The following is a 288,358-nucleotide window of genomic DNA, read 5'->3' as shown; positions in this document are numbered from 1 at the left end:
CAGAGAGATAAGACAGGAAAAGAAAAGCATAAAACCATGACTAAGCATATAAAAGTTCCTGATGAGGTCCAACAAAGCATTTTCCAAGACTATAGTAGTTGTACTGGGCTGTAATCCCAGGATGTCTTAGTCTGGTTTAGGCAGGAATTCTGCACAAAGGCCATTGACTTTTGTCTTTATTCAAAGGAGGAATTTGAATTTTAGACCTCATTTTCTGTTCAATATGTGTGTGAGGTTCTGAAGAACCTATATACAAGTTTATGAAATCTAGATGGAAGGGCAGCAGTACTCCCTGTATGTGAGTAGAACTGCTAGGCAGCTTGAGAGTGGACCAGCTCTGCTCCAGACTTCTGCCAGTGTCACCACTACCTGTTATAGCTGGGAACTGCAGCTGTAATAGTTGCTTGTGACAGTTAGGAATTAAATTGAGTTTGATGGTGCTTATCCCCCTAGATTTTAGAATCTTTGAATTGGATCAATCTCTATGTCTTAGTTTTTAGCTCCAGATTTTAGGGCAGTAACTAAGCAGCACCTGCCTTGATGGATGGCTTCCATCATCTCAAAGGCCTGGTAAGAGGACATCTGGCAGGGGAACATTATAGAAGAGATGATGTGTTACTGGCCACAATGGAGAAAGAGGAAAATAGAGACAGTCCACATTAGGCAAAAGAGGACATTAGGAAGAGGAGAAGAGAGACCCCAAGCAAAGGCTTTTCTCAAACAAAACTATGATTCAATCTGTCAAAAAAAAGAGCCATGTGTGGGAGAAATTACACTGGGCTCATTAGAGGAACACACCTTAAATTCAGGATGGGCTGAAAACTGCTTAAAAAAAAATGAGACTGGCAGAAAGATAATGGCTCTCTGTTCATTTACACAAATAATGTCAGTATCTCATGTGTGAGTTATACTTGTGTTTTCACACTTTCAGAAAGACTGAGTTGTATTTCCTTTGATAACCACATGCCCAAATAATTCACAGAAGTCTGAAACACTGTGAATTTACACGTTCAAAAAGTTTTACTCCATTTTTGTGACAGAGTTGACATTTGTTTTACTTAACCTTTGGTGGGGGTTATCTTTTAACTTTATGGATTAAACTATGGATTATCAGTGTAAGAGAACATGTACAGTTTTATTAAATTATACATAATTCCTATTCTTTGCTTCTTCAAGAAATTAAAAAAATGTTAGCTTTCAATTTTGAAAGGGGGTATATTTGTTCTGTTTTTAACATCAAAAAGTTCCTGCAAAATGGAAGTCCTATGCTTTGATTAGCTATGAAGGGCAAGTATGGCCAACATGAAGCCACAAAAATAGAATAAAGTATAAATTATTCTACAGCATTATCAAAGAGTCTGAATTACCCAACTACCTCACGATTTTGGGTACAATTAAATACACTAATAGGAAAGCAGTTGAATAACATCATGCTCAGATTACTAGTTGAATAACACTGTCATACTCAGGCTAATATATTGTGATAGCTCCTGCCTAGAATATATTACTTAAGATTTGAAAGTTTTGATCATAAAAACATGTTTTCCAGACCTTCCAAACAAATAAAATAATAATATAAAAAGAGCATGAGTAAAAGTCTAAAAGTTAATATTTCAGAACAAGTGAAAATATTTCTCAGTTAATTTAAACATTTGTCTCCGTATCTTTGACATTTGGAGCCAGAGGAGTGGTGTTAAGAAGTAATTGCATTTGCTGCCTTCTAGATATCTTTTATTGGTTCTCAAGTGGATCTGAATTCAAGAAACGGCTCTGAATATTTGTGTGCATGGGGAAAATATTTCTTTTGACATTTTGTTCTCTGGTAGCATTTTTATGCTTATGCATGTATAAATAAATTCCTTGAAAAGCAAACTCTTTCAGTACGCATACTAATGAAAAGGGCACGACAAGGTAGTTCTTCTAATTTTCTGTCTGAAAGAGGAAATATGCCAGCTAAGGATCTTTGACATATCTGACCTTGTTTTAATATATGCTTTTATTTTAACCAATGGGAATTTGGCACCTTGATCACTGCTGCGCAAAGATTAAGCTAATTGCAAAATGCACTGAAAAATGCACAAGTACTTGGAGACACAACCAAACAAGTATTACAATCAATAGGCAATGGATTAAGTCTCTGATAACCATTACACAGATGGAGTTGGAATGGAAACCAGACTTTTTCCCAACATGGACACCCTAATGCAATTTTTAAAGATATAGTGTATAATACAGCGTAAGTTGCCTGATTTCAAAAACTCAGTTGTATACATTGGCCAAAATATTCTACTCAGTTACAACAGAAATGCTAACAAGCACACCCTGCATGGGGACAGTTTGGGTGCATGAATGTAGGTGCTGGTGCCATTTCAGATCGCTGTTGGTGCAAAAGGTTGAGCATCTTCTATCAGGTCTGTGTTTTAACTGCCAGCTCCTACCAGATGTCTGGGGTGCCACAAGCCATTCGAAATAGCCTAAAAAGTTTAGGTACCTAAATCAGTCCAAAGGATTCTGAAATTTAAATACTTCTGAGGGTTGCCGATCCTTTAAAAGCAAGTCTATACATTTTGGTCTCCAATCTAATATACCTTTAAAGCTATTTTATAGCTGTTTATCATGATCTATTAGTCAAGAGAGAAAACAAAATTGTCTAGGCTAAAATAAAGAAGGACTGGCTGATTCTCCTCTGACTTAACAGCTACTTACAGTGGCTCCACACATGTCAACATAGTCAACATATCCTTTATGGACAGAATTAATTCTGAATATCTTTGTTATCTGACAGTAGAAGTGACAAGTAATGTTGTTTTCTTGGAAGAAAATCGTTTAAGAGCCTGAATGATCAAAATGGGACAGTCCTTTCTAGGGACATGAGCCTCACCGTGCGCTGCACCCTGATTGGGAGCATATGTGGTGCTGTGCACCTCAGGGTTCCCAGTATCCAAAAGGATGTGGGATTATATAAACTATTTTCCCTTTCTTTATAGCTTTAGCTTTGATAAATAGCATTTTAAATGATACTTTACAGAATCTGAGTGCCTTTCTTACTGGGACTGTAATGGACCAGCACCTGCTGGTGCAAACTATCATCTGTCTAAACTTATTTTCAGTGTGTTAATTCAAATAGGTTCCTATATTCACTAAACAATTAGAATGCAGTTCTAACTTGTTTTTCATTTTACAAGGTTAACTAGAACAGCCATTTCTAAATTTTGAAGATATCTATAACTGTAGATATTAGTTAGTTACCCCATTTTTTCATTGATTTTATCTACTGAAGTATCAATTCAGATATGTAATAGAAATCCTCCACTTCTCTCTAAAGTAAACACAGAAAAATGTTAGAGAAGATGAAAATGCAGAATAAAAAGTAATTTGTATTTTGTTAAGTTTCAAAAAAAAAGGAACAGCCAGCATAAGTATGGAGATGGCAGCAGGAAAAAATATTACCAAGTCTAATAATCAGTAATTTAATTCTGTTAACAGAGATGAGTCATAAAACAGATTTGACCAATATCCCAACATTTTCTGTTCACAAATTTGGTTTGTGCTATATTTAGTATTCTAGACAAAAATGGTTCCCTCTGTTAAGCCACTCTACTTTTTCAGCTTGTTTAACCTGTAGAGCTTTAGCTTGGCTTAGTATTTGCCTGTCTTGCTGCCCTTCTCTGCCTGTCTTGCTGCCCATCTGAGAAACCAGAGGAATGTCTGCAATGCCCAGGCAAGGCAGGGTGACAACCCTGGTTTGAACGTACATAATGGAGAGGGATTCTGACAGGAAAAGGGCTTCTGTAATTTTGGCACCATATACCTCTCACAAGGAAGCAGAGGAAATTTCATGAGAAGGCTGGCTCAAGCTTTTCTTCCATCCAAGCAAGCAAGCAAGAATAACTTTTTTTTTTTTTTCTTTTTTCTTTTTTTCTGCCATAAAAGACACCATAGAGTTACACCCTGATCCCTGAAACTGGAAAACTTAAATCTTGCAGCAGCAGCAGCAAGGACAGGCTGAGCTGCCTCCTGCAGATGCAGCGGTGGGTCAAGTGGGCCAAGCCCTGAGGAGATGAATACGTAGTAGACAGTGAAGATCCCTCCAGACTAAATCACTCCACTTTTCCTGGAAAAGGCATCTGCAGAGCAGTTCCTGTGCTTCTTTTCACCTAGAGAGCTTCTTCATCTGTGGTGTCTCTTCTATTCTAGGAGCATCATTGTCGATGCCGGCAGCCAGGACTTTCACTGTAGGGAAGCAGAAGGTGGTTGCTCTCTCTATAGGTAGTGGTCAAGGGTCCTGAGCTTTCCAAGCAGCCTCTGTGAAGCCACTCACCCTCTGCACTGCCACCACTGTACCCATCTGTCCCCTCACAGAGCACTTGCCCTCATTGTGCCTTCTGTGCAAAGCCCAAAGTCCTCCACAATCAGCAAATGCAATGTGATTAAATAGAAGGAAAAAAAAAAATAAATCTATTAAACAGAAAGATGCAACTGGTAATCCTTGAGGCACAGGTCAGTGGAGGATGAAGACAGTGCACTGGACAAATATGTCTCCAGTTCCTATCCTTCATGGACATCCTGCCCATGTCCCCCGCCATGTTCTGGATTGGTGGGACTCACTATGGCTGTTCATGTGCATTCACCAAAGTCCTGGATGCAGGTTCCTGAATGCTCTCTCTAGTTGGGAGCCTGGGATAATGAAAAGCCTGAATCCTGCCAAGAGCGGTGGCAGAGATTCAAAACTAAATGCCAGCAATAAAGTAGCACAGGATGGATGGGTTCACACTGAGCTTGTGCTAGGTTAGACAGGAGACAAGCCAAACAGTGCCCCAGCATGCACTACTGGTGTTGTCATTCGTATTTGCTATAAAAATCATTGATGACTTCCAACTCGTCTCCATGCAGATTAGGGTAGATGCCATATTCCATACAACAACTTGCAGAATTGTTATTCTAGTCATGAACAAAAAGCCTTCTGTTGATCGTCTTCCATTCTAGTGTAAATACATAACACCTAGCATTACATGTCTGAATATTGTTACATTACACTGTAAAACAGCACACATGGATGGAATACCCTGGGACCTTCTAAGCTCAAGTCAGTTTCATTATGTTTGCAAAAGGCAAATACAAATACATCAGTGTACTTTATTATAATGTCATATTCCTGACACTATAGTAAAAGTTGATTTGACGTTTCCATTAGAAATCTCATTTTCAGAGGCTTATGACTCATTCATCAAGTTTTTTCAGGATGAGATTTACCATATAGACCTCAGTCTGCTTATAGTTCCTCCCCTAAAAAATTGGTCTGTGTTGGTTATTAGAACATTTTAAATCCCAAGAGTTGAAATGAATTGTTTTCTCCGTGCTATTTCATTTTTTAACATGATCAAGTATTTGTGGCCTTGTTTGAGAATATAAAAAAAATTAAGTTATTCAAGTTAAAATGTCCTTGCTTCCACATGTATCACATCACATTCTCCTTTTTATTTATTTTTTTTTATTATTTTTTTTTTAATGCATTTTAACAAGAAGGCTCAAAGCCTATTTGGGGAAAAACTGTAAAAATTATTTAAGATACAGGCACCACCACAATTTTGTCAGTGATTTTTTAAAGCACTAAATGAAAATCTAAGTTTAATATACCGAACATTATATCTAATGATTAATAAATGCCATCAAATTCCACTTCTGCATTCCATGTGCTGGGTCATTGTCACATACACTGACACACAAAATTGACATTCAGCTGTTCTCTTTTGCCTCATCAGGAGATTCTGATCTTTTATGCTACCACAAGCTTCACAACTCAGAAGATCTAAATGAGTGTTTTTGCAGTTTTTAAGCCTATACAAGCTAATTCACTGAACATTTATACAGTCTTCCTGTTCACTATAAAACATAATTTATCTAACTGAAGTCTTGCATTGAATTGCATTTTCCAAGTTATGTGTATTTTTAAACACAAAGTTTAACAAATCATTGGACTAATAGTTTCACAGGATTGTCATGAAAAACATAGAACTGATTGTTCTTTTTTAAAATGTCTCCAGGTTTTTATCTGAGCTATACAGGAAGCCTGTTAGGAATGTTAAAAACACTTTTTCAGCTATCATATATATTAGGAATATAAGCCTATTTCTAAAATATGACTTAGACATGAAACAGTGGCTATTATAACACAGATATTTCATGTATCCAGCACACAGAGTGGAAATCAGAGTCACAGTCACTGGAGATGGTGTCGTACCTGGATCGTAAATTGTCAAGCACACAGATAGCCACCTGGATAAAGTGAGAATACTCTGTAAGGAAAACTTTAAAGGCAACCAGTAGGAGAATTTAAATTCCATCTTTTTTAGAATGAAAAAACTATTGGAAATATCTGCTCTTGCTCTTTCCAAAGGTTATACAACTAACAGAGGAAGGACCCCCAAATACTACCATTCACTTCACACAGCACTCATCAGAATAAAGACAGTGATGGTTCGTTTTTTCCAAGTAGCATTTTTCATCTTTTCCATTGGAATGTCCTAATAAGAGTCTACAATGAGTAAGGGAAGAGACAAAGCTTTTCCAATTTTCTAGAAATTATTTAATAATTAATAATTTTATTTGTCTGGGAGATTTTAACACTAAGAATTGAAGTGCTTCACCATGATTCTGTTCTTTAACCTTGGTACTACCATCACTCCTTTAGAAAAAAACAGTGATCCTTCACCAGCTTGCTTTCTACAATAAAATGACTAGGTCTGTGGATGAGGGGACAGTATTAGAAGCCATGTACATTCATTTCAGCAAAGCTTTCAAGAAAACATCCCAAAGCACCTTTGCAGGGACACTAAGGTCTAGACGGGTGGACAACCAGATGGTTAAAAATATTTTGTCAGACACAGGGCAGCAAGTAAGGTTTTTCTGTAGCAATCATATTCTTTTGCAATTGTGTCAAATCTATTATTTCTGACTCCATCTAGAACTCAGTTATGGAACACTTAAAAGATCAATAATCCATGTTCATTTTAGCATACTCAGAAAGCATAAATGCATAATATACTTATTCACGTGGTGTATGATTCTTTTTAGCCAGGTAGAAAGCAAAATTATGTAGCAGGGAAGAAACAACGGTGAAAAAGAGGATCACTCCAACATTTAATCTATTTTCTGTGTAGCTGAAGAACAAGCTGCTCTCCATAAAATACCATTTCTCTCATTGAAAAACAAGGTGTTTAAGTATGCTGCACGTGCCTTCTTATCACAAGGGCATTACCAGTTTCACTTACTTGATTTAGCAGTAGACAGCAGGTAAATGAGGTAAGATAAAAATAGAAAAAGCTCTTCAATTTTAGTGCAGCCACTCTGTCACAAATTGTCTTATAATCCAATAGTGAATGTTATAACATCTTTAAGTAATTAACACAAAATATAAACAACACAATGCAGAACCATTTGCTCTCTTGATAAGAAGTTGCAGGTAGGAATCTGTCTAATAATTAATTGCCAAAGTGCTTGAAATACAAAGGAAGAAAGAAAAAAGAAACCACAACTTCAAGAGGGTTCTGATTCAGATTAGCAATACCTACATCACCACGACTTAACCAGCAGTGAGCAAGCTAAGGTTTATAGTCTTCACTTTGCATTGCCTTAACTATTTATCCTATACTAACAGAACCATATAGAAATATAACCCAGCGGAATGATTGTTCCCATTGCCACAGTTTCCCACTTTTTCTGCTGTATACTGTCTATTAAAGACAGAACATAAAACTTTGACGGGTTCAAGGTGGGCTGCCTGTGACTGTCTGCTACTTGTACAACACTGATGAGTTACCACAGAGGATTTCCCCATTTCTGAAATGAGTGGGAAGTGTAATGTATTCTCCTGCACTGTGTTCTCATAGTCAAAAACCAAAACTAACAACAACAACAACAAAAACCACAGTAAAATATTTGGTTAACTCCTGCAAACATTCAGCTAGCTCCAACACTTAAGCTGTTTAAATTCTCAAATCAGGGAAACGAAAATGAAATTATGAAACTGTTATCCCAAGCACTTTTTAGTATTTGATCTCATTCCTTTCCAGATTATGCAATTGGTCACAGTAACAAAATCACATTTCCAAATAATATACTATGTTACAGATCTTTATTGAATAACCCCTTGTTGGATTTGTTGCGAGAACAGTGGCAAAATAGTGCATGTTTAGCAGTAACAGTGTAACTTAGAACAGAGAGTGCAATGAAACATTTTATACTACTTCTTTCACTTAGTAATCTTGGGGATTTATCGAAGGCTTAAAAATCTTAACCTAGAAAAATGATAGAGAAGCAGTAGCTGGTACTTCTCCTAGTCAGAAATTAATGAATGTCTGCACTTGGTCTTTTTGTTTTAACTCTGTTCTTACTTGAGAAACTGAGCAAAGTTTAGTCTCACTTAGCCACACACCAAATAAAACCCCCAAATTACTTGTGATCCTATACATCCTCAACATTCAAAAATAAAGACATGGAAGTGGTTCAATAATACAAAGCCATGATAAACCTAATCCTAAAAACTCAGATATGGAATTAGAATATGAAACAAATCTTTCTGATTGTTATAAAACTACTTCTATTGACCCCGATTCAGGTCTTAGTTATCAAGAGAGAAACCAGGGCCCAGCTGGTTTTCTTATCAAAATGCACTCGTGACAAATACTTTTGTTTCCTTTGTATTTGAAATTAAAATAGTATAGTTACTAAGAATCATGTAACTAGGGGAGATTTCATCTATTCATGTATTTGGTTATAAAGACAATTCAGATTTACTGTCTTGCTCCTTCTCAGGTTTCACATGTGAGAAAAACCTTTTTTTACATTCTCTGGCCTGTAAAGAAAAGCAAACTTCAGTGAGCTCTATGTTTTAATAAATACAGTACTCTTCTTGCCTTTTCTACGTTAAGTATTTTTCTGAAGCAAAAGAGGTTTGTTTTCATTTTCTAACAAAATAGAAGGATACAACTTTCTTATCACACTTAACGTGCTAGCAGTTGACAGGGAAATGTTAATTACTGAAATAAGAATGGGAAAACTAACATTTCATGAGGACTTACCCATCTTAGCACTATGTCCTTAAACACTGGGAGCAAGTGAAGGTTTCCACCCTTTATTCCCTTGTAGTGAATTCATGCAGAGGTACATTATGCACCCTATGACATTCAGGAAATAAAGACAGACAGACAAAGACATTTTTCCTCCAGGCTACAGCAGAAAATTCACCCTTACTTCCTCTTCAAAGATATGGATGGACTACAGTGGCAACAAGCAAAAGTACAAAAGACAAATTACCACCTTTTCACCTGTTTTCTTTTTCTTTCCAATGACTGCATCAACAGATGATGAGTGATTTTGCGATATTTTTGTTCTCTCTCATTACAAAGCAATAAGCAATTCTTCTTTAATTGGAATCACTGTCACATTACTCTGCTAATGTGAGATTTCAGAAAAATCTAACAGCAAAATACATAATAAAACCCAAAACAAAAACTAAGGCTTTTGTCTACATCCATTTGTAATGTATGCTTGAACATCTGTATGCCACTTCACATAGTGAAGCCTGAGAAAAGAGAGGATTTAGATTTAAAACCTTTCCACTGGTTCTTGAAATACAATTTTTAACCTCAGTTACTCAACAACATTCCAACTGGGGGAAAAACGACAACAACAACAACAAGCACACACACACACAAAAAACAAACAATCAAAAACCAAAAAAACCCCAAACAAACAAACAAAAAAAGCAATCTAGTCAGTCCACCACAGGGACAGAGATAAAAATCCACAGGTAATTTTTCAATAATTATTATAAGATCATTTATCAAGAACAGAATAACAAGTAACTGAGGTACAGCTTCATGATCTTACAGTATGAACACTCTCTCACTTAAAAAAAAAAAAAAAATAAACTCTTCTCAAAATTACTACTAAAATGAAAATCACAATAAAGACTTGACTGTAAAGAAACCAAAAACAACACCGAGAAATTATCTTCTTATTCTGGTTTCCCATTCAAACAGTAAAGATGAAGTACCTAATGGATCACAAAAATAATTAAAAGCTCACATAATATAGTAGAATACAAAAAAATACAAATAAAAAATACAAAAAAATATTCAATCTAAAAGTCTAAAGAACTTAGTGATCGAAACTTTTAAGTCCATACTTAAAATAGTAAATTTAAAGCCACATTACTTCTCTGAACTTAAAAAACAAGTCAACCTGTACAAAGTACCAACGTGCTTAGATTCAATGAGAGGTAAATGATATGATTTCTCTTTGCAGTAATGAATAAATTAAACACATACAAATACATTAAACCGAGCAATTTCACATCTTCTTCCTTGTGGAAGAAAGCCATAATGCACTGCTGTCTCTGATTTTCTGAAGAGTACATTGAACTGTAAAAATCCTACTTCCCTCACACACACACAAAAGAAAAAAAAAAAAGGAAAAAAAGAAAAAAAAGTCACAGAAGTCTAACTTTCAAAATTCATTCTGCAATAACAGAATTGAGAAATGCAAGGGATCCAAAATTGTCTTGAGATCATCCCTTCTCATATCTTCTCATTAAGACTGCTGTTATTACATTCAGGCTTTGTGCAGTGGTATTACTTGGCTATTACATGATTAGCTCACTTCAACTGTCAAAGACAGTAAGGTGAGTATTTTTTCCAGTTCACCATATTGAGAAGCCCGATTGTTTTTCAGGTTATTTCCAAGTCTGTGCTCATTCACCTCTAAACCTCTCATGTTGACTCATGTCACATTCTCCTTTATTTTCAATTATTTTAAGTCAATTAAAGACTCTCCTCCAGTCTTCTCAGATCCTTGCTTGAGATCAGACTCAACCTCACCTTGTCTGAGCCCTAGACAAATTGTCTTGCCCTTAATTCCAGAGGTTTTTAGATTAAAATAAAATGCCATAAAGCAATCCATCCATGTGGGATAGGAATTATTACACTCAACCACAAAATCCTTTCTCTGGCCTCAGCATTTCATAGGTTTAGTAGAATATTGCAGTGTTTGAAGTTGTAATGATGATACTTATATTTATTTTCCTTCAGACAAACTTATAGGAGTTATTCTACATCTGGATTACTTCATTGTCCAACCACACAGAACAAAAGACAGTAATGAATTTTTTTTTTTTTTAATATACTGAAGACATACACAATCTCCTAGTCCTTTCTTAACATTACCATCTACGATTACGTTGTGAGCCATTTTTTTTTACTCTACATTATAGTACATTCCATCTCTCAGATGCCAAAAAGTAGCCCCTGATAAATTTGTCTCAAAGAGACAAATGTGTTTCCAAAAACAGGTGATAGATTTAGATCCCTAGACCTTAAACATTTTCCAGACTGCATAGCAGAAATGAAGGTGAAAAAACATGAGAGCTCCCAGTGAAGAATTTTCCTGATGAATTGACAAGTAAGAGCAGAACAACCTAAATAGTTGGGTTTTTTTCTTAACTAGCCACTTGTACATTGTGCAGTCCCATCCTCCTATATTTGGACATTACAAGCTAACAATCTCCTATCAACTTGATGAAAAAATATGTTTTCTGAGAAGGAAAACTGCACCACAGAACTGAACCAATTTAGTTCTTCTCTTAATGAATATCAAAATATTGAAGTAGCATTAAAAACATAATTTTTACTGACTGACAAAGAAAATCCCATTAATATTGGGTTTTCCACATGAGATACCTTCTAAACCTATTCCTGTTTAGGAGATCTAGTAAGATTGTAGCCTGTGTCTTCAGATTTGTGCACTCCCTGGAGCTACATAAAATAAACAATATTAGAGAGAACATAATTCCTCTCTAAGAAGGCATGTGCAGCCATTGCTAAACACTGACATTTTTGGTCATTCACACAGACCAAATTAAGCTGATAATGTCACTACTTGACATTACAATTTTTGTTTTATAAATATGGTTCTGCACTTACTGTGTTCTCATAGAAACTCTCAAACCAACTTCTGTGCTGTATAATACTTGATTAATTCTATTAAAGAACATTGATATAAATTAATCTATTTTAGATCTTTTATCATTCACAATTCCTTCCACAGTGATTAAAGATTAGATGGTAGAACAAATAACAATCAGTCATTCATTTCAGAGCAAAAACCAAAACCATACTGTTTTCTAGGCACTCTAAGCTTAAGCTTAATAACTAGGTTTCACTGTTGATTAAAATATGAACTACTTTGCAGTAACTGGCATTCTGTGAAACAGAAGTGTAGCTGAAGGAAAGATTTATTTTTTCTACTTTTAGTACTTTCACAAGCTATCCCCTTTGCTTAAAGCTTGAAAACAATTAATTTCAAGTCTTTAATAATGATTAATATAACGAAGTAAGTGATAACATAAGATGAATACCACTTATGTGATAATGTATTACACATTAATGGATTTGCCATCCTCATTCATCTAGCTGAGGACCATGTTTTTGACAGTTACCATCCCAAGATGCTTTGGAAAAGACGCATCAAACTTCTCAGTATGGAAACAGTAAATAACTTGCCCTTCTTCCTGTCTTATCCAAACTGTTTGAGATTATACTTTAAGACACATATGTAGGTGACAACAACTGCAAATTCTTCTGGCTTGTGGATCAGGGTGTCCTCACACAGGACAGTTCTGAGAGCTGGACTCTTCTCATTGGCCTGACTCTGTTTCCAGGCAATTTCGACTTATCTCCCCAGATCATCCGAAAGCATTAATAGTTTATCCACATTAACTGTTTTTCATTTAAAACCCTTAAACAGGAGATACTTTCTGTTCGTTGGTTGCTTTTATCTTGTTATGTTTTCCCCAGACTAAGAAACCAAGAATTCCCCGGTTCTCCCAGTTTTACATGAAAACCAAATAATGCATTGAATAAGAGGCTAGGGTCTACTCTTTCTCTCTCTTAAGCCTCAGGAAGATCATTACCGCTTTAGTTCCTGCGATGTAGCAAAAAATGACAAGAAAGAGATCACAACAAGGGCTTATTCAATGTCAGTGCAACTTTCTCTTAGGAGATCTACACCTTAACTTGTTCAAAGCAGAACAATTATAAATTCACTACACTACCTTTGATGTTTGTAAAATTCAGAAAGGGAAAGCACTGAAACAGACCAAACCCTGAAATTGAGGTCCTGACATACCGAAGCATTCCATATAGTGCAGGACTACTGTAAACAAAACCAATATGGAAATTAAATTAAACAGTGAAGCTGAAACTACAACTATTTATGTGAAAAAAAGGGTAGATAATTTTACATTCTTAATTTCAAGACAAACCTAGGAAACTAGTAAGAAGAATTAAGCTTTATTATTTTTCCTTTATTACATTGTGGTTGAACATCTGACATCCTGTTCTTCAGGGACATCCTCATCTTACTGGTCCAGAGAGAAAGACTACCATATTTCCACAAGGTTTGTGGGCCTACATTGACAGAATTGAATTTCTGCTCTTTTCTATTACCCAAACTCACTCATTTATATCGCTTCCTCCTCCTTTGCCTTCTCTTTAAAGACAATCAGGTTTAGCCAGCAAAGAATGATTCCTTTCATTGCTGCTGTGAATCTGTCAGTAAAGCAAGCTAAAAATCAACACCTGAATCATCTTGATGCTCCTGCAACTTTGCCAGATCATTGGCAATCTTGCAAAAGTACCTTCTATATCTCTGTTTCAGTACCAGGCTATCAGCAAGAGTCCACAAACAAAAGCTGTGTATCCTCCTTGTTGCTCTTTAGTCTTCCTATTTGGTGCTAGCTCCTTTCTTTCAAGAAAGTGAGACTGGACTCAGACAGCAACAGCAACACCATCTCTAGAGCACACCAACTGCCTTACCTCTACCACTCTTCCCCCAGGATGAAAATGAACAACATCCGCAATAAGGACTTTACTAAAATACTCCACTTCTATTATAATGGAAATATCACTTAAAGCTTTACATTCTAGAGACTTTGGTCTTGTCTTTCTCTTTCCTTCTCCTGTAATGTTAACAGAAGTTGTGGCAGGGTGAATCCAGTCAACAGTCAAACACCCACCTAGCCTCTCACTCAATTGCATCTCCTGCAGGAGTGACAGAAAACAGAAGGCAGTTGAGAAGATTCATGGAGTGAGATGACGGTTCAATATAGAAAGCAAAAGTTGTGTATATGAGCAAACAGATAAATTAACTTGCTACTTCCCACTGGCAGGCAGCTGTTTAGCAACTTCCCAGAAAGCACAGCCAATGGTTGCCTGGGAAGACAAACACTATAACTACAAATATCGTCTCTTCCTTCTTTTTTCCCTGATATTTTATTGCTGAGCACACTGTCATGTGGTGTGGAACATTGCTTCAGTCGATTTGGACCAGGTGTCACAGCTATGTGCCCTCCCAAACTTTTGCTCACTCCTAGCCTACTCTCTAGGGGTGGGGAGGGAAGAGAGAATGTCTTGTCACTGTGCAATCAGTGTTCAACAGACAAAACACTGGTGTGTTACTCCACTAATTTAGCCACAAATACAAAGCACCACATAGGCTGCTATAAAGAAAGTTAACCTCATCCCAGCAAGACCTAGTAGGAAAGCTTATATGATTTAAGTCTGTCAGCTTGCTATGGAAATTAGAAAGCAAAGACTAAAAACTCTGGAACTTCCATAAAACCTTAATGTTCTCCAGTGACAGAATAATGCAAACTTCTTTGACTCTCTGATCCTCCATATTCTTTCAAAATAAAACCCACTAACTCCGCGCTTCAGACCTCTGGTGCATAGTGCTTTCTCCAATATAAGAAACAAGAAGAATGCAGCCAGTAGGATTTGCTATCACCTGTTCATAAAGTCACAGGCACCCATGTAGACACCAGCAACAGCTTCCCCCACAAAACCCCCAAATAGCAGAAAAACTTTTCACATTCTCAGCTACTTGAAAACAGTAAACAGGAGAGCAAAGTGTAATAGCATGTTTTCTTTCTTACCTTCAATGTCCCACCATAGGTGTTTGTCAAGCTAATGCTAATAATTCCTTCCAAAAAAAACCCTTCAAACTTTGGGAAATAGACCAGTTTAACTGAGGAAGACCACTTTTCTAGTCATAAAAGCTGCTTACCATCCAGTTATATTCATTGGCACAAATTTTATGCTTCTTCTGTGCTCTTCTAGTATATTCTGCTTCTACTTTGAAAAGCTGACACATGATGAAAAATCAAGATGCTGGAAAATCATTCTGCAGTCTGAATTCTATAGCAGCTATATAAGTATCTGTCACCCATCATAATCTTGATATCCATTAGCTTTTGTCTATTTTTTCCCCTTTCTTTTTCTACTGGGACTCAGCACAGAGTGAAAGTTCCTTCAAGAAGAACTTGTTGTAGTTTTTTACAACACTTTTAAGAGTTAGAAGTAGGGCTAATTAAAAAAAAAAAAAAAAAAAAAAAAAAAGTAAAAAACCATATAGCTAACCCCACTTTGATATAATCCAGCTTCACCGATTTACAATGAAATTTTCATATGTGTCCTCAGACTCTGCTAAGAATATGAGTCACTTCTGTTTTTAATCAGGACCGCATTCAATTTCACCTACATTAACTGAGGTCTAAAAATCTTTGAGACAGCAAAGTAACGCACCCATTATAACTTCTGTATTTCATTAGTTTGAATATACAGTATTTGTACATTTCTCTATTTATCCCAAGCTTTTCTGCAAGCATGCACTTTTTTGCTAATCAATCATCAACATCTGTCTGGTTTTTTTCACAACTTTGTCTCTATTTCTGCAATAAAATGAATAGTTCATAATTCAGGATAGAACTGGTGATGAAGAAAGCTTCCAGGAAAACCTCAAATAAAAGCACAGGACTATGGTTGGATTAATATGGATCCCTTAAAACATAGCCTCCAAGCTTATTCTTGGCCATTCTGAGCACAGGTCACATGCTGTCATCAAGTTCAAGATTGTTCATGATTTGATCTCAGTATTACACTATCCTCACATCACTTTCTGTAATACTGCTCTCGTAATGTGACAGAAGCTCCACATTGCATTGGTTTGTGTCAGTTTGAATGGGTTGACTTGGTATCTGCTGTCTGCTGCTGTTCTTTGGTAGCATGTATAGTCTGTATCCCATAGCCAGTTGCCTTTGGAACAAAAAGAGCATCCTAATGGGAAGAGTTTCACTAAGGCTACCAATGCCATATTTCATCTACAGCAAGATACATTTTGGAGACACATGGAAAGCTGAGGAAAGGGGCTTTTCTTCTGTCTTTCTGTTTCTGGCAGCCCCAGACCTCAGTCATATTTCTGCCAGTCTCCTGCTTATGCTTACCCTCAGGGCAGTTCTTACTCTCCCTGGCAGCTGCGTTTTTCTGCCATGAGTGAAACTTCATATCCCAAACATTAGTGGTCAATCAATTAGCCGCTGCTGGGACCTGGCTCTTGGGTGCCTCAGTTGCTGTCATGGATTGAAGCACACTTCACAATCTACACATTAGATTGAATTTAACTCCATCATAAGCATAGAAATCTGTAATTCATCAGAAAATTTCTGTAGTCTTAATGAAAAGCTTGATGTATGATTACACTTCTTAATGAAAGTTCCATATTTTTACTGTCAGTTCACTTTATATGTGAAGAATAAAATAACCCTTAGATATTTTCCATTTGCATCAGTTGCCTGCTAATAAATGATCAACTACTGTAATATTTTTCTCTGATATTTTTAATCTCTAAAAGTACTAGATTGTTAGTAACTTAAAACTGCAGGACTGGGCTATGTATCTCCTTACCATTTGCCGAGTGAAGATTCATTATCTGCAGTCTTGTCAGTATTTTTATCTTCCTTTCTTCCTGCACTCACTTGGGCTTACATGATAATACTTTCGTTATTTTTTATATATTAAATGCTGATCTTATGCTTTCAACACTATGAAAATACTCAAGTCATGTAAAACATCTGACCTTTAGAGCTGAGACAGTAAGAACGTTCTACAGTATATCACTAAAACATTATTGTTACAAAGTATTCAGTAAACTGGAAATGCCAACATAAGGAAGCAATTTCTTTTACTTGAAATGTGACTGTTATTTGAAATGTGATTAGTGTGGTCAGTAGAACTAGGGAAATTATCATCCCCCTGTACTCAGAAATGGTGAAGCTGCACCTCAAATACTGTTTTCAGTTTTAGTCCCCTCACTATGAGAAAGAGTATGAGGTGCTGAAGCAAGTTCAGAGAAGGGCAACGAAGCTGATGAGGGGTCTGGAGGACAAGTCTGATGAGGAGCAGTTGAGGGAACTGTGGCTGTATAGCCTGGAGAAAAGGAGGCTGAGGGGAGACCTTATTGCTCTCTACAACTACCTGAAAGAAGGCTGTAGCACGGATGGTGTTCATCCCTTCTCCCAAGTAGCAAGTGACAGGACAAGCGGAAATGGCCTCAAGTTGTACCATGGGAGGTTTAGATTGGATATTAGGAAAAGTTTCTTCACTGAAAGGGTTATAAAGCATTTGTACAGGCTGCCCAGGGAAGCAGTTAATTCACCATCCCTACAGGTAATTAAAAGATGTGTACACATGGTACTTAGGGACATGGTTTAGTGGTGGACTTGGCAGTGTTAGATTTATGGTTGGACTTGATCTTAAAGGTTTTCTACAACCTAAATGGTTCTATGATTCAGATTTATTTATGCAGTTTCTCTTACTTTAATCAATTAATTGTGTAACTACATGGTTTTGGCTATAAATGCTTTTAGCTACAGCAGTTTCATTCAGAACAACAGTTTTAGTAAATGTGCCTGTACACACATATTTCACTCTGCATGAATTTCTCTTCCTCTTTAGAAATTATCTCCATTTCAGCCTTGCTGCTACCCATCTACTCATCAGCTAACTCACAGTAAGCACACTGTGTGAATGTCCCTCTCAGATATATAGAAACACAGCTGGAAATAGAGGATTTTTCTTTTTGTTCCTATCTCCATATGACAGCAGAGTACAATCACTCAAACTTTTTAGGATTATTTGGGGAGCAGAACACATCAAGGCAGCTACCTCTGGGGGGCTGGTAAGTGTTTTCCCTTCCTTGTCTCTACTTACACTAACACATACCCACACAAACATTAGTCAGTGGTACTGGTGGGATGACAAGTCAAAGGGTAATTGTAGGTAACTTACTCTAGTACCCTTCCTAGTTTCTTCCTTCAGGCGAAATTCAGGAGCTCCCAGGAGAGAACCACCTGCTGAGCAAAGCCCCTGACCTAAGCAGTACCTACCAGAAAGCTCTTCGCAAATTGACCTCAGACTTAGCAGAGTGATTTAGTAAATCATTGACTTCAAATGAAAACTAAGTTGACTACTGTCTTTTATTCCCCTACAGTAGTATACTAGCATGCAGAATACAACAGAAGTTATCTGGCCCTGTTTAGATGGGTTGGGTATTGGTTTAAATTTAGAGTCTGGCTTGCAACTGAAAAACAGAGATCAGATACTGTTTTTCAGCCTGTACAATGAGAAGGTTTGGGTGTAAAAGCTGCTCAAATAGAACAAAGAGATTTACTTACTATAATCAAGAATGTACATTATTTTTCTGTTCTCCTCTTGCAACATCTTGCCCTAGATTTCACAGAAAAATTACATTTTTGAATAATATTAGACAGAATACTAGTATTTCCATACTTACAGGCAAAGAATTTTTGGTGATGGTGGTTATAAGAGAGGTTTGGGAAACCTTAGCTATAGCAAATCAAGGCTACTTCCCAGAACAGCACAGCAACATGACCAGCATCACTTCTAGGAATTAAAGATTTGCATTACAGGATTTCTAAGATATTCATCCTATTCTATGATGGTGTGTATGGAGGGATGAAGACTTACTGCAAAATTCTAAGCAATAAACCCTATTAAATCGCATAATATAGAGGTCTAGTTAATTTGTAATTTTAGAGCATTTTAAAACATTTTAGTGCTAGAATTTGCACTGTCGAATAGGCAGCATAGATGTTATTCCTATTACTTCAATATTTTTAGTTTTAATATACTCTGAATTATCTTTGGAGTCAGATAACAACAAAATTTAACTCCTAGACAACAAAGCTTTACTGAAAAAAGACTTGGATATCCATTCATTTGAGCATGATAAACTCCCTGGGGATACAAACAAAACCCACATCAAAACGAAACAAACAAAGAACACACAAGAAACCCTCACAACAAAAACACCCCCCAACAACAACAAAACCACAAAACAAAATAATTTTAAAAAAAACCATCACAATTTGACTTTCATGACTTCTTGAGTCAGAAAATATTCATGTGACTCAGTTGCCACATATGAATTCAATATGGAAATTAAAAATCTTCAGAGAAAGGGATAATGAATTCTTTTTCCTAGAAATAAAAAAAAAATCTTATGCCTAAAGAATAAACTTTACAGTTCAGTTTCTTCCCACTGTTCACAACTTCATTTCAGGAAGCCTGTGATGATTTAAAGGCTGCCAGGTTGGAGCTAATCAGTCTTGCATATTTCCTTCTGCAGAAAAACATCATCAAAAACAAAAAACCCAAAACAACAACAAAAAACAAAATCAAGCAAACAAAAATAACAACAACAACAACAACAACAACAACAACAACAACAACAACAAGCCCAAACCCATCCACAGAACAAAAACCAAACCCTAAATGAAGGAACATTTGAAAACCGAAACAATCTTCTAAGTCTCATTATCAGTCCTCTTTAATCCGTCAATGACTTCTTCACAATTAAAAATCCCCTACAACACAGAAACGTTCTCAACCAGCTTGTTGAGGAGGACTGCAAAGTTTGGCTAATATAAAAATCTTTAGCACAGATATTACTAGGCTTGAAAACTGAAATTAATATGGATGAGTAAAAACTTAAACACCTTATTTTCATTATTACGTTGTGTCTTGAATAAGTTTCCAAAATTTTGTAACAACAGAAAGACATTTGATAATCAACTTTGCAAACAACACAAATATGAATGCACTTCTAATTTTGACCAGCAATGTCTCTTAAAATTAGATTACCTAAACTTGTTTGAACTTCTTTGATGTTAAAATATTCCAGATACATACAATTATAACTGATGCATAAATTTAACACAATAAAGCATATTATTGTCTGAGTTGTTTCATATCACTCATGACACACTTCAATTTTCATTTGTGCTAACACTGATTGAAATCCTGACTGTACTTGCCTTTAGAGAGACAGAGAAATCCTGACTCTTTCAATGCAGAAAAACAAACTTTTTTTCTTTTTTTTTTTCTTTTCTTCTTCTCTAATAAGTACAGGTTTCATATTAGCAGTGAATTTCTAATCAACGTAATATGATATAATCTCACTTCTTACTCTGAAGCAGAAAAATATGCAATCTCTAGCAACTTCTTCTGAGGGCAAGTACAATTCATAATGAAAATTAATTTCACACTTCTATTTCCTATCTTCTACAAATAACAAATACTTGTAACACAAGGACAGATGTTTTTAATATATTCTGTTATCAGATTAGAAATACAAGTAAAATGGATGAAACAAAATCCACCAGGATGAAGGACACAATGCATAATACTATACTGCTATCAGCATAATAAAAATGTGTAAATTATGTTGGTCCTGAGAAAATTGAGAGTAGTCCTTAAAATAATCTAGACAGAAGATATTTGTGAATGTTATGAACTCTAATCTTCACATTCCACGACTACAAGAAGATATCACTTAGTAGTAAACAGTTGCTTTGAATTTAAACTCATTGGAGAATACTGTAAATAGCAAAGCAAGGTGTATCTTTAGAAATTGCCTGCTTTAAAAACGCATGCTATAATTTAATTCTATTTTCTAAGTACAGAATTAGAGCTTTGAGGTTCCTTCAGCAGTAATATTTGCCATTAGAAAGAAGTAAATTAAAAAAAAAATCACTATGTTTTAAAATAACTTCATGGATAGGATGAAACATATTTTATTACACAAATAATATTGAACTTTTTAATAATATAATTAATGAAAATGTTAAAGATTTGGCAACTTTTTTGGAAGGCAAATAACTCAAACCTTTATAATACAGCCATGAAGTTACACTCATTATATTTATGTAAGACTATAACTTTGTAGATTACTTTAAAATTCAATTTCTTAATAAAGTATCACCTTACTACTACAATTGGATGAGTTTGTTTCTGTTGCTGTTGTTGTTTTGTGCTTTTTTTTGGTGGGTTGGTCAGTTGTGGTTTTGTTTTGGTTTGTTTTCTTTCCATCAAATTCCATTAGTATGTGCAAGATGTGTTTTCAAGGTACAACTGAATTAATCCAGGTAAAACTGGAGATGATCCAAGGTAAAACTGAAATTAATATGGATGAGTAAAAACTTAAACACCTTATTTTCATTATTATGCTCCCATTTTAGTCAGAGAAGACAGACATGAGCACCTTACAGGAACAATTTCTCTCACCCTAAAATAAACATGTAAGAAGTTAGATCACTCTCTAGGGAAGAACCTACATAAAGTATATCATCAGTTACTTAGACTGGATTCATAATTTCAAGGCAGCTGAAGTCAGAAAAGACTGAATTCACACCGAATCATACTGAGTATATTATCTAGTCAATAAGTTTAAAATATAAAAACTTTTTATGTTTTAGTTAAGTTACTCCTTTTATTCTGAATGGGAAGAGATCAGAAAGAGAGAGAAAATGTTTACACCGGGGCTGTATTTATGAAAGCAATGCATCTGCCATCAGCCTTCATTTCTCTAAGTACATCAAGCTTCTATTGGTCCACCTACAGTCCCAGCTCATGCATTTGTTCAAGTCTGAATTACATACTGATGACAAGAATTGTCAGTTGTATCCTGGACTTCTGATGTGATTATTTGCTGATCTTTCTGGAAAAACCCTTCTCTTCACACAAGACAGAATGGTGATTTTTTTACATCATTACATTAGACTCTTGTGTTGTCAACATCTTGATCTTTCACCTTAATTACCAGGAAACAAAAGATCTGAACATTCAGTAAAACTTCTGTGGACTGGTGGTGCATGCAATGATGAATTTTAAGCTTTTTTTCCTAAGTAAATGTGAAATACCTGATCACAATATGAGTTTTTTCTGCATTTGTTTATTTGTCTCTTCATCCCTCTCTTACTCAAAAAAAATTTCAAAAACAATGTCCAAGCTCAATCAAATGAAACATCAGTGAGACTGAGGTTTCAGAGATAATCAGTTCCCACATATTTTATAAAAACAGGTGCACAAATAAAGGTTCTATGTTAATTCCTTCCAAGGGCTGTGGCATGAATTCAGATTTTGTGGATGTCAGAAAATCTGAGCTAAACTGAAAGTTCTTTAGAGACCATATACTAACTTAATTCCTCATCAGAAATTTACATCTCTCTGGTCTCACATGTGTAACATCATCTTCATATAGTAAGACTGGGCTTTCACAGCTCTCCCTAAAGACAGAAGATGACTCATTAGCAATGATGACATCACTGAATGTTTCAATGGAAATACTGAGCCCAGATGCTTATTCTCCAATTTTTCTTTCATTTTATATTCAAAGCTGAAATGTACTTTAGTGAAGTTTCCAGTTTATACTTGTAATGTTCAGGTTGTAGTGGTAAAGCCTAAAAGTTCAGGTTGCTGGGAGGCCTCCCATACCCCTGGGATGAAATCGGTGTGCTCGACTTGTGCTTTGAAATGCCTGTACACCAACACATACAGCATAGGGAATAAGCAGGAGGAGTTAGAAACCTGTGTCAGGGCAGGAAATTATGACCTAGTGGCAATTACGGAGACATGGTGGGACAGCACACATGACTGGAATGTGGTCATGGATGTCTGTGTCCTTTTCAAGAAAGACAGGCCAGCCAGGCATGGTGGTGGAGTTGTTCTTTACGTGAGAGAGCAACTACAATGTATTGAGTATTGTCCAGGCATGGATGAGGAGCGAGTTGAGAGTCTGTGGGTGAAAATTAAGGGGCAGGCTGGCAAGGGTGATACTATTGTGGGCATTTATTATAGGCCACCAGATCAGGGTGAGGAAGTTGATGAGGCCTTCTACAGACAGCTGAGAGCAGCCTCAGAATCACAGGCCCTGGTTGTGGTGGGGGATTTTAACTTCCCTGATGTTTGTTGGAAGGACTACTCAGCTGGCCAGCCACAGTCTAGGAGGTTCCTCCAGTGCCTTGACAATAACTTTCTGCTGCAAAGGCTGAAGGAGCCGACTAGAAGACATGTACTGCTGGACCTCATCCTCACTAACAAGGAGGGTCTGGTTGAAGCAGTAAAGGTTGAGGGCTGCCTTGGTTGCAGCGACCATGAGATGGTGGAGTTCAGGATCTCATGTGGCGGGAGCAGGATAGCAAGCAGAATTGCAACCCTGGATTTCAGCAAGGCAAACTTTGGCCTTTTCAGGCAATTGCTAGGGGAAATCCCATGGGCAAGGCTACTTGAAGGTAAAGGGGCCCAAGATTGTTGATTAGTGTTCAGGGACTGCTTCTACTAGGCGCAAGATCAGAGCATCCCTACACATAGGAAGTCAAGGAAGGGAGCCAGGAGGCCTGTGTGGTTAAACAGGGAACTGCTGGGTATGCTCAAGTGGAAGAGAAGAGTTTATAGGTCATGGAAGGAGGGACTGGCCACTTGGGGAGAATAGAAGGCTGTTGTCAAAGGGTGTAGGGAGGCAACTAGGAAAGCTAAAGCCTTCTTATAATTAAACCTGGTGATAGGGGTCAAGGACAACAGATAGAGCTTTTTCCAATACGTGGCAGATAAAACTAACACCAGAGGCAATGTAGGCCCACTGATGAATGAGGTGGGTGCCCTGGTGACAGAAGATACAGAGAAGGCAGAGTTAATGAATGGCTTCTTTGTCTCTGTCTACTCTGCCAGAAGCTGTCCTGAGGAGCCCCATACCACTGAGGTCCCAGAGGAAGTTGGGACAATGAAGGAGTTTGCCTCAGTTGATGAGGACTGGGTTAGGGAGCAGTTAGGCAATCTGGACATCCATAAATCCCTGGGTCCAGATGGAATGCACCTGCGGGTGCTGAGGGAGCTGGCTGAGGTCATTGCTGGACCACTCTCCATCATCTTTGCTAAGTCTTGGGAAATGGGAGAGGTGCCTGGGCACTGGAGGAAAGCAAATGTCACTCGAGTCTTTAAAAGGGCAAGAAGGACGACCCAGGTAACTATAGACCGGTCAGCCTCACCTCCATACCTGGGAAACTGATGGAACAACTGATCCTTGGTGCCATCTCAAGGCATATCAGGGATAAGAGGGTCATTAGGGGCAGTCAACATGGCTTCACCAAGGGGAAGTCGTGCTTGACCAACCTCATTGACTTTTATGAGGACATAAGATGGATGGATGATGGCAGAGCAGTGGGCATGATTTACCTTGACTTGAGTAAGACATTTGACACAGTCTCCCACAGCATCCTTACAGCTAAACTGAGGGAGTGAGGTTTGGATGATCGGGTAGTGAGGTGGACTGCGAACTGGCTGAAGGGAAGAAGCCAAAGAGTCATGGTCAATGGGGTGGAGTCTATTTGGAGGCCTGTATCTAGTGGAGTGCCTCAAGAGTCAGTACTGGGGCCTGTATTATTCAATATATTCATAAATGATTTGGACGAGGGAATAGAGTGTACTATCAGCAAGTTTGCTGATGACACGAAGCTGGGAGGAGTGACTGACAAGCCAGCCAGGCGTGCTACCAGCCAGCGAGACCTGGAGAGGCTGGAGAGTTGGGTAGGGAAAAACCTAATGAAATATAACAAGGGAAAGCATAGAGTCTTGCATTTGGGAAAGAAAAACCCCAGGTTCCAATATAAATTGGTGAATGACCTATTAGAGAGCAGCATAGGAGAAAGGGACTTGGACGTCCTGGTGGACAGCAGGATGACCATGAGCCAGCACCATGCCCTTGTGGCCAGGAAGGACAATGGCATCCTGGGGTGTATTAGAAGCGGCATGGTTAGTAAGTCTAGAGAGATTCTCCTTCCCCTCTACTCTGCCCTGGTGAGACCACATCTGGAATATTGTGTCCAGTTCTGGGCCCCTCAGTTCAAGAAGGACAGGGAACTGCTGAAGAGAGTCCAGTACAGGGCAACAAAGATGATTAAGGGAGTGGAGCATCTGTCTTATGAGGAAAGGCTGAGGGAGTTGGGTCTCTTTAGCTTGGAGAAGAGGAGACTGGGGGTGACCTCATTAATGTTTACAGATATATAAAGGGTGAGTGTCAGGAGGATGGAGCCAGGCTCTTCTTGGTGACAACCAATGATAGGACAAGGGGTAATGGGTTCAAACTGGAACATAAAAGGTTCCACTTAAATTTGAGAAGAAACTTCTTCTCAGTGAGGGTAACAGAACACTGGAAGAGGCTGCCCAGGGAGGTTGCCGGGTCTCCTACTCTGGAGACATTCAAAACCCACCTGGACAACTTCCTGTGTAACCTCATCTAAGTTTTCCTGCTCCAGCAGGGGGATTGGACTAGATGATCTTTTGAGGTCCCTTCCAACTCCTAACATTCTGTGATTCTGTGAAGTAATGCTGATGTCTTAAAAAATGCAGAGGAACTAATGAGACTAGCTCCAGAGGACCACTTGCCTTTACAAATAGAGTACCTTTCACTATACTCCATTTATATGTTAAAAATCCTGTTTCCAAATACAATGAGACAATTCAAATACTCTCATCATAAATAAAAGTCTGGATAAAATATATTTTTTCTATATTTGAAATAAATGTACTGAATAAGACAAATCTACCATGTTGCTTAAGACAGATGAGATACAAAGAACCAAAGGAACCAAGAGGAAAGCATTGTGAGAGAGGAACAAAGACATAATTTCAGATCTGTGCCTCAATTTTTTCTAAATAAATTATTCTATAGGAAATAAAATTAATTGTACAGAAAACTATTTTTAACCCCTGAAAAATCTGCATTTCACTCATATCTGAATTACAATTGCATAGAAGTAGATTCAAGAAAATGGTTAATAACTTAATTTTAAACCTCTTCACTATGAAATTAACAAATATAATTTAATTGCAATTTCTTGCATGATTAATAGGCTAGATTTTCATTCTTAATTCCATCATGCAGTCTGTTAAATATGGCCTTTTTGTTAAATTATTTTAATTTCCTGAGAGATCAAGCTGCTATTGCATGCAGATTGTGTTATCTAACACCTCATATTATTATTTCTAATTTTCATATCTATTTGATTAATGGTTTACTTTGATGAGTCTTATGCATTAGGAAGACACAAGCTGATAAGTCTTTACACCCTCAAGTAGAACTGTTTGGACTGAGGGAGCATGATGATGTGATTCAGAATACAGAAGTGTGCTGATGTAAATTAAGTGTACTATAAAATCTTAACTATTACTGAAAGCTATTCTGCTTGTAACGTTAATAGTGAAATAAAAACCATAGGCACATATATTTGCCAGGTGTATTGCGAAGTGAGAAAGTATTTTTGGGATTTAATGATTAGATTTTTTTTCAATTGACATTTATGTTTAAAGGTGTTAATGGTAACAGAGTCAACACATTGCCTTGCAGTCTTTTTTTCAAGATTTGTTCTTGCACAAGCAAAAATTACTAGATGGTGAAACCATCACTTTGCATAAGTCTTGCTCCAGGGAAAGAAATTCTTTGCAGCACAACAAGATATGGAAATGAGCCATGAAAGTAAAAAAATCCCTAAGATCCTGAAGGTTTCTCAGAATTCACTAAGGGCAGACACACTGACTGAACGGCTGTTACTGGTGTCACATCCATAAACACAAACCCCTGCCAAGGCAGGGAGCACATCATGCTGGACACCCCAGTTCTGCAGTCCAGCCTACACTCATGAGGTGGAGCAAAAATGACCCTGGTGCTGTGCTGAAGGGTCAATGAAGTTGGGAATGCACACAGCCCCTGTCTGCAACCACTCCCGATGATTTAAAAAAAAAAAAAAAAACCAACAACAAAACAAAACAAAAACTTAGAACAAGCTGCATTCAAATGGATTCTCTTTGGAGAGTCCTTAGCAAGAGAAAGAACTTGTAAACATGTGTAATGTGTAATAGCACTGAGACATGCCAGTCACCATACAACCATCTACATACGCACCTTGGATACTTCAGACAATTCTAAGCTTATTTACAATACAGCAATATACACAGCTGTACTTAAACACCTTGATTTGCTAGCACAGAGTTTATAAACTGTTTCCCCCAAAACCACACACACTATGCTCAATCTTCTTAAAGAATTCTTAGTGTTTGGGAATGAGTGATGCAGAGTGACAGCTGATTGAGAAGTTTTATTTCAGTTTTCCAGGCAGATAGATATGAGAGCTATACCTTTCACTCCAGGAGAAGTTTCTACCATAGAAGCAACTGGTGCCTTGTAGACACATGGAAATTGCTATACAGGAACAATATGTACGTACCTAGACAAGAAACAGGAAAGTTGCGCTTTCAATGGAGCCATACTGTTCAGCTTTTCCTCCTGTTTTCACTGATTGTTCAGCTAATACCCAATAAATATCCATGAAAAGAAGACCACTTAAAAATGTCCACATATGTCCATTTTTATTCATCTAAATATGTGAGTGCCTTTGCCTTTTCTAGGTTAATTTTAAAGTATATACATTATTTTTCATATTTTAAATGCAGTTATATGCATGTGGCCTTTCCTATTTTATTGTAGTATATTTTAATTAAATAGTTTATTGTTTAACAGAAACTTTTTCAGTTCTATGAAAAATTTAAAATCCATTTGGCTTACTGAAAAGATTTTAAATATTTATCTTCTTTCCTCAACATCCTTCAATATCTCATCATTAAATGATTACTTAAGTGATTTAAGACTCTGAAGAAGAATTTTTTAGCAAAATGTCAACTATTATGAATACAGATTGGTAACAAACACTGCTAATCCAGACTTATAGACTTCAATTCAGTGGATACAGTCTGAACAATTCTCTTTTAATTTCACTTCTCATTTACTCAAGTCTTTTTCCTATAAACTTATACAATTCCTAACTTTTATTATTGCCAGACACATAAAAACAGCTGCTCCAGATCATCTAGGTTTAGACAATTTCTAAATTCCTTATAAACATTGTAATAATAAGCTCAATGTTAAACAGTATGAGCTTGAACCTCACATTCCATTAGCAATTTTCTAAATGCATACTGTACACATATTCCTGAAAAATAGCTGAAAACTACATTTCACAGACAGAGCTAAACAGTTGGTGTGTCCAACTGTAAACTTCTAGAAAGGTTAACTATGACAAGTGCTACTAGTAGCCGAGTTTCTACTCTCTGAAAAATCTGATTTCAAATTATAAGATACTTGATACTGGATGTTTGTATTTAGCATTTACTGAATTATAAAATCCTCACAAAAAAGAAGATGCCCCTAAGGCAGAAACTGGCAGTGTGGCATCATGACAGACCCTCAGTTTTACTTCAGTATTTGATGCCATTATGCTCCAAATTCACAAGCAATACCAGACTAATACACATTCTGTCAGCTAAATGAGGTTTCCATTTTTACACAAAAAGCAAAAGAAAGATAAAGACAGTCAGTATTCTGCCAGATATTTGATAACCATACTCTGTGCTTTGGGTTCTCAACCTAGATACAAACAAATGTGTCAGAGAGATACAGAACTGATGTTTGATGTCTATGGTCTCTTCAGCTACGTTGAAACTAGAGAGTTGGGTTTCACAAAGTGTTCGCAGAAAGTAACTCATTTCAATAATTCAATTTAATTGGCTGAATGAAGCAACAGTAAAAATCTGGTAATGTTTTCAAGATTAAAACAATATGACAGTTAGTCAAATCAGCTTCATTTCAAATTTCTCTGCAGAATAGCTTTCCACAACTATGAATTAGTAGAACTGGAGTAACTTACAGACATCTCCTCATTTCAGCTGCACCATTTATTTTGGGTCACCATTTTCTGAGACTTTAGTCTAGAACAAGTATATGTCAGGGTAGCGTACGATGTAAAGAGAAAGACATGCAACAGAAGAAGAATTCTACTCATTTACAGTGAAACTGAAGATGCATGCTTAATTGTACAGATAACTTATATATTTACACACACATTTATGTATTTATTTTTATGTTTTGCTTGATGCAATTGTGAATTATGGTCTTTCCAAAGAGAATTAGAAGGTTATGAATGCATAGAATGTGTTATTTAGAATGGGATATGTAGAATTATTGCTCACAATATAAAATAGGAAGTTCTTTTTTTCTGTTGAAAGACAGGAAAAAAAATAAATAAAAGTACCCAGGGGTTTAGAAACATTTACTGTGTCAGACAATCCAATAGAAAAGGGCTCTACTGTATTATTACCTTTTTTTTTTTTTTTCCCCCCACTGGGGAGACTACATATGCATCATATTTTTTCCTTACTAGTATTTTTCATACAAAAGGCAGTAATATAGCTTTTGAAATTTGGTAGGTATTAAGATAAGGAATCTAATTCTAAATGTAACTCTAAGATTTCTTGAAGCTCAAATATGCACTGTATTAGGGGAATTATACTTTTATTAGTTTCAGTTCACTCTCTTTTCATAGAATCACAGGGTGGTTTGGGTTGGAAGGGACCTCTGGAGATCATGTAGTCCAAACCACCTGAGAAGGAGACTCCACAACCTCGCTGGGCAGCCTGTCCCAGTGCTCTGACACACACAAAGTAAAGTTTCTTCTCATATTCAGATAGATCCTCCTATGCTTCAATCTGTGCCTGTTGCCCCTGATCCTATTGTTGGGCATCACTGAAAAGAGTCTGGTCCCATCCTCTTGATACCCACTCTTGAAATATTTATAAACACTGGTAAGGTCCCCTCTCAATATTTTCTTCTCCAGGCTGAACAGACCCAGCTTTCTCAGTCTCTCCTGATAAGAAAGATGCTCCAGTGCTCTAGGCCCCTAACCATCTTTGTAGCCCTCTATTGGACTCCCCCTAGTAATTCCTTGTCCTTCTTAAACTGAAGAGCCCAGAACTGGACACAGTACTCCAGATGTGGCCTCACCAGGACACAGTAGAGGGGGTAGATAATTGTCACTTGACAAGACCCCTTACCGAATGCCTAAAGCTGACCAGTCTGGTTTTAATGTTCCCTCAATTAGCAACCTAGTTCCATGGAACATTCCCTCAATTAGCAACCTAGTTCCATGGAACATTCCCTCAATTAGCAACCTAGTTCCATGGAATATAGGTATTTTACAAAAGTCTCTTAAAGGAACTGAATAATACAAACAACATATATGACAGAGACAGAGAAGCCAAACAAGCTTGACTCTTTAGTCATCGCTCACTTATGCTCAAGTGATAGAGCCTGGATTAATAAGATAAATGGGATCATCGCAAACAATGTTTCCTCAGGACTTGTGCTTTCAAGGATCCCTTACATTCATATGAAGTAATGTATCTGCACTCAAGATGAACTTTTTGCTCTTCAAAATGTCTGTCCACAAAGACTGGGTCCATTTTCAGTGGACTGGTCAATCACAGTGCTGTACAGGAAAGGACCAACTTAAAAGCAGGTTATAGAGAGAAAAAGCTGTGTTAGACCTTTGAGGTGAAAATGACCTTCCTGCCTCTATGCGCCTCTTCTCAGTGTTTTACTTTCCTGAGATCACTGGAAACTTGCAGCATCTGATTTACACTGTTGCTTAACAGATGGGCTCTGCTGGCAACTTTCATGGTCTGAGTGCCATTCTTGGCTGTTGCACCAAAACAAAAGAAATTTCCTTCTCACCTTGTATAGTGCTTTTAATTTGTCTTCCAGGTTTCTCTACTGATGCTACTATGTAAATAAAATTTACCAAAAAGGTTGTATAAAAATATTTTGATAAATTAGAATGACAAATACCTGTTAAACAAATATATCTATTAAAAATAATGTTATTTTAATCCTGTGTATTTGATCATTTGAAAGTTGGAAGAAAACAAAATAAAAAACAAAAACAAAAACCAAAACAAAACAACAACAACAACAACAAAACAAACAAACAAACAAAAAGTCTTGGTCCTTATTCCCAAAAGAGAGAAATTAATTTGAATCTCCCATGTCTTGAGGTGATGACTGAAACATTTTGTGATTATACTTTAAACAAACCAGATTTTTCCTGTGGCTGTATTTTAGGAAGGATGAGCTCAGTTTAGTTATTTACCACCACAGACCATGCAGTTTCTCCTCTTGGACAGGTGGAGTTAGTTAGCAATCGGTCATGTGGCACACATCTCAGGTTTACATAAAGGCCAGAAATTAGACATGTGCCTGAATCTGCTTTTCCTAACTGATTTGCTACATATCTCATGTCAGATCTTTGGGTTATTGTTCCGAGATACTAACTTTCTTCCCCATCTGTACTGGCACCATTTGTGCCTAATGCAGACAGTGCAGCTTTAAGGCATTGCAACAATCGAGTTTGGGGGAATTAATTAAGATGCTTCAGATTTTATCCTGGGTCTGCAAACAGGCTGTCAAGTTCAACTGACTGTTTAATATGGCTATTCTCTGTTAAGGTAATCAAATGCATTTTGCAGTCAAATAACGCATCCAGTACAATACAACATGGGAAAAAGGACTTTAGTTCTTCACTCAGACTAGTTTGACCAGACTCTAGTCTTAGATTTGTAAACAAATGAAAGAAAACCTCATCCATCATTAGAAGTATTCTTATTATATACTGATAGGGTTATCACATCCTTTCAGAGACAAGCTATCACCATGTACATGTTTAAGCGGAATTTATACAACTGGCAAAAATACATACTTAGTCTGAGATTTACAAATTACAATATTCTCTAGCAGTTTGCTTTTGTTTATCTAGTTCCCTTGTTTAGCTAATTTCTTACTGAGCTTCTCTCATCTCCACAGTTGAAGTTGCAGGGAAAACAAGAGAAAATCAAACCCGCTCACTTTACATGTCTTGAGGCCAAACATCTGCCTGAATGGGATGCAAAATACATTGAAAGATTGTGGTTTATTACTCATGACTCCTTTTTTTCACCCTTCAGATGCCTGTGATGCATTTCATTTAAAATTACTAAAATGAATTTTAAAGGATGCATCTTACAGATGTTAAGCACGCAGCTTCATTTTGACTAAATTCTCTCAGGACACAGCAAGTGCAAAAAGCCTTTGAAAGCACAAACCTGCTTCTCTAAATGAAAGGTCACATAAATGTACAAATCCTCTTATTTTCAAAAAATAATTATAAATATAATCTCCTGTGTTTGTGGAAGGTTATTATAAAGAAAGCATGTATTTTTTTAACTTGGCCTTCAGTTACAAATCACCTGCTATGGCACAAGAATATTAACAGATGGATGGGTTACAGCTAGATCTTAATAATAACAGACATCATCTGTGTCACAGCCTTCAGGAAAAAAAATGTTTGTTTTCATTGTTTTTGGATCTTCTGTTACAATTAAATGTTCCTTTAGCATGTGTGAAAAACAAAAACAAAAACAAAGCATGAGTATTTTTTTTTGCTTGTTTTTCATCTGAAAATGAAATGGTAAGGCTTCTTATTTAACTCAACCTTAATATATAGTTTGCTTTGTTTTGGACAATACATGCATAAAAATCTCTAAAAAGAAACAAAGTGAATTGAGGAAAGAGAGAGAGAAAAAAAAAGCCACTCAGAGCAGCCACATGAAGAGTGGTGAGCAGTGCAGCTTTGCGCTCGCTTACTTCTTCACCCACACCTGCCTGCCTCTCTGTGAGAAAACCAGCATGCCATCACTCAAAATAATGAAACACTCAATCACTTCTTCAACCAAAATCAGATCAGCTTAATTTCACAGGGAAGGGAAGAATTATTAAACACTTCAGATAACTATGCAAATGCCCGTTGTTTTACAGTCAAGAAAGGCAAGATATTTTCAGCTAGACTGTACACAAAAATTAAAAAGGAGATCAGAGTTTTAAAAAGGAATTAATATGAAGGGCTTCACTTCCACTTTCCTGAAATATGTCTATTTTTTTAAAATACATCAGGTTTTTTGAAAGGGTATGAACAGAGTTTTTGCTAAAATACTGAAAAACGTAGTAAGCATAGTAAGAATTCTGATTTTTATTCAACCATTAGAAGTGATTTGCATTGAAATAAATTTTATCTAAAGTAAAGTAACTTCACAAAAATGGATCAAATGGGGTAAGGAAAAGAGAAAGATTAAACAGAAACTTTACAGAACGTGTGAACAGTTGAAGAAATGAAAAATTTAGAAAGCACACAGCCACCACTATACATGAAAGTATGAAGACATTCTCAAATCTTTGTCTAAAAAGGGTTGAAAAAACTATTTTTAAGTAATGAAAGTAACTTAGGCTATTATGCAACACTGAATTCTGACCCAATGTTTCTTTATATCTTTTCCTTTTTGACAAGACAGTTCAAGGGTGTTTTTATGCTGCTAGATGAACCAGCTAGGAAAAATATCATAATGTTTTGTACACATTTTACAACCTACATTTCTCCTTTCATTTTGGCATGGCTGCTTCACACAACATGCTTGTGAATAGCAGAATGAGATGAGATGAGACAAGATGAGATGAGAAGACAAAATAGCTTACAAGACTATTACAGGCTGGGAGAGGGGAATGAATGGGTATCTTACATCTATTTGTGATTTATGCTGCTGCCAATCACTGTAGCATCTTGGCATGACTGCTGGCTTCTTTTAATACAAATACTCTGTCTTGAAAGTGCTGTATATATTGGAATTAAAAGGGAGTTTTCCTTCATAGATAACATAAATATAAATAAACATGAACAAAATAAGCAGATGAAACACATTATCAAGTCTTTTTTGAATTCAGTCAGAAATAGTTCTTAGTCTTCAATGCCACTTTTTCTTTTCATAATTCAGTTTCTGTTTTCTTCAGTGCTTTTCTAAATAGAATTTCAAATGCAGACTATTGATTCAATTGATTCTATTGGCTATTTCATGTCAGCCTGTGTTTAAATGATAAGAGGTGGGCATGTCAGAGTTAATTTGTTTTTCAGCACGTTTACTTTGTGGCTAAGCAGTAGCAGGGGAGAAGAACAGACATCGTTATAAAAAATAGTTCTAATTTTGGGCTTCATTTTCTTTCCTCAAAGCATGATATTTATTCTTTTACAATATATATTCTCCATCTTCATGAGTTTTCCTCTCCTTCTTTTTGTCCATTGGTACTTAAAGATGTGTAATATTTTTAGCATATTTCTGATGTGGTTTCACTGATACCATTGTTATTTCTGGGAGAAAAACAAATGAACAAACAAACAAATCAATTATTTAAACAATGAAATTATACATTTACATTTTTATATTTAGGTTATACTTTTACCTAATACTCATTTTAGTGCTGTACAACTCAACATAGATATCACATAAAATTCCATAAAACAAGATGAGCCATTTTTCTTTTCAATATATCAAGGCTTTTCTATATAAGCAATGATTTTCCTCCTCATTCTCCCTTTTCCTTATCTTCCTTAAACATATATTAAGCCATGAAACTAACACTCAAGATATACAGAAAGAAAGAATGCTAGGCAGCACTGAAATTCCAGATTAGTCATGGGATTGCATATAATTTTAATTTAAGTAAAATTTCTTTTTTTTTTTTTCTTTTTTTTTTTTAGTTTATTTGATAAGGACTAAAAGCCTCTAAAAAAATGGAGAAAATACTGATGTTGAATTTACTGGGTTGTTAAAAAGATTTATCAAAAGTTTGCAGAAGGAGCACATAATATCTGCCATTAAATAAACAGAAACTTAAATGAATGAGGCAGCTGTACAAAGAGTTGATGGTGTTCTGGTAAATGGTATGACAAATACTACCTAATCATATGTATTTCAAAAATGGCTATGCTTTTATTCAAAGACAGAAAAACTTCAAAATTCAAAGAAAAAGAAAAAAAAAAATCACTGAACCAAAGTACTGTGCTGCACTGTCAGTAGCAAAATGAAGAAAAGCAGCAGATGCTATCAGAAACTGCAAAGAAATGCCACTGGTCCCAAGCTAACTCACACATAAATAGTTCAGGAACTACTAAAATTATTTTTACTCTATTTCCATGTCCTTTGTGATACCAAGCCACTTTTATGAGTAAGATCACATAGTGTGGCCAGCTTAAAGACAGTTAGTATTTCTCATAAACACCAAAATGCAGAGAGTCCACTGTTATTTCATATCATATGGCATGTTACTGTTACTCTTTTTGCTAACAGGTATTGCCGCTTTCAGAGAAGAGCTCCTATTGTCTCATGTTCTTTAAATTGTTGAGGAAGAGCAGTTTAAGTTATTTTGCCTTCAACTAGAATAATGTAGACATAATACTTGTAAGTGTTTTTTTAAAATAATTTCACATAGTGACCCCAGTGTGTATAATACACTCACATCTAACCTGATTTTAATTAAAAACTTTGTTAATTTCAGGTAGAAAATGTTGACATTCTCAAGATATTTCTTCAATTTACTTTAATATTGTATTTGGTAAGCATCTTACTTGCTCATTTAGAACAGTTGTGTGAAACAAAACCATCAGACTTTGTCCCGGTGTGTTTTGAACTTGTACATCTAAGCAAAATGAAAGGGATAATGTAAAATATTTTGAAAGAACCAATAGGTCTGGTATGGAAAATAATACATTCACATGGAAAAATCACCCATGACTTTTCATCATATAAACCCCATAGTTTGTATAGTAAAGTTTCAAAAAACAAAGTTTAAAATTACAAACAGTTATTATAGATAAACAGTGGTTGAAGTAATTTGCTAATCTCTGTGGTTTGTAAACCAACTATTTGGCTTCATAATGATACAGTCATAAATAATAATGTGATTGATTCTGTACACACATAACCAGTAGTCTATGCCCAAGTAGCAAGGTAATATGGGAGAACTCAGACATAAGCTTTATTCCCACACCTAAACTATTACTAGCATGCCCCTATTACATGCAGAAACAATTACACATCAAAACTGAGGCTGCATATATAAACTGTACTCTAAAGTGTGTAACTAAGTATAACCAGGAAAAACAGACCCTAAGAGAATAAACAGCCCCATTCCCATTATACAAAGGAAACCGAGCACATGGTATGAATGGTTGACCTAGATCTTGGGAACTTGTAAAGTATAATCAAGTAGCTAATTATAGATATAACCTATATGACACTAATGATGTATAATACAGTCTGACCACAGGGATCATGAAAAGAAGGTACAGACCTATGGGGATATTCTTCTTCCTTATAGACAACTCATTAGGGAGTGTAATCCTATCTGGTGTTTTCCAAGGGTTGCACTGGGAAGCAAGAATACCCATAGTGTCATCAAAGGGGGAAACACAGGGGAAAATAGTGGACTACATAAATGGGGAGTCACTGTGGGGGTGCTGGTTCTGGTCACAAGGTCATTTGCTGGTAGCCACAAGCATCACAGGAGTCTTAATGCAGCTGTTGCTGCCATGTACTCATTGTTAAAAAGATCACCACACATAGCCCCTGTATTTTTAAAATGTAGACTAACTGTGTTAGGAAATAGAAGGTTATAAGCAGTTCAAAATATCACTCTCAAAAGTTAATTTTTATAAAACAAAAAATAAGTATAAATAACATTACGAAGCAAAGCTTGAACACAGGCTATGGAGAATGAAAAAACCCATCACTTTCTATTTGCTCTGAGTGTCTTCACCTTGTAATAAAGAATATTGGACACAATTCTAATATAACTTCATTTGAAGATAACCACAGGCACTTTTTAGCTAACTTGTTTGTGACTTCAGCCTGGTTATGGGAAATTCATCCATGTTTTACCTCAAAGCACCTGCTAATTTGGACCCAGAAAGAATATAAATTGTATAATTATTCCCTTTATAACATTTACACACTGAGTAGCATCCACAGCTTAATGGAGAACAATGGCAAGAGTTTCCTTGCTTTGAAAGTTATTTTTTTCACTTCAAAATAGCAATTTAAATGTGAACAGTAGACAGGTGAATAAGGCCAGTGACCAGGAACAGAAATTGTGTCCAAATAGATTTTTTTAATTAAGAAAATTTAAGTCAAGCAAGGCAACTCCTCAGCATTGGTGCTGATAATGTAACAGTGATGAATTGCGTAACTCTCATCAAGGGCCCTCAGTGCACTGGAGAGGCATATTTTGATGTGGAGTTCTTAAACCTAAATAAATGAATAAATAAACAAAACCAGTAACTGGGCCTCTAGGAAAGCTGTAGCTACTTTAAGTTGTCATATGAGTTTTCCTTTGGATGCACAAATCCTAAACACCCTGCCTTAATACATTCACATGTATTCACACAGGCTGGTGTGACTGATTTAAATCTCTTAGCATCCATTTTAAGGCACAAACTCCTATATAAAATATAATTTAAGAGATTGCCATCAGTATAGTACTGCATGTGATTTCAACAACTTGACACAAATAAGGTTAGTACTTAAACAGAAGAAATGGAATTACAACCTATTATTTGCACCTTCGTAATGTGAACACCTATGTAGCATATTCTGACAATTTAATGTTCAGTAGTAAGATTCCCACTCCTGCTGATTGGACCAGGCATCCAATATGCAGCAGTCTGACTTATGATATGACTACAGGAAACTTATAGTAACTAAACAGGATTAACAGTAACTGAACTGTGCCCACCCGGTGTTAACATACACAAATATTAAATTATTAAGAAATACCTATGTAAACAAATGATATAGTACCTTTCACTTCTGTTCAGCCAAAACCCAGAAAATCATTATGACTTTTGGCTTCCTATACTTAATAGCAGTTGGGGACCTATTAGGAACCCAGATGTGCTTCCATCACATCGGAGGGTCCTTGGTGTCAGATGCAAGCTTGCATGAGGGAGCAACAGAGTGCTGGTTTACCTCCTCCCATGACTGTTTCTCCGCATGCCTCCCACCTCCATCCAGAGAGCAGGGCAGCTGCACACCACAGCCCACGTTGAAGCCAATCTGCCAGTCATTCTTGCCAGCACATCTTTCCGTTTCAATAAATTACTAAGTGAGTGGGAGAAGTGGTGGTTTTCACCCAACGTGAGGCCAGGACACAAACAGTGCAAGGGCAAGAGATCCAGGAGGCAGATAGACTTTGAGACTGTTCACTGCTTACCTACCACCGAGGGGCATAGGGAAGGGTTGGAGAAGCAGTGTGTCACAGTCTGATCCAGCTCTTTTCTGAAAGCATTTTTAAAGCATAGTATGGACATGTTGGTTCACATTACTGGATAAATCTCAAGTCTCATCAAAAGTACCTGTGTGGGAAAGGTACTTAACCAAACTTTAGGTTTCGATCAGGTAACTTACTGTTTACAGGCATTTTACTGGATCAAAGGATCTAAATTTGTCAGATAAAGATGAAGTTCTTCATAAAATCACATCTTTGTATGAAGTTAGTTTTCAGCATGATGTTCTTTCTTCATTCAGTCATTGCTTGGAAACAAAAAGAAAAAAAAACCTCACTTTCATGCTATACATTCAATATGTACAAATGTATTTTTGTATTTAGTATTTTAGATTGCACACAATGGTATAAACAGTGTTTTAACCCAGAAATTACTAGGTTAAAAATCTGTTCATGAGAGTGCAAAATAAAATCCAAACCCCTATATTTGGTAACATAAAAATTCAGAATCTTTCTGGAACTTATAGATTTAAATTGCAAACAAACATTAAACAAGAGTAGATTTTTTTATTAGCTGCATCACAATTACTTATTTTAGTAGAAATCTACGTGGACAGAATCACCATTTTCATGATCTGAAACAACTTCCCAAAGATTTGATGAATCTGATATTTGTAAATAATTTTCTTGTTAACAAAGAATCATGACTATTTAATCACCTTTTTTATTTTCATTTTACCTAGCAGTGTACTGTTCTATTTTCTTGATTTTTAATATAAGTTGATCTTTTAAAATAATTTCTGTGCTTCTCTTTTGTCTCCTCCTATAAAAAGAGTATTAATAATTCCTTTTCTTGTATCTGCCTGGTCTACTATCCTCAGAAATATTTATAGTGCAGAAGGCATGCAAAAGAGGGTGACATGTAGTAGCAAATCTTCAATCAGCATTTATTTTTACAGCTTTATGACAGATATGCTTGTATGTGGGACATCAGAACAAGACTGGTATATCTGTGTTCCTAAAAAAGCTGTTTTGAAATTCTGGGGTAGTTTTCAGACCACTGTGTAAAATGTCAGACTATAGACTGTGTAAACTACCACAGCTCCACTGAAGTCAAATTGAGGTTACAGCATCATGATTTTAATCTTGGCATTTTGCAGCCCAGCATGCTGCTGTAGTCTCATACAAAATCTTCATATATAATTTAATATTTCGAAGTGCTCTTTTTCCCCTGTTTTTTGACTCTGACAAACAATAACTTGTGTGCTGCATGTGCTGCTGCGTATGCTGGATGTTTTCCTCTTTCTGCTGTGTGGATGAAAGTACACTTATTTTTTTATTCTACGCATACTGTACTGTTACCTCAGTTATCTTTATGCAACGCCTTTTTTTTAGAATGTGAGCAAACATGTCCACCCTCTTAGCAGTTCTCTGGATCAGTATTTTATTTTCTAATGAACTGAGTGTGATGAGTTATACTACTCTCTGAGCTGCCTCTGCTATCAGATTGTACTCTGGACCTTAATTGCAGTTCCTTATCAACAGTTCCAACTACCAATGACACTTCACAACACTTAGCCAGTTGTCACAACATCCTAAGAAAAGCCTTTGTTATAACTTCCTTTTTTGGTACATAATCTTCTCATATCTCCTATTTACAATAGCTTATTTCTACATCTTTTTCATCTCCGTACATAAGAACTTAAGTGTGCTCACCCACTGCTCCCCTACTGTGATAGTCTGTTACTGCCCCTGTTACCTTTGGAAACTAGAATAATGATCACCTCATGCAAGCTACAACAAACCATACACTGAAGTAAAGATTTTCAGTAAAACTTCTTATACATAAGCCACAACTGAGATTTTGCTGCTAATTAAATATTTAATGTCATGTATACAGTATGATGCACATAAACTGACATGGGAATTGGAAACTTCTCCATTCACTATTAAAAAAATAAGAACATTACACTTCCTCTGCTATTCTAATCTTACATGTGGGGTTATATCTATTCCTGTAGTGTCCTCACTTGGGCTTGGTTTTTCAGATCTTTTGGGAGTTCAGCATCCCAAAGTTTACAGGTAGAATACTTACAAGAAAACAGATTTGTACACTAAATAGGGTCATTTTATTTACATTTATTTTAGGAACCTCTGGTATATTTCCCTTACATTTTTTTCCCCCAAAACTTTCTAGAGCACTTTTTTTTTTTTTTTCAGCAGTAAAAATCCTCCTCCATATTCTGCAGAACAAGTACAAAGGGGAAAAAAAAAAAAAAAAAAAAGATTGAAATTGATAACACATTTCCATACAGTTCCATTTATTTCAGTTATATATATATATATATATATATTTTTTTTTGTGGTTTGCACCGAATAATGTTCCAAGGGTTCTAAAAACTCTGAAACAATAATTATACAATTAATGCTGTGTCTTTCCTCAAAGGACTATGCCAGTATAAAACATGGGGTTTTTTTGTTTAAAATACGATAGCTACAGAAAAGCCTCCAGTATGTTTTTCTTCCCTAAAAAGCAGATGGTGTCTTAATGCATAAAACATACAAAACTGTGTCTCAGAGTCTAGTTTCAGACTATGTTCGGTATGCAGGCTCCTTAATTTAAAATGTTATTATACAAGCTTTTAGATTTTCATCTCTTATCTCTCCTCCATCAGCAAAAAGTACACGTTAGTAGAAGCCAAAACAGAAATTTAAAATCTATGCTGTCTAGCATCTCATTTTGTTTTTAGCAGCATCATCCAGACTAGAGTGATGAAAATCTAGATCAAATCATTAAGAGTCATTCTCGTGGTTGGTTTTTTTGTTGTTGTTTTTTGTTTTGTGGGTTTTTTGTTTGTTTGTGGGTTTTTTTTTTAATTAAATATAAAGCAAAATTTTACAGCAACAGTAACAAAAATAAAAACAAGAACTCAGTAAAGAGAGATCATACAGAAGCATTGTTTCATACTTACCATTTCAAAAACATCACATTCATCAACTCTTCACCGTGAATTAAATATACAAGTTGTAATATGTATACCCAATGCTTTGCTAAGCAGAACTGGTACTTGCAAAAGCCTTGGTCTAGATGAGGCAATGCTTAGGACAGCAATGAGAGTAAAGGCACTAGGCATGTATCCCAGATGGAGCACAGGAGTATCAACAGAGCTTGGCTGGCCAAAGATACCATGAACCAGGCTTTGGCAAGTCATGACTCAGGTTAACATACCACATCCTTGGAGAACATGGGGCGATAGAGGAGAATACATGGGAGATATTGCTGTATGTGTCTGGTACAGATTACCTCATCAGGAAGAAAAGGCAAATGAGGCAGGAGCGTTGCATGCTTCCACCCTCAGCTCTTCTGCAGCTCTGTGACAGATGGGGACTTGTTCTGGCAAGATGATTTGGCTCAAGGTCACAGGCAAACTGAGGGACAAGAAAGGAAAGGACGCCATCAAAAATGTATTTGCAGACCACTTCCATGCTAAGTAACACTCTTCCTTAGGAGTAAGAAGGGTATAACTCATCCAGTGCTTCTTTCTTCCTTAACATGCATAAAGGATTTCCCTAACTAGAATAGAAAGAAGACAGAACACTGAATGACTAAATGTATTCTGTGAGCTAAGGACTGGGAAAAAAATTAGGACTGCTAGGTATGGTGACTATGCAAACATTAAGAAATCAATATCATGCTCTCTGTTAACATATGTTCCTAGAAGAGAAGGAGTAAGAGATAGATGATAAATTGTGCATAATTCATGGAATACAGGTGCGGGGAGGTTTTTTTGTTGTTGTTATTTTTGGTTTTTTTAGGTAATGCAAGCAGTTTTCTTTCTCTTTCGTGGATCAAGGTGATCATCATTGCAAAAAGTTTAATAGCTTTCTGACAATTTTTTTTTGCCAGCCTCTTTATTGTCATATGCCATCACACAAATCTGATCTTTAAATTGAGCCTACAAACCCACTCAAGCCGTAGTTCCAAATGGATGTGTTATCCTGAGGGACTGAGTCAATACAGAAACAGAAAACCAAAGTATTCCTGAGAGGAGACATCTATTCTTGTAACAAATGCTTTAAATATGAATATTACCTCCTAGGAAAAGCTAGCAGAATAATCAATTCTTCTTAAAATAAATCCTAAGAGTACACAGTTCCAGAAAGTAATTCTAGCAATTGACACAATTGCACTGTAGAAGAATTTTTTTTTAAATGGCAAAATGTTATCTGTCTGTTAGACCTACAGAATGACAAATGCCCATGCCACAAGCAAGATGCCCTTCAGCTGAAACCTAGCTGTTTGAACAAGACATTCATAATGCTTTACAAGCAGGACACCACTGAAGCAGAATGGCAACCACATCTACCACTGCAAACAGGAACTTTTCTTTCACTTATCCACCAAAACAAGAGCCCTATGTATTCAATCTGAGATGCAGAAACATGATCTGGGTAGTTATGACTGCTGTTTCCCCTAACCTAGCACATTTCTTTGAATATCCCCCTGTGCAGCACCTCTACAAACAGTTAAATCATGTTTTTACTGCATATCACTCAATGTAAACAGGTTACAACCTCCCAGACATAAGCTGATGTTTATTATTCCTCTGTTCCAGTAAGAGCAGTGTAAACTTCAGTGCTGAGAAGTACATTTTTTTTTATTTTTCTGACTCTAGCCCCACAGATTCCTGGTCCACTAGTAATAACAATACCAAATACACCCTGTACTGGATGAATTACTCAGCTACATCAGATAACATGGCAGATAGCACAAGAATTCGATGGTCAGAGTGTGGGAAAATTTTCTTTCTCTATTTTCTTCCACTGTCTAGAATACACCACTTAAATGTTATTCAGGCTACTAGTGCTAAATGCCTGCAGAAAAATTTAGGCGCTTAAGTACCAAATAGCACTTCTGAAGCAGGATGCCTGTTTGCCTTCCAATACTGTAAGTGCTTTGGGTTTTCACACTAAAATTACTTGTCTATCTATGGTTGTATTCATAACATAAAGTTCTTGAGTGACCTGAGCAGTAGCCACTTAACAAAAGCCAATGCAGGTGTTTCCCTGCCTGCTTGTGTAAATCTCTTCCAGCATGCACACTATGAAAAAGGCACAGGTTTCAGAGGTACAGAAAATGCTACGTGCTTCAGTGGATACAACTTAAACCTCTCCCTTGAAGGCCACGGCTCTCTCAGGAAGATTAAGTCTTTCCCATTGCTGTTTTGGACAGTACAAAAAACCCCAAACAAACAAAAAAACCCACAAACAAACAAAAAAACCAACCAAACAACAACAAAAAAATCCCAAAACAAACAAAAAACCCCAAACAAATCAACAAAAAAACCAAAATGAAACAAACAAGATTTCTTTTCTGCTTTTCAGAATTGGTTTTCTGCTTCCATATGCAATGTGTTTCTGGTTGTTAGGGTCATCTGAAACGAATAAATGTATTCAAAAATGTAGAGCAACAGGGCATTTTAACAGCAACTTTGCTTACACTTTGTACTAAAGCACACGTTCCAACTGTATTAACATAAAATAGTTCCATAATTAACAGTATGAACAAAGGTATAATTTTAACTAGATTTGTCTATTTGAAGAAATATTACAATGCTGATTTTGTATTTATTAAACTAAGAGCTTTTTTTTTCTTTATGTTTTATTCATGAGATCCCCTTCTGCTTTTTCAGTTTAAATAAAGAACTGTGATTATCTGTAAAACTGATTGCTTAAAGTAATTAATCATTTTCCTTATGAAATTTCCTGGGTAAATTAAGGATCTTATAATTGAAGGGTTTTCTCTTGTGTAAATGGAACATGCTGAGATCCTCAACTGAGAAATAAATGTACTGCCCAGACCCCTAGAGCTGTTTCTGTTTTATTCTTTTAGTAGAATTAGAAGCTGTCTGACAATAGTACAAAAGTATTGTTTTTAATTAATAGAAATACATCAATATCTTCTTAATAATAACTTACTAAACAAGATTATGTTTAATCTTTTTTTTTTTTTAATTAATAACAACATTACTCCTATGTTCAGAGTTTATATTCCGCTCATAAGACAATCATGCAGATGGAGGATAAACTGATGTTTGCTTACAGATATCTCAGCAAACCTAATATGCAATTTCAATGGATTCCTCAGAATTACACCGATTTGTATACTATAGGCTAGAACCACATCCAAAATTCCAAATTACAGGTAGTCATTTAATCAAAAAACTCCTCATTTTATCCTAGATTAAAGCCAATAGGTGTGGTATTAGATAACCATGTGGAGGAAAAAATTAAGATCATCAGAAAAAAATAAGACATTATAGAGGCAGGATGTGTGCATGTATATGTATGCTTAAGAATGCTAAATAAAAATGTCAATGTTGAAACTGTCAAAATGAATAGGAGATAAATACTTGTCTGCTCTTGAGCTCATTAAGAAATAACATCCCCTCTGAGAATCTTATTCATAAACAGTAGTGAGAAACATTAGAAACTGAAAAATATGGTAATGGATAAGAAAATTTTGAAAACAATAGGAAGGAGTCAGAAGAAGATGAGCAAGCAAGAAGATCACAGAATCACAGAATGTTAGGGATTGGAAGGGCCCTCAAAAGATCATCTAGTCCAATCCCTCTATCAGAGCAGGAACACCTAGACGAGGAATGTGTCCAGGTGGGTTTTGAATGTCTCCAGAGAAGGAGACTGCACAACCCCCCTGGGCAGTCTGTTTCAGTGCTCTGTTACCCTCGCTGTGAAGAAGTTTCTTCTCAAATTTGCAAGGAACCTCTTATGTTCCAGTTTCCAACCATTGCCCCTTGTCTTATAATTTGTCTTATAATAATGTCTTAAAGTTGTCACCAAGAAGAACCTGGCTCTGTCCTCGTGACACTCACCCTTTACATATTTATAAACATTAATGAGGTCATCCCTCAGTTTCCTCTTCTCCAAATTAAAGAGACCAAGGTTCCTCAGCCTTTCCTCATAAGGGAGATGTTTCACTCCCTTAATCATCTTTGAGGCTCTGTACTGGACTCTTTTGAGCAGTTCCCTGTCCTTCTTGAACTGAGGGGCCCAGAACTGGACAGAATATTCCAGATGTGGTCTCACCAGGGCAGAGCAGAATGGGAGGAGAATCTCTCTTGACTTACTAACCACCCCCCTTCTAATACACCCCAGGATGACATTGACGTTCTTGGCCACAAGGGCACAGTTCATGGTCATCTTGCTGTCCACTGGGACCCCCAGGTCCCTCTCCCTTACACTGCTCTCCAACAGGTCATTCCCCAACTTATAGATGTGACAGTCAGTTTATTCAGCTCCCACTGGAGTAAATGCTTGTAATGGTGATGGAATGGTTGGATTCAACCCCTATGGGACAGAAAGAGTATAAAATTGATGAGATTTTAACAGAAGTACAATTGTAATAAGGGCTGTTTGTACTGATGCTTCATACTAATTGAAAACTACTGTAAATGAACAAAAAAAAAAATCTCTTTTTCTTATATTTGCTTCTTGGGGGGCTGACTGTGGCCCAAAGATGTTTATATATGAATATGCTGTTTAGTTCTTATTTACAACATCATCAAAAAAGCAAGAGCATGGTCATGAAACATTGTATCTAACAGATTAATCAGAAAAAAACTACTATTAATTTAGCATTATTGATTTAGATTTTGAAGCTAAATAATTCCTGACAATGTACTCTACAGATGATGTGAGTAAAAAGAGCTTAGAAATTCACAATGAATTCTGAGATGATCTTATAAACAGCTCATTGCCAAGAAGGCAAAAATATCTGCACCCTTCATCTAAGAGAGCTCCTAATACCTTGATTTAAGTAACAGTCCAAGTGTTATCCAGTGCCCAAGAGGGAGAAGAAAATGCAATTATTAATTTCTGCACAGGTTACCATAGTCTATATCTTTCTCTGGAAGGAGGTGCTTTGCCCAAGTAGTTTGTGTAACAACTCTATTTATAATGTAATATTTTGGCTATTTGAAGGAACTGTTGAGACTGAAAATCTGCATCATGAGAATCGAGGTCATTTCCAAGGCTAAGTAATATCAGTCAGAAAAAGCAGACAAATTAGAACAAGAACTAATTAAAAATCCTATTGCAACATCATTTGGATTTTATTAGATTATTAAACAATTTAGAAAATCCATTTTTATTACTCACACTCAATGGCACTCCCTTGGCCAGGGCTAGATGCAGAAATACCACCATATTGAGCTACTACAAAGCCCCCTTTCCTACTGTGCCAAACATGAGTAAGGATTATACAGGTGTTGCACAGTCGGCCTCAAATGACTCAGCTCCCTTATCTCACAAAGACTTCAATCAGGCCAGGATATTTTTAATTTCTCCAAGTAGTCCATGTACAGTTTACACTATACTATGGTCAAAGTTTTTAGGGTATGGGCCATACAAATCTTGTACAGCCACCTAAACTAGAATCAAACAAATTAACACAATAACTGACTGCAGCATATCATGGTGATCTTCTTGGTATAATAAATTCCTGCTCTCAAACAAGCTAATTAAGTTAGGCAAAACATAATGTTAATGAACCTGTACAGCTCCTACAACTTGAGAAAGCTTGAGAAACATTTCTTACTCAAAGAAAGTTGGCAAAAATAGCTGTCACTACTCCTTCTTGCTCTTAAGAGAGTGAGGAAAAAGAAAGCAGACAAAACCACTCAACAACTATCTCAAATTCTAGCATGCTTCCAGAGAAACCATAAGTCAGGTTTCTTTCCAATCACAACCTTATGTTCAAATTTTCCTACTGGTATAATAAGAGAGTTTCTTTAATTATGAAGAGCCTCCAAGATTCCTGTCACCTGGAACTGTGTGGATGGACAGGTTATTTAGGGACCTTCAGTAGAAGGATGACACAAGGACCCTACTGTTACAACCCAAATTTTACATTAACCTCTCCCCTCTGCAGATGAGTTATTTTTGCACATTAATCATAATCAAAGCTCATCCAGTCCTTAGAGGCAGCAGCAGCAGCCATTGTCCTTCCTGCAAAGAATCATCAGCAGGTTTATTTGTTTAGGTGAAATATTGAAAGTATATTAGAGATCTAATTTCTATTCATTACAATGAGAATTGCATTCCTATAGGTATTCTTCCAGGTTTGGATATGTTTGCCTCAGTTTTCCAAATTGCAAAGCAGGGATAACATACTTCGGTTCTACAGAAATTTTCAGAGTTTTAAATGCTGGAGCATTACTCAGCTAGAGACACATAAGTATATGAGTATTATAGCTAGACTACTTGAAAATATATACATGTAAAAAAAGAAAAGGAATAAAATGTTATTGAAATAGCATGAGGAAAAAAATATACTATTATATGATTTTTTTTTCTTAATTATTCTAATGATAAAAGACCAGAAAACATTTGCTGTTAAAACAAAAGCTACTGAAAGTTTATATTCAAGAGAAATTGTCAGTCAAGATATTTTAACTTGGGCTCAGGATTTGAAGATCCACTCTTTTGTTCTGTTTGCCTAATAGATTTCCAAAATTTAAATGGATAAATAAGTACAGGAGTTTGCCTTTTAAGTTTGCATTATGCTCAAATACTTTTTGATTCTTAGAGAGTTAAGTCCTTATTCATACTATGAGCATCAAAACCACCTTATTACGTGTGCTCCATTACACAAGGCTGCATGCCAAAACTTGTAAAATGTCAATGCAGTGTTTTTCCTGGAATCTTATAATTAATTCATCATCAGAATAGCTTTGGGGCCTTATTCTGATCCATTTTCTAAACAGTGTTACCGGGAAATTATGTTCTGTGCTTCTGTTTATTTAAAGAATATCATTGTGAATTTACAACAAGCAAACTAGTTAAATGAAAGCCTTCGGGGGAATGTAGTAAATTAAAAATGAAAACACAATGAGAGGTATATGGAATTTACAACTATAAAAATCTCATAACAAAGCGTACATTTGGAGATTCATATAAATCAGATACAGCTTCTGTAAATACTTACAGCACAATAAATAAGTGATTGCTGAAATCAAAGACTAGTAAGTGACATTACCATATACTGCCTGACTGTTCCATCTTGTTATAGTGGGAGGGTCCTATGCAGTGAGGTAGGGGACTTTGTTCATTATGGCAAGAAAGTAACATGAGAAGTCAGAAAGAGATTTATCTTCAGGTACTGACAAAGAGTCTAGCTCAAACACACTGAAGGTGATAATAGTGTTTCCAAACATCTCAAGGGCTTTGATTCAGAGATACATTATGTTTTAGTGCAAATTACTCATAACTCCTTGATAGCTAATTTCAGTAAAGTTACCTTCACTTGCATTTCAGAAAAAGATGTTTCCAAAGTGAATTCATGATTATGAGGAAAATGTATATGAATAAAAGAAGTCAATAGGGTTACAACAGGTAGGAAATAAGTCCTTGTCTTACAATAACATTATAAAGATTACTTCTTTAAATGGTAAAAGTATGAATTCTGGATATTATCTTTCATTTCCAGTAGTAAAATTTCTATTTAGAAAGAAGAAAAATTATAAGAAAAAGAACATAAGTAACAAGAGGGGGAAATGCAGTGTACTCTTGCAGAAGATTTGATTCTACTCATTATTTTGTAAGTTGCCCTGCTCCTGGTATCTAAATAAGGACTAGACACTTGCTTTCAGTTCCACAGCACTCTTACAAAACTTGAGTTGTAGTTACAGTCAGGACTTCAATGAAGATAGCATAGTAGACTGGTCAGCTGGAGGACAGTCAGTGCTTCAAAGGCGGCATGGATAAAAAGAATATAACTGCTATGAGGAGAAAGACACAACAGGGCAGAAGTAGCTCACCAGTTACATATGATTTAAACGTTTGGATTTCTATCTCTCTCGCGTTGTACTGATATCTCTGAAGTGCACTTCCTACAATTTTCCTCTCCTCCCTTCCACATGTCTTGTGACTTAAAGTGCACAGTGTGCTTCCCACTCTTTCCTTGCTCTGCTGAACTTAAGAAGCAAGCAGAGAAAACCCTGTTGAGACTAAGGCAAATTGAAAGGATGTCAGTAGTCGCTTGAGTCTTCCCTCAGATCTTCGGCTGCAAAGAAAAGGAATGATCTGTGAACCTCATTCAGGTGACAGCCAGCAAGCAGCAGCCTCTAACTTGACACTCTCTTATATGCATTAAAAACGCTAAAGGAAAAGATTAGCAGGAGAATGGAAATGGAAGCAGCATGTTGCAAAAGCAGTAATGGGCAGTAAATCGCCAGAGTGCTACTTACAGAAGCAAGATGAAGCTTGCAGCAGTAACGTAATGTCTCCAAGCTTTTCACGGGAAAGTTACTGTTCCATAAATGGTTTTGTGATTTCCAGCTGGCCAAAAAAGATCATTGTGATTTTGCTAAATTGTTTGTACTTTATTTCAGATTCAGTGGTTCATTCTTCTCAATGGCATTTTGTTCAGTTAATTTTTAGCTATAAGCAGCACAAAAAGACCACCCCCACACAAGAAAGACTTATTAAAATAAAGTTAGCTATGGCTATCCATCACTATATCCCAACACAAACCTAGAGCCACAAAGGTTGGGTTGTTCTATATTTCCCTGTGACAAATTATGCCACAGATTTGTTACTGTTTTCTAGAAGACAGAAATATAATGTACCCCACATATACTTACTTTCTCCACTCCTTTTTATCAGTAACAGGAAGGTTAACTCTTTGATAATGCTTCACTGTTCCTAAATTCACAAAAATTCCAATCAGTGGGATCATTCAGGACATCCTTAACAAATCAGCATATCACAATAACAAAACAATGTTCATTAGGAAAGTTGCAGGCAGTCCTAAGTGAATGGCTTTAAAATTCTATCCTCAGTAAGATCTATGGGCAAAATTGTGTTTTGTTTCTCACAGCTTCTGCTTGGAGTCTCTCAGGCTTCTGGTTGCTCTTTTCCCTGAGATCTACTTGGCCCATGCATGGAGGGCACTGACAAATGCAGAGCATGTTTCTGGCAAAGGAAAATTTTTTTGACAGTTGCTGACTTAAGGGCAACAGTGATGTCTGATTTATGACCTTTATCATCTTCCTTTATTTGGACAGTTCTCATTGTTGAGAGATTTTTTTCCTTTTCCTTCCTCTTTTATTCTACCTCCACATTTGACCTTACAGTCACTTTGTGCAATCTTGGGTGGTCTTCTGGCAGGCCATCAAAAATAAGCCATTTCTCACCAAGCTGACAAAACGCCCTATCAAAACCCAAACAGTAAGTATCTTTTGGACATTTTTATTTTCAGGGCACAAACTACTGGAACTTAAAATTATTTTCATCAACAAATGTTTCAGGGCCAAGTCCTGCGATGTTAAGCTAAAGTAATACAGGACTTTTAAGTGTTTGTGGAATGCTCCAAACTATTTGGACATGTCACTCAGTATTTGTAAAAAAGACAGAATTTACTACTGTATGTTTTTCTTCATTCAAAAGATTTCAGTGGATTCTCTTTCACATCATACACGTTAGATAAGTACTGGAAATAATGTCATAGCTCAGCCACCCGCTACTTATGTGACAAAGAAGTTGTTAGACTATGCTAAGGAGTCACATTAGATTATCACAATGGTCCCTCTAGAACTGTGAATATATAGGTTTCTTCAACCTGAACTAATTCCTGCGTGTAAGAAAATGTTGGTGCAGATATTCCTCTTCCAGGTACCTTACCATTAGAGGTGAAAGATTGTTTAGAGACTGATGCCCAAAGAATTCTGTGTCAATTTTCTTTTGAATTCCATGCCAACAGAACATAGTCTATAAGCAATTTAACAAAAGGAAATAGCACCCATGATGGATATTCCTTATTTAAGTGGAAAGTGCTAGTCAGCTTTCCCCCAAGTAAATAAAGCATCTTAAATCTTTTAACAGATTTTCTTTTTTATTGCTGTATTTTTACTACAGGGATTCTGCAATTTTGTAATTTCAATTACTAAGCAGATAAACTAGAAGACAATAACGATGCTGATCAGATACTTAATTCTTTAAACAAGAAAAGATACAGTTTGACTGCATAAATACTTCTATACTGCAGTTTATGCATTTTAAAATATGTGCATTTTAGGTTGCAGAATTACAGATTTTCAAGAAGAAGGAACAGTACCCAAGAAAAGGAAAGAAGATCAAGAGCAAATTTTTGCCAGGCAGGCTTTTTGGAAGAATAACATAGGTAGGTATCTGTCCATCAGTATATACATTTAAGTGAAACAACCATAGAATCAGTTTCTTTGCAAATTTCTCAGATTCCAACTTGGTTGAAAAATATCAAAATGCGAAGGACATTGTAATATCCAGCTATGCTGTCCATACTATTTGGCAATATATGAAACTTCTAATGCTGTAAACCATGGTTAATTTAGGAGAAAAATTATCTCACAAAAGTATCACAGATTTACTTTTTTAATTTCAAAATGATATAATTATATGTTGCTTTTATATTTGTATTTTCCGTTTTGTTTATACAAACAATTTTTTATGTCACTAGGTTGCACTAGATATTATTTGAAATATACTTTTTAATATTAATTGTCCTTATTGTAATAAAAAAAAAGCAGTTAGTGGCTCCAGCACAGCTCCCAAGCCATTCTGGTTTGTACCATGTCATGGGGCTGATGACTTGGGTCACATCACTGACAGCTGGAACCAGTTGTGATTCCACCTGACAGTTCACTGGGGGATACATATAATTTTTCAAAGTCAAACTATGTATGCTTTTATATACTAAAAAAAAAAACTTGCGTAAGTTCTTTCTGTAGATTGTGACACCTGCTACTGTAACTCCAAGTGGATTGTACCTGAAAAACTATTTGCCTCCTGCAATTGGTTGAAGCTAATATATTTTGTTTTGTGATTTAAGTGAAAAACTAATAGACTTACCATTTTTTCTTGGCCTGAAGAAAATATTTTCTTGATTCATTTTATTTCCATAGTGATGTGGAGGACACATTGTCATTCTATCCATTGTCAGCTATTGGATCTAATTAGATCTAAGAAAAAGAACAGAGATAGAGATAGAAAAAGAAAACAACAAGAAAACACATATTTGAGGCGCTAGCTTAACAATTTTTTCTTCCATAACCTTTTACTAGCCTATTTCTCTTTGATGGCCCTGAAAATGCAGTTCTTTCACTCACCATGTAAAGCCCTACCTAAGATGGTAAAGTAGGATAACAAGGCTTTTTATTGTGTTGCTGAATCTATTCCACATTTTAGGGAAATGTGTGACTACACATTTAATTTAAAGCAAGACAGGAAATTCACATAAGTCTTGTCATGTTAAAAGAGGGTATTTTAGAAAATAATACCTTTGTAAATAATTGCTGTGAATTTCCAATATGACCCTGTGACCCTAATGTTTTCCAGGTATACAAGAAAAACACAGTTCTGTAAGAAGGCATCTCTGTGCAGCACTGATGAGAAAACTGCTGTGTACATTTCCACTGTCTGCACTTCAGAAAGAGCAAAAGGAAACTGAAGAGGTTTCAGGAACATGCTTGAAGAGTGAGCTGGACTCTGGAGATCATATGAGCCCTCAAATTAAAAGGGCTATTCTGTAAATCCCTACCTAGGAAGATCTTTCAATCTAGCGAACTAGAACATGAGCTAACAATACAATATAGAAGCTCAGAAAATGCAATACAAAACTAAAACTAGCATTTTAGTTTTAGATAATTTTAATTTAAAATTGATAAATTCCAAGATAATAATTGCAACACTGAAGGAAAATATCCACTAAACCATATAACTGATCACTGTATGGAATAAATTATCTGAAAACTTAAAAGTTTCACAGGGCTGTTTTGGTCTTTTCCTGTCTTTGTTTGTTTTATTTGGTTGGTTTGGGTTTATTTATTTGTTTTTAAAATAAAGCTATATTGAAATAGATATAATTACTTTTAGGCATCTAGCAGTGCACCATGTGTAAAAAACATAAATTCAGATGAAATATTTGCTTGGAGTGTTTTCACCCAATACCCAGCTCTGATATGGGAATCAATAAGACTATGTTGAAGACAATTCCCCATTCAGTTAAGTACACATTTATAAGCACAGAATCGGGACTTGCAAGTTATAAAACTGACCCAGGAAAAGCTTAAGCCCACTAATAAACCAGGACAAAAAAACGGTCTATATTTGAAAGTGTCTTTTCTGACCATAAACAATAATAGTGTGAAATCCACAATCCTTAATTTTAAGGCATTTCTAGGACTTTCTTTTTTCCACGTTCAAAACAGTGCCTAGCATGAGGGATTTGTTAAAATCCAAACACATAAGGAGCAGAACTATACATGATCAATTTATTAGAACTAAGTTCTAAATATGAGTGCTAATTACATTTTTCGTCTTTTCCTAGCAGAAATCTGAACTTATATTACTCTTTTTAAACCTATTTCATAACTGAATCTCTTAAATAGATACTATTTTACCCATGTTTTTTTGAGATTTGTTTTGGTACAATGATCTACACTACCAGATTTCATATATGGGTTTTTGCCAACAAGATTCTACTTTCATGGTTAAACGAACAAACAAAAAAACAAAAAAACACCACCAACAACAACAAAAAACATTTTAAGGTTTTGCTTCCTGAGTTGGTATTAGCCCACTGACAGTGTATACATGATTACCTGTACTGAGACTCCATTAAGTCCACAAAACAGAGTTATTGTTCCATAAGGTCTCAGGAGCTGAGTCAAGACAAAGCAGAGGAACATCCACGGAGCTCCATGCCCTGGTTGTGGCTGCAGCTTGAAGTACCCAGCTGAGCCTCCCCATGTTGCTGAGCAACCTGGCCAATACTCCCAGATGGGTATGGTCACCAGTGAGGCACAGATGGCCTCTGCATCCACCACAGGTGTATACAAAATTCTAAGGATGTAAAAACATTTTATAGAAACTACTAAAAAACTAGACTTAAAAACTGTTGTAATCCCAGAAAAACATCTGAGCAGAGTAAGAGAAAATAAATGGTATTTTCTGCACTCCTTGAAATTACTGTTTAAATTTAGTAGTGGCTTTAGGTGGCCAACAGGTCTTACCTAACGCTTTCCAAATGTAGCCAATTAGCTGCTAATCTTTCTGAAATACTACATCATTTTAAAATCCACTGTAGACTATTTGCTTGATGAAGTAAATATTATAAATAATCTTAAAAGACTTCTGGATTCCCTGAGATTTAAAGCAATAACAATAATAAACAAATAAACAACAACAAAAAAAATGCTACTGATGTGAATGGTGTAACGTCTGCAAATATATAAAAATATTGTAAAAAACAATAGATGCTTTCTCCATAAGTGGTTCTTATATGTAAGTTCTCATTATAAATGGATATTTTCTCTTACTTATATATAGCTTTTTCAGTTGATTGTAACTAAAAATCAATGAAATTCTAACAAATGAATGATTTGTTTACTTGCTGTAAGTACATGCTTTTTCTTCCTGAGTAATACATCACTTTTCCCCTAAGTACACTCTTGGTTTGTGATAGATCACTAGCTAGAAGATTGAAGCACCACATACAATGCTAACAAACCTGTAGTTTCAGAAAACTTCACCACTAGATATCTTGCCTTTTAGTCTATGCATAAAAATTAATTATATCCTGAAAAGACTTCGTATTGTGGATAGTCATTTTGAATTTTATCAATTTATATGATATACCTGTTGCGATGAAAAGGAGAAACAATTTAGTGTATGTTTTTTAGGTATCGGTTAAAGCTCATATAGGCACATCAGAAAAGCCACCCAGTATTTCATACATCAGGATGACCACATTTGATTGATCAGAAACCTTCATTGAGAAAATTGCACTTTTCGGTTTTAATTCTAGCTGTAATTACTGACATTTGGCTAGTGCCAACACTAATATGATCTTTACCTTGAAGATTTTTATTTGGCACTATTCAGAACTCAGAAAAGCATGGCAAATGATAAATCATTAACACTGGAAAGCAGAAGTAATGCTTATCTGACATTATTGAAACTTTCTAAAGCTGCTTCTTAGCCATAAAGTCTTTAAAATCAATAATCTATTTTGAGCTGTCAAAAAAAAGTATTTGTTTTCTCCATGGTTCGGAGTTATGTGAATCCCAGATACTTGAACAGTTTTTTTGCTGAGACTGCAAATGTTAGATGATTGAGTCTGAAGGATACTTATCGTGTTTTTCACTCCAGCATACATACATAACTTTGTTAGCCAAAAGCCTTAGAACTTCACACTCTTGAAAACAACAACAACAACAACAAAGTGACATACAGAACTAAACATTATCAGTTATAGGATACATGAATATGCACAATATTCAGAGGCTGTTGCTAACATTCAAAGAAATTAGTCCTCAAGATGGAATGGTACTTTGTTAATTTATAATTTTGTCCTATAGGGTTGAAAGACAAAGCAGAGAAGCACAGTGAGGTTCTCAAATATAGGTGCTTAAACCCAGCACATTAAGCTCTTCAGGTATGTAATCTTAATTATCTAATTACCTGTAATTTCCAGCGGTATAAGATGTATAGCATCCCTTACTAGCTGTGCGTATTGCTTCTTTTCCAAGTAATACAATGTCCCTGTAGGTTGCTGCTTTCCTATATTGATACAAGAGAGACTGAAGAAAAGCATAATTCAGTAGTTAGGACAGTAAACTAAGCCTTGAGACACCTAATATTGAGGCCTGATTTAAGTGCATGCCTTCTATGTATGATCTTCAATGAATCACTACTTTGCTTAAATCTACTAAACTCAAATAGCTGACCATTCTGTACAGCAGTTGGGTTTTCTGGAAAAGCTTGCTGGTTCCTGAAGCAAGCACACACAGATTCCCATTATAGAATAATTTTTGGGTAGAGCGGCTGACACTCACAGAGCTGAGCTCAATCTTTTCTTTGTGCAGAACTAACCTATATGAGACTGTTGGGAATATTTATATATTTATTTGATTTTGACAGTCTTAACGCTTACCATTTTGTTGCCAATCTGCTTGGCACTGAACTACACATCCAGGATTAGTATCAGGAATACAACAGATAAACCACAACACTAGATGCATTTAAAAAAAAAAAAAAAAAAAAAAGAAAAGAATAAATCAATCAATCAATCAATAAACTTTTCTATAATCCCGAAACGTTCTAGTTACATGCACACACATTCAACATAGTAATGTGTACAATTTCCTCCCTTGCAAGCCATGTGAGTTACAAGAGCACCTACAAACTTCTCCAAGAGTCCTTTTCCCCCCCATCTGCATGTCTTTTCTGCTGCAGATGCAGGTGCTCTAGCTTGTACTGCTTCCTGGAATCTGCTAGCTGTGCACTGCTGAGAGAGCACCCCATGACTTCCCAAACACACACCTGATCCGTTGGTTTCCATTTACTTCACCTTGTGCTGTCAGTTTGCAGGCTACTTGTGCTGCCTCATGGACCCATGGCTCTTGAGCCTGGGCAGAGGTGGCAGTGGACATTAGTTGAGTCTTGGCAAGATCAAACGTGGCTTGACTGCCAGTCTGGCACTTTTGTCATTCTAATGTCTTTCACCCGTAATCACAAGTTTTCATGCTTCTTTTCAGGTTGTCACCAGTTTTCAAGAGTCTTTTGGTAACCCCTGGTTGCTGATTGATCTGGCTGGTGGTCATAATGAGAAAATTTTGTTATTGTTATTCTCCCCATAGTGCTATCAGTTTGGGGGCAAACACTCTCAGAACAATCTTGGGTCTTCTACTCACAGACAATGGTTACACTCATGTTCCCCTCAGATCAACTGTTGTGATCCAGGACATGTTACTGAGAGGAGGCTGCACAGACTTCCCCACAGAGGTATGATCCAAGTATCCAACTGGAAGAGTATGGATTTACAAAGAAGACATCCAGAAATCAAAACCTCTGCACACAGGAAATGGAGTGAGACATGAGAAAAAGCCCATGGGTTGCTGTAAGAAATCCAACTAAAGAACAGAAGCAGAGAAACTTTTAACAGCTCAAAGTCTTATTTCAGATATTTTGGAAAAAATAAGTTACACTAGGTAGCATGAATTTATACTCTACTAGTGTTTTGCATTTTGATGTTGTACTATTTGTTACATTAAAATTAGCGCTCTAAAATTGAATTGCCTTAGAAAACTTCTCTAGCTACTCTTGAAACAGCAGCTAAGCTGAGTTGTTGTCTACTAAAGCTCAGGTTAACGTATTAAAATGCTTGAACATTCTTTCTATTTGTCTGACTACGTATCAGTTTTTCTTCATGGCAGAAGAACAAATCTGATTTTACAATATCAAATGAGACACAGTATTTTTTTCTAAATCTGCCCTCCAAATACCTGATTTTAGATCATGACATGAAGGATCAATATTCTTTGTTTTCCTGATGATTCAATTGCTACATAATGTATGAGTCACTGAAGATGTTCTGTTAAGTTTTTATTAAGTAAGTGCCCCAAGGCCAAGAATATAGATCAGATCTTTGGAGGTTTTGGTAACTATGTTCATGATACAAATATAGTTTAATAAAGCTCATTTTAATTGATATATTTTCTCTGTAATTATTCCCTCCAGTCATAGGACAGGCAGTTTCATCTCAGATAGTGTCATACACTGGTATTAAAATAAAGTATTCCACCAACTACATAAATTAATTAGTAGCAACAAAGGCTACAGCCTAGCCGAAGTAAATGGCATTAGGTATAATTAAGAGTAAACAAAGCTTGCCCCTGAATTCTATAAGGCTATGTACAGTTGGATTACAGGAACTCTATTGGGCAGTAACCTATTTGCCTAGTAATTGTGACTCATACAAGCAATATACCAACACTGATTAATTTTACTTACAGACCCTGTGGTAGCTTAATTAAATGATCCATTCTAAATAATGACAGCCTTTTAAGAGTAGCCCTGCAGGAGCTCAACTGTTGCCTCGAAAGGCAGGAGCCAAACAGAATATAATGAAGGTAAACCACAGATAAGCCTTTTGAAAAAAAATATTTGTACAGAGAATACAAAAAAACCCACCTTTTTTAGATGCCATGTTGTTAAGTATTTGACTGTATTGTTTACTGTTATGCTGTCCTTTTGCAGTAAAACAGATACCGAAAAAATAAATTCAAATAAAACTTGCTTGGGATTCCATGGTAAAACACCAAAAAGATGTAACATTGCAATATCCTACTAAATAACTTGGTTTATAACTGGTAAATTCTTTAAACAAGATATCCACAGTCATCTCTCCACCAGGCTATGTAACCCCTTTGCAAGGCCACTGCAAATTATGCAGTCCTATTGGCCTACAAAAATGTAAACATTAATGTATATATACTGCACTACAGTTTATTTCTCTTACATTTGGCCCTCCAGAACTTGGAGATATTTATTTTGCAAAGAAGATTTGAAAACTACTTTAATTCATCAAAATCACACATACTTTCCAATTCAGCTAAAAATGGATTAGAACCATATATAGTAGATTAATCAATAATGTCAAACATTCCACTGCAAGTGACAAAACATATTCTGGTAGGGCATTTAGATAATAGGAAACAGTGTAAGGCAAAAAAATCCTGATCCTAATCTGAGACTATCTTTGTAAAAAAAATCAAGAGAGAGAAAGTTCTTGTAAATTCTTCTTCTTTAGTACCAAATAAATATAACATATACTTAATAAAAGAAAAAAAAAAAAAAAGGCAGCTCTTCAGACAGTGATGAATTCAGGTGAACAATTCAGTGGTCAATAATAGAAGCATGCCATGTCCAGAACCTACATGAGAGATAACAACTGAGGGTTTTTTTGTTATTTCTGTAGTCTAGGAGGGTGGTAAGAAGGATAACAGAAAGCCCGAAGGAGCCCTTCACACTACATAAAATACTGAAATAGCTTGTTGGGAATTAGGTTCTGTTACTGTCACATCCCTTGACCATTATGAAAAGTATTTTCCAGATGACTTGTCTAGTATGAGAAGATGAGACCAGGCCTGCCGAGGGTTGCTGAAGTGTCATTCAGCCCCCACCTGAACATGCGAGTACCTGCTTTAGGCTATTTCTCTGGCAATGTGGAGTGACTGTGACATAATACAGGGTAGACCAGATGTAGAAGCAAGGGCATGTACTTTGTGCCATCCATACTTCATCCATACATAGCTTGATTATTATGATTTATGTGGGTGAAGTTATTTTCACCTTTATCCAATAAAATTCTTATTCAACTTGAAAATCTCATCTCTTTCAGTTTCTCAGTGACAGCTGTCAGAATCCATCAACATTCAGCACAAGAATATAAAGCTAATAGGCTTCCTGTAATACCAAAACTAAACGGACTGGTGGAACTCACAATGAAATACCATTTCTGAAAAGATTCTTTTATCTGGTGCTTTGTGCAGTGGGGGAAAATGATTTTTATCTCATCTCCTTTAAATGTTGGATTATAAATGAATGCTGACAGGATCAAGTAAATGTACTTTTAATTTGAGCCTCTGCCAGTATTTTTTTAAAAGCCAGCTGAATGTACACTACTTGATATTCTGCAAGTGTGGGTTCATAACACTGAGGTCTTGGTAGAACACAGGAAAATAACAATAGCTAGATATTTTTTTTTAAGTGCTTCAAAGTGACGTGTTTCTTCATTTAGCCCCTGTAACACTAATGAATTTCAGCTTGTGTTCTGCACCAGCTCAGTCCACATGAAGGATACTCCTCACAGTATATAATCTAGTGATAAGGATGATGAGAGGAGTGATATGACTTCCATATTAAGTTAAACTAAGCAGGCCAAGAATCATCGCCCTGGAAATGAAATGATTGAGGGGTGATACGATGGGTCTGCAAAATCGCAAATGATAGGAAAAAGTGATTATGGTTTGGTCTTTACTCTCCTGTGGAAACAAGCCCTCACTAACTCCAAGAAATTTTTGCATTTAATACAGTTTTCACAATACACAACTTATTTCCACACAAAAGTTGTGGAATCATCACAGTTACTGGACATAAGAGTTGTTCTATCCCATTTCCATCTCGGGAAACAAAAAGGGAGGCTGCTGCTTTTTTTCGATACAACCACAGAAACTCATCATATGGTTAAGATTAAACACCACTGACCATCTTCTATTTCAGACACAAGAAATATGAACCATTCAGGAAGGAAAAGCCTATTTGTGAAACTATATACAAGAACCCATGTCTCCCTTGCAATCTTACAGACTCACAAATGTAGGTTCTGTAGAGTAAAGGCCTTAGTCTAAAATGAACTTACAGAGATAACACTGAGCATCACCTGCCAAATTTATAAGCATCTGGCTGGACATGGAAAGCATCTCTTAAAGTTTGGTGCCTTCTTCAGCCACATGCAGAATTCTACCACCCAATGAGTGCTTAATATTACTAAATTGTTACCTAAAAGGTAGACCATCACAGGTCACAGTTCTGTATAAAGACTCGTGTCAGATACAGTGCTTTTAGTATACTAGGAAGTATACCAACTGAACCATCCTCTTAAAAATCTCAGATACAGAAAAGACTAATTAAGGTATCCCACTTCTATTTATTATTTGAACTTTGCTGAATATGGGAGCTGATACTGGAAACAGTAGTATGGCAAATGAAAATGAAACATTTAAAATCTGAAAACTTATTACTCCAATAGCTGGATACTATCGGTGCCTCTTTAAGCACACCTAATATAATTCCATGTGAGCTAAACCAGATTGATTCAAATATTTTTAGCTAGATCTTCTATATGACAAGATATTTAGCTTCAACAAATGGGGAAAATACTGAGTGTAGGAAATAGTAGACTTTAGTTACCTAATTAACTGCATACGTGGGAATCAATTTGTACTCTAAGTGCTTAAATTTTTTAGTTTTTTTTTTCCCCACCAGGATATAACAGTCGAGGCTATTTTAATTTTCTGTCTGAAGTTTCTATTTGACACTTACCTGATTTCTTATTTTACTTCTCTTTCGGATTCCTAGCTATTGAGTGAAGTGTCATAAAGATACTTGTTTAAACTTAGCTCTTCCCCATCCCCCCACCCCTTTTTAATTTTATTATTACATAACTAATTTAGACTTCCAAATTTCCTACTGGTATTTCAGAAATCATATGAGTGATTGACTCCTGAATGCATATCAGTGGTAAAAACCATGTTATAGTCTGATTTCCACCCAAGACACACCATGATGTCATCTCATTTCCACCTGAGACAGTCTTCAGAGGAAAGGAGAGGTGGTGTGTATCCAGAGAGTGAAAAGCAAATTCCTTAAAGAAAAAGATACTTAAAGTGGGATTTGCTGTTATGACAACTGACATTTTAGTGTGAGGTGAAAAATACAGAACGTAAAACAAAGCCCACTTACTACATTAAGCACAGACTTTTGAAAATACATAGATATTGAATTTTATCTATCCAATCACATTGATACACCAAAATAAGAAAGTGTAAAGATTGACGAACACATACTAGAAAGCTTTCTGTAACACTGCTTTTGACATGAACTTCCACAAAGGCCATGTTCTATCCTCTGGGGAAAAAGGGTGAATAACAGAATGAACATTCCTGTAAGGACATGAAAAATTATAGACACCATCCAACTACTACTGCAACTACTTTCATGTTTTCTCTAGGTTGAAAAGCAATGCACACCATTTAAACTTCAGTGGCAACACTATTGACTTTGTCTGGTCTCAAACTAAACAAAATTTGTATTATTCTCAGCCTGAATTCAGTGTTAACTGAGTACATCAGTCTGAGGGAATTTCATCTGAGACATCAGCATCTTCACACATTTAAAACTAAATGAAGTTATTCTTGTTAGTCAAAGAGAATTTCTTTTATAGAGCACGCTTGCTGAGAAACACGTCCTGTGTTACATATTAATGCCACTCATACAGACAGACAATCATCAACAGGATTCTCACTTGTACCAGTTTTGTACCATTTTTCTTATTTGGAATAACTACTACTAATTCAATAAATTAAAGAACAAAAATCGGGCATAACAGGAATAGAGTAATTCCTTATTTATGTTTGAGGTCTGGCATGATTCCCTGACTGTGCTACAAAGCTGAGCACAAAGTTATAAAGATCTGCTCTGTAATTGAGGCTGTTTCAGTGAAATAAGTCTGCTGTGAGTAAAGGGACAGAGACCAACAAAGGTACTGACTAGCAAAGGAACCAGAGTTATAAACACTAAAGTGAAGTCAAAAGAAAACATTTCTCACAGGTCCAAAAAAAAAAAAAAAAGGTGCCATCTTAAATTTTATCTGAAAATCATTCCTTTCCTTTTCATATGTACCAAAGATGAACCATGTCCAATTAGAAATTAGAATTTAGAAAGTATTATCTAATCAGGGCAACAACTACTAAGACAGCAGTGTTGATGTAGTGCTGTTTTTGAGAGTCACTCACTGTCATTAATGACTAGAGTATGAGTGTGCAGACCATATCCTTTCTAACCCTCATCAGCCAAGGTCTGTGCTGAAAAATCAGTATCCAGTTCACATCGAAGATGATTGAAGCTTTAGTCTGAAAAGCAAGTGTATGTTTTACCACTTCGGTTGTAGCAGAGCTGTCCAAATCATAGCGACAGGCCTCTTCGCTGTACAATGGCCAAGCCATTCAGTGATTCAGAAGTCCAGCAAACAAAACCTGCCAACAATGTACTAAAAACCTGATGTCACACTTCCTGGATGCCAGGGAGAAGAGGAAAAGGGAAACAGCTGTTTACCAGCTTTGTTTAAGGAGTAACATCTCATTTATTTCCCCAAGTTAGTCATCTGAATTGCCAACATTAATTAAGGCAAAGGTGGGAATGAAATACAGAACCTATGTCAACTGAGAGGTCTAGACAATGAATTATCAGCCCTTCAAAATCCTCAAGCAGGCCCAGGCAGCCATCCTCAGTTCCACATTTCTGATCCGAGGCAGGACAGCGCTAGTGAAACAGGCTTCACCAGACATCCCTCGTTCCTCACCTTGCAAAGTGGGGAGGAAGGAGAAGAAGCAGTAAGAAACACAATTACTGAAAGCAGTATGCGGGCAGAGGTGAACACAGCAAAATGGAGTAATGCCTCATCTTGTTGAGGCTGTTGAGGTGGAGTATTTAAATGATCAAGGGTCTTTATTGCTCACTGTTCGCAACCTGGCAATCATTTGCTTTTGCTTGTGTTACAAAAAAATAAATATTATAATAGGTTAAGGATACAGAAAAAAAATAAATCAGAAGTTTCATGTAGGTTTGCAACCTTTCCCTTGATACAGATTAAAAATCTGATGGTGGTCTTGTTTACCTATCCTCAAATACAAGCGTGTAAAATTAATAATTACTATGAAGTCTCTAGAGAATCGTCTGAAGAGCAGAGCTTTACCATGGCATTCTGTTTTAATTTTTGGCATTTCTGTCAAAACAAACAGTTTTCTTTTTCATTCTATTAGTTTCTTTGCTATTGGAAAGATTTACATTTACCTTTCTCATGGTGAAGGTCACAAAATGATGGATTAAGCATTAAAAATAACTAGAAAACATAGCTGAAAGACAGAAAACATACTGAAATAATGGATCTTTTTGTGATGATGTTTGACAATTAACATTTTGTATTCATGATGAGTATTTCTTAAAAAGTGATTTCAAAGCCACATCATTACACAGGAAAGATAACAGTTAAAAGAAATTTGTGGTGCTTTGGTTAATGCACTAGGTATTTATAATTCCAGGAAAAATAATTTTTTAAATCTAAGTTTAATGTGCTTGCTAGTCTTAGTCTCGTATCTCATTAATGCAGTGTTTTTAAACTGGAACAGACTTAGACTACTTAGACTATGAATAATGGGGTAAAAAAATGACACTGGATACAGTGACATGGACGAGTGTGAAACACCAGATAACAGTCAGGCAATTTCACATGTGGGGTATGTAGTTGTAATGGCTCTAACTCATGACCTGAAGTACCTAATCAAGCAGAGGTGGAGAAGTATATACTTGGCTTTGGCCAGCTACAGGAGAAACTCTTACTAGTCTACCAAATGGTGCAATTCTGTCTGGCAATACTGCTTTTAGTCTAGTGCTGGAACTGCTTCTGCAGCCAAAGTACTCCACAAGAGGTTTACTTTCCATATGTCATTTCCAAGACTTATGCCTCTCCCTTTGAATGTAATAGTGGTTATCTAAAAAAAAATAAATAAAAAAATCAAATCAAAGATACATATTTCATAGTATTTCCAAGTTAACTTGTAAATAAGGAACACTCAATTAGGCCATTATTCTCTCAATCATATTCAGCTTGTGCAAGATCAGCTTATTCAATCAGCAAGGTAGAAGAAATGAGTCGTTTAGAGAGAAGGCAATAGAAAAGTAGCTTACATTTTGGGTCATTACCAAAAGGCTAGGAAGGGTCTGATTTTTCAGAAGATTGGCAATCAGTACCTCCCTTAAAAGCAACAGATTTTCAGTATCTGAAGTTAGGCACATCTATATGTAACACAAATTTGAAAACTCACTATATTAACAGAATCACCATACACAGTCTCTATTTTAACTGTACTTTTCATGCTCTGTTGGGTTGATACATCTATTTCTAATAATCCTAGGTAAGATGATGTCTGGGACTCAAGCATGATGGACATGCTTGAATGTCACAAACATCTCTTCCATGGCAGATGTCATCAGCAGACCACAGCAGTCCCTCAGAAGGGCATTGTTACTGGAGAGGGTTGTGGTGGTCATCTGCTGTTGGAACAGTTGTTGGTACCGTCACCTCCAACAGCTACCTCACCAAAACACTGCTGGAGAACGTGTCACAGAGCAGGTCGTAGGGAAGAGAGCAGCCAAGGGGGACATAGTAACAACAGCGACTGAATCATTTTTTCCCCATTCCTAGAATATCTCAGAAACGAAGATGTGAGGCAACACAAGGAGCAACAGGAGACAGAAGATGGTGTTTGCCCTTTAGGTAGCCAGCAGAGCTCATATGGTGCAGTCAATGATGCAGCTCTGTGCACGCAGTGAGGCAAATAAGAGGCAGTGTCAGCAATGCTGGTGGAGGAGATTTCTTGTAGCTCCATGCATAGGGGCTGAAGGGCTTTCTGTTTGGAGCCAACTTTTAAAGCAAGTTGGCTAATACGTAGGGAAACATGATTTGGAATTCTCTATCAGATAATGTGTGAAAGGATGTTCAACTGTTAACAGTCACTCTACTGTAGACCTTTAATTGCATCACTATGGTGTCTCAGTTTAACAAAAATATACTGCATGGATATGTAACTAAGTATGCTTTCAATGCTTCTTAAAAAAAAAAAAAAACAACATACATATATATCACTTCAGTGATACATCCTCCCAATAAACAAATAACCCATAAAAAGTATCGTGTTTTCCTGTTTATTCTTCCAGGGGTTTTGTTTTTTCTTCCTGACAATACCCTTGCACAGCTGGAGCCCATTAAATTTAACAGCAGCACAGCCGCTTGCAGAGGCCTTAGAACTCCTTCTGCAATAAAAGAACTTTTTCTAAAAAAAAAAAAAAAACTAAATTAAAAAGACATAAAAGCAATTGGCTTCCACATAATGAGATTATAATGTGAAATGATGAAAAGATGAATAAACCACTTATTTTCACTCCTCTGGAATTAGACAAACATAGTTCATTCATTCATGAATATTTGAAAGGGATATGATCCATCCACACTCTTGTACATAAAAGGGTTTGTTTCACTTCCCTCTAGCATCTAATGTCTGAGAGCTCCAAGGCATTCTAAGAATGCTTTTGTCCCATTAATTTGAATTAAAATGGAGTGGGCAGCTTTTTAGTACCTAGCAGGACTAACTAAATATTTAATGTATTGTGCTATCATACAGGTAATTTGAGCATTCAGAGTTGAAGACTGAATAAGAAGTCCCATCAGAAGAGAGAGGTTTTTACCTGATATTCAAATAATCTGTTAGTTACTTTACATAATTACTTTTAAAATCTCTTTTCAATAATCTGCTGACCATAGGATTACAGAAAAATTTATTTTTACAAGGAAGACTTCAGGCAATTGAAATCTGATAAACAATAGATCTTCCAGGGAGATGCTATTAGTTTGTAAATTCTTCTTAAGCTTGCTCTAGTGGGAACCTGAGTTGGCAGAAGCTTTGAGGTAGAGCATCTTTTTGAAGGAGATGTGCCAAAAGGCTTCAAAATTCTAAAACTGGTTGTTGTTGTTTCCTCAAATTACAGAAAGAAATAAGAAATGAGATCAACAGAGGCTCTTTAAATATGGAAAACTCAAAATCTGATAGACAGGAGACTGCTAAAGAGAAATGAAAACAAATTTCTCCTTTTACCAGCCATTTCCTTGTAAAGTAGAACTGGTTTTCTATTTTACGAAATCCTTCTCACAGAGGCATTCTGAATGGTAGAATCTCTACACAATTGTCTCTACATGCCTAGAAGTCTCATCCCATCTTCAATCAGATTTGGCACTGGGACTGCTCAACTCAGTCATTTAACAACATACAATCATGCTGCAAGACCTTGACTAGCCATGTCTCTCCCCCTGTCTTTCTCGCTGACTTCAGTGAACTCTACTATATTTTCCACCCAGAACACCTTCAGCTGCTCTCAGGAAAGCATCATCTTGACTCTCTTGCAGTCGTTCCCCTTATACCCGGTTACAGAATACCTGGGTAGTAAATTGTGAGCAGACAAATCAAGAGTTCTGCTGTTCGTACCATGCAATTTCTTTACTCTTTCACTGTACACTGACCAGAGTTATCTAGCAAATGATCTGAGTTAGGGAGGTTCAAATTTGAGAAGGTTTGAAACAGCTGATCCAGCTCTTTGAACATCAAGTATTACAATGAATGTTTAAAGGAGAATGGTTGCAATTTTGAAAATAGGAAAATGCAACTGAATCCAATACGTGATCATTCTGCAAAACACATATTATTTTACTAAAAGCTGAAGATACTAAATTCCGATGAGGCATACACAAAAACTGTGGGTAAACAGTATATTTATGTTCCACTGTTTACTACCTGTTGGAGTCAACTCATTTATATATTCTGGTGTTACTTACTAAAGACATATGGTATGTCAGAATGCCCTCAACACAGACTTTCCCAAATAGCCTTTTTTCTCTGGATCAGCTTATGTCAAGAGGGGAAAAGGCCAATGAAGATAAGGAGACAGCCATAGAGCTGGACCAGGAATTTTTCTGTTATAATAACGACTGGGGCGAGGGTTAAATGCATCTGGTTATAGCACTGTATTTCCATTAAAGATACATAAATTTCACTTACCTTACCATGTTGAAAATATTTAAAGTATAGTGTGCTTCTAACAAATTGCCAGAAAGCATAAAGTCTCATTTTAATGATCTTATGCTATTAGCTACTGTAACCACAAAGTAAAAGTGGAAAATGGGTTACAGTCTTTTGTTCATTAATCATATTAAATTTACTTTTGTTATTTTCCCTTTTGCATTTAATATGGACCTGGAATCTCAACTGGGATTCTCGATACGCATTTTCATTAAAGTATCAGTAACAATTCTGCAAAAGTGATCCTGATGTACATAGAGCAAAAAAATTATATGTGTGTCAAGTGTGGTTTCTGAATGCATGACCAATTTTATAGGTTGTTGAAAAATCATCAACAAAATAATAGTTCAAATTCTCTGATTTCCAATAGGCCTATGACTTTCTTGTTTCTGGCATTTTGATTATTAAATCTGCCATAATTATAATAATAATTTTGCCTTTGTATTATCTTCCACTTTGCTGAACAAGACCCTGCTGTGATCTTTGTGGCCATTGATTTTGATTTAATATACTAGTAAAAAACATTGATTTCCACAGTTCATCTCAATTGAAAATGAAAAAAACTGTTTTTAACAATACAAAATAAAAATTAGATTTTATTAATAAAAGTGAAAGAATGAAAGAAAAAAAAATAACATTTTCAAATGATGGGCTGCATTAAAGAGAGAAATGGAAACAGTATTACATATAGTAGCAAAGGAAAAACACATTTTCAAAAGTTAATATCACAGATGACTCTCCTTCCATTATTTATCATTAATGTATTATTCCTTCTGTTTTCACTACCCAACGAAGCAGGAGCCCTGTGTTCTGGAAAACAGTAATTTTCAGGGAAAATATCACAAAATCCTCCTTACTTAGTTAAATAAATAACTAACTAACTAAATAAATATAAAGTACTAATAATGATGTAAATTACTGACAGAACCCCAGGTATTCATCACTACTTCTCCAGTTGATTAAACAGCTCATTGATTGGGCCTTCCTGCTGCATGTTGCTTCATTTAAAATCCTGAAAGCTAATCCATTATTGTGTCTAGTGTGAAGCTGAAATCTCTTATCCTTCCAGATACTGTGTGTGGAAGTGCCCCTTGGATATTTTAAGGCCCTTCTGAACAATTTTCAAGTTGTCTGCTAGATATTCAACTTTGTGAGAAATCATACAGTATCTAAAGATATGAAAATCAGTAAAGATCTCTAGATCTACAAGACAGTCTCTAAAAGACTAAATCACAAAATAAAATTCAATCTGTAATATTATAGCCAGAACCATGAAATTAAAGGATCAGTTTAAAATCATGGAAGGTCCTGAGTTGGAAGGGACTCACAAAGATCATTGAGTTCAGCTTCTGTCTCTGAAAATGACAACTCCACAGTTCACACTATGTGTCTGGGGGCGTTGTCAAGTCTCTTCTCGGATACTGTCAGGCTTAAAAATGTACCTGTATGGCCCAAAACACTGACCTACCCTTGTTACAAGTTATACCAAAGACCGGTATTTCAAAAATTTTAAAAATAATAAAAATAATTTTTAAAAAATCTTATCTTCAAAAAATGGTTGCTAAGTGACAAAAACCATACTATTATACTCTTATGCCTAATTGACTCTGAAGATCTGATTACCATATTAAGATAAAATAAACCACTTAAGAATATGTTTTATCTTAAGGAAGAAACAACATATGTCTGCTGTATCTGGCTAAGGAATCTAGCCCATCTGTAAGACCAAAGAATTTCCTTCTGACAGCACATTTAGCCAACAAGCTAACTGCAGGTTATATACCTTGATTACTACAATATTTACTATCTGAAAGATCACACTAAGTAGTGGAATTTACTTTTCATAAAGTCAGTGCTTAGTGCATACATTTCTTCTGTGTCAGTTGATACAGTGTTTTTGTTTATAAAAACTATGCCCAGAAGTAGCCCTTTAACTATATGCAGCTCTTGAGGAACTCAAGTGGAGCTGATGTTCTGCAGCTAGATAGTAGGAGTGTCGATGGATAGAGGCTGCTAGAAAAATCTGAATTCCTTCACTGGTGGCTTTGGTACTGGTGTCCCAGCATCCAGCTGAACTCCCATCTTCACTTCATAAGGAAGCAGAGTGGTTTCCCTGAATGGTGACATTTCCTGGCTGCAAACTCATGAAACCAAAGCTTGACCCTCTACCCTTTGAGATATCTGCAAAATCTGGAAATTTCAGACTTTTGAAGATTTTCATGTGTATCTCTGAGTACTGGCCATCTCAATTTCTAAACTGTTGTGATTAAAGGTGAATTACTTCAGAAATGTGGTGAATTGCTATGAAAATATCCATTTCAACCATCCAATAAAAATAAAACACGTACTCTGATACAGCAAACTGTCAGTCTAAAGCCAAACCCAGATGGAAAAATCATAGTTTAAATTTACTCCTGAAGATTTTAAGGGTACTTAAATCATAAGGACAATACAATAAATGACAAGAGCTTTAAATACTATACTAGTAGATGTGAAATATATGTCTTTAGAAAAAGTGAATTTTGGTCAAGGAAACATCAGCACATTTTTAATATAGTAATTAAAATAAAATGGGCAAGAAGTACAGTCAGCACTCTTTCTTATTATAGGAATACTTCAGATATGAGAAGTTTCACAAACTGGCTTCCTCTGTTCTTAACTCTCTTTTTAATAGTCTACTGATGCATATTAGAATTTAATTATACCAATTAGTACTGCCGCATCAGACTTATGATGTAGCTTCAATTAGGAGTTACCTAATGGATATTAGTAAAATTCAGCTTTATAATTAAAGTTCTAAGAGCACTGCAAATTCAACATTATGATTACAAAACATTAAGACAACATTGATGGCATTAAAATTGAATATTTTTAAATGACCCTATAAACTAGTCGTAAAAATATATATATATATCTGAAATTATATTGAGCTCTCTGCATCTCAGTGCATAAGATGATGTTGCTATCTCCATTGGCAAAGCCATTTTTAACATTTAAAATATTTTTTGTTAAATCATTTTTTTCATGATTAAATCATGTCCATTGTAAGATATTCTGTCAATTCTCACTTTTATTAAAAGGCTTATTAGAGACCTCTTGGAATTTCTGTCATCTTCTTAGGAACAAAGTGTACTGACTCTACTAAATCAAGAAAAGCTTACTCTGACAGAGCTCTGTTTTGTCAGTGACAGCAGTGAGGTCCTACTCTTCTGTGTGTCCAGCTTCTTCGCACCGATACTTTATGTAATCCACCTCTGTGATGGAGGAGTATTATGATTTTTCTTCTCTTGGCCTTGTCAAGAACATGGACAGCAAGAGACCAGTTTTAAAGGACTGCTGTTGAGTGACTTCCACTGACAAACTTAACACTGAATTTTAAACAGTCTGTGAATTGATTGTTTTTGCTTATAACCATGAAACAACTTAATTTCAATAGACATTATAGACCATTTATGTGAAGTACAAACAGACAGACCATTCCAAAATAACATTTTGCCAAGTGCAAGATGCTAACTCAGAGATGACTGGACAAGCACATTTAGAGAAACCACAAATGTTATAGTAGTAATTAAAAAAAAAAAAATAAATCATTAAGAAGATGAGTTACTCTCTTCATTACTGTGTTTGGTGTTGGCTTAAAAACTAAAATCAAGTGGTAAACTGCTAATGAGTATCTCCACCAGAAGTTTAGCCAACAGGTGATACTGGACTGGGACTGATGGTTCTGTACTCTCAGCTTCCGCTGTCACCCAGAGGATGATGACAGACAGCAGGATGAGGGAAGTCATCACAGTAGGAAGAAACTAAGCATGGAAAAGTGTCATACTGAATGTGACATTCAGAGAGACTAAGTTCAGGCTACTTGACGGGGTGATGCTTGATATCTGAGTCTCTCAGAGCCCATGTTAGGAAGTGCTGCAGCTCCTCTCTAGCCCACAGGTCCACAGTTTTCCTGGTTACAAAAACTAAGAAGAAAAGAGGAGTGATGATTGTCACCAGCTCTCAGTATGATATAGAGGTGGGACATGCTGTGGGCTGAGATATGTGCCACGCTATTTTATTTAGCTCTAGCCAAACAGTAGCCTCACAGTAATGCATCCCATACAATTTAGAGACCATATGAGGAACCTTTTAAGGAACCTTTTAAGGAGCCTTTTAATCTTGCTACCTGACAGGCTAAGTTCACAACCTATACTCCCATGAGAAGAGAACAGCTAGTTTCTGTGGTACAAACGGCTTTAAGTGAAAGCACAGAACTGCAAGTTTTATAATGGTAAACTATTCTTGTGCTTCCCAGCTAGGATGTGCTTCCTAATTATAATTTAATTTAAGGTTTTTGACTTAGATTTTGCATGATAAGCATATTAAATTGCCATGATGGGCTACAATTTATCATGATCATTAAAAATGAGATATTCAGACTGTGGTTGGTCATTAATCATGGTCAGTAGTATAACAAATAAATGGAGTGTAGTGCGTCTTGGGAATCTATGAAAAATAATTAATTTTAATTGCCAGAAAAATAGAACAGATGAATACTTATATACAAAAGCAAAACATAAACAGATAAACACCATAAACCCTATCAAATATGATTCTGAAATATTTTCATTGCTCTCCATGTTCCCTTGCCTCTGCCCAGAACATTTACAGATATATTATTAAAAACTCTCCCAATAGACAAATATTAACTAAGGTAGCTAGCATTTTGCACATAGGCATTTTTAGTTGAACTCATTGTGCAAATTTTACTGATAGCTCATTTTCTCTTCTCTTGGCATAAAAGTATATGGCGTGTTCTGCAGTTTAATTAATACTTATCAAAGTAGTTCAAGATCACGTGCTGAAAGACTGCAAGAGGTTGGGCATGAAGCCATTTGGATTCTAGGCTGGCAGAATAGCTAAACGTGGATGTTACAACTTCCTCAACTTTTACCCACACTATAAAATGAGTGAAAAATGTTCCCATGACACTGGGGAAACCCACTGGCTTGCAAATACTGGAATGATTTCCTTGAAAATTTCCAACCTCCTGCTTGTCTGCTAATGAGATGAGAATTTTGATATCCAAAGACTTACCTGGGGAAAGTGACAATGGAGACAGAATTAAGTCAATTTTGGCTAAAAAGTCTCATAAGTGAGACCAAGACCCAGTAAAAACACCTTTACATCTTCCAAGGCACCCAGGCTGTGTCAGCAATAAAAAGCGAATCCGCTGCAGCCGACAGTAAAAAAGGTTATTCCACGGTCTGAGGCAAAAATCATAAGGATCCCATTTTCCATGTCCGTTTAACAGACATTATTCCACAGGGGCCTGGAGGGCATCCAAGGTCTGACTGACAACCTATTGATTATTTTGGTGGGCTGATTATCACATGAAGAAACCTGCAGAATACAGAGTTTGGTTTAAAAGTCTTACTTGATTGTTCACCTGTTTTAAAGCTCAGTTCAGGTATTCCTTCTCAAATTTAGATTTGCAGAAAAGTATGTTATTCCCATTTTAAACCTTGTATTAATCACTGCTGCCTTTTGCCTGTATTTTCAAATGTAGAACCCATTCTTAGATTATTTTTATAATTAAATTACAGTATTTATAAAATTAAATCACTGGAGAACCTGAAAAAATCTGAGTAGAAGTGGTTATTAAAGGAATGGGGTCCTCTTAGAAGTTCTCCCTCCATATACTTATAACTTATGCTCATGCTGAACAAATTTCTGGTTTTGGTTGGTTTGTTTTGGTTTGTTTGGGTTGTTTGTTTTCATTTGGTTGTGGGTTTTTTTGTTGTTATTGTTTGTTTGTTTGTTTTAATTTATTAAAGATAACCTGTGGGAAACAGGGGAAAGTTGTAGGGATACATGTTGCTGTATGCTGAGAATAAACAGGTTAACAGAATTTGCTACCTAAGCTGCAATTTTATGCATCTGAGAAAAATGAATTGAATGTGAATTCACTGCACAGTTTAGGATTTTTATGTGTTTGCGCTAGGCCAAATCAGACGTACCAAAACCATGTAGCTCTTAACTCTCTACATCACAGAGCCACAGCGTACTAGGGCTCAACTTTTTGTAAATGATCATTTCAAAATGTGTGAAAGCCAGCAAGCTGCAGATATACAAGACTTGGAAATGTGAACTATATATAGAATTCTCCACTACTCCAGTTAAAAAAAAAAAAAAGAAAAAAAAATTACTCTCAAAAACATGAAAGCCGCTCACACTTTGAAAACTATACTTAGCTTTCAAACAGTTACTGAAACCTTGTTCAAAAGGCAACATTAAATGGTACCAGCTATTGTTTTGGATTTAAAAAAAAAAAAAAAAAAAGTTGCATTTTAGATCAAGGGTATGTAGCACATTTTTTCATACACAACACAGATTCTCACTGCTAACTGTAAGTAAGCATAGTTGGTACCCTGAAAATATATAAGATATTTGGGTACTTTAAATAAAAAAAAAAAAAAAAACCACAAAACAAACCAGCACAACATTTTATGAATGTGCACTGGTGTGCACTCTTTTTGACCAATTTAAGTGAATGAAGTTGCCCTGGGAAGTTGAAGGCTTGTTTTAAAAAATAACATAATGGCTGAAAGTACAAGTTAATACAAAGGGAGTCTGTTCCATTGTCCTTCCCTTTCAGAAAAGAAATTGCTCCAGACTTCTGTTAAGGAGACATAACACTGAAGCGTATTTCTGTAGCTATTATATAAGCACAAATAAAAGGTTGTTTTCTAAATTGTGATGTGATGCCTTTTTAAAGCACATCAAGACGTTTGTCTTTTTTGAATTGTACCCAATGCAAAGCAGAGTCTTGTAGAAGTAAACAGAAGTGAGCATCAGCCACATTTCAGATGAGAATATGTGGTGCTCTGCAGCAACAGCTGTGCCCTGATGAAAAAGTTGATGAAAAAATGGCCAGTATTTGCAAAGAAGAAAAAAAAATTGTCACCCCTGCATGAATTGTTGTGCCCCAGATGTTAAAATCCAGTATGGTCTGTTTATTTCAGAGTAGAGTGTTGTGAAAAATGCTAATCAAGTGTTTTTATGACGATCAGGTTGTTCTACTTGACTGTTTTATAGGCTGATGTTATTGGTATTCAGTCATTACACTGTAACTGAAGGTAGCATGTTAAAGATCAATACAAAAGTAATAGATATCAATACAGGACAAAAATATTAAAGAAAGTAGGAGGACACTATGGCTTTCACTTATGTATTTCATGTCATTAACACAGAAGGAAATACAAAGTAAAGATAAAAACTGAGTCAGGAATCAGTATCTGATTATTCTCCCACACATGGGCAGGAATGAATCTTCAAAAAGCATACCAGAAGTTAATGGAGAAAAACATCCTGGAAGAACCAAGAAGCACTCTGACCTGCACACTTAACACTATGATCAAGGGAAAACATACAAAGTTCAACTTTGTACCACGCAGCTGTACTAACATAAATCTAAAGTAATCCTGATTAAATAGTGACTTAGACCTGCAAAACCACAAGCACAACTTGGGGCGAGATTTAGGCCTCCCAGGTTCCTGACAGAGTGGAGAGTGAGGCAAACCACTGGGCACACAGGGAAGGCTCTTCTGTTATTATTTCTATGAAGAAGAAAAATGCTTTGGGACACAACCAACTGTCCTAGTGGTTGGTAGTGGGATTCTTTTGGAAAACAAGGAAATGTCAAATCGCAGCCCAGGTAAGAGTTTATAAATATACAACATCCATGTTCAGAAAGAGTGGGGCTGAAAGCCTTTGCTGCAGAGGCAGGAGGGGATGGAGTGCCCTAGCCCAGGCAGCCCGCCCTGCTAGGACACCCTGTTTCCAAAGTTACAGCACCTGGGTAGGAAGCTCCTGGGGGTCCTCTCCTCTGAGAAAGCGATGCTGCTGTTGCTGTGATTAATAACAGAATATCTGCTTTTCAAAGCTTCAGCACCCTTTCAATCCATCTCTTTGCTTAGACTACACACAGAAGTGCTGATAGAGAAAAAGTAGGAACACTTGCATTTGAAATGCCAGAACCTTTGGCTGCTAGCAGTAAACAGAAATCTGAACCAAGTCTGTGTTAAAACAGAAAGCAAAACACAGCAAGCCTGACTGCACCACCTACTCAAAACATCACAGACAACAAGTAGTGGATGAACATATTTTTAGATGTTTTTCATTCCATAAGGTCAAAGAATTTCACTAATAAAGGGATCCGACAACATTTTTGCTTTAGGATTGATAAGAGAATTGTACAAACTGAGGCATGTGGAGAGATAGGGTCAAAAGCTACTGTCTGTTACAGCAGGGTAAACCCTAGCGTTGCTCTGGATATATGAAAAATGTCATAAAGGAGAAAGCAGAGTCATGCCCAGCTCCATGTGGCTTACCCTCTGACATGCAGCAAGCATGTTTCGTGGATTAAAGTCAGTTCTGGGGAGTTGATATAAGCTCTGAATCAAACAATATGCAAGTAGAAAAGAGTGTCCTGACAGAAATCCCTTGGTAGAAATTTAAGGAAGAATGCAACACTGTATTTTATCTTCTGCTTGGACTTCAGAAAAACAGAGGATTTAGTGACTCCTATACCAGTGTTTTACTTCTTCTGCTCCTAGGTGTTTTTCCTTTTAACCTTGTGCTGAACTTTCAAAATATATTCAAAGCAGATGACTTTACAGATGCTCCTGACTGAGCATAGCCTAACAAATTTACCTTAACACAATATAAAATAGTTTACTGAAACCACAAGCAGTTACAGACATCTGCCACACATAGGTCACTTTTCCTGTAAAACGCTGCCAATGCTATACCCAAAATATTCATTTTCAGTAATATTCACTTATCCTCCTTCATTTTTTGAAAGTATCAAGATTCTAGCAGCTGTTAAATGCTATTTAAAATGATTTTCCATTAGGTTTTCAGTAGCCTTCATTCCAAAGAGAAAATTAGATTGTAATAAATAAGATGGCAAATGAAGAAGTATTGGGCATTGAAAATAGTTGTGGTTTATTGTTGGTTTTGCTTTGTTTTTTCACTTAGGTTATACCACTAGTCACTCTGCATTCAGAGCAGTGCATATATGGCTGAGTACTTGACATGCTTGTCAATATGTTCAGCATATTGACCAGAAGTCTCCCCACCATTGTGTAATAATAAAAATGTCCAAAGACAAAGCTATTTGAAATGGTTCAAATTCCCTTAATGTGTTGAGTAGTTCTTTAGTGGGCAAGATCCTGTTACTGGTTTTATCACTGATGAGCTCTAGAGCAGATATAGTGCATGTGGCCTCTGTGTGAAATGGTTAATATGCTACACATGGAATGATGGTGCAGTTGATGACCAATGCAACTGGTAAAAAATAACGTGACATATCCAGTGATTCCAGGCATCAGATATCACAATACATTACAATCCTGGTTGCTGTGCTCAGGAACAGGTGTATGGTAATATCAGCTCTACTAGCTGTGTCCTTGAACTTGCAGATTCATTCTATAAGAGACTTTTGCTTTCACTAGCTGATTTTTGCTATTAACACTGAGAATAAAATGTTGGTGAATGAACAGCCACAACAGAAAAAATCCCAGCTGAATAAAATTATTATTTGTAAGACATTCTGAGATATTGATCTGCCTGACTTATAAGTAATTCATGCAGTTTGGTGCTGAACAAAAGGTACAATTTTAAGAAAATGTGCTGTAGGGCAGAACTTGTATAATAATTAAAAAGTTAAAATTACTTCTTTTGACTTAACACCTTCACTTTCACTTCAACATAATGTTACATGACTCAATAGTATAATGACAAGATGCTTATAGGGAAAATTGGGAACAGCTTTTTGCATTAGGCCTGCAAGAATTTTTTTTATATAATCTGATCGATACTTTGCTTCTTCCTTTGACTTCCATATACTGCGGACCATGTAAAATAAGTAGACATAAAAGGAATAAAGAAAAACCCAGTACGTTTAAATATTCAAACACAGCTACGCTTAGAAAATGTAGATTCAGTTATGATTCTCATAAAATATAAGCTTTTTCTTCAAAAATGTGAGTGTGACATTGTCTGTTAAAGGTCTTCCTTTTTATAACACCAGCCATCCAAATTCTCGTGTTGGATTTAAATATATTTGTAATGCCATAAATATGGGCAAGAGGGGAGGAGTGGTAAAAGAGGAAGATTGATAGGAAATGACCTTAATAAGATTTACAGATTGTTTAATCTCAGAGGAAAAAAAAAAAAAAAAAAAAAAAGTTAGAAGCTAAAAATCCATTAGAATTATGCGTAATTTGTGGTTTAACCCTGCGTTTGACATTTAACTTGGTTTTACTGGTTCTTTAATCCTCCTGGCCTTTGAGCCAAAATATCTTTTAATTAAAAAGCTATAAATGTGCCCCTTTGGCCATCTCTTAAATCTGCAATCCTCTTAAATTTCCCCTTAAAAGCCTAATCCCCTTAGTTCCTTAGAGAAAAACCCTGGCTCAGTGAGGCTATGGCGCAGCGCCCAGCAGACTTGAGCCCAGCAGAGCTGAGCTGAGAATCCTTGCTGGCCTCTGCACAGGCAAGCAGGAGCCTTCTGCTCCTCACCTCACCCAGACTGGATGGGGACTTGCTCGAGATGGGTGCGTGAGTCTGGAAAGCATAAAGTGACGCACAGAGGTCCTTCTGTGTCTGATCAGATATTGGATATAATGCCTCTGGCTCAGCATGCAGAAATCAATGGCAGATCCCTGCTGGTACGGTGGGATGCAGGATCTCACCCAAGATGTTGCCAGACACCTGAACAGAGTGAGCCTGCTGCTTTCTGTGCAGCTCAAACAGTGCCATACCTCTCCATCACCCAGCCTGGACTCTGCTGTGACTACAAAACATCAGTATGCAACTCAGGCCGGGGAACAGGCTACGTTGCTAAATCACTGGTATATCAAACAATGAATCCTTTCTCTCCAGCATCATCTTTTTAGTAACAATAAGTCCAGTCAGTTCCTTCATATAGACCAAGAGATAAATCTTGAATAGCTGAGTCTTTGGACTTTTAATTTCCATCACACACTTTTAGTATCAATAAGAAATAAAAACAGCCACATTAATTCCAAACTGTAGTTCAAAAGAACTGAGACAAAAAGTAATATCTATGATATATGCAAGGGAAAACTGGATTTTCCTGAAAAGATTTTTTTTTCTGTCTTTGAAGAAAACACATTCATACTCAACAGGAAGATAAAGAAAAAAGAAAAAGGCCTGTATGCTGTGCCAAATTATTGTTCTGTCGTAAAATTAAAAATCAAGATTAGAAGCCAACCATATTTCTCAAACATGACATGTTCTCTACACCATATGCTCTGAAGAGAGATTCATTTAATTGTTTGGATCAAGTCCATATAGTTGTCAAATTCTAGGACTCCACCCAAAGTCATGTAATAGGTTTCTTCAAGGTGCATGGCATCACATTATGGCATTTTCCAGATCTGAATTACATTCCTCAACATAAAAGACATTGACAGCATCTCAGTCTGATAATAAATTCCTAACCTCAGAAGGCAATGAAAGCCAGATCAGTGCTTCAGTACTAAAAATGACAATGCAGAAGAAGGTCCTTAAATCATCCGTATTAGAGAATTAGAAACCTAAGAAGGATATTCACAATAGCCAGCCTGCTGGGACACCAAAATCAACCAGACTAAGGGAAATTGTGATTCAAAAAGCAATAACTAAATTGCCTGACACAGAAGCCAAATCATCCAAGTAGGTTCCTTGATCTCCAAAACTGGAAAACCGAAGTCTGAGTGAAGCACCAGTCAAGTGTAGCAAAAAATTTCTTTGCATTCTTAGAAGCATCCTAGTCTGATCTACTTGCTCCCAAAATCATTCTTATTTGGGACAGACCAGCATGCACCTATTCACTGGCCAAAGCAGCCTGAAGGGGCTTGAGCTTTTAAATCTGGACAGATGAGGATTAACATGTTAGCAGAACTAAATATGAGATGATGGTATATGTAGAAATGCTACTCACCTATTACATGATAATCTATGGCTTGTTGTCATGGTGCAATTTAATGAGAACTTTTGAGCTGTAATAACAAAGATATTGGTTGAGCATCAGGGGAAAACCAAAATGCCCTTGGCTCAGACCTTCAGAGGGAAACAGACTGCGAGACAGAGAGGGAATGAGCAGGAAGAATGCAAACTGAACAGGCCCAATGGAAAAAAAATAGTCATTTTCATGGAAAAGGAAGGAAAAGGGAGAACAATCTGTGTTATAATAGTGTATGTTTGTTTCTGGGCCAGTTACACTTTAGAGTTTGCTTCCAGTACTGAGATACAAAAGGTTTTTTTTAGGAATACCATTTCATGAGCCTACTGTATGCTGTGAAGTGAAAAGCCTGTTTAAGAATCACCTATGAAGTATGAGAAAAATTGCAGAACCCACCTTATAAGAGTGAACCATTACTGAATGCAAGAGCTGAAATAACAGAAATCATCAGTATGTATTTCACTAGAGATGTCAGCAGACTGAATAACATAGCTGGCAAGGGAGCAACAGAAAAATCACCTCAGGTCGTGAAATGAAAATCACCTGAATTTGGGCCCTGTTACCCATCAGGATAGGTTACAAAACCCTTCAGTCTTGTTATGACTGAGACTTCATAAGAGGAAAAGCACCAGCTGTCCTAGGATTTGCCTCAATTAAGACAAAGACTGTACAGTAGTTACACTTCAGGAATTAAGTATTTATGTCACATTTTTGAATATAGCTTACTGTGGTTTTCTATTCCCCTGTAATAAACTGTTATTTATTAACCAAATGCATGTTTACTTGCTGCATCTACACTGTTAAGCAGAATGCCAGAACTGGAGAGTGAGTAGTTGATGCTGAGGACCCCATGTCAATGTAATATCCGTCTGCTTCGGGGATTTCACTTCAGACAAGCTATAGCCTGGCTCTGTGGGCTTGGCACTCATTAAGTGTTGGGGCATACAGTGCCCCAATAGTACGTGCCAGGAGCACAGCTCTGAGTTTACTTCCACTCAAAGAGAAACTGGCTCAAATGCTCCAAACTCGTTCTTCAAAGTAAACCGCAATGCAGCAAGTAAAGGGGAGATTCACCTCCAAACTTCATGCCTGTTTTGAGGTAAAACTCTAATGCAGGCTCATCTTGAGCACTACAAAGTTTATAAATGTTGTTCTTTCCAGTGTTGCTGGGTGAGGAGGTCCCAGTGGAGTTTTACTATTGTGCTTTTTAAATTTGAAACCATTGTTCTTGCTACCCATCAAGACCTATCAAAACAATAACACTTATAAAAACAATTTATTTTATAAAATGTTAGCAGAAAGTATTTGTGACGGATGGAAAAAGGACCTATGTCTATTTTGGGGAGGCTGCTTGCTTATTAACAAACAGCATCTGACTGAAACAAGAACCTTTGCAGTCTCTTTCAAGGGCTGATCTCCATTTATTTCTCTTTCCAAAATAAAGTAGAAATAGTTATAAATCACAACACAAATAAAAACTGTTCTTATTCAATAGCAAATGCTTTTACAGAAAGTGGGATAAAAATGGGTTCAAGCTCTTTTCTGTCTAAATGCGCTTGAAGCCCATTTCTAGCCTTTCCTTCCCCTTGGGGATGCTTGAGTGTCCCAGCTCCTAAGCCTGTCCTTATCTCACCCACATTTGACCCTGTCTTTCCCAGACACCCAATGGCCCCACTTCAGCAGAAAAGGCACAAAATACCCAAATGGTGCAGGGGATCACTCCTGGTTGCAGTCAAGTCCTCTCGGACAGGGGAGGGCCAGGCTGCAGCTCCTTGGGAAGCCCCCTGTGCCAGCTGGCTGCTCAAACCAGGAGCTGCAATGGCTGACCTCAGTGCTGATAGCTACACACCATAGGTGTAGATGATTCTAGCTCTCTCTTTAATTGCTAATCAGAAAACTTGACCAGAGTTGGTCTAGTTTCTGTAATCCTTTAGGGATTCTCTGGATAGTATGGATGTATAACCACTAATACCTGCAACAAATGTTCAGTCCTCATCCTTTTGTCTCATTACCTTAACATTATTTGGATGCAAGTACGGAGTTTAAAGAAACTAATAGTATTTTTAAAGCCTAATATAAATCCCTAGCACTCATGTTTCCTTTATCAAAGAATATTACATATCAAATTTTGTTCTATGCTAGACTAAAGAAAGATATATTTATTTCAGTTTTAGATTTCATTTTACATATTCATAGACATTGATGCTCTTTTGAAATTTAACAATGTATGTACTATGTCAATTTACTTTATGTTAGGCTTAATTTGATAGCACTAGGTGCTAATGAAAAAATTCTCAAAAGAAACCCATGTATCTTTCTGAACTGTGTTTCTGCACATCAACATGCTGATGTTTTTGCTGAAAGACAAACACCCAATTTAACCTTCTATAATTTTACATGTGTGTACTCCTTTGATCAAACCTCTATTTGTGTTGTACATAGCTTACAGATAAACAACTGGGAAGATACTTTTTCTATGCCTAAATGGAAATGACCTTCTCTGAATTGCAGACCAATATGTTTCCTCTTTTCTTTACTCATTGTATGGAAGCTTTTGAAAGCATTATAAATCGTTAAAAGCTAATGGTTCCCATCTAGCTTTTTACCTTCAACACAGCTCTAAAAAGAAAGTTAAATTATATTTTCTACTTATGATTGTCAGTTGAACTGCATTAATCTCTCTTCATATCTTCTTATGTAGTTCTTTCAATAATTGCAACACCCAGATTTCCCTGCATTCAATATTTCTAGACATAATATGTACATATTTATATTTATCTTAAAAGGCTATGATTTGGAATGCTCCTGACATTACCATAAGTAAGTCTTTCACTGTAAAATATCATACTCCTATCTTGAATACATAAAACTAAAATCTACATGGTTCCTCAAAAGGAAAGTTATATTTGAAGCATTATGTTACAGTTGAGGAAAAGATAGGCTCTTTGTAACTGTAGAAGAATGGTATGATGAGGACCAAAGATAAGGTAGAGGGACAGATCCATGATGAAACTTTGCATTAAATGACACTGAAAGAATTCATGTTTCTTTACTGTCAGAAAAGACTTTTCCACTGTTCTTAACTTCTTGCTAATACTTTGCACTAAATAAAATCACAAGTTAATGTTGAAATAAATTACATGTTTTTTTAAGAAGGGACTATATTCTGTTGTATGTCTGCATAAAACCTTTTTCAAAAGGCTTCCAAAGAGTAGGTTGTTCTACAGCTACTGTTACTGTTGAGTATCTAAGAATGTAAATTACTAGAGTGCATGCACTTTTGTGTATACATGTAAAACCTAAAACTGATAGTGTAGATATACACAAACAATCACACTGCTCGTTTATATTTATATCTAAATTTATACATATTTAATAGCATAATCAGCTTTAAGACATTATTTTTCACTATATTAAAACACTCTCTTTTATGCTACAGCAATAAATGATTCTGTTCCCTGTCCAAGTTAGCATGTTTTTTTATAGACATTTCCTATAGAAAATGAACATCTAAATACACTGAATTCCTGTGACATCATGGATAATGAATATAACCAAAGATGACATTCAGCTCATTGTGCTAATTCACTTACATTGACAATACTGAGACAGAAGAGGAAGCTGAAAGATGTGCATCTTCAGCTGCCTTTCTACACAAACATATTTCTCTTCAGTATCACTAGTGCTTTGCCCACATGTATGGATTCGTTCAAACTCAAACCTGAAGAAAGACAAAAATATTTCTGGCAGATTTAGTATCTCACCTCAGAGAGAAGACAGTTACTGTAAATCACTGGCTAGGGGACTGATGTTATAACCTTGCTCTGACTTAGATAAAATTATCTATATCTATATCTGAATGTTCTGAATGAACTTGTCAGTCTATTATCTAGGGATAAGAGACATAAATTGCCATGACAGACAAAAACTGCAGTGGTTTTGATGTTACACAATCTGAACTATTTCCCTCCTCTCTCACTGTCCTAGAAATCCTCTTACTGAAATGTTATTATTAGGAGAAATTACATTAAAAATCTAAACACACATTTATCACATAGCATTATATGTCAGAAATACTGATTCTAAAGGAACTGAAATTGCACAGATGTTTTAATACGTTGCTCTCTTTGTAGGGGTCTCTGCTAGTGGGCTTTTGCACACGATCAAAATCTTCCATTTCAACCTCACTGAGTTGGGAAATACAACATCTAATGCCTAAAAAGTGTCTAGATTCTGTGAATACTACCAAAACCTGATAATAATACATAATAAATATGACTTCCTGTGCTGTGCAAGAAGAATTGCAATTCTCTTTGGCTAAGGCTGTCCACAAGAGGTATGCTCACCGAAGCATGTCGTGGCAGAATGTGGCCTCTTCGATGTTAATTTCTTTTTATGTTCTGAGTCCCAGGAAACCTATATGCTGGTTTCATGGTAGTTTGGACAACTGAAATGATACAAGGATTAAGAGGATATGACAGAGGAAGAACAAGCAAGGGAACTTAATTTACACAGCTTAGAGAAAAGGAGATTAAGGGGATATAAAACAGTATAAATATCTTCAAGGATTCAAGGAAATAATATCAAGGCAGGAAAAGGATTTTGTATGTTACCTAAGAAAGGTTTATAAATTTACTATCCTAAAACTATAAAGTTTTGGTTAGAGAGAAGGGAAAAAATGGCTAAAGAGATTAATAAATGGAATATTCAATCACAGAAAACAAGTGAAATTGTTGTACCACAAACATAATAAAACAGAACAATGTAAGGACTGTTTGTACAATAAAGAGAGCCTATAAGGAACATAGAATTTATACTAATCTCCAGGCTTTATTCTCTTAAGATGTCCATGAGTAGGGCCTTTTGAAACTATGAAACTTTTTTTGGCTTGCTGTGGAGTTGTTTTTCCTTACGTGAGATATGGAGAAGCCCAGAAATTCCAGCTGTTACAGTTTTAATCATGTTTTGCAATATCTAGACTTTCTTCTTAAAGTTTATTTACGTGAAGAGATGACAGCCTCTTCTGCCATTTCATCTTCCTGAGCAAAAGGAGGAAAATACCGTCTAAGAACTTTGGGAGGACTTGCAGAACTGAACTAAAATTAAAACCACAAAACTGAAAGTATTTCCTATTCAAAAACTGTCTACAGTATGATTCTTGAACACATTAGAGTTAGTAGCATTGGAAACACAAAGTGAATTATCCAAAATACAATTTATATCCATGTAAATCCATGGAAACAGTAAGGGTCAATGCAAATAACAGTGTTCTTAACAAAAGGACTGAAGTCAGCCACAAAGGAAATAAGATTGATAGGCCTAGGCTTTTTTTTATCCCCTACTCCATCATCTCCCTATTAACTCTTGAAACTATGTGATAATTCCAACTACATTTCAAGAAGAAGTAGTTCTTCAATAGGAACTAAATTTCAATAAGCTTTGTGGTAATCAGCAGCCAAGTAGAGAAGAGAGACTACAGTAAGTGCCCCTACTGTGCAAAAAGCAAAAAAAATAAATGCACCATTATCTGCTCTGCTCAGCACGCCAGGTAGCCGATCAACAGGGACGAGGTGGCCAGTTATCCTCAGGCAGCTCAGAGCTGGGTACAGTGTGAGCTGCAGGTGGGAGCCAGGGGATTTCAAAGGCAGCCTAAGGAAGTGGCTAATCTGGAGACGGCAAAGACCATATTTTGTAGAAGATATTCTGGAAAAACACGGTAGTGGATTTATTGCAGCTAAGGAAAGAAAGAACTGGAAAAGTTTCACTGGCCATAGAACAAACATTTTTGGGTACAAAATGGGTAATTTATGAAATAACAGTTTTCGTCCCTTGTTTCTGTTGTGTACTGAGCCCTTATGTAAACCTCCTGGAGCCTATCTTCTTTAATCTAAAACCTTCTAATCCACCTTAAAAAATTAAGGGCCTGTATTATATTGATCTTTCTGTTTAATTCCATGTTTTGAATAATACATCACAGAAGTGGCAATGCTTTTATGATATGTTGGTGTCATACATCATAACTAGCACCACTGCTCTGGTGATGTATTATCCACACAGTGGCACTAACCAGAAAGATAAATGCTGGTATATGGACAAGCTACCTACATCTCTTGAGAAATAAGGATAAACACAGATTAATTTATACACACTCTAAAATCCAGAAATAAACAAAAAGTGTATCTGGTACAGATCGCATACTACTTTCAGCAGGACATACATACATCTTTACAAAAGAAGAAAATAGAAAGCCATATTTGTTTTCAAGTCAAATATTCTGTGAATAAATCTTGTCTGCCTGAGTGAAAGAAGCTCAAACAGGAGGGTACATTGAGCACCTTTCCCTCACTGACAGGAGAAGCTGAATCAAGAGTGGATTGCTCCACATGCTTTTCAGTGCTTCAGACTTTTTCCACGACTCAATTCTTTATCTTTCATTGTTTTCAGGATCATGATAACCATGGTATCCACAGAGACCCCTTTCTCCCAGCTTTCTTGCACACTGTATTGGTGGTATAGATCATTTCTGTAAAAAAAGTTGTGCTGTTCTGCCTTTGATTTTCTGTTTCACAGGAAGGGTAGAGCTCCATTATTCTTTCATTCATATCACAAAACCCAAAGGCAATTATTTGGCTGTAAACATACTATTTTGTTTCAGCCACCTGCCGCCTTTGCTGAGGTCCTTGACAGTCTTCCACAGAAGGGTGTTTTGCAGAAGGGTTTCTCACTAGAGAACACTCACAGGCCATTCTTCTTTTCTGGCAAATAATTTGTGTCGCCAGCCTCAGTAATCACAAATTCAGGAGGTGTCTTTACACAGAACAGCCGTGACTCACTGGGATAATGCAGAAGATGTCTTTGTACTATTGCCCACCCCAGCAGTGGCTCCTGGGCAGCCCCTCATGCAACAGTGTCAGATAAAATAACTGCAATATTTTTCCCCTTCACACTTACATTGAGTGGAAGAACTAAGCAAGTAGTGTACTAGATAGTATTTAATTAACTCATAAACCACAATGGTTATTCCAGATTCTGTGGTCTATAAGTGAATCATATTAATTAGGGCAGGATGAATCAGCTCATAACTAATGGACTTGACACCATGCCTGTCCTCTCAACAGAACCAAACCCAATGCTTTTCTGAGGCTTAAACCACTTCGTTTGCTTTTATTAATTAACCAATCAGGACTAGACATGAAAACACCTCAAGAAAGAATAAATTTTTTTCTAAATTATTCAAAACTGAGTCACTACTCTAAGTAGCAGTTATAGGAGAAGAGATTTCTAGCCTGATTTTCTGCATTTGTGCCTGAGGATAATATTATTTTCTTGGCTTCTATCTTGTCACCCTACCGTGAAATCACCAAAAATACTTAGGAAATGCAAAAGAGAATCAGCTATGTGAGGAAAAAAAAATAAAGTACATACACAAACATATCCTTCAGCCAACTTCTGACATATCACCCTGTTGGAGTAAAATTAATGGTAACAATTGATTTATCCATCGCTACTGTGCAGTATGCAATGCTAACAAGTTGGTCTGTCAAGTTTCTTATCAATATTAAAGCAGTCAGTCAGATGGTATGAGCGATAAGACAAGGCATATGATAATGGAATTTCCAGATTTGTTAGACTTGCTGGGTTTTATTTCGCTTTGTAGTGCAACCCCTTCCTTCCCACACTGTTAAAACAACACATCCCCTCACCACCTCGCAGTACAGAGAAGGTTTTGCTTGGCAAGTGGGAAGTGAAGATGTGGTGTAATATTGTGGATCAATTAAGTGACTGAAAATGGCAGTCTTTGCTGGCTGGATGCCTCTGTTATAGATTTAATAGTGTATGTGCTGGCACATTTGCCAGGTGCTTTGTATAAAACAATCAGCATGCACAAGTTGTAAGACCATATTCTCATGCTTAATTACTGCAACTGTAACATCAGCACAGGTTAAACACAGTGGCTTTCAATTTCCAGTATTAATCAGAAGAAAACAATGAATTTCAGTCCAGTAGGCTTTCAATTCCCTGTCTTCTTATTGTGGTTTCATAATTCTCTTCTCTGAAAAGGTTTTATTCAGCTTCTGCCTTTTATATCAAGCCCTGTGAATCATCTGAAGTAAAATACAAGACTGATAATTTGTTATAAAGCTGAGACTGCATGTACATCACCAATCCTGTGGCAAAATTGTTTTGTAAAAATGGCTGCGGATGTTGGTTAGTTTTGTATTTGTTATTTTTTCTTCTCTTTATGCTTTTGTATATCTGTCCCCAGAAGATCATAAAATTATTTTAAATAGGGATGTCAACTTCTGCCTGAGAAGCTGAGGAGGTAATTACATCATTTATATGCAAAATGGGTAATTTTCTCCCTGTTCTTCACCATTCTCTTCTTTCCATTTATTCTCCCATATCTCCACTCTTCAGAGTTGAGCTATTTTATTTTGGTCCATCTGGAATATCTCTGTCACTCTTCCATTCAGTCTAAGCCACAAAAGTATGAGTTACCTTCACTATAAATCTTCACAGCTCTTTTTCTCTGTGTACTCCTGCCTATTTAATATCCTTAGGGATTTTAAGGTCCACCACAGATACACAAAAGTGGCTTATGATCTCTTGCACTGGAAAAGCAAAGAGTAGAGAGACTTAAGCTATAATCAAGCGCTCATCGCAAAGATATAGTCTAATGCTAACCATTTCTTCTGACATTTTTCTGGTACTAGGTCATTCTGAAGCTCTTAATTTCCTTTTATTTTCCTGAGTTGACTCATGCAGAGGAGATAAACCTTGAGACTTCTCACTCAAACTAAGAGAGAGAGAGAATCACGTAGATTTAAAAGGCACATATGATAATGTACCCTTAAAATGAAAAACATGCAGCAAAGGGAAATCATTGACATTCTCAGATATGAGAACAATTCTTTAAATTTGGGGGGCAATTATTTCCTAGTAAGAAATCAAAGGCTCACTGGTGTCTTGGACAAAATACCTAGGCTACTGAAAGATTCACTACCAATATCTGAATGAAAACTGACTTTACCACAGTATCACCCAATCCAAAATGACAGTGCTTTCATACTCCTAATCTTACAGAGAATCTTCATATGACAAGAAAAAAGGCCTCATTCATTGAGAAATGCACACAACTTCTGGGGAAGGGAAAGGGGAAGGAAAAGGGAAAAGGAAAGGGAAAAGGAAAAAAAGAGCTTCAGTGAACTATTTATTTGCAAGAGTTTCCAGAGGTCAGCATAATACAATATGGACAAAAACAGTGATAATTTATTCAAATGATTATTTTTTTTCATAGAAGCAAGGGATGCAGCTATAACAGAAAACTATTTAGCTATTAGTCTTGAAGCAAATGTCTATTTAAACCTTCATGTTGTCTGGATTCTGGGGCATAAAGCAAAGTAGTGGCAGAAACAAAGAAAAAATGACAAAAGTAGACTGTATACAGTGAAATTCAGAACTTAATATGTATATATGTCAACTATGTTGATTCCTCACCTTCAGAAGAATGTCTTGTTGTCTTCTGCCATGGAAACGAAATGTCAGGAAACCAGCATCTCAGAATATGTAAAGAAAAATATTACACCACTATTTCAGTGAATCAAAAGTGCTAATTTCCTTTAAAGGAAGATAAAAATAAGATTTTAGCTAAACAAATAATACAGGATACTGAGAAGAAAAGTACTCTTGGGTGGAAAACATAGCCTATATGCTTGGTTTCATAATTCTACCTTTAATGAACAAGCAGAGGGTCAGAACAGAGATTGGAAGATTGGAGAACATCTTTTCATGCCTAAGAAATGTCTTAGCAGAGTTTCTCACCTATCCTGCTGTGTGTGCCTCCTGGAGAATAGCCCAGATGCCAAGGCAGAAGCTGGACAAGCTCCCACCTCTAGAAGTCACAAGAAGAGAAGAACAACCAGCACTGGTCTTTTCAGAAAGGGGAAAAAAAGAAACCTATACATGTATCTTCTCACTTATATGCTCATCTCAGGCATCTGAGACAGAAGATAACAAATGCTTTAGTTGAATAATTCTTTTGTACCAGAGAGGCCCTAATTACATTACCGTACATTCGGAAACATTTGAAGTAATTTTAACTCAGACTACAGCCTGGGTTATTTCCAATATTCAAGTTGTTTCACTACATGCATTTTAGCAGCATATCACAGAGCTTTTTCAAGTGCTGGATTTAGACTCAGATATAAGCTCTATTTGTGAGTGAATTTTAATTTGACATTTCTTATGGAAAAATTTACATTATGCAATTTTTCAGTTCTCTTGAAGAAATAATTATCATAAGCAAGAGGTGAAAGAGATGTAATCAGTTCACTATTGAGCAGACAATACAATTACTCAACAGATCTTGGCAAAAAAGCGGAAAGTAAGATCTACATATAGTAGAAAAGCTTGAATGGAAGTTTTAACAAGTCCAGGAAAGAGCCAGACCGCAGGTCTAAACCTCTTTTAAAATAGAAAATTTTCTTAAATAGCAAAACCGCACAGAGAAGAAGTTAATACAGTAGAATATAGTAGTAATCTGAAATCACCATAAATATGCCTACCTCAGGCAAGGAAAGCATCTTTCTTTCAAAGGTGAAATGAAGAAATAAGAATCTAATCCAGAAACTCAACCCAAACACCAAGTGTTCTTGTGCTGAGATATCCCAGCAATTAAAGATTTTCACTATTCATTATCCATGAAATCATTACTGATTGCTCACATAGGCCCTGCATTCCCATTTACTGAATTTGCCACTGCAGTAATGGGGTAGATGTCCCCAAAAGACTCAGTCTTCTTGCAAGCTAATAAAAAGCTATTATCTTTGTTACCTGCTGACCTCAAAGAGGAAATACAAATCACCCTTGAGATACCCCACTGGGAAGCTCCCAGGGCTGGTGGCTTGTCACCCCTGATGGGGCCACAACCGTGACCACTGCTTCAGACATGGAAAGCAGATGCAACAATCCTGTGTCAAGTTGTTCCATTCCTGGATGATTTCTGAACACTTCTACTACCTATGATGTGACCATCTCGAGGGCAAATGAGGAAGATTCCTTCCTGGAGACCTCTCTCAGTTTGATGTTCTGAATATTTATAACGCGATGACTATTAATAACAATTTCATTAAACTGCTCTCCACCGAAACTGTAGTGAGATGTTGTTGTTGTTGTTTTGTGGGATTCAAATTTATGTAAACCCTGCTCATACAGAGACATAACTGAGATTTATACACTTTGTAGTGCCTGGACTAAGGTGCCAGAGTGTTTTGTTGACTTACTGTGGTTTTACAGAAAATATGGTATCACCATCTGCCAGTCTCTTGGGGGTTTTCTAATACTGGTGTCTCTGAGCTGATCTGGATAGCTGGTGTCAGGCCCTCTTAAAGTGGGGGTACCTCAAATGGCAGCATAGGACCCAGCAGCTTTCCTCTGTTTCTATTGTTACTAGGGAGCCTTCCCACAGAAACATGCTGGAGCACACCACACCATGGACTGTCCTGGCAGGAAAACATCAACCTACTTGTTTTTCCTTACCAGCAAGAGCAACTAGCAGGCAGGCATTTCTAAAACTTAACAGGTTCAGTTGCACAGTATGTGCAATGGAGAAACATTCCCCTGTTGTCCTGTGTCTTTGCTTTGAGGCCTGGATTGGTGCTGGTTATCACCGGGGGCTCGTCTGTTGCTCTGTCTTCAGAAACCAAGCTGTTTCGTTACACCCATTACCATGGTTATCTAGGGCTGTGGGAACCAGCTGGAGTATTAATTGCACAATTATTTGTGCAAGTCCAACACTGCAAAGACAGTCAGTCATTATGCAAATGAAGGTTGTAATTCAGCAGAGCACTTAACTACGTACGTAGGTGCAGAAAATTCTGGCATATTTTTGCAGGCAGTATTCTGAAAATCTGGTCCATGATATGAGCTTGGAAGCTTACAGTTTGTGCCTGTTGAAACATTTCAGTGCAACCTCATTGCTACATGTGCTATACATGCCACAGAAAAATAAAAAATATGTGACAAATAATCAAATACATGGGTGAATCAGAATATTCTCCTACCTTATTTCTATTTCCACATTCAAAATATTTTGTTCAGTTTAAAAGCCATAAAAATGTGTCATTAGGAAAAAATGTACAAAAAGAATGGAAAAAGTGAAGCGATACCAGCATCCTTTCAACCTGCAAGTATAATTTCTTTTTCTTAGCTTAATATCCTGAACTGATCAGCCAAACACAACTGTCTTTTTCAAAAATAAAAGTTTTTAGGTTTAACAAAGAACGTTAACCCAAATTAACTCACATTTTCCTTTTTCCTACTCAGAAAAAACTAACATAGAACAAATCCAAGAATATGACTCCTTTGCCTGGTTCATGTCATTTATCTCTAACTTGTTTCTTAGACTTTAGAATCTTAGACTATATGTCTAATTTTTCCATCCACCCCTGCCCTGAGTAATAAAAAACTCTTCTTCTACTCAGCTCAGATTTTAATTATCCAGTCTCCAAGGTTAATTTCAATGTGGAGCCATAAATAGATTAATACACTGTGTTCAAATAAAGAAAACATTACAGAAAAATCACCATATGGACCCTATTTAGACAGATGATCTAATTATCATAAAGCCCTGATGCAGGAAAGGTTTTGGAGTAGGATGCTTCCTTCTGGACTTTGCCCTCTCATCCTGTACTGCAGTAGAGGTGAAATTGTTCTCTGAAATCCTGTGACCGATATGTTCTCACTGTACATGATAAAATTTGTCATTTGTAATATGCAAGAGATATCCTTGAACTACAAAGGGACTCTAAGTCCCAAGGAAAGTAGCATTAAATAGTAAGACAACGAGGACTGCTAATGAAGACTGAAGAGGCAACTCTGTGAAAGAAGCTGTTTTAAGAGACCAAGAAGGAAACTCAATACAATATTACAAGTGACAGCCAGATGTACATCAATATGCCATTTTTTTAACTAAGCACTTTAAAATCTGGGCCTAAATTGTGTTTGCACTTCTTTCTTGCCCCCTCTTTATATTCTCACAGAACTTACTTACATCTTGGCATTCTTGCATGGGCAACACAAAATATATGATAGGTATCCACTTATTTTTAGTATACAGCTAAATTACACATATGTCTGAGAAACATGAGCATTCAGAATGTTTACAATTCAAAAGCTCTTTTTATCACAACAGTGTACTGAATGTTAAGAAAACCTCCTAGTCAAGCCAATCACACAACCTTAATGCACAGAAAATTAATATGTAAACATCCGTAGTGCTTTTATCCTCACAATACCTGTTCACTAAACCCCACAACATCTCTGCACAAACAGCGTTACCATCACTAAAGTGTAGTAACACATAGGCTAAGTAGTGTAGTAACACATAATGGCTAAGAGACCTCCGAGATTTAATTTGAATAATAATAAGGCGTTGACTCCCCATGATACCGGACATAGAAAATACTTACTCAAGCACAGATCAGTGGCATAAAACCTGGAGCTTTCTGAAGGGTTGTTCTCAAACAGTAATGAGTGATCAAGCTTCTAGATACCCTACCCAAGTTACTGAGTTTGGAGTTGAATTTCTATCATCTAATGTCTGTTAGTGATTCCTGGACTACCAGAGCAGTTCAAGTGGAATATATGAACCATGGGTGCAATAACATTAGGTGAAGATGAGAAATACAAATTCAATTCAGCATCTATTTTAAGTTACTTCCACTTGCCAACGACCAAAATATGTGGTTGATTCCACGTTCAAATACTCTACTAATATCTTCCTTGTCTTTTGTCTCCAAATTCTTTCTTCTTGCAACCTTAAGCCTATTTACAGCCCTGTCCCCAAATATGCCATTGTATAGAATATATCGAAATAAAATGTGGAAGATTCTAAAAGCTATAAAACAGCTTTCAATAACAACCAACACATATTCTCTTAATCACTGTAAACTCTCCTTTTTAATAGTCAGTATTACTACAACTATACAAGGTATCCACCTTAACAATAATACACAGAGTTTCAGCCAGAAGCTGAACCTCGAGTTCATGAACACTCCTGAGTACAAGTGGAGATCTGTGGGTGGAATGATCTGTCCCCACAAGAACACGCTTTTAAGTCAAATACAGATTCTGCAGAGGCAATTTAGATGAATCATCATGAACAACATGCTCATCTCTCACTTGGAATTGTCAAGAAAAAGGTGTAAAATTAATATCTATTTGTGTTTATTTTAATTCTCTTCAATGTCATCAACAATCTTAGAGGGTAACCTAGGACAGTATAGGCTGAAAACTATACATTTTAGTAATTACTTAAATTGTTTACAAAACAGAAGGCACTGCAGTTGACTATTTTATAGTAAGCTATAATATGTTACAGTATTTTACAGTACTATGTGCATTTAGAAAACACTGAATGTGGAAGTAGAGTTGTTAATCTTTGGGGTTGGTTCAAGGCTTTCAGTGACGTGAATGCTGTCCACGTCACTGATTTCCATGAGAGTTCTATTAAAATCTACAGCTCTGATTCATTACAGTACCTTAGCTCTTAAGTAGGACAGCACAGTTCAATGACTCCAGTCATTTGCTTGACATTAGGCACATGCACAAGTGTTTTGCTGGATTAATGCCTGTGATCAGAGTGGCTCTAACACGAGCTATATGCACCAGAAGAAAGTGAAAGAAAGCATGTAAAATTAATGGCAGGAAGAGCACAGTTGTCTGCTTTATATGTGGAAACTATCTGCATGTCCATGAAAGATATTAAGATTAGCATACTTGACAAAAAATACTTACATTTCCATCACAGAGCAAAACTAAGTAATATAACACAATAAAGCTTTCATTACAGAATAAGAGATTTCCCAACACTGAGGAATTTTAGGCTATACAACCTTTAACATGGGTGGTCTTAAGAAATAGCATGGATGGGTGCATAGAAGAAATTTCTGTGTTCTCTGAGTTAACATATGTTTCCATTTCTTAAGAATTTACTTTGCTACGTTATACTATATAAAATACTATATATTATATAAAATAAAGTATAACATAGCAAAATAATATCTAACATACTATGTGAGAAAAATATAACATCTTCACAATTTTGTAACAATTCTGTTTCAAATACAGTTTGATGTTGTTTTGTTTTGTTTTAAATGTAAATAATACTGGTGCAGTAAAAGCAGCTATTATTGGTAGATGAAAATATTTGCAAGATACATTCTTAAACATGTTCTGTATGTTATACACTTTAGCTTTAATTTACATCCATAATAGCTTCCTAGTTGGGCTACTCATCTGTTTTTAAAGTACCACAGAGAGGTGCTTTGAGATGTTCAGATTTTATATAACAAATAAATAGGGAATAAAACATTGGTAAGAGATGCACAAAATTGCTTTCATCTTTTGTTTCCATATTTGCCAGCGTGCTGTGCCCTTTGCAGAGATCATTGTACCAAAATGCTATTTCACATGTTAGGATGATTCACAGTATGGAAGCACTTTCTTATACTATTTTCATCAAAAGGAGCTTATATTTCTTTTGCCCATCTGAATATTACCATTGGGCTGCTAATTTACACTTCTGTAAAAAGGGTCAGAAGTATTCAATTTTTTTATGACTTGATTTTAGCTTGAAAGAAAATTTTTAATAACAGTTGTAATTTGCCACTGTAATTTCATCATTCAGTGCCTTTGAATTATATATGTTTTATAAAACAAAACCCTGGAATAATTAATATTTCAAGGTGTTAAGTCTTTCAGAATTAAAAATAGTCTTTATTACTGCCATCAAAATTGAGGGTCTCGTATCTTGGTAATAGCAGCTTGGTATACTTGGGATTCAATACTTATTTCAAATAGAAATTGAAGCAATAATGCTTTCTGCATTGACATTCAAAAGTATACAGACCTGCTTACAATAAGGTATCCTTCATGACTGTTTATCCACCCCAAATAAACTGAAATTCTTAAAGAGGTGGTTAGTAGAAGCAAGAAATAAGACAAAGAAAGAGACTGTAAAATATTACTGCCAAGTACTTCAAGTGAGTTGAATCAGTTTGTTGAATTTGGATACTGTCTCAGGAAGCAACCTATTTGATCAGGGGCTCTTATAAAGTAATGATCAAATAATCTCAGTTGATGAATTGATTGATGATGACAGTTGGTCACCTGCAGTCCAGCTCAAGCAAACAGAGGGCCTTAGTAAATATTTGCTGTGTGCTAAGGGAATTGTATCACATCAAGTGCCATATGTGTTGACAGGGAGGACAATGAGAATACGACATCATTTTTTCTGCTGTATTGACATCAGGTCAGGTCTTACACCCTTGTAAATTGTCCTAGTTATACCAGCCATAATGAAGATATGGGCAATTTGCAACTACTGTAAATTAGTTAGATCTCAGGAATGTTTATAATATGAGGATAATATAATAACCAGGAATTGACAGCACTTCTCGTTGTTCTACTCAGGTAATTAATTACAGATATGTTTCATGACAAGCCTTCTGCCCTTTTCAATGCTCTTTCACGTGTGAAGCACTTAATGATATAGTTAAATATAGCTTATATTCCATCTAATGTTCATTTATATTGCTAAGTGACATGGAATATTCACTGTTTAGGGATCACTGAGGTTTTAAAAAGTTTGGGAGGGTTCTGCCATGAGTTTTCCTTTCTCTCTTCTGAAAACAGGACTGAAGGAGAAAGAGAATTAAAAAAAAAATAAAAATCTTTGCTCAAAAACACATGATTAATTCCCAAACAGATGTCTTACTATTTGAGACATAATTATAGGAAAACAGCCAAACAATTGAAAGAGCCTTCTGAGCTACACAAAAGGTATTTCTGTCACCAAAAACAAAGACAGCTTAAAGTAAAGGCAGCAGGAGTTTGGCGCAATTTGGTAGTGTAAAGATCGTGGCAGCTCATGCCCTGCCAGTTCCTTATCTGCATGGACTATGTTCAAACCAATGGGCCATGGGCTATTTCTATGTATAAGTGTCTTTTCTTCTCCCACGTCTGGGTACTTCAAGGTTGAAACCCACACACAGAAGAGAGAATGGAAGAGAACTGCAAAACGCTTTTGGAGCACCCTGAGGTGGATGACCAGGCACAGGAAGTACACAGTGGCAAGAGTTGCTCCCTGCACTGGTTGTTTCCCATTGTGTGGTGACACAAATCATGGTCACTTTGAGAAGGAAGCTGCAGATCTCTGAGCTAACATGGTCTCTCTGGCAATAGCTTCATTTCTTGATATCCTGCTGTACAGGTGGTTATTTGGCAGTATCTCTGGCCAGGGGTCAAAGTGAGGAAGATTTATTTCCCCCCATTTCTAAATGCTTTTATATCTGGATCAGCTGAAGTGTTGTTTTTTTTTTTTCCTCCTGTAAATGATTCAATATAGAAAGTAAGGGCTGCCAAAGCTTCCAGGCTTGAATCCCTGTTAGTTTTAAAACTGGTTTAGCTCACCATTTATTTATTTATTTATTTATAGAAAAGACAGTCAGGGTGAGAGATGCAGGTGGGACACAAGAGATTTGCCTAATATGATCGTTACCCTTCTGTTTCTGGTCCTCCCTTGGTTCATTTAAATGATGCCTTCAGCTTCATCCCAATCACTCATTTCTCAGTGTCTCTGCTTTCCTTCCCTGATTTACTTGTCAATATCTCTATCTCTTTCTTGCTTTAGCCTTGACCAACTCCCTTTGTTATTCTTCCCTCACCATCTACTTGCTGCGACACACAGATTAACCTTCTGACCCTAATTCTATTGTTTGGCCCACGGAGAAACAATGGCACATATTGACTGTTGGATATGAGTCATTTCTTTAATCTTGCATTCAGGTCTGTACTTCTGTTGTGTTGATGACTTTGCAGTCCTCTGTTAAGACATTATATGCAATTAAAAAGGGGATAGCATTATTTGGATTCTCTGGATAGTGAGTGCAGGTGCCTTGGTTTCTTTTATTAGACTAAACCGTTCAGTGCTGAAGTGGGACAAACTAACCAAGAAAAAATGTTACCTGACTGACTTGCCACTGATGATAACAGCCCAAGAGGAAATTGTACTGGTGAGAATGATGGTAATCAGAAAAATAAATACTTTCTGGAAGGAGTGCTAGACTGTAGATGCAGCTTATACTGATGTATTAAGGGAGAGGCAAAAGCAAATTTCATCTCATTTCTAAACTTGCACAAAGATAATAAAGCCACTTTGCACACCATGCTCTCAGTGTACCAAACCTGTCCCTCTGTGTACCTCCTGAGGCTCAGGGAAGAGAAACCGGGAAAGAGACAATCAGAGTTTCTTCTAGGACAGTGCAAATGCTGAAGAAAATGGAGACACGTGCCTCATACCCAAATCTATTTATACCTTGTCCTTGATTCCTGGCCAATGGCAGTTCACCAAGATTAGCACATGTAGCACCAGAAATCCTTATGAATGTGTCACCACTCCATAATGTATAAAAACCAGCATCACAAAAGCTTTTGTTTGGAAATGACAAGCCCAATGCAGAAAGTACTGTAAAAAGAGACTCCTCAGAAGTATGGAGCTGCTTATTCTATTCAGTACAATATCTATGTAAGTAAGAGGTTTAGCGACTATTTTGGAAGAAGTCAGGATTTCCTATGCTAGATGGCATGCATTAAGCAAATTTATTTGCATTTGGGCATTGAGATAAATGGCAGAATATCAGGTAAAAGATTTACAGGAATTTATACCCAATAGTATAAATGACCCTGAGATTGTCTTATAGAACCAAAGACAACTGGAGCCAGAAAGACATTATTCTATCTAATGGAGGTAAAGCATTATATTCAAAATGCTGTATCTGACATGTACATTTGAAATGACTGTGTAAAACCCTCATCTCAGATTGCTGAAAGCATTCAAAATAAATAATGCTGGATGAAAGTTAATATTAAACTTCATCTTATCTGATGTATACTAAACCCTTTTTTACCATTAATCTTGTTTGACACCTCACAACTCTTCCAATCCTGTACTCACTAACTTTTCCGAATTCCACCTTTCTCAAAAGGCAGCACTGCTGTAATCAAAGACCTGCTTCAAATCTCTAGCAGTCCCATTCATTTCCTCTATTGCATATTACACCTGTTTCTTTATAGTGCTAATTTTGCAGAGGATAATCTTGTTATCTTGTAGACAATCTTATTTTCTGGATATGCTCTCTTCAGTACAATCTGAACAATGACCCTGTTAAGGATCACCTCACACACACCTTTGGTCCATTTTGTTAAGTGAATCATATAAAGTCTACAGCTCCCTTCTGGAGAGCTATAATGTCTTCACCAGCCAGCAGCTGAAATGTTTCATTAAACCACTCTCAAACCTTTGAACCCCATCTTACAATAAGCCATTGTTATAAATACTAATTCAGTAATATATTTTGAGGGAAGGAGTTGGAAATAGGTACGAGTAAAACAGGAATTACCACAAAAGCAAAAGATGAATGGTCAATTTACCTGCAGCAGGAGGCAATGCTCGATGTTCCATTAAGAGACATTAAACTTCTTAGCTAATTATAAGAAGCAGACAAAGGAGGAAATTTCTTAGTGAGCTCAATGGGACATTGATTAAGCCAAAATCTTAAGAACTCCATCTTCAGTGCATGGTGAAGTATTTAATTTTAAGGAAAAAGAGTGACTCTGTTTTATTCAGCTAGGCACCACAAAAACTTCAATAGATTAGAGTGAAGGTATTCACTTAGTTAGAACTTCAAATTGGTATATCACTTATTTCAACCTTGCATATCTCTTTATTATACATATTTTAAAAAAATCAAAAGCACTTTTCTGTCACAAACTGTGACTTTGAACTCCTCTACACATGCAGAGAGACATCATGTTGCTTTGTTTATTCTTAAAAATTCTCATTTTTTTAAATTTTTGGTTTTATATACAATCTCTACACTATTTTTTACTCTGAAAGTACTATTTAGATAGCAGAAACAGAATGCCTCTTTCCTTTACACTCAGTAACTGCACAAACACTTAAAAATATGTCTAGCAGATAGCACTATAGTGGGCTATGGATGTCCTGATTTTATAAGATTTTGTTTAACTGTGCTACATGAAATCAAGTATTATGCCCTTCAGAAACCAAGTAACTGAATGAAAGCTAAAGCAGGCACTATATCTTTCAGTTATAAAATATTTATGAAGTCATTTAATTTATATACCATTAATTATGTGCAAATTTCAGAAAATCTAAGAAATACTCACTTCAAATTCAAGACCTTAAATTCTCCTACTGTGAATGGTAGGAGAGGTGAAGGATAAGAGTTTCATCTGCTTTGGAGTGACTTTCTTTTTCACATCTTAAATTGCAGAAGGATAACAAAAACAAAAACCAACCGCAAACACTACAGATATATACCTTTCCTAAAGTACAAGTGGAAAGCTTTTACAACAGAAAAACAAATGAGTACAAGTTCATATTGCTAGATAAAATGTCAAAGAAGTGAATCCTGGAAGGAAAAAGGAGTTTATACTTTCAACGTTTTTTCACCAAATGGATTCCCACATGCTATATGAATATCAATAAAAGCACGCTGCCAGCAGGAGCGATGTCTATTTAAGGATAAGTTGTACATTAAATTATTATTATTTCTTGTCTTCTAGACTTCTCTTAAATTAAGGGTATGAATGAGTTTGTGACTCAAATGTTTGAGTACAAAAAAGGCACAGAGACATCAACTTCCTCTCTTAAATAAGTGCAGGTAGAGCATTAGGCTCTACAAAAAGTTAGACTGTCAGTAAAATAGTACAAGAAACTAACCATTGCACAAAAGCAGACTAAAGTGAGTGGGTACTTGATCTCTTCTTATGCCTCAATCAAACCTGTTGGAAAATGGGAAATGCTAGTCTTAATAGTAAAATGCAAATTCTATTACAGCCACCTAAAATCAGAAATTAAAGGCTTAGTCTCTGTATTAGGCACAAGAAATAGGCTACATGTTTTAATCATAATAATACAAAGCAAACAATGCAAAAATAAAAGGACAGGGGAGCACTGCATAATCTATACCTGTATTTTGACTGCCAATTTCTGTGAAGACTGAAATTAAATGACTTCTTTCAAATTAACAACTCTAGTGGGAATGTTTTGCTCAGTAAACTGTTCTGATATGTCACATGCTTTCATATTTTTTCTATTTTACCAGCTCCAGCAGCTCCAGTTCCTTGCTGCCATAAACTTTGCAAGAAGCTTTTTAATATGATTTTTTTTTTTTTTTTCAGCTTAAACACATTTGGATAAGGCTGTCAGGAGCCTCATGAAGACCCAAACTGGACAGACTGAAGACATATAACTTCCTTTTCTCCAACTAAGTGAACACGTTAAGTGTGAACAAATAATTTTCATGCAAACTATTAATTAGAGAGAAATACTGATTTTTTTGAGGGGGACTTCCAAAATAGACAGAGGCAGAATCATCAAAGTTATTCTATATTAGATGAAAACAACATATATTTCTCCAAGAGATGTATATCAATTTTATATTTCTCCCTTGGTAGTCCTGCAGAAATGCTTTTAAATGTCCAATACCTGGGACTTCCTATATTAGAAAATGTACAGTGGAGAGAGCTGCTAACAGACTTGTAGACCAAAACAAGTTGTGAGTGTGACTGGCAGATGGATGACTAAATAACTTATTGTGGATGTTGGATTGGTACACAAAACAAGAATACTTAAAGAACTCGGTGCTAATTGTGATGGTGAGCATGATTACTGGTGTCCATTGAGAGATGAAACTAAAGGACACCATAAATGAAGAAATGCATTAGTTTTGAACACTAAACCAGTTAATTTAATAAATTGACTTGAATGTTTGAGAAAAACAACAAACTCCCCCAAAACAAACAAACAACAAAAAAAACCCCAAACCCACAACATAAACCCCTTTAAGTAGAGGAAAGCTCTGTTACCGCAATGTTTGCTCTTTTTAGAAACACGATTTGTTGCAGCAGCTTAGTCAAAAATCTGTTCTTACTAAGGACTGACTGACCCATAAAGGTACTTGAACCATGTTAGTTCCTCTCTTTTCCTACTAAATTATTCATTGTGGACCTCATATTTATTAGGAGATATAATTTTTATAGAAACCTTCCTTGTTGAGCATGTTACACTAATTACAGAAAGCAGTTTTCATAGCCATGTGGTTTAGTATTTTTATGTTTTACAAATTCTAAGTATTTTCTACAACAAATATTGCAATTACTCTATTTATTTTCTAATATTTTCAGCTTGAACACATTTGGATAAATGTCTCAAGAATCTGATTTAAGCAGCCTACCAAATCTCATTAAAATCCTTGTTGTGCCCAGTTTATATGACAGTAATGCCTATGAATCATATTTGCAATGGTTCATCAAGTGTCTGATTACTTATGTCATATAAGTTGGGGAATGACCTATTAGACAGCAGTGTGTGGGGGGGTCCTGGTGGACAGCAGGATGACCATGAGCCAGCACTGTGCCCTTGTGGCCAGGAAGGCCAATGGCATCCTGGGGTGTATTAGAAGGGGGGTGTTTATTGGGTCCAGAGAGGTTCTCCTTCCCCTCTACTCTGCCCTGGTGAGACCACACCTGGAATATTGTGTCCGGTTCTGGGCCCTTCAGTTCAAGAAGGACAGAGAACTGCTGGAGAGAGTCCAGCACAGGGCAACAAAGATGATTAAGGGAGTAGAGCATCTCCCTTATGAGGAAAGGCTGAGGGAGCTGGGTCTCTTTAGCTTGGAGAAGAGGAGACTGAGGGGTGACCTCACTAATGTTTACAAATATATAAAGGGTGAGTGTCAGGAGGATGGAGCCAGGCTCTTCTTGGTGACAACCAATGATAGGACAAGGGGTAGTGGGTTCAAACTGGAACACGAGAGGTTCCACTTAAATTTGAGAAGAAACTTCTTCTCAGTGAGGGTAACAACAGAACACTGGAAGAGGCTGCCCAGGGATGTTGTGGAGTCTCCTACTCTGGAGACATTCAAAACCCTCCTGGACACCTTCCTGTGTAACCTCATCTAGGTGTCCCTGCTCCGACAGGGGGATTGGACTAGATGGTCTTTCGAGGTCCCTTCCAATCCCTAACATTCTGTGATTCTGTGATGTGTGCTGCTGTTAATTTATGCCCATTTCTTTTTCATCTACTACTATTTTGATTGGTGGATAGAAGACAAATTTTGAAACATGCCAGCTTGAACACAAATACATTCCAAATGATATCCATGTTTTCATGAACTATCCACAGAAACACCAAATAAGGTGACAGGTATACTAAGGGGAGCTGGAAGCAATCGGGCTACACATAACACTGGGGTACTGTGGTTGATGATGGGAAATACCAGCCAAATTGAGCGTCAGAGTCCTGATAGTCACCACAGGGTTGTAACTGAACTCCGCTGAAGACTGAAATACTCCAAGTATCAGATGTAGCACAGACACTAGAATGTCACTTTTTGCCAGATTACCTTTCCAATAGCTTGCCAGAGATGTGCTGCCTGAGGAAGGTAGTTAAGACTTCAGGGCAACTGCAAAAGGGTTGCAATAACAGTGACAGTTAGTCGTATATATACATGATACTTCGAGAAAATATGTATAAGCTATAAGGGTAAAGATAAACAAATAATAACTGTAAGCACTGGGATACCTTTCTGGTCAATCTGTGACCCCAAACAAGAGAAAAAATAACTTTACCTTTGAGCACACCCAACAAACCAGGAGATCAAGAGCTACTCATGGTCGACAAAAGAGTTATGACATTAATAAATAAAGGAGAAAAAAAATCAAGATTGTAATGCTGTCTGTTTCTCCAGTTACCTTACAAATGTCAAGTATGTAATTTTTTTTAAATGCTTTTGGCTGTTTTTTAAACATTCTGGCAAAACCAAAATATCACCAAGTAAATGGTAACTCAGTATCAGAAGTAAAATAGCATTAACCTTATAGAATTGTAACAAATTTTAAATGAATTGCATAGAAGATGTTAGAAGACAGTATTTCTATTTTGTACTTAAGAAATAAAAGGTCTGTTAATGTGAAAATTCAGCACTGCAGCTTCCTTCTGAATGAAGAAGAGTAGTAGAGCAGCTTTTTTTTTAAATCTGTGACTCCAGAAACAGTAAGTTATCATTACACAAGCAATTCAATTAAAGCTATCTTTTGAGATTTAATAACTATTTTCTGTAATGATCATAACTGTGAGAGAGGAAGATACAAAGTGTTCAGTTTTATTGCAATATTTTACACTCTGTTTCACTCTGCTGCCCTACTAATTTATAAGCTATATGTTCAAGATTGAAAAAAGAAGCAAACTCAATTATAAACTGCGCAGCACAAGAGATATTCTGTTTTATATTTATTCTGGTCTAATTTCAAACATAGAAAATGAGTTTTATACTCTTAAACACACCATACTAATCATTTAGGGCCAGAAAATGCTGTTCCGTGTAAAGACATAGAATAGATTTAGTCCTATATTTTAAGTATAGCTCTGTGCAGAAGCAGTTGCAAGATCAGCAAATCAAGAATGTAGGCTGAAAAGAGCCCACACATGGAAACCATCCTCTCCAGGTTCCTAATACAGAAGTACAGAGTCTTTATTATATCAAAAGATAGACTCTGGACTGGCAGAGTCCTATCTTAGTCTCCAGAAGGAAAGAGGTATAAATTCACCTTAGCTGTGACTGTCTAAAGCTAGTGGCCAGTGCAAATATAATCTAGTCCAGAGCCAGCCATCTTCTGTCTTACTTTACCTGCATCTCCTTGTCCTCAGTACTCCTTTTCTCTACTGTTTCACACTCCAGCCTCCACTTTCCTTTATTTCCTTGTCCAGTATCTTCCTCCATCAGCATTTCTAATCTCCCTGTCCAGATACCTGATGGTGCTGATTAGCTGATTGATCACTTGTGGTAAATGAACATCCCAAGCAGACCAATCCATGTATCCATCCATATGCAAGATTTGTCCTAGGCACTCCTGGAAGCAAACGAAGCTGTAATCATGAGACCAAAACATCCCACAGGCTGTCACCTTTGAGGTACTTTCATCTTACTTTTGACAAATACCAATATAGTAGCTACACAGAGACACTGCTGCTCAGACACCTCAGAAACATCTCCCATCCCCCACTGCGGGGAAGGTAGGGAGGAAGGCTGAAGAATTCAGAATTCGTTCAGACAGGGAAAAAGCTCAAAAAGACTGAATTCAGTCAAATATTTCAAAGCCAATTCCTACATACTGCTCTGTGCATCTGTGAGCAGGAGCAGAAGGTACAAAGTGTGATGCACTCATCAACTCCCTTCTGAGAGATGCAATATTAGGCAGTTCTTGGGGGGGGATTATCAACAAAAACCTTTGAAGCAATTCCTGCAGCAAGAAACTCACTTAGGTTGCTCACTTTCACTCCCAAAAAAAAAAAACCAAAAAAAAAAAAAAAAAACCAAAAAAAAAAACCCACCTAGATTAACATTAGCTGTATATACAAGAAATTATAACAATCGATTTTGAATGTCTGGCATACAATAAATAAATATAAATCAGAGAGGAGACAAGAGTAAATAAATATGAAATAAATATGAAAAAATGACTGCTCACTATCTTTTGTACTAGAAATAAATGAGTGGTATGAAACAAATTGATACTGGATAGGGTCAAAACAAATAAAATGAACTATTTCATCAGGCTATATGTATTATACTGCAGAACTCAATTTAGTTTTAGAAGTTGTCAGAGATTCAAAAAACAATTAGACAAACCAACAGAACAGTTATCTAGGAAAGAAATGTTTAGTACAATGGCATCCAGTCTGACTCCAGAAGCCTTGAAGATGAGAGAATATTTTACAAGCATCACTAGGTGCTTGCTTTGTCCTTATATTCTTCCCTAAGCCTCCTAAACAGCTAATAGTTACTGTGGGAGATAGAATGGCCTGAAAGGCCATTGTGCCATTCTCATGCTTTTAAATTAATGGAATTAACTCACTATGTTTTACACATTTGAGACTAACAAGCTTCTTATATAGCAAAACAAGTGCCCCGAGTAACTAATATCTCTTTGTTGCCTCCTTATATCACATTTTCTGAAGGGACATTTTGGAGCACAAAAATATCCTATGCACAAATCACCCAGCTTGGCATCTGAAAAAAGTAAGTGTATATTACAAAACCAGGGCTGGCTTGGCGTCTTTATGAGACTGATGATCTACTTCTCACATCAGAGCTATGATGGTGCACATTTTGCAAAGTTATATTTGAGACTTCTTGTGCATACTCCCAACAGAAAAATGATGTGCAAAGATACAAAAATAATAATCCTACAGTCCAATAGAGGGTAATGGTATCAAAGAAGCTCATAGAATGTATGGATATAGTCTTCTATGACTAGGAAAATAATTTAATCTCTTATCACTAGGAAATAAATTTAATCCAAGCCATATGATTTCTATATAATTCCAAGAACAAACAACAAACCAAAGAGCAGCAAGAAAATCTAAGGTTTGCAAATCTTGCTGAGTTGTCTTTTCTCCTAGAAAATTCTTCAAACAGGTTGGTAAATAGCAAACAACCCTTTTGAAGGACTTCAAAAGCCTTCCTCTCAAATGGGAGGAACTGGCAATCTCTCAAAAGTAGGATTGTTACTATTGTACTAACTTTCTTCACTTCTAAAGGAGAAAAATCCAGCCTGCATACTGTCTAGAAATCAAAAGGGCACTGAAAACCACAGGGAGCAACTGCAGCTAAATGGAAAAAAAAAAAAAAAAGGCATTGCCTTTTGCCTCCTCAAACCAAGGGCACAGAAATCTTGCTTCTGTGACTGAACAGTGAAGAGTGTTGATTTCTTTCAAAGTTTCCCAAGTCACTCAGCTGGTTTTGTAAGCACACATATGTTCTCCATAGATTCATGTGCTACACTACAAAAGCAGACAAAAGGAAAAAAATGAACAGGAGAGCAAAGCAAACAAAAGCTCCAGTATTCAATCAAGGATGCATGCTATTTATCTTCTTCAGGTTTGCCACATCCAGATTCTGACACTTCTACATAGGTACAGAATGAAACAGTGCTCCTAGAAATGGGAATGTAATATATGTGACCAGGTGCAAGGTTTTGGGTACCCACAACAATGATTGTGCCACCGAAAATATCAGTGACTCTAAAGGATCAGATCTTCAATATTTTCAGCATCCTTTAATGATCCATCTAAATAATATATTTTGTCATTTAGTATTTCATTTACTTTTGTGATCAAGTTACATAACGCATACATCAAGTTGAACAGCCTGTTGATTCTTCATTGACTTATGTACATAGTTTTCTAGTCAAATTGTTATGCATATCATAGATCAATTTGCACATTTTAATAATCAGAATACATAATTTACTACTTTCTTTTGCATATTTTAGTAACAAAGATCTATGTTTTGTTTATCCATTTCTTTTTTTAGAGTTTCAACTGACTGCACCTTCAAGAATGAGTTACAGTATATACATTAACTGTTAACATTTTACAAAGCTTTATTTAACAGAATGCATATTTCAGAAGTGGGATGTCTCTTATGTGCTTCCTGAACTGCATACCTCAACAGCCTATGGAGATTTCCAGTTAACACAATGTTTTCTGTACTCTACTAGCCAAACGCATACTTTGGATTAAATTATACATGGTTCTGGTGAAGATACATGTTTTGTAAAACAAGACTGAGCTAAAAATTCAAATGCTATCTCATGAATTAACAGGATCACAAAATACAGGATGTTTCAAAAACATGGACTCAATTTGAAAACACTATTGCTTTGAAATTGGGTCCATCTTTTTGAAACACTGTTGTTCTCATCAGTGCAGTTTCATTTGACTTATTAGAAATCATCTAAAATCCTATAAAAATCAATATACATTTTACTTTTAGTTTTTTGCTTGGTTGGGTGGTTTGTTTGGTTGGTTGTTTGGTTTTTTCCTTTTTTAATATATGGATGAGCATTTTTCCTGTAAATTCTTGTGGTGAATATACTTTTCTCCCAGAGAACACATGACTCACACTAACATGGTAAGAACCTCTAGCAAAGCTTCATTTTCTTGTGGTAGACATGTAGAAATCTGGTGTTTCACAGACATCTCTCACTTTTATGTAACAAACTAATAACTTTTCCTAGAACACATAAAACAAAGAGTCTGAAGTCTCAATGTCTTAATGCCCAATACTCACCAGAAAAACAGATGCTTCTGGTTGCAATTCAGCCTTTTCCCAGGACAACTTACATCTTCTAATTTTTAAGCCAAGTATGAAGAGTCACTGCAACAGAAAACCGAGTTGAAAAATACATGGCTTAAGTAAACTCATTTCACATATAACTTCAAATACAGAATACATTTTAGTTAGTAAAACTTAGATCAAAGAATTTCTGTGTGTTTTTTGCTTTCAAAACTTAGAAAGCACACTTTCTTCCCTAAGAAATCAATTATTGTTCCTTGACAGCCAAGGCAAAACATGCTGGACTTGATGACAAGCAAATATTTAAAGCTATTATTTTTGAGACGCTGTCCTGTTTCAAGTTCAAAATGAGGTGCAATTTGAGAGACTATTTCCAGTACGACTTTTTAAAAGATTTCAAACAAGTCAATCAAAAGGTTGCAGTAACAGCAGTGGTGCTTTCAAATTTCTTAACAGTTTATTCATTTTGCTAAAATCCTGACCTTTATTACTCACAGTATCTAAGAGATACTTCTTAAACTGTTTAATATCTGTGGTGAAAAATCCTATTTCTTAGCACAGATGCAAATGGCCTAACAGGAACAAGTGTGAGTATTCACACAGAGTAGGATCAACAGCTACTTAACAGTATTTTTCATGGCCCCCTCAAGTGGCTGCTCAGAAAAGAAAGATTCACCACTGGGTAGAAGCAAATACAACTCTTCACTTTGTGACCAGCCTTGTTAGTATACCTTGATCTAATAAATAATTTTAAAGCAATAGATATCAAAAGGTATTTGCAGGGCCTGGATTAGTACTTTTTGAGATCAGAGAAAAGGCTTTCATTGACTTCTACAACACACCTTGAAGTGCCTCTGTTTTTCTTTTTATGTTCTAAATAGCAAGCCCAGAAGTCACTCTGTTCTTATTTCAATGCTAGGACCAGACAGCATCTAATGAGGAGAGTACATCTTTTCTTCTTGTACAAGTACAATGCCTTTTACAATAGCATAATTTTAAAAGAAAGCAAATTGAAAAATATAATAAATCCTTTACTATTCTTCCACATTCCTCAGCATTGCATGAACTCTGACATGCTGCAAATCTTCATTGCTCCAGACAAATCCTTCCTTTGCTCAAAACTCCTGTAAAGTGTCTGCAGCTGGATTATGGATTTGGCAGGTGACAGAGTTTCAGAATCCCCAGCACAACCCTTTTAGTGTATTTTCAGTCTGAACTGAACTTGGCTTAGGCAACCATACAAGTTTCACGTGTTCATTCGTATTTTGCACTTGTTCATAAAATTTGAACTGGGCTTTGGTAATTTTTTCAAGCAAAAATAGTAATTAAAGTAGTAATTAAATAAAGAAGTATACTGATATAAGTTGTGTGAATATTCAGTCAGCTGATCAGAGCTAGCCCAGTGAGAGCCGGAGCCGGTGGGGTTCAGCCGACCACGAGGTTCAGCCGAGATTAGGAAGCTCAGAGGGAAACATACAGGGACAGTGTGATTCCCGGCGGGTCCCTTCTCTGGAGACATTCAAGACCCACTTGGACATGTTCCTGTGCGACCTCACCTAGGCGTTCCTGCTCCAGCAGGGGGATTGGACTAGATGATCTTTTGAGGTGCCTTCCAATCCCAAACATACTGTGATACTGTGATACTGTGAATATCTTCACAATGCAATTCTAGTTTACTGAATTCATCCAGTTGATTACTGTCTTTTACTTCTGTGCAATAAACCTCGGGAGCATCAATATTTTTAAAACTGCTGAATTTTTAGGAAGTTCTTTCTTGTCAAACCTCTAAAATTGTGGCATGTAAGAAAATGACTGCTCTGACAGGAGCAAAATCACAGCACATAATTACCCAAACAAAGGGATTTCTTTTTCTTTAACCAAAACTATATATTATGGTGCAAGGAAAACAGAAGCTCAGAAATATGTATCAACGAACAGAGAACAACCAGCTATTCTTTCCAATTTCACAGTATCTAATATTCAGTCATGTATTATAGTAGTCCAAAAGGTGTACAGTCTGGAACAAGTGAACAGAAATCAGCATCTAACCCCACTTCAGTCTATGCTGCTGGTTCTTTAACTGTCTTCATTTCCAAAATTGTTAAATAAACAGATGAAGTAATACACAGTGATGTTCATCTTCATAACTAAGCACAAGTAAGTCTGAAAAGTCTCTTGCAGTGTAAATCCCTTTGGTTCAGAGCATATAGTCCACACAAAACTGAGCATGCCACATCTCAGCTACCAACTATATCCACAATTTGACTAAATCTTAGCTGTTTAAAGTGTAAATGCTCATTACTCGCTACAGTAGGCATATATAAGTTTATAGATAAAATGGCCTTTTGAGAGACAACTTTTGACAGAATACCAGGCATTGTGGCTCCTACCTTTGATTACTGTCTGCTACCTGGTATTAACCTACCAAATTAAAAGCTCAGCAAGGCTCTAAAAGATGACACCCTAATTTGAAAAGAAAAATAAGTGAACCTGTTTAAAGATTGTCAATATTCTATGTCTTCAAGACCTAACCAATCTTTAAAGTGTCAGATTTTTTCCCCCATTTCTTTTATGCTTTTAACACAAACTTAAAGAAAGACAACTCCTTGTGCCAGTGTCAAAATCACCCTGATGAAAATTGGGTAGATGACATCAAAATTTATGTCTTTTTTCTGTTATTTTTAATTGGGTAACACATGATGATACATGATGCTGAAGTGTCAGTCTTTTATTAATTAGGCAAATATATCTTTTGCTAAAGTATTTGTCTGCACACTGAGGGGACTATTAAGTCTCTTCAACAGCCCATTACATAATTATATGTTGAGGGAAGAAACAGAGAAAGTGTTCCATCAAGAATTACATCCATGCTCTTAAAATACACCCCAAGTCAATAAATGAGGGGTGTTAGGAAGAGGAAGGTATGAGTCTAACAAGACTTCCAGAAAAAAAAAAAAAAAAAAAAAAAAGAAATAGGATGAAGATATATTAAATGTAAATGGAATTCCATTTTTAGCATGTGGTCAGTGATGTATGAGCTCAGAACTGAACTCATACTGCGTGAAAAATAGGAATGGCTGGCAATCAGCTGCGCTACCAAATGGAAAATCTCAGAAGAAAGCACCACTATTGCTCACCTCTGCAGATTTACATAAGCAAGAAAACCTCTCTTCTTTTAGCAACTTGCATATATTTTGCTCAGACTAGCAGTACATATCAAGTATTTCAACCTGGGTGCCAAAATCACTTGAAATAGAAAATGTGGATCCTAAAACAACAAAAGGAAATGGGAAAATTAAGGTCAAACTAGGTGTCTAACACATTTAAATAAATCAAATCACTATCCATAAATATCAGAAAGCTTAGAGGTTAAATATGTATTTCAGTGTCTCAAATAAAACACACTTGATTTTTAAAAAGCATGAAGGATAATGTATCTCAGTTGGAACATTATAACTTAGATGTCGACCTTTATGTACTCAGCCTGAAAACCTCATGTGTGCATGTTTATTTTAATCTTTGTTTTAAATGGGCCGGAATCAGTGCATAACTTACTTTTTTTTTTTGGTCACAAATTAAAGGTTTTTTTAAATATTTATTTAAAATTATATCACTCTTTATAAAAATACACAGTATTAGTCATTTCTTATTACTATTTCTTATTTTAATCTATGAAAGCTAGTGATAATACAAGTTTTCTTATTTCTTTAAAGGTTACCAAATACAATGTCTAATAAATCCTTCAGCTGTTTCATATTTGACTGTATCTGCATTTATCCCTCTTTCAATACTAAGCTTGAAAGGTTCAAACCAGGAATCTCTTTCAAAAGTCAATTTCAAACTGAATTGATGTCCTAGCTTTTCTATCTAGTATAAAACTGACAGCTTCTCTTCAGAAGCTGAAGTTGAGAATTGACTTCATCTCCTTTAGAAGAATTCTTTATTTCACTAACATTTGTTTTTCTGGTTAAAGACAGAGCTTTCAGTGAGGTTCACCCTTCCAAGCCATGGAAGTTCATCTGCCACATCTTTCAGCTACACCTGTGGCTGAATGAATGCAAAACATGCATTTCCATTTGAATTAAAAGAAAGAAAAACAAGTTTACATTTAATCACATAAATCACACGAGTCATTATTTCCACAAGATTCTACTAGAATCCAGTCTCTAAATCAAGCTTTATGCCCTTCACATTGCCCTGTCATAGGCCATAATGTCCTATTTTATCACTGTAATGTTCAATTACATCATGCGTTTTAATAGAGGGTGTGGAGACATCACATTGCCCTTGAATAAGATATGAGTTAAGAGTTTAGTTTAGCACCCTGAAAATGCAGAAGCATCAAAATACTTAGATGATGTAGGATACAAGTCCCTGTGCAGCTCTCCAACAGGAAGAGGATCATCACTTCCAGGGTCTTACAGTAACTGGTAACTAAATTGATGCTTAGTATGCAGAAGCCTTAGTATTAAGATCAACTAAAAGGCAGCAATGGCAGTTAATCTGCACATGAAAGTGTGAGATGAAGTGGGTTTTTTTGTATTTTCTAGGTCTTTACAGAGCCAGTTATCATCTGACAGGATTTTCAAACTATATGATCAGTTTCACTGCTGAAAATACCTCAGAGAAAGCAGGTAATACTTTGAAATAATTTTTAAAAGGAGAAGAAATAATATAATCCCATTTCAAGATTTTAGAAATTAAAATAATTGTGAAACAAGAACCCCAATTTCTGAATGTATTTACATCACTATGTACAATTATGTTGTAATACATACAGAAATGAGCCTTACAATATATAAATTATCTAGTGAAGCCTAGCAATTTGCCATACACCTTAGCTCAAAGCTACATACAGGAGACCCTTGAGAATGACCAATGACCTCAGGTTTTGGCAGACATTACAGAAGCAAAATTAATTTGCACTCTTTGCGCATGAAATGTCTGACCTCCAGGTAGTACAGTCCTTACCTTTCATTGTAAGGACACTTAGCATATTACACATAGCACAGACAGTAACTACAAGACAGTCCTGTACTTATTATTTGGGTTAGTATTAATCTGTTTCCATAAATACCAAAGACATGACGGTCACTATTTGTGTCCAACTGATACAGAAAATTCACTTTTAAGTGTATTGAAGACAATATAGAAAACATGTTATGTAAATATAATAAAACAATAGGAAAAAATATGCTTCTAGCTGAGCCTTGCAAAACTGTTTTCACAGATGAGAATATCCCTCTGAATACCTACTAAAGTCTGTTTCCATTATACTAAATTTATACGCTGAGATACAGTGCAAACAAAAGGCCTTATTGAAAAGCATCTATGTTAACATTTTGAAAGGGCTTGGATACCGCTTTGGGCCATCATTTCTGCTAACTGCACAGATTCAGAGGCCATTTTTCAGTTACAAACAGTGCTTTCAGTGTCATAAAAATGACTCATGCTGATTTACCTTAAATAATACAGAGGAATATTGTACAACAAAAAAGTGAATACTGGATGAAATGTTTATTTCTCAGTTCTTATATTGTTTGGCAAAAGAAAATCTTGACTCATGTAAGAAAGCAGAAAGTTCAATATTTATAACATCTTTTACCTGCTCAGCGTGCGTTGCTTGATGCAGAGAAAGTAGAAAACAAATTTGATGAAATATGTAAAAACTGATGAATATTCAGAAGAACAAAAAAGAGTAAGGGATGTATTCTGCTACTTATAGAATAATTTAGAATTTAATGTTTGATTCTGAAAATACTTTACTCAGTTATAGGTACATAAAGGTAAATAAAAAGGTTTAAAATAATCTAAAACAAAGTATTACCTTCAATACACAATGTGATGTACAACAGAGATGCAGTCAGACAAAGAAAAATCTGAAATAATTAAAAGTTGAGGTTTATTTAGAAATTATCCTTCAGTTTACCACTGTATGAATTATTTATCTGCAAACTAGTACATAAGAAATAATCTTAGCTGAGCCAAAATACCTACATCAAGAAATTATACATATTCATAACTTATATCACATTGTAGTTTGTTGTGCATTTCGTTAGACAGATTTAGTATCACTCTGTGACTTCTTATTTTTCCTTTTTCTCTCCTTTTATATAATTTTACATATGTTTTCCCAGTTCACTTCTCTGATCCACAGCCCATCCCTACTTTCCTCTCTTCAATAATTACATTCATGCCTTCATGACTGAAGAACAACTATGTTTCTCATTAGAGGGAGTATATTTCTTAACTTTGCTTTTGTTACAAATTCATGAAATGCCTTTTGAAATTTTTAAAGATGACACACACTTGAAGAACAGACTAAAAGCAGACAAAAAATGAACAGTAATTAGCTCATTTTCAGAGGAAAGAATTCACTAGCATGGTTCTGGGTGCAGTTCCTTCTGCTGCCTTCAAGAAATGTCCTTTTAGATAATGGGGGGTGGGGATAAAGAAGAGTCTTTAATAAGCATTTATTTTAATGAAAGATCATTGTATCACTGAAAACCCAATTTAGAGGTGAATTAAGAGAAGCAATTCTACTAGAGTTTTGAGTTTTCATTTTTCTACCCTATTTTCAGAACCTCCTTACAAGAGCAGCATGGTAAGTGATTTATCACCATCCTTACCTCAGATGCAAATGCAAGACTGTCAAGAGCTTGTCTGAAGTGGATTGATTTCAGGTCGCTCCTTTTTTTTCTTTTTCTTTTTCTTTTTTTTTTTTAATTTATTTTGTTTTGGTTTTGCTTTTAATTTAGGTGAGTAATTTTATCTTGGATTAAGAAAGTTCTCCAGTGAAAGTTGTTTCAAGACATGCATTTTTACAAATTGACAATAAAGAAAAAGGAAGCAAATGTTTCAGTGAAACATTTTTCATCCACAATTCCCAACAAACTGTAGCGTGAAGTTTCCTGTCCTGACTTTGCACTGAAGACCACTTCTGCTGTCTTTTGGTAAATCTCTGAAGCCATCTCTAATCTGCAGTCATAATATCCTTATAAGAGAGAAAAATGTTGAATCTTATTTCCCCCTTACTAACATTGGTGAAAACCAGGAAATACCTCACTTGTAAAAAAAAATAAAATATATATATATATATATGTGTGTGTGTGTGTGTAAAACAAATCATTACAACGTAACTTTTTGTTCTCCCAAAAATAAAGAAATAAGAATTATATCCTGGAAAGAAATTATAAATGCTTTTTATAAATGCCTTATTATAAATGTCTTTCAGCTGTATGGAAAGTATACCACTGACATCAATGAATTTGGAATCAAGTTCAGATACAACAAGAAAATTTCCAGTACCATGAACAAATTGTGGATGAGACTACATAGGTATCAGATAAAGAAAAGTTTATTCTCTAGCATATGAAAAAAATTGCCTCTCAGCTGTGCCTACAAAGCCTCCCTTGTTGCAAAATCAGCGCATCTTCTGAACCAGCTACTGAAAACTGCTGAAAAAAATTCAAATCCCAAGAACAATAATGTTGACAAATGCACACTTTCATCTCATCCACCTAGAAGCATGTCTAAAAAATGCACTAATTGGCATTCATGTATTCTATTATCTTTAGCAACTTAAATAATTATTGGATTTGCTATTTTTTTCCTCCTCTTAGCCAGGCTCAGTGTCCTAAGAAGCATAGCAAATATGAGTTACCTTGTTTCCATTCTTGTTTCTAATCCTGTATTATACTGTTTATTCATTATTACACACTGTTTAAAAATACCATTGGATGTATGATTTTCTTGGTATGCAACAAATGAAAAGGTGCTATTTTTCTGTGACCACAAGTAGAAGACATTTCAAAACTCAGATTTGTTAGTACCCACAAAATCCTGTTTAATGCAAACTACTACTTTATATTAACTTTGCTTTCAGTATTTAACCATACAAGTAAATAATTTATGAAAATCCATAAAATAGAAAATTAAAGGTCACTAGGCTATCAGAAGAAAAAGTGACCTTTGATGCTTGAAATCATTAGAGAGTTCTGCAATTCTGCATAGATATATTATGCAGTATTTTGCTAAAGACAATTTAATGATGTGTTTTTAAAAAAATAAAATAAAAGCTGCATGTGAATGTCCATATTCATATAAATTTTACATCATTGTAGGACAACTGAACTGAAAGACACTGACAAACAGAACTATGTATCATTTTCCAAAACAAAAATTAGTTACAAAAGTGAAGTATTTTATTAAATATACAAAATACTATTCTATCATTTTATCAGTCTCCAGCAGAAAGCTTAATTTAAAAGTGAAAATAGGATTTTCAGGATTTTGCCTCAACAACAACATCCTCAAGAATCAAAGGAAGGATGAATAGGATTTTATTATGTATCACATCAAATATACACTTCGTTTGTTTGCTAAATACTTCTTTTTATCTTTCTCATTCTTATTCAAAGTAAAAGGAAACACTTGGTGTAAAACAAAAAGCTTTTATTACTTTTTCTCTTCAATAACCCAAAATTGAAACAATATCATCTGTTACTCAGCTCAGGTCAGTGTTTTTTACACACCAGTTTATTTCCAGTAGCTTCTCATTGCTTACTCAAGCAGCAAAGGAACAATACATCTGTGTATTTCTCCAGCATCCCTATCTTAAAACACAACATGCCTAAGCAAACCTCCAACTATATTACTAGGGTTATCTAAATTGTTCTGTATTTTTCCTCAAGTCACAATTTTGCAGGAATTGATTGCGTTTTTATGAACCGCTCACTATGGTAAGTTTCGTAACATATCTTTTTACATTGTTCTAATGGCAGGGGTATTTGAAGAACTATCAAAATAAATTTCTGTAAATAAGTATCGCATATTAACCCAGCAATCAACATGTTCTTTATGAAACACTAGGATAAAAACAGTATCAGTATGGTTTCCTTAAAAATGCAGGTGAGTCCTCCCAACCTTCTACCTCATTCATTCTAAGTCATGAAAAGCCAAGTTCAGTGGTTCAGCCGACATAAGCAGAATCAAGCTTGTAAATTATTTCCTCCTGGAAGGGAGACATGACAGCAGCTCACCCTTAGAGGTGAGAAACAGGATAGCAGCTACCAAAGAGAAGTCGTCATAATCCAGAAAGTGAGTCAAAGCAATGGTGCTCTACAGTGTGATGGGAGGAAAACAGGCAAGATAAGAACAGTGGGCTTCAGTTTCTCAATTTGCAAACTCCCTGCACATTTACCAGAAGGTATGGCTCCTTCTGTGACAAATTCAAGCACATGAAAACCCTTTGGCTTTTCTAGTTGTCTTTTGCTTGCTTCTCATGAATGGTCCTTGAACTGAAAGCTACTGAATAATAATCAAGCCAATTTAGTAAATCAAAGAAGTAACTTGGGTTATCAGGTTAGTTCTTAAGAACCAGCACTTCAGTTTTTTCCTTATGATTTTCAAAACGTGAATGACTCTGTTAAAGAACATGGAAACTACACATGAAGTGGGTTAAATAAAACCAATATCAGTGCATCTTACAGGACCAAGGAGTCCTGCCTAATCTTTAATCTTTCATACAAACCAGACTTGATCTTCAACTTCCTGCCATGAATAATTCACACAATCTCCAATTCTTTATATGGAAAAACAGTATTCTTTTAGGAATTAGTCCAGTGTGTAAAACTTGTGAACTCAACTATACAGTAATCAAGTCCTTTCAAAACTGCATGCAAAACTTCCTTAACCAATATGATAGGACAGTCTCTCCATGCTGAAACCAAATAAATAAATTTATCATCTTGGTACATTTCTGTTATTTCTTGATTGATGTTTTAGGTTAAAAATAAAACTCATTCAACCAAAGCTGTGACAACAGTAGCAACCAGCCTCAGGGCCAGGGAAACTACCTATTAGTTTGCTGACCGTGTTCACTATGTATTTTTGCTGCACTGCATCAGTGAGTCTTACTTGGTACTGAGCAGAAGACAAGGTGCATTTGTTTTGTTCTGAATGCTCTCTTCCTGTCCATCTTTTCTAAAGTCTCTTCCATTTCTCTTCATTGCTTGGTACAATCAAATCTCTCATGCCCACGTGCAGCTAGTTATATTAATATTGCTTGTGCTAAGCACATTAAACTTTTTTTTTTTTTTTTTTTTTTTCCCCTTGAAATATGATACACAAGAAAACTGCAAAAACTTTAGCTTGGCTGTAATACCAGATTTTGACCTACCACAGATTCTGCGAAGATAAATAAATATCCAATAAGTTGTTTGGTTTGGTTTGGTTTTTTTATGTATGATGTTTTCAGTCACCTTTCTGCTCTGTTTTTCTGCTGGGCACTCCATCTCTGAGGGAAGCTACAGCAGACAGTGGCAAACTCAGGCAAGCACTAGTTGAATCAGATTTTCATTCATAGAGTATGGATTGCATGTAGGATCAGAGAAGCTGATTGTCAGCATTATAATACACAATGGCCATATTCACTGTTCAAACTCATTTTCTAATGCAGTGATACAACCTTTGAAGATGGTGAATTGAGTGACAGAAGACCACAAGTACGCAATTATGCTGTCAAAGAACTGATGGAGTGTATTTGGCCTTGCTCTGAGCTTGACTACTTTCTAGGAATATGAGAGATGATGGTGGAAAAATAAAGAAAGTGCCATTCGTACAGTGTCTCAGACAGATTTGGAAAACCTGTCTTCCACCTTATTTTTCTGAGCCTAGGGTCCTTATAAGTTGACATCTGTGCCTTCAGAGCACAAAAAAAGATCTAGGGCACTGGCCCCCAGTAGATCTCTTCCTCACAATTTCATACAACAGTTCTCCCATCAGCCATAGACTTACCTGCTTACATAACTCAGGGATCATTCTTTCTTTTATTCTCCTAAATTCAAGAATACACTATAAGGTCCATATTCATGGCAAGTTGAACTTTGGATCTCTCTCCTTCCTTTTTATAGAGAATTTTTTCTCTAAGGAAATGAATACCCCCTTTGTGGTGCAGAAGAAATGCCAAGTCGCACTTTGGATTCTAAATCCAGAAACATTTTACTGAGCATTATACAACAACTTAATTCTAGCTCATGGGTCTTCTTCAAGACAGATTTAAAGCATCACGCTGTAATATTATGTAATCCCAGCAGAGGGCATTAGAGTTGAGCCATTTATAAAAGGCTTTTCAAGGCAATTGCTTGCAAACTCCTCCAGCATTCCTCAGGTTTTGTTGTTGCTGTGGGTTTGGGTCCCCATGCTGAACATTTAAATATTAAAATTGGTTTTGGTCGCAGAAAGGTTCCTAGTGTTTATTTCTGGTTTACCTCCCAAAATGCACAGGCACATTGTCAATGCCTGAAAACATCTCTCTGGAAAAGCAAGACACAGTCCTCTTTACACTACCATTTCTTCTTGTTCTCAGTCATGCATCTGAATGTAAATGTGGTTACAGTATGTGTCACATCCACAAGAAATCTGCACATTAAAATGTAGTTTTTAGAAGACAGTCTCAGAGGTACTTTTTGAAATGGATTAATGGGCAAATTGGAAGCAAATCAATTGAAAGTACATGATAAATGTTATTTAATTCATTCTATGGCTTTGCTATTCATACACATTCATTTATGCAGTGAGATACTCACATACGTATAAAATGAAAGCTCACTTTCAAAGTGTAGCTGCAGGGAAATCGGCACTGAGAATGAACAGTAAAGCATTATTTTACAGTATGCAAGTTTATGGGTCACAGGAGATCATGCAATGTTTTTAAATATTATCCCAATTATTTACTGAAGTCTAGATATTTTTGACTTATGAGTTCTTAGATAGATAACCAAAGCTCTAAGACAAGAACAGAACAGACACCTGGCAGATTTTATAAAAATCTCACAATGATATAATGAACTGTATTAGAGTTTCATAATTCATAAAGGAGCAATATCCCCTACTGAGCATTATAACCAGTCAACACCAAGAATAAGCTGTTAAGTCTATGAGTGTGATATTCCTCTCCTCAAGTGTAAAGAGCCAAAAGTATGATGTATGCTTGTTGTTGGTTTGTGCAACAACATAAGACTGCAAGTTCTGCCCTGAGTCAAATGTTCAAAATAAAAAGGTACTTATTGGCTGCACATTCTGTAAAGAAAGAAGCAGCTTATGCTTTAGTAATATATACATATGTTTACAAAAATAGATATGCATTTCTACTGTACCCAATGCAATTCAAAGCTTAGCTGATGGTTTTCAATGTTATTGTAGCATAACCAGAAAACAGTAATATTCATCAAGAAACCAAAGGTTTTAGAACACAAGAAGGCCTTTTGTACAAAATGTTCAGATTTTCTAGTAGAAGAAAAAATTTCAGGGTGTGTCTTTTCCCTGGTATGTCACAGGATACATGATGCTCTACAGGAAACTGTATGCTCATTTGTTTCCTCAGCAGACTGAGCAGTAAATCTTGTGAAGAGAGAACTTATATTCCCTGCTTCTTCATGAGACCGTTTTGCACATCACACCATCTAGCATCCACTTGCAATTGTGATGTGGCTTCTTTAGTTTCACCAAGATAGCTATTACAGAAGAACAAGTTTCTTCTATATCGCTTTTATCTGTAGTGTTCTGCTAGTTTTTGTTCATATGAAGAAGTCAGAAAGGATTAGATGACGCTGTACTATTAGAGGTTGATAATAGGAAAAAAAAAATTGTTTTCCTTGTACTGGAGAGTGACTGACAAGAAGATAAAATTACCAAAATGCTTCCCAAAGTACCTCTATAAGCAGTAGAAGCAATAGTGCAGGAGAGTTAACAAGATTTTGATGTTGGAGAAATAGTGAAGCACATAAGGAAATGGTTAAGCTTCTATTCTTGCAGGACATGTAAGGGTGTAGCATGTTAAACGAATATCTGACAGAAAAAAAGACCATTGATTTAAATCATCTTGCTTTGTGACAGGGAGATGGACTTGATGATTTATAAAGACCCAGCTACATTTCCCTAATACCCATAGATCTGTGTCTTCCAGCTGGATTATTCTTTGGTAACATGGTAATTGAATTAAAGGTTTTGTCTTTTTTCCTGTTGCTGGGATTCTCACGGCCTCTTTCTTTCATATAGCTATAATAGATACTCTAGGATGTGCAGGAACTGAGATCAAAGCTTAGTCTGAATCAGGGCATGGTTTCAATGAGTCTTTTGAAAAGTCAGTATCTTTCAGAGCACAACCTTTTTTAGATAAGATTGCCATCAGTCAGCAGAGCCTCACGTTTTAAGGGTCATTCCTTTAGGTAACAAGACTAATTAGTTTTAGACAACATACTTTAGATTTCAGTTGAGTTTGATCCTTTTATTTCTAACATTTACGCTATTGGATGCAGTAAAGCTACTGCTAGATTTGGTTGTATGCACATAGGTATCACACAGCTATGATTAATGGTTCCTGTTCATGCGGCATTGCCAAAACTCCACTTTCCTGTGCAGTGCAGCAGCAAAAAGATGATATATTGCAAGGAGTTCAGAGTTCAGAGAATACCATCTAAATTAATTACCAGTTTGGAGGGACTGATTCATCAAGCAAACTTGAAACATTTAAATATGTACAGCTTTGCCTAAACATGTCCTACTACAGTAGGATAAATGAATAATCAAACACATCTAAATATTTTAGCATCAATAAAGTGATCTCAATTAAAAAGTCAATATTTGCATATCTTAATGACACTATGGCATCATAGGTCATGACATTTGCTTAAAATGAGATCTAACTGCAGCCTAAAGGGTAGAACTATAGAGAAACACTGAAAGAAAATCAGTTTAGCATTAACAAAATTGTAGTATAGTTCTGATTGGTAGTAACTTGCAGCTGTTCAGAATTAATGGTTACACAGCAGTGCTCCATGCTTGTAGGAACATTACAAAAAGCAGTGGCTTCAACTGAATTTCAGAGACATTAAGAATGAAACTTTACCCTCCTCCTCAGAAAGCAGCAGGGTGCACACTTTAAAAGGCCATCCCATTTTGAGCATTTTAAAAAACACTTTGTATAACAAGGCAGAAAATTCACTGGAAATTCAAAATGGACAAGGGCAAAAGTACAAAAACTCTTTAAAGCTGGATGCCAAAAAAAACCCCAAAGTCCAAAACCTTAAAGAGCTAGTAAAAAGCAGAAAGTTTCTTTTTTTCAGCTATATAAAACACTACTCCAAACTCAGACGTGGAAGATGGTAAGAACACCTTCACTATTATGTTCAGTGATTTGACTGGTTTTTTCTGAAATAAAGTTTAACATATCCATGCTACTGTGTATTTCTTTTTATTTATTAGCCTTTACGATGTCAGATATTTGTACACTGAATAAAAATGATATCTTATATCTGATAACAATCAACATTAATAGTGGCGAGAGCTAAAGACAAGCCCAAACATATATTTTTGGTATTATGGGAAACCATGTACCAACACTGAAGACAACTGAATGTTTATCTTATTTGCTGCTTTATTATAAAATAACATTTTTTCCCCCTTGTTCAGACAAAGAATGTTTTTCACTCATGTTCATTTAAGTGAACCAGAACATATCTTTTCTCCACTCTCAAAATGACCCAGGCATCGAGTGATTCTGTTTCACCAAACCCATTGAATTTAGGGCAGTAGATTTTGTATTGTTTAATTCATCACCACATGTAATTTCCATATATTTTAACTTTAGAGGAAAATAATTTGATTGTTCTTTCATGTTCTGACTCATTAATATAACTCACTAAAGTTTTATGGTTTGTGGCTTTTTGCATAAAATTGTTTCTTTTGAAAAAATTGTGTACCCTTACTGTTATAAAGAGACACAGAAAAAAAAGAATGCTACTAAATTTTTAAATAAAACCACACTTTGTTATTTAAATGTTAGACTTGCCCAATTTAGCTTAATAATCTTACAAAGTTATGCAATAACATTAAAAAACCCACAATTTTTGCCATTGCTAGCAGATGGCCTCAAGCTGTGATGATCTGACCCAACAGCACCAGGTCCCATGGCTGGGCTGTCCTTACCTCACCAGATTTAGCTGTGATAACAGGCAAGTGACCATTGCCTCCCCTGTATTGTTAATAATTGTTAAAACATTATCTGGACAAACAAGAAACTCGGAGTTCCATACATATGTACACACATATATGCGGGATGCCACCTTTTGCTAAAAACAAGAGTTTGTGTGTAACAGAGCACACACAATCATAAGCATCAGTACCTTTTACTCTTTCGACCAAATGTTTTTAAAAATTGCTCATGACAGACACCCTTTAAATAGTATTCAAGCTCCTCCAAAAATGATAATGTTTTGTTCTCCTCTCAAATAATTTTGATGTTTCCAGTAAGCAGTTCACGCTATGAATTTCCCTTCTGCATCAATTATTCACTGGAATGAAAGTATTTATGGGAGAGTAGGAAAAGAATCCACCATCTGCTTCTTCACAGAAACTGTTGTCAAATCACCCTCACTGAAGTACTGAATTGCACAGCAAAACTGTAATTGATATTTTTTTTTAGTCTTCACCCGAGATTAGAACGGGAAAATCACAGAGGGTTCATCTGTACATAACTCATCTCATAGGATTCCTCTAAGTGTACAATTTTTCCTTTCCTTTCCCAGTGCTGAAGAACAGCATATTTGCTGTGACCACTATCCTTGTGACAGTTACATGACTGAAGCTGATAATACCATATTAATAATATCAACAGTGCTTTGGCAGTAATTCTTTTAAACATTCAAAATATGGAGAACTGGGCCAGGGCAGGCAAAGTTAAATTCATTCTTAAAGATTAAGATTATAGTATGTTGTTCTTTTGAAGTGTTTCAAAATGGACAGGTAGTAAAGTATATCTCACAAGGCATGAAAACGATTGTGAAGAGTGAAAACTTGAACAACTGCTGACAGCATAAAACCATTGAGAATGTCTAAGACAAGACAATATTATATGAAACACTCTGAGACAATCTCATGGCATAAACCATAGGAACAGCATTGTATAAAATGTGAAACAGATAAATACGAGGCAAGGAACACTTAAAGAAATATTTCAGCCATTTAAACACATTAAATTAGATTAAGCAATTGCCTATAGCACACAGAACAAAATGATACTTCAATAAAAATCAATGAGTGTTACCCACTGAGTAAGAACAGGATTCTCCTTAATGGTCAAATTCATATCTGAATTATAATTGTCTAAAACTGAAGTAACCCTCATAACACAAATAACCACAATTATTATGGCTACATACTTATAACTGAGTAGCAAGTGACTATAAGTATTCTATTAGCAATGGTAGCTAATTGAAGATATCTTACAACATACAGAAAGAGTTAAAATAAAAAATAAAATTATTCACATGTTTCTGAGAAGGTATTAGGGAAACATATGAATACCCTAGTGCAATTCATATCATGTGCCAAATCCATTCATTACTACAACTGAAAACAGAATTACATGGGCTATGAATTTATTTTTTGTTTTAGTTGTTGTATCTCGAATTCCAATAGTATGGTATCAATACCATTCTGAAGGAGGCCTGTTGGTAATTACATTAGCTTCTGCAACATAATCAGCAGGGAAAAGACAGAAGAGAAAGAGTTCAAGGAAATCTTCCTACCCCAAAAATGTATTTCTTAGCTCCTCACTAGTAAAATCTAATGTTCTGCTCTATTCAGTGCTGCTCATTTGATTGCCTTTTTTATTTTCTGTTATATTTTGGAGAACCCATAAATACATTCCAGACCTGACACATCACATTCTAGTAACATAGCCACTCAGCTAAGCCACTCACCATTTCACAGCCTGCATTGGCATTAAAATTCCATTCTTATTCCTATGACAGAGACTGTAACAAGAATAGGACTGGTAAACCAAGAAAAAGTTGTGATGGTGATTGTAATAAGGAAAAAAAAAAAAAAAAGTAATTTTCACCTATTCTTTTACTCTAAAGATTACACTTGTACTCCTTGAATGATACGCAAAGAAATCAGTGATGTTCGTAAGAGGCAGAAATGTCTGAGAATAGTAATTTATAAAGAAATCTGACTCCTCTTGAACATACATATATATGTAACCAAATCAACTCTTAATTAGCATACTATATCAGAATTCATATACAGTCAAAGTGTCAGTAATATTAAATTTTTTCCAATGCAAATTCAAAGCAAAGCATCATCTGTGAAACTGTTGCAATGGAGCAGAAACAGGTTGGGTATTTTTTCCCTAGTGCAATTTTCTGCCTTAATGGAGATGCACACATTAAAAGCTGGTTCATAGCATTCCAAGATTCATTGTAATATTGTAAGATTTATTAAAGATGATCTGGTATTTCTTATGCCTTTTGTTCCAACTTTAACAGAAATTATTTTCAGCCAAACAATTGGATGTTATCTCTGTGCTGTGGCATTTCACTTGGACTAATGTACTGAGATACCACACTAACTAAAATCAACTTCTAAGAGAATCAGAGAAGTATATATAATAGCTTTGTTACAAGCTATAGAATCATAGAATGTCCTGAGTTGGAAGGGACACACAAGGATGATCGAGTCCAACTCCTGTCCCTGCATATGACAACTCCACAGTTCACGTCATGTGTATGAGGGCATTGTCCACTTTCAAATATTGTCAGGCTTGGGGTCATGACTACCTCCCTGGGGAGCCTGTTCCAGTGCTCCACCATCCTCTAGGTGAAGAACCTTTTACTAATGTCTAGCCTAAATCTTCCCTGGCACATTTTCCTGCCATTCCCTCAGATTCTGTCATTGGTCGCTAAAGAGAAGAGTTCATTGCCTGCCCTTCCTCCTCCCCTTGTGAGGAAGCTGTAGACCACAATCAGGTCTCCTCTTAGTCTCCTCTTCTCCAGGCTGAACAAACCAAATGACTTTAGCTGCTCCTCATATGGCTTCCTCTCCAAAACCTTCACCAACTGACCAGCAATGAGTTTCATCTCTGTTAATGAACAATAAATGAACATTTTTCATTTAAACAACCTGATTTCCTTAGTGGTTCTTGCTCACTTTTTCAGTTTATAGGACTTCATACACTTCCTCACCTGAAACATAGGAGTGAATCAAATCAAGCATGACTGGATAAACGTCTTCTAAAATTAAGAAACAGATTATGAACATTTGAATTACCAGCAAAACAGTTTCATTCATTTATACTGAATTTAGAAATATCTGTTCTTCATCGGGTAATTAGTAGTATGAGTATCACAGAGGTGTTTATAAACCTCAAAAATGCAACTACTCCTGCAAGTATCTACTATAGGCTGAGATCCTGATGAAATGGAAGATGCACATAAACATTTAACTAAACACAAAGTTCAGTGAACATCTTTTAATGGTTTATATCTGTTCAGGAATTCCTTAAGAAGCTTCAAAACAGCAGGAGCCATCAGAGAATCAAACTCGATCATATGGAGAAGATCATGATGCATCATTCATGGTTTTAAAATCTACCTTCTGAAGTAGAATGCCTACAGCATTGTGCATACAGCTCTCATTTATACCTGATTTTAGCTGAGAGTCCTGAATTTAAAACTGTTCTCTCTTTGTAACTCAAAGAGGCTTGATCAAATATGTATTTTCATAACCCACCTCCATAACTCTGCAAAAGCAGTTAGCATATAATATAAAAAGGTGATTAATAAGGGTTTTGAGGGACTGTATCCCCACCTACATGCATACAGTCTTACAACTAATCACATTATGAATATTAGTATAGCCTGAGATCTAGATCCATGAAGATCTCACACATACAAGAGTCTCCTACACTTCTGCAGGAGACATCATATTAGTATTTCCAAACAGTTTTAAGGTCTTCTAGAAGAAGCTGAATTTTTTCTACACTTCCTAGCTCTCCGAGTGGCTGCTTTTGGCTCCCATTTGATGATGCTTCCATTACTTGTGCCCCGTGAAAGTGATCTCAGTATCTGAAACCTACTTTACTATTTCTCATACGGTTGAAGTAATGTCAAACCTTGAAATACTCTACCTACCTTCTTGGATCTTGTCAATTGTTTTGAAATATCCTTTGGGGACTCAGAAGGAGGGGGAAAAAATACTGGTTACTTTCAATAAACAGTTCCTTTTTCCAAATCTTCTTTTCTAACAACTGAACCATTGTACACTACAGAACTAGAGAACCCTGTCCTCAGTACAGTTACGGACTAATATATTTAATAAATTGCCTTAAGTTTACGACTTACTATAACGAACATAATTTGATATTTGTAACCTGGACAGGTTGGAGGACTGGACAGAGAAGGACTTAATGAAGTTTAACAAGGGCAAGTGTAGGGCCCTACACCTGGGGAGGAGTAATCCCAGGCACCAGTACAGGTTAGGGGCAAACCTTCTGGAAAGCAGCACTGTAGAGAAGGACTTGGGAGTTCTGGTCGACAACAGGTTGACCATGAATCAATAATGTGCCCTTGTGGTCAAGAGTGTCAGTGATACACTGGGGTGCATCAAGAAGACTGTGACCAGTGGGTCAAGGTAGGTTATCCTACCCCTCTACTCTGCCCTGGTGAGGCTGCATTTGGAATACTGCATCCAGTTCTGGGTTCCCCAGTTTAAGAAGGACAAGGAGTTACTGGAGGATTTTCAGTGTAGAGCTACAAAGATGATTAGGAGTCTGGAGCATCTTCCTTACGAAAAGAAACTGAGAGAGCTGGGTCTGTTCAGCCTAGAGAAGAGAAGGCTGAGAGGGGACCTTATCAGTGTTTATAAATATCTCAAGGGTGGATGTGAATAGGATGAGACCAGACTTCTTCCAGTGGTACCTAACAATAAGATGGGGGGCAATGGGCACAGACTGAAGCATAGAAGGTTCCATCTGAATATGAGGAAAAACTTCTTCACTTTGAGGGTGTCAGAGCACTGGAACAGGCTGCCCAGAGTGGCTGTGGAGTCTCCTTTCCTGGAGACATTCAAAACCTATCTGGACATATTCCTGTGAGATCTGCTCCAGGTGTACCTGCTTTAGGAGGTGGGTTGAACTAGATGATCTCCAGAGGTCCTTTCCAACCCTAACCATTCTGTGATTCTGTGATTATCAACTAAAAGTCAATATATTTTTTAAATAGTAAACTTAGCCTTTAAGAGAAGAACCATTAATTTTAATTATTTTTATTCTGTATTCCAATAACTCATATTTTGGCAAGGTCAGCACACAAACAAAACACTGCATAGGTGAGTTTGTAAGTATATCCTATATGTAGTTAGTAAAGTAAACTGAAATCTGGAAATGGTTTGGGATAGTTTTAAGGTGATGACACAGGATTAGTTAAGAACACTGCAGACAAAATATCTTAAAAAGATTAGGATATAGTTATTGTTATAGTCAAAAGAAAATAATAATGTCTGTGTTTTACATTTATGCCACCTTACCAAATTAAATAATTTGGCTCTGCAGTATCACAAAAACAAAGGAGATTAAATATACATTTTTTGTTGTTAAAATTGAAATCATCCAGTAGGTATCACTTAAAGATACAAAAAGAGCTATATGAGCTATTTTCATCTTTATGAATAATCTATCTTGCCACAAAAGAAGGAAAGAAAGTAATATGGTGGCTTTCAAAACAAACTCAGAATAATCCCCAGATTTTTTTGGCTTTCTATCACCTCCCCACAATTGCCTACAGCAATTAATCATGAACATGGCACCTGTAACAAGTGTGACAGAACAGAATGGACCCAACCAATGAAGTGGCCTTATTTCAGCATTTGCAACAACACAGGGAAAACCTGAAATTGTTCTAAATTATATTTAAGATGAATGATCACATTTTAACCCTCTTTGTCTCTTCCTTCTTCCTTCTTCAAATACATATGCTAGACATTTTTCCAAATCTAGACAGAGAGAATGCAATATTTCATTCCACCGTCTATCATAAAAATTAATATATTTTGATTTTATGATACATTATTATCTGTTATGTGTGTGACATGTAATTCTTTCAGGATATATTTTCCCTCTCCTGGAGTTATGTATTACCTCTCTTAACCTTAGTAAATTTATACTCATGTATCTGTGAGTAAATCAGAATATGTGACTTTGGAGGCACCATAATTAGAAAATTACAGTATTTTTAAAACCCAGAGGCACCATAATTAATTACTGTTGTGTATATCTCTGCAAGTTTTATTAATTTTTTGGTTAAAAGTGAAAAAAATCATGGTTTTTTACCACTTCAAAGCTTTGTGAGAGTATCTTAACTTTCAAAATAATTAGTTATCTCACCCAGGAATGACATTTTTTCTAGGGCAAAATATTTAGTACGGAAGTATGATAAAAGTAATGTAGTGCTTTGCACATTTCAGTTCACACAGGGGTGGGGTAAAGCAAGACATTTGAAATAAAGTATTCATTTTTGTCATGGAAGATCAGTAATACTTTTTAGTGCTTTCTTATTCTGAAACAATATTTTCATCATACAATACTAATGAAATTATCAACTGGCTTATATCTGGATTTTGTTTGATTTTTGCTACATTTTTCAATATAGGGTCACTTATTCATATTAGGAAAACATTAGCCTTGCAGAAGTCATACTGAAATCTGAATTTTACTGAAACAAGAAGCAAGGAGAACACTAAATAAATGTCAGCAAGTAGGCTTCTTACCCTCCACTGTAAGGAGTTATTCTATTTAGTGGCTTTTATTAACAAGATAACTTTTAATTGAATGGAATACGCATGAGACTGAAGACAGATAACCAGAAAACTTCTGTATCTTCACAAATGGTGTTTCACACTAGTCTGTCAATTTTGTACTCTGTGATTATTTAAATCTGTTTAAAAAAATATGCAATGAACACTTACTGGTTTGGTGAATGAGATAAAAAGTTGAAATACTAAGGAGCTAGACATCTGTATCCACAATACTGTAGGTAGTGCTTTGGAGCTGTGAAGAACTTAAGTATAATGCCAATCTACTGACAGGGTAATGGAGAGGACAGAGTAAGATAATGCATATATTATCACTAGAGCTTGTCTCCAGTACAAGATTCACTAAACTGGAATGTATTATTTATGCTATTTCTGTAGATTATGGGTCAGTGCTTTCCAATTATATTACTAACAATTTAGAGAGATACAAGATACACTCTGAAAAGAAATAAAACTGTTGGAGCAGTTGTTTCTAAGGCTTTTTGACCAATATGAAACATCAAGATTGCAAATACTGCTTCTCTAAATATAACTTCTTTTTTTATGATGCTTTGCAATCAAATAAACACATGCTTTGCTGCTGCTCTTCTCAAGAGAGTTAAAAAATTGAAACAACAGAAATTGAAAGTCGTTAGGTTTATGGTGGCATTTTACTAATCACCTTACTGTATCTTAATATGTCACCAAAAAGGACAGTTTTTCACCTACTATACCACCTACACTATTTTAACATAAAACAATCTCCCTTTCATGTGCTTTATCCCCCTCAGCCTTGTACATTCACATCACAAGTATATGCTAATGCATTCAACAGATTATCCAGCCTACTTGTTCCACTCTGCAAGATCAATAGAGAGCTGCTCTCCTTATTTACCTGCACTTTATCCTTATCTCTTCTAACACATACTCAGTGGTTAATGTCAACAGCTTTGGTGAATATAACTGGTTCTTAGTGAACTATGTAAATCTACTAATAGGTAGCAGTAATAATGAAGAACAATGCCACTGTTTACCTAGACATAATTTCTAATTTTGCCCTAAAAAAGGAAAACACTCAAGTTTTAAGATTAAAAAAAAAAAAAAAAATCATAATTCATTGCATTCAAAATAATAGACACTTCCTTTTTCTTGTTTTCTTCAGTGGTAGTGGGGAATTTTGATTGAATTTTTCATTGACTTGGGAACATATAACTGTTTTTCTCTAATCTGATAATTTATGTTACCTTTTTCCAACATTGTTTTTCTAGGATCTTATATGTTATTTTTGTATCATTTCAACCTTATATTTTCATCTGTGTACATTTAATTCTGATTAGAATAGGCCAGCTTCTTTCCTGTAAGAAGCCACAATGTCAGTTAAGCACACAGTGATGAGAATTTAGACTTTTCACCATCTTTGGCAGATGTTTTCTATCTAGGTAGGACCAATGGTAAGGAGAAAGTCCTTTCTCCCTAAAGAATCTTTAATTGTAACTTACATGAACCCTGCAATAAAGATTATAATTTCATTCACACATCTAGAAGCACTGTTTTCAAGTCATGTCATACAAACATCAGTGTCAAATTGCAAGCACAGAATACCTGCTGGGCTGGAAGCTATACTGAAAAAAGCCCAAAAGCTCAGAGAAGAACACAGTTCTGTCCTTCTCACAGGACACACAGACTGCTATTTGGGCAGGGGGAGGTTGTAAGTGTCATGAACCATATCTGCTTTTCTCAAAGAAGTTGCAACCTTCTCGAGACACAGGTTCAGACTTGAAGAAGACTTCACAAACATGTGTAGAGTTGCAGAATTGAAAAACTTAAGAGAGCAAGAACAGTTTTCTACTAAAGCTTCTTATCTACAAATACATCCTAAATGTAAGAAACTTCTCCTACAAAAATGAGGTGCTTTTTACTGCAAAAATGTTTTATAGAGACAAATTTACCTTTTCTGATGCAGAAAAATTTTGTCAGAAGACTCCTGGTTCACCATAATCTCTTCTTGTCTCCACTCATCTGTGCAAAGAAGAGTTCAGGGAAAATTAGCAGACAATTGAAGAAAAGCTTGTTAATTAATGACCTGGATTTCAAAAAATGAGTAGCATGGCCTCTTTGCAAAGAATTTAGAGTAAGATTTAAGAATTTTTTTCAAGGCAAGGCATGAAAAAGAACCCTTACATATAGTTATTCAAATTGCATCTAATATTAATTGCACTTGGGAGCACAAATGGGACAAGTCTTATTTCAGAAAAGGCTGCAGGGCAAAACAGTGGGATATTCAGAAAAACATGTCTGGGAAAAAAGACTTTATATGGTTGCTGTTTTAAATCCTGAGTGACAATAACATTAAAATATTTATTCTGCAGAAGAAATGAACCGGGATGGTCATAAGAACAGCCTGATGACTCCAACTGTTACTAAAAATAAATGCAAATTTTTTTTCTCTTTATTATGGGAATAATACCCACTTTGCACTCTGTTTTGGTTGGGGAGAGATAAACATGATGTGAGTTTATATGCTTTAGAAAGAACCAGACAATATCCTCAGGTGGTTATAAAGAACGCATAGCGCTCCAATCAACAGTATTTTTTCTTCTAACATACTAAGAAATTATAAAAAATTACCCCAAATAGAAAAGAGATACAAGCTTTTCTTCTGAGAATGAAACAAGAGACATTTCAAATACTTACTACTTGAGCTTCCTTCTAAAGTATATTGGTTTAACAGAACATTTACCGGCAAAGGCATTTTTAATGTGTTACTCAAAAAATTTTTCTGCAAGAAAAGTTTAATACAAAAACAATTTGTTGTAGTAATTTGCATATGTTTTCCATATACTCAGATTAAGCTCACTTAAATATTTTTCAGCCTTTATGTTTCCGTTTGGCTAGAAATAAGGTGGTTAAGCTCACCTAAAATGAAACTTCACTCAAAATCTGCATGTAAATTTCTTGTTCCAGTATCTGTTCATAAATAGTTCCCCAACTGAATGCCTGTGAGTGAGCATGTGGAAAAAAAAGACAGGAGAACTGCAACAGGAAAATCAGCCCAGAAGAGGCATTCCCCAGGACACTGTTCAGCTGATTCTCAAGGAAATAACTTAAATTTTTAATATTAATGCAGATACACAAATTCGGCCATCTGGAATTAAAGGAATAGTTTATTAGCCCTTGGCTGCAACAGCTTTTTATCATATACCATATGGAAATAATTATACAAACCTCATACGATGAAACACCTGATAATTCAGTCATTTTATATTCTCTAAAATGTAGGTGTTTTAACTTTCACAATGTACTATATGTCCAATAATGTATATGTTCATTCACACTTAAGTGTGAATGAGAACATGGTCTATATAACACCTAAAGGAGGAGCTGTAATGTAAAGCATGCAAAAATGTTACATTCTATTGTAAACATTCTATTTTTTTCTGCATACAAATGCTGCACACTTCTGGTAAGATAAAGAAGAGTTTGTATTTGTTCTGGGCTACAACTATAAGCACACCACTATGAAATATAAAAGTAATGAAATTACATGATGTACTTCCATTAAAATAAGGCTGCATTTCATTAACACACAGAACTATTTCTAGAAAAAAAAAAAAAAAAAGGAATAACGAAAATATTCAACTGCTGTTATTTTTTACTTATATTAAAAAAGCTCTTTGAGTCATGCCCCATAGTCTGGTTAAAAGATATTACAGTTGTTATTACAATTCTGTGGTGACCTTTCCTCTTGCATTGGTCCCAAATGAAATCATTGTTTGCTGCAAGACCATGATGTAACATAAAAACAAAAGTCCATCAAATTTGCATCTGAAAGTGAATAAATCACTTTTTAATAAGTACCAGAATGCAAAGAACACTAAAAAGATGTGATCTTCATTATTTTCACTACATAGGTTGTAGTAGACAAAAAGCAAAAATAAATATATTGAACAAATTCAAAGTCTTGGCATTGCTCTGGATAGACTGAGTCTTACCAAGATCAATTGGCTAAAATACCACACGGCATTTCAGAAAACCATAGGAGACAGCTAAACTTGTTTCTGCTTTCAGCTAAGAACAATTCATAAGAGCCTGACCAATACATAATAAACAAAGAAACTTTGCCTGACTATTTCTTGAAAAGAGGCTACTTCAGGTGAGGAAAGGATCTTCTGCACATACAAAAACAACAACAACAAAATCAAGCTTACAGCAGTAGAAGAATTTTTGGAAGCATTATTTATTAAACCTCAAATTAATTTTAAGCAAAATGACCAAAATATAACTAAAAATAGGAAAACAAAACAAACAAAACAAACAAACCAACAAAACAGAAGAACAAGAACAAAACATGGTGATCCATTAAGCATTGTGTATAAGCATGATAATTCAATTATCATAGATCAAAGGAGTTCCTCAGACTAAAACAAAACAAAAGTCTTACAGATAATTTGCTAGTAGGTTAACATGTATAAACACATTTAGAATTTATGACATAGCCCCATTCAGCTTCTAGGTTGCCCAAGGGAAACTGTTGAAATTTTGCAGCTTGAAGAGAAGATAATTTTCTATGGATGTGCACTGTGAAATCTTAAAATAAAAGGTGTTGGTTTTGCTTTAAGCTTTATTTTGTGTTTCGAAATTTAAAAGACAAAAAGCAATTTGTCTTTAAAATTCAGCAGTCCATAAACCTGAATGGCCTAAAGTTTGTCATGTTAAGTGGAAAAAGTCTCTAGTTTTCAATACAACTTGCAGTAACAGTCAATCAGCAGGATTAGTTTTACATTCAATATTATCTTAGGAAACTAATAAAGTTCAATTAACGTTCTTAAACCATTCCAGATAGAAATGGTAACATTACTGAGGTATAATCAAGATACATGGTTTAATAAAACTACGCCTACTGTTGGTTCTTTATTTGATTTCTTAACAAAGTACTTTGTTTTAATAATTTGTCCTCTGAAGATTTTTAAATTTAGGAAATTTGGATGCCACAAAAAGTAGAAATAAAATTAGTCTTTATATACTGGATTCCTTCAGTAAATAGAAACAATCAGAAAAAGGCCATCTAATCTGATATTTTTTGTCTAATTAAAATACAAGTGACCACGCACTGATGTAGCCCAAACAAACCTCATCAAGCTACTCTATTGATTTTTTTCTCATCTTCAGATAAGACTTGCTTCAGGGACTTTGTTCCATGTCATTAAAAATTATCAGGCACTATTACACTACTTTCATCTTAATGGTTATCAACCAGCAGTTTCAGCTACTTGGGTTCAATCAATACTCCAGTTTCAATGAAATCCTGAACTTCTGTAGCCTTCCCAACTAGAACTGGATGCTGGTCACCCCTATCTGCCTTCCTCATCTAAATCTGAAGATAACTGTGGACTTGGAATTCCATCCTTGCAATGCTTGTTCATCCTGATGAAGTCAAAAACATGACATTTCTTAACTCAAGCTAGTGACCTAACACATGGTTTCCTTCTTCTGAACTCTGGGTTGGCTTAGTAAGGTGCAACACACAATTCTTTTCCTGACATCAGCAGCTACTTCTTTTCACCACATTGCAGTGCATGTATCTTTGTCTTATTTTGTCCTTTTCTGACCCTTTCAACTTCTGATAAAGAAACATTGCAATATTCTTCTTGTTTCTTCCAATAGAGGCTCCACCTTGCTTTTGCCTCTTTTCCTACTTCTCATAAAGTTTATCCTGTCTTGACTAAACTTAACATACATCACTCATCAGCTCTAGGTCACCATCTCATTTTATCACCCTTGCACCTCTGTAACCCCAGTGTATCCACAGAAGAATCAATAATCCCTAAAAATGGCTTCCACAGCTTATGCAGACAAACACCTCACCCTAGACAAGGTTACAGCTGCCTCACACCAAAAGAAAAACCTCTCTGCTGCAAATCCAATACATATGGAGCACCACAGTTCTACCTGTATTTTAACTCATAGCTTGTAAACTGGAGATACATACTGGGTTGTATTTCTCTCAGGCAATTTGTAACAGCAGAGCAAAAAGCCTTTTATTTAATACTTGCATTACTTTTGAGATATAGTGCTTTCGTGATCAGTAGAATACAATTAATGGTCAATACAGCATTTGAAACAGGACAATTCAGGGTCCAGGAGTTAATTCATGGACTTTACCCCAGAGATGAGTAGATTGCTGAACTTAGTTCTAAGTCAAATTAACTAATTTTACTTTATATACCATTTTGTCTGCTAATTAGATATTGCTTTTTTGAGTTTTCTTCATATCCGCAAAATGTCCACATAGGTTCTTGACTTCTTGCATCAAATTACAGTCTGCTCTGGACTTGAGACTACGTATTACCTGTATTGCCTTGACTAGCTGAGACTTTTCTGTGTACTTGAGGTTTGTCACAGCCTAACTCCAGGAAAGACTGTTGTGGTTTGTTGTTGGTTTTGTTTGTTTGTCCGTTTTTCATTTCTCAAGGTAGATAAGACTGCAATATGATTAACATTTCTTGTCCGATTTTCTTCTAATGGTACATAGCAAAGTATATTCTATTTCCTCCATTATCTAAAACTTCTGCTGTTTTTCACGTTCTTTTGCTTCTATGAGTGTAACAGCTTTAAAAGGAGGAACTTGTCCCTTTAAAAGCAGAGTTGCATTACTACAGAGACAGAGCTTAGCCCTAATTTGAGTTCCAGTATCCATGTCACACAGTGAGCACATAGGATGATGAAGGAGCTGGAGCCTGACCTGTTTTCACAGATACATTGATCATTATAAAATCAGAGCCATCTGAGCATATTTTAAAATTTTAAGTCCTGTAAGCCCATCAAAACAAACCTGGAAGGCTTCTCTGAGCACTACATAACAGCTTTAAATTACATCACATTGTGCTTTGTCCATAAAAATATTTTCGGGGATTCATTGCTAAGTTATATAATCCCCTTAGCCTAATTATTTTTTCTTTTTAAGTGAATACTAGTTCTGCCAAATTCTCTTAAAAAAAATATAGGAAGTTTCACAGATATTGGTAAAGAAAAAACAGAATATTTTTTTACCCAGATTCATCTGCCACTATATATCTTGCCATTAGGAAGGCTCTGAAGGAGACAACAAAAGGGACTGGGAGGAGAAAAGCAAAATAAATATTGAAATAATTACAGCCTATATGAAATAGGCTTATCTTCTTTTATCAGGAGACACGTTTGAATTATAATGAGCTTTCTGTATAGTTATTTTTAGTAAAAAGTAGCATGCCTGTTTCTTTTCAATGCTTTAAGAGGCTAATACTGAACCTGAGAATTATCTTAAACTTTTACTGAGCTACTAAGCATTGGAGACATTCAATACCTTTCACAAAGTGTTTGGCGCCTTACTGTGTTAAACCCTATGCAGGAATTAGCCATTATACAGGTGTCAAATGGCAGCACAACATATGTGTCTGGCCTGCCTAATCACAGTTGTGACTTTCAAAGCTCATACTAGCTTTTTTATTAGTTAGCATTTTCTCTTAGTGCTCCACAGCATTTTTAACATCAAATATCAAGAATGGCAAAACACAGAATCCTACTTAACTCTTTAAATCATGAAGGAAAACAAATAAGAAAATATCAGTTTTATTGAGTTTACTGTTACCAGAAGTATGTGCTTACAGCATAAAATATTGTTTTGTGTATATGCATATATTATACCTTTTGCACCTGGCTGTACAAAGATTAGGGTCATAAAAGTAACTGTGATAATACAGCATATTCCACAATGGCTCATACACAATCTGCCACTACTTGTTTTATTTGTAAAGTTCATGTTGGCCAGAACCCTGAAAGTATCATTTGCTTATTTAGAAAGTGCAATATGATTTTTAACTTATGTGCTATCTCACCAGGAACAACATAACTTTTTTCTTCAAGGATATCCTCCCCAATAGCTCAACACTTCTCAATAAAACGCTGCAAGGTGAGCAGGGGGAAGACATCAGTGACTCAGGACTCTGCTTCTGTTTTGCGCTGTTTGCATCTGGAAAGTTATGCTGCCTTTATGTAAATACAAAGCAGAAAAAAAAAACATCAAGCATGAACTTGGGCACGGTCATTACATCCAAATCCCTGCCACGTCAGCAACACTGACACTGCATCAATGAAGCAGAGCAAATGAAGTCATCACTGTTGGTATCCTACCTTAGCTTCAGTGAAGAAATAGACCGTGATTCATTTTCTCTTTTCTTGTTCCATTCTTTGTCTCCTTTTTCCTGCACTTACCTGCAGTCCAGATACCAACATAGCAACATACATTAAAGTGGCTGGAAAGTAACAACTCTTTTAATAAAATACTGTTTAAATTCTTGCCAATTTTCACTGATTGTGGGGTTTTTTGCTTTCTTTTGTGTGGTGGGAGGACAATAAAACTTTGGCTGGAAATAATACATTAGTTTTAAGTATTTGGAGAATATATATATATATATATTTTTTTTTTTTTAATCAAGCTGCAATTGCCATTCCTTCCCTCTACTATTTAAATTGTAAAGCTCGTCATTTACAAATACATAATTCAAATAAGAGATTGCAAACAAAATGTAGAATCAAGGAATTTCTGTCACTAGTTCAGTTTTCAGTCTAACTTGGTGGTGGTCGAAACTCCTTACAGGAGTGGTCAGTGAAAGACACAATGAGCTGACATTTCTTTTTCCCCCTACCTCAACTGCCTTTGAAATGAGTATGCGCTATATATCCTATTTGAATTAAGCTGATGCCTTGAAAATCAAAAGCATTTTTAAAACGGTTACAAACATATCAGACAAAAAATTGATCTTGCACATAGACCTTCTTAGTCTAAAAACATAATTAAAGAAACTCGTGGAACTGGACGACCACCTCTGCTTCTCCTGATGCCATCCTCTTGTGATTAATCATTGTCATTCTTTGGCAAAAAGCTGTAGTGGTATCCAAGCATATTAATCCAACAGCTCTCACATGCATCATAGGCATTCAAAATTTAGGTCAACTTCTCTGACATTCAAGAAATATAACTTATGCAATGGGTTGTTTTTTTTTTTTTTTTTTTTAATTATGTCATCATCTCCTCTTATTATTGCAGCAAATGAAATATTTAGGATACAATTTAAGCAAACTGGGGATGAAAAATTAATGACACAAGACTAAAGTGTTTTCTTTCAAGCTATCTCAATACACAGCAGAGAGAATTGAAAAGAAAGAACAAATAAAACACAGTATCATCACGAAGTGCAAACAAAACACAGGACTAATATAAGTATTAGAAGAGTCATGACTCTTCATAATGTAGAAAGCTGTAGGTTTATTAGTCTTCATTTCAGCAGGGTGAATGGTAGCTTTTTTCTAAAGCAAATTTTTACTCACATTTTGCACTGTTTATCTGAAAAGGCAACTATCAATGTACAGCGATAAATGTGACAAGAGCACTGAAGCAGTTTTGAACTCTATGTTGTATTAACTGCTGTTTTTAGCAATACAAGTTTCAAGTTGGAGGAAAAAGAAAAAACAGATCAAGCTCAGTAGCATTACACTTCATAAACTTACTTTCAATCAATATTCCAAGTAAACTCTTACAAATGAGAGGCCTGGAAGACCTAGGAATATAAATCTTAAGTTTACATAGCACACTTTCCAAGGTTTTTTCACCTGATAGTATTTCAGTAACACATTCTTTGTGTTAAGTTCTCAACTCCTTCCTCTATCTCTTCAGCTGTGCTTGGAGAACACTAGGAAAGGAATATCTGTAGTCATACTTGACACCGTTCTTTTTTCAGGAAATTGCTGTTTTGAGATATTATAGCAGGACAGAATTGGTCATGATTTTATCTGGTCATATATTCCTTAACAAGTGGAAATATCCAAGTATTTGGAATAGTTTCTTGTTATTCCAGAGTTCAAAATGGAATAATAAATTGCTTAGTGCATATTTCAAATTTCTCAGTGAAACTGATTTAGAAGTATTGAAAATATAAAATGTGCATTACTAAATGTGTAGCAAGTGATCTGGAGTACTTAAAACATGGACTGAATGATCTAAAATGTGAATATACCTGGTTATTTCCAGCTGATGATGGTAAAATTCAGAGGGAGAAACACTACTCTGCCAATAAATTAAGACAAAATCAGAGTGGATGTTAGCTCTAATATAATTACTGACCTCATCCTATGGTGTGAGATAACAAAATACACTCTGAATAAGAGACTTCTTGATCTTGAAGGTCCTGTAACAGACAATTCCAATCTTTCTTCCTTATCTGAAAAAAAGTGTTCAAAAATTGCAAGAGATTTTTCAATTTACCAATCTCAAATACACAGAAATGTTGAAGTGTGTCCCAATAGGATGGGTTTTTCCTCCATGCTACATTTGAAAATAGCTCTTTTTCTCTTTCACAATGATTATGTCCTTTAAGTATGATAAATTTGAGGACATGCAATTACACTCACAGTGACTGAAAATAATTTTCACTTCTTCCATAGTCCAATAGTTTCATTTACACAGTCTTAAAATTAAACCTTACATGTATCAAAACTTGATAAAAAACATTAAAGAATAACTTACCTGAAAGAATCAATGATGAATTAGTTTGTCAGATATGTAACTTCCACCCAAAAGAAGAACAAAAAAGGAGAAAACATCAAGTTATAATTCATTGTTATACATTAGCTCTCCAATACCTGACATCAATTATTAATTTCCACAAACAAAACTACCTTGATTTTCATGCTCTTAAAAAGTGTCATTCCTCAGGAAGCTGTAATCTTTAATGAAGACTTTAAACCTGACAAAAAGCTAGAATAGAATGAGAAATACTATAAAAGAACCATGAATACCAGGAAAGTTGATGAGTGTCTATGTTTCAGGATCTTTGCATTGCAAAAGAATTTAATGTTCTTCCTTCTAATTCTAGTCTCTCAGGTTCTCTAAATTCATGCAAATAATTACAATCAGTCTGCCCCAAATATCCCCACACATTTTTTGAACAAGCAATCTTGGACAATTGATGAGATTTTGCTATTACATTTATTAAGATTCTGCTTCAACCCAAAATTAGTCTCTATTTGTTATTTAAAAGAATTACTTATGTTCATTTCAAAAACCTGCAAATATATGGAAGAATACTAAAATTTGTATGATTTAACAATAAACAGATACTTATGACAATTAACATGTGCATTTTAGAATAGGAAATCATATTTAAGACAAAAATGAAATTATTTATTGAGGGAAACAATGACCTTCTGAAATAACCCTTAGAATAAAGCTTTGTCTCTTACACCTCATCCAGTTTTAGAATTCTGCTTCTTCTCATTACAGAAGTACTGTAATCATCAGGCCTGAATACTGACAACAGACATAACTTTGGAAAAGAGCCTGCCTATTTAACGTTCAAAATATTTACCTCTTTTCATAGTTTACTGCTTATTATAGGGACAATATTTCTCTGTCTGTTTTTTTTTTTTTTTTTGAGGATAAACGCATTAACATTTTTTGAACAGAAATGTGTCTGGTAGAACAACGTACTTGAATTTCTGGCCATTCTGTGATCAAAAGAAGAAAGTCCTGGTCCAGCTGTTCACAAATTGTATTATACAAGACTCCAAATATTGGTTATTCACTGGGGTTGTGACTTATCTTCCATGCTCACTTAGGGAGTAGATGTATTTCTATTGTGAAGGAACTTAAAGGAAGGCACACATTCGTGTCTAACGTCTACCCTTTGCCTGTTTTTCATGGATTCTAGGACACTATGAATTCGGCTACACGCTTATTGTGAAATATGAGAGTCTTCTATGCTTCTTTTGCTTCCAGGCATCTTTTAATAGCTACAGTATTGGTTTGGAGAGGCAGTATGCCATAAACTGTCCTTTCTTCTCACCTTAATCCTATTATTGTTTGACGCAGACTTTTCAAACTCAACCTCCCCTACCCATGAAGTTTAGTTTAATTGTAAAGATATATGTGAGCTGTTCAGAAATAATTTTATTAAAAGAGAAGTGAGATTTAATTTTAAGAGTTAGGATTTAATTAACTTTTATTAACAAATTCAAACTCTCACTATCTCACATGGTTCTAAGACTGGTCTGGCAACATAAACCCCTTATTTCTGTTCCATATGTTGTCATTGTCTCCATCAGACATAGCTTATACCAAAAAAGGAGACGAAATGAAGAAACAGATTACCATTTCACATGTCTACAGAAATACTGTGAAGCTTCATTGATTGTTATTCACAAATAATTTATTTCCAATGACAGTTTCCCAGTATCTTAGCTCATAGAATTGATACATAATTTCCTTTCATTACTATTCTTCTAAGACAAATTTTAGTGCCATTTGTAGGTATCTTTAAATGCTTGTATTTTTAATATTATTAATAAATACAAATATATAGATTATTTTTTTCAGTAGCAAAGTTAGTAAGGAGATTTTATAGTTCACATCTCTGTTAATATTCTGCAGTGCAGTAATTAAAGTTCTATAGTCTGCAGTTATACCTAGAGCCATTCTGAGGAGTTGAATTTAATTTGGGAGACATTTAAGAGACATTGTACAAATGTTAAACCTTGTAACTAAATATCGAAGTATGGAAAAGAACATTTTTCATATGAGTAGAACATCCTATCCTGTAAGGTTTTTTTGGCGTATGTATCTAATTTCTCTCATCATTTATTTTTCCTTCAGATGTTCCCGTTAATTGGTGTATGCTCTGAACTCTAATTATCTAGAAGTTAGTCCTCCAGGAACAAAAATATATCAGTGATACAGCTATTTATTTGTCTATTTTTAAGATACTTCTCCTTAAGAAGGTTTTTGGCTTGGTTTGTTTTTAAAGGGGGCTGTTATGAAACAAACAAAGTACCTCAAAGGCATTATTTTAAAATACCAAGGTATCAGCAAGGCCTACATGGACACTTAAGAAAAAGCATATTACACTGCATTTACCAATTCTAGTCAAAAAGCACTACCATCTTTATGTAACAGGAAAGTCTTAATTGTGTCTTTACCTGTCTTCGTCCTGAATATGGATTGTTGCTTTGTATGACATTTATAAGATGGGAGAGATGGAGGCAGGAATTTGGCTATGTGGCTGAATTTATCTTATAATTGCATTATTTCTTTTCTGTAATACCTAAATATATCAGATTTAATATTGTTAGAAAATATATTTGCATATGTATATAAAACCAGAAAAGTTTCATAAAAAATATTTTCAGACAGCCACGTAAAAAACATACCAAATCAACATATAGCATTATTTAGACAAAAAAGTATAATATGTTGTTTTGGTTTTTTTTTTTTTTAAACTGGCTACAAACATCTGATTAGAGCTACAACACACCAAATTATGAAAGTAAAACCAGCACAGATCTTCAGGTGAAAATACGACTTCGCTACAGGCATGAGAACAACGAAAATAACTGGCAGAAAGAGCTGAAGGGGAGAATAAATTTTATGGAGAGATTAATCTTTTGGTTTTGTATCATGGTAATAGAACCTCATGTACTGCATTATAACTTTGTTTATGAGTAGCATATGCTTATATAATGTCACAATTGACCCTAAACGTAGAGCAAATTGTACCTACTGGCTTTTATTTTTAAAAATGAAAGGCCACAAAATTTCATTTTCTTAAGATGGACTGGTACATGAACAGTCATTGAAACTATTGTTATGAGGGGGGGGAAGGAAAAGTTCTTATCAACACAGCCTTCCTCTGTCATCATGAACCCAAGGAAGGGGTTTAGATTAATCTGAGCAAAACAGAACTTTTAGAATATATATTGATTTTCTTCCTTTTTAATGCTTCCATAAATCATAATCATCATGTGCCATGCCTATGTGCCCTTGATTCTGCTAGCTATAATCTAATCTTATAACTCAAGCTCTCTAGAAAAGAACATTTTTCTTATTTCTTTTCTTCTTATTTATGCATTTTACATTGCTTCCCCTTCAGCTCTTCCCCCCTCCCACTCTCCAAAGAATTCAGCTGTCTGGAGTCAGGATGATAGCATCTCAAGGTCATCCACACAGATTGATAAATAGCAGGATTTGTGTGAATTCCAGGGTGCCTAAGCACGAATTCAGTAGAGTTTTTACAAAAGGTGGTTACAAATACTTTCAAAAAAGCTTCTTTGTATTTTTTTTTTAATTAATATGATCAAGACTTTGCACCCTTTAGACGGAACAAACCAATTAACAATCTGCACCTCTGGTGGTTGTATGTAATTTCTTCTGGTTTGTACTTGAAACTACCTGTTTCAACTACACTACATGTCTTTCAGGGATTTTGGTTTTTTTACTTTAATTACATTCTGTTGTTCAGAAATAGTGAAAATTATCAACTCTGTTTTGAAGATACAGATCCTTCATCATGCTAACATATCTTTCACTCCATAAAGAGGAAAAACAAAATGGAAGCTCTCTGCTGAGAGGATTAGATTTTCAGTAAAGTAGAGGTTAGACTCAATACTTAGCAGCTTTAAAGTAAAGAATGTTTTTATACACTATATTTAGGAGTAGAAAAAAGGGAAAAGCAGGACATGCTGAACCAAGAGCAGACGAAGACCATAACTTCATGAATCAGTACTTATCCCACAATCTAACCTACCTTCAGAAAGAAAGAGTCAAAGTTAATCTTTCTTCTTTCCCTTCTGTGCGCATTTCCTCCCAAAAGCTGGTGCAATCACTGGCATACCCTTTTGCATAAAGGACCAGAACTTGAAACTTCAATTCCTGTAATCTGAATTACAGTGTAGCCTGACCGCAAGTACACTGGGTAAACAGCTTTGTCCTTGGATCATGCACCTCAGTTTATTCACTAACATTCTTTACAGTGCTTTAGGAATCTGACAAACCAAAGACTTATCACTGAAACTCATCTTGACTGAATAATAGCAGTTTGACACCTTGCTTCTCACCAACTTTGAATTCTTTAATGGAAATATCATGACATTATCCAAAAGCATTTGCTAGCTGAGCTGAATTAAGTAGACAGAAGCCAAAGACAGCAACCCTACAGGAATTTGAATAGAGAAAAGACTTCTAATTTATGCAGAGATTAAAGCAGGACTTGTTGGCAAGTCAAATTGACCAAAACAATTAGGATTTGATTTTATTCTATTCTGCATCGGTGCCATTACCTTTTCATCAGGCTACCGTGATGTTCAGTAGAGTATTGCTTTTTATTTTTCCCTCAGAATAACAATTGTTGCATTATGAGTTGCTTAAATATTCATTCAGGCTTGAGAGTTAGGAAAAGTCCCCAGACCAAAACTAAAATCTGATGAAGCTTCTTTCATTTTTGTGGTGGTGTAATCAAAGATGTGGAAGAAAAAAAATCAACCACCTGACTGATAAAGTAGGGCAGAGCCTCAGTGTGAGCCTACTCAGATCCACAGAGTGAAAACGATAAAAATAGGGACATAATGAAAAATAATTCTCTCTAACTTGTTCACTTTGTTGATTCACTTTCTAAAAAAGCTGAAACTTCTGGGTGAACAGAATTTTTTACTAATTATAGATTAGTAAATTAAACAGTGTATTTTCTACTAGCCTATGTTTCGAAGTTTATCTTCAACTTAAAAACATACCTTTTTTTTAAGATTAAAGAGACACACTTGATTTGATATTTCAGGATCAAGTCTCCATCACATGATGTGCTCTGTAGTTATCCTCTTCAGCTAAGCCTAATAAGCTACTATGCAGATTCAAAAGCATTTTCAACTCACTCTGCACTGACAAAAAGCACACCCCAAAGCCCACAGAAGATGTGGCTAATAATAATAATAATAATAATAATAATAATAAAGAGAATCCTTATGCATTTAAAAAAAAAAAAGTTCTGATAATAAAAATCCAGGCCACACATTCGGAAATGTTTCATTCTTGTAATACATGAGCAATCTCTAACACTGAAGTGTTTTGACGATCAAGCCAGTTTCACTGCATGTTGAGTTCTGCCTGCCTGCCAAATACTTTCCATGATATATTCCAATTTACACAAATATATTTGCACATATAAGAAACATGGTGAATTACAGACAGAATTCAAACCAGACATATATGTCACCTTCCCAGTTTTACCTCATCACAACTACTGACAATATCAGAAATGCAGACAAGCAGGCAATTCCAGAACATAACACATGAAAGGGAAAGCAACCCTCACAGTCCTGGAGACAATGAAGAAAATTACACTCTATTTCTTTCCCCCCCCTTTTTTTTTTAATTTTCCTTTTCTTTTTACACCCCCTCCAGAGGAAAAAAAGGAGAAAGGGAAAGAGACAGGGAAAAGGAAACAGAGGAGTAAAAAATGCTGAGAAGAATTTAAGCAGTATTAGTCTCAAGGTTGAAACAAAGGTAACATTTTCTTTTTTCCACTCATATTCCCACCCTTCTCTTTTTCCCTGTTTTTCCCTTTTATCCTTCCTTTCCTAAACACAGACCATGCACTACATATTAGTGACCCTGACAGCTCCCATTACCTCCCCTTTTGCCACAGCAACCTTTCTCCCATCTGATAGTGGGCATGATGCCTCTTCTTCTATACTCTCACTTCTCGTTTATATCTTCTTTGTCTCAGAGACAGAGGAGCAGAATAGTACACAATTGAAGGATAGTCTCACCTCATAGAAAACAAAACTAGCAGATAAACACATTCATATAAATCTTCACAGCAACATTTAAAATAGACCTAATGTATAGTACCTCATGACATTGATGAAAGACAACAGATTAACTCATTGTTGTGTTTTAAACACTTTAAGGTTTGATTTGTCATATTTTTCACTTCTTTAGTAGCTAGTATAGTTACAAACTAAAGGAAGATAAAATGGATAGGTCCATCAAAATTCAGTATATAAACAAGGTGGGAGTACCTGTTCTACAATTTACAGAGTATTCAAGACATTAAAATGTTGACAATTCATTCAAATGACAAGGACTGTGACAAGATGTGAAAATGGCAAAACATCAATCAACTCTCATGCAAAGACTACAACTGAATGAAGGAATGTCATTAATTCAATCTCATTTGGCCATTTCTCTCCTTTCTGAAAAGAAAACATATATCTGTACAATGTCATCACAGAACACAACAGTTGGAAGGGAAAGAGTGAATTAACCAAAGTAATTCTCCCAGGGAATATTTGAAAAAGTTGTTATCCGATTGGATTCCTCAATTCATTGCCAGTAGATCATACTTAGATTCAAACATTAAGCATATATATTGTATATTCACCTAGATATATTTTTAAAAATACAAAGTATTTTAAAAAGATGGCCAGATAGCACTAAACGTCTTTTAGACCAAAAATCAGAGACAGACTTTTTGATTTGACCAAGCGTTTACACAGATATCCTGTCAAGACTAAAAGTAGAATCCATGTCTTATTTCACAATATGAGGTAATGCAGATGCACTAGTGACATTTTCCATCTAATACCTCCACCAGGATATTAGAATTCTAAAAACTTATCTTCAAAAGACCACTAAGTTTGGAAATCAAACACTGAAAATTCAGGAAATAGGAGGACTGGATGTTGCCAGTGCTTGGTCCTCTTCTGCATATGTTTCATACTATATTTTATAACAGGTTAAGAGGCAATGGTTTTAAACTAAAGGAGGGTAGACTAAGGCTAGACATGAGGAAGAACTTTTTTTTTACAATGAGGGTGGTGAAACGCTGGCCCAGGTTGTCCAGAGAGGAGGTAAATGCCCCATCCCTGGAAACATTCAAGGTCGGGTTGGATGGGCCTCTGAGCAACCTGATCTGTTTGAAGATGTCCCTGTTTATGACAGGGGTGTTGGACTAGATGGTCTTTGAAGGTCCTTTCCAACCTAAACTATTCTATGATTTTATGATAATTTTAAATGAAAGATAGACTGCTATTTTTGCCCCCCAGTCATAACTAAGACAAAAGGAACTGAATAAAGATGGAGCAGGTGTTCATTTTAAGAAATAGTCTGAAATTACATCATGAACAAAAACCCATGTAAGATACATTTAAAATTATTGCTGGAGATCACCTGAAAGCCTCCCATCACCACCCTCAGACACTCACAGGGAAGAATGTAAGTTGCTAGTGCTACCAGGGCTACAGGACTAAATTTGAAAGTCTCAGATATTAAACAGTTTCTGCATGCAGTTCAAAGTGTTAAAACTTGGGTTGCACTGAATTTAAATTCTGCCATTTCCTAACTTTGGAGAACTTAATTTCTCAGTCTCACTATTTTAAACATATTTGCTACTGCCATAACTTTAAAAATGTTTAAAAAGCATTTAGACGCCATGTCATATTTGCTAAATTCATTTACAAAAGCCTGTAGAAGGTTAAATGAACTGGAGACATTAGTTTGTTCAATGTGCCTCCATAAATTAGCAAAAATATGGAATTTGTTCAAAAATATATTAATAATATTAAAGAGATGTTCTCTTTCAGAAGGCCAGTTCTTTTTCCCCACTGGCAATATATGCTGCATGACAGATCTTTCGTATACACATGTACATACCAGCTGAAACCTTCATTTTTCCTACAGATTGGCACTTGCAGTCCTAGACAAATTGACTTCTAGCACAGCCTCCTCTTTCCCTGCTGCCCAGGGGTGCTGATGGAAGCTTTTAAGTGACAATCATATTGCACCTGACAACCCTTCTGGTGATAATAATTCTTTCTATGGCAGCTGTGTATGTACATACAGCTTAGAAACAGAAGCAGCTCTGCTTGTGGAGCACTGAGGGCACATTCTCACTCGGGCAGGGGAGGTGTCTATGACAGGATGATCTTATCCTTCCCCCTCTTCATTCCACATGCTGCTCTCATCAGTTTGCCCAGCATTTTCATACTTCTATTTCTTGTAACCTGGATCAATGTCAACAATTCTGAAGGGCTCTGAACTATGCAATGTTTTTTTACAAGAAAAAAAAAAGAAGCACCCGCCACAGAAATTAAACAGACTCCACGTCATGACATTAGCATGTGTAACAAAGATCTGAAAGTGATGATTAGATGTTTAACTGAATGCAGGTCCAAGCCTCTCCTATTGAAATTCTTATGCATTTTTGATGGAGAGGTATTTCCAAAGTTCTTGATTCAAAACTATTACTGTGAATAGGCTACATAGCAGGTTTGAGTATTACTCATAGTTTGACATTCCATTTTAGTGTCTGTACTGTTTACCCGTCACTAACATTGACCAAGCCTGGAAAGCACAAGATGAAACTCATGTATAGAAATATCTCATGGTCTCAGGTGGTTTGTATTTGAATATTATTTTCCCCATTTGTTTTGTTCTAAAGACTGAAAGAATATTATTTATAGGAAAGAATAATATTTATAGGAAAATTCTATGGTAGAAATAAAATTTGAAATTATTTTAGACTCCTTCATTCTAACAAAAATGTTGTGGGGTTTTTTGAAAGGGGTTTATTTTTTAAAACAGACACTATTTTCTCTTATTATAAGAGTTTCCCCACATTTTTACAGGGCAAAGTACAAATAACGTGTCCTTCACCTGTGATCCTTGCCTTTATCTGGCTACAATTTTCATACATTCTTGCAAAAGTGAGGATGTTAAATGAAGCAATATCTCTCCAGCCAGTTTCTTCTGAAGACTTCCTGCAACTGCTGAGAAAACATTGCATCTTATCAGCTGCAGTGTGCCAAAGCAAGCAGTATAAGGAAGATGAAGTAGAAGGAATTTCAAAATGATCAAAAAAAGCAAAAAAATGTTCGCATTGCTGTGGAAACATGAACTCAATAGCTAGGTGCTAAGAGGGCTTTCATGGGACTATGTTTGTGTACTAAGATAAACTTGTCTCTACGGTAAAATAGAACAGTCTACGGAGTAGCTAGTCTAGTTTGATTGATGAGTGTTCACACAATAGCTTACATCTTTTCACATACAGAGAGTAACCGTACACTTTCAGAATAAACAAGCACAATGAAAGAGTTCAGTGTGTACACTGGTGTCTCATCGGTTGCCATGAGCTGCATCTCTCTGATAACAAAATGATAGCTGAACTCCGTATGCAATGAGAGTCTATAAAAATCCTAAAGTATAGTTTATAAAGTGTAACATACATTAATGATCTGTCATTCCCTTTAATATTGCTAATAAAGTTTTTAATTCTGCTGGACTATCAGTTATGAAGCTGTTCTTGGTACTGAGAGGGAAAGAAGAAAAAAAGTTGTAATTCTGTTTTCAGTTTGTGTTTAGATTTAGAAAGAGACCTGGAAACCTGCATATCAGAAGGGACATGCATTACTCAAAGGGAACTACAAGCAAAAGCAAGCTATGCAACACCTTTTTATGTCTTGAACAAAGATAGGGAAGGAATACGTTGTAATGCAGGGAAGATATCAATGTTTGGTTTTCTAGTTGATTAAAGAGTGGAAAACCTTAAAACAAACAAACAAACAAACAAAAAATAAGAGAGAGAGAGAGAGAAACAGATAACAGTAAAAGACATAAAGAATGTAAAAAGCAACTAAAAATCTGCAGAATTCGGCACTCTACTGGAAAAAAAACCTGAACATATGTGGGTTAGAAAACGTTCTAAAGGTAGATGGAGGCAGAAAGGACTATTTTCCTGCTCAAAAATACATTTATTTAACTTTCTCAAAATAAAATAGACTGCACTATGCAGACAGAGAAAGAGGCCTGAAATTCTAATGCTAATGTTACGTAGCACAACTTCTGGGTGACTGGGGACATTCACTTTTTTCTAATTGCGTGTCCATACATACAACAAGAATAGCATCAATGCTGTCAATCTCAGAAATATCTTGATGAAGATTTAATGCCTATATGTTTCTTTTTATATTTTAAAAGTTGTATTTGTATTAAATTGAATTAAGTAACAATGGTGAAAATGACCAAACCTTTTATAGTGTAATTCTAAAGCAAAACATTATTAAACTGAACCCATGGAAGACCATGCCAACTATGGAGACATTGAGACTAAGTACCAAACTACTAACAGAATATTGTTACGTCCTGAGTTACGAATATTGTGTGAATTTTTGGTTGGTGGTTAAAACCATTTTAGTGTAATATCAAAACTATAACTAATTAGAAGATATACTTTAATTTTTGAAGTATTGTTATGTGATGACCTACATTTTAACCTATTCCAGGACACCAAACACATTCTAAGACACCTGTTCTAGGACACTCTATATTCAAGTCATTTATTTGTAAAGGTCTACAACAGTTAACAACAGTTAACAACAGAAAGACTACATTAAGACCAAAGACCCAGAATGACAGAGAAAGTTGTATGGAACTTGAATTTAACACCCCAAATCACAGCATCATACATATAAATTGTGGTGATCTAATGTACAAGGTAGTGACAATCTAAGCTGTTCTAACCAGTGCCTCTTCTTATAATCTGAAGATTGCACAATCTGAAAGCTCTACCATGAGGCCAAAATTTTTGCATCATGACCGCTTGCCTCACCATCTCATCTCTGGGCCTGATGCCCATAGAGATAATTTTTGACCATTATTTTCTGTAAACTTAAATTATGTCCTGACAAGTCTGAACTGTACAGAGGGATTACCTGCCAACTTGAGCTAAGTCTTGAACAATATCTATGAACCATGGGTTTCTGCTGTCATCTCCCTCTTTTACACATTCTTTTTTCTTTCTACTTTCTACTTTTCCTTCTCTTCTTTTTTAACCTTAACATAAGAAAAAATCTGGTTCCACGTTCTCAAACTCTCTCTGAATTGAAAAGCTCGATGCCCTGGACACCTATACAATGGCATGCCACTCCAGATCAGGAGGATAAGGCCGTGTGCAGCAGCCATCTTTTTAAAGCAAAGAGGTTCCTCACTCAAAGTCACTAGCAGAGTTGCTTTTACAAGTGTTTGCATCCGAGGAAAGATGATCAGACTCCAACAGCAGGAACAACCTTTCTCAGAGAAAGAGAAACAGAAATACAGTAAATTTAAGAATTTTAAAAAATTAATATTTTGCTTCTCACATGTTTGTGTTTTGTTTTGTTGTTGTTGTTTTTTGTTTTGTTGTTGTTGTTGTTTGTTTGTTTGTTTTCCACACAAAAGCTAGTTAGAAGTGGCTGTTGCTATGCAATTAAGGTTACTGAGACATCTTTACTTGAAAGTCACTAATTTTAACTGTTGACTGTTGCATACTGTCAGAACAATGTTGTCTCTTTAGATTTTGAGAAAGTTGTAAAGAAACTCACTACTTTAGCATCAGAATTCTCTATGTTCTTTCACACTTTTTTTTTTTTTTTTTTTAATGTTTATGTATGTACTTAAAAATTAGGAGCACCCCAAATACAACTGTATTTCCCTCAGCCTAACCAATACTCTAATTTATTTGAGGTGAGATTTAAAGTCTTTAACATTTTATCCAGGTAATCATCACTTCGCCTACACTTTGCAGCAGTGTAATTGTACCCTGGAACTGCGAAGATGGGAACTAACAGGTGTCTTGAGAGGTCAAGCTTGGGAAAACTTACTACCCTTTGATGTCTCACTTCTCATATCTTCTCAGGTGGTTATAAGAGCTTTTAAAGTCACAAAGAGTTTGAAATCTATGTAGCAAGATAAACTAGTACAAGTTTAACACTGGTAGAAGAAAACCAGGACAAGTGCCTTTGATCATACCACTGCTCTGCACAGCACCCCAAAATATTTACTGCCAGTTTCCATGAACTATAGACTGTTCTAGAAAACCTTGAAGTTACCCATGTTCTGCTAGGTGTTAAAGAGACGCTCCTTTCCCCCTGTGAGCTGCCATCAGGCTCTGCAGCACTCCTCCAGGGCTGAAGGGTCACATCTGATTTCATCCTCTGTCAATGAGCCCTTTCCTGTACACCACAGCCCTGGCCCTGGGCCAGAGAGGGGTTGTGTTCAGCCAGCGCGGCTTCCCCGAGCTCCTCATCCCTTAGACAGGAAAACCCTTGAAGGAGAAGGGCCATTTTAACACTAAAAACACTTAGGAATTTTTACCAATTTTCAAATAGTGCTGCTAGTAAAAGGGATAGATGTGCTACCATGGCTACCCCTGAATGAAGATAACTAACAGAAAGGATAAAAAAAACTGAGCTGATCACATGAAATTATATTATTCTCCTCCCCAAATGCTGGACCTTTCTAATGGCCCAAGAGGATGATAACCAGCTTGTTTCGGCCATTTCTGACATGTACCAGCGCAGAAGCAGTCCTTCAGAGGAGAGTTTCAGCAGAGTGGGCAAAAGAAACATCAAAAGCCATGAAACTAGTACTCAGTGAGTCTGTAGAAAGTCAGAAAACATCCCTTCTCTTTTCCAATATTAAAAGAGATTAATTTATTTTGACCACTTAACTTACGTTAATGATGTAGGTGCCATAAGGTTTACTTGTTTAATGATCTCAGCCCCAATAACAACAACGTGGCTTATACTTCAGTTTTTTACATTACATTTAGGTCTATTTGGTCAAATAAGAATTGAGACTTTAGAAGTATGTAAGTTTATAAAAAAATCCTTTGACAGAAGAGCAGATTATAGTGCTAAGATATCAGATACACAGTAAGATGCTTGCACTGATGTCTGTATAAAAAGATAATTCACTATTATCTTGGAGTTACATGATTTGGTAGAACAAAACACTGATCTATCCTGCATGTCAACATTTTATTCTCACTGAACTTCTTAAAAATATGTAAATTTTTAAAATACTTTAGGAGACTTAGCTGAGGTGGATACAAAGTACACTACCATTTCATTTCACTTTCTAGACCTGCACACTAGAATTCACTTATGCAACATTTTTATCACTTTTTCTGTTGACTGGCACTTGGAAACATCCACTTCATTCTTAGCAGTTTCACTCACTGAACTATTTTCAATTGTGCTGAAGCAAAGCATAGTGCAAGTGCACAGATGAAAACTCATATCTGACTAATGTGCAACTCTTTTTCTCTTCTTTCCTATTCTTCCTTATTTTTTTTAATCCATTCCCTGCACTTCTGTCATGCTCAGACTGAATGATTTTTATGAAAATGGGCAAACTGTGTCTCCTCTACTAATAATTCTGCAACACACTATAATTTCTATATTGTTCGACTCCTTTCCTTAAAAAAATGTTTGAGTGCTCAAACACATGCAACAACATTCACACAACTTCAGTTGTCTGAAGTCACATTTAACAGTAAGCTAAAATAAAGTGCTCATGGGCAAAAGATTTTATGTTTTTTTAATAACAAATGCAACATACTGCAAAGCCTCAGCACATACCGATCTTATGCATGCTTGACTAAGAATAAAGAAATAGGCTTCTCCAGAAAGCAATTCTGAGCATAAGACTAACTTCAGTGCTTTGCATTTTCCTCATGAGAAGATTCTCTATGTTAGGTGACTACAGACAGAAGACTTAGGCCTCAGTCACAGGTCTAAAGAAGGGCAAAATGGATATTCCCCCAAATAATGAGGTCCTCAGAAATGTCGTCAAAGTTTAGGGGAATTCAAAGACTAGGGGTATTCTGTAGTGGGAACTGTAAATGACACAACAGTGGAAATGAGTACACCAGAACACAAAATAAAAATAAAAATAAAAATAAAATAAAAAAATAAAAAAATAGAAAAAAAAAGACAAAACACAAAGCTAAAACACAGAGAAGTGTATCTTTCTATCATATCATTCTCCAACATCATCCATAATAGATGTCACAGACTTATACCTCGACATATTTCCAAAAGTAGATCACAAATTCCTTATGGATTTGGACATACAGATCTAGAAATGCTTACAGAAGAGGATGGCACTACTGTCTTCCTGTTTTTATTGCTTTGAAGTGTGAATTTTATATTGAACTTTTCTGTTGCTAACCCATTCATATTAGTATTTATTTATAATTCTTTATAGGGCAAGGGGTTTGTTTCCCTTTTCTAATTTTGGGGATTTATATTTGATATAAAACTTATTATTTAATCAGTGATGAAAAAAAGCTGCAGACAAGATAAAATGTGGTAGTCTCATACAGAGCACTGTTTGTACACAACATAACTAACAAAAGGAAAAGAAGGGTGACATCCTGACTGCCATTATTTCTAAAGCCTGGCTGCCTGACTGGATAGTGAACTAGAAATTATACTAAATTAAAACAGGAACATTTGCAGAAAAGTGTTTTCGAACGATGATGAGGACAGAAGTTTAGATCAGAGAAAAAATAGTTGTCTTCATTTGGACAACATTAACAAATCTTCAGTTCTTCAATCAAGTCATTTCACACCGAAACGGCCTTTTATAATCTTTTCAATTTACAAAATGGCAAAAAAAAAAAAAAAAAAAAGAAGCAAGAATGTATTAATCCTCAATAAAAAGGATATTCTAAACTTGCTAAACAGATAGAAGAACCCTGTCACATAAGTATCATATACTCAAGACTACCACACATTTCAAAGAATGTTTCTACTGTGTCAACCATGTATATGCGAAAGATGTTCAGCACTAAAATCTACCATATATCACGTGAAATTTTCTGAGTGCATTCATATTTTAGAAATAGACGTTTTGAGAATGCTTAAATTATTAATATTTTCTACACATATGTAAAGTTGCCTTCTCTCTCCTGTGAAGGAAGCACAGATACTCCCATTGTAAAAGGTATCTATTTGGACACATGTCTCTGCATGTTCTATAGGTTACCACACCTCTGAAAAGCAATGTAAAACATCTTCAGACCTATTGAACATTACACACTCAAACAGCAGATGAACATAAATATTACTTACCATCATGCACCTGTGATTCCCCTGGCAATGGGCCAAGCAACACCTGCCACTTCCTAATTCTTTAAAATACCCTAAATCCTTATAATAGATTTTATTTTTATTTTCTCTGAAAATACCACTAACTAATGATCCTTAAAAGTTTTGCAGATTCATTGGTTTGTTGACATTTGTGTCCTCATTAAGAAGATATGCATATATGAATGTACATAAACCCAAAATGTTCCTGTACCCATTCCCACACACACCTGCAGGTACGATAGAGGATAATCAACTCCTGCATTCAACTAGAGTCCAGTAGTCCTAAGCCCTAGTCTACTGCATTAACCACAAGACCACCTTTCTCCATTGATATCTTGGCTAGGGGCATTTGAATGAATAAAATCTTTTGCGTTGCCAGTTTTCCAAAGTTCAGCACACAAGTAGTAGTGCAGGGTGCAGTCACTGTCTGTCACAGGCAACAGAACATGAATGCTCTTTATCAAAGCAACAATAACAGTACACATTTTAAACATTTATGCTTTCTCAGACCCTATTTTATACATGTGGAAAAACCAATCATTTTTATTTATCTTAGTTTTTTTGTTGTTGTTGGGTTTTTTTCAGTTCAAATTCCTACAATACTGGGCTACCTCCATTGAGTAAAAACAGAAGAACGGACTCCTTATCAGGAAGTACTATTTGTAAAGAACTGAAAATCAAAAATAAAAATTAAAAAAAAAACCAAAACAACAAACCAAAAAAAAAAAACCAAAAACAAGATAAAACACTAGTTTAAAAAAAAAAGGTAATGTAAAACCATTTTTTCAAATCTGTGCATTTGTAAAAAAAACCAGTTCACACAAAAGTCATGAGACAATCTTCTTTACATTACAATTCATGCATACTTTGGTGTATTAAACATTTTTTTTAATTATGATAAAAAAGTAATTATGCCACAAAAACTAAAATTTACCTGAGGACGGAAGGGACAAAGTTCACTGCAGACAGAGGGCAAGGAGAGCTTAGAGGAGCGAGCTGGCTAAAGCATAGCTGTAATATTTTGTCTAATGTGTGTACTTTGAGCAAACAATCTCAGTCCTGCCAGAACTTGCTCTAGTGCATGATTTAGCAGAGTGTAGAGCAAGCGGCTGGACGTCTATATCAATAGCCTGAAGACCTGGGCCAATGAATGCACACAAGATCACTTCTAGAAGACACAAAACGTTTGTAAACACTAAAGGAGGAGAAAGAGCTACACTCCCAGCACTCATTTTCTTTTTGACTAGGCTGTTTTTAACATTGGATGTTATTTATGTAAAATAACAACAGAAAGAAAAATGATGTTCAGATTTTCACAAAGTAGGAAATCCCTCAAGTGCCTACAATTGACTTTAATTATTTAAGAACAGAATATCAGCTTTCTCTGTTTATAGATAACAGAAGGGGATAGTCTTCCAGGTCACGGTGAAATCTGAAGAGAAGCAATTAATCCTCTCTTCAACTACAGCTTTTTGATCAGCCAAAGTGAATGACCAGAATTCCTAACTCCCAAAGGGAATGCAGGCACTAGTCTTTTAATCTCAGCCTTTTGTACAGAAGATATGAAAGTCACATCCCAAAAGGGAATAAATAAATAAATAAATAAATAAATAAACACACATATATATATATTTCCCAGTAAGGACAAAATAAGATATATGCAAACTTTTGAATCCTGAATTAAGACATAGAGACTATCAAGTACCAGTATAATAGAAAATCTACAACTTATGGGAGTAACATCCAAAGGATGCTATGCTTAACCGCTAAATTAAATGTTTAACTTGCCACAGTCACAACCCTGGAAACATGTTTGGACTTTTCTTGCCACATTTGTGTAGACATGCAGAGCAGGAAAAGAATGCACTCTCTTTTCAGAAGCAAAAATAGGATGCTTAATCAATGAGAACTTAAGAAAATGACATTCATTTGTAAAATCCTTTAATTTTCTCTACATATACAAATGCTAAAACTGTAGTCATGATCAGAGACACTCTCCTTGTACGTATGCATAATGTCTATATACATACACACAAAGCTGTAATAACATTTTTCAAGTAAAGTGAGACAAATAAGCTAATATTTTTTTGAAAACAAGCTGCTATACATGAATAAATATCCACATTTGTGAGCAGTGAAAACTTGATCGATAGCAACACAATACAAAACCATATGTCCAAAGCTATTAGGAATTGGAAAAAGACACATCACAACATTAACAAGGCCCATGCATTTTACTCTGCAGCACAAGTGAGCATCCTTATAGGCTAAAGGGGAATGTACAGAGGAATGACCAGTATTACCTAATTTAGGCTTTTTTTTGGTTATCATTCCTAATTTAAGATCACTTTGAATGACCCAGTTGGTGCTCTTAATTTTTCCCACTGAGGAAACAAAACCCAGAAGTGGACATCAGTGGTGGCTGGACCTTGGTGTTCTGAATACGCTCTAAATCCCGCTCTCCCACTCTCTACTCAGAGCCATAGAGTAGCTCTTCCATGGGTGCCTGTGGCAGAGCTACAACTGGCCCTCGGGGTTGCGGCTGCCCCAGCTGCCAAGGCACATCTGCATTGAGACTCGTCTGAAGACACTGGTGACTAACAATGCAACACATTTCCCCAAAGTCAGAGATAGGCTTGCACATATATACATATCATTCACTCACAAAAAGTTTTAAGTAGACTGCATGCTCCTTGGCCATTATCATGGATGTATAGTCTCAAGCTTCTAATAACACTTAAGACAAATGCAATTATTTTCCTAAAGGATGGTGTAGAAAACCAGTGCATCATATGCATGCACCTATTTTCCTTACTATACAACTCCATTCACTCTTAGGAGTCTAGAACTGAAGATAAGAATATAAATATTTCAAAGCAATAATCATAATAACCACAAACAATTGGCTTAGAAAAAAATTACCTCATATATTGTCCCATGTTTGTGTGAACTTTCTTCTGTTTCACCATGTTTCAGTATTTCAACAGCAAACTGCAACGTGTGCCTTCATGAAATGCTGTGTAGTGAAGACTTTAGTCACATACAAAAGTTACATGCAAAATTCAGCTATTGAGATGGATTTATTTATTTATTTATTGCATTTTGACAATCTGATCACAGATTCATATTAGATATCAGCATAAGAGTTTTATTCAGTGCGTATATTAACTTTACTACCAGAGCAACTTTTGCTGTGCTTATTAAAAAAACCGTAGGTGAAATTCAATGGCAATTTGGAAGATCCATGACTCTGAAATACACAATCCTGCTGCTCCTGTAAATTCACTACCAAGCTTAGGCATAAAGTATGATTTTTTTTTCCTCCTTTTGCATCTTTTCATTTTTCTGAAATATCAAAACAGTATATTTGATGTAAAATTAATTCTATGCGTTTTCCAGAATGACTGGTAAAAAAAAATATAAGTATTTCTGTATGTATGGGTCTAAAACATGTGTCCTTTAAATTAGCTGTTATGCAACCTCTGATTTTCAGAGCAAATTTGTAAAAATCAACATTCTTGAAAAAGGTATCAGTAAAATGCATTCCAGTGCAGTTAAACTCTAAATTAAAAGGAAAACACAATAAAATTTGCTGAAGATAAATGTAATAAATAAATAAGACATAAAATGCATCAAATTGAATACTGCTACATTCTTCTCTTTTTCTAAGTAACAGGTTACTGCTATGCATTGTGCTTTAACAATGTATATGCACTGTATTTCTCAAAGACAGAGACAAGATTATTTCATTGATACCATACTACGAAAACTGGCTCCTAGAGGAGCCATCTTACAAAGAAAATGCCCAAATATGGCTTAGTGGAATCTTAGAAGCTGGAATATAAAATATCACCTATTACCTGAGAGAATCAGCAGCTGTCAGTCAACAGAAACAAGCCACAACAGTTGTCAGAAACAAACCACAAGTAACAATCTATATCCTCTTAAATACCAAAATACTCAAACTGTATTGTATTTTTGTATTCTAAACTAGACTTATAAACCAAATTTTCTATATTTAATTTGTTCAGAATGATTATTTATTGAGAAGAGAAAAAAGAATTTATGTTTCACTGTAAATAACCCTTATTTATGCCAAACAGAATCTGACTATAAAGAAGCCAAATCATTTTTTCAGCCCCCATGAGAATAATCCACATTTTTAATGTCAGTAGAATACTTATCATGGTTAGTGTTGGTTTACTGTGTTTTTTGTGTCTGTCTGAAGAGCTGTAGGCCAGAAAAATGGATGTACACCAAATATAGCTTAGCCAAGAAAGGCAATGACTGAGACAGTGTAAGGCATAATTTACGGTACTTGAAATATTATCACTGGATGGCAATAAGCAGCTTTAATAGACTGGGTTTTCAATGGATGCAGCTAGCACAGAAAAGCAGAAAACTGTAGCATTTGTAGCCCTATTGAGGTCAGCAACAAGCTTCTGTCTACTCTCAATGGAATTTTTTTCTGAATTATTTTTTCTCTGTTATTTTTATATCAGATAGAAGAGAATATTGCATGGATACATATGTCATATTAATGCATCTAGTCCATTTTTGCATTATATATCACATGTCAAACTTAGAGTGGCCTGAAAAGTCATCTAGAAAACTTTCAGAATCAGCATATCACTGATGATCTCTCTGATTTATACACTCTTCTATGTATCTGCTCATAAATATTTCTTTCTCTATATCTGTCTTGTTTATACAAAAGGTTATAGTGTCACAAGTATTCTGTATATTCACATATAAAACCAGAAAATGAATAGTGTTTTAAAATCACAACTTCATGGCATTTTAATCAAACCATATACAAACTAATATTTTTCCAATGAGCTAATACTTTTTATGTGTATTTGACAATGCCATTCGTAAGTTATGGTTACATTAATGGCTTGTTCTTCATAAGTAATTAATATATTTTCATTTTCATGCACATCTGCAACAGTTAATAAGTAAAGAAAACAATTCTTGTACACACAGTGTCATTATAGTAGCAACATCCCACTCGGTTGCATTTCATATCTGAGTCTTACTTCAGCATCTTGAAGATTATGTGTACAGTAAGTAGGGAAGATTAGATATTTATTAGGTCTTGGATAGAAAGCTGTCACTTCTCTGGGTTTTCTGAATACTGCTACTGTAAAAGACACACAAATTTTCCTTTGGTTTTCTTTTACTATTTGCAGGAACCTACAGATGCTCAAGGAAGGCAAGACATGAAAAGCGTAAGCAAATAATCCTTCAAGTTTTTACTACGGAGACTTAAAGTAAGTGGTGCTTAATAGGAATACACAAATTGATTGAAATAACAGCCATAGACAAAGGAGTAGATATGAAGAAAACCTGGAGATATTGATCTGGATTCTGATATTTAGATTGTATATTGATACACAGCATGCTGGCAAACAGGAACTGTTGCACTCAGCTACTTCTCATTCAAACAGAGGTCAATGGCAGCAAGAGTACACTCAGAGGAAGAAAGGCTCAGGAAACTTACAAGGAAGGGAGGCTGAAAGGATTCTTCCTCTTTCAGTCTTTTGGTCTTGACTGAGACAAACAGGATAACAGTACCATTGTTTTGTCCCTTAACTAATGAGTATCTGCTCCAGTTCACAGGGAGTTATTCTAAAAATACTGTGGGAACTTAAAAAGTATTGGTAAATTTTAAATCATTGTTAAAATCTCAGACTACCATCTACTTAGGATACCTACAGTTCACAACAGTACATAGATTTTTATGCTCCCTAATTAAAATTATTTTTCCAAAAGCTAGCATTTTCAATTTTATTTCCAGTCCCTGAAAGTCTGTATTTTTTTTTTTTTCCTGTTTGCAGTTCAATGACCCACAGTTATTTCACTGTTGAGATTGTACACATGGCAATGTCATCACCCTCCTATGTGAAGCAAATCATATCTATCTTATTTGTGAAATATTTACTTCAATCAATTTTACAAGCAATGATTTCATTTGCATTGTTTATATATTCTGAAAGTTATCAAAAATGCTCATAGATTGAAAAGGAGTAATGACATTCAAGATTTTTTTTTCAGTGGGTCCTGGTTGTATCACAAGAGGAGAATAGCTCAAAGGGTTTATCACCAGACTATAAACACTGATGTTCTTTGCATAACAATTACAAATCAGTATTTATTTTTTTTTTTTTTAATACAAAGATTACAATTATTACATTATTTCGTAATAATCTTCTGTTTCACATGGCTTCTGCAAAAGACACATCACTACTGTTGTGACATCATAATGATTTTAATCTGAGTTTGGCTTCAGGCTTTATATCATATTTTCAGAATTCATTATAAATAATGATTGGTTTGAACGTGCATTACTTGTGCTTTATGATGGCTAGAGTCAATGGGACTTGGAGCTATTTCAGTTCTTATTATCTTGCTTCTCCTGGAGGTTTCTGTCCTCAGGCAATCAAGATAAAGAAGTATTTTGGTCCTCAGAGGGCATTGTTCCTGTAAAAAGGAAGCTATCAATGATGATGATAATTTAAACATGCACACAGCACCTATCATTGTAATGTGTGTCTATTTTTTAAAACTTTAAAATAAATGCAAAAAACCTGTTTCCAGATTTGAAGACTGACTATGAGGCTTTCTCCTTCAGCTCTGTCATTACACTAGGATAATTATCATCAGTATTCCATATGAACACAAATAGTCCAATAGATGACAAATGGAGACACATTTGTCGAGCTACTCAGGGTCGTTCATGACAGATTGTATTCTGAGTGTTGAGCAACACTCAGTGTAGGAAGAAGAACTCCAATAAAAAAAAGGTGCTTGCCATATCCACCTGTTAGCAGTCAGAAGACTAGTAACTTTTACGCATTTCCAATAAGCATTGGGCTACCCTACATGTTTAAGCCCACAGTGATACTGTTGTACAGATTGCTACTGCCTAAGAAAAGCATCAGCAACTGTGGAACAATTCACGTGTCAGAAGTGCTTTTTTTTTTTTTTTTTACTAAGTGACAGTAAAAGACAAATTAATCTGCTTTTACAACAGCTGTTGCCCTCAAGTTTATTCACCACAGTGACAAGTTTCTTGAGCAGTACAGAACTCTGCCAGCAATTTCAAACACAGGGTGTTTCAAAAAGATGGACTCCAAATGCCTTGTGTTGCGGGGTTGCCATTTTGTGACTGACTGAGGCCAGGGGCTGCTTGCATGCTTGGAGAGGCATCTGGCAGCAATTATGTGAAACTCTATGCTCCACCCTTTCAAGTGGTAAGAGATTCATTCACAGCCATTTCATGGTTGGAGAGATGTAGTGATTTCAAATTGGGCTCATCTTTCTGAAAAACCCTGTACTGCTTTGAAACTGGGTCCACCTTTTTGAAACACCCTGTGTTTCTCGTTGGCAATGAGCACAGCTTCTATTTTGTATAAGGTTAATTCAAAACAGAAAAAAAATAGCATCAAAAACAAATATCTAGAAACCACTTTGAAATGGATAAGTTGGACCAATCAATTATATCTTTGGAGGTGCTCAGTAATTCCTAAAGAAGCCTGTTTACCTATAGAAAGACCCAGGACAATACACTCTTCTCTTAGAAGATCCAACTTAAAACTTGTATTTAGCCGCACAGGAACTGGGTCAGGTAGGTAATAGATGGGAAGGAAGCACTGGAGGTAACAACTCCCAATATGAACAAAAACGTATTATTACTTGAACTCTTTCAGTAGAATTATAGAAGGTTTGAGAGAGCTTTAAATAAGAGGGATAAGAAGAACAAATATGCATGTTTCACATGAGACAGCTCTTGTACCTCTTGTGATATTTCCCAAAGGAATAAGTAGAACCATCTTACCAGGGCTCCTATGACTTCTGTCAGAATGGTATTGTTTTCTGATCACGGGTAATAGGACCTTTTAAACCCAGGTTGTCTGATCTCAATTGTAAGTATGCGCTGTTTTTCCACATTTGAAATCTGTGAGATTTTTAGGCTGTGAAACTGAGGACAGGATGCTGCTGAGTTCAAAACAGCAGCTACTGAAATTTCGTAAAGATTTTTTTTTTTTTTTTTTCCTACAAAGGTGAGCTATGGAAAAAAAAGAGTGGTATTAAAAAGAAGATCAAGGGATGTTCAAGCATGCTTTGTACTGACAGCAGTTGCCCAGTAGAATTTAAAATTTCATGAGAAGCCAGAATTTGGTAAATTCACAAAGGTGTATATATATGTATGTATATGTGTAAAGATCATATAGATTATGAAACTATAACTACATAGTCTAAGCTTAGTTCCTCAAGTTTTATAACACAAAGAAGATATTTTCAAAAATAACTTAAAAAAAATAAAGACCTCATACTTAGCTAAAAATTTATAAATATTACTGTACATAACGCAGCAAAAAATACAAATTGGCTCACCATTCAGGTTCGTTGAGGTTATCTACAGAGTAATAGACAGGTATTTTCTTTTTTTTTTAATGCTTTTAGGTTAAATACCAGGATACTAAGTTATATGTAAAATGAACAGCAAGTAAATAAACCACTTTTTTTGTCCTAAAACTGCAATACTTCAAAATATTTCATGGCTAGGAAAACAGTCCTCACATTGCTAAGTTTATTAACAAAGCAATTGTGTTGTCCTTATTCAGGCACAATTTCCCATAGTTCAACATATACAGGCATCACACAAGATAATTAGATAAGGTGGGATCAAAATGATTGAAGATTCTTGAAAAATTAATAGTAAAGTAGGCAGGGGGTAAAATAATCAGGTTGACCACTGATTAATATTACAAAGAAAATAAGGCATAACATATTCAAACAGACTGGAAAATAATTAAAGACAGCACATACAAGTAACAGTTGATTGAAACTATTGCTGTTATTATGACCTCTGAAATATCTGGAAGATCTTACTGTACATTACAACAAAACCAAACAAAACACTTCTGATTCATTTTCAAATCTTTTTTTCCAAGATACAAAAATTGCCTATGATGGGTACATTTACTCCTGATCAAAGGAATATTTTGAAGTGCCACATTTAGTTACTAGAGGCCATGGAAACTGAAAAATGTGAGTTAGGAATATTCACTCAAATGTAATATTCTTTTTTTCTTTGAGTTTTTAACTCTCTTTCTACCCTTTCTGTTGTTTAGAAGTGCTAATCAGTTCTTTGGATCTGATCAAGCTGGGCAATGTAAAAACAGCATCAGGTGTCTGTGACATGTTTACCTATGAGTGAACACTGTTTTCAACTAGTGTGTTCACAGATGCTCCTATGAGGATTCAACAGAGAAGTCCAATTGGCTGAGCTTCTCTGATATGGATATTGCAGTAGTAATATTAAGGACATAGTTTATATAATACTGAACCTGCTCCTCTAATCTATTTCTAAATTCATAATTTATTTTCAGGTTTTTATGATTAACCGCAGCATCTGACTAGAGAACATAACATCACCTTACACAGAAACCCCAGGAAATTGGGGAAAACTTATGACTCTTACATTTCTCAGAAACAGTTTTTCTGTGTTTCCAATCACTGTGTTGTTTCCACAATACTGGCACTAGTGCTTCTTCTCTCTAGGTGAAATATAAGAGTATAGGGAGGAGATATGAATAATACCAAAAACAACAAAAGAGAAATAATTTGCCATGTTTTAGAGCTACATTATAACGTGTAATAGACTTTTTAATAACATGAAATGAGACTGATTTATAAATCTCTAGAATGACATCTGAAAAGGACTTAGATAGGCTGGTAAAAAACAAATGGCAACTAATGTATCTTTCACGTTGGCTGTGGCGGTGATTTACTATGTTGTCTGCAATGCTAAATATATGTCATAAATCTCTCCAACAGAAGCCTTATTATATTCATTCATCTCTTCCTTATGAGCCAACAATTTCTTCTTTCATAAGCTTTATTGTATAAAACCAAACTCATTATATAAAATAAAATGCAGGCTAAAGCCAGTGATCTTACATTAACCTAATGAGGACTTTATCTAAAGAACGCATACTGGAGATACCCTGTGGTTATGTTTTTGTTAAAGACTACTTATCAAGTGACAGTGGGCAAGCTCTTTTTGTGGAAGATAAAATGACAGATATCTCTTCATAAACCTACTTCAGCTGATCAGTTTTCTGTTTCTGTGTAAGTACTATATACAGTCTATTAAATAATTGGAATTGGAAAGAAAGATCTCAACAGTTTGTAAAGGAGTGTGACTATATGAGGGATCTTCTGCTGACTGAGACAATACGAAGTAATTAGAAGAGAAAAGCAAGTGGAACCTTAATGAACACTATCCGTGTGAAGAGGGTCTCCTTTCAGTCAGCTGATAATAAAAATTCAGATACTCAGACCACTGAAGTCCATATTTGTGTGTTTTCAAAGTACCCTTTCCATTGTTTAGGACATGGGTCATAGCAATAAAGCTCTATAGCAGGGATACGCTTTCATTCACAGCAAGCTCCCACCACTTAGTGAAAATTTAATCAGCCAATGGAAGAATGAATCCAAAATTAATCTCTACTCATATTTTATGAAAACAAGTATTTCAGCAACAGAAACAATAACTAATATTCCTTTTTAGCATAAGTTTCCATTCACTAATCAGAGCATCTATTTCCCTTCAGTTTGTTGACACAGGAATGAGACATTTTACCTACTCTTCATCCTGAAGGCACAGAACAAGTTAGCAAGAAGATATACAAACAGACATCAGAAATAAGACCATCTACTTCCAGAGTCTTATGCAAGACACTAAAGTGCATATATGCAAACTGGGAACCAGATAACTGTCCACGGAGGCAGTATTGAAAGCTCTGCCCCTAGCAAGGCTGGGAGGAGAAGGCATTAGCCTCAACAGTACTAAATGGATGCTTGGGGAAGGGCATGTAAGACAGGAAACTACAATCAATGACGTATCTATCACCTTTATCAGGGAGAGACAAGGGAGTCATGACACAGCTGAGAGACAGGCTTGCTCAATAGAGTCTTCTCAAAAGACTGGCATTTCAGGTATCCAATTTAAGAAAAATATTAGCCACCTTCTGCTTTTAAACTGTTCAAAATATTTGATGAGTGAGATCCTAGATTCCTGGTTGAAATCTGTATTACCTACCTGTTTTCCCCATTGAATTCTTTGGGCTACTGAGGCAGCTGTCAAAAAAGTAAACATATTTCCTCTATTTCTAAGTTGTGCAGTTGAAAAACAACAACAAAAAAGAGGTCTACAAATATAATTTACAAAACAAAAAATCCTTTTTTTGTTTTTTAAATTATTCCATATCTGTTTTGGAGGCATAAATCACTTATTTTTACTGAAGGAGAGGTTTCAAATTTACTTTTAACTTCATGTATCTAGGAATTATTGGAAGGGAGATTTGATGACTACATGCCAGAAATACTCTAGATTTGTTAATGCAGAGCTGTTAATTGAAAAGAAAGCTAATGATGTTTTCAGCAGTAACAGTAAGGCAATTGCTTAATTCATTAAAATATTTTCTTCTTAAATCATGAAAGATCATGAAAACAGAAAACAATCTTAGCATTTTATCTACATTTAACTTCGTGTGTTCATGAAGTTTTTGCTTGTTTTGTTTTGTTTTGTTTGTTTGTTGTTGTTTTGTTTGGGTTTTTTGGTTGGTTGGTTGTTTTGTTTTAATTAGAAACCACCTCAGAAAGATGGGTATTTGTGACTCTTTTTCTAAACAAGGGAGAAAGACATCTGATTACTGTGATTCTTGAGAACTAGAAACACATCACAGGACATTTCTTTTCAGCAAGTACTTATCCTGGTTCTGTCAAGCAGAATGTGACTGTCAGACACTGCCTGCATGTAAGTGTCATGGTAACTCAGTTAGTGTCTGATTGGGGCTTTGCTTTAGATAAATTATTCTAGTAGCAAAATTTTCAATCTTCTAAAAAAATTCTCAGTGTTTTCCAGTGGAAGTGAGAACATCCAATCATAATGAATTTTAAGCCTCCTGAAAATAACCTTTCTTTTTTTTAGCAGGCTTTGACTTCAGGCACAGTTCCTGAGATTTTATCCTGTCCACAGTTCAAAACTGCATTGCATTTTTTTTAAAATATGTACACAATAGTGCTAATTCCTTAATGAAGGGAGAAGGCATTCACAAAATGAAGTCTTCATACAACACCACTATCCTGAGTTGAATGAAATTGTTTTTCTCTGTATCTTTGCTGTCTTTTTCTTTTTTTTTTTTTGAGGTGGGGAGAGGGGAAGGGGGCAGTGAGGCAAAACACCAAAACACAATAATTCTTCTCTATCATCTTTCTACTCATTCTTCTTTTTCCTACTCACTTCTTAAAATAAATGAAATGTACTATTGGTTCTAAACGGGCTTAAGCCATGATCTTTCCTTTCTTTCCCAGCTCTTTCTTCATGTAACTTATTTTTCCTCTTTATGTTACATTCCCTGAATCACAAAGACTACAGACTGATACTAAATATCAAAAGTATGCACATAAGAATCACATGTTCTTCCTATTTCCAGCAGTTAAACAAAACAACTGTGTGTTTGCCTTGTCTCTGAAGAAAAGGAATACAGCAATTAGCAGATCCCAAATGTCTGTCTTCAGTGCCATAAAGACATACTCAAATTCTACACACACAATTTTTAATATAGGTGAATGAAGTAATGCAATATTATAACATACTATAACTTTGTTTCCTATTTTCCTTACATATCTGTCTACATTATAGAGTATTGTTATGGGAAAAATCTTCTCCCCTTAAGCCTGCACTACTGACAGAACACACTTCATACAGTATTACTTCAAAACTGCCATTAAAAGGGTGTTATGGTTTAACCCCAGCTAGGAACTAAGACCACAATAGCTGCTTGCTTATCCTCTCACACCCCTCAAGTGGGATAAAGGAGAGAATCGAAACGGAAGGGTGAAACTCATGGGTTGAGATAAGAACAGGTTAATAAAGATAACAAAAAATAATTATAACAACAACAACAACAAAATATATATTTAACATGAATGATGCATAAGGCAATTGCTCGCAAGCTCCAATCATGTCAAACAGACAGACTCAGAAAGGAGAGCACCCCTGGTCCCAAACAACTGATCCCACTGAGAAAGAAAAAAAAAAAAAAAAGGCCAAACAAAATGCAAAACAACAAATGGCCAAATTCCAATGGAACTGAACTCCCAAATGGAATTAATGAGCCATAGAAATTGACTCCAGCTATATACTGAGTGTGACCCTAATGCTGGCAAATATTTCATTGACCAGCCTGGATGTCAATCAAGGTGTTCAATCAAGGTGTTGTCCTGCTGTTCTCCCTCCCAGCTGCTATACACACCTGAAGCTGTAAAGTTTAAAAATTCCTTGGTCTCCTTGGCAACAGCCAAAATATCAGTGAGTTCTTCCATTCTTTTCATACCAACTCCAAAACACAGCTAGCTACTGAAAGAAAGCATTAACTTTATCCCAAGGAAAAAGGCAGCATTATCACATTAAATCCAAAACAAAAGACTGTACTAGCTATATTTCAAGTACTTCTCCAAATCTTTAGCTTTATAATGGTCATGACAGCATTTTTTTGGCAATTACTTTAACTGTGTGTGTATCCACCTATTTACTACCTAGTCATTTGAGATAAGTACAAAACAAAGCTAAAAACTTAACATAACTCTGCAATCTGCTGTGCTACAAATTACTAGAACTCTTTGAGAGAGGTGGGGTGCAAAATTGCTACTTTCACAATTACAGTTATATGTTCAAGGTGCCAATGCCCCCCAAAGGACTTCATAGGAACAGCAAACTTTATTATACTTCAATGATTTTTTTAAAAAAGGAGAAAAGAAAGCATCTCATCTCCCAGAAAGAGAAAGATAAGATTAGAAATAAGAAGTGGAATGGTTTGCTTAAACACAAAAAAAAAAAACAAGAACAAAAAAAACCCAAAACAAACTCAACAACAAAACAAACAAAAAAACCCAAACAAAAACAAACAACCACCCAAAAACTCTGAAGTACAAGCACAGAGATTATAAATAAACTGCACAGAAGTCAACAACAACATTCCAAGTATGTGCTTTTCACAGTCATTTGTCTCTTTAATCACCTTTTCCCTTGACTGTTTTCACTTACTGCAACTTTTTCTCTGTAACTAAGAGATAATGATTGCTGGGACAGGGATTCTTTCTATTTTATCACTCCCAAAGTTATGGGCACAGCAGGCTCCTAATTCCTGACCATAGACCCTCAGCTGCTATTGCAATAAGTATACTGAAGTTCTAGGGAATAAGAAATGAACTAAGTAGTGCAAAAACAAACCCACACATTTTAAAAGTATGAGTGAATGTGTAGATATATCTGCCATTAAAATATGCTTGTTCTCTAATAACCACAATACTACTACTTGTCAAGATACAAGAAAGACTTGTATTTGCAGGTATTTCATAGGTTTCATGAACACTAAAGCAAATAAATGCTTGCAATAAAAATCACATTAAGAGTTTTCTCACAACTGTTGTTATGCTGGCTTACCACATGCTCAGGACAGGATTAGTCTCACCTAACCTTAGACATGGCAGTACAGATGCCTACACTGTAACCCCAGCTTCTTTGGTAGTCACTAGAAACAGACAGACACTGCCAGGGAAAAATTCTACTCATTCTAGCAGATGTCTCAGGTAAGTTGTGCCCTAAAAGTGCCTGCATCTTTCCATGCACTGCAAGAAAAACATAGCATTATCATCCCAGGTATCAGTGTCTATACTGAAATCTATATTCACTAAAAAATAAATTCTTTCACAGAAAGGCTAACATTTCTTAAGGATTTACCAGCTCTTTGTAGATAATTTGTGAACAGCAAGAAAGAGTCATCACAGAATGACCACATCATCTGAACAGGGAAACTACAAAGCATTCCTATACTTTCACTAAAAGAGGAACTATGGATTGTGACCTTTAAGCAATGACCTGCACATGAAATATTTGTTACTTAAATGTTTTATCCAAGAATTGCAGCTAACCAACTGGTAAATTTTTCACAAATGGAAAACAAGTAGGAATATTTCCTTGAATATAGAGTTCATCAGAAGGTGTAAAAGCACTTTTATGAATCTGCTTTTCACAACTTTCCTGTGAAAAGGAGATTATGACAGTTTTACAGATGGGTACATTTAAGTACAGAAATATGAACTGCAAAGCCTGGCTAACAGGTGAAGTTATCAGCAAAGCTAGGTAAGTACCAATTTTCCTTTCTGTCGTGTTCTCTGAATGCTGCGTGACACTGACTTTCTGGAAATGATACTTAGCAGAATATCTCTCTTAAAAAAAAAAAAAAAAGACAAAGGAATTGGGGGAGACAGCTGGCCTTTTCCCCTTCCAAAGTTCTATTTAAATGTGCATCCTTTAATATTTAAAATGAACTTAAAGCCAGTTCACCAAATTCATATTCTTTGAATATTCTCTCAAACTGATTCATAAGGCATAAGGTAACTAATTCAATGACCTTAACTCCATGATGAATGTGCTAAGCTTTAGCAGTCGTATCTTGTGCTGCAGGAGTTCTTCCACTCGAATAGCAAATCTAGTCTGTCTTCCTTCACATTTGAATGATATCAGCAAGGAAAGAGTTGTCTGCTTGATTTGAGTTCATAAGTCATTTTTCAAAGCACTCTCATTTTTTCCCTCTTACCCTCTCATATTTTCTCTGGCTGTCCACAGTGCATTTGGACAGGTTCATTAGAATAGGTTATGCTGGCAAAGCCTCACTTAGTTAAACTAAAGGATGTTGGGTTATTCACGACAAATACATTCTAGTGAAATAAAATTGAAAATAAAACTGTGAACTTTTTTACATTACCATCTGCATCTAACAAAACATAGCTAGAGTATGTTATTACATACTGCAGTATATTTAGTTATTCCCTGGTTATTTTGTATTTCACTTGTGCTGGGTAGATGCAAAACTGGTATAAAAGGCAACAGTTCATAGGTTGCACTGACTCCCTACCTACAAGGCTGATCTTCCTCTGAAACTGTGGTATTTATTCCCATGAGTAATAGGAAGGAATTTCAGATATTTTTTTTTTGCTAATTCATCTTTCTTATTCTCAAATGAAAACATCTCTCTCTCACCATACTAGATTATAAATAAATAAATAAATAAATAAGAATCTATCATTTACTCTGCTCTTTGTCAGCATAATAGGGGAATGAGGATCTTTTTTTTGAGAAGAAAAATAATTAGTATATAATCTTAAATGAAAGCAGTAGCATATTCTTTTATTTTTTCAGTTATTCACTGTATTTCATTTGCAGTTCAAAGAGGGCCAACATTCTCTGCTACCCTAGACCGGTGCTCTAGAGAGTTCCATCTTGAGCTGAATTTCTATACAGTCCTGAAATTAATTTAGTGGTACGGTAAATGGTATTGAAAAATAATGTACCAAATACATTAAAAATAATGGAAAACAGCTTAAAAACTAAAATAAATTAAGAAAATAATGGTCTCAAATTTCATTAGCAAAATTAGCCAGAAAAGAGCTGATCCAAAAAGAAAGGGTATTGGTTATTGAGCTTTTATGTTCCTTTACATAGATGGCTACACATTTGAAGAGAATAATAATCCACAGAAGTCAGAAATAGTCCACATCCTTATAACTTGAAATTGTTTTATACAAATAAAAGTAACTATTATCCTCTTTTGTCTATATTTTAATTAAGATACAATTTATTTTATTTTTTTTATTTTTTTTTTTTTTCCATTTTGGAAAGGTTGCAAATATGTAATTCATGCCATCTCTTGGAGAAATGGGAAGGAGGAAAGTGGGAAGGGGACAGAGAAAGCAAAAAAGAAAGCAAAGCTCTCCAAGAATATTTTACTAATTAATAAGAAGTGTTTTGGTGAAACTGACTGACTTTATTCACATAACTTTTTTTCCCCTGTTCAAGAAGAGTGGAGAAAAGTCCTGGTTTTCATCTGCGATGGAGACAGGAAAAAGAACCAGACATTCTTTGGTATTTCTGCCTATATCTTCAAAGGACTTCAGGATTTAGGCTGAGAATAATTTGAATTGTGAAGAACCAAACTGAGGATTAATATCAACAATTCTACATACTAGAAAAATGCAACTTTCCATCACAAGATAAAAGCTCAGTGGGTAAGAGGCAAAGTGATCACAGGGCTGGTGTAAAAAATACACAGAACATCTAAGAACTACCAGAAGCTTCACCACTTTCTGTTCCAAGCTCAAGGAACACTTTTCAACCTTTCTTTCTCAAAGCTCTACAGCACATTGTACGCAACACACACAGAACCAAACCAGTATGCAATTGTTTTCCCATAGGAGGGGGAGAGAAAGGGAAGATGGAAGGACAGAAACCTGCATACAAAACCTGTTTATTGTGTTGTGAATCACTGTACTGAGGAAAAGTGCTCAGATATCAAGGTGAAGGGTTCAGAATAAAAATCCTGTGCAAAACAGCATGTTTCTTTTCAGTAATCTGTAAAATACACATGTAAACATGCCCATCCCTGGATTTCACCAGATCTGCATACAACAACTTGACCTTCCAAATGCTGTGAGTCACCAACAGACAGATTTAGCAAATTTCATATTTAACATATTTGATTTCTTACAGAAACAGTCTAATCCAGTTAATTTGTCAAAGTGAGATAATAATTAGAGAAATGTGTCTTACATCATGGCTATTCTGCTAGATTAATTTCTCGGATACTAATCTTATTTAGAGTACATTTACTTGAAGCTTTATTTAAACTGTTTCTTCTGACAGACTCTATCAGCAGAAATAACTGCCATAACTATGGCTAGACTATAAATTCTATCTCCCAAAGAGCAACCTTTAAATCAATATTTACAAGTAAGCTACAAAAGGTCTCAGAAAAAGGCTGCAACGCTGCAATACTGATGCGGGGAAATATGTAATTGGCTCCCTTGAAAGCCTTATGAGACAGCAAATATTAGCTCACATAAAATTGTCCAATTAGGAGGAAAGTAAGGAAAAGAATAATTTTCCCTAAGGTATTTGGCTGGTTTTTTTCTCTAGTTAAATATCACAAATATGAATATCATTGGCAATTATTATTGAAGTAACTCATGATCTCATTTTTGAAAGCACACTTCAGCTTACAAAACATGGTTTCAGAATTGCTAATTTTTTTTTCTAGGATTTTCCATTTTTTTTACCAATGAGAATAAATTATTGAATAGCAACACAACAAAAATAACTTAGATGCATGACTACACAAAGTGCAGGAGAAAGGAAGAAAAAAATACCTCACACAGCACAACACAGAATAATTTCAATCCATGTACACAGCCAGAGCTACAGGAGAATATTTGTACATGTGGGAAATAATGCTACAGTTTCAGATGTGGTTTTTTTGATAGTCATGGTATTTGAATCAGTCATTCAAGTTGCTCAGTCATTTAGAGCCAATGAAATTTGTCTGCACTGTAAGGTGATTTTGAAGTACTTACACTCAGTTTTCCCTTGCCCCGCACTTAAGTAGTCATTTATACAACTGTCATGATAAACAACATGACCAGCTTGATGCACAGGTACACCGGGTTTCCAGGGACTTGCGTGGCCAGCTTTAGCAAAAGCAGGGTGTTTCCTACAAAAAGTTTCAAAGTCATAACAGCAGCGTTTTCATCAAATGAGAAATTTGAGGATTTCTACTTAGCTCTACTGGCACCTGGTAGAAATTTTTTTAGAATTACTGTTATGCTGATGTGTGTTTAAATATCCTTGTTCTAAATAGATAGGCTAGGAATGAAGGAAAAAAAATATGCATTTCTGTGGTTCACCAATTCAATTAATGTTGCTATTTGATATGTTTTTCATAGCAGATATGTAATCACCTAACAAATGCATAACTAGCCTGAACTTTTCAATCATGTCACAGATTGTTTTAAAAGAAACCATTTAATTTTTACTTGAAAATACAGGCTATGAGTGTATGCTGTAATTGCAGAGTTTAGCAATGTTTAGCTATTTGATAAATAAAGCAAACTGCTTATGTAGAACACTGACTGCCACTCCCAATATTTCTGTTTTCAGGAAAGCTCTTCTGTTTCAACACATTAGCATTTCTATGATTTTATCATAATTTTTCAACAAGGCAAATAAGCCTGGGAAAGCCTCAAAAATATTAGTAATTGAGGAAAGTCCACCTTTAATCATTTTACAAGACTTAAGCACCGATGCAGATTTGTGCATGTGTAACAACTGCACAACATGTGCATGTGTAACAACAACGTGCAACAACATGGACAGCTGCCTCCACAAGGGTTTTCAAAATGGCTTCTGTTACTATTTCAGTCAATGCTAAATATCTGTGGTTTTTATGTCATTCATCTATATTGATCATTAATGGAACATGCCTCAAAAATAACAACAAAAGTTTGGCTTACATTGTTCCCACTTAAAAACTAGACATGTCAGACTTTTTTACATGTTCCTTTTCATCATACTGGTCAGCTAAAAAAAAACTCAGTACTTTGCATTTTGTGCATTTTTTTTTTACTGAAATCTTCCTTTTTAATACTAGGACACGTGAGTGCCAGGCATCCCAAAAGCTGGGTGATTTTAGTTCTCAGAGTATCAGCTTACATTAACAATGCTTATAGGAAATTCTTTAAGATTTATACCAGAGCACCTACAGTTATAAGACTTCTCTCCCCATTACCCGCCTCTGTTTTGGGACCGGAGCAGTGAAAATTATCCCATGAAAAGGAAGGAATTTGACAGACAAACTGCATTCCAGACTAATTACAACCACCTGGTACATGGGCACTTCACACATGCTAAGAGAAGTGAAATGAATGTGCTGTCTTTTTAAATGCAATCACCAATAATGTGCTTTTTAGTTGCTCCTGTGTTGTATAAAAGACACAAGCAAAAGCAAGATTTTTTGAGAGAAAACAAGTACTAGTCACATAAGAGATAAAATCTTTCAGGAAGTCAGTGTAATAAATTAATGTCAATAAAGCAGAGATTTTATATCAAGAAAGAAAAGGGAAAAAAAATAATAGTAAAAAAAATGATATATATGTATAAAAAGGAAGAATACAAACTAACAGCAGAGAAGAAAATAAAATTTTCCTGACCCAACAACACACAAGCTTAGCTTACTTAAATCAGGCAGTAAGTCTTTCATTGTATTTACTCAATGATGAGGGCCAAGATTTTTCACTCATGCACTGGATTTCAATTACAGTATTTACCTGCCACATTATCTCACCAAAAAGCTGTTAAATGGCATGCAGACATCTGTGTTGTCCTGCAGGTATGGGAATCTTGGCAGATTTTCTGAATAATTAGAAACCAAAAACATAATTTGGAGAAAGAAACATGAGCATGGCTTTTCAGTCAAGCCATATTACTGCATTTTGGACTACAAAACGGGTTATTGATACTTGAAAGCAGAAAGTGGAAGCATGTTAAACAAACCATGCATAATCTGGGTTCAGTGAACAGCTTGTACACATCAGAGTTTGTCAGCTGTTGGTCAGAGAGTCAAGTTACACCAAACAAATTCTTCTAGGTTTGCAAGGTAATGCTCCTGTCATTCACTCAGTGGGTTCCTTCTCTGCTTGACTGAAAATGTCTTCTAGGCCCACAGTGATAAGTGATCCCAAAAAAAGCTCTCACTAAATGATGCCACCAAGTATCAACTGAAGACAAGACATTTCAAGAAACCCTGGGGTGCTGAATTAAGCAACATATTTTGGATTTCAAGACTTGCTTTTCACTGTGATGCCCTGTACCTTATAGAATACTGGAGATTTCATACCACAAGAAACACATAAATGCTGATATATATGAAAAAAATATATGCATGGCCATTATACCTTTAAAGTGTTTCTTTTTTTTCCCTCCTTTTTCTTACTGTTCTTACTTTGTAGTTCTGAAGGATTATTTGCACTAACCAAAGGATAACTGCAGAAAGCAGATACACAATAAAACCTTCCTATTTTATATTTGAAGAGGAAAGAATAAACAAACAAACAAAATGAAACCAAACAAAAAAACCCTAACAAACTAACAAAACAAACACAAAACTAAACCACCACTAAACCATAAGAAATGTTCCACTATGATCAGTGGCTTGTCAAGACCACAGTTCTCACAGAAGCAATACAAGTGGCTCTTTAGGAATTTCACAAAATTTCAGCAACTTTCTGTGGTGAGTTTACCTTGTATTTCCCCAATGTCCGCAGCTGTTGAATTTGGGATGTTAGAGGGTCTGTATGCATCTATTTCCCTCAGTATCAGTTGCCGATGAAATTATAAACTAACTCTTTTGAACTTAGTGATTCCTCTCCTGTTTAAAAGTTTACTGACATTAAAGCTAAACAGGTATCTCCCACAGTAATCCCACTTTTGAAAATGCTATGTTATTCTACAATTGAAGATCAAAATGTGTTTTAATGAACTCCTTGATGGCTAGTAAGAAGGGAAGAATTACTCCACCAATGTATTCAGAACTTCAAGGCTAGAAATGCAGTGTGGAGCATTCATATGTTTTTGGAAATACAGTTTAAAATGTAAATGGCCATTTCATTCCAGGTGTTTCTGTTTCTTTTTCTTTTTCTTTTTTTTTTTTTTCAGAATAATATATTCATTCAAATAGATTTTACTCAGGTCATTTTGTTTCAAAAACAGGTAAGAATATGCTTTGATTTTTAATGAGCAGAAAGTTGTTAGCCATTTTTCATAGAGAGCTGCGACTAATTTTATTTTATAACCTTGACTAATAGATAATTAGGTGTTTCACTCAAATTAGCTGTGACACAGCTGGAGGCAAAGTGGGAGGAAGTAAAAACCTGGCTTTTGCCATAAATTCTGTACTATCAGCTTCTGAACACCTCTGTGAAGCAGCTGATAGGAAATGCTGTATTGGATATGCATAACCTGTGTTTGCATTTTCTGAATAGTAGACTCAGTTTTTAAGTGAAGACAAGCTTAATAAAAAAGGTATGTGGAGGAGGAGGATCTCCCATAGAGATCATTAAGTGGATCACTGAAGCTGTACAAGTTTCAAAACAAATTTGTTGGATCAGGTACTTCCTTGGGCTTCACACTGAGTGCACTGTCATTCATTGGTATTATTACTTCAGTGTAATCCCATCACAACGCAAGAGTATAAATTGTGACTTGCCTTCATCCATCTCTCTCCAGTTTAAGATCAATAGAATTATTCATACAGGCGTACATACATACTACCAAAGTAACTATTTCCGTCTTCAGGTGATTTTGTTTGGTGACCACCAGGTAATACTGTACTAGAAGAACTAACACCACAATAGTCAGAACATTTCTTATACCACCAGGAGATGGGTTCACATCTACTGTGCCTAACACTGTCCTCTGGGAGCAAAGGAGAATGTACACACACTACACCAGCACAAGGTGTTCTGCAGCGTAACATATAATGTCAGCAACTTTCAAAATACAAGAAAGCTTCCATTTACATAAAGTTATTGTGACTTTAAATTTTCTTCAACTAGAGCTTTAAAAAGAGCAATCAATCATATATCATCACAGTTGCTTTAAAGTAGCAGTCTCAACACTATATGATGACACAATAGAGCAGGCAGAAAGTCAAGAAAGAGCCACCTACATTTTTTTTCTGTTTATTCAATTACCACTTACCAGAGCTGAAGGACATACCGTCTCTTGTCTCATTTCTGCTCTTTGGATCAAGGGATGATGCAAGTTTGTTTTTGTATTACGTTGACGTGAGATTGCATGGCACGACAAGTTTAGCTGAATTTAGAAAGTTGGTCAGATGCCAAGATGTAATTTCGTATTGTGCTTATGTATTATGTATTTTCTGTCACAGCATAGTAGCTTCTTCACTAATTATTTTTCCATCTTCTGCAACTTCTTTTCTTATAATGTCTAAAGTGAAAATCTGATTAGTTTTCTAGTAAATACAATAGACATTTAACAATTAAATAGCAAATCAATATATCAAAAAGGTACACGAAGACCGCAAAGAAAAATGGAGGCTAATCATCATCAGTTCAAGTGTACAGAAGTGTCTAATCAGGAGAGATACACATGTTTAAGATTACTCAGGCTCAGCATTAAATTTGCTCATTTTACTGAGTGAAGTATTTGTGTTCTGTAGATAACTGATATCTGATTACATACAGTATGCTTTTGTCAGTACTGTTACATATCTTTTATACATATTTGACTATTAATGTGTTTGCAGTATTTTGTCATCGGGTGAGCTACTTATCAGAAAAGGTACATTTGACAACATTAAGTTTTGATTGACCAGTTGCACCAACTTTTTTAGAAAAGTTAAGGATAGGAATTTCTAGGCTCACTTAAGCAGCATCTGAAAAATTTAGGAATACTTATTTCTAAAACAGAGAAGCATTTGTACTGAGTAAATTTTTCTTAGCACCTTATCATCCATTTCACGGTCAAAGCACTCCTAGGTTGGCAGAACAAGGTTAACAACGTCTGTTAAAAGCATGAACTCCGAAAAGTCCTTCTCAAAACACCCCCCTTGAAAACATCGGAAACTTAAGTTACAGTTAAGCCATAATTTATCTGAGATGTCTTATTCCAATGATGAAATAATGATTCATTTGCAGCACTTGCACATTCACAGCACCATCAATAAACCAGTGATTTTACAAAAATCTTCACTAAATTCACATCAAAATAGTCCAAACTTTCAAACATCCTACCAAAATTTACCATTCATCTAATATCCAACACTACAATACGTTATCACCACCTTGGTAAGTTTTAATGCTTTTTACCCAGACAACAAAAAACATGAACCTTTTTTTCCTGAATCAAGTCCCAAATAACGTAGATTTTCTGAGACATCAGCCTAGCCTTATTGTTACTGCAATCTTCAAATCCAAATGCATGCTGCTTAACTTTGTTGATGTCATAGGATAAAGGCTGAATGATTTTGTTTGGTACCTTATGTACCTTAACCTGTTCTTTTAGTATGGACATTTGCTGATATATATATATATATATATATGTATGTACAAATATATTTTGTCTAGATATAAAAATTACCTCATATCTTCCTAATATCTTTAAGGGCTTTTTCCCCCACTTCATGCTTCAGTACAAGTCAACTCCTGCCTCTTGATGACCACATTGTTCAACATTTTCCTAACCAAAAACAACTAAAAAATTATCATCCCCCCTTCTATTGATCATCTGGCATCCATACAGCTTCCTCAATCAACTGATCTCTTGTTGCTTCTAAGCTTCAAACAATTGATAATATGCTTTGCCCTGCAGCACCATGCTTCTTCAACTTCTGCTATGTGCAAATTCATATTGCATTTTCCCTAGTTTATCTACTGGTTTTCTTCCGAGCCAGGGAACCCTTTAAAGTGTTTAATGGAACTTTCCTTCCTGTTGTGGTTGGTTGTGATCTCTAAATAGTCAATGGAGGGAAAAAGAAAGCTTAGCTCTAAAAGCTAATAAGGAATTCTGCTGAGAAAACATCCATGCCAGCAAGTATCCCTACAGATAAATTGAAACAATGTCAATAAACTTTCTTCAGGTAATGTCCTCAAGAAGGAAAAAAAAATAGAAAGGAAGGAGCACTTGTCCTTCTCACAGTTTTGGCAACATGGAGATTTCCCAGCTCCTGGGAACATGGTAAGCAAAAATGATTGTGAAGAGGAAAACAAACAAACAAGCCACCACCAAACCACGTACTGATCTTAAAGAGTTTATCAATCACTTAGATGTAAATAGCAGTAATAGGTTTATTTTCATTTTCTTAACTAGCAATCCACACAATTAAAAATTAAAATATTTTCATGTGCCTTAACATGTTTTGCCCCTTTATTACTCAAAGTAATTCCTCACATTAAATTAAAACTTATTGGTTTTTATTATGAGATATGTTTTCTTTTACATTGTAGGGGCTGGTCTTTGCTGATTATGTAAATTAACATCAATCTGTATTTTGCTGATGTGTAAATGCTGTCATTTCAATACTTGATTACTTACCTTGGCTGCAAAAGACCTAAGTACATCATCAAACAAATCCATTTAGCCTGAAAGAAAGTTTGGTCTTAACTCATTGTGGTTCTTTTTAAGATCTATTCTGCAACACATGCAGACACAAAGTAACACACACATTTAGACACTGGTCTGTTTAAACATCTTGACTGAAGAAGAAGGAACAAAGGAAAAAATATCACAACTTAGTCATTCCACTTCTGCAAGAATAAATAGAAACTTCATTCAATTCCTCTGGTACTAGTTAAAATATTAAGTATTCAGAAATCCCCATATACTTGGTCTTCCATATTTAAACTTGCAAATTGTACATGACTGTCAATAGATTTACGAATGAATTTGAAAACAACTGGCAAGTTTAGAGACATGCACATCTCACAGTGATTTTTCCTTCAGTTTTGTTTATGAATTGATTTGATCAATTCACTAAAAACTGAGTTCAAAGAGAAGGTTTTTTTAATGTTTTTCTTCCTCTTACAAGTTGTGAAAGCATCATTATGATTTTTTTTAAATTCCATTCTTTTTTAAGATGTATTAGAGTGTCAAAAAAAAATATTTGGAAGCAGATTATAAAAAGCTGAATGGGAAGGAATATAGATGAACACCTCAGGTAGCAACTAGATCATAACCATTCACTCTCCTATGTCTGCTCCAGAAGGGCAGAAGGCCTTCCAGGTCGGAACCTTTCTGCAAAGATTGTTAAAAACTTCATTTCTTAATGTCTTTCTCCCATGCCTTGGGCACTTCTGCAGATGATTAAGAACTGTACAACAAAGAAATAATTACTATTTACATACCACCTCTCAGGTTGTCTGAAATCCTCTTTTTTTCCTATCTTTATGGCATTTTAAAGAGTAATTTCAATGAATTACAGTTTTTGTTGTATAACAGGGATGCAATGTCATCAAAAGGTTGGAGCCTTTTCACACTTCCAGAAATTGGTGTAGTTCTAGCTACAAAATTTGCATGAATTAGTTCAAAAGTTGAGAGTTCTGAGGTTAATATATTATGGAAGCCAGTATAAAGTTTGTATGTGGTCAGGGTCTGATTCATGTCTAGATATAACCAGAAAACCATTTTCCAAACCCTTTTTTGTTTTCCAGAGAAATGCTATACATTTTAGATAATAACACACATTGATATGTTTGCTTGTTATCATCTCTGTTCATATGCATCTGTGTCTTGCATTATCTTGCTTTGGACACTTACAGAGCTGGAAAATTTCTATTAGAAATACATCAAAACTTTCAGCAATAATATTATTCACTAGACATAAAACTAATGCTACAGGGAGGAAAATGCTTATCTTTGAACTGTAGTTTACAGAAAACAGAAGAAACGAGCACTGCTGTCTAATACATGTGTCCAACTTCAGTACTGTGGCCACTGCTCCTCAGTGATCACACAAGATGGTAACTTGCATGATCTTTAATCTAGAAACACAAATTATGAACAAGTCTACTGAAGACATCAGAGGGTAAGTTCTGATCATGGTCAGACTCTATATTCAGATGTAATTATAATAAAAAATGAAACATACTGAGATTTCTTAATGAGTTTATTATACTAACATTTCAAATTTAAAATATATTTTGTTAAAACAATCTAAAATATATTATTAAAATGTTGCAGTAGCTTCTCCCAAGCTGGTAGTGTGTTACACAGAGAAGCTAGGCACACACACATATTCTTGTTTGAATTTAACACATCTCATGCCATGTGTAAAAAGAACTGATCAACTAAAAAAGCTCCTCATTCCATGCTCCTGGACTCTTATACAGATCTAAGGAAACCAAACAGACCCCTTGCACTCCCAGCATGGACAGACAGAGACTCTCACCCTCACAGGGAAAAAAAAAACACAACAACAATATAGGAAAGGAGGACAGAAAGTAGCAGGGTGAACAAAAGACCACATAAAATCCTAAAATTGCCTAAAAGAAATAGTTTCTGAAACACTTGGTCCTTACCTGAATCAGTGAAGATAATCTTTCCAAAGTAAGTTAGCTGCCTCCATTCACTGTACAGACTTTACTGAAAGAAAAGCAATAAGGGGAGTAAACCATCACTGAGAAATTAAATCTCTCCAATGATTTTAAACGTATCAAGAAATCTGAATATAAGATATTATCCTTGATTGATATTTATACTAATTCCTGCAGTCATGCTTGACTGCTATGACTTCTTTTAGTCATTTGCTTGAAGTAGCAGAAATGTCCTACCAATTGAAATACCCCAGCTGACATTTGTTCATCATAACCTAAGAATTCTGTGTCTGAGGAGCTCCATTAATGTAATTTAGTCATCAACAATAAACTTCCAGGTTTTAATGTGTTGTAATAATTTCTTTTAATTTTTCAATCTATGTTAAAATAATTTTAGAATAAACCTTAAATTCAGTCATTACTTTAATCATTATTTGCTTCACTGTTCAGCTTAAATTATTATTTGTGTATGGTTGCAACCATTATGCTAAAAATTTGGAATCAGTGTGACAGGATTAAAAACTGCTGTTGTTCTTGCCATTATGAAAAGTGATTTTTAGGAATTTTTTTTTTTTTTTTAAAAAGTCAGTAAATTTACACAAGCTTATCCTAATTTTACATGCAAAAGAGTTACCCATGTTTTAATATTTTTAAAGAACATTCATTACATAGAAAACAGTTTCAGTTGGAAGGGATCTACAATGATAATCTACTCCCACTGCCTGATCACTTCAGGGCTGACCAAAAGTTAAGTGAGATCGGCACCTCTCTTTCCACCTCACCTCCTCAGGAAGCTGTGGAGACCAATGAGGTCACCCCTCGGCCTCCTTTTCTCTAAATTAGACAAACCCAAGTCCTCAGCCACTCCTCACAGAACATTTCTTCCAGCCCTTTCACCAGCTTTGTTGCCCTACTCTGAACATATTCAAGTACCTTAATGTACTCATATGCTGCTTTTAACTGCACTTTGTTGATCTTTCTCTTCAAGCTTCCCATTTAGCTTGATCGTAGCCCAAAAGAAAAACTAGTGAATTGACAAAAAAAAATCAAATGCACGAATATAAGATTAGTAACAACATAACAGTCTGCATTTTACAGCTGGAAAATAAATGGATTATGAGTGAGCAATAAACTGCTCCTGCAGGAAATGAGTTGTCATAATAGTATGTATTAGTAGGAATATCACAGGTTATATGAGTACTGTACTTCAGAAAATAAATTAACAAACTAGATTTTTTTTTTTTTCAGGAATATAAGCAAAATGATAAAAGCTGTATGCTTTTTAATCACTTATGAAGAACCACGGAAGAATTTTTGTTTGTTTGGTCTAGAAAAACAGAGCATCAAAGGAGAACCTGCAACAATTTTCCGCCATTAAGTTGTTCTCTATGAAAATAAAAAGTGCTTTCTAGGTACAATTAAAAAAAAAAAAAATCCTTAGCCTGCCATCTGCCATTAGCATTAGTCTTGCTTGGTTGGGGGTTGGACTAGATGATCTTTAAGGTCCTTTCTAACCCAAACCATTCTATAATTCTATGATTAAGAATATACTCTGACTGTAATTGAGTTAGGCATTAAAGCAAGTGATCCTTATTTAAAGGTGTGAAGAACAGACTGGACACACATTTGGTAAGGTTAGGGTTACAGTTAGAAATAAATTATGAATAATTTATGATTAATAATTTTGCAGAGTGGGATGGATGGGTGTTCTTGCCATATACTGCCATGGTTTGTATGATTGTAACAAAGCTTAACCGAAAAAAAAGAAAAAAAAAAAAGCAACACACAGAAAATAAAACATGTTGCATTTTCCACCTACAAGAGAAGGAAAATTGGTAAAATTGCCCTGAAATCTGTAAAAGATAACAAAATTCTTTTGAAATGGTCTTCTGGTTTTCCATTGCACCAAATTATATATATTGTTAGATCATGGAGTCTGGCTATCAAGGACAGGGTATAGCTTGCTATGGTAACCATTATTCACATTAAAAAAAAAAAAAAAAAAATAAATCTTCTTATGCTTATCTATGTTTATTAGCATATTAACGATGCCTTTAAAATGTGATAAGTGTATGTGTTACCCATATTTCTTTTAATACAGCTGTTAATAATTTTTTAATAAATATTTTTTGTAATCTATCTGCACACATTGAGAAAATATCTCTCCTCCCCTTGAAAAAAATACTAAACTCCCATTATTACTAATTTTTTGTGAAATTTTTCAAGACCACTGGGCAATATACTGTACATGTTTGGTGCAAGATTATTTCAGACTGAAAAGCCATATAATGTTCAGATTCTGAACATTCAGACATAATAACCAGAGAAAGGTTCACATGCAATTTAAGGGAAATCACCTGAAAATAAAATCAGCTGTCAACTTCATTAAAGATTACTGGCACAGTCATCCAAATATGCAATGGCATTGACTCCTATACAGTAAACGAGGCATGCAAAGAAACACATATCTGTGAAATAAAACACAAGTTCTTTTGCTACAATTTTCTGTTACACCATTAAAATATCAGCTGCAATAAAATAAAACAGTACTAAGAAAGGATAACGCAGAATCACAGATGGGCTGAAGTTGGAAGGGACCTGGTCCACCCTCCTTGCTTAAATGAGGGTCAACTACAGTAGGTGGCTCAGGATCATGTCCAGTTAAGTTTTGAATCCCCCAGGATGGAGACTCTACAACCTCCCTGGGAAACTGGCTCCAGTGTTTGACCACCTTCACAGGAGAAGTTTTTTTCTTATGTTTAAATGGTTTTATATTTCAGTTTGTAGCCTTTGCCCTTTGGCATTTCACTGGACACCACCAAGAAGAGTCTGACTCCATCCTCTTGGCACTTGTAAGGGTGATAAATGAGACTTGATTTTACATGCCAAACATTTACATAGAAAGAAATATGTGGGTATATTAACCTAGGAACTGATCTTTATTATATTCATACATCTCCATCAAAAAACTCACAAGACATACAGAGAGAACACTGTGGCAAGCAAACAGTATTATTATTCCCATTTACAATGGAGACACATGTCAGTTAAATGACCTAGGCAGTTAATGTATCATCTGTTTAGCAAAGATGCAATAAACCACAGCCAAGTGTTGCTCTTAAACATCTTTTCTACCTAGTGGCTTTATTGAAGACCTTTCTGAAGGCACTTGTAGAACCTTTATCAACCACAATGCACCAGACCCAATCCTTATGCTTCCCTCCATGTATCCAAAAAGCAGCACAAATCCACTAAATCTGTTTGCCCAAATGTACAAGCTACCTTATTTATTCTACTCATCTTTGACAGTTTTTCCTTCCACGAACTGTAACTTCACCACTATACCCAATCTCTGAGTATGAAGAAAAACTGTTTACTATGAAAGTTAACAAAAAGACATTAAATATCAATTCCTTCACTACCAAGCTCAACAAGGTGAAAATATACACACTAGAATCTCAAACTGCCTCTTTTGCCATCCCACTTGCCAATTAATTATCATCCATTACCTCACCCACTTGACAAAGCGTACAGCGAAGTTTGATGTTTTACTGACATTTAAAAATATGGGAAATAGCACCAGAAATATTTAGTCCTGCTATTGAAATTAAATGACAAGACATGTTGATTATTCTACTCATTTGACTTTGCAATTCTAATACTTATGTGGTTTGTTTCTTTTAACATGTACATAAAATATTTCCTTTTGCATGGTTAGAATACAGCAGTGACCTCTGTCCACAGAAATTGTGGAATTCATAAAATCTAACTTTGAGAATCCAATACAAAAAATATCCAAATGCAAGAGAATTTTAGCAGCTTATTTTCTTCTGTTTGTAAATGCAGGAAGATACCACTCCTCATTTACAACTGGATCTCTCTTTTATGGTTCTCTTCACATCTGTGACAGTTAGTAACAGACACATTAATTAAAGCTTAATATTATGAATCAGCAGGTGCAACTACAATATATAATAATCTGAGAGCCTGCATTAATCACTGCAAGTTTAATGAAAATGCAGTGTGTAGGCTTTTTGTTTCATGTATTTTATATTTTCAAGAGGGGCAAATAGCTCATCTTCACCATCAGTAATGGCATTAAAAAGAAAAAAAAAATAAAAAAGGAGGATTAGCTTAACAGCTGTTAACAAATACGTTAAAATCATGTTAGAGGGCATACCAAGATGTGGGGCTAGAACACTGTGTGTGTCTGTGCAATCTCTTTTCCACACAGCATGGTAGTAACAGCTCGAGAGATTAATAGCATGGACTTCAACCATAAGAAACTAGAGAATTTGTCTAGCCTCCCCATAGATTTTGCTTACCAGTCATACTATCATAATTAAGCTTAAAACATTTGCATCTACTGAGTTTATATAATTTTTCTGAGATATATATAAACAGGACTAAAAATACGCCACAGTTACAATTTTTAACTCTAGGTAGCTGCAGTAAATCCATATCACAATACCGGGAATTATATTACTTCACTAACTTTGCAAAACTATCAACCTGTCTTGGTGAAAGAACTTCAAGATCTGTATTTGGCTAACACATGTTAAAGTGCCATTTGTATTCTAAGCATGGACTTTGACCAGAGAGACAAAAAGAGCCATCTCCAAATGCCAACTGGGATAATCAAGAACCATCAGCAACCTGCAGATACTCCAATCACTGAAGCTATTGACAGGATAATTGGATCCTAATTACTTCTAGAACTAGAATAACTTTCTGTAGCTTAAAATGAAAAAGCTAGTACTTTTAAAAAGAAAAAAAATCTAGATATAATTAGGAAATTGTTCAATTTTATTCATAACCTGTTCATATAGTCTCTGTCTATCCCAGGCCCTCATACATATATATGAAACACTCCTACAAAGAATATAACTGAACATTTAGAAAAATAAGGCAGATTACCTCATGAAAGTGGGCCTGTGAGATGAGGCATGAATCACAATTCGAACAAATAGAAGCATAAAATCGTTCTGGTTGGAAAAGACCTTTGAGATCATTGAATCCAGCCATTAACCTAGCACTGTCAAGTCCACCTCTAAACCATGTCACTGAGAACCTCATCTACACATCTTTTTAATACCTCCAGGGATGGTGACTACACCAGTTCCTGGGCAGCCTGTTCCAATGCCTGAAAACCCTTTCTCTGAAGATTTTTTTTCTAGTATCCAATATGAACCTCCCCTGGCAAAACTTGAAGCCGTTTCCTCTTGTCCTGCCACTTGTTACCTAGGAAAAGATACCCACAGTTGAAGGCATCTTTTTTTCCCAGAAGAACTTGCGAAAAAAAGATACTAAATTGTCAAAAGGAGTAAGAGGCCCAAAAGAAAGATACACCATTAAGAACCACAACAGTTCTGAATATGAGTAAGGCACACGCCCTGTTTCAAGCCACCAAATGGTTTATACTGCTTTAAACTGGAATGAGGAAAGGAAGTTTCTCCCAAAGCATGGTGGCTGTCAGGTGTTAGGTCTATGAAATACCATCTCTTCAGAGTAATCAGAACTGACAGATGGTTAGTACGGAATGCTTTGAGTAAGGGTAAGCTCTTCATTAATAAGCATTTCTCAGTTTTTAAGTTCTGACGGAAGCCATGCGATGGTTAAATAAGCAAGACAGTTCACAAAGATTCTTGAGGAATAATGGTCACCATAAAAGAACCTACAAGTGTATTTCTCAGAAACAGTGACAAAGTATTTTGATTTATGGAGTATAAAAAGACAGAAAGATGAGCACAGAATTGCATTGAGTCATATATACAAGTGAATAAATGAAATGTAAGACCTTGTGAACAAAAACAAGTTGTCTGCCCATGACAAAAAGCATAGAACTTTTTCTTACTTCTGAAGAATAATGCATTTTTATAACTCTCACAAACAAACTGATTGAGGTGCTTATTCCTCTAGCTGTTGCTCTTGATGTTGCTACTGCATTCATCCCTGAGCCTCATTTTTTTTTGCTCTGCAGAAAAAAAGCACCAACCTAACGTTGTTTTCTGCTCTCATCCCTGATCAAAATAAAATCTCTCTGCAGCTTTCTGTTTCTAAGCATATAGTGCCATCTATATTCTCAGAATGTTTTCACAGTCTCTGCATGAAAACAATTATTCTGCCTGTCCTAAAAGCTCAGCACATTTAAATGCATTCTTTATTACCCAGATCTTAAAATAACACATACACAAGGATTTTCTAAAGTGACAACTGATTAGGGCTGTTTTGCTTTATGGGATGCTAATTTGAGGATTCTTCAATATCCTTCAGTGACAAAAAGCATTAAGCAGCTTCCTTCTTGAAATTAAGACTTTTTAAGACACTTCAGGACTAACACAAACTAGAACATTTCACATTTTTAACCAATAGTTGTGTGTTTTCTTTGTATAAATTCTAACTACTAGTAATTAAATAATATAGGAACTATCTGGAGATTCAAAGTAGGGTCTGTAGAACCTGCTCCCATTCTGTACTCAACAGTAACAGGGTTGGGAAGATCAACGTTGCTTCAGAACTTTGGACAAGAAATGAACACAGGGAAGAAAAGGTCTCCTTTTGAAGCTGACAATAGGTACTACCCTCTGAGTTCAAGTTTCACTGGAAAATAGGAGTTTCGCAGATCAGTTCAGGTTGCTGGAGCTAAAACAGCACTGAGGCTCCAGAAGCCCACCTCTGTGCTCAAAAGAAGAAAACAAGCCTGGAGACCACACTCGTACATGTGATTTGCAAAGAAACATGCTTCAATCTACAAAACACACAAAATTGGAGAAGCAGTTAAGCTCCTTTCTTAAAAGTGCATTAGAAGTTCCTTCAAGCCTTTTTCATTTGGGCAGTCTTCCATTAAAGTTTTGTATCCTGGCAAAGATCAGTGATAGAAATAATGCACAAAAGGAGTGCTAAGACTCTACTTTCCTAAGACCAGTAGCAGGCTGAATAAACCCAGAAGGCAGGAGATTCTTTACCACTTCAGATGAATCACTTTATGTATGAAAAACAGGTATAAAGATAAATGAAACATGGTGCAAGAAGCCTTCTCTACATGCAACAGTAGTAGTAATAGTAGTGTTAAGTACAGTAACACTACTATTGCTATTACTTTTACTTCTCTCTTAGGTAGATATACTGGGGCATACGAGCACAGATAAGCTATTCTCCTTGAAAAGATGTGTTGATTGATACTCTTATCTTAGAAAGCATTTTGCCACCTGACTGCAGAATTCCTTGACAGTGGTTAGAGACTTCTTCCTTTAAGGCACTTCAGATTCTACTTTAAACAACTGACTGAACATTTTGTGAATGATACAAGCCAATGCCTTAATAATGTACTTGACAAAGTACAATCTTAGAAATGTGTAAGAACACAATTATAGATGTGCCATAATCAGTAACAGCAAAAATATGAATCAAATTCAAACCAAGTATTAATCTTGCTCGCAATTCTGTTTTCAATTTTCCAAATCACCTGATTAAAGTACCACAAAAATAAATTAGTGATGAGAAAAAGCTCATTAGATCATATTGTACATCTCCTTGGTAATATGAAATTGCTCTCTGCAGCAAATATCTGAGCACTTTGTTCCAAATGACGAAAGAATAAGAGATGCTACCAATCTACTGCTAAAGAAAAAAAAATTCTATTGAAACTTTATTAAGAGTTGTCTCCTTATATTCCATCTAAATTTTCCTTTGCCCAATTTAATCCTATTTTGCACGTCTCCTCAGACCAGTCTTTATGTCCTGCTTTATGAGTGGCACTTACCTCAAGCAAGCAGTTTTCATTATTCTCTCTTACTGGATTGAAAATTGAATAATTAAGCACACAGTTTGGTGGTGGGGGGGGTGGGTTTAGTCTTTTCAGTTGATTGGGGGTTTTTGTTTGTTTGTTTTTTTGTTTTGTTGTTGTTGTTTGATTGATTGTTTTTCTTTTCATTTTTAAGGCACAGATGGATCTACAGTAAGTACTCTGAAATTGCAAATGGACATTTTCTAATCATGCTAACATTTTAGTGGACGCCAAATGATGAATTTGGTATTACAACTTCCCAATAAAATTTCTTAAGTTAGCATTTGACTTTTTTGTGATCATGTCACATTGGTAACTCAGAGTCATCTTGATCCACTCCTTTCTTTTTCTAAGATATTTGCTGCATTCAGTCAAGCTGTAGGATTGTTATCTGATCTTTCTGCATGTTATTAATTATTCTTTCCATTAGAACTAATTTTTTAGGCTTGAATAATACTGAGATCAGACTAACAAGCATGCAGTTACCAAGATCTCATTGTCTGTTTCACAGATGTAAAAAGATTACTAACATGTAACAACATGGGCTGTATTATCACAGCTTAGGTTTTTCAGGTTTTTTAAACAGCTTTTATATTTACAGTTAAAATACAGATCACATTATGACCACAAAGTAAGGTTAGCATATTTTTATAATGGCCATATAAATCATATACATAATCAAATTATATTTTTATAATTAGCATATAATTATATTTTTGCATAAATTTCCACTGGTTGCAAACCATTTACTGAAATAGTAGTTGAATTTTAATGATCATCCAATAAAACTCCCAGATTTTATTACTCATCCTATTTTCCCCCTATAGAAGCTTGGCTAGAGGAACAGATTTTATTTCCTTGAAGCAGAAATATTTTCCCCATGAGAACTGTTTTTTTTTTAAATATGGCAACATGATTAAACTTCTTTTAAAAAGAACAATCAGTCTGTGAATGTCCTTATGGCAAAGGGTTTTCCCTTTTGTATCTTCAAACTGAAAGTCAACTAAAATGGGTCTTTGGCAATGATCCTATTAATAAGTCTCCATCAGCAATCACCTGATCCCTGTGAGATGAAATTCAGCCTCAGACCTCCAGAAGGGTGTGTCTAATCCCTTGCAAAGATTTTGTCTCATAGCTGGACATCAAAGACAGTAACAGAATTTTATATCGATCAAGTTTTTCACCTGACCTTCATTAAAGAGTTTGCCCTTGGTCTCAAGCACTGATTGAGAGCATTTTTTATCTTATTTTTCATGTAACATTTTTGAGTATGATTGGAATAAGAGCTCTACAATGGCAAGACATTGAAGGTAAGAATGCACTGGCCAGAAAACAACAAAAATACAACATGGTGAGAGGCAACACAGTACTCTGAATAGTGTAAAGAAAGAGAACAAAAAAAAACTTCAACTCATGGAAATATCAGCAGCACTGATGGATCACTTAAATCTTACAGTCATATAAATGAAGTATAGGAGACAAACAGCAGTTCTTACAGCAGCATTGCAAAACTCACCTCACAGTGCAAGACTTCTAGCTATCTTTCTTACTCTGATTATTTCTGTATTCCTATTTGGCATGCAGTTATGATAAGAGTGGCATCTTGAAAGTAACTGAGAGAGATCTGTGAACTTTGTAAAAGAGTAGATCTGCATTATGGGGTCAGTTTCTTTGAACAGTTTAATTCTACCGGAAAGAATTGTGCCCCTGTATCTTCAGTTTGGCCTACTTTTTCCCATGTCCTGAAATATAAAGTATCTTCTATTGTATCACACAACATTGTCTGTCATTTTATCTATGTGGAACTTGGCATACTCATACTGCATTTCTACTTCATGTGTAGTCTGCCTATAACCAAGATTTTTCTGATAAACCAAATCATTGGGCAGTTTTAACTATCATTCCAACTAACATAAAGAAAGGAAACAAAAAATATATTAGAAGAAGGGAACCTTTTTTCCTCCCTCAAACATGGAAACTCCATTCTGTATAACCATGAAAAGAATGGACACCACTTAATCCTTTACCAGCATATTCTCCCATAACCTGGGTAAACACTGAAAATATTGTATCACAGAATATGGAAGATCTTTTATCTTGAGAAATCATAACCTGATCCAACTGGAACTAGTTACACGGCTTCTGTCTTAGTGATGATCTCACATCAGAGTACTCGTCTGGAAACGCCTGCATGACTAACACTCAGCTACAACTCTTATCAGCCATCTTCCAATAATATCATCACTCTGACAATTTCATGTCAGTGTTGCTACATTTGCAGGCTTTACTAAAGCATCAGCTGTAGGAGTTACATGATTTGCAAGGCTCTCAGCTTTTATTTTTAAGCTAAGTTTTCAGATCTCAAGATTCATAGACCATAAAACCAGAAGAGACTGCTGTGATCTTTTATGATTCTTGCATAGGATTTCCCTAAATTTATTCAAATTTGACTCCAAGAATAATTTTTGAAGTGGAAATTTCTTATTATAGAGTTTTCATTGCTTCATGATTTCAGTCACAGACTTGAAAAGATTGAGTCCATCTATCCAATTCAAAAATGAGAAAAAAAAAAAAAATGAAGCTATTATTTTGAAAAGTAGAGGGGTTTTTTGAAGCTATTTATATATTTTCATTTTTCATAGAGGACATAATTAGGGAGATTTGCTTCATAATTAGTTACTGTTGCAAATGTTTGGAGTTGAGAATAGTATGCCATTAAAGATTTTAAGCCACAGCACATATAACATATACCAATAATAGGTTAGCCTCTGTATATTATTTTTTCTCACTAAACTATAGCTAAAATGGAATTAAAGAGATTAAAATTTTTTGAAGTTACATTGTCATATAATCACTCTTCTGCTTTTACAAATAGTTACATTGGCTGTTCTCCTATTAACAAGATACTATTTGATTAGTAGTGAAATTATTACCAGAGAATTGACAGAAAAAAAGGAAGAAATTTCAGACTCATTCAAGGCTTGCATTGACTACTGGCAAGCATGAGATTCAGAAAGAGCACCTTCTTCCTTTTGGTGCATAATATAGTTGCTGTATATGTTATATATTATTTTACTTCACTTTCTTCTAGTTCCAGAAAAACAGCTGTGACCAGAGTTGGGACATGGTATGTGCAGACAGACATTTCTATAGAGACATAATAAAATCTTTAGCATCTAAAGACATTAAAGTATCTCACTGGTTTACCTTCCTTCCATGCTAAGGCTGAATCAGTAACTAGATTATATTATTTGAGGTGAAATAAAGGCAGGAAGATAAGACAGAAATAGTTAGGGTTTTTTGTTTTTCCTCTCTAAACTCTGGGTTGGGTCAAGCTCAGAGCTTTACCTAGCAGTTCCCAAGATGTTACAATGATCCAGATTGCTGAACATATTCTTGATAACTTCTGATCTCTTCTTTAGTCTGAATTGTTTTATATAATGCTAGAACTGTTCTTTGACTTGCAATTAGTGTAGCTGCTTGGCTAAATACATGCTGCATGGTTGTCTGTCGTGGCAACAGAAAAGATTCAGTAAAAGGTTGGTTTGTTTTTTATTTTCTGGCCCAGTCTCATAATGGAAAAGACTTACTAATACAGGCTGGAGTATCGGTATAACGAGGGTCCTAATATTTTCAATGGTTAGCAAAGAAGAAACTTTCATTGTAATTTGCAATCAGTGTGAACAAAATTTTGATACGAATTATCCTGTTCTGCATAATTAATCAGAAAAGTACAATTGTAGCAGGTTTTCCTTACACCATTGTTTTCACAGAATCACAGAATGGTTGGGGTTGGAAGGAACCTCTGGAGATCATCTAGTCTAACCTACCTCCTAAAGCAGGTTTACCTAGAGCAGATCACACAGGAATGTGTCCAGTTGGGTTTTGAATGTCTCCAGAGAAAGAGGCTCCACAACCTCCCCGGGCAGCCTGTTCCAGTGTTCTGCCACGCTCAAAGAAAAGGAGTTTTTCCTCATATTCAAATGGAATCTCCTGTGCTTTAGTCTGTGCCCATTTGCCTTCATTCTATTTTTGGGCACCACTGGAAGGAGTCTGGTCCTGTCTTCTTGACACCCACCCTTGAGATATTTATAAACATTGATGAGATCCCCTCTCAGCCTTCTCTTTGTCATAGAGTTTTCATCATCGAGTCTGAAAATCCTTTAAAGTACTAATAAAATCTTACTTCAGTGAAAATCCTTCAGATATTTTACCAGATCTAGAAATAAAACTAAGAACTCCAATTCTTTACCTCTGTGTTCTGAGCATTGTCCCAAATAGACTAACTTGAAGTTAACACTATATAGGTACATGAAAATGCTCTCCAAGCAGAAGGCAACAGTAGTTTCACCAGAATCCAACAAGGTGCTAGGATTGCACCTTGTGTAATTAAGGCAGGGTAAAAAAATAATTTGCTAATTTCTGATAACGTTGACCTCTCAAATTCAGAGTTGTAATCACAAGAAACTGCAAAAACAATACATGTATTATCTCTGTTTATTTTCTAACTACTTAAACTTGAAAAATAGCTACTTATCACACTAGACTTTAATATGTCAGCTCTTTCAACTTTATGCTCTTTAAAAATATACAATTCAAGATTCCAGAACTCATTTCACTCCCCACTTTGACATATAACTTTTTGAAAAAACAGAGAGTATAAAAATTTGAAGGTAATAAGGTGATCAATAAACTCAGGTGTTTCTTCATTGGAGAGAATAGGATGGGTGTCTTCTAATATTTAGAAATTTCAAAAGCTGGTGTTTCATTAGAAGATAAGTAATTTAAGCAAGTAATAATCTATTAGAGAGTAGTAATTGCAATTAACTATGACTTCAATTAATATTTAATAAAGTCCACAGAACTGATGACCGGATCAGGTCTTTTGCACTGTTACTGCAGGAATTTGTTTACAATCACAGTGTTTAGACTATAAGCAGCTCTGTTATTCTAGCTGTTTACTCATAAGGAATTTGTGAAAGTCATGCTCTTCAAGTGTATAATCTAAGGGTACATAATCTAAATTAAAAGTCATATTTAGGCAGAGGGAACAACTTAATACACAAGCCAAGTGAACTATGCAATAACTTCAAATGTCATGTAAATATCAAGAATTATTGACCTTGGCATTCATTCTTAAATACTTTCTATGTGATAATATTTCAGTACAATATTATGAGATATTATAACTTCTTAAAGACACAGAACTTCTGACTTTCTTTTCATGTTGCCACTCCACATTTACATCTTATGATAAAAAAATATGAGCCTTCAGATCAAGATCAATATGGATTAAGGAGGACCTTATTCTATAAACCATTATGTAGGTTTATGGAACTTTGGAACTGTGTCTAGTTTATTAAGAAGCAGAAGGAGAGAACAGCAATTTCTGTAATTTGCTCCATAGAGTTCTCTATGATATATGTGACACACTTTTTTCAGATATCAAATGGTTGCTTTCTTAGGGAAGTTTTCTCAAAGGAAAAGGTTTTCACACAAATGCTGCTTGCTAACAGAATGCATATACAACTTGCTCACACACATCCGTATATACTCTTTCCTAGCCAAAAGAAAAGGATAAGAAATTTCTCCTGTCAGGACAACATATAATATGTTAAATTAAGCATTAATCACAGATAGCCCTAAAGGATGAATGCTACAGAACCATTAGATGCCATCCGTTTAATCTTAATGATTTAATAATGAAAGATCTGCACTTCAACAAAATTTCCAACCATATCAATATAATTTATGGTGTTTTCATAGGAGTATCTCAATAGTTAATGTACTTTTGGGACAAGCTTTCATTTATTATATAATACACACAAAATTCCTATTAAAAATAGAAAATGTATAACAAAAATCTGTGGGCCTACCTATGTGAGAACTAGTTATCCAATTCTCATGTAATTTTGTAATGCATTCTGGAGGTACCAGATGCTCTAATAAATGCAGTCCCAGGAAACTCTAATATACATTCAGGCAAGGACAAATGCTTGTTTCTGAGAATCTTGCTGCTGCTAAAATTACAGGGGTAGTTGATTTGAAATTACTGCCTCTGGGTTGTTTTTTTTGTTGTTGTTGTTTTGGCTTTCTTGTGTTTTTTTGTTTGTTTGTTTTAAATTTTCCTCCCCTCCTGAAATTTGATGCACACATACACGCAAGACATCTTCTTTAATCATATATGAGATATTTGCATAAATGGTATATGAGGTATTTTATATGGCATTGTGTACTTTATTCCCTAAAATAAGAGGGCTCCACCCCGGTCAATAACTTCAAGTAAAACTGAGTACTATTTTTTGGCTGGCAATGCCTCTTCACAAAATAAAGTGTAAAAAATACCCTTTTTAATGAGCCTCATTTCTCCTGTAGATTATTTCTTTGGACTGGAAGAACTTGTCAGTAACATAATGCTTACATAAATCACTTATTTTGGTCATGTTTGCTAGTTAAAGATTCTAGTCAGAGTGACAAGAAGACACAGCAGACTCATACACTACTTTTTCAATTTACTAAGTGCATGTTTAATGTTACATTTAGTACAAAACAGTTTCTGCTCCAGATTGTTAATGTAAACTCTCGAGTTTACAGAACTGAAAAGTTTTAAGTTTTAAGTTTTCTAAGTTGCTCTCCCTCAAGTGTCCAACTTCCATTCATTAACCATACTTATGGACCCACATATTCTGACTCCGTAAGAGAAGTCTCTTACAAATCCACCTCTGTGGATTTGTGTAAGATTTGCACACAAGTTACAGTTCTAAAAGATCCTAAAGACAGGAAAGTCCCAGTCCCTTCTTCAATGTAATTTCTGACTGGAGAAGGCAAGGGAAGAGGAAAAGGAGGTAGGGGAAACAGGCATAGATTAATGTCCAAAACTGAATGCTCATTCAGGACTAGCACGTTCTGATGTACGATGGAGAAGCAGAGGGAAAAGGACGTTAAGGCATCTCACAATCTTTCTTCTCACAAGTTTGTGGTAGGAGTGACACCTCCTAGAATATAAATCTGCTTATAAAAGAGAATCCTCATATCACTACTCATCAAAACACAGCAAAGCCCCTTAACCTCTTCCAAGAAGAGGCAGCACAAGGTAAAGGATACCTGGAAACCTGGGTTCATTATTCATGTTTTGGTATAAAAGAAAAGCTATGCAGAATCATCCCAAAAGGAGTGTGACAGGTAAGCAAAACACTAAAACTGTGATCGGAGCAAGTACCTAGAAAGAGTGGAAAAAAAGTTACAAATACTGTTCCTTTTTTTGGTGGAGAAGTAGAGGTAGTATTTGCTTTCTTCAAAATACATTGTTTCATGGTTGTAAAAAAAATGGAGCACTCAAACACTCAAACATGTATCACAGGTGTCTAATCACTATTGTATTAATACCCAAGCCTGAAGTCTCTTCTCTTTCAGTCACCTTAGACTTCCAGGGTTGAAACAAAAGGAAATTACTAAGCTTTTCAACTTTGTAACATGTTATTATCTCTAGAAGCTTCTTAGCATAAGAGAATAAGAACAAGTTTAAAAAATAAAATAAAAAAGCTTTTCCAAAATTAAGTTTACTTAGACCAGGAGGTTTGAAGTAAACACCTTTCATCTTGAAGCATGGGTTGAGGGGAAAAAAAAAAACTGGTTATTACTTGTAACAGTTTTCTTCAGCTGGTAAATGCAGATTTACTTAAGTAAAAATGAATCCTCCTGATATGCCTTTCAGCATTCTGAGCTTTAATGATGCCTAGCACAGCAGTGTAATTAACAGTAGCAGTGATATATAACAATTCTGTGCTTTTCAGTGGCAGAAACAGAAGGCTAATACCAGATTGCTTGTTAAAGGTACACCCAGTTGCAAAGTACACCAGATGAGACAATCCCCCAGTAGCCACGTAATGAGGTAAAGACATCTGTACAATTATTTCAGAACTTTGAATGTGAAGATTTAGAGTCTTTGGTGATGCTACAGATGTCATTATCATCATCCCCATAGCCATTGTCACTGGAAATATATCAGCTCTCCAATCAGACTGGACTAAGAATGGCTCAAACCTTGTTTTTCCTTAAATGTCTTCACACATAGCTATTCCTCAGTTACTCAAAGCTGTTCAGAATAAGTTAACAAAAGACAAAACATTCTCTTGCTTATGTTTTTCCTTGTAAGAATTGTGGCCCACTGCTCCCACTGCTTTTTAAGAGAATACTAAGTGATCATTCAGTAATAGAAGGAAAAAAAAAAACCAAACAAGAACAACAACAAAAAAAAACACAAAAGCCCCACAAACCAAGAACAAACAAACAAAAAAAACCAAAACCAAAACCTACAACAACTAAAAATAACACAAAAAACCACTCAAAATTTAGCAGATGAACAAAGATAAAGTATCAACCATATAGAAAGGTTTATGAAATCTTTTAGAAATTTTTGTACATCTAGGAATGTGTATGTATTCTGGTGTTTTTACTTTCTGTGAATATAACATCAATATATTAGCAGAGGGAGAAAAGAATCTAATTCTTGTTAAAAAAAAAAAATAATAATGGTACCTTACATCAATCTGTCATGGTAAAATAACTTATGCTCACTTTCAGACCTCTTATATTGGCACTCTGATGTAAAGTATTCTCAGTGTAAGTGCAGATTGTGGATATAAAAAGTTTACCCAAGCTGGTATGAAAGTTTTACAAGAATGCATAGCAAGCCAAATGTTATGCAACTAGGAAATGGATTTCCTGAATTACAATTCTGTATTCTTATCTTCTTCACCCAGTGGTGAGGAAGTTTTCAGCTAAATGAAGTTCTAAAACTTTTTTAGTATTTTAAGGAAACTCAACATCATGGTTTAATCCCAGCTGACAACAAAGTACCATGCAGCCACTCGCTCACTCCCCACTGGTGGGATGTGGAAGAGAATCAGAAGGATAAAAGTGAGAAAGCTCATGGGTTGAGATAAAGACAGTTTAACAGGTAAATCAAAAGCAGCACATGCAAGCAAAGAAAAACAAAGGATTCATTCACCATGTCCCACCGGCAGGCAGGTGTTCAGTCATCTCCAAACAAGCAGGCATCCATCATGTCTAACAGTTACTTGGGAAGACAAACATCATGACTTCATGTGTCCCTCCCTTCCTTCTATCCCCCAAATATATACAGAGCATGATGTCACTTGGTATCAAATACCCAGCTGTCCTGGCTGTGGCCCCCACCCAGTTTCTTGTGCACCTGCAGCCTTCTCTCTGGAAAGTCCTTTACTTTGTACGAACATTCCTTGGCAACAATCAAAACATGAGTGTGTCATCAACATTCTTCTCATACTAAATCCAAAACACAGCTCTATACCAGCTACTAGGAAGAAAATTGATTCTATCCCAGTCAAAATTAGGACACTTAAGCAACAAGATCTTTTTGTTAAGAAGCCACTAGGCTCTTTCATGTTCTTAGTGCTGTAAAAAAACAGAAATTAAATTTTGTAGTGCATATTAGATCTGAATTCATGCTGTTGTAAGTAGGAAAAATATTGTTAGATCAGTGTTATTGAGTATTTGGATTCACATACGTCTAAACTGACTGACTCGGATCTAAATCGGTAAATTTTCATGAAGAAACTATTTCAGTTATTCTTCACAACTAGAATACATTATTATAAATGGCATTATCATAATAACTCTTAAATATAGCCTGTTTCTACAGCTCAGCAAATCATCCACAGTAAATAATGTGATCAACACTTTTCATCCCAGTTCAGTTAATGAATCGTCTACAAACAAGTTATTTTCTCTAGTTAATTTAAATGGCACGTATAAGGAATCTGTTTCTCTAAAACATATGATAATTGTACCTACAGATAAAATTCTGCATCTCTAAAAGCTTGATTTTATTTACATTCATGTTGAATGAAATGGCTTCCAAGCAAGACTAGCAAATACTTAAAGTCTGTAGAACAGTCATCAAGCATATCTGAAATATCTGTTTAGCTTGGACATGTAGATGGTATGTTTTCTTTCACAGATTAGAATACTGTAAGTTGGTTCCAGTGTAGATATTCAAATCTAGACTTAATTTGCACTACCTGAAAAGTCACTCTTAAAGAAAAGTTACTTCTATATTCAAAGCACATGTTTTCACTAGTATATATAGAAGACCTTTGGACTAGCTGAGACAGCTAAATAATGCTATCTTTCAGAGGCTGTTTTTTGATCTCAAGTAGAACACCTGAGATACTTGGAACATTGTTAAGGACATGAAAAGAAATGTAAACACTTATGGTCAGCATGTTAAAGACCAAAATTCAGACTTCTGGTTAACCCGACTCAAGATAGTTCTTTAGAAAGATACAACGTACAGATGCATGTATACACATAGGATATATTAAACATCATGTACAATGATGATATAGCATTAGGAATATTACAACATGGCTAATATTTCAACAATACTCAAAAAATCCTGAGTTAAAAAACAATTAAAAGACTTGGTCTTCATAATGCAAAAGTGGCAACAATACTGAAACTTGAGAAAAAATGGTTTTAATCCCCCCCTTCGAATAGAAATTTTAATTTATTTTTATTTATATTTTTAATCAAAAATATATTGGTCAGTTCTTTTAATAGAACAGAGACAGTGTAATTTCAAACATATTTGACCTTTTTTTTCCTTTTTAAGCAGTAGAAAGTCAGAAGTAAACATAGAAACCTTCTCTTATATTCTGCACAGTATTCAGAAATGTCTGCTTTAAGATATTTCTCACTGACTGGTTTTGAATAAATGTGTACATACACTTCAACAAAACAGGATTCTTTGTACGTTACAATGAAAAACTAGTTTTCTAATTAAGAATATTAGAGTGCATAGAATTCTTATTTTGCTTTTAATAGCCATTTTACAAAACAACATAATTAGAAGCATGACTCATGAACCATGTTTTCTTTTACGCTCTGAGGGAAAAAATATACTAACCCAAACAAAGCAAAACATCAGTCTTTGAGATGTGAAGATCCTTTTCTAATAAGAACTCTTCTTTAGAACGTTTTTCTCTGTCATTTTGATGTTTACGTATTTCCAGTTGATTTTTTTTTTCTAAGAAAACTTTTTTTTCTTTTAAAGACCTAGATCTCTGCAAACCATGGGACCAAACCAAAGCAGCTGAATGCACAGGATTCAAAGAAGAAACTTATTGCAAGGCATAATCTAGAAAGTGGCATTTTGGAAATTTATTTCACAAATTTCATCATAAAATAGAAGAGAGAAAAACTGATGGAAACCAGTAATTCAAGTAAAACACACAGCTGTATTAGAGGGTATTAAAAGGGAATTAAGAATGTGGGTTTGTTATATATATATTTAATTTTTTTAAATTAACTAGGGCAAGGCTCCACCAGAACTTCATATGAGATTTAAATAATCAGTAGGGAATCTGCTTCAGTACTGTGCTGCCAGGTGCCAGACACTGAATTTATCTGTCCTGTTTCCAAACTAGCATAGTAATAACATTGATAATGCAAATGTTTCCCACCAATGTCCCTTCAGAAACCTTAATTTTCAGATTCAACAACTGCAAACTATCTGAATCAAAGTTTAATTTAATGTGAGTGACATGCCTGGGATATAAAACTATTAGACACTCATTAGAAATGTTCTGTTGTTGATTGTCTGGGTGAAGATGTACATTTTATTAACTAAATAGCTGCAAATTGGTTTATGATTGTATTGTACAAAGAATATAAGAAACTTCATAGAGTCAAATTCCTGAAGTATGTAGTAAGGTGAGAAAACAATGCATACCTTAAAAAGAAAAGAAAGAATTTGTTAAAAAGCATGGTTCTAATGAAGAAAACTGTTGAAACATGAATAAATTCAATCAGGACATACTCTTCAGATGACCAGTTGCCAAAAAGTAGCAACAGGGAAGGAAACTGAGTATTAAGTATCTAAATTTCTTCACTGGAGAGCTTATGAAAGGAATTGCAGAACAGGGAATAAAGGTTCCTTGAAAGGTTAAGAAGTAAAAGTGTCTACTGTTATTTACCTCAGATTATTTTCATTAGTGTTAAGCTACAACACTGCATATAACACAAATCAATTTACATTGTTTTAAAAGAAATAATAACTAAACACGTACTACAAGACTTGGCATACAATGTGGATTAACAGAATGGACTTGCCTTAAATCAGCTAACAATAGAAAGAACAGCTGGACAAATTTTTTTCTCAATCTAGGCAGTGCTTGACTATTTACCTACTACCTCTAGCCTTTCTCAGAGGTCTCTTATTCCCAGAGTCTTTCTGCCAAAATATTCACATTTCCTTTATTTATTTTTTCCCCCTCCTTCAAGTTTTTTCTTTTCCCTTAGCTTTCTTATTCCTTCATTCATAGGATTTTCTCTTGAAAGATGTCTGTGGAATAAAAAGACTGACAGTACTTCTAACTCTCACTTGCGTAGGCCCACATCAGCTAAATGTAATGAGACTGTTTCATAGGGTTAAAATTAAGCACCAGTTCGAGATTGACTCAAGCTTTTTCTTTATAGAGGTATGAGGAAGGCACCTCTTTCAATTGCCAGTGTCATGAGCAATCATGTTGTAAATTTACAGACTTTCATTTTATAACCCATTGTGTACCCTTGCCCAGTACTAACTACTTCTTTGACTGTTTCAGGACTTAATTCACAAGATATTTAAAAACAGTAACTCTACCTTAAATTTACTTAATTCAGGTGAGTACTTGTTGGAGGTGAAATGAGAAGTAGACTGGAGAATGCAGCCTCTTCCTATCACCTGAGGCAGAGTTGGTTAACGTTGCTGGAGTTTCATGCAATTTCACTATTATTGTTTAACTGATTATCTTAGGCTAATCCCTGTGTGACCATGGTATAATAAAGGAAAAACTAGAAGTAAGTGAAAGGGATAAACAGCTGATTTAAAATTGATTGAAGAAAGAATCCTGCTTTTAAGAAAGCACACTGTAACATAGGCTCCTAAAGGCAGTAGAAAGACTCTGAAGTGGCTACATCAACCTCTTTATCAGGAATATATGTTTTCACAATAATAAGAAGGACCTGTGAATATTTATAAAAGCAAAACCTGAGAGCCTATACAAAAAGATTTTAAAATAATGCAAGCTTTATCAACTCAAAAGTACTGCAAAATTCAGATGAACCAACTAAAAAAAAATATACTGGCAGAACATTTTAAATAACTAAGTAAGGTCCTCCGTAAATGTAGGGGGGATTTTTATTATTTTTTTAGGGGTGGAGAAGGAAGAACAACAACAATTTGTTTGCTTCTATGAAATACTCAAGTTTCTACCTAAGTCTGATACCCACCCTACAGTTTTATTCTTTTTGAATTTCCTCCCATCTCCTATACTCTCTTCTCATCTGTATTCATAATATTTTGACAGAATTTTCTCATCTATGGTAAATTTCAGTTCACAGGAAAAAAAAAAATATATATCTATATATAAAAATATATATATATATATATAGAGAGAGAGAGAGAGCGAGAGCTTCATTGTATCAATGTTTCGGTATATGTAGAGGAGTGTTTCTTCCTAAAGTATTCTCAAAACAGAATCCATGTATTATGTGTTCTGCACTGAATATCACTGAGTGAAATAAATAAAAGCCATGGCTTGGAAATTTCCCTTAGTCCTGAATAAAAGAGCAAGAACACAAATGAAAGTCAAAATAAAACTACCCAACCTTATCTAACAAAATCCTCTTTATTGAGATAAAACACTCCAAATTTTTTCTGTTATTTTTCTGTAACAGACATTTTCTGATAGCAAACATTGATTTTTTTTCTTTTTTGTTTAAATCTATAATTTTCCTTTATCCTTTGGAGAGATTCAAAAATACTATCAAGAGGGAAAAAATAGGCAGTAAAACCAGAAAACAAGTTGGCAAAGGAACAGAATCGCATATGGACTGCAGGCTACAACATTCATCAGGGTGTTACTATTTTGGCTTCAGAGGGAACAGAAAATGATCAGATAGCCTACCCCAAAATCCACTGTTGCAGGATTATTGCTTCTGTAACAACTGCTATGGAATAGATATTTCCCCTTCTTGTATTATTGGGACTCAATCAGGTCTAACTACACTGTTATGACACATTTACTTCCCTCCCCACACCCCCCACCAGCACATAATTCTCAGTTTATTTAGATCTGCCCAGCATCTGTTCTCCATAGCAAACGCACAAAAACTCAATTGAAAGTTACTTGAACTGAAATGAGATCTCAAAACCTAAATAATTTCACAAACAAACAAAACTTCAATAGCATTTGATTTCTTCTATAATTGATTTTTTTCAGTGAAGAAATTTCTTTAATGCAAAGTCCTTATGGAAAACACAAGTATTAACATTAATAACTCATTGTATACAGAATTTCAAGTTATCATATCATGCATTAGTACCCTTGTGTACATTGCATCTCTGCTTGACTTACTGTTACAATAAGAATGAATATTAGAGATAAAAAAGCCTAGTCAGAGAAGCAGCCATGATAAGCAGCCCTGCCCCTGGGACAATTTGAGTTAAGGGACAAATTGAGTAATTTTGTTTGTTTGTTTATATATATGTTTATTTATATATATATATATATATTTAGTAAAGAAACATTCTTGCAGGGCCAGATCTCATGGTCTTGGTGTAGGAATTATGAAGGAAAATTCTATGAGGTGTTTTAGATATGAGGTCAGACTAGATAGCAAAATGGTCTTCTCCACCCTTAGGACATGTGGTTGAAACACCTTCTTTTTTTATTTTATTTTTTTTTTTATTAAAAAAATCTTTAAGGAGCTAAGAATTTCACAGTCATTTGTTTTGTGTTTTATCCAGCCTCTTTTATTCCTTATCTCCATTATCCAATTGCTATGTGTCACCTTTTAGACCATAAGCTCTTTGAAGCAAGGGCTGTCACGTTTTGTATGCTTCTACAGTGCCTAGTACAATAGGTCTTGACCTAGTTAACTCTTAATCAATACTGCAATAGAGATGTTAAATAATTATCAAAGGACTGTTGTATTTCATACTACACAGTTCAGTTCACTGAGAAACCTTATTGCAAGATAAGGGTACATCACTGTTACACAAGACAACACCAATAAAAAAAACTCACAGAGATTTTCATGCATGAAAGCGTGAGGAAAACCTGGCATTAAAAAGTAATAAAGCTTATATGGAATCAGGTATAGATTTATAAACATACTCTTTTCACTGTGTTCAAACTCAGCTACACTGAAATTAAACTTTGATTGCAGGTATTTTTATTTGAAGTAATTAAAGCTCTACTGTACCGCTGAGAACAAACGTGCACATACCAAAATATTTAAAACTGAAAAGAAAAACACTACTTTTTACAATAGGAAGCACTTTTAAATTGCTTTGCCATTTAATTCCACCTCAGTTGCAAACAGAAATTAACAAATCTGCTTTCAGACATCCCTGTTATTCTTCATAAAGTCCCAAAGGCGTCTCAGTGAAACTAGATTTAAAGCATGTTAAGTGCATTACAGGAAATGTGTTCCCAAACACACAGTCCAATTAAGTGCCAAATGATGCCTTCAAGTCTCACCCATGTAAACCATACAAGGCCAGGGAGACTTTGCAGTGGAAATTTAAGGCAAAAAGGAACATTCATTATTTGGTAAATTATGAATATTTTTTCCTAATTGAGTTAATTCCATTTTGAAACTTATGCTATGCTACAGCTTGAATTACCAATGGAAAAAAAATCTCTGTAAGTCAGAAACTTGGGGAGGAGGGAGGTAGCCACAAAGGATGAGCAGATTGTTATTGCAGGATTAAACAAACCTACAAATAGGAAGACGTCCCCAGAACAAGCAGTGAATGTGATGCAGAATGCTTTTCCTGTTACTTTGTTTTGTGACAGCATCAGCTAGAATTTTGATAAATATTCCTTAACACAGCTGCATATACATACAAAACCAGTAAGTATGGTATCGGGTACTGTACCTCCAAGATTTTCAGTTTGCTGAAGAGAGTCTTATGTTTGTTGCCTATAGCACCAGTGTTGAACTAGATATAGAATACAACAGAGTTTTTGCTTAAATATTGAATGACTATCAAGCAAACATTGTGCACAATTTCACTGGGTAAACCAGTTATTTTCTATGTTGTTAAAAAATAGCAAACTATGTTTTCCTATTCATCATCTCTGTGGCATTTTGTAGTCTAAAATACCTCTGTCACATTGCTTCCTAAACATTTCCTTTCCAAACTCATAAATCCTAAACTGTTTAGTTTTTCCTTATATATCATCTGTATCACAGCTCTGACATCCTTGTTGCCTGGTCTGTTGTTTTTGAAAAGGATTCTTCAAACGATGTAATGAAAACCAAGCTACTCAGAGAATCTGATTAAGACAGTTTTCAAGCTCTTATTTTCATACAGAAGTGTTTGAAACTAAATTAAGAAGAAAGCAGTTGTTTTGCTGTCTATTAGAGCAAGCAAACTTAAGAAAAAGTTGAACACTTTGCAGTATAGATGTGTAGGGAAAACAAAGCAATATTGCATTGTCTCCTGTGCAGGCTCTGGTCTGTAAATCCTGCCATTTTCACCCTACATATTTATTTTTTTCAGATACATGCAAACATGCGCATCGACTTGTGGATGAGTTTCTATTAGATGGAGATTTGTTATGGAACTATCCAGACCCAAAGGAGTCTCAAGGCCATTTCGAAAAGCTGAAAACAGGACCTGCTGTGGGAGTGAGGCATTTCTACAATAACAGGGCCTCAACAAGACATAAATCAATGGACCTATCAGCAGTGACATTCCAGCACGTGGACAGCTTGTGAACATAGATGATATCCAAGTAGTGAATGCATGCTTGGAGCATGGCCACATGATCAGAGAATAGTTGCATATATAAGGAGGCTTGTTTCTGTAATAAATGGTTTTGCGTGATTCACATTGAATCAAAGTACTGAGTCCTTTATCATTCCAACATCTACTGTCAACTGAAATATGCAGGAAACCTTCCTTCAAGCCAGATGCTACAACCACTCACATGAGCTTGTGACTGAAAAATACTTGTACATAACTGATAATGTGAAAACTGCTCCCCTCCCATACATTAGTCAAGCAACCACCAAAAGATATGATAGAAGATTATATAGCATGATTATAAAACTAAAATATCCATTTACCTTATTTATCTTCAAATTACAGTAATTACTCCAGAATTTATTTCTTTTTCCCCTTCAGAATTTCTACTTAGGACAATTAAAATAGTTTAGTTTCAAATATTTTCATTTTCATGGTTAAAATTTTACATTATCTCAACAGCAAACTTGAATAAAATAAACACCATTGAAAATATTTTAAAATATTAATATTGAAATATTGTTTCAAATATTAAAAGTGAAAATAAAGCAAATATCAGAGAGTGTCACAATTACTCATGAATCACAAGTTCTACTTTTTAAATACAGAGTCCCAGGAAACTGGGAAATATTAAAGTCTGCCCTACGAATATAGCTCTTGTATCTGAGAACAGACAGGACCTACCCTCTCAACAAACATAGTTAGAAATTCTATTAATGAAAAGGAGTTATTAATCACCAATATCCAATCTCTGTATCACACAGGTACCAATCTGCAATTAAAACACTTTCTGACATCTCTTGCAACATACAACAGAAATACATGCCTATTGATTTCAATGAAACTTCCACCTCTTTTCATCCTTTTATGACTGAATTTGCCCTTGCTGACATCCAGCCTTCAAAACACTTCTTAATTTTACCTTTCTTTCTGGAAGAAGTTTAGGACCATTCTATCGTTTCCAAGCTTGCTTAATACCCACTCCTGGCTTGTCTTTTCAATGAAAGAAGATTAAGAAGGTAAAAGATACAAATAGCCAATGAAATTAGTAGGATGATAGACATCTTGGGGTCAACCTCAGTCAACCCCACAGTACAATGTAAAATCATCAAGTTTGTATTTACAGCTATTTAAAGTACAATAAATAAGTACAAATATACTGACATCATTACAACACTGAAAAAATAAGAGGCATGACTAGATGGAACAGCAAATCCAGATGAGAGTGGACATTGTCTATAAAAAAGGTACCTGTTCTCCTCCCCTTGCCTGTATCCCAGTCAAACTGAGCCCTACAGACCTGACAAAGACACAAAAGCAAACACTCCACCCTCAAATGCAGAGCAAACCCTTCCCCTCATACTCATTGTAAATACAAATTTAATCATAACTGAAGCTGGGAAAAAAACATATTGAGTGAGTCAGCTCAGATTTTCAGAGTGAAATCTGTATACTTTGTTTTTTACCAAAAAACAAGAGAAGCTTTAGGAGAAACCAGACACATCCAAACAAAATTAGGAGACAAATTGCCAGCCACAGTACAAAGCTGTTTTTCTTGTTTTTCTTCTTTTCTCTCTCTCTTTTTTTTTTTCCCCAGATTTACAATGTTATTAAGTACTTGCACATCATTTGCATAAATACTCTTCTTCCAATTCATCAGGTGCTAAGGGGATTTAGAAGCCAGACAACTTTTGGTACAGTGGTACCTTTGAATTTTTGCAACCTTATATTAATATCCTCCTGCAGTTCTAACACCCTCTATATAGTCTATGCAAGCTACTCTGCATCAGGCTTTCATAACCCAGAGAGGTAAGTCTGCATGACCTGCTGGAGTGCACTTGCATTATCTACATTGATACCTTGAAACAATATTTACGTATTAATAGCATATCCACTATTGTGGGGAGGACAAAAGTTCAGCACTGAGTAATCTGAGACGAACTTTTTACCAAATAAACAGACGTTTAAATGGTAGGTAGTAGACATTGCTTTGCCCAGAGGAGAATGATGAGATTTTAAAATCTCAGTACATTAGTTGGAATTAGAATGTAGGATTAATCTTCTTATAAGAAATATTTGATAAAATGTTGGGCTCTACTACTGAGATTGGGTATGAAAATTGAAATCCTTTGAAGTTAAATAGGTTCTGCATTCTGTTATTTTATCTCAGTTCAAATAGTAGAGCTTGTGGCTGTGATAATGCTTTGAAAAGAAAGCAAATAACTTTCTCTATGCGCAGATTATAGTTTAGTTTTTGTTTCTCTATTTTCCTTTCCCTTTTCTCTCCTATCCTTTGTAACTGCAGGAAAGATGAATCATATTAGGCACTTTGCACTTCTGTCTAAAAGCAGTGATGGCTATGCTTATTCTCATCTCCTCAGCACTAAAACCAATGACTGGTTGCAGGAAAAAAACACTCTTTCAAAGCTGCCCCTTTGAGGTTCATAGTTGTAATTTCTAGGGAACACAATAGCTTGATGAAGCCATAGTCATTAAAAGGGACCAGAATTATTTTAGGTCGCTTCCACAGAGAGCTAAAGTATATTAGCATCCATAATATCAAAGCACAAATTCATCAGCATAATCAAATAGGCTAGTTCAAGTAATTACTCTTCAAAAACCATAATCACAAGTCTTCTAACTAAACCTCAATTCCTCTGTAACCCACACAGATACCACTGTGGTTTTTTGTCCTCTTGTGGCTAGACCACAAAAGGCTTTTATAAGTTTTTATAAGTTTTACTGCCTGTAAAATATAGAATTAAAAAGTGAGCCTACAAAATAAAGTCTTTTAACTCCAGCAATAAGGATCCAGTGGAAAATAAGAAAGCCAGTGGAAAACTATCTGCAGATCTCTTCAGCACTGTCAACAAAAATCACTTGAAGTAGCAATACAATCTTTGTGCTAAAAACATCTCATCATTGTACAATAATCTTCCTTGCATCCCAATACTGAAGGAAGAATGTGGACTATACCTCATGCAACAAATATTAAGACTGTTAGAAGTCCAGTATCGCTCTTAGATTTGCAGGAGGGAGTGGCAGAACACCATGTTTCTTGACAGAAGACAATAAATAGACTCTTGAATGACAGGTTATTACATCTAACTACCTTTCCAAAAAGGTATAGAAGATAAACATTTAATTGACAAGAATGAATAAAAGAAATACCAAACTGCTATTATTTTTTAGGTTATTGGGATATTTAATAACTGACAACACTGGCTAGTGGGAGTTGCTAGATTTTGTAAGACATTCCTTGTTTTGTTCCACTTCTAAATGCAGATCCACTACATTCTGTCATTATTATTGTCTTTTCTTCACCCCTAGCCTCCTTTTAATTGGAGCACCATGCACCATGTGAATGTCTATATATATGTATGTGCATACATATATGTACTTATGAGAACTATTTCTCTGATTACCTGCAATCATCCCTAGACCTAGAATGACTTTTGTTTATTAAGAGGGTTTGTCTAAAAGACAAGCAAAAATTTCTGACTACTTCTGTATCTCTATTTAAGAGAAGGCAAGAAGTGGGTAACGCAAGCTATAGCCTGGTTAATTAACATAATCTCTTTTTCTAACTTTTGCAATGGGAAAAAAAAATTGTAACATTTTGCAGAAGTATGAACAGCTGGAAGATGAAACTGAAGACCTCTTGAAGGTTCCCTGCAAACTATGTTGAAATGCTTTAAATAAACAGTTTGAACTTTTCTGTAAGATACCTCACAGAGCACAGATCACATTTTTCACTCCACAGTAGGTAGTTTAGTAGTAATCTATAGGAAACAGTACACACAAAACTGATACAAACCATGGGTGCTTTACCTACATTGCTGACGTAACAATGCAAATCTTTTTGTCATTCATTCCAGCTCTCAAGGCAAAACATTGCACTGAACACAGCAGTTGCAAAGGTTTGCCTTGACAGCTGACATGAAATAAAAGACAATCCAGAAATAAAACAGGATTTGGTAATATTTCAATCCTGTTATTGAATATTTAGTTACATTTATAATTGGAAAAACTTCTTTTCATGGTCTGGGTTAGATCATGGAAACTGAGTACCACCTCTGCAATTCTTCTGTTCAAGTTAAATGGGAAAGCAGTTGAAAGTCCATACAAAAAGAAGGACTAGCCCAACAAGCGTGGGCAGCACATAAATGAGAACAGCAGCTTTCCAGGTAGTAGCATAACAAACACCAAAGTTAGAAGTGCAGTTGACACAAACCCTGTCTCTATAAAGGAGTCAAGACCTGGAAGCATGACATTGTTCTGGTGTTGAGGAAAACTAGGCTTTTTACTACTTACATTCAAGTAAGACTTTTTTTCAAAGAAACATCAGTCTTCAATGCCTCTCACTGATGGTATCTACCCAAAATGTTACCTACTGTCTCATTCAAAATGCTTTCGAATACTTGAAATATATCTTATATGTCTTGAAATGGTAGTAATAATTCACATGTAAATATAACTTCACTCAGGCTTTTAGTGGTATCTTTGAAAAACTGACTGGCATTAATCAGAAGCCATAGCTGCATGTCACTTAACTATTATCAAGAGCCCAAACTGAAAGCAATCATCTACTCAGAGACTACAATATACTAATCAGCAGTATATTGCACTAACACTAAAATCTCCTTCATAGTTTGAGTGCTTCATTAGGTCCTGTAAGTGAAGATACACAAGCACTAATACAAAAGTACATTTATGCTTAATTATACTGTGGGAAAAAAGCAACTCAACAACAAAAAGAAAGGAAAACAAAAAAAGTGGAAATGCTGTAATGTAGCCAAGCCTATTGAACATGATACAGTTTGGGGAGCACTGTCAGTTTGCCAACTTAAATATATAATAACAAGCACATCCCTAGATATCTTTGTAGAAGACAGAGTGATCCTGTATTGCTTTTTGTAAATGTAGTTTAATAGCATTAAATATTTTCTTCATTAAAAGGTTTCTTCATATCCTGTGTATTATGCATGTTGCATGCCTGTCTACCTGCATCCATTCTGATGAATTATCTGAGCACTTAAGAGACAGTAACACAATTTTGGTAGCAACATGCACTTAACTTTTACTGTCACTTTGTCAAGAACCTCTCCATGAGCACATCAGGGAATTTTACACCCATCTCCTATACACAGTTGTTGCACACTGAACAAGCTAAGCTAGTGTATACATTTCCAGGCTCCCTGAGTAAGCAAGAAACCAGGGATTTGATGAATCTGCTCCTTAAATTTTTTCAAGTGTTTCTCAAATTTATTTCCCAGTTACATGAGAAAGGTTGTAATGTAATAGAAGTAAAGTAATAAAAGAGTTCAAGAAAGTGGTGGGGACATGGAACAACTAATCAGAACACTACAAAAGACTTAAAGCACAGTAAACATTGGGAAGAAACATGGGAAGAACAGTGACCTTAGGTAGGGAATCAGGCAGATCCTTAGGGACATAAAAAATGAATAACAACTCAAGACCAAGTTTTTCAGATATGTAAAGTTATACAAGCTTGAACTTTTCAGGATTCCCATTTTCTATTCATGACTGAATCCTCATTACAAGGTTATGCTCACACTAAGCCTAAAGAAAATCAACAAAGGAGACATACTGTTGGCATTCCTTGAATCTACTGGGATCTCACTTGGCAGAGATGAGAGCCTCCCCAGAGAGGTCACAGTCACAATTTGAGAATTGTTGTGTGATAGAATTTAAACTATTGTTCCTTAGAATGGATAAACATATTGTGATTTGATGATGCATTAAATTCGACAGTAAAGAAAACAGATCTTTACAGATCAAAACTCTGATCTCTGCTCTTAAATTAAAAGATAACAAAACAAGAACAACTACATGAGTGTGGGGCTTTTCTTAAAAACAGCAGGACTCAAATCACATACTAGGCTTCCTCTCTCTCCCCTCACCATAAGCCCCATCCATGTTCTTCTCCTTTCTGTGCTATTACTTACATAATCATTATATAATAACCTGTAACTCTTTCCTTCCAATGCTACCAAAACATACAAATCTCTACCGTAACAGGCAACTCACTGATGAATGTGTGTTACAGGATCTCCCTGTTGTGTCAATTTGCAGAGGAAAAAAATCATGACAGCCCCCAGACACAAGGTATTATGCTCAAGATACACCTCTTTATGCTCTTTTCTCTAGAGTCATCTTGTTTAAACTTGAGAACGTCATTCCAGAACAAGGTTAACACATGCACATGAAAGCACACAAATGTCTTTTATTTGAATTCACTTTTCCCTAGGGCTGTAATTCATTTAAAACCAATGCTCCAGATCTAATCCTCCTCACCAGATAACACAAACATTTTCTGTAAATAGGCCCCCAACATGTATATAAAACATACAATATAAAGCATACAATATAAAACATGCAATATAAAACATTTCTTTAGTCTAGGACACATTTGCATAACTCAGTCCAATGGCTAATATCTGAAGTCAGAAAAGCTAATAAATTAAAATAGCAATTTAATAGGATCATAATTATAAGTAAAAAAACCCCATGGAAACGACAAATTCTTTTTGGGCAGGGGGGTGGGACTCTAGAGGGAATTTAATACTTCATTTGTTTTTCAAAGGCTCTATATATTTTCTAAATAGTGTACACTTTTTTTGCAAGACGATTCCATGAAAATGTATTAGTTAAGTTGAACAATCTTGGGAGACAAAAAAAAAAAAAAAAAAAAGCTATATTCTAGACCTCTTTTCTCTTTTCAGTCTTCTCAAGACAAACGAGGTGTATGAGGACTCTAAGCAGAACAGAAACTGGTTCTATTCTGCTTAGACTATATATATATATAAAATAGAACTAATATCAGGTATTTAAGAGAATTTACACATGTTTTTGACAACCAAGTTTTGCAGGAAAGGAAAACTGGGACTGTACGGAACAGCAGGGAACTCCGACGCCCTCTAAATATCAAGAAACATGACAAAGGTGAGGAAGGACTAGAAAACCTTACAAAGCTTGTAGACCTTGAGACCTGTAATTGGGAAAGCAGTATAAATGTCAAAAATAAGTTAAAATGCCGCATAACCAGCTACCAGACTCCTCATAAGCCTGTAAAATTCTCAAAAAGCTAAATCAAAGCTGGGCTGAAGAAATCTTGCCACATGACTATAACAAATCTTCAGCTGCAGCACAGAGCAGAGCCTGAGACCAAGTGAGAAGTTTACCTTTTGACCTTCACAGAATCACAGAATGTTAGGAATTGGAAGGGACCTCAAAAGATCATCTAGTCCAATCCCCCTGCTGGAGCAGGAACACCTAGATGAGGTTACACAGGAAGGTGTCCAGGGGGGTTTTGAATGTCTCCAGAGTAAGAGACTCCACAACCTCCCTGGGTAGCCTGTTCCAGTGTCTGTCACCCTCACTGAGAAGAAGTTTCTTCTCAAATTTATTGGAACCTCTTGTGTTCCTGTTTGAATCCATTACCCCTTGTCCTGTCATTGGCTGTCACTGAGAGGAGCCTGGCTCCATCCTCGTGACACTCACCCTTTATATATTTGCAAACATTAATGACGTCACCCATCAGTCTGCTCTTCTCCAAGCTAAAGAGCCCCAGCTCCCTCAGCCTTTCCTCATAAGGGAGATGTTCCACTCCCTTCATCATCTTTGTTGCCTTTCCCAACAGTATGAAGTGAAAAATCTCTCTCCTCTTTCTCTCTTATGTAACTGAACTTAGAGCTCCTGCAAAGTATCCTCTTTTTTCACTCTTCCAGTTGTAAACAATGACTTGACTCATTGAGCTCTTTTATACATTATATTCCAAGACAGCAAGTCTTATCTAAAAGATCATTCCAAGAAGGATTATGATCCTTAGCTTGCCATATAGACTGTCACTCATTCTCAAAGCAATATCTCAACAAATATGGCTGGTAAATACAAAGGAAGGATCACAAACATCCACAAAAAGGAGGTCTTAAGAGGGATAAGACACAACCATGACTCTGTCACAGCTAGTGTAGCTAGTCTAAAAGAAAGATCAGCCTGCACACTATAAACATTGTAACATTCATTTTATATTGGAATCTCTTTCAATAAGTCTGATTATAATAACATCTTTATTGATTTCACAAAGGAAACTGAAAAAAAAAAAAAACAACAGTGGGAATCAAGGGTTATATATGTTTAAAATTAATACAAAATTATACACTTAGGATATCTATAAAGGTGGTATGTATTTAGAGTATTAACTTAAAAAAAAAAAAAATACTTATCACATCTTCCAGATATATATCTAGAAAGGATGCATCAGACATCTAAAAATATCCTGTAAAATGGTATGGGTGACGGTCTTCAAACATATAGATTTGCAGGAAAGAGAATGAATACTGACCCAATAAATCCATCTAACCTATCTAACGGGGAAGAAAGGAACAAACAAATTGAAAGAAGGAAAAATTTGTTTAGTCATTAGAACTTAATTCTTGAAAGCTACTAGTTAAAAACTAGAACAGAATCTGCAGAGGTCTCCAAGAATAAAATTTCTTAAAAGAAATTTGCATGTGATTGAATTTGTGCTGGGACGACATATAGACCAGGCAACTTCTTTAGATCTCCTCCAGCTGTTCTCCTACGATCATTTTCTCCAGCTTTCAAAAACCTGGAAGAGCTGAAGCTGTTTGATGCAGAAACTTTGCAGTCTATGGACAGAAGATAGGGTGGAGATTTAACAGAGTATTTTATGCAGATATACTATTCAGAGACATTGCTTGTAGTCCTAATATTCTGTGAACACTAGCATTATTTTTTTCCTAGAGGCTCAATGTAACAATGTAATCTGAAATATAAACCACTTTCCTACTCCAAAATAAACATTTTCATTATCTATGCAGCACTTAAATATTACAATGATAACATCTTATAAATTTATGTATTAATAATCACCATATTGAATAGTACCAGACTGTATCTGTTTAATGTTAAAAAATATCCAATTAGGGATTAAGATGGGCCCTGCAAAGTCCATTTGCAGATGATGAAAAAAGCAATATACTAATCAGACTGTGCTAACAAAAACATATTTAAGAAAGCTACATCCTTTAATCATGATGGAAAAAAAAAAAAATAATAAAATGCATGTTCTCTCACACTCAATACTGTTCCACTGGGCAAACAATTCACTGCTTCACATCTTAACTCCAATTTACGCATATTTTAATGAACAGCATAATGACAGCTAACACTCTTGTTTTTAAGATGGAAAGGAGAAGATCACTGAATTGTGCAAAGTGTCTACATTTCAGTTCCCAAGCCAGTATAAGCTGCAGTTACCACCATACTTACTCTGCTTACAACTTCAAAAATGAGCAGCACAAAATCATCTCAAGAAAGTTCTAAAACTGTGGAATATACTTCCTTACAAATTCCTGGGTAACAAGTCAATAGCACAACTTTATACTTCTTTTCCAGAAATTCCACATAGAAGGAAGGAGAAAGGCATTCTATGACTCTTCATCATTAAGATGAGCCAAAGTGACAATATCTAAGCTCATACTTTTGACAGAAACTTTAATACAAATAGATTTAAATAAAATTAAACATGATTGTAAAAATAAGCACATTCTTTGCTGAAGTCAGGTCAGAATAGATATGCCATTCCAGTATTACCTTTTATTGGAATGAAAATCAGATGTATTTTATAAAATGTTCATAAACCTGAACTTGTTAATGTATTCAAGCATTCATGTGCATGTTTGCAAAGTTACAGGCACCAGCTATTTTCAAGAGAGCAAGTCAGATGCATTACTGTTATTCAGGTTAATTCTGAAGTCCTTACTGAGCTTGGTAGTCAGCAGCTGCTCTTTTCTCATGATACCAACAGCAGTTGTGCCTAAGGACAGAGTCTTTTCAAGCATCATGTGATTATACTGTAAAATGTTTACAGTTTCCTTAGTGTTTATTACAGCTTTCCTGGTGTGTGCAATTGTTTTCAATCAAAACAATATTTCCTCTTGTGGATACTGTAGCCCTTCACAACAGAGCTAAACACAAGAAATCTTGCAACTGCTTTTCCACAGTGATATTACAGGGATAAAGCATGGAGCAGTTAAGACTGAGACAGGAAAATGATTATTTGCAATATAATGAAAATTATTACGTGAGCCAGTCTAAAGACAGTGGTTAGACTGGGTGTGGAAGTGTGTCATGTCAATTTGCATTCAGGGAAGGAAACCCCTGAACACCTGAATCATTCCCACTCCCAGGTGTTGGTGAAACAGGAGCAATGCACCTGCAGTTTCATCGTGCTAAGTATCAGAGCTAAGACAAAACAAGGAAGAGGGAACAAAATTTCCAGACACCTCACTTCTGACAATGATGGAAGATGCAAATTAATGAGTGGACTTACCTTGTCAAGAGGTCATATTGTCCTCACCAGAGAAGAACTGTGTTGCATCTGCCTCAGAAACACGCTTTCATTGTTGCAAGAGCTACTATGCCTTTAAGACACAAGAATAAGAGAGTTGAGAACATAAATATTTTGTTTAATATGTAAACACTGGAATAATAGAGATTTGCAAATATAACCTGTTTCTCAATCTCAGTAGAAACCCCTTCTGTAGATTTCACTTTATCATCTTAACCTGCCCCAGTAGGACTATCTACCTTCCATTTAAACACTACATATATTTTCTTTGCTGTAGTAATCTGAAGAAATTGGACTGCAAATTGCAATGATGTGTGGGTCACATTTTATACTCAGATTGCATTAAGCTAAAAACTATGATTTCCATACTAACTAAACAGCATGTTTACATTATAGTTTTGTGAATTATGTTTCTGCAGCCTAAAAAGAAATGAAAAGCCTACAAATAGCCTGTTATATTAGGGGAACCAGAAAAAGGATATGGCTGTCCAACAGGGTACCACCTCCAACAACCTTCAGGGAGCCCAAACATTCAAGTCAGGACTCCATGACCATTATGAACAGATTTAAGACAAAATGTAGTTTCAAATCTTTCCTAAAAGGCTGTCTTTTAGAGATGGTAGTTGAAATCAGTGCTCATAAACTGCAGGCTAAAAAAAAATATTGCTGAGATATCATATGATAGTATTTTATACATAGATCACAATCATGTCAGCTTGATTTCAATCAAAATAACCTAATGCCACAATAGCTTAAGTTCAAGGTAAGAATTAAAGTGGACAATGGCAAAATGAAGCCATCCTAGGTATCAGGGTGTCACCAGCATATAGCCTGGACTTCAAAGAAAAATTAGATACAAAATGTCATAAGGAACTAATTTTCTTGCTGTACATATGCACTGGGCTAAATCATCTACTCCTTGTAAATATCTCATTTTCCACCAGTTATGAATGGCAGCACTTTCTCTTCAGACTAATTTTTGCAGTTAGCTAAAAAACAGTTTTCAGAAAAGTTATCAGCAGGATACAAAAACAATCCTTGTAAAAGGGGATTTTCATACAAATTCTACAGTGTCATGTATTTATCAAAAGCTTGCATAACCTAAAGAAAATGTTAGCAGAGCATGACATAGTTCAAAGTGTACTACAGAGTGGAGTAGGTTAGTTCACACAGTGCTAGAGAGAGAAGGCAGATTCCTCCTTACTGAAAATTTTGCAGAAGTATTTTCATAACTAAAGGAAATTGTTTTCCATCCTACCTATCAGATTTTACATATAAAACCAATTCTACCACTGTCTTTCAGAGTTTCTTTCTGTCTGCCATTGGAATTTTTTTACAGAAATACCTTTGGACACTTGTTGCTTGCTGCCTATTTTTCTCTGATGGGGATGGTGTAAACTGAAACCCTGTGTCTGAATATTAATTCTCATTTATCTAGCAAACAATCAAGTGTAAAGAAAGAGAGAGAGAAGGTACTGGGCAAAGCAAGCCTAGTCACATTGCTTCAGATCTATCCAGGAGAAATCTCATAAATGGTTATCTGAAACAAGTCTGATCTAAAGCTACAGTGATCTTTCTAGCTCTTGAAATATTTTCCATGTGCTTAATCTGTAGTTTTCTTTCTATTTTTTGTATAGCTGTAAGAAATAAATGCCCCGCATTACTCTTTAACTACTTGGTTCAATGTTGTAGTTTGGTTTTGAGATGGCTTTTGATCTTGTTGTTGTGTGTTCTTTCCTTCATGCAACCCACAGTCTACAGGAACACCACTACATGCTGCGTAAACTTAACCACCCAATTTGTTCCCTATACACTTCAGGTTTTGGTGACCATATCCATGAAAACCAAAGATTATTGGATAACATGCAACTTGAATTAATGCCTACACTACATCTCTAACTATGTTAAACTTTATTTTATATAGAAAATATACTAAGGTATACATAACGTTTTGCATTCAGTATGTTAACATTTTCAGAAAGAGAAAGACAGCTGTGATTAGATGTGCAATCTAGCAATTTTAACATCCTGATTTTCTCTAAGAGCCTGACAATATCTTTGCAAAACAGGACTTGCTAAAATTCCAATGGATTTCTGTTAGCATGAGTGTGTGAAAGAAGAAAGGACAATTACTCTTATTCATTTGCAACCTTTCATGTATGCTAGTATCTTTCTAGGAGAATGCTCTAAATTTTTACTACTGAAGTAGAGAAAAGGCACAGAATGAAAAAGTTTAAAAGTTGGTAGAGTTCTGATCCCCAAGAAGGAATGAAGAATTCCTCAGCAAAGTTAGAAAGGTTGTTTAAGAGACATCTTTGTCACTTCATCTATCCCTAGCACATGTTACATCACATTACAGAACTGCCCATTGCATCTACATATTGTTCAGTTCAGCTTTCGATCCTGAACCTGCTCCAGACCATGCAGGGTCTGGAAACCGATATTTTAAAATTTCTGTCTGTAGTCCCTTCTATTTATCATGAAACTTCTCCAGGATTGAGTACTGCTGGTCTTTGCTCTGCTTGCCTGCTGAATACTTGTTTTCCTTTGTGGAGCTTGAGAAGTTTTCTTTCTGGTCTTGCCCTGGTCTTTTTATAGTTTCTTCTAATACAGCATTAACACAGCTAATTCATTCTAAAGTATTTTTTTCACCTCTGTCATGCAAAACTTGGACTCAGCAAGCTAAATCAGATCAGGTCAGTCTTCTTTTTGACCTAAGAGAATGTCATTTGTTGAGTTCCACTGCATAGCAAATATCGCACAGTGGCTCTAAAATTTGCATACAGAAATATGTGAAAATGAGTAGTGTCTAGAACAACCTAATTTAAGATTAGTTTATAAATAGGAAGAACAAACATGTTACTTCCCAAATATTGAGAATCACCTGTCCTCTTATATCACCTAAGTTGTGTAAAAGTTAAGTCTATAGTAAAATCTAAAGACCTATTTAATCAGGACTTACCTTCAGTGCTGTGATGATTTTCCTCTAAAGATGATGTTTTTCCTACTTTAAAAACAAAGGTAAAAAAATCAAAATATGAAAGCCAACAAAAAATTGAAAGCACACACTGTCCAGATGGAAACACTTATAATTCTGTAAACAGAACATGACTGAATTAGAAATAAGATCAGGATTCTCTCTCAAGTCCTGCTCAGCCTATGAAAAAGCAAGTTCTACAGTGTTTGAGTAGGAAAGCAGACCAAAACACCTCCAGAGATTCCTTCCAACCTGAACTGTGTTTGCAACTCAGGTACCATAGATTTTCAATGATAGAATTCAACTTATGTTAGCCTAGTTGATGATCAGTATTAACATATGTAGATGAACTTGGATTAACCCTGCAGGAGAAGGATTAACTCTTATAACCTAGTTATAAGAACAGAGAAGTAACTTAAGCCTAAAGCACCTCTTAATTGCTGTTAAAGTTGAGGAACTCCAGAGAACCTTTGAGACAAGTAGACTACGAGTGCCAGAACCAATCAGTTGCTAGGCACCACCCGACTTTGAACAAGTCAATCAAGAATTAGTTCTTCTCAATCATGTGTCCAGGTCAATTGGAGAGGAAAAATGGGGGACTGCATAACCACGTACCAGGACATCAGACCGCTTCTTCCACTTCTGGAGATGCCTGAGAGGAAGAGGATGCTCACAACCAAAGGCAGGGGTATGGCACAGTTCAAAAGGCCGTACTAACCCACCTGATCTCTCTTCTGGAGAATACAGTCTTTTCTGCAGATATGGAAACAAGTAATTCAAAAAACCACCTATATCTGTGATTGAAGTGGTTTAGTGTCCAAAACCATGTAGTCTTCACACCCTAATTTGGGTTTAAAATGCAACATAAACATACATGCTTTTCTGGAACCTATTCAAGCTTTGACAGTAGAAGCAAATGTCTATCACACACAATCCATACAAAGGTGGCTACAGAAGAGTAAAGTGTTTATTTTGAAATTATATAATAAATTCTGAATTCAACTTTACTGTTTATTTTAGTTATAATGCTACACTTTCTTCTATTTTGATGTTGATTTCACAAGCATTTCTCTTACTGGGAGGTTTGTGTAGATGCTCATTAATCCTTCTAAAACATTAGAAGAGATAAAATAAAATTACTTTTAAGATCTTGTCTTCCATTCTAGATTCAGTCTTCAGCTTTTCTGTCTGGCAACAGTCATGCTGGTTAAACATGGGTAATTACTCCAATTGTTATTGTTAATTACACCAATTTAATGTTCTACTTGTATCTTTGTGGCACCTTTACTTGATTCTTGCTGCATTAACAACACAAAAGTGCTCCCCATTGTAAAGCTTCCCACTCCTCCTATGCCCTAACAAGAATCCGGGTACATACTTCAGTATTCAGGCTCAAGACTACAGAGCAGGTAGTGAAGCCATCCTATAGTCTATGGCTGCCAGACTTGGTTTCTTCTGTAGCTTCTGGAAAGCAACAGTCCCAGTGCCCACGTTTGGAAGTGACTGCAGCCAGCTTCATTGCAGGTGCCTATCTGAATCCCAGTCACACAGAGAAAGAAAAGTTTATATTTACGTGCTATTTTTGACTTGACAACTGGGACCTCAATAGTTAATTACGCTGCCCCAGTGGCTTTTGCACTGTGAGAAAATTTCCAGTCACTAGAGGAATATGTTACCAGCTCTGTCTGTATCTCTTCTTTTTGGAAAAATCCCATTGTTGTATCATCCAATCTTTTTTCCTTGTGGAAAATGAGCTTTCTGCTCAACAAATAGAAATATTTTACCAAGCCCATCCTGCTGTATGTTTCTAAGAACCAGGTTCCCTTCAGCTATGACAAATCCTCTGATAATACCATTCCTCCCAGAAAAGGACAGGTTGTATTGCTTCAAAACAAAGCACTTACGCTGCTTTATCCCTGCAATACCACAGAGGCTATTAGCAAGCAGAATAGAAAACAAGTCAGATGAATTTAACCCTAAACATTCTTATTCACCTGTTTAGAAACAGGTTCTGCACATCAATTTCCCTTATATAAAATAATGTACAATAAAACACTTTGCATATAAAGCTACAAAACCATGCAGGAAAGAAGTAAAAAGGACAAACACCTCATCATAATGAGAAAACAGAAAATACTGTCTAAAAAAGTTCAAAATAATATATTAAGAATCTGTTGTTATTTTAATATGCAGATTTCTTACCACCTGCACATTTTTAATTGAAATTGCAGTCTTAAGCTTTTATAAGTCATTATCATGTGATCAGAGCCCTGAAAATTTTTGAAATTAAATTCATCATAAACTTGACATTTTTTTACTTGGAAAAAAATGTGTTTCTATGGTGATAAACTAAGCACTAAAAAGTATAAACTGTCATTATACACATCCCTTTACAGTTCTACAAGGTCAAGTATCTTTCTCTTTTCCCCAACAATGATCTGTTTTGTTATGCTGCATACAACATCTGACAAATTGTGCCTATGTGTGACTGCCCTGATTTTTGTCATGTGGCTGGTTTTTTTTGTTTGTTTGTTTGTTTTGTGTTTGGTTTTGTTTTTTTCTGGACCCACAGAGGAGACTGGTTCAGTTTTGCTTATATGAGGCATTGTGGCAATCTGTAATCCAGTAGTTACACCCCCTGTCCTCTGCCGCTACTAGCTGTTACATGCCTTGGCAACCTCTTTCAACTAAAACAAACTACAGCTATCAAACCTACAGAGCACAGCTTCACCAGCCATTCTGCACTCTGACCTTGATTAAAATGATTCCCATTCATTTCACTGATCTTTTACTGTCTTCAATAATTTCTTGCTCCCAAGCAAAATTCTCTTTCGGTCACAGGTAGACAGAATATTCAGTTGGGAAAGTCCAAATCCAAGTATATTTATGACCCAGTAACAGGACTTTATCTTAAATATTGCTAAGCTGATTTTTATTTTAGTAGGTGGATTACAAATTGTCACCTTCCACATTTTAGAAGGGAGATTAAACTAGAGAGAAATCTTGCCTGCTGATTTTCTTTGGCTTTACTAATTGAATAGACTTATTGCTTCTATAATCTTTTGAGAAGAACATTAATATCAAGTAATATCCTGCACATTGCCAAAATGATGAAGAAACATGCAGTATCTGAATGACTAACTTTCTGAAAGATGCAAAGGAATTTTCTTTTTTTCACTCAAGGGAAATTCTAAGGCTGCAATCAGCTTGAAGGAAGAAGAGGTGACCTGGGCTGCCACTTCAGCAGTTCTACAAAGTTTCAGCTGGCACAGACACAGGAAGCAAGGAACTGGAGAAATTGGAGAAAAGTGGCTGCAATTGGGGTAGACTAGCCTAATGAATTAGAGCTGCTTCAAAAGAACTGTGTCATCCCTGTTTGTCCACTCTCAGTCTGAAATCTGTGGGCTGCAGATTTGACGAAATTAGGAATATTAGCATCAAAAAGGACATGAAGCAAAAGCCACTATCAGAAGTATATACTAAGGATGAGCCAAGGCTAGAGAGATACCTTCCTTTGCAAAGACGTCAGCTCTGCGACTGATCCTGCCTGTCCTATCCCCCCATTAAATGGGAAATCTGGTCAGCCCTGAAGCATAAAGAAGAAGATAGGAGATATCAGTTGAACATTCTATCCAAGATTTTATATCTTTTGTTGGCCACCAATGAAACAAAGTTTAATTACATACCAGTAATGCTAAGTAATCCTCATATTTTTATCCTTAAGGCACTGGCCTCATGAGACGTTGTTCATGCCACTTGGATGGTGTTACAAATATTCTCAAGCTTATATGGGTATTAATATTCACAGGGATCAAGCTCACTTCCTTTGGCAGCTACAGTTTTTGCTACAAATTTGACCTACAGTTGTAAGATCTAGATTAGTTATAGGCTGCAAATCAGCATAGTAGAAAGGGCAAAGGAAGGGAGGAAATTTGTGCCCTGTAGCTTGAAGAGTTTCCAGCCACACAGACCCTTGTGGAACTGTACCCGTGTTTAGTGCTTGTGATGGAAAGGACTGGCCTTATTGTCCCAGACTTCAGATCAGCTCATACGATGTTCCTAAGAATCAATCCATGTGCAGCAAAACCTAGGGGACATGCTTATTATAAGAAATTGGAATAGCAACAAAGAAAAGAAAAACTAATTTCTCAATCAAATTGTGCTCTTTTCCTATTTTCCTCAATAACAAATCAGTCAGAAAAAATAAAAGAAAACAAACAAACAAAACAAAACAAAACCTGATCAAAGCTAGCATATATTGCTATCACCTAAAAGCACTACTCAAAGATCATGTAACCTATTTAACAGCTATCACTTCAATAATGAATTGACTGAAGTGTATTTAGTTTACAGACAATAAAGTTGATCAATCCAATAAGCAAAATAAACCTGTTATGTAAAACTTCAACCACTATGTAAAATTCACCCCATCCTTTTTTGTTTTGAGAGCTTTAGTGCCACACTATTTTTCAAATAGATTTGTAATTGGAACAGAATCTGTTTCATTAATGTCATGTCAGGATGAACAATTATTAGCTTTGACTGAGCACAATATTTCCTCTGCCCACTGGAATACAGCACTTTACAAAACATCAGCATAAAATGATCTTAAAAACTGTGAACCTTGCAGCTTCAACTGATGGGAAATGAAACTGAAGCGAGCAAACATTTTATATTGTAGGCTTTTTCAGCAGGAGTTTAATCATTTGCGTTTTATTTTTGTGTGTCAAGACATATTTTTTCTTTACCTGATATTTCATTTCAGTTTTTAACACTTAATCTTGGTTTTGATTGTAGCAGATAATCTTACCCAAGTCCCTTTGAAAACAGGAAAAATGCAGCTGTATCAAATAGTAATTTTTAGAGGAGTATTCTCACTTTTCAATTGCAGCCAGCAAAACTTCTTACAAATATTCAGATTCATCTTGGTTACTTTAAAATTTTGAACCATTGTTTTACAGTACAGATTCCAGTTTGTGATATTTTTGATGCCTGCCTTGAGAATTTTGCAAGTGTTTGCAACAATCCCTAACAAACACATTATTAAGCAAGATCTAATACAGTTGGTTTGTTATTTTCTGTGGTCAAGACTATGGCATCAGGGGTAACAGAGTTATAAAAATATTCTTAAATATCATTTTTCATAAGTGAAGATCCTTCCTGAAGTGTGCTCTTGGAAGAAAGTCTTACAGTTGAGTCCATATACTCAGTTTTAAAAAAGCCTAAAGCAACATGCACTTTTGAGAAGCCTTTTTACACATGTACTAAAGGATGGTATTTTTTGTCAGTGCATGTTTTTGCAACATGTCCATAATAATTATGATGTATCAAAAACTATGTATTTGTAAGAGTGGGAACCATTTTTTGCACTAGTGGAGATGAGAAATATAGACAGGTTAAGGCAGATTAACAGTTACTGGTTCTTCTCAAATGCTTAGAACAAGACCAAAGACAGATCAGAAGGTTAACATTAAATATTATACTCAGATTCAAAGTAGTGTATGAGAGCAAACTGACGCTTTATATAGCATCATTTTTGCCTAGCCTTTGTCAGCTGGTTTCTTAACTCTTTTAAACCAAAAGCAAAAGTGCCATATCTTAAATTTTCATGTGTCTTCACTGTCATAAAATGTTTGGAACATAACTTTTCCGATTTTGAAGATACTTGTTCTTTAAAGAACCTGGATACACTGTCTAGGTTGATTACCTTTGCTATCTATAAACTGATTCAAAAGGGTTTAAATCTTGTTTTCAGACACAAAGAGAACTCACAGAAATGAAGGTGAGGATCAAAATCAGGAATGAAGAACTAGATGGAGAAATATGCCATGCAAGAAAGTAAAAATACACAAGAAAGGAACTTAGACTCTCTTCAGGCAGTGAAGATCAGAGAAGGTTGCACTGTAAGTATGGCTACGTAATGACATAATAGCCCACACTTTCTCATGAAAATAAGATGCCCATCAATGTAGAAGGTGTTATTTTATAAACATTGTAACAAAATGTTATTTTATTCCCCAAATTATAGCTTCACTAGCAATTATACACCATGGTTAAAAAACATACAAACAAACAAAACATAACACCCAAACAAAACAAAAAACAACAAAAACAAAAATATTAAAAACAAAATAAATAAACAAAAAACACACAAAAAACCCCACAAAACCAAAACATACACACCCCACTACTCAAAAAAACCAATCTCTTCTGCAACAGCTAATAGCTATGTAATTATTTTCTTCAACTTGAGTGTGAAATTTATATACGCAAAATGATACTTTATTGGAATTATCCATCCAAAGACAAAACAGCCATGACTTTAATCACAAGTAATAACTACACAAAAGAACTTCATTTACATGAAATTCAGAAAGCTAAATAACAATGTTAAATCATTCCTTACACCAGAAACACTTTCTTGTCCATCTTCTTTCTCAACTACCTCCTTTTTATGAAAAAATTTTGCTAGATTTCATCAACGTTATGTATTCCTTTTTTCTCTTTGTAGTTTATCATAGTTAAACATCAGACAATACAGGCAAACAAGATGAATTATTTACTAGTTTAATAGAAATTAGGAAGAAATTATCTAACTAGATACCTGTTGTATTTTTTTAAACAGATATACTAGAAAGTAAAGGAAGAAAACAGTACACTTTAGTGCCAATTCTCTCCTGCTCTTCAGTGATTTTTATCAAATCTATTAATCAAACATATTAGCTCCTGTGAAGCTGATACGAAAGCTCAGAAATATCTCTAGTAAGGCCATAGTTTCATTGCATGTTTTCATGCTTTTCAATAGCTACAGATTGCTTAATCCTCCTAATATCTGCAAAGGTTAAATCTATCTTCCTTCATAGTAACAAAAATATCTGGACTATCATGAAATACTGTTCATTACAAACTTAGATGCTTCACCTCCAAAGGGACACACAGGCAAACAGGTACCAGACTTGCCAGAGAGGTCAGTGAGACTTCCTGTAAGTTTATGGATGGATCATTGGTCATTTGTTGTTCTTTTTTTGTACTCATGCAGGTGAGATTTATTTCTGTATTTCTCTAGGTAACTTATAACTATTACTTGAAGAACAGAAGACTTACCCTAAAATATACACTTCTTTCAAAATGTACATAAATATTCTTTTTTCATTTAAAAGAAATCATACAAATTTTAACAAACATTGACGTATGAACACATATACATAACTAAACATGTGAAAATTAATAAACATAACATAAATTACATATTTGATCCTCTGAGTCTTGGCAGACCAAATACTGGGACATAATCCATGCACATATTTGCCATCTTTCTCCTTAATGTTTGACTAGCTTTGTTTAAGCTCAGATATACCACCATGTACACTCTAATAAGAGAAATGAGAAAATTCTCCAAAACTTAGAGTGAACATCTTGACTTCTAGTTTTAAAAAGAAGAGTTGAAGGACAGCAAAATGGACATATTTACTAGTCGACTTCACAAAAGTAAAAGTCACCTGCTTAGCTAGATACAAACATACAAGGAGAAAATTGTCATCCATCATTTCAGTTAGAAACAAGTCACTTGCAAAATATATTAAAATGAACAGAAGACAGGACACCATTTATTCACTGTAAGTGAAATTTATCAAATCACACTCTCCTGAAATTAGCACAACTGATAACTGTACTTTAAAGCCAATTTTCCACCTCTTCTAGAGTTTTCAGGTATCAACCAAATGTTAATTTGCAATTTTTCTCTCATGCTACAATGCAACTGAGGAAACACAGCATCACAGGAGATTTACAACTTCAAATACACACTCACTGGGCACAATTAAATAGAAATACTTTAGAAGTTTCTCAGTCATTTCAAGTTAAACTCTAAATAAAATTGAACTATGGGTTTGGAGGAAGACAAAACACTGTCTTGTTTTGCCCCAACCCCAAAATATCAGGAAACACATATACGTGCCTGCATCAGCAATACTTTCTTTGGTTATGCATTCCTAACAGTATATTAGAGGCCTAATTTGCTTGCACTGAGATTTTGAAAAAGAGCTAGAAAGATGCTAATTTGTAAATGATAAAATGCAGCGTACTCAAGAGGAAAAATGAATGATTTATGGTTTAGATTTAGCAGATTAACAAATTTCACTGTTCTGTTTTTTCTCCTCACTCGAAGCTTATAAATATAAATATCAGCCATTATAATCAAGTACAGTTTACGCATGAGGTTGATCTTTAATGATGCTGACTCAGCTGATGCTGATGAGATTTTAAAACTTGGACTTTCTTGATTAGATTGCAATGTTAAAGCCAGAAAGTTACTGTCTAGATACAGAGTACTGATTCAGGTGTGGGAGTGTTTTTTTCAATGTCTTTTCCTTCTGTGCAGTCTGAACATGTTATTGGTGTACAAAGCAGGATCAGTCTATTCTCTACAGATAAGAGCACCTCCTTTCAGATTCCCAGAGAAATTCAGGTGCTATCAGATATGTAGCCAAAATGCAGACACTGAGCAAAAGCAAAATCTGCATGAATTCCAATGAGTGTTATGTATTGCTGGTTTTGGAGTCGAAGATCCAGTTGCAGACAAAACATTACTGACTACACATGTAGCTACACTGAACCAACCCCATGTGTGTTCTCATCAGCAACAGAATATCACATTGCTCATCTGAAGCATAATCAAATCCTAGAGTATACAAAAGGATACTCGTAGACAAGGTAAGTAAAACTCTGCTCTTAATTATGAGATTCTTTCACTCCCTTCACCCAGCCAAAATGCTACTTTTCAATCTCATGTGACTCCCCAGTGTATTTTCCCAGACACCTGTAAACCTCTGGGTCTTGCCTGGACACTTCCATGAGACTTAGAACAATGTATGCATCGAATTATACTTTAGAAGTAAGTGGTGTTACAGCGGTACAAAAGTAAAACAGATAAAAGTCATCTCATTGATCATATCAATTGAAGCAATTTTTCCCAAATACTGATTAACATCTGTTATACATTAAACAACAAAACAAGCAAGCTATTCACTTACATGCCCCATACAGCCTGCTCAGTCAGTCAGACAGGTTTATGAAAGGAGAAACGTCCTTTATGTCATTAGCTGTTTTTCAGTTACCATGATATAAATCAATGCACAATAAAGGAATATTAGAAATCACACTTTTCCTAGATTGAAGAGAAGATAGAAAGCAATTTCCTAATTAAGTGGGGTGGGAATCAAATTACTGACTTAAAAGAGATTAAACATCAAAAGGAGCTGAGTTTTGTTAAACTCAAGCTTGTAAAACAGAAAATAAATTTAGAAAAAAATCAAAACCAAACAAAAATAAACAACAACAACAGCAACACCACCACAAACAAACACACATCAAACCAAAAAACAACAAACCGAAGAAAAAATAGTTTAAAATAACAAGTTTGAAAAAGGTGGAAGAGTTAGTGAAAGCAAAGAAAAAATGTTTGTTCATAGAGCATTTCTGCATAATATGCTCAGTCTTTCTGCATTTGATTTAGCTGAATATCTGAGAAACGGGATCTCAGCCTGAATGAAATCAGACCTGCATAATGTAATCAAGAATAAGAAGGTATTATATATCAGATATAATATAAACCAGGTAGAAGCTGAAATGAGGAAAGGAGAGATAATTCAAATATGGAAAATGGACACAAACTGTACAAGAAGTTGAGATAAGATTTCTCCCCTAGTGCATTAAAAACATTGTGAAGAAAACAGATCAGATTTAGAGAGATGGCAAAAATAATGTGCTGACAGCAGAGGTATGAACGAAAGTAAATGCACTCATTAATTCCATATTCACAAGAGGCCAAGGTCGTCAACAGAAGTCATTTGTTGAGGATGAAAGATTCTTATAAGGAAATGTATCATGACGGAGAATGTTAAAGAAACTCCAAGACATACAATAACAAAAACTACAGGGCACCAATAGAAAATGAAATATATTGAGATGGTGTCACATCCCACCCATAGGTGTGGGTGCGGAGAGAGGTGACTCAAGTTTGTCAGTCCCCTTGGTTGGAAAAGAGGTCTGGGCAATCTCAGGCCTTCTCCTTTGGTGTCATGCTGAGCCCATCAGGACATGGAGCTACATGCCCTTCAACAGTCTCCCACCTCCTGTATCAGCCAGCCAGCCTTTGTCTGTGTCTGTTAGCTTGTCGTTGATATGTAAATCACAATTCACCTTACCACAAATTGTCCTATGTCCTGTGGCTGGATGTTGCAGAACTACTTTTGCCAAAACATTTGAGATATTATGCTTTCAGTCTCTGACAGATGGCCTCTAATCTCAATTTAATTCAGCAACTTTTCAGTTATATGTTGAAAAAAAATTGCCTTGAAAATCCAATTTCAGAGATGTAAATAAATGAAAGTATGCATTTAAATTAACATTTTGCTTTAAGAAGTCCAATGAAGAAACTCAGTAAAAGTTGCAATATAAAGTGATCATTTGAAATAAGATCTCAATGTTCTCAATGTTTTGGGTTTTGTTTTTGTTTTGTTTTGTTTGTTTGTTTTTTGGTTTTTGGTTTTTTTTCAAACTGAGGATGGTTATTTTCTTTCTTGTAACATATGTATCCATACTATCCCAGACTTTATGAAGAATGCCTTTAAAATAAATATACAATATATTCAGTATTCTTATCATGCACATTAGAAATATGAAAGAAGGATATAAAAGAGAGAAATGTGCAAGATTTTTAAAAAGCCAGTAAAACAGTATTGTATCCGGATTTAAAAATAACTGCCCACCAAACCAAGTTCAGATTCCAACACTACAGGAACACTCCCTGTGCCTACCACTGTGATTATTCACACAGAAATCCTAACACTGAACAACACAGCATTGCATAAATCATGACAATTGCAAAGGGAAGTCCTCCTGGATATTTTTCCCTCTCTTGAATTAGGACCTTGCCGTCTACAGAAGAATATTAGTGTTGACCTAATTAAATAGCCAGAATTTTTTTTTTTTTTTTAAACTTAAGGTAATACCTAATGTGTTTTAGATATAGTCACAGGTAGTAAGAACTGCAACCCTTGAGTAAGTAACTGCATAATGACTTATAGTTTCTCTTCTAACATTGAAACAAATCAGAATCCTAGCCCAGCACTTTACATACTGTGCAGAACTTACCAATAAAGCTGCCAGCCCTATATATATATATATATATATATATTTCAGTGAAGAGGCTCCAGATCAATGAAGGACTAAGCATATGCTTAATTATACTTAAGCATGTGCTTAAGTAGTTCCTAAATTGGCACTGTAATTAAGATAACATTTTCTAGGATATCAGTTTGACACTAATTGTAATCAATGCAAATTTATTCTTTCTGGTATTTGTTCACAGAGTAATCCTGATTTCAGTTGAATGTATCCATTACTCTCATAACACAACTCAGCAATTTTCTGTCTGTGTGTTGAAATGAGCAGTTACTGCTCATGACTATTTCTGGATTGCTTAAATCTCATGGAATTGCTTTGTTCTGCTACAAAACAAAAAACATTATAAAACGTTAAACTAGTAATACAGTATGAATAGCTAGAGGAGAAAATATTTATGTAAAATTAAACACATAACTAATAAACTACAGTTCTACCAAAACAATGCCAACCAACAGCTTTTAAGTGAAAGCCTCTATGCTGTATTTGTGGAATGTGGAAAAGACTCTTTCAACTCTCATAGCTGCCTGAATAGTTTAGCTGAAATAATTTCAGTGTTCAGAAACATCCAGGAAGTGTATACAATGCAAAAGCCAGAGATGACTAAGTGACCTTTTTACTTTTTCTTTTTCTATTTCCTGCTGTGTATAATCATCGGGTTAGTAAGGGCTCACTTCTCATCTCACCAGAGTTCGAGAGCTTATCACTTCCACAAGTAAAACACCATGCTAGAGAATTAAAAATAAGAGGGAAGTGGGTTCCCATGAGAGAGCAATTAGTGTCTCACATGCACCTCAGGAGAGTTGTGATGTTGGAAGAAAGGGAATTAGCACTTTCCAGCATCATCTTTTGTAGCTCATTACATGTAAAGTTTCACATAGTAGTTTACCGATAGTTTTGCCTACAATCGCTAGTAGTTAGCTGCATTTAGATTTCCTGCATGACAAACCAAAAAGCCTATGGCAACCTTTAAATCCAGTCCATAAAATTCCGCTTGATCTACAACTTACATTTGGAAAGAAATCCAGTCTTAAATTTACAGACTTTAAATAATAATTTAACATTAGAGATTTCACCACATGCTAAAAAGAGCCTTCCTATAGCTTAAGCAATTTAAGTTATAAGCTTAAACAATTTAAGTTAAAAACATGCATTTAATTCTAATTTACCTAGTTTCAAACAACTGGATCTTGTGTTATTTTGCCTGTGCCCTGAAGAATTACTTGTTGCTGTTCCCATAAACCAACTTGTAAACAGGACTCAAATCATCTCTATACCTTAGTTTTAGTAACTTAGCTTTAAATTTTTCTTACTACATGAAATTTTTTCTTTCTAGAAAGATTCATTCTTGTAGCTTTTTTCCTGAAATCTTACTCAAGTTTTCTACAAGTCTTTCAGAATTCTGGGCTCAAAAGAGAATCTGAAAACAGAAGTCTAGCACTATGCTCAGTAATATCAAATAGCAAATTAACTGAGCCTTCCTATTCCTAGCTTATATCATATTTCACACTTTCATCTTCCAGGTTTTGGTTAAGTTCACATTCATTTGACTAAGGCAGGCACTTTAAAGTCCAAATCCATACATTAAGCTTGAAAGTGACATTTACAGATGGCTCACGACTTCAAAATTATGATCTTCATACTGTTACTTTAGCCTGAAAAGATCTTAACTTCATAGGTCTATCAACTTTCAAAACTCAGATTCCTTATATTTCCATAATTCTGCTGGAGAAGACTTCAAGTGCCTTGAGTCTTGACACAGCTGAGAAACTGGACATTAATTTCATGCTTATCTCCCCACAAGGTCAAAAAACTAAGTCCTCTGCGCATCCAGCACAACCAGTATAGCTAAAATACAGCAAAATTCTGTTTCCTTACAAATACATCTGGAGGATATGGTATCCCCTTTTTAGTTAATCGATCAATTAATCCATGAAAGATGTGAGACACTTAGACTCAATCCTCTCTCTTTGAAGAAACAATTCTAATACACTTGTAGAACCACCCAGAAAAGTATACTTGCTTTTAGTGTATAGGTTAACCTTCTGTGTGTGTGTATATATATGTATATATGTATATAAACTATAAGGAGAGATGAAGAAATACTCTGGGAAATGTTCCATTTTTATCTGATGTTTTTATTTCTTCAGGATCAGAGGCTCAACATTATTCTTACCTTATTCCTACCCCAAGGACTCTGGGATACTTTATAGACTACCTTGTTCATGATTTCTTGAATTAGAAAGAGATACCCAAGACTCAGCTTTCAGCTGTGTTTCCTAATTTAGAGCTGTGTGGCTGTGTTCACTTTCTCTCTAGCCCAATTAATCTGCCATTATACCATGATCCATCCTAAAAACTTGAGAAAAGAGAATATTCTCCTGATATCACTGAACAATTCATCTAAACCCCAAGCAACTGGAATGATTTAAAATATCCACAGCACTTTGTACCTCAGATTGGGGTCTAAGGAGACTTTTTGCACTAGAGTTGTGCATAGTTTGCATTCAACTGTCTGTCCTGTTTTTAGTATAACTTCTAAAGGGAATTATGAAATTCAGTTTCAAGTTGGCTGATGCTTAACTGAGTTATCACAACACTGACCCTCCCATACTTCAGCTCTGCAAGTAAATCCTCTTTCTTAGACAACGTCATCATATTCTGTTATCCTGATATTACAAATAGACTTTCCATTTCTGAACATATGACTTCACTATAATAAAATAACGATCTTCAAGTGATTGTGATTATTTATTGTTCCAGTTGTGGGATTATTTTTTGTTTTGGTTTTTGGTGATAGTGATGTTTCTTTGGTTGGTTGGTTGGTTGGTTAGGTGTGATTTTCTTTTTGTTTTTTGTTTTTAATCTGGAGTTACTAAACTCTTCCAGTTCATTGATGACAGCACAAGATGGAATATGTGTCTGTGAAAACCCAGAAGAAGTGCCCCTGCTGATATGTTTTTTTCCAGTACTTTGAGAAATGTAACTTTTCTTCTGAGACATTCATAAAATCAAGTTTAGACACAGATACTCTGTACCCCACCAATTTGCATTATCACAATCTTAATTTACAATATTTTATTACAATATTCATTCCAACATGTGGTGCTCACCATCATTTACTCCCTAGTACTCCATAATACAGATAGGTCCAGATTTCTCTTAAGTTAGAAGCTGCTCGTTAATACTGCTACAGCTAGATGAAAACTGAATATTATTCTCACTCCAAAGAGATATTTCTCCAGCATCAGGAACATGGGAAGGGATAGTGTTGGACAGGGGGAGGATTATATTGCCACTACTTAAAAGTGTCTCTGTTAGATTGATAAATTAAAGATTTCAGTCTCCAGAAATAACAATCCGACATCTTTCACAAGCACTAAATTCAGTTGAATAAAAGCTAAAAAGCAGAAAATAGACTAACTTGAATTGCAAATGTAATCACAGACACCAGACACTAACCTTAAAGCTTTCAAGGTGAAATTCACCCATCCCTGCACCATGCTGAGGATTGACTGCAGAGCCCTGAGTAGGCATTGTGGGAACGGGAGCCACTTGCCCCAGTTGTGCACATGACAAAGAGTTACTGCAAAGTCTCTCTCATTCTGATTCTATTCGTAAGCTAGTAGAAAAAGCTGATTTTTTTTTTTTTCCTTCCCTCTATGTGGTCAGAAACACAGGATCTTCATAATCATGAAAATGGAGGCCTTTCCCTCCTCCTCTCAGGATAACTCTCAGTCATATAGCCAGTTTGGCATGAAAAGCCAGGAGTCAAGGCCCTCATATCTGGGTAGCATCGCATCTTGTAGCAGACATGTTGTGCCCTAAGGAATAAACAGGTTGGATTGTCACTTTTCAAAAAGAGAAAACTATATATTTCACTTCCAGCATATCAAGCCACTTGTTTCAAATAATGGTCCCTAATAACCCCTTTCTTGTTCCTCCTTCTCTTTCTCTGTTTTACACATGATGTCTTCTTGAATGGCTCAAGTTGACTGCAGTGCAGCTAAGGATCAAACACTTAAAGCTTTACTTTCAAGCATCAGGCACTAGGCGTGCTTATTAATATTCACCAGATAAATTCCTAGTTTGCTGATAAAAATTCTCTCAAAAGAGCTTGCTTTGGTGAAAAAAAAAAAAAAAAAAATAATCCATATACAGCAAATGAGCAAGTAGCCACTATGAATTATTTGAAGACGACTGCATGCAGCTATGACCTTGAGAACCAGGTGACTCTGAACATTCAACACTCAAATACTTTAATTCTGCTCCTTCTGCAGCCAACATTTAGTGGATGCTGATGATCTATGACATACGAAATAAGACTGAATCATCAATCCTTCCCACACAGGCAGGTATATGTGAGTGCATCTATGAGAAAATAACAGCTTCCACAGACAGTGCTAGGGTTTGAATAAGATTGGAGAATGCCCTCTGACCGTCACTAACATTCTTTCCTAAACCAAAGCTAGAAAACATTCTGTGGACTGACATATTGTAATAGCTAGATAAGACACTGTTAAACAAAAAGTGGAATTATTCAGAGGTTAATACAACATGTCATTCTCTGATCCTTTTTAGCCCTTTATGCCCCAAATGAATTACTTCCATCATCCAAATCCCTTTCCAAGCCATACACCATTCCCCTCCAAAAAAACAACAGATTTACTCTGTGAATCTTATTTTCAGTTACTGTGATAGCAGACTTAATAGCCAAAAGCAGATTGCTGACACTATACTTGCAGTATTCAAACAGATCAGTTGATACACTTTTGCATATATAGGTTCAGCATAAATGTGCTGGCTTTGGGAAGATTCTGATCAAGCATCAAACTGCAAGGAATGGACACTTGTCTCTCTCAGAGGTAACAAAAAAATCCACTTGTTAGTAACTGGAAAATAAAGATTCAAAAGTACTAAATCAACTCAAGAAGTAAGAAATAACATCTTTTTCTTCTTCTGTCCCCTTTTTATTAAGTACTATGCAATCAAACATCAGAAGTCACTAACAGACAACTTGAAGAGCAAGAGAACAAGGAGGATTAACTGTGATACAAACAAGAAGACATAAAACTTCAGAACCACAGAATATCAAAGGTGTATTTGCAAACTTTGTACTAAAAAGTCCCTACTGTTAGTGAATACATACATACTACCAAAGCTAAGCAAAGCAAGATAACCTTAACCTTTTACCAAAGGGTATGTGTTATGTAGTCACATCAAGTGGTCCTTCTACTGAATTTTGTAGAGTTAAGAATGCAACATTGAGGAAGTACATGCAAAGGTATAAACAAAAATAAATAAACTGAGGGTATTTCAACGTGTTTTGCTTGTTTCCATATGTTGAGTTACAATTCTTGCATAAAGTGAGCAGGTGTTAAAATGGTGTTGAATGCTTTAAAATTATGTGTTTGTTGAAAACTGAAGGTGAAATACATGGCTTTAGTAAGAAGAGCTGCTGAATTTTTTGTAACAGTTTTTCTTATCTGAAATAGTACAGCAGACTAACAGGGCAGAGAGTAATGAATAATACTTTAAAATAAAGTAGCAATTCTAAAGAGCTTATTATTATTATCAATAATAATAATAAACTTTTAACAGAAATTGCCTTTAGAAATTAATTATGTGATGTGCTTGATATGTTGTGAAAAAACATAACCATGTTCTTCAGTTTATAAGTGGGTTGTAAAAGTTTTAATAGTAACCATTGTATGAAGCACTTCAAAATTACGCCAAAAAGTGTGGTGTTACCTTAAAAAAAGAATACAAGAACTCATACTGCATATAACAAAACTGAAAAGTATAAACCATAGGAATACTAAAGGCTGAGAACAGAGTGGTTTTGCTGACAGGACTACAGTGAGTTTTGAAATGTGTTGTTCTCTGCACAAGATTGTATGGATCAAAAAAGACACTGAGGTGCTGGAGTGCCTCTTAAGAAGAGCAATGAATCTTGTAAAGGGTCTAGAGCATAAGTAGTATGAAGACCAGCTGAAGAACCTGGGGCTGTTTAGCCTGGAGAAAAGGAGGCTGAGGGGAGACCTGCTCAATCTCTGCAACTACCTGAAGAGGTGTTTGTAATGAGGAGGGTGTTGGTCTCTTCTCCAAGGTACCAAGCAATAGGACAAGAGGAAACAATGTCAAGTTGCACACGTGGAGAGGTCTGGATTGGAATAATTTCTTCACTGAAAAGGTTGTCAGGCATTGGATCAGGCTGCCCAGGGAAGTGATCGAGTCACCATCCCAATACCTATTTGAAAAATGTGTAGATATGGTGCTTAGGGACATGATTTAGTGGTGGACTTGGCAGTGTTAAGTACACAGTTGGGCTCAATGATCTTAAGAGCCTTTTTCATCCTAAATGATTCTATGATTCTATAAACCACCCAAGGAAAATACAATTATTCTCTTCATTACAATTGTTGAAGAACAATGAGCCAGTTCACAGATCGAGAGGCAAATTGGCAAATTGTATGGGGAGAGGGAGGAAAGTCTATGATATGCAGCTATTTCTGTCCCTTCACACACCCTGCCATGCTGGTCTTCCAACTTCTACATCTCATAGCAACAAACCTCAAGTAGAAACCATGACCTCAGACTTCCAGGCACTCTAAGAACACTACAACAAAAAGCCATCTCCTACACACAAGAATTCTGGTAGTTCAGATATCTCTAAACAAATTATGAAGAACACTCATCCACATTCATAGAAGACAGGCAACCTATTTTATCAATAATAATAGGATTTTTTTGGGTAGGATTTGAAGGACTAAACCAGGTTTGATCTGAAAATTCGTGAAGGGGTCTTCCTAAATTAAAGGAGGAACCTGAATATTCACAACTGAAAATAATAAGAGGTATGGAAAGTGTTTTTATGGATGAAAGGAGGAGAGAGAGAGTGATCATTGAGATACAGTGGGCTGGGCATGGTCCCTGAAGGGCACTGAAAGTGTATCAAACTGCTAATCAAAGATGGAAGAAGATAATCAGCAGAGATATATTTATATATATATATGTATATATAAGCAGATGATCAAAACAATCAATACTCTTTGAAGCAACATCCTAGGGAGATCACAGTGAAGTCAAATTGTCAAATTCAAGTAAGTGAATATGATAATAATGAAGTTGTTAGATAAGACTGGAGTTTAGTGCCAAGGAGTAAGCATTGCTCTACTTTGCACACATTTTGTGGGAACTGTCTGCAAAACTTAATTGTAATCTGGGAAATCCAAAGCTCCTGAGACATATTTCAGTCAACAAGGAAATTAGGTTCACAGAAGCATTGCTGATGTCCACATGATTAGTATCAGAAACAGTAAAGAAGAGTCATGAGGTAAATACAAGTACGATCCCTCCCTGAAACACAGTAAGCTCAAGGACAAGCGATCTCTAGCCAGAGATGTCAGAGACAGGCTGTCAGCATTTGGATAGTAAAAACAAAAAAAAACAATAACCAAACAAAAAAGGCAAGCAAACAAACAAAAACAATCAAACAAACAAAAACACAAAACAGTGTTTGTAAATAAAATTACCCCAACAGGAAAAAATAGTGGAGAGATGAAGAGGGAAAACATGGATGCGTGAATGAGAGTGTGACAGAAAGCTGGAAAGGACATTAAAGGAAATTTCATTGATCTCCAAAGGATCTGTCAAAACTGGGTATAGGTGAAGTAGAGAACCAGGAGAAAAGATTTTTGAAAAGAAAGAAAGAACAGTCAGTTGTGCTGAACATGACTGACAAGTTATGGAGGACCAGACCTTATAGCCAGGAAGGAGTTAAAGATGATTTTAACAATACTTCAAGATATGAAACCGTTGAATGGAGAGGACCAAGGATAAAGTCTGAATACATCTGTGAAAAGAGCAAGCTTAACTACAAAAGGGAGAAATGTGGGATGCTGGAGTGTTAACTGGAATAAAGGTAAGTGCTATTGTTTTTAAACGCTGCTGTTTGCTTCTTCGTGTGTGAAACATGGAGACTTTTACAGTAAACAAACACTTTTACAGTGAGCAAAGGAGACTTTTACAGTAAAAGAGAGCCAAAGAGAGCAAAATTAAAGGGAAAAATTATCACAAGGAGCATGAGTGAAATTTAGATTACTGAAGGAAAGTGATGGAATGAAGGAGAATATACAAAAAAACTTTAGTACCTGTAGTTACCAAGAATGAGACTGGAGCTCTGAGAGAGAGGAAGCTCATGTAAGATTTTGTATGTAACATTACTGGCACTCATTCTCAAAGCTGCATTATGAAGAATAGATAAAAGTGATATACAGAAGTCTGCTATGGTAATAGTAATTGCTACAAAAAGGACTGCCAGCAAATAAAATTAACAACAGCACCTTAACTACAGAATAGATTATACAAGGAAGCATTTGAGAGTTCTTTTTAGGTAAAACCTTTCCCTGTGGAGAGTTGTATTATGTAGTCCTTACAGAGAAAACTGGCATAATTTCTTTCCCAATGCTCCAGGACAGATGCTTTACCATTTTTCTACACCACAAGGAATATTGCCTCTCTTAAAATCCCTATTGTTTACATATCTTTTTTCAGGCATCCAATGACCTCAACAAGAATGAGTACCTTCTCACTGTAATAGACTGAATGTGATGGACCTCTCTCAAAGGTTTCGTTTTGTTGATCTGGAACAGGAAACATGGAATGAGAGGCACATTTTTTTGGTGGAGCTGTCACCTATAAAAAAGACACCAAAGAAGAAAACAGAAGTGCCCAGGTCAAGAAAAGACAGGAGATGACAGTGGTAGTGGTGAATATAAAGTGAAAAGTGCTGAGATGACCTGTGTGCTTGTTCCAGTTTATTTCACTCAGTTTCTTTCCACTCAGTGGCAGAGTTCCAGGACTCTCCAGAAGAGATGCAATGCTTTGGCTAGATGAACTGTACAAGGTCTAGGGCTATCAGGCAATCCTGCAAGAGTAATGTTTGGGTTGGATCTTGTGGACAAACAACCGTGTAGTGTAAAAATGGACAAAGTCCAAGAACATCAGCATAATTCACCTTATCTTCTCATTGACTCCAACACTTTGATTTTCTTAAATTACATCAGCAACAGTAACCATTTCTGAAATAGTGTCGATTTCCATCTACATTTGAGTCTCAAAACCAGAGAGATCAAGAAATTTTGTCTGTTTTCTGCCCCTCCAATGCAATAATGTAATCAGCCCTATTGCATGAAAGGAACTTAGAAGCTGCAAGATAACATACTCCAGTTGGGGAAACCAGAGTAATTACCAGAGTAATTTGGAGCAAGTCCCAGGTACACTGGCTCTGTTCCATTCACTAATGTCAGTAAAGCACTGTTTGCAGGTGTGTTCACCAGTTCCCGTTCTTACAAACAAAGATTACTGTCCACTCATGCCATGTACTACTGTTTCTCCAGACCAACTACTCCATCACTAGCATCAGACATCTAAGCTTAATGTAACAAAGAAGAAATAATAAACACAGTACTTGAGAATGAAATTCTGAATACATCAACACATAAAAATACAAATTTATGTAAATCATCATGCCAACCATTTGAAACAGAAAAAAAAACCACCTTCATAGATGGACAGTCATAGTCTCATAGGCTAAACTGTTCATCATAAAGCACTGTGATAGCATATTTTCTTCTTACATGTCCTGCAATAGCTAGAGGCTGCCCAAGGTAGCCATGTCAGCTAAGTCCGAAATACTCCACAGTACCCTAATTCTGCCTTAAATTGCCTTTTCATTTAGATGATCCCTTTTTCTATAAGATGCATGCAGAACACAGGGTGGAAAAGTTAAGAGTGTAATTGAAGAGTATTTACTGAAAGGACTGCAATACAATGTAAAAAGCAGAGTGAAAGTAATTCCAGGCAAAGATGACAAAAAAAGCTCTTCCTTTTTATATAATGCATTTTGCCACAAAAATTTCTTCAAATGTAAGGGAAATTTATTTTGTCCAGACTTCGAAGTTTTGTCCTTGCTAAATGTGAAGTCATTCACAAAGGATTCCCACAGAAATCAACAAAGAGTTATGATTAATGCATCATACCGTACCTATGAGTCAGGTTCCCCAGGGCTCCATCTTGGGACCTATCCTGTGTGATGGCTTTATCAGTGAGCTGGAGATGAGGTAAATTGCACCCTCACTGTCAGGTCCCCTACTAAGAGTTTAGCTGTCTGTTCTCAAGGTGGATGCTGATAAGGTACAGCCACGCGACCTTGTAGAAAGAACTGTGAGAAAAAAATAAAAACATCAGAAGGCTCACTGGGTATCTTCCCCCTATGTTCTTTATAAAAGAAGAGGAATTAAATGCAAAATTATGGCACAAAGCTAAAAAAGTTAGATATATATTTATCTTTTTCTAAGTAGTAAAATACTTTAAAAAAATCAGGAATTAAAAGCTTGCTAAATTGATAAAGTCATAATATCGGTGAAGTTTATTACTGGATATGCCACAGTAGAGAAAACTAGGGAAGAACAGACTAGAATAGTCTGCTTTGACATGTTTGAATGCATAGCATGTCTTCTGCGATATTATATAGAGTGCAAATACCATATAATTGAGATGTACTGGGGATCATACTCTCAAGATTAACAAGAAGGTCTAAGGCAGATAAAGAACTCCATAGTATGACACAGTTCAGGAGTGTTAAAAAGATGGAAGGCTTATCAGAACGGATTAACTCAGCAATTAGACTGTAAAAGTAAATATCTAGATACTTCGCATACTCACAGAACCCTAGTTTCAAACAAAGAAACAGTACTAGAACATGAAAATTTAGCCCTGAATTCTGTCATCAGTAGGCTCTCTGTCACCAGTGCACTTGCATACTTGCAATTCATTATAAATACCAACAAAACACTAATTACTTTAGCAGTATTTGAAAACAAAACAAAACAAAACCATCCTTTCAAGGTTAGATACCATTAGATAACTGTTTCAGAAATCAGTACATGTAGTATTAATAGAAGTGACAGGACTCAAACTCATCCTCAATGACATTACAGTACATGGCAGGAGCAGAGATGAAAATTACAAAAGCCTAATGAAACAAAAATACAGTCTACAAATTCTCATGCAAAATGTCAATCAGGATATACCAAACAAGTTACTTGGGTCATATCTTCAAAAGAGGAGACATCAAGTTCAACTGAAAAAAAAATATATATATATCAGTTACAAACACTGTACCAAGATCTGCAGAAATCAGAGCATTCTTGTGAGGAAGACAGAAGCACAACAACTGATCCTACAGACACCATAATGAAGTACACTAACTGATCTACCATCTCTCTAGCTAGTGCAGAAACAAAAATCCCAAGCTGAACTTTCACTCCAGTGCACACTCCCAATTTAAAGTGAGATGCAAAGTAAATAAATTATTTGGTCAAGATTATAAAGAAAGAATGCAGAAGAGCACAAATTAGAACCCAAGTTTTGGTGACATACTAAGGAATTGTTTTCTTCCTTCTTGCCATTCTCAAATTGAGACCAGGAATCAACACATATTATACACAGGAATTCAACAAGATTAAATTACACAGATAGCCAGAAGGCAGTAATCCTACCATCAAAAATCCGTTTGCTATAGAGAGCGAGGAGGAGCTTGTATATGCAAAGTTGTACATAAATAAAAGTGCTATGCTAACCTAGAAGTAGTTGTATGTTCCACAGGTGTTCTCAGGAATAGCTTCATTTCATGTTGTTTTCTTTCCTTATACATATATACATATACATACATGTGTGTATATATGTATATATATACATACACACAAAAGTGTATCTCAAACCCAGCAGATTCTTTTCACTATTTAGCAGATAAAGCAGCAACACTTGCAAGCACATAGCTTTTCTTTGTGACTTTTTACACTCCTTTCCACTTCATGAGCTCTGCATTAGTTTCATAATAAAATAGGTTTTTAAGGGGCAAAGTGTAAGGATTTAGATGCAGTAGATAAGTTCAGTTGGGTTTTTTCTACAAATTCCCTAATGATCTTACCAAGAGTTCTGCAAATGCTATCAGGGCAAAGGATGGCTGATAGTTAATCCTTTTTCTGATTAACATAATCCCATGTGATTTTTGTTTCAATGTAACTACAATTGCTACATGTTTGTGTACCTGCAACATCTATCAATGTTTACTTTGTATTATGTGATTAAGAGTATCAGTGAAGGTTTTTATCTATATCCAAATATCACAAGTCACATTTGGCTACATATTGAAGGTCCGCATATTTTTATTAATGGTCTTCTGTATGCAAAATTCAGGCTGATTACCAAAACCTTAAATACAGAAGCACATTTTATAAGCAAATGAATACTCATTTTCAAATCAGTGCTGCCAGGTAAGTATATCTGAGACTATATATCATAGGGAACTTTCACTCAGGGTGTCAGATTTGGCTTCTTTCTGATCTCAATCCACTATGAAGGTCCCCTGTGCGTAAAGCCGGAGTATACAAATGTGATTTCCAATCCAAACCTCTGTGAGCTCAGGAAAAAAATAAAATCACATCTTTGCATATTGAAAATAAAGAGAATATACCAACCTGCAGAAGCTCTAAAATGTCTATGCTGTAATAATACTGTATTGTGATGTGCTGATGAAAAAAAAGTGTTTCTGATTAAAAAAAAATAATTTAAATAATTTAAAAGGACATAATGCTTTATTTGTACACTGAAACTATAAGGTATGCCTCAGAAGTGTTTATCAAACAATATGTCATACAGTTCTAAACCAATTCTTCATGCGTATGAAAATCTGCCTCCTTTATAGTCTTTGAAGTGAACCCTGAGGGAATATTCGCATACGTACCCTAATGCTGATTATTTTATGAGCCACAGGAGCAAAACGTGCTTTATCACAAAGACACCAATTAATGCAAAAACAAAAAGCCCTTCACTTTTATGTCTGATGTTGAAAGAAACCTCAGTTACAAAATAATTAATGGGAAATGTAGCTTCTGTAATACACATTGTGAATATATGCTCCCTGATGCTTTGTAAAAAGAAGTGCTCCATTAGGATTACAGAGGAAATACATATTTTAGTTTTCTTTTCTGCCACTAAGTATTGTAAGGCATATTATTACCCTTTCATGTGCCATACACAGCTACACAGCTTTTTATGAAACACACAACCTATGGAGTAACTGGTTTTGCAAGTCATATATTTTAACAGTGTACAAATTACTCAGTTTTCTCCTACAGATCCATATTAACATCTTGCTATTTGTCTGCAAGACTGAACCTTTATATCAAAGCAGGCACAGACTTAAAAAGAAAAAAAAAACCCAAACAAACAAACAAACAAAAAAACAAAACAAAACAAAAAAAAAAAACCAACAAAAAACCCCCTTGTTCCTGAAAAGTTAGTGTAGTTTCTACTTTATTTACTGCTGTTTAGATTTTTAAATGGCTGCTTAAATTGCCCTCACTAGGGATTTTTTTCTGGAGTGTGATCTGCCCTGAAACCATCAGCCCAAAGATAGTAAACTTATGGAAAATTACATTAATGTCAACAGAGTTCAGCCAAACTATGCAGTCATAAGTTTGTCAAGGGAATGTTGCATCATGCTCCTTGGTTTCGTGGGGAAGTATTCACCACACATGTAACAAAGTGATAATTTCAGCAGTTCTTCATGATTTGTCTCAGGAAAACAGAAATGACCAGCAAAATTTTCAATAAAGCACTTCGGTTTTACTACTGGAAATCAATGTGCACACAGGTCTTCGCCTCATCAACATGAAGAACATGACAGTGACCAACTCTTGAAAACTTCAGTTTTTAGTACACGGTTTTATTTATGTTTGTGTCTAGGCTCCAACCAGGCAAAGTCCTAATTGTGCCAGAGTCTGCAGATCACAGTCTTGCTCCAAAGATCTCACACTTCAGTCACGTTTGCCCAGTTTACATTTCTGTGCATGCTGGGAGGAAGCCTAGGTGCTGCTGGCTCTGCAAAAAGTGAACATCTCCCAACTCTGAGCTGCTTCAGCTGGTAGAAATACAAAATGTAGGCCTATAGAGCACATGGACAACAGCCAGAGGATACCTTTTGCCACAGAAATGACTGGGGAAGGATTCCAGGCCGTAACACCCAGGAAAGAAGAAGGATTTCTCACAGACAACTTATCTGAACTTCTGCACTGCATGTACTGTGAATCCAGTCTTGGTAAACCCAATATAGAATTACTCAGCACTTGTGGAGAGCCCTGCCCATGGCTCCCAGAATAGCAACGAGGCCCATCTCAATAGCAATGTAGCCCATCTCAACTCTCATTGCAACTGCTAGTGAGTGGTCTTCTCTGCAGGAGTACCTCAGTGATACTAATGTCCTGTTCTTATTCACAAACACAGCATGCTTGAGATGTCCATGGATTTTTACCACTGGGTAAAAAAAAAAATACTCCCCCTACTCTTGTGTGAAACTAAATAGGCAGATTGACTTCTTAGGGTATGACTTCCTCCTGTCTCCATGTACTTCTTCCACTCCCCAAAGTGCAATGCTTTGATCTAAACAAGTGTTAAAGCAGTGGCACAGGACCACCACTAACACTAACCATGGAGCTATGTAGATATCTACAGGCTTTCTTCTTGTGCTGGCTGGAAAAAACACTGGTTTATTTGGGGATTTTTTCCCCTAGTGCAGGTCTAGGATATTCATATTTTATAGAGACAGCTCTTAGTAATAATATGTGTCAGAACTACTGATCTGTACATATCCAAGCTGAAGGCAGTCTGCTCTCTGAACCAGCATGCCTGTTGCTGATTTACAAATACCTTTGCAAGGCTGGCAAAGTTAATTAAAGTTAATAGGAAATTTTAAAGCAAAAACAAAAAACAGAGCAGTAAGAAAAATTAATTAAAAAATGATCTATCATCTGAAAGCTGCAGAAGGGGTTGCATTCTCACAAGGGATACAAATGACTGTCATTTTATACTCTAACTACTTCTAGCACAACAGACTTATCAAATGTGTCTGTGTAATATCTTCAGACTAATGATTGGGCTTAGGTTGCCAGCTAGGGATTTCCTCATTCATTACTTTCAACACATCTACCAAGTCTCAAAACACTACAGACTTTTTTTGCTTCTCATCTTCTGCATAAAGGAAGAAAAGTTCTGTGATTATGGCTCAGCACAGCGTCAGATATCTTTTCCTTCCTCGCCTTTGCTCTACTCCTCCTTTGAGAATTACAGCATTTCATCAACACTGTGTGTGCCTTGATTTGTCCACCTGCATAATGCAAGTGTCCACAGAATACAGAATAAGAGCAATTCACTAACATTTATAAAATATTTTCAGATATCCATATGCAAGTTAAAGTAAAACCCTAAGCTCTTATGATATTATTTGCAACTTGTTGATTTCATGAAAGTGTACATGTAAAGGATCATTCTGCATAAGCATAAAAGCTATAGTTAAATACACAAGACCTATTTGCAAGAATTTTTTCTCATTTTTATGTGTGCACACTCAAATCAGGTATTAGTGCTGAGAACCAGGAGATCCAGAATTTGTCACTGACCCTTCCAATACTTTTTCTAAGCTACTTCTGTTTGCTGGAATTTATCTTCCAGGAAAATGAAAGCATTATCTTGCTGAGACAATGCAATATCAAACTCACAAACACAGTCTAGAGTTTTTAAGACACAAAGTATTAATGTGTTGAAGCCATAGGCCTGTTAATTTGTGAATCCCTTTGCTGCATGGAAGTTGAACCCAGAAATTAAATGACCTTAGAGAAGGATCTGCATGACCTTAGTTCCTCTGAGAATCAGGTTGTCCTTGTTTCACAAGAATATAACACAGAAAAAAAAAAAAAACCACACAGAAAAAAACCAAAAAAAAAAAAAACAACCAAAAAAAAAAAACAAGGACTCAAACAAACAAACCAACCAACAGTTACCAATCCTGGTCATTACATTCTGCTGCTTCTGGACTCGTATTCTAGGGGCTGCCTAGATTCTACCCAACTTGAGCGCTGACTTACTTATATTTCCATCAAGCCCTAGTGAAAAGGTAGTTTTGGAAAGCACAAGCAGTTTTTGATCATCCTCTGCATACTGATAAGAAAGACTAAAGATACAGCAAGGCCCAGTTAGAAGATTTCTTCAATAACCACTAACATAAATCGATTCAATTCAACCAGAATTGAAAGACAGATGAACTTCATTCCCTGTCTTCATGATGTCAAAAGGTTAAAAGAAACCAAACACCTTCTCTTTCACTAGAGAAAGAAGAAAGTTTTCTCTCAGAACTTTTTAGCTACTCTCTCTCATCAATTTCCCACCTTTTGTTTTTTTTCAAACTGTTCTCCTCAAAACCAGAAATTGTCTGACATTGCTAGCAAAAATATCCTGCTATTCCAGCCAATAAAATATTGAAGGACTGTGTATTTACCTTCTAATTCCATCATACCTGTTGAAAGAAAAGGGGAACTGAGGTAGTTAATGTGATGCAATCTTTTTTTTCCTCTCTTCCAATTAACATCAGGAAAATAAGTGACAAACCAATTTTAAAGTTAAATTGTTATTCATCACCAGAACTGTGCTCCTCTTGTTCCAGTATTCTCGCCTTAATTTACTCGATGTGCAAGTTAATACTGCTTAAATATAAACACCAATATTAAATGTTTAGGTAATTTACTGCTAATTCAAAATTTGATTATTTACCCCTAGAGTTCACTTTATGCTACCTGTCAGTTTCAGTAATGCTCAGTCACTGGAAAATAAACAGAAGTGCAAGAGGTTTCATGACAGTCAAAATAAATTAATGAACTAAAATTTAAGAACTAGTTACATGAAAGTTTTTGCAACACTTATATAGGCTGTAAAAAAGAAAACATCTTCTGCAAGGATTGCGTTAGTTTTAAGAAGGATTAAGCAGGCTATTTCTATAGAACACAAAGTGAAATTTTGTCACTTGCAGAAAAGAATCTCTTATTTCAACACTGAACTGAAAACATCACATCAATAAAGAATGTTGTATTTCTCTGGCACCAAAATGCCAGCCAAATTCTTGACAACGCTGGGGAGAATATGGATGCTGTCAGACCATTTATTTTTCAAATTCCTATCAGCAATTTCCATATGAATCAATTTTCTAACTCTGGGCAACAGCAATGCATAATTTCTTCAATATAAATATACAACATTTTGTTGATAAACAGCAAGGATATATAAAGAGGTTTCATATATTTACACAAATATATTGCCTGGTACCCTTATTAGTTCAAGTCATTGGATAATCTAAAAGTCATACTGTAAAGGTCAACAAAGTAGGATAAAAAAAGGAAAAAAAAATAGAGAAACATAAGTCCTCAAAAACCAACCAAACAACAAAAAACCCCAAACAAATAAAAACAACAAAATAACCCACATCTTGATTTCATATCAATATGTTCTTACTAAGACTATACCCACCAGAACTAAAGAACACACCAGATTACTGTCCCAGCAAACATGAATCCTCCTAAAGCTGTCTCCAAAGTACTCATTCTTTCTTCCTAATAATTCATTTTCCCTTTCTGTAATTTCATTTCCAATCCATCTCCCACAGTTCCAGCCAACACACAATCATACGGGTGACCTGGCCTCTCTGGATGTGCATTTGTTTCTGCGGAGGAAGCTTATGCAGGCCTGATAAGAAACTCACTGAAGCACATGAATTCATCCTTATTCCTTAATGTTGGTAAAGGATGGGTCTTTTACCTGTTGTTTTTTGAAGAAAATACGATTTTTAAAGCTCAAAACTACATGGCTATATACCTCTAAGCAAACCAAAATGAAATACATTTTCTTAACATCACAGAAAAATAGCATGTCTCATAGTTTGAACCAAGTGACATCTGAAGGAAGACTGATGCAAATTCATCTTATAATAATAGCCTCAAAAGCTGCCATAATGTTATGTTACCAGTAAGAAGTACTAGCGTCTTGCCTATCGGAAGCACTTTGTCTGCTTCGTAGAATAAGCAACTTTGAACTCCTTATTCTAAATTCAGATCATTAATAAAGTTGCAGTATTTTAATCAGAACAGAATAGCATTCCAAATCAAACTAAATCATTTGTATTGCTGCTAGATACTTAACTCTGTAGTTCTTTAACTGAATGAAATAATGACTTTACACCATAGTGTTTACAAGAATCAGATGCATAAACAATACACAAGAAATCATATTAATCTATCATTTTGTGCTAGAAAAAGAATAAAATACCAACTGAAAAGGGTGCTTAATGCACTACACAGAGGAAAAAAAATGCTATGATTATTTTACATTTGCAGTCTTGCAGTGACAGTGCTATGTTTTCTAGAGTACTGTTAGAGTTTCAGATTAAGATACAATTCTCAATTGATGTGAAGCCGTCATAGTACCTACCTCTCCACTTCAGCAAAACTTTCACACATCCCAAGTTTCAGACTAAATTTTGCAGCCATCAGTACACTGCCCATCTGCTGAAGAAAAATCTTACTTTCAAGAAGAATTTTCTCTAGTAAAGAGTAAACTACCTTTCAGAATTTATTACTGACTAGCTGATTAGGCAAGAGGAATATGTCATTAGTTTGTAATCCAAATCTTAAAATAAGTGAGTTCAGTCACAAAACTACTCTAAATTGCAGCAGGACAGCATTTCAACGCTTTGTTTCTAATATTTAATCATCATCAGGAACTCTGCTCATGGGCATTCCTGGAACAAAAAGATAGCCCTTGCCTCAGAGACTTCAAACCTCAGTTCAGGCAAAGGCACTATAAACTAGCAAACTATAATGAAAGGAAATATTGCGGCCCTTATCGTTCAATCTATGTAGCAACCTTAGAGAAAAAGGTTGGTAAACCAATCAAGGGTGCTCTAAAAATGAATAGGTGTTCCACAGATGTTTCCAGTCTTGACACTTGAGACACTTGCTTTTTATTATTGTAAACCTGCCATTCTGTTTTAATGGATGTGTCTTTAAAGCTCGATTTATCATCAAAGCCTTAAATCTGTGAAACTTATCATTTGGTCTGTTTCAGAATAAATTATTTGTGGACTCTCTCTCCTTTAAAAGAAAAAAAGTAATGATGAGTTAAAAGGAGGATGAGAAGCACTGGTCACCCTACTGCTTTCAATGCATATACATTTAGATCTACATTATGTAAGGAGAAGCCTATGTAAGTGTCTGAGCACAAACATCTTCACCCTCATATAAATAAAGGTGCAAAATCAGGAATCTCGGTTTTGTAAAATTACTGCTTTCCTTTGATTAGTCATAGCTGCATTGCTGGCATATCTAACATGATTCTTTATTCAGATAAATTACCATTAATTTGAAAGCATAAGAGATTTAAATTCCATGAAGGAGGCTATAGGTCAAAATTGAATATGTATTGGCCTATTTCTGTTGTTTCCTTTATACTCAAATTGCTTAAGTATATACAAGTAATCTCAGGGAAAGGAGAAATAAAATAATTGAAGCATAACAAAGCACACTGGTATAAAGAAACTGAGTCCATTTCAATTATCTTTTTGACAGTCATTAACTAAAGTGAAGACATGGAGATTCTTTTAAAGGGCTAAGTGATACTGACACATTAATTAAATGTACTTCATACAAGAATGGCAAAGCAGTTGACACAAAGGTGATGCCTACTTTGCCTTTTCTCTTGTATTAATAATGTAATTACTAAATGTAAGTTCATGTAATTAGGTTTGTTCCATGTTCATCAGATTTTTACTGATACTAAAATCTACACTGTATCATTAACTTAATACAAGTAAACCCATTCTTTCCAGTTAGCACTCCAAGAAACTTTGACTAAAAATTACAAAGGTTCTTTTGGGCTTAGAATATTCTAAATATTAGTAAAACAATTTACTGCATATCCAAAAGTACCAGATAACATTCTCTACAGCAAGTTAATCCACACATTACATTACCTGCGTGCTAATCCATTAGCTTTGTGGCTTCCAGAAATAGCATTAAAAATATGAAACTGTGGACAGTCAAGCCCTAACATGTATTTTCAACTCCTGCTTATGTAGAGCATGCAAAACCAAGATAAACACAAATCTACATAGAGAACAAATGTGTTTAGGATAAAATCTTCGAAGCTAGTTGACATGTTATTAAAAGCTCTCTAGATCTTTGACAGCCATGTACTTTCACAGAACTCTAATCTTATTATTTTTAAACCTGAACCCTTTAATGCCAATGTACCTTACACATGAAGGCCCCAATCCAAAGCATCCCATAGCTAAAGACAGCCCTTGTGCTACCCTGACAGACCTTATATTACAAATATAATGCAACTAATGGCTGGATTAATTCTGCAGACTTGCAAGTATTACCATAGCAGTAGTGTTATCATGTCTTATGGCATCAACACTGTGTTTGCATTCCCCAGCCAACTACTACTACTACTACTGCAGCACAACGAATATTGCAAACCTCATGATGCAGGAAGGATTTGTGGACTTCATTCTGTGACACCCACAGAGTGCACAGCACTGACTGGCCTGTTTCTTTACTCATCTACAGAGCGTTAGACCATCAGTACTTTCCAGCCACAAAGATCTGGTTAATAGGCAGTAATGCCATGTACAAGCCAGAGGGCAATCAGTCCGTATAGGAATCCAGGCAGATTAATTGCACAGCTTGCTTTGTTACTTGATTCTGCATGTATTCATGCAGACCCTTCTTCTGGAGCTTTATGTAGGTAGCTGATTAAGTGAAACTAGAGAGGAAACAAAAGGTGGAACAAGGTCTTTGCCCAAGGTGCTGTGAAAAACAAGGCTCAAAGGAATGAAAAAGGTATTTACCAAAATACTGTAACCAAAAAAAGCAGCACTGTATACTACTCAAGAGACTATTCTAAATAAAAATGGGTAAATGAAACTAATATTTCATCCACCATAGTTGCAGACATTCAAATTAAATAATTCCCAGCTTCCTCAAGGAGAGACAGGAGGAAAAAAGAAAAAGAAACAGAAAACCCACACACCCCTCAAACCAAACAAACAAAAACAAACAAAAAACTAACAAAGCAAAACAAAAACAAACAAACAAACAAACCCCAAACACCACCAAACACAAAACACAATATCTAACTTCAGGTTCATCCAATAATTTCTTCATCTTTGGAAAAGTCACGCATTTATACAAAACATGTATTTAGTTTTCATCTTTCTTTAATGGAATTTTCTGTGAAAGCTAGTGGAACTGGAAAATAGAAGCAATTTCCATAAATTTACTTCTGCTTCTCTCAAAAACAAACAAAGCAATATTTTTTTCTTATTCTTATATATAATTTTCTCTGCTGGCTATCTAATTTAATTTACATAACTATATTTAAGTTCTTTCTCTCTTCATATTGTAATAAAATGGAAAATCTATTGTTTTGCTGTACAGCCTCTCTTAAAAGCTCTTATTGTTGTGTTAAATCAATGCGTATCGAGGCTAATCTGTGTAAGTGGATTTTCTCCCTCTTATGCTCCTGTCCTTTTTCTCTCTCTCTGTTACAGCTCACTGATCAACTTCATGATTAGAAAGGTAAACTGCAGAAGTACACAGCCTTGTCCACTCAGTTTCCCAAGGGTATTCACAATTCACACAATCACTATGCAGAAACAGAGCAAGGAACATGCTGCTCTTACTAATAAGAATATCTTTGTCAGTCCAAGGTCAAGATATGCTTGCTTCAAAGGTAATCTGGAATAGCAAACAGCTACTGCAACAGTCTATGAAGTCTACCTTGAAAAAGAAGCTCAAATAGTCAAAGATTTTAAAAGACTAGGAGGGGACCAAGCAGTTGACATACCTGTGATGACACAAATTGCCCAATGCCAGGTTTGGCATCCCTCACATTTCTTTTCACGTTCTGCCATGTTAAGTGATCCCCTCTGCACCCCACAGACAACTCCTAAGCTCCATTTTTCTTTCCCTAACACAAACCACTGCCCGCAAACCAGGTTAAAAAAATCTTTAGCATTACAGGAAGGGAAAGGACAAAATATGGTGTTCAGTAGGTTAAAACAACTATGGGAATGGGTGTTCTATAGCCCCAGTAACATCCTCTTTTTGTTTATGAAACAGGGACATAGCAGGTTTCCAAAAAACAGAACAGCTATGATTTCTGTTTACATATAGTGGGAAGGAAAATATCGGACATTAAGGAAGGTAACTTTTCAAACTCGGCTAGCATTATTTAAAATGGCAAAACTGAGTAGAAATTGAAAGTATCCAATGCACTGCGACTTGTTAATGCCTCATATTGCCATCACTGGGAATGAAGAGTTTTGGTTTAATCCTTAGGGCTTTTTCTTTCAATGAATTTGGTAATTCAGCAAAAAGAAATGTAGGCACTGAAAGCTCTGATTTTTTTTTTTTTAATCTTAAAATATGTTTACTTTTTATCATAAAGACAGTGATTGTATACGCCTTGCACTCTCAAAGGTACTGTCATACAGGTATCATACATGTAAAAGTACATAAAGCATTCACAGCTCAAGTATATATGTATACCCATGTTTCAAACTTACAAACATTTTCAAATATTTTGCTAAATCAGTTCCTAAAGCATTAATCCAGTGTTTTCTAGAGCCCAGTACTGATCTCAGACTATTCATGGGTGAGTATCAGACTCAAGGCACAAAGAACATCCACACTTAACAACAGTCAGTGTCTGTCAGCTTTTTTCTAGAAGGCATTCCACTGGAGAGTATTTAAGTAAATGTCATGTGAACATTAAAAAAAGCCATATTTAATATTTCAGAGGGAATCCTAACAAAACATAATTACAGGGATTAGATGTCATTTAGGCAGAGGCTTGTGTTATTTATTTGAACAGCAGATATTCAATGTAATTCACCTAATTAGGTCTAAAAGGTTATTTAACTAGCTTAGATTAGGACTTAAATTAATGCCATATTCTATAATAAAAAATTTAATTAAATAATTAGGAGTTAACTCTTCTGAGCTGAACCACACTGAAGAAGAGTTTGCCTGACAGCTGAAAAATGTGTTTGGGGGGTAGTAAACTAGGAAGAATGTATATTTTAACTGATTAAACTCAGTACAGGAATCTAAATACTTCTGACTGCTCTGGGAATGACACCATTATTAATAACTCTCAAACTCCTATGGAATGACTAAAGCGTGCTCATTAAAGCAAAATGCTTATTAAGCAATCTTGAAAATGCAAATGATGCTTCCCAGATGACATTTTCTTTCTTTGTTCAGTTTCATCTCCCTTGGGTTTTAATACAGGTAGCCACGCCACTGTAGATAGAGAAAAAAAAAAAACCAACAAACCCTTTATGCAAATATGTTTTTCATTATTTTAAACCATCTTCATATTTTTTCCTCTACTTTTCTTATTAGAAAATCAGAAATTAAAAGAACAGTGAAGAAGCCTATCGCTCATCATTATGGCTGGTAAGAAAATTTATTGTAAAATTATTTAATCAGAAAAAATGTCATATTCGTAAAAGTCTTCGGTGGGACTCTGGGAGTCTGAATTTTATTAGTATTATTAAACATAAATGAACTTATAAGTTTTGACCGGTTTATCTATAAAACGATGACTTTTATTTTATACCAGACCAGCCCCCTAAACAAAATATTCACCTGTGAGTGAATATTAGTAAACTAGTGAATATTAATTTACATAAAGAAAAATTGCTTCAACAACACCAATTATGAACAAGAAGACTGTCCTGGCAGTTAGCAAATTTATCTGTAATATGGACAGACTGATCTTCAGGTTCTGATAATGATCTAGTTCGTGTGATGATTTGACTCTGAGATCCCTCATCAAGTAAACTCCTGATCACATACACAAATTATAACCTTATTACTCTTCCTATCATCAACCACTTTTGTTGTTTATATGCTCTTACACAGATTTTACAGAATATTCCCATTTGGGCAAAATTTTGCTTTCAAACTGAGGGTGGAAACCTCACAAGCATCCTCTTAAAAATGGAGTCTGATTCACATTTCTTGAACAATTTAGTATTCTTTCCCTTCCAGTATTGATCAGCAAACACTTCACTTGTTAGCAGAGGCCAAATTAATGGCATTAACACTGAATCCAGTCATTCCTCAAGTGCATTTTACTGAAGTCCTCACATTAACATTTAAGGAGTTTAGGGACTACCACCCTCAAGAGCATTAGCACTGAAATTCTGAAGAGTAAACCCTCCCCTTTCACCTCCCCCCATCCCAGCTCCAAACCTTTTCCCAAGAGATTGACTTTTCCTGATGGTTGCGAACAAACTATTTCTTCTTGGACAAGCAAATAAGAAGACACTCACACACACACAAGCCATCCAAAAAAACCTGAAACATAACACCCAGCCCCTCACCTTCCTCTTCCCCCAGAAATCAGGGAAATAGGCCATATTTTAGGAGAATAAATCTCTGTTGTACACAAAGTAGTAAATGTTGTACACAAAGTAGTCCATCTGCTTATTTTAATGTCGATTCATCTTTGAGACCTTTATCACACTGTCAAACGTGGTCAAAATAGATTCATGTGGCAAAAATACATGTAAAAGTTATCAGACACAAATACTATGTGACTCCAAAAATCTTGTCTCTCTGGGAAAAAGATTACAATTGCCAGATTAACATTATTTCTACATATAAAATGGATTAAGTGTATCTTCAGCACCAAGGTCATCTTGGGTTCTTCCTGGTTCTCACAACTTTTCTTCACATTTACTCCATTAAATATTTCACATAATATTAACTCTCAAAATTCATATAATCAGGCTTTTCAACTACACCACAGACTCTAGTTTAAATTTGTGCAAAAGATGCTGATTCTTGTTCAATTGCTATAATTTTTAACATTTTTATGAATTATGGACATTCTTTCTAACATTCCTTTTCAATGTATAACATTTTAGCTATGATATTGAACTCATAGGTTCATAGAATCATTTAGTTTTAAAAAGACCTTTAAAATAATTGAGCCCAACCATTAATCTAACACTGCCAGGTCCACCTCTAAATCATGTCCCCTAAGAACCTTATCTATGCATCTTTTAAACACCTCCAGGGATGGTGACTCCACCACTTCTCTCAACTACCTGTTCCAAAACAGAATAACACTTTCCTTAAGGAAAGTTTTCCTAATATCCAATCCAAACCTCCACTGGTGCAACCTGAGGCCATTTCCTCTCATCCTATCACTTGCTATCTGTGAAGAGAAATCGACACCCACCTCGTTGCAACCTCCTTTCAGGTAGTTGTGGAAAGCAATAAGGTCTCCCCTCAGCCTCCTTTTCTCCAGGCTAAACAGCCCCAGTTCCCTCAGCCACTCCTCATAAGACTTGTACTCCAGCCCCTTCATCAGCTTTGTTGCCCTTCTTTGGTCCTGCACCTCAATGTCTGTCTTGTACCTCTGTCTTGAGGTGCAGTCCGTAGTGAAAAAAAGGCAAATACAATTCCATTCAGTTCTTAAACAGGTTTTTAAATCTCTATGAAAATCTTAGGTAGTATGTTCAATCTTTTCAGAAATAAACATATGTTAAAATCTTTAAGAAGTCTTAGACCTATTACAACAACATAAAGCATGATCTGCAAAGCAAGACATAAAAGACAAAAAGGTGCTATCCTTATGTACAATCTGCATAATCTTACAGCTTGATAAAGTCTGACTGGCAACTTTTTCCTAATTTTCAAAGCCCAAACAACTGCCTTGATAATAAATAAATAAATAAATAAATAAGTGAACAACATAGCAAAAGTTTTGGAAAAAAAAGAGGAGCAGATCTCTATTAACCTGATAATAGTCATAGTATGTTTCAAAATAACTACCAGAAAGCCAAGAAAAACAACATGTGGTAGAAAAACATACAAACATACACAGCAAAACTGCAAGGGAATGATACAGTTTCATGAGAGAAAACTATAGGGAATGTTTTCTCAGTAAACAGGAGTAGCAAGTAAAGACTATTGAAGCTATTTGAAGCTACCTACATTGATCTTTAGCATTAATGTTGATAAAAGAAGAAAATCCCTGTACATAATCTTATCCTTCATTTAAGCAGGGCAAGAAAAATTATAAAGAAAACAAATTAAAATGTTTCAGTTTCATAAAATCTGGAATAAGTAATTTTATTATGAATGTCAAGCTATTGGGACTTTTTTGTACCTTTACAGTTTTATAGATTATTTTGTTTTCCTTTTCAAATTCTTCTCTTCTGTTTTCAGATCACAATCATTGTATCTCAGGAAACAGAGGACTGTAAATCCAGTTCTCCGTGTGTGTCTAAATATACAGTTTAGGGGAAAAGCTACAGTTCCAGTGACAGCTACAAAAAGTACAGAATATCCCATTGCTCCCTGTACAGAGATAGTATAACATATGGTTAGCGTGGGGCTTTTCTCATCAGCTCAGACTGACGCAAAGTGATCCAGTTAGAGTCAATTTGCATGTATAATATCAGAGCAGAGCGTCTACAGATTTATAAGCTGAAGGAAAAAGCATTCACAACTTTGGGAGATGAAACTTGGAGTTGCAGACAGCTTTAGCTGATCTTAAGTCCCATATAGCTGCTAGCTAATTCTCATAAAGGTATGCAGGGAATTAAACATTCAATTCCCATAATTATCAAAGATTGCTGCTAACTTGTCAGTCTTTATATGCTGAAAACCTACCCTCTAGTGTTTACTAACAGCTTCTATTTAGTACAGCAGGTGAAATGCTGATTACTTAATTTATTTCTTGGTTATTTTGAAAACCTCCCACTCCATTTATTTTGCGTATCCTGCTTTTCTTCATCTGAAGATGAAGGCCACTGAAAAATCCTCTGGGATACAACAAGACTATAGCACAACACATAAGCATCAGAGCATGCATACATTATAGGGCATCAGAGTACAACACAAAAATCTTCTCAACAGTCCATTTACACACTGTGAACTAAATTCAGTCGCTATATTTATATACAAAACTTCTACCTACCCCTGCAGGGCTGATATGTGTATATTTAAGAGTACACTTCAACCTTTGATTACTTTACCATCTAGTTCATAATTTCACAGATATAAAAATACGCCATTCAAACTCTTTAGAAGCATGATATGAAGAGAGGCAAAAAAAATACTTTGATACATTAAGATTTAATAAGCTGTTCTCCTGAAAAAGGGCCAGATCTTGGGTGTTCTACATTCCCTACTGGGAGAAAGTAATCTCAATTTCTTATCAGAGAAAAAGAAAATCTAAGTTATTCATTATTTCACGCCTTTCTGCCTCATGCACTCTTGATGGTTGCTCTTCTATTCTCTTATTAATGTTTAGATGGAAACAGCATTTTGTCAGGAATACACACTGATTTTTCAAATAAGTACAGTTTTTGCAAATAATGAATAAATCCACTTAGAGAAAAGAAAGGTGGTGTTTCCAGTTTGATATTGACTCTTTCAACACTGACTTGCAGTAGAAAAGGGAAAGGAAACTCTGATGGATGGTAAACTGTTCTCTACTTCATTTGGCTTTATGAAGACAGTGACTAAAAAAAAAAAGCAAATTTAAATTCAATAATTTTCTATAGTACTCATCAGTATAGTACCTTAAGCTCCTTTCAGATAAGATTTTCTGGGATTTTACATAGCCTTTGGTCCTCCTTTCCTTTTCTTGATTATAAAAAGCTAGATTAAATGAGTTGTGGCTCTGGCCATCGTTCTCAAAGACAATTCTCTTTCTACGGAAACACTTTTAAATTATTTCTTATTTTTTTAAAAGCATCCACAACACAGTACCGAGTTTCCTAACCAAAAATCTTATGGCTTAATTGAAACAATTTTTTATTAGTAATAAATGCCGATGTACAGCTCGGATACAGCAGAATGCCTTGTTTCCTCTTTTCTGTTCCCAAATTTTAAAGACTCTCCCCAGCTTTTCCCATCTCCATCATCTCCACACACTTATTTGTCTTATAATGAAGTGGAGAAGATCTGCTTCCCTCTTGAACAGCTAGTTTGTTAACCGGCATGTTGCATAACAGAAGCCCATTAGTGGACTTCTCTCTTTGCTGTTCTCTGATGGCTACACAAAAAAATAACTTCACTGGCTTTGCTAAGCAGTGTAGGAATCATGTAAAGAAGATGTGATCCAATAAATACCTTTCAGGGACCATTTGCCACCAAGCTTATTTTATAATTCATCTATTCTCTGATAGCGGGAGGTATACTATTCTGTAAGGTACAACTGTACTTCCAACACACTACTTAAATGTTAATGGAGTGAAATTGCTCACATCCATATTTTAACAGGCTTAAGTGCGTCAGCTCACTTACTGCTGGAAAGAAACTCATCTCAACATTTGAGAAAAAGTCTACCAGAGAAATTCAAGGGAAAAGTTAACTACAAACAAATTATATAGGGTTGCCTGTTTCAGTCGGGATTTCATGAGGAGGATGATGGCTTTAAGAAGTTTGGAGTTCAGATTTTTACTGTGGATTAAAATGTGTGACTATGTTATGACTTGCTATTCACTTCTAGCTTCTAACAGTCGTGCAGAAGACTGTGAACCTTACGCTTTTGAAAGTTTCTTGTGCTTTGGAACTATGCAAAATGTTTTTCTCCCTCTCTAGAACCATTTTTTGTTATATACAGATATGTCTCTTATTGACCTTACAGTTGATTTAATTAAACCAGATTATTTCAACCAATAGAAGGTGAAATGTGCATGACTTTCATATTTTTACATAACTTGTGCATGTTGGGCTTTCAGACAGAATAGAGACACTTGTGGATGCTGAGGAGTCCATATACCACATAAAATACGGTATAACAACAGCCAAAGTCAATCAAAATTTGGACAAATGCTTTTTAAACCTTCCAATACCATCAACCACAAACAAGTCTGCTATGCAGTTTGTTAACCTCTCCCTTCATGTAAGGCTCTGGAGACAGACGAAACAATCCAGGACAGTATTACAGGAAATATTAATAAAAGGCTGACAACTTCAGTAACAATACTAACAATGTAAGACACAAATGCAAACAACAGGTGTAGGAAAGAACTTGTGGGAACATTCACTATTTGAAAGAAACATGTAGTGATGCTAAAACTTCCCATTTTGCTTCTGTCATCCCCAAAAACCAAATCAAGTTGTTGTCTGCAAAATATCAACTATATCGTGCAGTAGTATAGATGGGAACCTGTAGTATATGATTTTGCTAAGCAATATCAATAACACCATAGGTGAGGGTGGGCTGGGGATTTTTTTTTTTTTTTAATATATATAAATATTGTGATTTTCTTAATCTCCTTGTCTCATCAGCTTGGTCAATCACCTTGTGGTCCTTATTTTCTTGTGTGCTATACCAACAGTTCTCATTCAAAGGGGGTTGAATACAATCACATGGATGTTCATATGGATGAGAGCCATTTGAGAAACATATTGGAACTGCTGCTATCACAGACGCAAAAAAAAGGCAACATAAAATAGACATGCAGAGCTTCTAAGAGGCACTTGACACCTCAGGTGTTGGCTTTAACACAGAATCTGACAATCTCCAGTGACGTTATGTCAAATGTGAAGAAGTAATTCTAGAGGAAGTTTGTTTAAATAGACCAGGTGATTCTGGCATGTGAAACAAGTGACAAGCCAAGGTACTCAGAAATTTATAGTTAGCATACAGAAAATAATACAATGAAGTCCCTCCATCTAATCCAAGTGGTATGCAACCTGAAGTAATGGCAATAAGTGGTCACGTGGACAAGATAATTCAGAACATGAAAAGGAAAGAATGAAGATTTCATAAAAGTAAGATGGCTATTCAAATAACAGGACAGCCTATACTGACATAGAGTTCAGCTCACCTATGTGGTTCAGGCACGTCTAACAACTGCCAAAGCTGATGAAGAATCTAACAAAAAGACAAAAATTGTGAAGTAATGAAAATAATAACCAAATCCACCAATTAGTCATGCAGTCAGTGCAAGAAAACATAGTGGATGTGAATTTTAGACACAGTATCAAACTGAAACACCAGTTCACTTCTTTATAAAATTACTTCCTTAGTCAGTACTGAACAGCAGTTTTTCTCCGAGATCCAAAGATTTCCTATCATAAAGGGATAAACAGGAAAGCATACATATATATATAAATAAAAAAGTGTTGGGGTATTGGTTTTTACTGGCTGAGAAATATACTTTGAAATACTGAATAAGTCTCTTCTAAGAAGGGTTTGGGTAATATTATTTAGGTTCTTCCTGCATGGGCAAAAATCATTACTTACACAAAGAAGGGATATTCTTTGAGACAAATGCCACCTTCAAGTAGTTTTATCGCATATAATCAGAGGAAAAAAAAAAATCATTACTTTTAACCATAACATAGTACTTCAGAATACTGTAGTATTCTCATGAGAAACTTCAGAATTCATTGTGTAGATATTTCCTCCACTTGCGAGTTACTGTGTTCAATAGCAGAAAGGAATAACTTTTCATACAGAAGGCAGTATCACGAACTTTGTTGTAACTTTAAGGACTGAATAGGATGCATATATGTAATTGAAAATACTCCCTCTGCTTAAGATTTTGAAATGCAAATACTTTTGTCCATAACAGGGGCAATTTTGAGCAATAAGCCTCTTAGAGTTTGTGAGTCATTGAGATTCTTTGATGATGGGAACTATGAAAATAAAGAGAGAGCAATATTTGCCTTTACAATGCAAATATTTTGATTATTCAAGACAAACTTGCCCCTTCACATGCAACTTAAAGCACTTTAACTCTTGACCTCAGTGAAGCTACTCTCAAGTCACAGCGGTGCAAGGGGAAAACAAGTTCTGTTTCTTGAGGTTTTGACAAATTTTCACCTAGTATTTTTGGGTCAGACTTCAAAAGGCATTTAGTTAACCGAATTCCCATTAGTTTCAAAGTGAGAAAAACATACACACACATTCATAGTCCAACCTTTTATTTATGCCAAATATCCAGGATTTTCTCCCTTTATACTTTTTTTCAACAAGTTTCTTGTTGCTAACTGTATACAGCTTATTTCCAAAGTTTCTTTCTTTTATATTCAGTGAAACAACTTTTAGAATTTGCTCTTCTGCTCTAATGTGTTTAAGATAACAACGAATGCCTTTTTCCCCCCTTTTCAGCTGCAGAGGGCAAAGGAGAAATGAGAGAGCTCAAATGTCTTGTTAAGATACATATGACAATTAATGACAAATTAGAAATTATTAAAATGTGTGCTGGTTTGACTGAAAATGGCTTAATTTTCTTCATGCACTTAGAGACCTTTCTTTTTCATAGCTAGCATGCTCATTATTTGGACTTAATTTGACAACAAACAGATAACACCCCAGCATAGAGCTAATGTTTTTAATTGCTCAGGTCTGAGAGCTAAGGACATTCTGAGCACCCTGCCCACAGGTGTGAGGCATCAAGAAAGGGAGACACAGATGGGGCAGAACTTGACTGACATCCAGACTGATCAATGAGAATATTCCATCCCATTAGCATCATGCTCCAGATTTAAGAGTGGGGCCTTCTGGTTTCTCACTGTCTTCTCCTCTGCTCTTGCTCTAGGGCGCAGCTAAGGGAGTTTTTGGTCAGAAGTTTAGCCTGGCCTTTTGCCATTTTGCAGAGGCCTCTGGGATTTTTCTGCATTTTTCTGCACTGTTGGGGAACAGGCATGGCTTGCTGGAACTGTCTGCTCAGTTGCGGACAGAGTTCATGAGGAATTGCCTTGAGTATCTTTTATTTTTATTATATATATATTTACTAGTAGTGTATTAGTATTTTGTTATTTTATTAAACCGTGTTTATCTCAATCCAAGCCTCTCCCTTCCCTTTTGAATCTCTCCCCTGTTGGGGGAGGGATGGGGGCAAGGATGGAGATGGAGGTGAGCAAGCAGCTATCATGTTTGTATTGCTAGCTTGGGTTAAACCACAACAAAGTGTTATCATGATTATAAATAAAATAAAAGGTAGGATAAAAAAAAGCAGATGTCTTATCAAAACATTTAGAATTTTGCATATAGTACACTAATGTGCTATATATGCTATACTTAGCAATTTCTCCATCTAAAAGAAAAGGTGCATTCCTCACAGATATATCTGAATTAGAGCTGAATACCCAAAAGGCCAATGCATGGCAAGATTTCCGGATGAAACACGTGATTCATCATAACTCTCACCTTAAAAGATAAAAAGAAAAAAAAAAATCAATATTGTTTTCTCTTTATATAATAACATATGAACTTTTAAACTCAAGTTTTATTGAGAAAAACATTTTCTTCTACATCAGCTAACAGAATAATGATCCAAATACAGCATACTAAAAATGCACTAGCTACCCTGAACACATTATCCTCATCAACTGGAGATTGACAATTCTGGATACCACAAATACAGGTTAGGAAAAAAAAGTAAAAACCCTGATGTATTTCCAAACATCAGTGTTTCCCAACTCTCAGGTTGCTGTTTTTGATGTTGTTTTCAGTTTGGTGGGTTTTTTTGGTTTGAGGTGGTGGGGTTTTTTGGTGGTGTTGGTTTTGGTTTTGGTTTGGTTTGGTTTTCTGGTGGTGTCTTTTGGGGTTTGATGGTTTTGGTTTCTTTGTTTGGTTGGTTTTTTCCTCTTTTCTAGTTTGTGTTTCAATGATGCTTTGTGGGTTTAGCAAACAATATTAAAACATTCATATGCAACTCCTAAGGAAAAGTATCTGGCCATATTAGAGAAAATTCTTTAACATAAGTAGCCCATGATAGTGATAAAAATTGAAATAGCAAAATTTAAAGGAAATTTCAAAGCCTGATTTGAACAATTCCACTTGTCCTTAAAGTCTTGTTAGTTAATGTCTGTTAACTATTAAAATATTATTTTATGTTTCTCCCTCACACATGCAATGTTATAAAAATCAATTTTGATACTTATCCATTATGTAAGTGTTCTTTTGGGCACTACCCAAAATTAAAACCCAAACCCTTATGAAATACAAGACACTATTTTCTCAAAAACCTATTTATAACATTTCTGAAAATTTAAACCACAGCAACAACAGGAAATCCTTCCTCAAACTTATTTTCTGCATAATCTATTTATATAAACTTTTCTGTATAAACAAACAAAAAAACCCAAACAACAACATAAAATAAATAAATAAAAAAAAATCTGAGGAAAATTAACAAGAATTGATTTAGAAACACTAGGAGCATTCAACTTTACATAAATTTACCAATATTTTTATTGACATATGCTAGAATAAAAAACACAGTAGAGCTTTTAGAATCCCAGTCAAAGTCCACATAGCATCTACAAGCTCAGTTTCCTGGACCTGATACTCTTGTCCAGACCCATTTTATAATATTTCATAGTATTATTTTCTGCTATGGTTAAAGAGGCCACAACACAGCTTTACATGGCTGCAAATGGCATCTTGATGGGATCCTGAGCAGATTATCTGCATTCTTCTGATCTTAGTTGTACACAGTGAAACAGGGTTCTGAGCCTACCTTAGCAGATTAATAATCAACAAAGACATTTTGGATCAAATTAATCAACTTCTTTTGCCTATCTTCTAGTCTTATAAGTAATTATCAGAGCTTAATGGACAGCCAAATGTCTACGGAAGTAGACAGTGTAAATGAGTTCATCTAGATATGCATGACTTTATTATCTGTATGATGTGCCTATGATACTGTGATTATATCACAGAAACAGTTAAAACTACAGAGAACAAACACAACATGTCAGATTTCTGCATTTTTTACACTTACCACACAGCAGATGAACCATATACATAGAAGTTTTACTTACTGTACTATCAAAGAATATAAACTCAACAGCAATATATGAAGCCTCATTAAACATGTTTCGGCTGCAACATCACACATAATTTTTCTCTGACAAACCTTTAGGCGGTCAGTGTACGTTCCCCTCATAAGCATTCAACTTAGTCTCATATCTTCCAACACAGCTTCACTTATAATTAACCCAACACCTGGTTCCCCATACAAAATCCAGGATTAAAAGCCAAGCAAATTCCCTGCTTCCTTCACCACCTCACTTGAAATCTTTCGACTGCATAGGAAACTCACCTCAATCCTTCCCACTTATGTAAATCTCAGTTTCCTAGCATTAACTTTTCATTTTATTTACCTTTATTTCACCTTTATTTCCATTATATGGAAGTTTACAAGTACTTAAATCAAATTGATGAAGGCTTTAAAAACAAAATTATATTTGCCAGTATGAATAAGTTAAAGTTTTATTAAAGCATATTTCAAAGATCCAAAACCACTAGTGTAGTCACTAGTCCAGTTTGTCTCAAATTGTGGTCCGTTAATTTCCAATAAGATAATCAAAGGTAATGATGGCTTCAAATGACTAAAACTAAATCACTAGAAGAAATCTTTATTTAAGAAAATAACAGTCACACAATTAATTTAATTAGAACAAAGAAAAAAATTTTGAGCAATTTAAAGGAATACTTATTTCTAGTAGAATCTCAGTTATTCCATAGAAATCAATTAATTCTGTGTCAAGCACTTAGTAGGCATGTCCAGCAGACAACTTAGTTTATTCCATTTCAGTACCAGACTGAAAATACAAGTAAGGAAGGTGTATGGGGCAATTTTACATCCATTCTGTGCCTTGGTCAACAGAAATCTTTGTTCTGTTGTCTCAGAAAACACTCAGTGTTACATAAATAAGTCACAGCTCTGAGGCTTTCCTTTAGCAAACCTGGTTTTGTGCTGTCATAAACAAGCTATAGTAGTGGTGAGAAAGGCTCCATCTTTGGATTTCAGAAGCCATCATGGAGCCATTCTACAGCCAATAAGCCTAGTGATGTGTCCAGTAACTAATCTGAGGTGAAGCACAGGCCAGAAAGTAATCCACTTAAAGTAAAGAAACCTATCCCTTTCATAATCTGAGTAATGGCCATAAGTGTTTCACATACTCTGCAAGTTTAAGTTTTCAAGTGTTTCGCTATTTGTATTTGTTTGGATTTATTTTGCAGTAGTGGTCTTGAATATAATGTAAAACGTTATGCTGTGTAACCTAACACTGGATAATTCAATGAGTATTAATTTAAAAAAGTGAGAGCTTTTGTTTAATTTTTAAAGTTTCATTTTGCTTTGTAACTACTATAGGCTTAAAGCAGAAGAGGCAAGCCTTTTCTTTATGGGGCTGACCTGATGAAATAACAATTACATTATGTTATATTAGCTTTGTTTTAAGCTCTTTGCATCAATGCATAAAGAAATTAAACACAAAGGTAAATAGAAAAGTAATGCACCAAAGAATGACTTACATAGAGGCCTGGATGATGAGCAGAAACAGTTTAGTAGTTTTATTTTCAGAAGCTAATATTGTTTAATGTAATAAACCTGAGATCCTGAAAGAACAGTATCTTTCAAAAAAATAAGTTCACAAAAGCTTTTTACTATGAGAAGTATTTCATCATTTCAGATGAGGCAACTGAGCCCTGTGATATTTCCTTCTCTGCAATTTAGGTAAAACACTGTGGAATCAGTTGCTTTTGATAAACTTGATTCAAAAATCCTTGTATTCACTGTAAAAATTTTGTTTCTTCTCACTGCATGTATTTCTTTAAATTTACACTATTTACACAAATCAACAAAAGCATATACACATTTTTTTATAAATTCACACACAAGAGAAATGCATAACAGTTTTCTGGGGCACTCAATAACAGATCAATCTTCATGAGTCCCTTCAGAGCCCATTGAAATATTTGCTGAAAACACTCAGCACCCTCAAACACCAGCCTCAAAGGCTGCCCAGTTAAACAGCTGTTCTGTCAAATCATTATTTCAACTGTTTCTAATTTCTTTAATTCACCCAGACTGCAGGAAAACTTCTCATGTAAAAGTATCTGATCAGCCCTGCATGGAAAATAAATACACTGTATATACTGTGTCACAGAAAAACAAATTTCTGTTTGCCTGCCAGTCAACAGTATCCCTAAGAAATAGAACGCAAGTTGTTCACAGGCCAGAATAGAGCTCCTGTGCAAAAAATGTAGTGAGAAACACCCAGTGCAAAATATTACACAACTCTGTGACCACTTGGATCCAGCAATCTGAAAAACATCTCTTCTGACTGCCATCAAACGCAAAGGTACCAACCCCGCAGGCTCAGCACTGGCATAGGGCGCTATGGCAGCAGCACATGGGGTCACCACGGGGTCCCTGTCACCCAAGCTGTCTGCATCCCCCACCATGGCCATGGGATCAGAGAGCACACACAGTGGCTGCTGCTGCTTCTCTGTGATGGGAGAGCGGGCAACAACGGAACAACCTTTGCAAAGCTCCGCTTTAAAAAAAAAGATTTAAGGAAGAATCAAGGCTCCCATCTTTTCTCCTTGGGATTTCCCCCAGTGAGGCAATCAAATGTAACTTCAAGAGATGTTTTGGAGGAAAGAGAACTACTCATTCTCCACCACATGGCAAGCAGCCATACTAAGAGCTGCTAAGCAGCTGTTGATCCAAAGGGACATGCAAATAAATAGAGCAGCCAAATCAGTTGGATGGCAAATACTCCATTTTCTGAAGAACTAGGGACAGGGCAGGGGAAAAAGCTGAACATTAAACATATTTTCTTAAGAATCATGAATGAAAAACCAAAACAAACAAACAAATAAAAAAACCCAAAACATAAGCAAACCAAAAAACCCACACCACAAACACCCATACCACATTTAAAACACTAAACACGACAAGATTTTGTACCTAAAATCCAAATCAAAAGAGTGGAACCTTGTTTCTGAATTCATTTGTCACTTCTCATCATTTTACAAGATGTAATCATAGACAATTGTATCCACAGTAGACATTATCATGATTGGCATGTCACAGTGAGGCTACATCAATTCGGACACCTGATTTATTCTCCTTATCATGCACCTGATGACCTTAAAATGTTTTATTAATGTGTGGGAGCAAAGACATTATGAAAAAAAAGGAACTTAACAACAAAATTTTCCATGTATATTTACATTTCATTCATACTTTTAACAGTTGCATCCTAAAAGTACACTAACTTTATTCTAAGTCACATTGGAGAGTAAATGAACTTCTTACATGCTAGTAAGAGCAGATATTCTTTTGTATAAGCATATTTCCCCATCTGATTCTTTCCCTTCAGCCTCCCTGAAGTTAACGTGCCTTTCCATCAACAGCATAATCCTTCTTTTGCCACTTCTTAGACAAAGTCCTGGTTCTTTCACTTAAATAGGTCTGATGCTCACATAGACTGGCCACACCATTGACTCTGGCATTGTCACTTAGCCATAAGTTTAAGCCTCAGACTGAGAATTTTCCTGCTTCCAGAAAACCTGCTTCTTTTTACTACAAAGGAATAATTTTCTCCAATCTTAACAGGAATCGCAGCAGAAGTGTTAAAAGCACTCAGTGCCACTAACCTAAGGAATGCATGGAGCTCTTTAATGAAATGTAAGATAACATGAATTCTTCTGAGCAGTGAAACTGTGGAAATGTCAGAACACATTTGCCTGGCTGTAATGTCTGGCAAGATGTTATACCTCTCCTCACTATAGTAAGGAAGTGGTAAGACCATAGCAAACAAAATCTACTTGCAAATGGGAGATCGGACATGTCAAAAGAGGCAGTGAAACTAAGACTTAGAAGAGCAACAAACTGAGTCAGAACAAAGAGAGCCTGCTGCAATCAAATCAAGGTCAAGGTGCGTTTTCCAGCTCCCTCATTCATGACTTTCACAAGTCCTCTGTGGATGAATGACATGGGATGCTCAGCCCTCCTCAGCCAACATTGTCAGCACTCCGCAAGGGTACACAGTCATGCAGAAGAACAGCTGGCACAAGAGCCTTATAAGTATATTGAGTAGCCAACCAAAAATTTCACATGAAGCTATAAGGAAGGAATCTTCTGATTTCCGAAAATTAGCACACCCAAGGAAAAACTTAATGCCTCAGCAAAGATAGATTAAAGTGCACAAAAGGAATGGAAAAAGCAGTAAACTGCAGAAGGCAAATAAAGATACTGGTTTCCATTCTGTTAACACAGTTGAGGTGACTGAATTACAGTATTCATTAGCAGGAAATGCAAGATTCCCCCTTAAGTCTATGTGGATTTTAGACACACTCACATAGATACATACACACACATACACGGTTATATTTCCTTCTCTCCTGCTCACTCTGTCTATGCAGATTTTTCAGAGATAAACCTGAACAAGGATTCTTTCACAGAAAATGTTTCCAGCCACTGTTAACTACTATGGAGATGTCTCCTTATGTAAAAGATGGTTTCATGGTGAACAGATTTTTTCTTTTCTGTCAAGTTCTTACAACATCAAGGCATGTATTTTCACATTCTATCATACTGAAGTTTTAGTACTCATATGAATGCAGAAATCATGGGGCCAGATTCTCATGAATAGGCCTCATGACCAGAAAAACTTCCTTGTGATTATGAAGAGTCAGAGTTGTCATCCTTGTTCCAAAATACTTTCTGCATTTTTGTCATTAGCTAAAAATAACAAAATATTTGAAATCTTCTGAAAGAAAAAATGGAATTATACAACTCACTCACTTGACCACTAAGTTTTTTCTACACAATCAATCCAGTCAAAAAAAAAAAAAGGAAACAAGGGCAGGAGGTGACATTGTTATAAGCAAGTCTTTCTTGCCAGACATGCAAGTAAAAAACATGAAAAACAGATAATACATATGGTATCTCGCATATGGAGGGATCTCATCAATGTATAGAAACACCTGAAGGGAGAGAGCATGGAAGACAGAGCCAAGCACGTTCCAGTGGTGCCCAGTGGCAGAATGAGGCAATGGGCACAAACAAGAGGATTACCTCCCAACATCAGGAAGCCCTTTTTGACTGTGAAGGTCACCAAGCATTTGCTCAAGTTTCCTAGAGACATCATGTAGCCTCTATCTCTGGATATACTCAAAAGCCATCTAGACATGGACTTGGACAACCTGCTTTGGATAACCCTGCTTGACTGGGGGAGTTGAACTAGATGACTTCTCGAGGTCTCTTCCAATTTCAATCATTGTATGATTCTGTGATTCGATGTCAGTCATGCAATTCACACATATATCTCACAATATCAGAGAAATTGGCTTATGGGTGAAAACATATGACTGTAAGGCAATACTGAAGAAAAGCTTTTTTCTGAAATAGCACTGACAATACACAAACATACACATTTTTAATCACTAATAAAATCCAACTGCTTCATCTGACTCGGAAGATTAGGTAGAGCATTTGCTGACAGCATGCATCAATCACACATTTTAAATAGTTAATCAAACACTATGTACAGCTGGATCTTAATTTCAAATAGTTTCTTAAATCACTGCTTATTACCCTGTTTATAGTCCTTCAAAAGTCAGTGAGTGGCGAGTACTTAATTCACATAGCATCATACACAAACACACTAATGCATAATTAGTGGGTCAGTTACACATACAAAGCATGTTTATATGTGTTATTTAAAGACCATTTGCAATGGCAGATATTTTATTAGCACCTAACAACTCTAACCATCCTTGGCCTGATGTGTTAAAATTTGAGAGAACATTTAATGTCTAGTCTTGTTATTAAAATGTCAAGGAAGCAGGTTGAAAGAGTATTAAAAAAACCACACAGAATAATTTCTGAATATTTCAAGATGAAAGCCTGGGGAAACATAAAAAGTAGGTAGAGAGAACTTTTATTACCAACTTTTTATGTTTTGGCAAATACAGGTGACAGGAACATCATGAGCCAAAGCAATAATGTTCTGAAACTGTGTTGGTGTTAGAAACTGCACATCTTGCGTTTGAACTCATCATCATACCTGAGTATTTTCCACTTCATACAGAGACATCAGTTCTATGTGTCACCACTCCCTCCCTCCCACCTTTTTCAAGTTTTTCAAGTCCTTCCTGTGTGCGGTAGATATATATTCTTTCTCAACTCTCAACTCGTTAGTCTCATATCACTGATTTGAAAGAGAAACATGAAACTTATCCTAGAAAAGACCACATCCTGGCTCATAAAAACAGTAAATGAACATAAGCTAGATATCAGTATTACCTTAAGTGTTCCATAATACATTTTCATACTTTCTACTAAACCAAGGTTTGTTTCTATCATCGCAGTCTTATGATAATATATAACTTATGATTTCACACGGTTCCACTATACAGTACTAAAGGTGTCATGTCCAGTCTTGATGGTAAACTGATTTGATAAGAAGGTTAAGTGATTCGGGGCGGGGGTGGAGGGAAAGGTGGGCAGGAAGTGAGGAAGTGTGGGAAGTGCAGGGAAGTTGAAACGTAATTTAGGAAAAAAAATCCAGAATTCATTGAAATCCCCACACTTCCTTCTTCCCCTTTTCTGATTTTTTTTTTTTTATTTCTACAATAAAAATATGGGAATGTTTACATTGCATACATATTTTTAGATAGTGTATAAAAACAAGTATGCAAGGTTATATTAGCTGTGTTAGTAAATCCTATCTTGTTTGAAATTTAGAAATTTGGATTTCAAAATCAAAATAGGATTTTGGAGAAAAGCCCCTGTCTCCTATCAAATCAACCTCCTCCCTTCAAAAAAACTTTATTAACATGTACATAGATAGCCAAAAGTATTGATTTGAACAATGATAAAGAGCCACAGCTTCAGGTGTGTCTTAGATGTTAAACTTTACTAAAGAAATAACTCCCCCTTGGTTTCTCGCTTGGTTGCCCGAGACACTAATTCTCGTCTCAAAAGATTATCTCACACTTCACTAGCTTTGGTACCTTAGTATAATCATCTACTGTGAACTTTTTCTGCACTTCACAGATACACTGCAGGGAACAGAGCAGTCAGAAAAGATTTTTATTTTTTTTAAAGAAAAAACCTCTTAAAGGCCACAGCCAGTTTCATCATAATAACTACTGTTTTCTTTAGATTTCAGACACCCGTTCCCAAATTTTGTTTTAAGTATTATTTAGGGTGAATGTAGATAAGAAGCCAAAGAAAGAGATTATTTTTTCTTATTCTCCTGAGGCAATTTGACAAGTCCTTGCAAGGTGAACCACTGCATATAAAGGACAATAAATCTGCACTTTACTGTGATTAATGCCGTTTGATGATTAGACAACATACTTTAAAACTCTCATGTTGCAAGTATATCCTATTAAGTTTCTTAAATTTCTCCTAGAAAAGAAGGGTCAAGGAAGGTACAGGCAAGCTGCAAAATGGGAAAGGAGACCAAATATTTGCTGACAAAAATCTTTGTTTCATTTGTCACAATAAGAAGTGGACTATAGCTGTGTAATTGACATAAATGCTTTTACAAATGTTTAGTAATTCTGGTACCCATTTAACATGGGGATTAGCAAGGATTTAAGAAACAACCAACACGGATTTTCAAGAACGAATCACATCAAATTGATTAATTTTTTTCATGGACTGTTGGGTAAGTGGGAAGCAACAACTCTGATACATCTTGACTTCAAGAGAGGTTTCTGACACTGATCTTTATGTATGTCAGAAACAAATTGCTCAGAGCTAAATGCAGAAGACATTGAGATGAAAATGTCTTAGTTTTTCATTGTGACGAAGGACATTCATTACGGGTTGACTCTTGTTTGGTTTATTTCACCCCCTTGGTGAAAGTGAGAAAATGGGGAATAATTAGCTATGCAGCAGCGCTGCTAAAAAGGCTAACAGTGCACCACAATCTAAGTCAGCAATATGTTGCTGTTCTAGAAGAGCCAGAGGTCATTCTGGAATGTATTAGCATGATTACTGTATAGGAATTATGGTTATTATTTCTCTCTATTTGGTGTTGGTCAGGCCTCAGCTGTAGAAATTGAAGAGCTCAGAGATACCTGTAATAATGATGGTTCTGAAAAGGAATAAAAAATGCTGGAAGAATTTTCATTAGTGTGCTGGTTTGACTGAAAATGAGTTAATTTTCTTCATGCAGTAAGAAGTCTTTCTTTTTCATAGCTAGCATGCTTGTTATTTGAACTTAGTTTGAGAAAAAGGGACAACACTCCAGCACAGAGTTAATGTTTTTAATTGCCCTGGTCTGAGAGCCAAGGAGGTTCTGAGCACTCTGCCCACAGGTGTGAGGCATTGAGGAACAGGGGTATGGATAGGGCAGACCTTGACTGACATCCAGACTGATCAACAAGAGTATTCCATCCCATTAGCATCATGATTCATATTTAAGGAGAGTTGGGATCTTCCAGCGTGTCTGTCTCTGTGGGGCATTCTCAGGTTGAACCACAACAACTAGATAAAATCTGAAGGGGAGTGTTGGGATATCAGGTCTGCAATAACATTGTTAGAAACAAGTGATCATCAGCCCTTTTTGTTTGTTTGTTGGTTGATTTGTTGGGGGAGGGAAGACATGGAAATAGAAATAGAAAAGAATAACTATTTTTATTCTTTAATCCAAGCTGGTTTAGAGAAATTTCTACCTGGAAAGGTAAGTCTTGGAGCAGCTCCTACAGGAGGCTTCGTTGGAGATTTCAGAAAAGAAAACCCAAAAAACCTATATACCACAGAATAGGAAATCTCACCTGGAATACCCAGATGGAATTTAGGTTTTCTGTACTTAATCAGAAACTTTTCCTTCTCATACATTGATAGGTCTGGATTTTACCCTATATGCTTATGTTATTCCTTCACACTTATCTCTTACAGCACAGGTAGACATCAAATATCAAGACTGCATCCAGTTGAACCCATGCCAATTCAAATTACCAACATGACTTCAAAACTTGTATCTTTAAAAATCAATATTCATAGCATGGTGTTATGGATTCTAAGTAGATAATATCAATGAAAATTATTTAGTCACATTTACAGCACAATTCTGAAGGCTTGAAACAGTATGCAAATATAAAGGACATCTAAACACAAAAAATCAGGTGCAGCCTTTAATGAATGCATCCCTTAATGTTGCACAATAATTTCAAAGTAGTGTTTGTTTAGGCTAGATAGTCTAATAAGATTTTATTTCTTCAACTTCTGTAATTTAATTTTATGGAAAATTATCTCCAAAACCAGCACCCACAACAAAATTAAACATGAAAAAGTTCAAGATAATCAGAATAAAACTGTTCTGAGAAAAGCAATTATCTAAATAGTTCCATTCCACTTGTGCATTTCCTGGGTAGTGCAGAGCAGCACGGGGGCCAGAGCACAGCAAGGGCTGAGCTCGGACTCGCAGCAAGTTTGCCTCTTGTTTGCCTATTCCTTTACCTTCAACAAATTAAAACAAAACTCCTCCATGAGAAAGGCAGTCAACTCTCTATAAATAAACTCACAGAGACACTCTTTTAACTATGACTGGGATACTATATAGGATTCAGATGACACAGACACAACAAGGAGGAGATGTCCTGTCCCTTTTAGTTCTCAGGCAAGATATAGCCAGTACCATAGCCTGACTCAGTGACAGCACAAAATTAACATATGTGTTGTGGGAATGTTTCCTTCTCTCTGCATTATTATAAGCAGAATATATTAAAAGATACTTAATCAGGAAAAAAAATAATGGAGAGGGTGGAATGGCCATGGAATAACCGCTTAAATACAAATGCCATACATATGAAAAATAAAGAAACACTAATTAAAACATTTACATTTTCCTCATAATTATTCCAAAAGTTGAACAGGAAAAAGATGAGCAAAGCTGCAGTACAATCCAGGCCAAAATCTTTTGTCAGCAACCAAGCTTTCAGAAAAGATATTCCACACAACATTTCAGAGATACATCCCTAATGTGAACATTTCATTTTCTCCTATTATCAAAATATGTGCATGCTTAATTCACTATTCACAACAACAGCTTGGTTTCTGAAAGTGAGAAAATAACCGTCTACAAAGTGAATGCCTTCAAATCCCTTGCCACTAAAAATCAATAAACTGACCAATTTTGAAGTTGAGCTGTTTTATTATGCAGTAATGGAGCTTAGTTAGAATTTTGTCAACTACTGCGTAACTCTGGGATCTACCAAGCAGTTCAAGGCGAGGAGAGTTTGGTAGACATTTTCTTAAATTAATCAAATGATTCTGCAAAGAAATGCAGGTGTCCAAAATTATTATATGTAAGTTGAAAATTTTTCAAGCTATGTAGAGCTGTACCTAAAATTGGTTTACTTCGAGATTATAAATATGAAAAGCACAAAGTAGTAGAATGGTTTCCATACCGCAATTGAGGAACTTCACATTATTCCTGTGCAAAATAAAAAAAAGCCCACTTAAACACCAATAAAACCATATACCTCATTTATTTTACCTTATATTTGAAGCGACAAACCTCAAACCACTTCAGAAAATCTATTATTATTTTTCAAATATAATGTGGTTTTTTGTGTAACACAGTTACACAAAACATAGTTAAAGGTTTGTACTTTTTTCCTCAAAATTCAGTGAAAAAAAAAAAATAGAACATCTGCGACCATTTACTTTGAATAAATCTACCCATGCACACTGTATTTCAGAATATTAACATTCATTACTATCATACTTTTCAGCATTGACACCCAGGGTATCACTCAGCCATTAGAGGTTGTCTCTTCCCCCTCCCATGAAACAGGCCTGAAAGTATCTTTCTATTCTCTGTGACCAAGTAACAATAAATTAATTATATCCCATGACCCCATAAAAATAATTAAGATGTGCGTCCATTTGGTGGAAGACACAAACATTTCTGTAGAACAGCAAAGATGACACCTTTTAAAACTGCTTACAGTTTCAGAATGAAGACAGCAATGGGCATTCTAATGCTTCTCTGGGAAACACCACGTTATTTATCCCATTGAGAAAATTTGTTTTATGAAGCTATATTATTTACAGATCCACTTGTCTTGTATTTCTTTGTTTGCTCATTTTAGTCTTGGTATATAGCACTTGCAACTTACAGCTTTGTTTTGAAGTTCAATGGCTACCTCTGTGCAGAATTACATCAACACTTTTATTCAAGTCTCCACATTTTCAAGTTTGCCATATAGCAATGTGAGAGAATGCTTACATTCCTGACTCCCAGAACATTCAAGTTCTTCCCAAATTTTGTAGCTTCTGACTGCATTGCTTGCCACCTTTGCTTTCTTGGCCTCATTAACTTCTGCTATCTGCTGCATGGCTTACCGAACAATAACATATGCTCTCTGATCTCCCAATCTCTCTTCCAGCCTTTTCAAGTATACCTAGTAAAAAAACCTAGTTCGTACGTTACCTCCGGAAGAATTACATTACATTTGGCAGAAGTGTAAATACTCACTCTAGGCTTAATGTTGCTTGCACAACAAAGTGAAATTGAGTTTCGCCCAAATATATCTAATCATCCTTCAGTAAAGGATAGGAATATTTTGATTTCTCTTTATAAGTATGTGGTTAAGGATACATATCACCATTATTAAAAAAAAAAAATACCTAGCAAATATATATACACTCGTATACATATACATACACAAGTAGTATTTCCAATTATTCCTTTTGCATGTTCAAAGGCTGGAGGGATTCTTCCAGCTATCACATCACTTTCATTAAGAGCTCCTGAGCTTAGGTACTTTGAGATACTGATACCCACTTCTAGATGTCTAAATGGATATTTGTGAATTTTTGAGCTTCTGCCTCAAAAAGACATTTTGAGTGCTTTAAAAGCCACAAGTGGCCCAAAGAGCTTAAAAGCAATACAAAATGTTCCGAGAAGCACTCAGGCATATTATCACTTAGGAAGACATAGGCAAGATTTTGAGAGTCTGCTTGTTGGTTCAGCAGCCAAACCCCTACCACTGGAAGGGAAGCTGTACAATCAAACTGAATTTTGTAAGTTTTGTCAATGAAAATAATTTGTTTATTTTATACCTTTAATAAAATATGTAATTCCATCAGAATCTATTTTTCTTTCAATACATGTGTACACACATGTAAGTACATGTACATGTAAGTACATGTGTACACACCAGACTTAATTGCAAACACTTATGCAAAAACTGGACCTTCAATTTCAGTGACATTTTCATCTCCCCTGAGCATTTCATTTTCCCTATTTTTGAACTGCTGTTGTGCCCACACTCTTGCAAAACTGTTCATATCATCAATATTATCTACAGATAGATCTGTTGATAATATGCATAAAAGAAACAAGCACATCAAGTTCTATGTGCTCAATTCCATCCTCTGTCTCAAAGTGGAAAGTTTTGTGATAGGTGTTTTTTTTTTTTTAAGAATAAAGCTGCTCACATTTCCATCAGACTACAAAGTCTGTTAGCTTATTTTGTTTCCTTATGCTCTTTTAAAATAAGTTGAAATCTGGTTTCTTGAGAGGCATCCATCTCCTCTTTTGTCATTTTGCTCTTCCTAGCAAAACCAGCCCTCATATATCTGCTTTTCTGAAGCTTCCTAGGGAGCCCTTGGTTAGCAGCTTGTCACTTTTACTGGGTAGAAATTTGGTAGTTGCTGTGTATGCAGAACTCTACCAAACTCAGTGACATGTCAGAGCAAGGGCTACTAACGAAGAATAGCATCCCAAAAGAATGTGAGGTTTTAAACATTTATATGAGTATGTCACAAAAAAATATAAATATGGAGCCCAATTTTGCTTCTGCCTCTACCCAATCATATTTTTGAGAGTAAGAAACCAATGTACCAAACAAAACTACACACATACACTAAAGACCCTTGATTTTCTACCATCATGGAACGTAAAAGATAGTTACATATAAATACTTTCAACAGTGGCAGATCCTTACTACTCAATATTGAGATACTGCATCCCAACATACAGACAGTATGTTCTCCACATGGTCAATTTACTGTCCAGCTTTAATTGCGAGAAGAAGAAATCAGCCACAAATATGTGCTTTGCTTCCACAACTTCTGCCCAAAATTTTATTCAGTTTAGAATAGTTATGGAGGATTTTAATTTTATCTCAGCTTCATCATTTCAATGGATTGTTATTGCTATAAATGCTAAAACACCACCCGAGCAAAAGATTCAATTTAAGCTTGCGCTAGACATAGGAAAGCACAAAACACACTCCACCCAAGCAAAATCCCTTTGGAACAGAAGATTATATGACTTTTAAAAATAAAACTTTTGCACAACGTTAATACAGAAAAAATAGTTGTGAATTTTGCAATCATTTTGACCATCAGAATAGTAAAAGCCCATGGGTCTTTTCCATCGCTCTTTCCTATCTAAGCCAGAATTTGAATTCTTACAGAACAGGTGCAAAAAGCTTCACAGCGTTGTCCATGACTCTCCATGCCCACTCTAACTGAAACCAACAACAAACAAAATTCCTTCCCTGCTAAGAATCACAGCTGAACCTTAAAAACCTTATTCAGGTTAAGTATTGTTTCCCTTTACAAAATGGAAACCGTGTTCACCCATACAAAATCTGATGCTTGTTTACCATGAAATGAGTAATTCTAAAATTGTCCAGAAGGAAATGGTCTAAAGAAAGGATGGTGAAGAAAACTAGAATCCATTTAAGACAATAAAAGATAATTATATAGCACTTAAAGGATGAGGAAAGCATATTTTGTCACTTACCACCCTTGCTCTTTCAGTGTTTTAGCTGCATATTTTTCTGTGAGCTGTTTTGCACAACAAAATCATTCCCTGGTTTAAAAAAAAAAAAAAAAAAAAGAAAAAAAGTTGGAATAGAATTACTTTTCATATAATGATTCCATGACTAGGCTTCTAGGAATCATCCGTAATCTGAATCTTAAGTTAAACAACAAAACTTTAACCCTGTATGGAATTAATTCACCAGCATTACGGCAAATTTTATGTAAGCATATTCACCTGATTGTGACAGAAGGAACTGAAAAGCTCCTGACCTCTCCAACACTCCAGAGCTGCCTTTGTTAGCAAATTCTTCTCCCCTCGTCTCTCTGTGACAGTTACAAATAAATCACAGACTGGATTCCCACACATACATGTGTAAAAATCTAAAAGGGAAGACGCATAAGCTTTATACCATTAAAATGCTATACAATCAAAGTAATAATGATAGCAAAATGACATTATTCAAGCAGTGTCACTATACCCAAAAATCTAATATTGCTTCTAGACATATTGCTCAGGAAATTCCCATCAACAGTATGGAATATTTTTTCACACTTCTAAAAGCCACTGCTGCACCATTTACACTGTGTTGTGCCTCAGGAGTTTTAGTCAAAAGAATGAATACAGTATGTGAGGATTTTGGTTTCCACTCAAGAACCACATATTAAAACACGGTTATAAGCAGACATGACTGTAAAAATGCTTTTTTTTTGGTGCTATAATTCTAAGTTCTACATAGACTATAGAAACCACAGAAACACAAAAGAAACATCCTCATCTATTTCATCGTGATTTGAAGTAGCACCTGCAAATCTTGTAAATTCCATCAGCTTAATACACAATTTAAGAACCAATACAAATGCAGGAGGAATGTTTAGTTGGGTTTTCGATCCTGTGACATTGGGATGTCATGTAAATTTTAATTTAGGTATGCCTACTGTTATCAAAACTCGAAGTTGAAAAACATCTTGTCTTTCCTGGACTGGTATCAATCAGAAAAATCAGGACTGACCCATAATTAATGCATAATTAATTCAGTAAACTTGAGTGCCCTTTTTCAGTCATTTTCTAAGCAGGTAGATGTCCCATCCCTAGAAACATTTGAGGCCAGGCGGGACGGGGCTCTGAGCAACCTGATCTAGTTGAAGATGTCCCTGCTTATGGCAGGGGGATTGGGACTAGATGACCTGGAAGGTCCCTTCCAATCCAAACTATTCTATGATTCTATGAAAATCAGCTCTTACTATAAAGTTTCACTGCAAATCACAGTATTATAGAATAGAACAACATTAACAAAACTTTAAAATGTGTAACTGATTAGAAAGCTCAGCAAAAAAATCCACTCAAAACAAGAAAAAATGAAGACATTTTCTTGCTGTCATCTCTGTTTTCCCCTTGAAAATATTTTACTTCACTCTGTTGTTCTTTCACTGACCTACAGAGAAATCCCTTTGTAGTCTAATTAATGTCATAAACTAATTAGAGTAGCTATTCAGTGACTTCTTGCCATTGCTATCTGCATTATCTCAGGGAGCCTTCTCTCCTTGTACACACACTTCAGAAAGTGAGGTATGAGAAACAGGTTGTAAACTGCAAACAGTGTACAGCCAAGAAGGCTTCAGATCCAGCAAAAGAATTACTGCGGAAGATGTTTGAAAATGTTTAAAATATATAGAAAGGAGAGAGCAAATCTCTTATTGTAATTAGCTGGCACTCAATGAAATCAGCCCAAGTTAGGAAAAAGACAGTATATTTTCCCCATACTCTACTATTGTTTGTGGAAGCACTGGCAAGATATTTTTACCGGAAAATCTTTAGAAAGTTCAAATAGTAATTACATAAATAAATGGACTAAAGAACTGTGAAAAACATTTATTAAATACAATGTCTTACATAAAAGAGCTGGCTTAAATCTCTACACTGCTGCTTATAGAAAGATGAGGCTGGTTTAGAGGACAGATCACTCTATATTTGCCTTCTTTCTCAATTATTTTCCTAATCATCCCTTTGACCACTGCTAGAAACACAAAGTTGAGTCAGGAAGACCTATCTCAGCCAGTATAACCATTCTTCTCAGAAAAGTGCATATGCCTTTACTTAACAACTAGGATACTACTTCTGGCTGTTCATAGAGTTCCAAACCATGAATACAGTTACAGTGTTCCTTCTGTGCTCACACAAACCTCAGATTAAACCAGTGTTAATTACTAGTATGAAAATATCAGCAGCTTTGGCTTGGCTTTTTCTTCCTTTTTTGTATCATATTCATTTCTAAGACAAGACAAAATACTTGGCACTCTCTACCCACAGAAGATCACTTATGATTTAGCTGTGATTTAAATTCAACGTTTCTTGCACTTCCTAGTAATTAAATACTTTTTCTCACCAAAATACTCATAAATGTCAAAAGGGAACATAAGTTATATATTGAGCAAATAATTTATTGCTCTAAATAAAGTTTTAATAATCTAATCAAAATACAACAACAAATAGCTATATTTGTTCAGTTACCATAATGCACACACTCAGAATCTACCTTAACTACTGAACACATAAAAGTTTTAAGAGTAATTCAGAAATAAAAGCTTTGTAGAGAAACACTTACTGGGACCCACCTAGTTTTCTATAGAGTTTATCTGGTTCACCCCATGATGTTCTCCTGGGTCCTAAGGCTGGTGCTGTCAAACGTCTTCAGAAGGCAGAGGGAGGATATCATAGAAACATTGTGGGAGGAATTATGGGACACAAAGACAAAAACCTCCTGCTTAATGTCTTAGGATCTGCCTGAGTTTATCCAAATACACTTTCTTAACAAAGTCTGCTTTCTCTTCACTGATTTCCAAGTAAAGTCTGCAAAAACTGGTGGTCTGCAATTTCCACTTTTAATACAAAGCTTTAGAGTAAGCAGATCGCATAACCTTCCTTTCCATTCCTTGACTGCGAAACGGCATTAAAACATTGTTTTGTAAATATTTAGGAAATGTGTCTTTATATACATGGCTCTTAACATAGCGGGGTTTCCCTTACAAGTTGGTCTCTGATGTACTAGTGTCAATTATCTGGGTTATATGCAGATGCACAGAAACTTCTCACATGCACATAGAGAATTTCTGTCTAGTCTAGAAGAAAGCATAGATTCAAATACCTCTGAGTTTATTTCCTACTTTTCAAGATATATAGGTTATAAACACATTTTTCTAGAAAAATAAAAGCCATCAGAATAAGCCAGTTAGTTTATCAAAGAGTTGAAGACTTAGATTGCAGAAACATAAAGCCTAAGTTAATTAGTATATGAGCCCTCATTTTGTAGTTCATATGCAAAATTTTGACCCTTGTTCTACTTAGATTCTGGATTATGCAGAAAGGCTACAAATCTGATCTTTCCAGCATTCTCTGTACAACTGCAAGCAACAGTGGTTTTCTGATTCTTTCTACCTGGAAAAAAAAAGAAAAAAAAAAAAAAAAAAAGGTAACAAGCTCTGAAAGATTTCACAATTCTCTTTGAAAAGGTGGGCTAAAAAAAGCAAAAGGGTGCCAGACAGATCTCTGCACAAGATACTGATTCACATATGAGGTGGGAAGCTGCAGATTCTTGGTTGAAAAAATATATATTGGCAAAATGGTTTGTCTCCTTTTGTGCATAGCTATAGAAGCACTTCTGAAGCTTCTCCACAGTGTATTTGCACCCTTTTAAGACTTGCAGAATTTATAACAGTGATCAGAGAACCTTCAGAACTTAACTTCAGATGATAATCTCAACATTAAGCTGCTTATCAAAAATATCACACCTTTTGCTGCTTGTATCTTTCCTGCTTCCCTAGTTGCTGTGATCACTGTTTCAATGCCCTTTTCAACCTCTCTCTCTGACTGAGACAGCAGCAGTATTTCCTTAAAGAGCTGATGGCCCTCTGGTCTCCTATTCTCTCTCTCATCCCCCCTTCCCCTCACTCTCCACCACGCCCTCCACACATGCACACAAACAATTTACACAACAAGATGTATAACCCACTTCCATCCCTGGTTTATTTTGCTCCCTCACAGCTCTCTAGTTTGCATTTTCATGTATTGTGACATCTAAGCATAACAAATCCCCCAACATGCCAAATTACCTTGCTTAGTTTTAAAGACACAGAATAGTGCAAGGGATTGATAATGGCTAAAGGGCCTTTTATTTACAGGCTGTGGTTTCAATACCTAATCGTGGCCACAATGGCCCTGAGTTAGTTTTATCTGATGCCAGTATCATGAGGATACATAATACATGTTGTTGAGCACAACATCAGTTTTTATAGTAGAAGACAGTCACAGAATCACTTCTGTTGTCTGTCTTTTGGGGGGGGGGGGGTGTGGGTGGGGGGGGGTGTGAAATCAGTGCAAAAATGGAAAGTATGGGAATATTTTCCAGGTGCAGAGACCCCCGAAGCAGTGAACACTCATGTTACCAGGCTCACATGATGCAGTGCAGTCCAGTGCCATACAAAGTTACCAGCTTGGTCCTAGAAGTGGTACACCGCTATAAATACATCAAGCTGGATTTACTAACTCAGGCATAGTGTCTCCCATGAACTCTACCTATATGTATCTGTGACATCTCTCTTTTTAAAATTTAACAATACAAAAAGGCACAAATGACTATGTCAGTACCTGTATTAAAATTTATACAAGGAACAGTAACCAGTGGGGGGGAAAAAGAAATCCAGCATAGCTGGAACCTTTGGAACAAAAGCAAATTAAGGCACTGGTTATATCCCACAGACTTTTCCAAGGAAAATCCCCTCCATTCTGAGTATGTGCCCAAAAAAAGGAGAACTGGAATACTGCACTAAAAAAAGGGATAGTCCAGTCAGTGGGCCAGAGTCAGTTCAACATCTGAGGGGAGGAGAGGAGGCAGAGATGTTGGAGTTCTGTTGTTTGTGTTTTGGTTTGTTTTGTTTTCATTGTCTGTGTGTGGTGGTTTGCTGTGATTGTGTGTCTGTTTTTGTTTGGTTGGTTCTCCTTTTTTTTGTTGTTGGTTGGTTTTGTTTGCTTGGGGCTTTTTTTGGTTTTTGTTTTTTGCCCTCTCTCTCCAGTCAAAGTTAACTAGAAGAAGGCACTTTATTTAAAAAATTTTACACCTCTCCTGAGGAGACAGTATGAATAGCTCATAGCTGCTTTAAACCTTCCTGAGATATGCATAAACCACATTTTTATTAGAGCTGGATTATACTAGCAGCTATCCAGGAGGTTCAAATGCTTAACCACTGGAGACAATCAGAAGCTCTCAAAGATCTCTGCATAATGAACATAAATATTCTTTCAAATAGAAAATCATAATCTACACTGCTGTAATCAAGTCTATATTGTTGCATAAAGAATTTTAAGCAGCAGACCGATAGGACAAGAAAAAGAGAGGAACAAAAGAAACTCAAACATTTCTTCATGATCACTCTATGTCTATTTTTATCATTTTTTTTCAATAAAACAGTTATATGTGATAATTTATTATTAAGTAGTTTATTTCATCTCATAAGCACAATTGTAACACTAATAATGTAGACTTTCATCCTCAAATCAAAACTTCTTTCAGGAGTTTCAAAATGTGTCTAGGATTTCAGCATACATTTTTGAGATTAACTAGTGCTGCAAAGCATACAGAGAGTCACTGCCTGTGCACTACAGGAACAGCTTTATACAGTTTAGAATTGTTCCAATAAAGGGCAAGGCCAGTGCCAAATCTCAGCCCAGGTACAGAGCTGGCTGTCAAGAGATCCCAGGAGCAGTTCTTTATCTATTCTGCTTCATCCAATACCTGACTCCTTTTTGGCTGCATAACCACTTAACTGCTGGTGGACTTTGGCAAATAACTTTTCAACAACAGAGTAATAACTTCATCATTTTGAATTATACATGCTTCTTTTACAACATTCAAGAAAGACAACTGACTCTACAGGAAATCTGAGACCAACCTACAGAAGAAAATGCAGCCTAATTTTGACACTGCCCATCTTTCAGTAAATTCATACCCTGAATATTTTGAGGAAAGGAAAACATATGAAGTTATATTAATCCAGAACAGATGGCACCTTTGCTTTCTTGGCAGCAAAATCCTTTTAGAAGTATTACCTTTACCAGAGCCCAGTAAATAAAATAGAATGAATGAAAACAGGTGCATCTGCTCCTAGAAAGAGCCCTGCTGCAGAAGGAACACATTGATTGCTACAATTGAATGTACCGTTAAATAGTCAGAAAAATCTTTGGAAATATGTATTGCAAAGACTTACCTACAATCACCCAAAATATTTTCACAAAAATCAGCTGATTTTTGAATGAGTATATCATATTTACATTTTACATTTTATGTCTATGCACAACACATCTCCAGTAAGTGCTATTTATGTGACACAATTAAATGACTTATTTTTCCCAACAATCTGATAACACCTCCAAAATACGTGAAGTATTTCTACTACATCACACAGCCTTTTTTAGATTAAGTAGAGATAATTATATCTGAATGCAGAACTGAGTACGTAGGTAATATATAAAAATAACAATAGTCTATTTATGCATGTATTTAACACTATAGGTGTGAAAAACATCAGACACGTAAAGGATAAAAAGTATTCCAAAGTAGGAATCAGAAACATATCAATAATCTTCATTAAGGGCTTATTTCTACAGAAAATGTAATAATTAAGCCATGTTAGAAAGACTATATTAAAGAAACCCCAAAAAACAAACACAACCCAAACAAACAAACAAATAAAACCCAGCACCACAAAATACAAACAAACAGGAACTACATAAGCCCAAATCAAACTTCAGGTCAAGATAGCAAGGCGTGTACATCTAAGTTACCTACTACATGAGTAGGCTGCATTGCAAACTCCTGAGCAATCTTTATGCATCCATCCCCCAGGTGTGATGATATTTTTCTATTATCTTATTATTAAAAAATTCAAGACCAAAATAAAATAAAATAAAATAAAGGCTGTAACATTATGCAGTTTATGGATTTTTGAGAGCATGCTGTAAAGGCAGTTTACAGGAGACTCCAAATTTAAAAAAAATGAAAGAGAGAATGGAGAGAAATTTTGGAAGCAAATAAAAACATCTTAATATTGGGACCCACTGTGCTCCAGATTAGTTTCCCAAGAAAAATGCTGAAAGCTTCATCGCTTGGTTAGTTAAAACAAAGCGCTGGGAAATATACATTCTAAATATACCAAGACAATCTCGCAGTGGATGAGATTGAACTGAATGGCATAACACATTTTTCCAATTCTAATTTCTATGACTATGAAAATATTGCATTAGAAATGGAAATGCATTATTAATGGCATATCCAAAGCTTAATAATTTACCATCAGATTTTTATGCATCCTAAACAACCCAATATATCATTTCATTAGTACATGCAAGTCCCAGGAGAGACTAACTAATAGAGGAGGGGTGTGGAAATCACTTAGTTCTTTAAGAGCACAATAGCTATTTAGAGCCATAAGACAAGTACAGAGTAATAAAGAGCAGCAAGTTGAGAAAGGAAAGAAGGAATAATACATAGCATTGCTTCCAGTGTAAAAAAAAAAAAAAAAAAAAAAAAGCAGGTTTAAATGTTAGATGACATACTCAAACAGCATTAATTGATTAAGGTCTGTTGTCTTTGAAATCGGGACTTTGGCTATATAATGTAACAGCATACTGCATATGCAGTCAGTGGAATCTCATTTACAGTCCATCTAGTGCTGATGTCTGTATTGCTGAGAGAAATCACCTATAGACAACTCTGTATCTCATACGGCCTCTTGGCAGGGCAGGAAGGAGCAGTGGATTTGGGAAAAAAATATAAGGAATCAACACAGCAAAGAAAAGTAAAAAGCAAAGGTGAATTTAGCAGAGTTGAAAGCTAAAAGGTATACTTTTAAGCTGCCTACTTCTACCTTAATACTTCTACCTTCTACTTCTACCTTAATACTTCTGCCTTAATATAGAATGGACAATGCAAGCACAACTTAGCTGTATCAACACACACAGAATCACAGAATGTTAGGGACTGGAAGGGACCTCAAAAGAGCATCCAGTCCAATCCCCCTGCTGGAGCAGGAACAACAAGATGAGCTTGAATATCACCTAAATTCTTATTAAAAAAAAAAAAAAAAAAAAAAAAAAAAAAAAAAAAAGAAAAAAAAAACACGGACTCTGTAACAGGCATTAAAAAAAAAAAAACAAAAAACGAAAAACAAAAACAATTAAAATTCTTTCATGGCTTTCATGGAATCATCCTGACTAACAAGGTAGTAAGACAAAGGCTGGATGCAACTACACAGCCACTGGTATTGCTAATTGTTATTGCCATTAACATAAAAGGAAAAAATATTCCATAAATAACACACTCACATACTTACAATATGTTCCTATAACAAGGCTCAGTATGTTTTTGGCACTCTTCACCTCTGTATTCACATATATGAAATTGTATCATCTCCTTAACTATGTTTCACATTTAATTCCATCACAAAAAAAAAGAGGTTAGCACAGTGTCTACTTCATGTTTGCCTCTGAAGCAGGCCATTTTGACAGCCAGGGGGGAAATTTTCTACTTCATACTCCCAAGTCATTGCCCTATGCCAGGGAGTAGGTGTATCTTAATATTTCCTAGGGATCACTGATCACAGTGCCTGAGCTTCATCTATCCAGGCACGATGACATCATCATCAGTTGCTTACTCAGAACAATTCTGTGCTGTCAAAGTTGTATAAAGGGACTGGGGTCTGCCTGCCACAATACATTACATATTTCTTGCTTCCTTAAAAATCCTTCTTTAATCACAAAATTTCATGTTTGAAGCCATGCGAGTTTTTTAAATGCAGAACTCTAAAATATCCATTGCAGATATACGGGAATTTGCTAACTTAACACTTAACATTCTTTACTGGTTTTTTTTGTAGAGCTGCTGCAATAACATGAGTTTTTCAAGCCTGCAGCCACCAGGAATACAGTGAAAAAAACAAAGAAACACCCACCCCACACACCCCAAAAAAAACCCAAAAAACACAAACGAAGAAAAGAATGAGTAGCTCAACTGTTAAGTGACTAAACCCAAAAGACTAGGTGGGTGACATTCACTCTCTCTAAGGCCTTCATATAGCAGCCTTGCAGAAAGCACTGATTCCTTAATATTGACAAATCATTTGCATTTAAAACAAAAACTTCCTTCTAATTCAGCAGCCTTTCTGCGTAAAGTAGTCCAGGGGGACAATTACATAAAGACATTCACTCTACTTTGACATTTCTTTTTATACAAAGAAAATTAAAAAAAAAAACACACCAAAAAAAACAAAAACAACAACAAAAAAACAACACACATATAAAAAAACCCCAACACCTTATTTGTATTCTTTCACTCTAAAAACACACCACTTCTTGACTGAGTACATTTCAAAAGTAAGTGGTGA

The sequence above is a fragment of the Nesoenas mayeri genome (genome assembly GCF_963082525.1).
Source record: "Nesoenas mayeri genome assembly, chromosome: 4".
NCBI lineage: Eukaryota > Metazoa > Chordata > Aves > Columbiformes > Columbidae > Nesoenas > Nesoenas mayeri.
Note: the sequence above shows the minus strand (reverse complement) of the source record.